The sequence below is a fragment of the Oryzias latipes genome, chromosome 8, assembly GCF_053564925.1.
Source record: "Oryzias latipes strain Hd-rR chromosome 8, Olatipes_Hd-rR_3.1".
Lineage (NCBI taxonomy): Eukaryota > Metazoa > Chordata > Actinopteri > Beloniformes > Adrianichthyidae > Oryzias > Oryzias latipes.
The window spans coordinates 18,019,607-18,258,976 of record NC_136244.1 but is presented as its reverse complement, the minus strand read 5'-3'; the positions used below and the strand labels follow the sequence as shown (position 1 = coordinate 18,258,976).

The following is a 239,370-nucleotide window of genomic DNA, read 5'->3' as shown; positions in this document are numbered from 1 at the left end:
TCAACCAAACATGTCATCTCAATTTGCAAGCATTTTCAGAAACCTGGTACTTTGCATATTGTTCAGCAGTAGTATGAGTTTATAGCTGGTGAAGCGTGTCAGTAAACAAGATCATGTGACCAGAGGAGTGTGTGTGGAGTGTGTCAGTGCTGGGAGGCAGGATCAACGCTAGTGTGAGTCAAAAAGACAAACCGGCCTGACAACTCATGGATACAGCCTTTCTGAAGGCGTGCGTGTGTCTGTTTGCAGATGCTTAGCTTCTTAGCAGGTCTAAACCGAACCAGTCGAGTGGAGCAGAGGGCAAGCGGCGAGAAAAGGACCAATAACACACAGAGTACAACCGCCATGCCCAGTTCCCATGATCCCTCAGCTGATCCCGCTGCTGATCCTGCAGCTGATCTGGCAGCAACGGACTCAGTCAGCACATCATCCACTTTGTTCTTCATCCAGGTTAAGACAGAGATTAATTCTCTCTCTACAAGAAATAGCACCTGCTTAGACTGTACGATATCCCGCCATGCATGTGGTCTCTCAGCACAGACAGACTAATTCCTTTAATAAGGTTTTAATCACACAGTGCTTTTTATGTTGAGCTGTTTTACTGGAAAAACTCTGATTATTAACATTCGTGTGAAATGTAAAGATGTAGAAGCCAGTGGCTTTCTGTTTTCACACCATGAAGGCTAACATGCAAATATGTTGATCCGTGTGTACAGGTCTGATTCCCTTCTTTATCTTTATTAGCATGAGTCCCCATTACTCAGAGGCCACTTGTGACATTTGCTAATTTACCATAATTAGCAAACATCCAAAAAACTAACTATTTAAACTAAACAACTTCCATTTTCCTTTAAAAAGTTCAGTCTTCAATCTGTTTTATTTTTCATTTTTATTTTTACATACTTCTGCAGTGTTTTCCTCTTTCCTATGAAGATTTCTCTTCACGTGTCACTGCATAACTTCCTGGACCTAATTATAAGTCTGTTTTTATTTGGAAAAGCAGCTTATGTCAAAACCCTGACCCATCAATTCGCAGTTTCTCTCATACTTGGAAACCTCACACTCTGAAACAAGAAGTTGGCATTTCTCGCAACCCTGATCCGTCCCACTTTGTACAGAGACAACATCCGACAAGAAAACAAACTTTTCTCATGGTAGAAGGAATTCTGAAAAAAGTCCTTGTGTAATAAAAGCGCCTCACTTGTTCTCCCCATGTTACCTCCTCTTGTTCTCTCTTGCTGTCTAAACAATAATTAAAGCTGAGCAGAGGCAGAGATAAAAGACTTCGGGCTGCACACAAACATTACTCAGGTGGATTGGTTCAGTTTAGTCTGGCTTTTTGTCTTGATTGTGTTGACAAATTCCTTCATTTTGGTTCCTGCTTCTGTTCTTCCTCTGTGTCATAATCACACCTGGCTTCAGTTACTAACCTGTTTTCCATCTCTTAATTACCTCCAGTGTCTTAAACCCATCGTTTCTGTCACTTATTGACATATAGTTTGTATCCTCGTAGCTCCTAATCATGTTTCAGTGTATGTTATAAGATTTTTAGGTCTCTGTCTTCTGCCTTCTGTTTTAACTGCCACAGACCTAATAAATGACAGTATAGAAACACGTCAGTTTGTGTGCTTTTGAACATGTTTGAGTCCAAGCAGAGATTTCCGCCTTTTAATCATGTTTGCTTCTGGTTAAATTATGTCAGAGGGCTGACAGCTTACAACAATCATTGTTAGGTTTTGTGCATCGTGTTTCCATGCAAACTGATGCATCAGTTTCTCATCATGTTTTGGACATTTATTCTAAAATAAATGTGGTTTTGTAGTCCAGTTTGTGACTATCAACAAAGTATGTGTCACACATTCACGAATGCGAGTTATTGAAATTGTGTCCATACTGAACTGTCGCTATACCAATACTAGTGCATGTTGGTTTTGTATGAAGGGCCCAAAAACAGACTTAAAAATGTGTACGTACATTTACATGGACTTTTAATTGTAGTGGTCGCTTGAACGCACATTTCTAAGGGTGGTGTGAACGAACCATTAAAGATACGTCTCAGGAAACCTAAAAAAGACTTGCAAGCCAAACAATTTCTGCTATAATAACTTTAACAGGTTTTATTTTTTTCAATGACGTTTGTGTTTTAAATGTTTGGTCATACCTTAAAGTAAAAAACAAGCATGTAACTTTACAACTTTACAAATATCTCCTTAAATTTACTGCAAATGCCCAAAATAATATATAAGCTAACCAGAATGTTCTGAGGAGTCTGCTGCACTCAGGTCACTGGGACAACTTTCTGGAATGTTGCACATTTGCTCTTCTTTTTTCGTGAGTTTGAAACTTTGTTAACTATCTTGAAATGAAAATGCTAAAATGTTCAAGGGCCTTATATTGTAACCAGTCGATAGGAATGATAAGAATCTGAGGGTGAATTCAAGAGCAGATCCAAACAACTTAGAATTTGACAAAAGAAGGTTGTCTTGCTTCTTCCTTCCATCCCCCACAGTCTTTGAGTCTATCATGGCTGTCACCTAGCATCAGCAAGTGCAAAGACTGAAGCTCCATGTGTATAGCATCCTGGACTGATCCAGACAATCAAAGAATGAGTGTATCCACCGGGTCACAGAGAGTTTTGAAGGAGGAGGTATGTTGGCAGAAGGAAACAAGGCTAAGCAACCGAGCGGAAACAGAGACATTAATGAAGAAAATGTGCTTTGAACTTGCAGAGCTATTTCCTTTTAGGCGGAATTGGTTTTTAAATCAGGTAGTGTGCTGTTGCTTACTCAAAATTGGAATCCTGGAATGATTTGTGACTTAAATTCCTCACAAAAGTTGTGGGTGCTAGAGCTCCTCAAGTTCCTTAAAGGGATACATGGGCTGATAGCACAGTGATAACAGTTTAAGGACACGCAGAGATACTATAGTATACTGCAGTGTTGAGTCTTTGGTAATCAAGTCCACCACCTGCTTCAGATAAAGCATGAGGAACAATGTATGTTTATAATGTGGTCCAACATGTTTTTCTTTAATTACATCTTGAACAAAAGACGAGCTTTGTTTTGTTGGATTGTAAAGACTTGAAGGAATTTTGAGTGAGATGCACCAGTTCCTGCATACTTTGAATTAATTCCATTTGGAACAGTAGCTTTTAAATGTTTACAATCTTGAAACTATAACATTGTTATATTTTCAAATAGGCTTTATAACAAATTTGATTTATTTTAATCTAACAGCAGCACATTCAAGTTCCTTTCAAAATAAAATTCTGTGTCATAAAAGATCCTCCTCAAGCAGTAAATTTACTAACACTTATTATTATGCAATTCTCTCATTTAAGAACTTTGCTTCTGAACAGAAACTATAGGCACTGCTGCTGAAGATAAGAACATGTGCTTTAAACTTAATCTAACAATAAACAGTCCTGACAATAGATCTAATCATCATTTTACTTAGTCATCTGACGTGTGCATTTTTAAGGATTGATAAAATACATTAGACTCCTTAATTTGGTGTCATGTCAAGAGTGGTTAAAAACAGTTTTTTTTTTTTTTTAACTGTTATAAGATCACTTCATTACAAAAAATCTTAAATACAATGGCAAAATGTAACTAACAACACCATTATTTATACAAAACAGCTGAGAAGAAGCTTGTTGTAATGTTAAGCCATATAAAGAAAATTGAATTGAACTGAAATCAGGCTATTTTGAAGATCCATGGAAAAACTTCTGGTGAAATATTTTAATAAAAGAACATTTTTAACAAATAGAACAACTTAAAGTTCTGACTAACTGCAGAATGACGACTGAAAGGCCAACGTTGTGACAATGAGCAGTGAAATATGTGTTTACTTCCGTGACTGTCATGATGTAAATAAAGCATCTCAGCCATATTAAAGCGCTCTCCATGACCCTGCCATGCTGCCTCAAAAAACTTGAATGTTTTTTTTTCAAGAACTGGATAAACTAGATATAACGATGTTAGAAATAAAAACAATTTATTTCCTCAATTATACTTTAAGAACCTTGTTGGCACATTCTTCTTCTTTCTTATACTGAAAAATAATTTTTGTGGAAATCAAACAATGTTGATTGTTCCCTTTAAGAACAAATATTTCTTAATTTACCAAAGGAAAAGTACCATGGATTTCCCTACTTTGAATACGTCACTTTTGTCCTCCGTGTCACATGCCTTCACCTGAGATGGTGCTATATTTGTTCAACATCGTGCTGTATAAGCAATGGAAAAAGACATACAATGACATGTGAGGTGTTTTTGGGGGGGAAAAAAACCTCGTCTCTGTCTTCAGATGCGACAATCACTTCAAAATGGCAATCTTCCTGTTCACTGACAGGAATGTGACAGAGGCTGGACCTCAGATAGACTGCTGACAGTCTGGAAAAGAGCCAGAGAGGGATGATGACAGGCAGACGGCCTCTCAATGGTATCAGCACCTTGCTTTCTGCCTGTGCATACCAAGATATCGGACATGCTTGTGTGACTGCAGTTTACAGTTCAGTATCAGCCTAAGATGGAAAGACAAATGGAACAGGTTGTGGCTAGCTTTGAAGAAAAGAAAACTGGTTTTCTGGTTTCTATTTCAAATGTTGACAAACTATTAAAAATGAACTCCAACCTGAACAGATGAATAAATAATGAATAAACTAATGAATAAAGAATAAAAAGCCCAATAATTTCCATCCAACTCATAAAAAAAAACATTTTCCACTATTCTTCTCTCTGGCTCCAACCACTACATTCAGTCAACAGGACAATATTGGAAAAATAAAGGAATGGTCATCTAGGAGCATAAAACATCTGCAGTTGTGGATACTCTACATATTTTGTTGAAAAAGAAATCCTTTCCTTACTATGAGATCCTCAGCCTAGTGTGCCCTTGATTTGTCCACCCCTGACCCCCTCCACCAATGATGGTAGGTGTGGAGTGCGAGCTGAATATACTTTCCTAAAACTTTGATGCATAAAATAACAAAGGCCTAAGAGCGATCCGACATCTGCAAAAAAACAACAAAACCAGTGTGATGCCTTCCTCTGACTGGAAACAAGACACCTTGGTCATGACAAAGGTGTTGCTCACACTTCACATAATTTCCATGACATTTAAACTTGTTTATTATATTTGTTTAGTCTATTCATTGTGAAAATAACCCAGTAACCCCAAGGTTTAAAGTGGCATTTCTTAAAACAGATTGTTTTGTCTGGATGATATTTGGAAACCCAAATATTCCTTCTAAATGATCTGTTACAGAGAAATCTTCATCTGCAGTCACTCTTTTATAGGTTTAACATTTAGCAAAAATAGAAATAAATGGCAAGTCATTTGGTTTATTATTGTGCATTGTGTATGCTGCAAACTTGGATTTGCATCTGAACATTATATATATAAAAAAAACACAACCTGGCATGCACTCAAAATGCAACTTATCTTCAAGTATTTCATTTGAAGATATGCATCTGTTGTGTAAGTAGCAGCATTGAGCCTTAAACTGGAGTTTTATCTTATCACTAAGACTAGTAAAGGAACAGGAATACGTGCATGTGTAGCTTTTGGTGTATCCTTGCGCATCCTGCCTGGGCACGTCTTGTGGCCTTGTTACCTCATCAGGACATTTTCCCAGACAACATGCAATGCTGCAATGACACACACAGACCAAAGCAAAGAACTCGCCAGTCAAAATGGCTAATCCAGATTCCAAAAAACAATTCCTGCTAAATTGCGTAATCTCTGGAAAATAGCCATGTGATGGCACGTTTTTGTTGCAGAGGTCATTTGTAATTGAGTTGAACACCATTATTTTTTGTACAGTTTTGGTTTATTGAGGCCTTTGGCAGCCTGGGGGTAAAGAACTTGAGAAGTTGGGTCAGTGACATCTACCAGCCTAAATCAATATGGAGTCCAGAGAAACCAGAGAAGAGAAGTAGCAGTTACAAACTGCTCTGGTTTTCCTTGTCAGACAAGTTTCTTTCCCATCCATTTACATACACAACTAGACACACAACTGGCTTTTAAGAAGCATTTTCCAGGGATTCGTAAAATGATTGATGAGTCGTTTGTGTTTACACACGCAGCTTCAGCAGTAACGGACCCTGTTTCTCTGCATGTCCCCACAGCTCTTGTTTTACTGAACCCTTGTGCTATCTTAGGCACTTTAACGTTGGGAGTTGGGTCATCTAGACCAGTGTTTTTCAACCAGTGTGCCGCGGCACACTAGTGTGCCGTGGGAGATGGTCAAGTGTGCCGTGGAAAATTGCCCTCATTAACTGCTCTAAAAACATTTCCCATCTCCAGGATTTCAGCTCTCTGTTCATCCAAACAGGCCCTGATAAAACACTGAGGAGTTAGGAATATAAAAGATGTAAAATACATTTTCTTTGCGTTTATTTTATTTTATTAAAGACATTTTGATAAGAATGACTGTACAGTACCGCGATTCAGCTGCACCTTCGGCTGTATTTTGGAAAAGTCCCGTCCCTTTAACTGTCTCCACCAATCATTCTTGGGGAGCTTAATCACATGTCATCAGTCTGACCAATCAGACGTGGTTAAAGTCTTCACTTCCTTGTCCCGATTTAGCTCGTAAAGTCGCTCAGTTCTAACAAAAATACCAGCTAAAGCTCGTCTTTAGCGGTGTAGCTTTGCACAGAATCCGGTATCAGACCGTGGAACAAGTGAACAAAACACTGAAGCTCCGAAAACCGATCTCCAGCCGTTTTATGCACTACATCTCCCATGATGCATTGGGTCATGAGATTGACAGCGCACAAGGAGATCTGTTGTTAAACGTCTTGAAACAACGAACACACATCAATCTGTTTTTAAATCTTCTAACTTAACTTTTATTGCATTTTTTAGAAAAAAAAACAGGTGCAGTTTCCAGCTTTTTCTGACACAATTATCTCAAAAATGCATGTGAGATTGTGGAGGGGCTGTAGATCAATACAGACTATGAGTTTCTCCTTTTTTTTTTTTTTGGATGCTGGTGTGCCGCGGGATTTTTTTTAAGGTTAAAGTGTGCCGTAGCTCAGAAAAGGTTGAAAAACACTGATCTAGACCAACTAGACAGTGTGCTGAACCTTTTTTCTTCAATGATTTGTGATCTTCACTGGTGTTCATGGATCACATGAAATCTTTCCACCTTTATCCACCTTTGTCATGGTAGGGAAGTAAGGGTGGGGTTATCTAAGATAGCACAAGAGTTACCCCTTACACTTAGAGCCATGTGTAAAGTAACAGGTTCAAGTGAGGATGTTCCACCATTAGTTTAATCTCACAATACTTATAATATTAAATAAGCTGTTAAAACATACTAACAGTGGTTTTACCTGGTTAAATGAATATCATTAGTTATATGATAACCTGGGAGCTTTCCAGAATCTATACTTCATTATAATTTAGCTTCCAGAATTCGATTTGCAAATGCTTATGAATGCAACTTTTTTGCTATAAGGTCTCCGATTTCAAAAATGAATCCATTAATACCAGAGAGGACACCTACATAATACACGTTTTTCGACACATCATAACTCTCCAGCTGTTTACGCGCTCAACGTGAATCAGATGTTTCTGATCCGGAGAAATGCAGCTTTTCATATCAGCTTTGCTTCACTGGCTGTTCAGTGTTGCGTATCAGCGCAAGGCTGCTTTCCTCTGCTTGAGAATCCGCTGGCATTACATAAATTGCGTTAATGGTTGAAGAGTTTTGGTGGTCGAAAAAATGTTAGCAATGGAGTTTAAGCTCTGGTGTTAAAGGGTTAAAGCCAACATTTTTCACTCTATTGGCATTTCTTGACATTGTTATAAAGTTGCTTCTTTTGGAAATTCTTTTTTAGAAAAGGGAACGTGAAGAGCAGCCCCTCCCCATAGACTTCCCACATCTGTAAAAACAGTGACACTTTGCAAAATGTAAAAACACATACACTGCTTACAACTAGACAGGAATATTATGGAAAAACTTTGTGGATGTCATATATGCAGTGTTTATTTCACTTCACGGATTTTCAGGATAGGGAGACATCATTACGGCATCCAAACTTTAAGTATTCTGTTTTTGAAATGTTTCACCACTAACCAAGCAGCTAGATCAGTCTAATGCCTTAGTCACATGCACCCATACGGAGGACATTGAGGACTGCCTCATCCAAGCCGGTGTTTTCTGTTGACTTCCCATTTTCCTCAAACTCGTTAGCTGGCAGATTTTCAGGTCTGACTGGAACATTGGATATGCCATCAACTGTATAATATTAACTTTAAAAAGAAGGCCTCAATTGTATATGCATAGGAGCCTGTTTGGATGCCCCAACTTTGCTTGGGTCAGCATTTGTTGCCACTTTCTGGGAATTCATTAAGTCTGTTTTTTGGAGTTTTATTTGAAATTTCAATAGCAGTGGAATGTGCGTCATTTTTCTGATCTTTTAATTATTATTAGGCTGTTTTTGCCAAAATGGAAAAACCAGTGTCGTTTTCTAAGATATAATTTCTGCACAGCGGCAATAGTTCCATAGAAATTTGCCTCTGAGTTGTGGGCGTGACTGAAGTAAGCCTATCCCCTTCCCATCATCTATGTGTTTATGCGCACTCCCACTAGCCCCTCACAACCTTGGCATAACATTATCGGAGCAATAAACATGGCGAGCAGTATTGGCGCTATCTCACTGTGCAGTTTTGACCGAGATGCCAGCTTGGTCGATGAAAATGAAACGTTCATGGATCTAGTCCTCTACAAATGACTATGTAGTTGTAGAGTTAGATAAGCTAATTCATCTCTAAGATTTTTGGTACATTGCCTGTCTATCCTGGGGAAGATCCTTCCTACATGTGGACACCCCTGAGCTTTCTTCTTTTTTTCCAGGATCCGTTTGTTTTAGGAGTTTTTCATTACAGAGAAGAAGGGTCAAAGGAAGTTATGCCCAGTTTAGCCCAGTCTGTTTAGTTTAGCTTAGCAATCACCTATTGAATTTTATGACTTAATTTTCATTATGATTTAATTTCTATTATTGAATTACTGGTATGAAGGCCCTTTCAGATTACTATTGTTGTAGTATTGGACTATCTAAATAAAATTGAACTAAAATTGAAATTAATGCATCCGAATAGAGTGGAGCAGGGAGCTTCTGCATGGCTTGCCATTGTATTTTCTGATTTTACCAAAATAATGTTTTGTCTGCTCCTGATTGACAATGACTTGAATAAATGAAATGAAATGCAATTTTAAATGTAATTTTTTTAAATATATTCTCCGTCATGAGAAAAATGTCTCAAGAAAATGTTAAAAACACTACAACCACAGGAATCGGGAATTGGCATCTCACTTTAGTTTAGAGCTTTACTCATTAAATACGTTGTGAATAAAAACAATAAGACATTTTACTAACAATATTTAAAAACTACTTATGTGACGCTGACGAGTTTGTAGTGAGGTTAGTTTGTCCGAGCCTGGTCTGGGTGTGTGAAGGCAGCAGACGTCACTCGCTGCTCTGAGTTGGGCGTTACGTGGAGCTCAGTCAGCTCTCCGGGACCGGGAGCGGAGTCGGGCTCAGTCTACACTTCACGGAGGTCAGTGAGCTTCGAGCGCTCCGGCCGGCTGGAAAACAAACAGATTTGTTCGTCTTCTTTTAGAAACAAGAAGAAGGAGAACAAGGAGAGGCTCCGGGACGCGTACGAGCTTGGACCGGGGCACATGGAAGCACTATGTGGACTTCGCCGTAGTTTCACTTGAGAAAAGAGGCGAAATAACGATGTTCACCTCGATGCGGGCTCCATTGCTGCCCCTTTTACTTCTTTTTCGGATTTCTTTTTGCCAGTACTCAAGTGACCAATGCAGCTGGAAGGGCAGGTAAGGTTTGCCGCCTTATTTATTATTAGTATTATTTTTGTTTAAATGGCTGTTAATAAGCTCCTATCGGAACCTGAACTCACCGCTGGTGGATGAGGCTGCACTGTTCAAAGCTAAAACTTTTATTTTGAAAGTTTTTTGGTGATATTTTCTTTATTTATAGCTGATTTTCAATTGTAAACGTGTTTTTCGTTTTTTTTTTAATTATTGTAAAATTGTACTCTTGTTGTTAAAATGCAATACATACGCTATAGCTGTTTTAATAATTCTTGTCTTTCCTTCCTTATTTTTATTATCCTCTTATCATAATAATATATAAAGGCCAGGAGAAAATGCCTAAGATGACTTTTTAATGCTTTGGCATTTCTGCCAGCATTTATCTGAGACGTTTGGACCTCAGACATCTGCAGAAATCTGTTTTGCACTTGAGAGCCGAGCCTCAAACAGAACTTTCTGTCTTTCATCCTCCAACCAGAAGAGTTTGGCGATGCTTTAAACTTTCAACCAATAATCTGTTGTTCATTAGTGAGGCTCTTGACTAATCTTCTTTAATTGCATGCAGAAGTGATGAAGTTAGAGAGAAGTTAATTAAAGGCATGCAGAGGAGGTGCTGGTGGTGGGGCCTGGAGCTGCATATGTTCAGCATGTGCCATGGGTAACTTTAGATCTATGGCAAATTTGAATTTCAGCATCTCATTTTCTGGAAACTGGGCGTTTCTCCTCCGGAGTCCCACCGCACACTTGGCGTACTCATGCAGGATGCTTCCTGCCTCTGGCTTTGCCACAGAATAACTGACACAGTGGAGTTTTCAAACCCCTGACCAGGCATTACTTTCTGGAAGGAGTCATTTGGTCAGACTGGCGCCGGAGTCCGGAGTGCTGCCCGGACAAGTCTCTTCCACTTTCTTTGGTGGCATAAAAGCAAGGGGAGGTTGGGTGCATGACCCGCATTTGCACTTGCATGCAGCAGGCTCGGCTACTGTTGCTGTTGTCTGCCCAGAAAGCCCTGGATCCTTCCATCCATCCATCTCTGCCTCCAAACTCTTCCCAAAGGCACCCCGCCAGTGCTGCGTTTTGCCAAAGCGGCAGCCTGAACAATGTGGTATGGGGAGAGTGTTGGAGCTGAGGTCATTTTGGCGGCTTTGGCTCGTGACTGGTCATGCAGCCAGTCTTGTGCGGAGCCTTAATGCTTTAAGAGGAATGTGGCCTAATGTCCCCACAATTTCCCTGAGACCTTGACCTTGGTCAGCTCACGCTGCCAGTAAATCACCGGAAAATCCGTTTCAGATTGGTGAATGGATCTCTTTATGTTGCAGCCGACAAAAAATGTTCAGCTGGAGGTTCAGAGACGGGCTTGTAAAAGTTTCTTGTGTTTTCTGGCGTTAAGCTCATCTAAATGACCATCTTTCACCCTCTCCATCCTGCAGCGGGCTGACCCACGAAGGCCACACCAGGGATGTGGAGCAGGTGTACTTGCGCTGCTCACAGGGCTCTCTAGAGTGGCTCTATCCAACGGGGGCCATCATCGTCAACCTCCGGCCCAACGTGGTGTCACCTGCCGCCGCCCGCCTCTCCGTCTGCATCAAACCCCTGACGAACTCTAGCGGCACAAACCTCTTCCTGGATCTTAATGGGAAGCTGCGGTTGCTGCTGAGCGAGCAGGGTCAGGCGCAGGGGAAGGTGCACTGCTTTGGCATTCAAGAGGGGGCGCTGTTCATCGAGGCTGTCCCGCGCCTGGACATAAGCCGGCGGATTACTGCGTTCCAGTATGAGCTGGTCAGCGACAGGCTGGGGGACGCACAGAAACCTGGCGGTAAGATGCTTTAAAGCTTTGCAGTAGAAGTTGTACAGTTTCCTGTGTCACATTTATTCAGGGTACGATTTATTTCCAATACAACCAACTAAATGAAGCCATCTACTGGTTGAAAGCTTCATTGGTTGCATCGTTTGTCTGATAACGACAATTTTATCTGATTCCATTAAAGCCAATTCGCTTTCCTTCCATCATTCAGGTACGCTATGGGTTTGAAAAGCCATAAGGTTAAGGTTTTAGTCAAACATTAACAAAAAAGAACTCCTAAAGTCTTTTATTTTGGTAAAGGGATCAGCTCTCGCCTCATTTCCCAACCGTGAAATCTTGATCTGGCAGGAGAACGCCGCAGTAAGCTGCAATTGTTTTTCTTTTTCTTGCCGTTTGTGTGTGGAGAGGCGCGGCAGAAACACAAGGGCCCCCGGTGAAAAACAACGGCCTGTTTTCATGCGGCGTACCTGCCAGACTTGCACCGTTTCAAGCTGAGCATCTGCAGCAGCGGGAAATGTTGATTTTTCCACCTAGAGCACGATATGAGGCATCACAGGCTTTTACTGCTCTCCAGCTTCATATATCTGCTTCCTGCGTCATGATGTGGCCCTGTGGAGGCAGGGAGGGAGGGAGGGAGGTGGAGGTTTAAACCAGAGGGGGGAAAGGAGGGGGATCCAGCTGTTTTGACCACATCAGCAGGTTTGAATTCATCTCTGTAATAAGATGTGGTTGGAGATAACAGGGATGGGTCGCAGAGACTGGGTTTCTTCTGTGGCGGGGAGGATTGATGACTCGGTTGCTTCTTGTGATCATCTTCGCCCTGTTTCCTCCTCCTTTCCTCTTCCTCGTCCTCCTCCTCTCTGACCCACTGTGCTGGGATCAAGTCGCGTGTTGGAATGCGTCTCCAGCCAGATGTTGGGAGGAACCTTTAGAAGCCAAATGCTTGCCCCCCCCCCTTCTTTCTTTTCTTGCTGTCACTCCCTTAAAATCACCCCCCCCCCTCCACACACACACACACACACACACACACACACACGCACACACACACCTCCTCCTCACTATTTCCTATACCTCTTGATTTCATCCATGGCTATTTATCATTTCAGTATTTTCTTTTTCATTCCTCTCCCCTTCATATATCTTCGCTCCCTCCTCTGATTGCTTGAAGTGGGTTTTGTCCATGTAGAGGTATTACTGAGCGCTGCTCCATTTGAACGGAATGCATCTGGGTCCAGATGTTGCTGGACTCTGTAATAGGCCCGCTTTTGCCGGTCCTCCCCTCCTCCCTTTTCCTCTCTGCTCCCTTGAAGTGGTTCTGATTGGAGGGGCTCCGGGTGCACAAAGGCCAGCGAAAGAGATGCTGACTCGACTTTCTGCCCATTCCTGTGGTTCTGTTTCATTTCTGACACGCCGACCCTGGTTGGCTCTGCTCCGGACGGGGAATAATGGCTCCTGGGTTGGAGCGCCTGCAGTGGGCTCCGCCCGATCCAGCGGCGGGCTGACTTCAAAGCGCCTGCTCTCTGAAGGCTCACCGCTGTCCAGCTGCTCTAAAGCCATCCGGGCTTGTGGCCGTTTGACCCCCTGATCTCTGATGGACAGGCACCGTGTGTTGACCTCCATGTTTACGCCTCACCCCTGCACTCTGAACCTCAGGAGAGCCCGCTAAAAATAAACGTAAATCCTTTTAATAAACACGGAGACGGGTTCTTGAACAGAAAACTCCTTCTGGGCTCCAAAAGCTTGGTCTCCTTTAACCTGACAAATCTCCGTGCTCAGGGGTTTGATCCGTCATGGAATGCTGGGTAGTTTTCCAATGTTTGTACAAACCCCTGAACAAACAACCACTCTCACCCCTCTGCTGACTAGATACCCCTCTAGTTTCTCCCCACCTGTTTTCAAGTGCCACCCTCCTCTCTAAGGAAATCCCCTGTGGCTCTCAGACTAATAAAAGTGTTTGAATTCGGCCAGCCGCTGCACCACCTGAGTCAACGAATCATCTCCGCCTTTTACTGTTTCTCCTGCTGGAGGTGACTTGGCTGAGTCGCTGCTCAGCCTGAGGCGGACTTTTGGTTCCTCAGCTGAGGACATTGAAATTCCAGTTTTGCAGCTTTTGGCCTCAAACGTGGAGCCGTGCCGTTTGATCCACGCCAAACTTCAAATCGGTCCTGCGTACGTGCCGCCATTCTGAAGGGATTTCCACGATTAAGGTCATTAGGAACTTGATGTACTGGTTGAGTTTCAGTCCCGGCAGACAGGCAGGCAGGCAGGCAGGCGGAGAGCTCCTCGGCCGCTCCTTGTCTTACATCACCGCTTATCCTCTTCATCTGGTCCGTGTTTGTCACGCGCTGTCAGGGGGTTCCTGTTGTGGTGGGCACGCTGACAAAACAGCCCCCGTGAAAGTGCGCACACACAGACACAGGCATGCACTCAACATTTTTGAGAAGCAATTTTTATTATTAGCAGCGCTCGGCCTCTTTTGGCGGAAAATTCATTGCTCATGACATCTTAATCCTTCTTTGCCGTTTTTAAATAAATAGTCATCTGTTAGGACGGAAAATACCGTCCGCCTGGCCCAGCTACTGATCTGTATTTATGTTGGAGGAAAGCTGTCGAGCTGTCAACAATTTTTTCATCATGTTCCTTGAGTGAAAGTAGCAGGAAGTTCTTGTTTTCTTTTGTTTCTGAGAGCTCTTCCTCAGGTTTAACTTGGTTTTTGTCTTTCTGTAATCCCTGCCAGCACCCTGCCAGCCCTGCAGTGATGACCAGATGCATCTAGCAGTCTGCACCAGCGATTTTGGTGAGTTAAAGCCTAGATTTAAAGAGTTCTTGGCCTCCTGCTGAAGTATTATGGTGAAAAAGTCTTATGAAAACACCATTGTGCGCTGCATGAAATATGGCAGCTAGCACTTTCTAATTCTCTGCGTTTTGGTTTTGTTTCAGTGGCGCGTGGCACTATTAAGAAGGTTAATCAGGAGGAGGAGCATTCTTCCCTCAGCGTGGAGATCAGCCGCCTTTACAGACAGAAAACACAGATCTTTGTATCTGGGGGTGTGAGGGTACGGAACTGGACCGGCCTCATCAAGATGCCCCGCCATTGCGGGGCAAAGGTTGGAGAGGGTGAGTTTCTCTTCATGGGGATGGTGAGGTTTGGAGAAGCCTGGATGAGCTGTGCGCCACGGTACAAAGACTTCATGCGGATGTATCAGGAGGCACAGCAGCTGGGGACTAACCTCTGTCAAGTAGACACCGACTGACTCCTTTCCTCGGTCGCCGTTGGAAATGGAGCCGGCCCCCGTGGGAGGGTTGGGTCAGAGAGGCTGAAAGACTGGCAGAACCTCGCTCCTCTCCTGCCACCCCACGAGTATTTCAGTAACGATGCATGGAGCTCCCGAATGTAATGAAGCAGCTCTATTTTCAGTGCTGAAGCAGGCGCAGCGCGTTCGGACTTTCCTCCTCTGCACGGTGAACCGCAGTTTAAAATGTAGCGAAACTCTGTTTGGTTTTATATGTATAAAATGTGAACAATTGTTGTACATTTTGATGTTTTGTGTGCTTTGTAAAAAGCTTGATGTACAGTTCTGAACATGTTTCTAAAGACAAATGTATATAAAGTGAAAGACTCTTATTTTGTTAAAAAAATATTTTCAATTTATTGCCTGGCTTTTGTTCTCAGGCTGCACAATTGTTAAAAAAAAACAAACCAAAAAAGTGTTCTATCCTGAAAAATAAAAAGTTTTTATTTCTTTGCCTAAAATCTTTTTTCTTACTGGATAAAAAAGTATTTGAACACAACCGTATCTTACAGAGAGATGGAGGGTAGTTTCAGGTCAGGATTCATTTCCTCTGTGCTGAAATAAAAGCACATTTAATGTGCATCAGCCGCCTCACCTCCCCTTGAGCTGAGCCTGTCTGCCAGAGGTACAGAGAGATTGACACCGGAGAGTCCGCGTGGATTCCTCTGCATCGGTTCCTGTGGTGACGCTGTGGCCGTGTGTCAAGGTCAATGTGAAAGGCCTCTTTGTTTCTGCCCAGCGGGCCGGTGTGAGCGAGCGGATTGAAGGCAGACCTGAATGCCGCCCTGTGACCGGCACAAAGCAGCACTCTCCAATCACACGCCTAATTTTGATTGACATGGAAAAAATGCTGCTCAAACTGTCCCAATTGAAGGCCTGTCATTTTCATGAGCCTAAATAAAAAGGAGAGCAATAGAGGCACAAGGTTACAAGAGTTCTTAGTGGTGCTGTTAAGGCTGTTAAGGCCCAGCCGCTGACCGCAGCTCTCTTTTTTTTGTTTTTTCGTCTGCATTTCCACTTAAGCGGAAATTCACCTAGAATGTCTTTGAATAGTCTGCCCCATGCAGACAATTGCTTTTCCAGAAGCAGTTCTGCATTGAATTGACTGTCTGAATTCCAGCTGACAGCCAGACATCCTCACTGGGAAATGCAAACAGAGTTTCCATAGCAACGATGCTGTTGCCGTCCTCTGCCTTGCTTTAAGACCAGGTTTCTCAGAGGTGGGGGAGATGGGCATTTCTTAGGCTGAACCATCCGTACTCCCCTCTTCCTCTGTTTCAGGCCAGTGAACTCTGCCTGCCCCTGTAGTTTCTGGAACCAGAGATGATTTCACAACGCGGACATGATCATTGTCCAAAGTGATGCGTTTTCGGTTTTTTTCCATTGCATTTGCTGTTTCCTAATCGGTTGCACAAGTCTTATTTCAAGGGAGTTATAATCTGACAATTTCTCTGAGAAAAATAGCGTTTCTATTCATTAGATCAAATCCTAAAACAAAAAAGAGGAATATCTGTTATCATCAGAGAGTGCAGTCCTTGAATCTGCTTCACTGCTATCAGGTAAAACGTCATGGATTCAAGCACTTGGAACCTGCTCTGTCTCCAGAGAGGAGCTGCAGGGAGGAGCAGGAGAACCCCAGCAGTGAGGCCTTGCAGCTCCATGCTCTGGTTAATATTTCATGTCTCTTTGGGAAGTGCAGGAATGCTGGGAATGTGTTGACTTCACGCACATGCAAGTGCAGCACCACCCCAAACGCTGCTGCCTTGATTAGTCGGAATCAATAGACCCTCTGTGGAGTTTTTTTCGCGCGTGTGTGTGTGCCACGGTGTGTGTGCCTGCGCTGTGCACGTGGCCCTAACCCCAGCACACATAAACACACTGCCACAGCAACCAGATATCCACCACCCACACTGAGCCACTTCTCCATTTGCAGCTGCACTTCCCATCTGAAACAATGCCACCCTGACATCTCTGTAATGCCAATCCTTCGTGCTTCACAAAAATGTTATGTTTGCTCTTTCTTCTTTTTAGTCGTTATGTTTTTACTACATGATTTCAGTTAGGAATTGCTGTTTTATATTTGGAGAATTCCTTTTTTCCCTTTATGTTGCAATTTGGTTTTTAAAATGTTCATGTGACAATCTTTAGTTCTGACTTTTCTGACTCTTTAAAAACTCCACAGGGATTATTGTTGCGTGGGAATTCTATGGATTTATTGTCAAATTCCTTTGAAGATGTTCCACGGATAATGTGATGGTCCAGTTCAAAGATGCTGGACTTCAGCTGGTCCAAACCATCTTCTTTAGCTGTGATCAAACGTGGAACTGTCCTCTGGCATCTTTGTCTTGCTCAACATACAAAGAAAATTTCATCATTTTAACAAAAACTTTCAGGGAAAGTTCTGAAAAAGAAGGAAGTTTATTCCAGCCTTGAAGGAACAGAAGTTAGAAGAAAAAGGAACAGTGCTGCACTGTGAAAGGAGTCATGCAACAGATTTAGAAGATGTTTAATGTTAAGGAGATACAAACAGAAAATTAAATTACCGGTATTGCTTTAATATTGGATGATAAGCTGGAAAAAGATGAGTAAAAATGTAAAATCAACAGCAGAAATTGGTAAGAGAGATAAATTAATGCTTTTTTATTGAAAACAAGCTGAAATTTTATTTTTTTGCTCTTTTTTAGCATAATAATAGGTATTTTTTGCTAAATTCAGCTTTTTGCCATCTTTTCTTTTAAGTTTTTTAGTGAAATAAAGAATAAATCAAATCAAACACTCACAATGTTAATTGCTTGTTTGGGTGCTTGTGTTTTTCCAACCAACATCCAACACTTTATTCAATTTACTTTCTTTGTATGTTTAGCTAACACTGTTAGAGGGGAAATTTCTGTCCCGAGAAACCAAATTCTATTAAAACCAGATTGGTTTTGCATTTTATAAAGTTCTGCTTTTAACAATAAGCACGTTTTGGTGATGTTTTTATAATTTGCATGGCAGTGTTACACTGTAGAGATATAAAGGTCATCAAACCATCTTCTTGGATCACAGCCGCCTCCTTCAGCCCTCCCCCTTCTCGCCAAAAACGACACGCCGTATTAGGGGTTCGAGTGTTAGGTGTCTCAGTCAGACTGCATTTGAGGGGTCACTTCATGAACCTCCTCGTCTCCGGATCAGGTATCAAAGAGGTCCGGGGAATGGTGTGCTCCAACTGAGCAAATGTGTGGTGTGCATGAAATAAGCCAGACGTGGTGTGTGCACTATATGGTTTGGAGATTATGGTTAGTTGATTTTGGCTGACAGTAGTCTGTCAAAACACCATGTTAAAGTTGGCAGAGGCTCACAGGCACTCATCCAGTCAAAAATATACTGTTGCACTTTGCCGGAGTGAAAATAGAGTTCATGCGTGTGATGGAAATGGCAGCTTTATCATGTAAATTCTTCAGTCTGGTCTGATGTCTGTGTTAAATCTAATTGTTTTGGTTTATGAATGGTCTGAAGTCTGCAGCCTCAAGGACTCCTCGCTCCTTTTGTCCTGTGTCGTCCTCTTCCTCAATGAGGGGCTTCACCGCAGCGCTGGCCGCTCACATGCCACCCAGAGGCAGCGCTCCGGCACCCCTGTTCATTCAGAAAACACCTCCAGAGAAGGGGGACCCTGCTTTTCCAAGAGTCTAGGGGATCCTGTATAATCAGCGGCCCAATAACCAAGCAGGCTTTGGCTCAGAGGACGCCGAGCAAACATGCAGCGAACAGGACTTTTCTTTACAGGCCTCCGCCTCCCCTCCCCTCCCCCAAGCAACCTTCATTTACTGGGATCCACAGTGGCTTTTCCAGCAGCCCCATGGCAACAGCAGGCCTTCCCCTCAAAAGCAGAACTTTCTCATGATGTCACCATAGTATCCACAATGATCCACAATTTATAGAAGTCCAACAAAACTTTATTCATCTTGTTGAGAACAAACTGTGGATTTCAATATGAAACTTTGGGAAAAGTCCAAAATAGATTGTCTCATCATAATCAAATATTTCTAAAACGTGCCCCTGTCTCGACTCAGTCTTGGTGTTGAATGAGAATGCTGTTGTGGGATCTATACAACCTGTCGTTCGTCAACACTTGCTTGTTGTCTGATTGTGACAATGCAATCTGCACAGACCCCATAGCTCTTATGTCTGTCAAACAGCCCCTCAGAGAGGCAGATCTGCTGTTTGCACAGTCCAGTGAGCACCACAGCCTTTGCCTCAGCCCCCGATTCCTCCTTGGCAACTAGGCCAGCCTCCTCTGACCTCTGACCTGAGTCTTGACCTTTGGATGTGGAAAGAAAAAAATAGTTCCTGTCTAAATTCAGCCATTAGGATTTGGAGTAGACAGGGCCGTGCCCTCCAGGCTCCAAAGGAAGTGCACATCTTTGGGCAATGTGAGGTGAGAAAGATTATCAGCCAATGAGAGGACGAGCGTAAGAGCGTGATGAATTGTACAACCGAACAAGAGGCGTTTGATGGATGTCCAAATGAGCGGAATAATGGGTTGAGTGACGGATAGGTAGGAAGCAAACACTTAGGGTTTTTACTCAGAAGCGGATGTGGGTTGTTTGTTTTCAAGACAAAGAATGATGGATAGATTTGTGGATGAGATCGATTTGGCAAAAGACAGACTGAAGGCGTACTTTTTGGTTCATTTTTGCAATTATCGTCTTTAGCGGAAGAAGCTATCAAATATGCAATCTTACCAACCTGACTTGTGAGAACAAAAGCACAAAAGGCAGGTTAACTGTGCTAAAAGAAAGCACATTCGTAAATTAAGAAAGTATTTTGAGAGCTATATTATAAGTATCTTAGCATTATGAAATAGATTTTTACTTTTTTAACGAAGCAACATCAGGTTAATTAAAACAGGTAGAAACTTTTTTGGTTCCTGCTTATTTTGCATTCAGGGACACTTCAAAAGAAAGCTTCTTTTATATTGTTTTAAAGAAATGCGCTCGTTTGCATTCCCTTTAAAAAGCCGGTGGTTACGAGTTTGCTTCTGGAATGGTGTGTAACTGCGGCAGAGGGATTTCATTAAAATCATTACTGTTTGTGAAGCGCTGTGCCCAGTTCTGAGCTATGGCAACACATTTAAGTAGACAAGTGTTGGCAACAGCTGAACGCTCAGCTGGGAAAAGAATGGCTGAGGCAAGGGAAAGTACAACATGAGGGGGTCACACGCTCACATGCACATGCATGCAGCTCTGTCACATACAGCGCAGGCACAGGTGACAGCAAGTGGCTCTTAATCAGAAGTTTAGGAACCTGTTGAGTTGCTTGTGACCTTCTCTTTGCAAAAGGTTAACCTTCAACCTGACTGGCTTATTAAAGCAAGGAGAGCAAAAGCTGAAGTCAGCTCTCCATTTGCATCTTTTTTAAACCAATTTATTTTAATCTCTGTCTAAAATAGTTTTTCTCCTGCTCAGGTTGCAGCGATCCGTGTTTGCCCCGCTGCAGACTGCACAGACATGTGCTCATTGGTGACAAAATGTGTGGATATGGGAGGATTATCACTGCTCTGTTGTGGAATGCATAACAGGTCTAAATGGGGAAAATCAGAGCAAGAGGAGATGAGGAGACAGAGCCCTCAGTTTGCTGTTGCGTGAGAAGTTTTGCTTCACCTTGTGAAAAACGCTGAACCTGCCAGATAAGATTCGATTCTTCCAGCACTTTTGTCATTATTTGTTATTCCAATTTACTTATTACTTGTGCTTTTGTGGAATGACCAATGGCTGTGGCTGGAACCCACCGTGGGTTACCAAACAGTCACAGAGACGCAAAGAAAAACATGTTTCCTATTTTTACTCAGCTCAGTACAGAAGAAACATTTGCATAACAAAGTTTGCCAACACTGTGCTCAAAGTTGCCAGTGTATTTGGATTTACATACTTGCTGATCCACGGAGATAAAAACATGACTGCAAATTGTTCAATTTGATATTGAAACCCACATGATGCATTCACTGGCTTGGTTTTGGTCTAGTCTAAATCCATCAATGATGCATTTCTGAGAGGACACCAATTAATTCTTACACTTGGTGAGAAAATGCTGGAGTTAAACCACAAATCCTGTGTTCCAGTAGGTAAGTTGTTTTTGAACACTTCCTGTAACATCCATATATGCAAGAAGATCAGTAAGACCTGTCTGCATGAGCGTTCCTCCATTTGTTTTTGTCATCAGTCTTTTTTTTTTTAAACAGGAAGAGAAAAACAAAACATAATTTTTAAAACAGTTGATCATAGATTTACCTTAAGCAATCTGTTTACAGAACATGTAAACAAATACATACATAATTCTAAAAACAATAGTTTACAACAAGGAATGAATTGAATGAATCCAGATTTTCCTGCTTTCTACATAGAAAAAAGAAAAAACTTCATGGCTTTATGAACAAAACTCATCTTTGATTATGAAAAAAGGCTTAAAAGCTAATCTTTCTCAAAAATAATCCTGGCCATGAAGGAACATCCGTCTGCCACTGGCAGATCGAATTGTTTTTTTTTTTATCATCATCACATCTTACATTGATTTCTTTACTGGTGTAATAAAAATGCAAATACTCAACAAACACATTTTCTTTGAGCTGAAGACACAGTATTTATTAAGTACTTTTTTTCCAGTTCTGTATCCAAAGTTCTCTTTTGGGCCCTTTAGAATCAGTTGGTCGAAGAAAACCAAGTTCCTTTCCCGTCTGGTTAAAAAAATGAAATATCTTGAAGGAAAAAAAACAACATTAGTTTTATTTTAAATATAGAATGTAGGGAAAAATAATCTGCCACTTGTTGTTTAGTTAGTAAAGTTATGTGCAGATGGTAATAAAAAAAACTATAGTCTTTTTTTTATGTGTTTAGGTCACATTTCTAAAAACGTTCTTATATGAAGGACAGCTGTGCTAAAGTAGGAAAACTTCACTTCAGTGAAACATTAAAACCACAATCTAAACTAGTTTTCTTTACTTATGTAAGAAAAAAAGTTCGTTATTCAATCAAAAAAGAAAAAAAACCTTGTGACACCATTTTATTGAAATCATGGTCATTTTTAAAAAAAAGTGTAATTATAAATATGACCAGTTTATATTTGACAGGCCTTTTAAAACTGCATGTAAACATAGTGTATTCGTTATCTAATGTTAAAAAATGTTAAATAAATTATACTGTTTTTAAAGCTTTAATCATTTTTCCATATTTGATTGTATTTTCTAATTTTAACTATATTTTTAAATAATCCCAATAATAAAAGACGAACACTTTTATTTAAATAAGGTTGAATAAATTAAGCTAACAGTTGCATGCCAAACAATAGTCCCTTTACTGCTGTAGGAAGTAACATTTAGTTTGAGGAAATGTCGCCACCTGCTGGTGCAGTCGTGTTATAATTTAATCCAAATTAAAAAAAAGTATTATATTTGGGTAAAAAAATGTAGTGTTTGAATTTGTAAAACACACACACACACACAAACACACAGTCACACACACACACAAACCCAACTTATTTTGGTTAAGTTTACTATTTTTACCTTGACGACCTGGAAAAAATAGTAATATTTTCTAAAAAGCCCGAAACTGCAGAAAAAAAGTTTTAAAAAAAAAAAAATATATATATTAGAACTCAAAAGATTTTTATTTTTATTATTAAACCATTTGTTAGAACAGTAATGTTTTTTCTGTTCAGAACTAAACACGTGTGAGGCTGAAGAATGAATTGTAATAATACTTTTTTTTTTACATTTCATCTTCAGTGTTTAAAATAAAACACATTTTTTAAATATATGGGTTGTGTCTATTTCTTTTGGGGTTCAAGAAAAGGGACACAGTAAAACACATCTGTAGACTAGTATAAACCAGATTTCCCAGTAGAAGTTTGAACTCATTTTCTGAGCTGAGTCAGAAATGACTGTAACTGTGGACATGTCTGCTTTGTGTCAGACACTGGGATGGACTCACACGCAGTCACTTTGCTGCAGTGCTGTCGCTGATTTGTACTTCTTACCACAATCGTAACATGGAAACTTGAGGATTTGTGCTTTGAAACAAAACAAAAAAGTGACAAATAAATACAAGTAACCCACTTTAATCTGAGTTATTCATGAATTCATGCTTTGAGTTTACACTTGCATTTTTGCCAATTATTCTTATAAGGACTCTAAAATAAATGCTTTAGCTATAATCACCTTATGCTGCTTTTTGTCCCTTTTGTTTAAACTTTCTGCAGGTTGAGATTTTGATTTCTACAGTGCTGTCCTAACTGGCAGCCTGTGTTCTTTCTGCAGGACAGCATCAGTTTCTCAGTTTTTCTAATTTACTCTTTCAGCTTTTGTTTTTCTGCTCTGAAGAGCTTTAATGCACAGTCAGTGCTGCTCAGTGTTCCGTCTTCATGCTTGATGAAGCATCCAGCCCGTTCGTTACCATCGTGCAGGTCAACTCTTCAGCTGATTAGTTGCTTGTTCCGCACTTTCAGTCCTCGTGTTGTTAACACTTTGATATGTACCGTGAATGTTATCTACCGTACTCTGCTGTTTTGTGACTGTTCTGGAAGAACTGTAGACTGTCATTCACTGAAGTGTCCTTGAATCCAGTTTATCAAATGGGAGAAGTGGAGTTTGCCCTGTAGCCCTTGTGCTATCCTAGGCACTTTAACATTGGGAATTGGGTCATCTAGACCCTAGACAGTGCACTGAACCTTTTTTCTTCAATGATTTGTGAACCTCACTGGGGTCCATGTATTTCATGAAATCTTTCCACCTTTATCCACCTTTGTCATGGTAGGGAGAACACGTCAATGTAAGGGTGGGGTCATCTAAGATAGCACAAGGGTTAGAAGGTAGCGATTGTGTTATCACAAGTCATGCAACACATGAAAAAAATCTACCACCTGGAACTGTTTGTGTCCCAGTCAGTTGAACTTTTGTGAGATCATTTGGAAGATCTATTCGAATCAGATCCAGATGATGGGTGCCACACGAACAGAAGAAAGCCTGGGTCGCTCTGTGTGGATGGATCAGGGTCAGCCTCACAAAAGGTTCATGATCAGTGATGAGCCCATCAGCTTCCAGATCGGATCAATGAAATTCCATAAGGAAGCATTTATTCAAACATGAATTCAGCCGGGATTTAATCCTTGTGCTATCCTAGGCACTTTAACATTGAGAGTTGGGTCATCTAGACCCACTAGACAGTCCTCTGAACCTTTTCAATGATTTGTGATCTTCACCATGGATTACATGAAATCTTTCCACCTTTATCCATCTTTGTCATGGTAGGAATAATGCATCATTGTAAGGGTGGGGTCATCTAAGATAGCACAAGGGTTAAACCAGCACACTAGCTATGCAGACCGCACTCAAACTTTGATTTATGACATGATTCCTACCTGATTATAAATCTCTTTTATAGATCAAAAAAGCAAAAATTGGAGGAAATTACCAAGAAATATAAATTTGCCCAATTGAATTTATTTGGTTTTATGTAAAAATTACATTTAAAAACTTTTATTTTTTTTAATTTAAAACAACATTTTAAATGTGCTTACTTTATAGCAAATAAAACAAACCACATCATATAGTAATAATCTGAATCTTTATTTACTTTAACATTTACAACAAACACTATTATACAATGTAACCACTGAATGGTGGTAAAACTTCTCTGAAACATGCCAACAGCATCTGAAATAAATAGGACTAGAATGCCAGACGTCAGCGTGTTCAGAGGAAGGAAACGTACAGACCGACTGGAGCTGTAACAGCTTCTGGAGGCGCCTTGTCAACAAAACACACACAAATAGGAGCTTTGAAAGGATTTTGCAAGCTTTGATAATAAATTAAGGGTTAATGGATGCAAATGCACTTCTTGTGCGTAAAACAGATTCAAAACAAAACAAACAAAAAATAGGAAACCTAAAGGAGGATAATGCTGAATTAATACTGAACACAAACACCCCGTTAGCTGCACTGCACTAAGGCAGCAAAGAATCATAAGTTAGGCTACACCTGGCAAACGTAACACAAACTTTTGTTTATAAGTGAGGAATCACAGTGAGCTGCCAACATTCACACAAACAATAAAACAAAAAGGCATAACTGTTTTCCTAAATATGTCCACAGCATCCTCCACTGCAACTGAAAACCTGTGCAGAGCAGCTTGTTTAAGTGCAGAGGAGACGCACAGCTGGGGACTTTTCAGAACTTCTTCTTCCAGGCAGGAACGGCTGCACCGCGCGGCTTTGAACCGTCAACATTCACGCCGCTCATTCACACTTCAGCAAACACGCTCTACACACACACAAACATGCAAAAAAACTTCAGGTAGAAAAACAGCATTTTAAATCTTACTCTCAGATAAATTAGTTTGGAGGAACATTTCCCTTTGAAATATCATACATTCTTAACAGAAAGAAGTTTAACTGTTTGCTTTAGAAAACAAAAGGACGCTGTGGTCTGTTTAGGACCTTTGTCAGAGACAGTTGAAAGGAAAATCTGTGGATTTTTTTTATGTTAAGCGCATTGCAATGACAGCCACTTGAGCACAGTACAGCTGCAGGCACATGCACATGTGGGGTGAGCACGGGCACTGCTGCACCCAGAGCTGACTTCCAATTTGTGCACACCAAACTCAAACGTGCACGCTCTTAAGCAGGCGAGCGCACCCTTTGCCAGCACTCACGCACGCACGCACGCACACATGTCCAGCTGTTCTCTCTGGCGCCGCGCTGTGGTTGGTGGGCAGGCCTATCAGCGGCGGCTGGCCTCACACACTTAAAGGCAGCATGCCTGGAGGAGACACGGCCCTGGATGGAGCCATGGAGGTCAGAGAGCTGGGGTCCAGTCCATTGACAGTGCTGCAGTTGAGAAACCAAATGTTTATTTTCGTCGCTTTGTTAAGCAGATTCAAAGTAGAAAAAGAGAAGAAGAACCTACGTTTTATCAAAGTAAGTCGTGTGGATGGAGTGCGAGAACTTGGTGGCGTTGCTGTTGATGAGCGTGCCCTTGTCTGTGGAATAGGTTTTCCTCGCTGCCTGATCTTTGGCAAAGTTCCTACAAGCTGCAAGTTTGGACTCCAAAGCCTGGTGACCACAGAGTTTTTGGAGGACAGATTGTTACCCAGAGTTTAAATCCCACTCAATCGTTCCAGTCCAAAGATTTCCACTCACCCCCACTTTTCTCAGAAGGTCTCCAACAATATTAAGTGCTGAGATTCTTGCAGAAGGCGTGAGGGCGGAACCGCCGCTGCCGTTGGTAAGAGCTATTTGGAAAAAGGCAAAAATCAATCAATATGAGACACTTTTTAAAACAACTTTTGCAGAAACACCAGAGATGAATGAACGCAGACCTCTGGGGTTGATGAAGGAATGCTCCACACTTTTCCCTACAGGTGTTGCTGGGAGGGACAGAGAGGCTTGCATTGCAGAATCGGTCTTGTTATGCTCTAAAGTGGGCGAGCTTGGTGCTGACATCCTGTCTGTGGTCCGCTCTCGAACTGCCAGCTCCTGTCTCAGGTCTGCAGGGGAGAGGGGGAGACGCGTCAAACACGCCCTTTCATTCAATGGTGGGCGTGACTGTTTGATGACTCCTTACCTCGCGCCTCATCCTTCAGGCGCTGCACAGACACCAACAGAGACTCCTTCTCGTCCAGCTCGCTTTCCAGGAAGGCATTTCTCTCAATGGCCTGATTTAAACGGGCCTCAAAGTCTTCAAGAGACACTATTGTTGCCCTACAAGAAGAGAAAGAAAATCCCCAAAGAGTTTTAAAACCTGGGGCGATGTCCAAAAGTGGACAGCTTCAAGTGTCATCCTGACCTCTTGGCCCTCTCCAAATCATCGTTGGCCTGTTCAAGCTCTCGGACATATTTGTGAAGCTGCTCCTTGATGCTGCGCGTTTGACTTAAGTCATCCTCCAGCATGGAAACCTGTTTGTAGCTCTGGGCATACTGTTGCTCCAGTTTTTCCTGAGAGAGTGGGACAAAAAAAAGCAACAAGGTTTGAGCAAATCCAGAAAATCTAGAAGGAAAATAGAGCTCAGTCACGAAATAAAATGAAATTACCCGACAGTGAAGCCTTCTTCCACAATATTTACATTTCAAAGAGGCTTTTTGTTCCATGAAGAGGCCAACTGACTTTCTCTCAGATCTCCCTCACAGTGTAATTAGTGGCAGGACTGTGTCTTTCATTTTGTTCATTTAAACACTTCCTCATGACAATGTGTAAAGCAAGCACACTCACATGAGTAAAACACTACATTTTGTTATGTATACACACTTATAACCTAGAACACGGCGTGATTAGAAGCCCAATTTGTCTGTTCTATTTTCTCCTCCTTATCCTGACATCCCATTAAAGAGAGCTGCACTCTTATGTAAGAGCACGCCATATAAAACCTGCCACGGAAAAGAGGCAGCAAACACTGGACCTTGTGTTCAGCCCTGATCAGATAACCCTTTAGGTATGAAGTTACATAAATGACAAGAATATTCAGACAATGTAAAGTCTCAGATGGACTACAACGCTCCGGGTTACCTTGAGGTTTGACATTTCGCTCTTCAGCCTCTCATTTTCCGTCTGTAGATCTCGGAGTCGGTGCTCAGCCTGAGTCAACTGTGCCTCCAACTCGGCTTCTAGTTCCCGACTTCCCTCCTGAAACTCCTGTAGTTCTTCTTGGGCATCTTGGCAGCTGGAGGGTTACAAACACAACAGGGGAACATACGGGACATTGTCAAATATCAGTAAACCCGCGCACAATCCACCATTCAGTTCTGAAGAGCTGACCATGAGCAGACGTTCTGGAAAACTGACAGGCCTTTGTTCTGCGATAGGAGCCAAACACAGGGCTGTTCTGGTAGCTTTTCCCTCCCATAATAGTAGGAAATGACACCATTTAAAGAGCCAGACGTTTAGCGTTCAGTACGGACTGCTCAATGTGAGAGTCCACCTCATATTCAGCTATGAAAGAGCTGAGGTTAGACAGCAACAGGTTCAGAAACAGGCTCAGCAAAACAAACAGGTGGTCACTTGTCTTTGGCTATGGAGGGGGGGCTAAAGGTCCGGACAGAGCGACATCAACTAACTGACATGAAAACACACAAATGCATTGTCCTGAGAAATCTAGAACAATCTGTGTGTTGGAGTACATTTAAATAAGGCAAACAACCTTTGTGCCAGTAAACTCCTACTTCAGTCAACTTTTAATCTTTTGCAAAAGTGTTCGCAGTGGTATTTTAGTTATGATTATGCTGTTTCTAGCCAAAATCGTAATACCTGTATCGTTTTCTAAGACGGTTTCTGCAGAGTGACAGTTCATTAGTAATTGGCATTTATGAGCTGAGCTATCCGTTTACTCACACTTCAGCTAGCTTACAGCCTCTTACAACCCCAAACCAACATGTCTGGTGCCACAAAAATGGCGAGCAATATCGGAGTTATCCAGCCGTACAGTTTGGAGCCAGAAAACAAAGACATATGTGAGTCGCCTACAAGTGGATGCGTCAAAATGGAGCGGCGTAGGAGGCTTGTGGTCTCCCCAACGTATTTTCAAAGTCCCAAATAAGCTTCTTTTCAAATTGCAATTTTTCGCTTCTGATTCTCAACAATTTGAATAAAGAAATATTTAGAAATGGAACTTTAATCTCAATTTTCTTTATATATGTCCTCCATCATTAACAAAGTGCCACAAGAACTTGTTAAAAATACAGTTTTTCTTAAGAAGTCCCCCTGCTCCAAACTGTACAGAGAGCAGCCGAGTTGTGCTGATCGAATGACCTCTGAGTGACCCCACAGGGCTCGGAGTCCAGGCATCAGATGTGTTTGCACGGTCATTCCACACATGCCAGTGTCACTGAGGCCGCCCCATCAGCTAACATTGGCCTGTACCTTACAGCTCAGCTCGCTTTGACCACAGCTTTTAATGGAGAAGCCCACGATTTATTCATAAAAACACAAAACGAATCCAAGAAAGTTAGCTTTGAAACACTGCAGGCTAAAAGCTAAGACGTCTCACGAGAAACAAGTTAGAAAAACGTGTTGCGAGCTATAGTAAACCCATGGAAGCTCTTTTTTCATGAGTTGTTGCTGCACATGACCACAACAGGAATTCCTCTGAAAACCAACTGGACTTTAACCCCTCGTGTGCACGTTCATGCCTCTGAAAGCACAACCATCTCCAGCTTCACAATATTTAAAAAAAAAAAAAAAGATTTTCCAAACAGCGCCGGCCTCAAACATGTGGCTGTGGGGTCCGTCTGAATGCCTGTGGCATCTGCTCCAAAGCTAAACGCTGAGGCGTGTTGCTCATGAGTAAGTCAGCTGGTTTTTGACTGCTCCTTTGTCTGGTTGCTGCCCTTATTTGGACTAAAAGCAGTCATTCTGTGCAGAAACCTTTCCATAAAACAAATCTGTAAGCATTTTTATCCACCTGTCAATACATGGCATTTCTGTGATGTTGCACAATCCAATAAAAAAATAAATAAAAGGAGTCATGGCTAAAAATAAAAGCCTTATTATTGGGAGGTTAAGCAATACATCCAAGCAGACACAAGAAGAAAAAAAAAGCTTACCTTTTCTTATATTTAAGCGCTTGGGACTTCCAGTAATCAACTTCCTCATCCTTTGATGAAAATTTAGGAATCATCTCTGTGTCCATGTCAGGGCAACCTGAGAATGAAAAGATGCTTCATTGGTTTTTGTTTTTCACAAACAAGTGACTTAAGTTTGGCAGGAAAAATCAGATATGATGCACGTGCATCTTCAAATGAATTCTTTTAAGTTTTTCCTTCATATCAAAGCAATCAAAAAGGTCCACCTGGCCGATTAGCTGCAGCTTAGAGGCTTATACACACAAATCTGTGGATTTCAGTGCATATTACAAGTAATCATCCTCTCATTTTTTCTAATCTCTCCTTTATGTTGGTGTAATGCAAAACTATAAAGCAGCTTTTAATAAAAAGTCTGTTCTAAACTCTGCCTTCCTGTAGGATCTGCAAATGCCAACAGGCAGTTTTTGGGAATTCACAGGACACATCTGGAAAGAACAGTTCATGCTGCGAGTGGGCGACCTTTAGTCAGCACTTCCACCGCTGAACCTTCAGGATTATTAACTAAACCCTTTGAGTTAGCAAGTAGCTTTGGTATTCACTGATCTCAACAGAAAGCACTTCTCTCTCCAGGTAGAGAAGGTCCACACTCAGAGCGACAGCGACTTTGTTTTCAGATTCCTCTCTGATGAAGCAACAACAATTCTCAGAATGCATGACCCTCACGTGTTCCTAAGTTCCTTCTAAAACCACAGCGGAGAAAAGAGGGAAACTTTCCCCAGAAAGAAACAGAGAAAGCCTGACGGTCTCATATATGACAGACGGGGGATTTTTACAGGAAGTGCCAAAAACAAGACATAAAAAAGACTGAATACTACTGGAGGGTTTACTTTCAAACAGATCTTATTCTAACTTTAAAATAGGTTAACACCTAAATGAAAATTACACACACACGTTTAGTACACCATCACAAAAGTAACGGGTCAAATATAACACTACTTAAGAGTATAAAGCTTTCCACTTGTATCAAGAGCAGAGATATTCTGTCAGACCGTTATCTTTATTTTAGCATCAAACACTGAAATCTACAGTCTGTCATGTGGATGACTCCATAGGTAATTAGCTGACGTTGAAGTGACTAATGTTTGAGTGGGAAACAGGGAGGGAAAATAGGTTTACAGAAGTTCATGATCTTCAAATACCTAAAATTAGCTAAGTCTTATTTAAATGCTAGGACGAAGCAGTCCTGACAGGAAACACCAAATATGTCAACTACAGCCAAGCAGCGGAACTGTTAAGATGAAAATTTAAAGGAAACGTTAGTATTTGATGCTCTAGTCTAGAGTTTTCGCGGGAGCTGTTTGACGGCAAGCTGTAAGGTGAACACGCCTTTTACAGCAAATAAATAAGTAAATACAAAAAAGGTCGTACGACAGTTTAGATCAGAAACCGGCACTTAGAGATGTTGTTGCCTTCGTAACATTAATACAGCAAATTATCGAACGGCGATATAAAACTGAGGGTTACAGGGGGAAAAAAACCCTTACCTGCTCATATCAATTCGTTAAATCGTCCTCTTTATCCACGAGAAACCGTCCGGTCACTGAAACGTACGACGGAAGAAACCCAGGGGTAGTCGGTCTGTTTAGGAAATTGCCAACGCGTCTCCCGGAACCAACGTAAATCCAGACAGGGAGGAACGTGATGACGCAAATTTGTTACGTAAGACCCAGCCGCACCCTCTTTGTGGAGATTTGTGCGCGTCAGTGTAATTATAGTAAGGACCACTGGAGGACAGACGAGTGTCAAAAAAGTCCAGGGTGGAAAAGAATAGAATAGAATAGAATAGAATAGAATAGAATAGAATAGAATTAATTAATAGAATTAACACTTCGTTTTGTGCAAATAAGAGGATATTAAACTAAAGAAAGTTCTGGACGGTATCCTGTAGTCACCTGTTTTCACAGCTGGCCAGCCCTGTTTGACAAGTCGCATTACTTCATGTCGCCCACACCCATAGCCAATAGCAAAGGCAGCTGATCAGGAAACAGTAGTTTGGAAAGCACACTACTGCTGGGTGGACGGTTTCCCAGTGCTACAGTCTTTAAATGGCCCTTCAGAAGGAGTACAGCCTGGAGGACACGCGAGAATGTCCGGTGTGCTACGACAGTCTCGCGGGCATTGAGAGGACTCTGAGCTGCGGACATGTGTTCTGCCACGACTGCCTGGTCAAGATGCTGGTCAGCATCAAAAGGGAGGGAAACATCCAAGACACCATCGCCTGTCCCATCTGTCGACATCTGACTTTCATCACGAGACAAAGCGAAGCGTTGCAGCCGCTCATAGAGAAAAAGGATCCGGACGAAGGGCAGACCCTGGAGGTGCCTCTGCCCGTGTCACAGGGAGGGCAGCTCCAGAGCGCACAGCGCGTCTCCAGAGACTCCTTACTGAACGAATCCAACAGGAGTTCCCATTTCTTCTGCAGGTGCATCTCTTGGAAACTTCATAGCCAGAGAACAATCAGTTCCAGCCCAAATGCACATCAAGTTTACATCATAAGCACCCAAGGGAGACCTATGACTGAGGAGGACGCGCTCGATGTCTGGACTGTAGTCAATCCTCAAAGCAGGCGAAGACGCACTGGTTGCGTTTGCTCAACGGCGCGATGCCTGGTCTTCTTGCTTTCGGCATTTACTGTTCTGGCACTGGTGACTTTAACTTTACCCTGGATATTACTGTTATAATGTGACAGAATAGTAATCTTTCTGAGCATTGTGCGTTCAAGCCCAATTTAACGCACATAATGTTAAAGGTATTAAGTTGACATTGTTTCCTTTTACTATTATTTTTTAAAGATGTGAATAAGCACTTATTTTGACTGACTCAATAATGGAAAAGTAAACAAAAAAACATTTTGTAATCACAGTCAGATTATGTGCACAGATAATAAACAAGGTTTGTTATAATGTTGGGTCTCTATACTCTATTTGGAGACATTTTTCTCTTTAGTTTGTCAACATTTGTCCAAGCAAAGAATACAGTTTTCATTATATAGAAATCAAATCAGATTTTTGCTTAAAAAGAGTAGATAATTTCAATGTGCATGATGTTAAAAATTGAAATTCACGTTTTGTTTTCGTTAAGTAAAAAATTCTTGGAAATGAATAGTGAAAATGTTCAAAGATGATCTCACTGAGTTGTTTTGTGCTGCTTGATTGGGGAAGTTTAAAATGTATCACCACCATCCTTTCCTGAAGTGTACACTCCCAGTTTCATCCTCAAGTCACCCCTGATCGACCTGTCGTACAGGTTTCACACCTAAAAGATACTTTCCTCTTCAGGTTAACCTAATTTTAGTCGGTTTTCAGAGACTATTTCTATTTCAGATAGGATATAACTCTTAAGCTATTATCCCTTTAATGTGCTTAGATACTGTATGTACAGTCACACCCATACAGTCGATAATGCAAAAAGAAAAAAAAATGTAGATAAGAATTGGTTTGCCTGCCAGCAGCGGGGAAAACATTTAAAGAATGACATATATGAGTTTAAATTTTAACTATTTTGGATAAGAAAATGGTACTCATGCTGGAAATGACTAATAAACACAAAAAATTAACACAACTTAAGTACTTTTATTTCTTAAAGTAAAACCATAAGTTGACCTGTAAAAAGGTGACAAAGTATTTCAAAATTTCAAAGTATTTCTCCGTGAACAAAAACAAAACAGGCATTGCTAACGTTACCTTAAATCTGAAAAAATAGCACAAAAGTTTGTCAACAAAGTAAAATGCACCTAAAATAGAAATAAATCCACATTAGATATGATTATTAAAAATGTAAAGTTTAATATATATATATTTAGTTCTGACATTCTGATAAGGATTGCAGGAAGGCTTCACAGTACACACTGTGTTCAACTCGATATGCTAAGCAGAAAGGGGAGAGGAGGTGGGCTTGATAAGCGGGAGATTTTATTTGTACAATAGTTGTGAAAGCAGAAGGAGGCAGTACATCCATAGGCAACTTCCAGTCCTTCACTGTATTGCTCTGAAACCCCCTGCTAAAGGACCACCCACTGCACCCTCACATTGCCTTAAACCCATCTCTTTGTTTTTTGCTTCTCTTCATTCCCCCTAACAATCCTTCAAGATTGTGATTGACACAAACATGAACTATCAAAAGACTATCTACGAAGTACATGCATGAAACCTTTTATCCTCGGATTTGAACCTTAAATAAAATGGGCTGAAGCAACATTAGTAAGATGATAGATAAAAAAGCCAATAGTTATTAAAAAGATAAAACTATATAACGGTGAACCATTTGGTACAAACAATCACTCCTATGGATATGTTTGACATTTGCTGTCAGGTTATTGTCCTAGCAAAAATGAAATATCATGACTCCCATTTCTTAGAGGAGTTTTTCTTCTAGCAGCATGGTAACCACACTGAATATGAATATGAAAGCATGCCTTTAGTTAGCTGCAAGTTTCAGACATGATGCACGAAAGCACTAAGATTGCCATGATCTGGGAAAAAAACAAACAACAACAAAAGGAAAAACATGCCAACACACCCTTACTGACATCATTCAAATACTATTTCTCATGAGCCGCAATGCTCATTACACAATAAGAAAAATTTGCATTAGTCACATTCAGAGAATCACCTGCCTCCTTGTACACATGTATGAATTCAGCACAGATAGTAGGCCTTTTAGTTCCAAAGTAACAACCAGAGTGAGGGCACTTGCAATTATTGTCATATAATTACCACAACTATTAAGATAATCAACATCACCAAAATCTTTAAAACTAATCCATTGAGAACACACACTGAAGCATACCATAGATCCCTTTAGGAGAGACTGATCGTTTATTTATTGAAACAAAAAACAACTCAAAAGATTGCTTTGCAATGAAATTAATGGCTTCTTTTGTGAATGTTTGGAAAAGGTGACTTTTTTTGGAGTGAGGTGGATCAGTAAACACTGTAATTGCACTTTAACTGACAAAATTACCGCCTTAAGACATTTTGTATCAAACACAAAAGTGACGCTGCTGCACTCTCATTTGTTGTCTTGGAAACAAAGAAATTGTTTTCAATTTTTTTCTCCATTTTGTCCTGTTAGAACATAATTAGTCCAACGGCGAAGGCTGAGACGGATCCATGTAGGAGCTGAGAAATCGGATCATTCAAATAGAATTCTTCAGTTCAGAGATTAATAAAAAAAATGGATAACACAGGGTTTTAATGTGCAAGTCACTCAAACTCCTGTGTGCCTGAACCTCAAAGCTCAGGACACAAAATGAAAAAGGCCTTAGCTGATTTCTAGCAGAAAGAATTTTCTGCTTCTCTGCTGCAGCATTGTAGTAACCTGGTGTTAAAGTAAAAAATTATGAATCTACAGTACATCTGTTCATTGTGTGCAGGGACAAAAATAACATTGATTTCTTTATCATTACATTTTCTACACAATAAATATCAGCACATGTATTATAATTATTATATTCTCAAGATATGCATTTCACATAAACGTTTCCTCTCAACTTTATATACATCAGTAAATGTACAGTTGTATTTACATTTTGGGCTGAATATAACCAAACCTGAAGCACTTAAAATTAAGTTAAGAAAAAAAAATCACATGAACAGAAAGTCAGTGTAGTCATCCATTCATAATCAGAGATAACTGACAAAGAAACAAGCAGGTTGTACGCTTGCTCTCAGGGTGGGGGGAATAAACAACACACAGAAAGTAAAGCACTGCTATTCTGAGGCCTTGAAGCAAAAGCAGGTAGATCTTATTGACTTGTCATGCAAAAAATAAATTAAAAAAATAAGTTTTTTTTTCTCAAACAAAAGAAGGATAGAAGTACAGAAGCACAATCTACATTAACATTCTTATCATCTGTGCAGGTACAGTAACAAGTGAGCAGATCTATACAAAGAGAAATGTCTGACGAAAAAAAAAAAGGATAATAAAACATAGCAGGTTAAGGTTACATCAACAATATTTCTAATTGTGCATGCAAAGCTTGTATTTTCATGTCAAAAGTTTTATTTTTACTGTGCAGAAAGCTTCAATACCCTGTGAGCAATAAAACCAGGCTGCGCCTGAGAATGAGCTTTGTGCTGAACAATGTCAGGTTTTAAACTTTTATGATGTGTTCTAACTTTTGTTCTAATAAGGCAAAAATGATTAAAAAAACAACACAAAACAAAAATGGACAAAGCAGTTAAAAAAAAATCGTATGCAATTTAATACTTATCTGTGTTCCAGTCTTTCTTCTTAAAGGCAACTGTTCCTCCATGGCATTTTTGTGTTTTTGGAGTCACATGAATTTTATAGCGAGCTGTTGTAAAATATGAGCTTCAGCAACAGTTAAGAAGAGCATGTTTAGCCATGAAGGAGGTGTATATGTTTGTGTGTAGAAGCGGGGAGTTGCTGGTAAAGGATGCCTCAGGGTCATAGGTCATAGGATGGTGCTCTGGGGCTCCTCCTCAGCCAGAGCATCCCCTTCTGGAGAGTCTGTCACTGCCAGGGACCTCCTGCAGGGGGCGCCGCTGAACTCATCGATGAGGCTGTCCAGATTGACATTGATGGAGGGGATTTCATAATTGAAGATATCTAATGGTGGGCATGATGGGAAAGGTAAAAGATGATGAGCAGAGTAGTGGAAATGGTGTAAATGAGCAAAAGGAGGAGGAGGGGGGCATATGATTATGATCATGAGGTGTGAAAATAGAAGAGAGCAGAAATAATATTAATTGTTTTGAGTCAGGACTTGTGGTAAGCGGTGTATGATGTCTGGCCTGAATGAAGGAATAAGTAGGTTACATGTACATTCTACACAGGGATGTTTTCAGAGTGTTCTCTCAGTCATACCAGCAAACTCGAATGGCACATCACAACTTTTTGTGTCGTTAGAGACGACGGCAACAAAAATTTAGTCAGATTAAATACAACAAGCTGTCACGAAGACTTTACAATGGCACGTTGCAAGTCTACAACAATGGCCACATAACCCAACACAGAGGCAACAGGATGTACAGTATGTGGAGAAAAATGGCACCGAGATGCCGAGAAACAATGAAAATCTCTGGGGCTGTTTATAGTTTTTGCTAAAAATACAGATTATCTAGGGTTCTGCTCCATTTACTGGAAGCTGAAGGTCCAAATAGATGCTTAACTATTTCTGTGTAGGAATGAGATGGGCGTGGCAGTGTAGTAGGAGAAAGCAGAGGTTATAAAAAGCGATGAACCTGCTGGAGGAAGAGAGCGGGTTATCTATGGACCCCTGATAAAAAGTGGCTGCGGCATTAGAGGGAGGGATGTCTGCGGAACAAAAGGAAGAGGAACCTTTGGAAAGCGATGGCGTCTGTAATGTGACAGCGGCGGGGTACACTCTGGGAAGTCCTTAAGCCGTGCATTATTCGTTAAAGTAAGACGCAATGAGAATGACACACTGCTAAAAGAGGAGCATGTTCTGATTGAGAGCTACACGTGTTTGAGGCAGGCTGCAGGAGACCCCAGAGGCATCCACAGTACGAGGCCAGGCAGTGAGATGGAGAGCATGGGGCGAGGGGGGGCGGTCTGGCTTACCCTAAAAGTCCCCCTCACATTTAGCCCACATTGAATCCCTGGCCTCACACAGCTGTAAAGTACACAATGTTAGCAAAGGGGGGATAAGAAAATGATAAATATAACAAAGTAAGAAAATAAGTGGAATTATTTAGAGAACACCTCATCATCAGAACACCATACTGTATGTATTAGGTGGGGGTTATCAAAATTTGTTTAGGAGACACCTGTCTGGTGTGGACTGTGTACGCCTCTGACCTACCTCTGCCTCGGGGTGAGGGGGGGGTCTCGGTAACACAGATAAACAGAGAGCACAGGATGAATCTAATGGTAACTTCCATACAAGCAGGACAAGCTATGTTTCTCTGATGTTTCCACACCTTATCCAGAAACATCATCACATAACACAAACAATGAATACATAAGTCAGTAAGGCTGCTTACAGAAGCATTTTTCTAATATTCACTTTGCAACCATCTCAGGCATGGGCGTCTAAAAGGCAACTTTTATTCATTTAGAAACTTGGTTGGGAATAGTCAGTTATGGGGGTCTTCTGTCTCTACAGTCCTACAGGGTCCTACACTCGTCCACCATCTAAATTAGACAGAGCCACAGCGAGTCTGAGAGGAGGCCGCTGCAGCCCCACCTGTGGTGGCGAAGGGGGTGTCGTTGCAAAGAGCTGCTGTTTACCTGTAGACATGCTTTCTCCAGGTGAAAGCCCATCCAGAAGGCCCTGCTCCAGAGGCTGAGAAACTGCTGATGTAGCCATGCCAGGCATCCCTGGGGGAACTGTGGGCGGCTGAGGAGGGGGTAAGCTTGGTCTTTGCCTGGGCTTTGGGGCTGGCCGTGACTTGGTGAGCGTTCCAGTTAAAGAGGGTGGGGACGAAAGCGAGTGGAGGGCCCCGAGTGGAGTCTGCCCAGGGGAGGAGGGGGGTACTTGCCCTGGTGGACAGGTGAGTCCATAAGGGGAGGGTGTGCTAGGAGGTGTTGGAGAAAGGCTAACAGGTGATGGCTGACTGGTGGACTGGTCGGACATCCCTCCAGACTGCCCGTATGGGACTTTGGGTGGCGCAGGAGCCAATTTCTTAGAACCTGAGAGACGCAACAAACAGCTTTACAACTCTCTTCCTATAAGATGTAAAAGAAGATAACGTAAAGGCAGAGCAGACCTTTGCGCAGAGTGTGTGGACTGTGCTCTGTAGAGAGGGGGGACTGGCTGCTGCTCTGTGGACTACAGCTGGGAGGGGCTACAGGACCTGGAACCTGAATGGGTTTGTGTCCAATTACAGGGGAAAGTTCCTTACTCTTCAGTGTACTGAAAAAAAGAAACAGACAAATAACAATGACAAACAAACAAACAAAAAAAAACGCACCAGATTACACAAAGTATGTTTTTTTGTTGAGTGTATTTTGTCAAAACTGCAAGTAGTGCTTCAGGGTCACAAGTCAAAGCCACCAGCATCACCATGATGTAACATAATGGGAAGTTATGAACGCACAATAAAAATATTACAAAAGTCAAAGCACACGTATAAAAGACAGGCCAGGAGAATATCCAGGATCAGAGCTGACAAAAAGCTCCTGTCATTCCCCTGAAAATATGCAGCACGTTTTCTACAAATCTTTTCATTCACGGTAAAGTGGAGTGCCTTCTGACATCAGACATTAAATCTGATGATCATCCTAAGGTTTTAAAGAAAGTTCTACCTGGTTGTCCTTCATCTTAATGTGAAGAATGGGAAAAATATTATCCAAGGTATAATGCAGTTGTAATAATCTGTACTGAAAACTAGCTATTTATCAGATGATTTCCATCCATGCATGTTTAGGTTGTTCAGTAGCAACATAGTTATACTAGTCTGGATGTCAAAATAGGCCTTAGTCACATGCAGGTGTACAGGGGTTGACCCATGTGGGGGTTGCAGGCTTTTGCGTTGTCTTGGCCCGTGGAGGATCGCAGAGTGGAGCGGCTGCACCTCAAGGGGAGTGCAGGTGTGTCTTGCAGTTCTCTTAAGGCACCTGCAAGACACCCCTTTTACCATGGAGTGGTCATGGTGAAAAGGTAGAGCGGTTGACCTGTGTGTCAAGATACTGAACCCCACATTGCCACTAGTGGTTTTATGTTTGCGCCAATGTTGGGTAGTGGATTCGCCTTCATGGGTGAATAAGACTGTGACTATAAAGCCCTTTAGGCCTACTAAGAAGGTAGTAAAGGCTTATATGGGCATACACCATTTGTGTGGCCACCTCAACCGGTGTAATTGAAAATGAGAAGTAAAATTGTAATTGTGGTACGTGTACCATGAAGTATTTGTAAGGCTTGTAAGTCGCACGCAGTTATGACATAAGGATGATGCTGTTGAACGGTGCCCTTACGCCACACTCCAGTCATTAGTTTTACTGACCCCTTGCGAATGCCACACTTAGGGGGGATCACGTGATATGTAAGTACCCATAGGAAGCCCACACAAAAAACTACACTCAGATTCTCCAATTTCCAAATTTCTAACAGCCAGGCTGCACGCGAGGAGCACTTATCACATAAACATTACTCACGGGCCCCTTGCGCAGTCCCCAGGATTTTGGAAGAGTCAAAAAAAAAATTGTTTAATGACACGCCTGCGTCTCACCAAGATCACCCTTACCCACCACTGCGTGCTGTATGAGTTTTTACCACGACCTGTCGCCAGCATCATGCCTTCAGGAAAAAAAATGTGCACAAACATTTTCATTTTACAGACTCACTGAGCAGTCTAGGACCTTGTTATTTCGAGCGGGTCACCTGCGTGCTTTGTACAGGTTTGCCCAGACAGCCTGACTCCATCCATAAAGGCAATTGTGACAAAGGTTTAAGGGAAACTGCTGCCAAAGTTTGCAACAATAACAAAATATAAATATCTGACCTAGAAGGCTACAAGAGTCATCATTAAGACTGCAGATTTGATCACATTACATTGGCTGTACGGTTGTAACACCAAAGTCCTATGAGTCAGTGAGGTGTCAGGATCCCTTTGAACAAGAGCAACACTGCTGACCTTGCTGGTGTTTTCTGTACGAGCATGTGGATATTCTGTGCTGTATTTTTTTGACTTTGCACAATACTTGTACAAAACAAACAAACAACAATGAATCCATTGACAACAAAAACCAACATTGGGAGAACATGTTTCATCGCAGCACTGCCATGTCTTTTTTTGGCCTTTTCAATAACAAAGTCAAACCTTGTCAGCCAGTAACATCCTTGGTTGCTAGGTTACCCATATCACTGGACATTGTATCAAAATTTTAGGTTTGCTATTTAAAAAGCGGGGTTTAAAAAAAAGGAAAACGCACATCCTAACCAGCGAGTTAGAAGAAAAAGAGAGGTGCCACTCTGTAAAGAATCCACAGGCGCCGTGGGTGTGTTGTATTTACCTAGTCAGCCTGGGGGGTCCTCTCTCTCGGGCACATGGACAGGCAGCCCATGGTGGGGGCGGGGGCACAGACGAAGGGAGACTAGGTGGATTGCCCAGGGTCTGGTCATGGCGTGTCAGTACCAAGGGGGTTTTGACATAAAGCGGTGAAGCGTTTGTGTCTGGTGGGGGGGCATGTGACACCTCACCAGGTGCGGTGTGCTTTGTAAAGTGCAGACAGCTGGGTTTTGGATTTGAATTGATATCAAGTGATGAGGAGGAGGAAGAGGAGGAGGAAGAAGGAGGTGGGGCAGGGGGCGTAAAGCCAGACCACCGCAGTGGGGGTGGGGGTGAGGCGGGAGGCTGGGACTCAGGGCCTGGGGCCACAGGGCGAGTGCATGGCGGGGGTTTGGGGTAGAAGTGATGGGGGCCTGAGTGGCAAGTGGAGGAAGGGTAAGGTGGGGGTGGGCGGTCTTCCCCACAGGGTGGGTGGGCATGAAAGGTGTCCAACCGATTGGGCGACATGTTGTCTGAGCTGTAGATATTAAGAGAATAGACAGCACAAATAAAACAGCTCTGATGACTAAACAAGGACACGCACTGGAGCTATACAGGGTGTGCTGTTCTGATGTGCTGTCATGTTAGCGAGTTAGTTGGTCCAAAGCAAAAAAAAAAAAGGGTTTAAGCAAAAAAGGTAAAAGGAACGGCATTTTCAGGGAGGTGGTGGGCGCCAAGCTTAGCACAGAGTCAGTTTAGTGAAAAAACATGGACAAACAGAAAAAACCCAGCAAAGAAAATAACATTTATTTGCCAAAAACCAAATAATAAAGTGGGTGCGATCTCCTCTGTGATCGCCTTGTGTCTGTACACTGCATCGAGCTTTGAGGATCTTTTGATAGCTGACATTTTTGACAGGTTGAAGTGGATATGTCCTTCCTGCTGAATGTGGTGAGCATCAGACCTAAACCTACCAGACTTGTTCTTTTTTTTTTTTGCATTCCAGTTCCTGCTATCAGCCCAGGGCAGTGTGAAACAGACACAAAACCCTTTCAGGGGCTGAAAGAGCCAAAGGAAATGAGGGGAAAGCCAGCCAAGGTAGAAACCGAGTTATTCATTGCCCACCGTGTGGGCGGAGCCAGTGACCATGAGGGGATTATTGGTGTGTTTCTATGTGATAAGCATGAAAATGTAAAAATCAAGTTGAGCGTGGAAAATACAGACAAAAATGATTAAAGTAAGTTCAAACTGAAGCTGACACAGCCAAGCTACAACAAAAAGTTAGCGAGTGGACATGCTTACAAGGATTTGCAGATGGAAGCTTGGCAGTTTTTTAAAACACTGTCACATATCTCAGAAACTCGGGACGACTGATGGTGATGACAACGAGAATATCCAGGAGCGGCAGTGTCTAGAAGGAGGAGACAGCATTTCTGGTGACTTACCAGAGCCTTTCTGCAGGTGGAGGTGTGGCAGAGGGAGAAATGGTGAGTTCTCCAGGTTGCTCCGGGATGAGAGTGTCTGCTGGAGAGCCAGGTCCCTGCATGCCTGGAGGGGTGGAGGAAGGCTTGCGTGTCAGCGTGGACGAGCCTTTGCGAGACACCCATGTGGTATCCATAACTCTGACGCCCATACTAGAGAGGAACACATACGCAGAGCTGCATTACATAAGATGATAGTAACATCTTTCTAAAGAAGGGAGAGGAGCAGATGAGGGAGGGAAGTGGGAAAACGAAATGAAACAATACCTTTGAATCTTCCTAATGCTGCGTTAGTAGGGGAAAAGAGAGGCAACAGGGATAAGTGGTCACAAGAAATACATGCATTATTAACAAACACGATGCGCTCAGTCCTGTGTATGATATGGAAATAAAATCAACAGATCAAGGGAGGAGGATGTGGGGTGTTCAAGAGAGGATGGTATAAGATCACCATACCTTTGTTACCTTTGTCTGCAGCTTTGGGTAAGTCCCTAAAAATTGCAACCTTCTCTCTGATCAAAGAGACCAATGCAAGCCTAGCCTTGCTGCTAAAGCATATTTTCAATAAAATTGCTGCCACCCCCCAACACCTTCCCCACCCACCAAAAAAAGACAAAAACACAACAACTAAAAAAAATAAAACATGCATTTATGCATTTAAGCTTAAAGTGTAAACAAGTAACAAGTTGGTAAGCCATTGCTGCTGGAATTTAAACTTCAGGATTTTATTTCTGGTTTACTTCAACCTAGAGTTTGCATACCTTTATTCTGAAATAGATTTTTCTGGGCAAGTGAAAGCTGGCCATTGTGATTCAAAAATGTTTTTAATTTGTGTTGATCTTTGTGATTTCCTTTTTTTCTCTACATGAACAGCTATTAAATGAAAATATTAAGTACTGTATATTTTGATTCACTGCAACTGTTGTTGACAGCAATTTGGCAACTGCTTTCTCTCTGTTTCTCTAGAAATGGGCTCATAATGGGCTCAGACCAACTGTATTCAGTGTCATTTATGTCTTTCAGTCATGAAAATAGATCTCAGAAAGTACACAAAAAACAGTATAAAACAGTTGTTACATGGATCTAGCTTGTTTCTGTAGCTTGGTCCTCCTGCTCATGGCCACTTTAAAAAAAAAAAAGCTGAGGTAATTTAACCACGTCTGGAAAAGCAAATCTGATATCTAAAATAAACTATGCAACAACAAAACATTTTTATAAATTTTTATATAGAATTTAAATTCTCAACTTGTTTAGAAATTCTCTAAGCATCGTAATTAAATCATTTTCTTTCAGCTGTTTTTGTTCAGATTTCTTCAGAAATATTCTGGGTTCAGCAAAACGTTTCGTTTTCTCCTTCTGTTGTTTTCCACAATCTAAATGAATGACTCAGCCAAGGTGACATGCTTGCCAGACTGTGAAAGAGAAGCTGAGTGTGGGAGGATGGTAAGATAGCGGTGGAGAAATATTTTATGAGGAAAAAAAAGAAGTGTAACCATCAGCTCCCCATCAGAGAAATGTTGCCATGGAGACAGTGCCACTCAAGAAATGCAGCCTCTTCTCGGTGCTTTCTGACAACATAAGGGTGCAGTCAGAACAACTGACACCAGGATGCTCCCATCACGGTTGCGCATGAACATTTCTGACACGTTGGGTATTTTACATCACAGGTAAACACTACATCCTCTGTCAGGGGTGGAAAATAAAAGAAGGAAACAAGGTGAGTGGTAAATGAGTACACTGGGCATCATACCCATCTTTCTTGTAAAACTCCAGCATCATGTTGTCAGTAGCGACGCTCAGCGGGCGACGACTCTGATCATGCTGCTGTTTGCGGTCAGACTGTTCCATGTCTGGTGAGGGCATGGAGCTGTAGTTGGAGTTGTGATTGGTGTGAATCGGACTCCCGTAGCTGCCTGTCAAGTTGAATTCAATCTCTATGGAATGAGGAAACATAACTTTGACTTATACACAACAGATTTTCGACCAGACTAAAACATGTAAAAGGTATAATCCAAAAGAGAGAAAAATATGTACAAATTAGGGCAGCAGGATATGATAAAAACTCACGATTTAAATACATCATTTCCATTTCACTGCAACAGTGTAATTTAATTTAAGCTAAAATAACTTAAATTACATTCCAAATGGCCCTCGTCTAGGTGGGAGGTGAGCTTCTATTATAAAAGGGTTCCATCCGATTGGTCAAATGCATAAAGGGTTTTATTTGATTCGTTAAAATGTTCAAGCAGCCATAAGATTGTTTTAGCACATTTAAGGTGACCATTTATTGCAATTTTCGCCGACTTTTGCAATACGCATATTGTACAGCTTGATATCGCGATAACGATAAATTTGCAATTTATTTGACAGGCCTAGCACAAACTTAAAATCCTTACTTCTATATGAATATTTGAACATTCGTTTTGGATTTTTCTATTCCGTTTTATCCCTTTCGGGGTCAAGGGGCTGCCGGGGCCTATCCACTTGCGGGCAAAGGCAGGGGGCACCCTGGACAGGTTGCCAGTCTGTCGCAGGGTCAGTCTAATATTTGAACAAATAATAGATAATTTTGTTCAACATTTTGGGACAAAGGAAGGTATTTGAATAGGATATACGTTTGTTCAGTTTAAGTGCATCCATCCCAATGTCACCTCACCTCCTGGAAAGAACCAGTCAGCGTGCTGAATGATAGGCTCTACAATGCCAACAATCTGCAGAGAGACAGTGGTCATCATCTCTGTCATGTTCCTGAAAACACAAGACATTGGAGCTCCATTGTAATTTTACAGTGCTACCTTTCCAGTCCGACACAAATTAATATAAATAAGGAATTTGCTGTGTTCACGTACGGCTCAGTGTGGGTCCACAACAGGTTAGGTCCAAGGACAATGGCCACGTTCCCAGGAGTCATCTTATTGGAGTCTTGATAATCACTCAGCTTGGCCAGAAATTTGATTAGGTATCTGTAAATCCATGAAAATTCATTTTAAAAGTTTGCATTCTCCGGACATTTAATGCAAATTCAAGAAAGCTTTAATGCACACTATTGAACGTGTGTGTGTGTTTAGTTTCTTCTTTTTTTCCTTTTGCTACTGTTTACTAACACGTCTGCCACCTACAGTTGGAAGAGGCTTGGTGCGAAATGTTGAAGCGGTGCAAACCTTGTGAATCTTACTCCAGGCTTTTTCTTTCACAGTCCTACTCCGATATATAAAAGACTTGGTGCTGTATAATGCGGGCACGAACAATTTGCAATGATTAATTTCTCCTCCATGATCAATTTACAAACAGTTGGCACTTCAATGGAATAAGAATGGACATCATCTACACCACTACCTACTCCTGATTGGTCAAAGCTCAATCTGGTTTAAAAAAAACATCAAAAATGTGCATAGCCACACATGAATGTAAGAGTTTTGAACACAGAGTCCTTGAAGCACATTTATGTATGTTTACATAGACTTTTCATTGAGAGTGGTTGCTTGAACTTGCATTGCCGAGGGTGGTGAGAACATAGCATTGAGAACATTGAGAAAAAGATTAATTGTTTATTGGTGTGGAAAAACACCACCCTCTGCATTGATGCAGTACATTTTCTCAAAATGATGTCCTCCAGAGCCTTTATCTTGAGTCCCAGAAGGTCTTCAACAATCAAGCTAATCTTTTTTATGTCACAGAAGTGGAGTTTATGATCTCCATTGTGGGTGTTATTGTACAGAAGTCTAGCTAAAGAAAGCTAAGTGAACAGTAGTATCTGTACTAAGTCAGATCAACTTCTGGAACCACAGTGGCAGTTTAAGCTACAAGCAAGCCAATTATAAATATGTGCACCATATCACACAAGTGTTAACTTGTTTAATATTCCATCCATCCATCCATCCATCCATCCATCCATCCATCCATCCATCCATCCATCCATAAAGACAGAAAAAGGTTTCTGACCTGAAATTGTTCAGGTTGTCTGTGGGAAGTTTTTCACAAACTCCCATAAGTGCTTGTAGTCTCTTGTCCATATCTTGAATACTAAGCAAAATAAAGAAGAAGAAAAACATTTTCTAGACTTGCGTTCTCTACTGTTCTCTGTATAAAGACTTTGAACTGTTTCAAAATGTCCTTACTTGGAGGCCTGAATCCATTCATCATAAAGTTCAGTGGTCATCAAAGGCTCGGGGAGCTCACGGAGGTATGATTTTAGAGCCCCTGTAAGTGAAGAAAAACAAGGCCAGTTTAGAACAGAAATGATCAGCTTCAGCAGCAGGGACCGGCTTTCTCTCCTCACTGGTGGGGAGATGCCCCATGTCCTCACTCCCCTCTAGCTGGCCCTCACATTTAGTGCAGCTGCCAGACTGGGACTGCTCAACACAGATTCCATACTCATATGTGTAACAGACAGCACTATCTGAGCAGGCAGCCTGGGAAAAGCACAGTGTGGGGTAAAGAGGAGGAAGACTGCCGTAAATCTATTTTGCTATTCTACTTTCCTAAATTTCAAACATTGCCTCAATTGATAGTATAAACTCATCTTAATGGATTATATGTTTTACATTTATTTCATTTTAGATAGATAGATAGATAGATAGATAGATAGATAGATAGATAGATAGATAGATAGATAGATAGATAGATAGATAGATAGATAGATAGATAGATAGATAGATAGATAGATAGATAGATAGATAGATAGATAGATAGATAGATAGATAGATAGATAGATAGATAGATAGATAGATAGATAGATAGATAGATAGATAGATAGATAGATAGATAGATAGATAGATAGATAGATAGATAGATAGATAGATAGATAGATAGATAGATAGATAGATAGATAGATAGATAGATAGATAGATAGATAGATAGATAGATAGATAGATAGATAGATAGATAGATAGATAGATAGATAGATAGATAGATAGATAGATAGATAGATAGATAGATAGATAGATAGATAGATAGATAGATAGATAGATAGATAGATAGATAGATAGATAGATAGATAGATAGATAGATAGATAGATAGATAGATAGATAGATAGATAGATAGATGACTTTATTAATCCCACAATGGGGAAATTTCATTTATCTGTGGCAGCAACACGACATTCAGAAATAATCTATATAATATAACATCAATAAAGGACATCACAAATTACATTTATATTAGATAATTAAAAATATTACTAAAATTATTATGAACAATTATTATCAAAAATGAGATTCTTATTAAATAAAGAAATAAATATTAAATAAATACAGCTGCAAAAGTGTAAAAAACATGCGGTCTGCAAAACATGTAAACTGTAAAAAAACATTACAAATTTTATTTATTTATTTATTTATTTATTTAATTTTTTTTATTTATATTTTATTTTAAAGCTGGTATACTTTGCTGCCGCGTGATTAGCAGCTGATTTGAGTATTGCATAGATTGCATCTATGAACCTTTTCATTAAAATATGAGTGCAATTTTACGGAAAGACAGTTCAATTTAAACACATTTAAACCCAATGTTTGCACAAAGACTGAATTTTGAGGTAAAATTTAAAAAATGCATTGTTTTCTTTTTTAAAGCTGAAAGATTTCCAGCTTTATTACTGAATAACAGAGGCAGAATTGAGAGCCGCAGTGGAAATGGACTTTAAACATGATTTTGTGTGGGTGAAGCTCACCTGCAATGGCATGTGGGTCGGAGGAGTACTCCTGTACATCAATAACTCCACAGTCCAGGGAGGCTTTTAGTTTCTTCAACTTGGAGGCTGACGGGGCCACTCTGAACAGACCCTACATGGAACCACGTCATACATAATTAACCTCACCTGTGCACCCGATATTTACAAGTGAAAAACAACGTAATGGATGGTGGATGTGTTCAGCCCCTATTATAAATATTTTTATTTCTGAATGTGCACACCTAGAGTGCGTAGGTGATGTGTGTGTGCTGTACCTCCTCCTGCATGCCACACTCTAACAACATGGTGACACAAGCTTCTATGGGAAAGGCAATCTCTCTCCCACTAATATTCAGGTGTTCCTCCAAAGACTTGCCAAATGATGGCTTCTCCACCCACGCCTCTGCAAAACAAAAAAGCAGCTAGAATTACATGGTTGGAATAAAAATCCCTCCATCAGAGCTGACATTGCCCAGTAATTATTGCAAAAATGTTTACACCATTTGAAAAATATTTCATAAACTTGATTTGTAGGCGCTAGATTTAATTGGGGGTCTTAGATGTAAATATAAAAAAAACTGCTGAGTGTATTTTGAGAGCTTGTAACATATCTTGTACTTGTCATGATTTCAGTGCCTCAGGTGCAGAGAGAGCAGATCTTTCTTCACACACACACAGAGAATGACTCACCTTGGTGAGCCTTAATCTGTGGCAAGACACCGTGAAGAATTTCTAATGACTTCTTGTGATATTCCACCTGCATTTCTATCAACTGAATGGGGGGAAAAGAGAGCTAGTTAAACAACCGGTATGTAGTGAAAAATAATGCACAAGTGCAAATAATACAGTGCCATCAGCAAGAAAATTAACTTTTTTTGATAACCATTTTTTTTTATTTCTCGTTGACAGTTAAGGAAAAATTAATTACTGCTGTGGAAATATAACCTACAATGGGATGTCCACATATGTGGACGCCAGGTCTGAAGAGGTTAAAGAAATCATAAACAATATAATAATAAATAATTTTGCACTGACTTTAAAGCTTTGACTTTATGATGCACTTACTGTCTGGAAGTAGTTTGCATAGTCTATTTCTTTGGCCACAAAGTTGTACATATCTGCTGACAATTGATCCTGAAAATTAAGGTAGATGGGGAAAAAGCATGTGAGGGCCATAGTATGTATAGAAGATATAATATGATTTAGTCTTGTTAGTGACTGACTCTACAAATCTCCATCCGATTTGCTGCCTCCTCCATTTCTTCTCTCAGCGACTCAGACTTGGCACCAGGCTGTAAGGTGCTTGGGTGACTGGATGACTTTGATGACTGTTGATATCTTTTAGGAAACACAACAACATCAGTATAATTCCTGTTATGTTTTCATGCTTTTGCACAAAATATTCCAATGAATTTCTTTAATAATGTTTCTTCACCTTGTCCGAGCCGAGTCCATGTCTAAAACTAGTTTGGCCAAATGTTTTCTCTGCTTTTGTATATTGGGGATGTCGACCTGTAACACAGTTTTAGCATACTCCAGGGAAAGCTTTCAAAAGAATGAACCAAAACGACACATCGTTGTGTGTCATTTAATGTCTAAAGAATTGTATTTTATACACCAGGAGAGTACGCTCACCTCAGCAAGCACATAGAGAGGCTCCACCACATCTCTTTCTATCTGCACCTCAAACTGAAGGAGCTCCTGAGCCAGCTTCTCTTCTGTCTCCCCACACAGCTTCAGCATCTTTCTATTGTTTTTTTTAGTCAAACATGAATTCAAATAAAGTTAACTGTAATTAGGAACTAAGCAACAATTAAACAATCCTTTGTGCATGTGTACACATGAGTGCACTTGAAAAAAAAAATACCCCAGGAGAGAGTCATCCCCCAACACTGCTGCTCCCTCCTCCATGCACTGTGCCAACATTGTGAGCGGCAGTTTTTTCTAAAAACATAAAAGATAAAACAATGATTAAACCAGAAACAATCACACTTTGCGTCAATTTTCTGTTATTGGTTGATAGATAGACAGGTACTTGCCGAAGGTGACTTGACAGATTTCTTTTCAGTTTCAGTCCCCTGCTGACCCTGCAAGCAGGCGGTGAGCTTCTTGTGGGTGCTGTGAGTCACCTGTTTGACCAGATCCAAACGCTTCTCCACCTGGGAAAGCACACAAATGCACAAAGGACTCTGTGAAAGGCCTCTACACACACTTCCATTTTTTACAGACCCACTGGCTTCCTGTGCTCAAACAAAGGCATCATAACCACATCCATCAAATGCCTTTAAACACCTTACTAATCCCTTCTAATCTTAAGTTTGATGTGTTTATTGCCAGTCAGAGATTTATACTCCTGTACAAACTTGAGAAGGAAACACCCTCCCTCACCTGAAGAAGATCTTCACTCAGCACCTCTGTCTTTTCTGCCCTGTGAAGATACAAACAGAAAACAATTACGGTAAAGTATGTTCACAGCGAGAAAACACATTCAAAAATGGCCTGTTTATGTCATTAGAATCTGATAATTTTACACATTTTAAAAGAGGAATTTTTGCCATGATGCTCATTTGGACAATACCGAGATAATTTGGGCATAGCTTACTTTTTACAGTGACGTTTTTAGTGTTTTTGTTGCTGTTTCTGTGACCCCGGATGCCAACCCTTCATAGGAACAGCATAGCAGAGATACTGAGCTGTTCCCGTGTCCACTAAGAAAACAAACACTGAGCTCAATACTGTAAGGAAGCTGTATTGCCTGTGAGGCAGATAAAACTACTCAGCCATAGAAGTAAATGGGGCTATGACATCAGAAAAGAGCAAACTCCTTAAAAGTCTCAAAAAATCCTTTCCAGCTCTATCAGAGCTCAACATGCCTTCTATAATCCTACAAGACAACAGAGGATGACTGAAATTCCCTGAACATTACCACAAACTTGCATTACAGAATGTGCTCCTAATGATTATTCAGCCGTTAAGAGAGGACTGCATGCCCTTCCTTTTAAGAAGAGCTTTAGAGCCACAAAAGTGAAATTGGACAGACAGTTGACCTCTGAAAGTGAAATAAAAACCACACCCACAGCCCACTAACAAGCAGCCACTCACTTCCACTTCCTGTCTGCACAGTCTGCACAGCCTCTTCCTATAATTGTTCCCCAAACCGTGCCATTCTTGAGGAATATAATGCGTGTAAATTCATCTTTATAAAAAGAGACTTGCTTTGTTCTCTTTTCTTCATGAACCTGACAGAAATAGAGCAGCACTAAATACGTGTTCTTCTCATGTCAGATATAGTCATCAAGTTTTCCCAAAACCCTACATGATGGCTGAAGCAACAGAGATCTGTGCTTTAATGATGTCACTTGTTAACATCTTCGGCCTTGGTGCTAACGTGAACATGGAATCATGGGAACTGGGTCAAACCATGTACCAGTGGATCTAATCACATCCAGCCTCAAGGAAAACCGCTCCGATAACTCAGCAACGAGGGGGATTGGAGCAGAATATGTGTGTGTGTGCTAGGCTATTAGAGGAACAGTGAATGATAGCAAAATCAGACGTTTCTGGCACAGTTGGTAGGGGTGATTGCAAGCTGCCGCTTAAGACACAAAGGATGACAAGAAGAATCAAAGATGTTGGTGGAAGATATTCTCAGGCAAGATATTCCAAGGTGAATGAAGAAGCACTGCAGTCATGAGACAAGAAAAGAACTACACCTATTAAAACGAGAGTAAAAATGAGACTATTATAATTTGGACATCAAACAGAACAGATACTATATTTAGGAAGAGCAGTTTCATTCATTGGGATTGTTTGTTTTTAAACTGTGGTATTTCCTCTTCCCTAACTGGGAATCTGAGCTGACTGGCCCTACAGACCATAATGTGCTGCTAAAGACTGCAGGAGAATGAGTTGAAGAGGGATATTTCTCTCAGCAAATAATGAGCAGATCGAGCCCCTTGAGGAAAATAAACACGTGGGAGAGTTGGCAGCCATGTGGGCAGTGTGCTTTGGATGGAGGGAGAGCATTGCCAGGTTATGCCTACCATCTGCCACAATGCAGGCATTCCTTTACCTAGAGCCGTGGATGACTCAATGCAAGCGGACATCTAGAAGCTTAAAAGATGGATGAACTTAAATTGGGAAGCAGAAATTTGGTGTCAGCTTGCGAAAACCCTATCACCCTTTGTGCTGTTTGTTATTCTTTGCAAATCTGTGCCGAGCAAACATGGTTAAGTGCAGGCACTTAAGGAAGAGGAATCTGATAAAACAATATTTGCACAGGATGACAAACTGCATTACTGAGAATATCTCCACCTCTCATGAAAACAGCAATGGATTTTAGTAAGAAATACCTACATTTTTGGCTTGAGTTTTAACAAAATTTTCAGGAAAAATTAAATACTACCATGCACATCTTTTGGCATTTGGTTAAGATGGGTCCCTAAAAAATAGCAGTCTGTGCATCTCAGCTGTGCATTCCATGTTAAAAAGTCCATATCTTTGAGGCTAAATATTCGTATCTTAAAATTAAAGTCAGACAGCTGCAGCCCCAGCCCTCAAGCGCTGTGCATTGGTTATGAAAGCTTGAATAATCCATGTCAGCGCGGCTGAAATGTGAGCACAATAATGCAATCAACTGTTTGCGATAACATAAAATATGTCTACGATGCTAAAAAAACATGCTCACTTCCAACAAAGAAAGAACTTTGTTCGATGAATGCTCTTGCGCCGCCACGAGAGGGTCGGGGAGCAGATCGTTGGCTCTGGGCCTCAGCAGGATGCCACGGGGCCTCCAGCACTGGCATGAAATACACAGTCAGCCACACTTACACACACTCGAGATGCTCTTATTCTTTTCTCCATTTCATATTCCTTTGTTTTCTTTGTTTTTGTATTTTACATCTAGAAGTTGACTTGGGTTGCTCTTATATGACAAAGTAAGAGGCTAAAAGTATACAAGATTTCTAAAACAGAGGAGTCCACTCGCTGTAGTTGTCCAGCAAACTAGGTCACAGTTCTGTCAAGTGTGCAGGAATAAATGTGAGGGAAGAGAACACATGAGCAGGAGCGTGCACACACACGCACGCACACACACACACAAAGCTCACATATGTCCACAGAGGGAGTTGAACAAGCAAGGGAGCCTGCAGTGCTCTGTAATCTTTCACTGGAAGCACAAGAAATGAGTTACGTCTGATAACTTTTACTCGAACAACCTCTGTGCAATTATTCACACACTGCATACATGTCAATTGTTCACTAGAGGTCATCAAGTGGACAAAATATATTTTAAAAGAAAGCAGAAAATATCAATATGTCTAAACAAAAGCTCCGTTGGTTCTAAAAATGTCTTCACAACTTTAGATATTTACCATTTGAGTGGGCAAACAAATGTGGGAAAACAGCTAATACCAAATGAGCGTATCTAGGCAACTAGAGAAAATGGAATAATTTGCATTATTGCACAGATGAAGGAAATTCATCTTTTCAAAGCAAGAATAAAACCATAAATTAATGCAAATAGCTGAGAAAAAACGGAAACTATATTAGTGTAAGTTCTTCCTGTTTGGAGCACTCTTGAAAGAAAGGAAGTGCACATGTTGACGGGGAGTCACTCGGCTCCTTCAGTTATTTCTAAGAACACTGCCACTTTAGGCTGGCTTATTACTGCAAACAGTGCAGGATTTATGACGTTACACACCCCTTTTCTGTCAATGAGGCGGTGGAGATATCAAATGGAAGCAGGTGGACAGACTATTCTGATTCATTAATAAAAACACAGAAATGGAAAAATACCAAATGACACAGCAGGCAGTAACTCAACCAGAATAGGCAACCAGAAATATCCAAATTGAAGCAGGAGAGAAGGACAGCAGAATTATAAAAATCACAATCACTAATTTGAAGCAAGAAAAAAGCATCAGGAAGATTTAGAAAATGATGACAAAAAGCATAAGGATGTATCTGTTTAAAGACCCACTTCAATCATCTTTCGATCTATTGTAAATGTCAGGGTCGGGTGGTGGACACAAACGCAGGACGCCAGCGGATACGTATAACTCGAATTTAATCGACTATTCTCGTGAGAGTTAAAACAAACGAAACGATCCTGTGACCATGACTGGGTTGACAAAGAATATATACAGTGACTAAAGTGGAAACAGGTGAAAACAATCAATGAGGTAAAGACAACGAGTGTAACTAGTGACCAGAACCGGAAGTGTCAAACTAAAACAGGAAGTGAATCAAAAACAATATCGGCCGCCCTGGCCCCTCCTGGTACCTAACAGTAAAAGCCTTCCCAGTGGTGTTTTATTCATGATTATGCTGTATTTAGCCTAAATAAAAGAAAAATGTGTCATTTTCTAGGACATAGTGTCTGCAGAGCAGCACTAGTTCATTAGAAATTTGCCCTCTTCCCCTCCCTATTGTTGAGAGCTTGGAGCAGGGAGCACGTGGCCTCCCCCGTGGATTTTCTACGTCACAAATAAGCTCTTTTTCTAACGGCATTTATTCTTCTGCTTCTGATTCAAAACAGTTTGAATTAAGAAAAACACAGAAATGCAATTGTAGCTTAATTTGTCCCCATAATCAGAAAACAGCCACAAGAACATCAAAACACATTTTTTTTATAAGAGTGGATCTTGAAAGGATTCTGTTACCAAATAGGAAATAGCTGTAGTGATTGTATATCAAATCCAGGTGCAGAGGAGAGGACACAAAAAACCAAAGTTGTTATGTATTTTCTTGTTTATAATAGGTTTAGTCCATCATAAGTCAACTGTACAAGAAAAAGTGGGACATCAGAGCAGGGGCTCTTTAAGAGGTTGGTCTTCTGAGGGAGGAAAAACAAAGCTGAAAGGGAGAAAAGTGCATCTGTCTGATCTTACATCACATCTTTTGATGACCAAAATGGCTGTTTGACAAAGGCTCTTTATCACCAGGATACCCTGTAGTGACAAGACACTGATGCAAATGTGGAAGGGAAATCAAAATGGACCTAACATTTAAGCTAAATGGTGCAATGCAGAAAAAAAGCTCAGTGCAACAAAACTGCAAACTTCCAATATTTGGAAAATTATATTATAACTTAACTTATATATTAGTATTTTTAGCCATAAAGTAAAATGTGCAGGGAAAACCGGCTCATTTTTTTCTGTGGTGAGTTTGTGTGCTACAAAAGAAATAGGGCAGCAGAGTGAAGATGAAGCTGGAACAAGAAGAAACAGGATTTTTCATTTTAATGCAACAAGTTGACTTTGACACTTGTCAGCCACCATGACCTTTTAGGGTCATGAGAAAATTAAAGCCAAGAGGTACAGCTTCAACACTGCTGAGCTAAGGATTTTTATGTAGGACAATATAGTTTTTACGAATAGGTTTATCCAGGGATGCGACACAGATTGATGTAACACCTTGCATCTGTCCCTTTTTAAATAAGTAATTTGATAAAGGATGGAAAAAGGCATTAATCATAAATCTCCCTCTCATATTGTTTTGTTCAGCTTCCCACTCCTATACATTTTCAACGTGCTTCAGCTCTCTTAGAGGGTGGTCTGAAAACTGATCTGCAGTGTATTTATATGATACATCCGAGACAAAACTAAAATTTAGAGTGAGTGCAGCATTTACGACCCACAAACGGCTGCCATTTTCTGATAAATGGATTGTGGGCTGGTATGTTATAGATTTATAAACATGACGGACCTCGCTCATCTTTTTAAGTGGGACAACATGCAGAATCTGTGATTGCTAAGTATCTCTTTGCTCCACTTTGCTGAACCTGATTTTGTAGTTTTACTAGGCTAATTCAGGGAGTTTGGATTATACATTAAACGTTTGAAATAATTGAACCTGAAGATGGTTGTGATGGAATCCAATTAAGAGCTTTTTTTTTTATGCAATTCTAATCATGATTGAGAATAATGGAATTATACAATTAAGGGCTACTCAGTTATTGTTTTTAAAGGAAAATAAATTTAGGATGAATTAATTCTGATAGTCTACATGATAAATCGGTACTTACATAAGTCCGACACCTGGGCAAAGTGTTACAGAAGCAGCCAAAGCTACTGCATTCCTAGATTTGCTTTTCAGTGGCAGAAGACAGGATTCATGCCTCTTGATCATATCAAGATAATTTTGAGTCTTGAAGTTGAATCATGACTTTTGGATTTAAAATCTTCCTTGTAACGTTTTATCACTCATTCAGGAAACCACTTAGATGCCATTGAAACATGTTAAACGTTTCAAGGAAGAAGATTTTAAATCCAGATGGCCTGGCTGAATTTCAGGACATCAACTGGATATAAGAGAATCTTCACGAACAAGATAATTTTGTGCTCTAATTAATAGACTGACTCTCTCAGGAAGAGTCTGCTCTGCATGTTGTACATAGATCAAAATATTATCTGCATATAATCTAATCTTAAAATAAAAAAATGGGTGTTTGCACAGCTTGGATGTGGAGATTCTGGTTACCTGCTGCAGCTAGTGGTTGAATAAAAAGTAAGAAGAAAAAGTGAAACAGGCTGTGTCTGCAGTTCACTGCTCCCCCAGAAGATGGATCAAATGTGGAGAACAAATTTCACACACCTAGATATGTGACAACTACTGGGACTTTTTAAGTATATGAGCAAGAGCTGAAGCCATGATTTCAACATCTTCTTTTTAGTCTTTCAGCGGCTCTCTTTAGGGGTTGCCAAAGCAAATCATCTGCCTCCACTGAACCCTATCCTTGTTCACACCAACCACACGTATGTTTTCATTCAATACATCCATGAACTTCCTCTTTGGTCTTCCTCTAGGCCTCCCCTGATAGCTCCAACTTAAGCATAATCACTGTCCTTCCTCTCAACGTGTCCAAACCATCTTAATCTGTTTTCCCTCCATTTTTAGTGACTTTTCTGTTAATGACAGCACAAAGAAAGAAGATAAAGAGAGTAAAGAATAAGCATTTGCATTTTGAGGGTCTGGACACTGTGTTTTATGGTGTAATAAATGCTACATTTGCCTTATTTTACTACATTTTATTAGTCATAGCTGTTTGTTTCAAAGTGAATTTCAGTGCAGAAAGTGAGAAAATAAGACAAAAAGAGAAAAAAACATATTCAGACTTTAAAGATTAGAAAATAACTGTGAGGTTGATGTTTGAACTAGAATCAAACTTTTTGCTGACATTTTTTAACTATGTAGAAGTATTGAGGAGTTGGGGGGTGTCAACGTAAAGTCAGGTGTATTCATGTCCGAGAGAGGTTTAATCCTTTACTGATCAAATAGCCCATAATTTAATGGACTGCATTATTGTTAGCACTGTGGAAAGATGGTGGCTGGCAATAGTGCATCTGTCACCCCTTGTAATACATTTTGAGTTGAAACACTGAAAAAGCTTGATCCATTTACGAAGCATATTCCATGCTATGATAAATGCATTGCTTTAGAGTCCCCTCTCCCTTTCAGTGGCATGCAGCAGCAAATGGGCAGCCATTTAAGAAGAAAAAGTGGCCCTGTAAAACTGTGGCAGTAAATACTATGCAGTAGAAAATGTGGGTGGACCTAATTTTCATAGAGATGCACCTAAGGAGAAAAGGTAGGAGTCCTGGTGCAACCAACAAAGTCTGCAGTTAGTCTAAAGCCATCTTTCCACTTTTTGTTATCTTTATAATCTTTCTAACTTCATCCCTACTGATCTTTGCTATTTCCTGCTCCTTAAACAGCCATCTCTTCTACTTTGTGCTCCTAAACATTGTCTTCATTCAACAGCTCTTCATCTTTCCATCTCACCATTTTGTTTCCCGGCTTCATTCTTGTTATTCCATCTCCTCTGTACTGTGTCTCCTGCACAGAAAGTGTGCAGCTTGCCAAATCTACATAAAAATTTACGCAAAGGATTCAATAGAAAGTCTTTATTTAATGCATACCAAACACTCACTGTTTCTTCCTGAACAGATCATGGACTAAATAATACCCAAACAGGATAAGACAGGGGAAAAGACCAGCAATAACCAACCGGAGGAAGACATGGGACATATACCTGGGGATCAGTCAACCAGAAGCAAACGTGTTCTTCAATTTCTGACCCTGGCACTCCTGAGCAGCTCACACATCTCCCTGTATGTCATACTGTGTATTTCCATGTATGTGACAGCAAATATGCTGATTGTGATTATGATCATTACAAATCCAAAACAAGAAAGGGTATTTTGTCTACAATCCAGAGTTCAAACTGAAATATGAGAAGACGGTCAGAATTCTGAATTACCTCTTAAAAATTAATCATATATTACATTTTACATGCTGCTGCTCAAAAAAAATAATGATAATACATTTGACAAAAGGTTAGTGAGTATGCATATAGTGGCAAAAAACGCCGTCACAAGCAAGGAGACAGACAGGCTGCTAAGAATAAAATTATGTTATTTTTTCAAATGTCTTATTCAGCATTTTATGAAGTGCATAATGTTCCACTCAAACCAGCTTTTCCAGGAACACGGAGACAAACTCGGACTATAGTAACCTCTAATGGAAGCCAACAAAATAAATAGAACATATTAGGTAAAAAGTTAGGGAAACAAATGTTGGCACAAGCAAAGCTGTTGCATCCAAACATTCCCTTTGGAATAAAATTTTGGCTTTTTTTCAGAGTCAATATTATACAGTTGATAGCTTATCCAATGTTCCACTCAAACCTGAAAAGCTGCCAGCGAAGGAGTTTGAAGAAAAAGGGAAGTTGAAAACAAAATGGCAACTCAGTTCAAGCAGTCCTCAATGAACCAGCTTTGCAGGTAAATGTAAGAATAAAAAAATGTAAATTAAAATTAAAAAATTTAACTTTGGAGAAAAAAAAATCTTCACTCCAACATGTCTATGAAAGCACAACATCTAAATCTAGAGGAAATACTCTTCCACAACACCCTGTGATTCACCCTGTTATCAGGACAAACTGACATAGATTGACAACATTTTTCTCCAGGTTACTCCGGTTTTCCAATCTTTAACAGTAAAGGTAACCTTTTTTTTTATCCAATGAGTCTTCCAGCGTAAGAATGCTGTGTTGGAAGAAGCCCCAACTTCAGTATCTTGAAAATGGATCACTGATGGAAGGTGCATGCAGATGACAGGGCTAATTGGAGATAGATAATTTGGTTATTTGCTCACCTATAAAGAGATGAACAATCAACAATAAACAATATTTTTAATTCCAGGTGCTCTGGTTTCCAACACTTTTGCCTAATTTCCTCAGAACAATTCAACACTTTTCCTTTTCATATAATTTGAGTTTTTTTATGTGCGTTGTGTCTAAAATCGCATTTCTAGACATAATGCAGTCTATGGTAGTTTAATGTTCCTTAGGTTGGATTTAATCAGAATACACATAACAGAGGTATAAATTTAGAGTCCAAATCATATGCTGAATTACTTCTTTATAGTTTATGAAGACAGAAAGAATTTAAAAGAAAAAAACTGTATTTTGAATAACTCTCTATTAACAATAATTTTTCTTTTTTTCTGACAAAGATTGATGCGTTGATATCTTTTTTTTTTACACAAATAGATTTTTTTCACTGTCAGTTTTCCATTACTGTTGTTATGGACAACAACAGTAAAAAATCACATTATTTTTTAATGTGATTTTTATTTTCATCTTTAGAATAATCTGTACTCAAATTTCATATCCCACAAAGGCCCGTGTCTTCCAGGCTAAATGTAGACATTTCTTATAACCTCAAGGCACCACAAAGGTTTTCCAGAAAAGACTGCTGATCAGTCTGCAAGATTACATGAAAATATTTGAGAAAATAGGACACAAAATTCCTAAAAGATGCAAATTCACAAAGTTGTAAATCTTTACCCTAACAGAAAAAAAAAAAAAAAAGTTTTAGCAATAATACAAAAATGAGATTGCATTGTCAACAATTTAAAATTGCATTTGCCAAATTTGGTTTCTGAAAAAACACATTCTGGACAACTCCTGGATCATCTGAGAATTTTTAAAAATTAGTAAAATAGTGAATTCCATTGTTTTTAATATGGTAAAGATTTAGGTAGATGTATTCAAAGTTACTTTTTGGTGATAATGTATATTCTACAAGTAAAGAAGAAAAATGTCCATTGATTTTTACTTTTTGTATGTATTTCTTTTATATGTTTTACTCATGGTCAATTTTTTTAGACTACTTTTTGTGCTTTTTACCTGTCCATTAAAGTTCCCTTCTTTATGTATTTTATAGCTGTGGTGATGTTCTCTGTCATTATGAATGGGGTGGTTGCTGGTGTGGACAGATCCCCATAACATCTTATTCTCATATCAGCATCAGGCACATTTTTATTCCTATTTTGAGATCTTTTCATACGCTCTTTAATTCATTCTGAAAATCCGCTTATCTCTGCGTCAGAATCAGCTGAAACAGTCAAAGATTTTATCAAAGAGCGTGTGTTATTTAGCTGTCGCCGGCGACTTCTCCTGTATCTGGGTTTTTGAAGAACTGTGGCCTACACATTTCCATCAACCACCCGTGTTGAATCTATGAAGGCTTATAGGCATCAGTGTAGAGGGGGTATTTGGGTGATGGGAGGTCATGCATTTTTTAGCACTTCACTAAATCAGTACATTTTTTACTGTCTATACACTTTTTATGTTCAAGCCATAAATGATTCAATTTCATCCTCCTCCTCTATATATCAGAAGAAACCCCAAAAGACTGTTGCCTGGACAATATTCTTGAAGTCACTACAGTTGATTAAACTCCAAAACAGGACAGGACACACATTCTTAGGTTTTACAAATGTTTGGGTTTGTGAACCCTAAAGGAAAATATTACAATATCGTTCATTTAGAGCTCAATCTCAATAAAAACTGGGTCAACAAGAGCATAACAGCCTCCCTTTGTTTTAGCAAAAATAGGAGTAAAAGAAAGCATCCTCTTTGAAAATTTAAAGGTCACACTCTTGACTGTAAGTTCTCAGTTTGCCAGACTAATCTAAGCAACCACTGCAACATTGCTTCTCATTGCTGTAGATAACTCCAAACCATCAAATACAAAAATATACTAAATATCTGGTAGTGATTCATTGTTTTAAAAATAAAAAGATTAAAAAAATGCTTTCATATGTGGTTTACGTTTTCTTCACCTAAAGAATTTTTACCTTTTGATGGTATTTCGTCAAATTGTTATTAACAAATATATCATCTGAAATGGTCAACAAACATTACTTTTTGTTAAAATGCTGACGCTTTTTTAAAAATTCCTGTTTCCTAATATTTTATAAATTAAATAAAATGTAAGATAAAAACCTTCAAATTGAAATTTTGCTTTTTTTAAAGCAAAAATAAATTCATAATATTCCCGGTGTTTATTATTACATATAATTATATATGAGTGCGTTTTTTGTATTAATAAATACAAATCAAAGACATACAAGCCTTTCATTTAACCCATGACTCTCCGTAATTTATTAAAGCTTTTACTAACCAACCACACTAAAAAAGTTCCTCATCATGACGGTCACATTACACATATTTTACAGTAAGTAACTAAAACTTTTGCTGACACGGCTAAAGCTTCATGCCAACAACTTCCTAATAAAAAGACTCATTTTTACAGAAAAGACACACTCCATACAGAAACACCTTGGATTCCCAAATCACTCAACTCCTAGAAAAGTCTAAATTGGTCTGAAACTTTTTATTTATTTAATATATACATACAAATATTTTAGTGTTTCATAAACTGAGATATTTAATAATAAACCTAAACTATAACAAAAAAAAGAATATATCAGTCAGGTTTACAAAACACAAAATTTCAGACATTAATATTTCCCTCTTGACTAACTGAAACCTAAGTTAAATTTCACTTAAACTTCAGAGAGTCTTAACATTGAAAGAAAAACAAGATGGTTAGTGTACATTTATATGTGTTAATGCCTTCTTTCTTTATTTATTTTTTTTGAAAGGGACATAAAGATTTGCCTTTAAGGATATTCTTTTAAGTAATGGCATCACGTTTTAAAATGCAATAATAGATACATTTTCTAAAGAGGTAATAAAACTATAAAATCATGAATCCAATGAACCTAGAATATCTGATACCAATAAGCATATAAAGTACGTAGAAAGTAACTTTTTTTTACCTATATTTTAGTGTAAATTCATTCTGTATCATCCATTCAAGGCTATAAAGAAGAATCAATGTATTTACTGTCCACATGAACAGAATATACTGCAGTCCTTAAAAAAATCTTGATTACCTTATCCCCCTTATTTTCTATTTTGTAGTCTCTCACAATGTAATGAGCAAACTAAAAGAGAAAAAAAGCCTAAACCAAATCATCCAAAGTTTTATGAGACTTTCCTCTAAGGTGGGAGGTGCTTCACGTCATGAATCAGCAGCATGACTTCTGCATGCAGTAATAATCGCACAGACACACACTAACAACCTGCGACATCTGGGTGCAGAAGCAGATTCCGGTATATCTTTCTTTGTACACAAAACATGATGCATGTTGCCATGTCACACACACTTGCTTCATCCAAAGTATGTGTTTACCCAAAAAGATTAAGAAGGATGCCTTCCCAAAACAGGTATAAAATCTGTGGGATTACAGCAAAAACAACTGAGGAAAATGTGAATTTGTATCTCCATACTATTGTCTCTAAACAGTATGGAACTCAGAGATGTCACTTTGCTCCCAACAGGAAACTGTCTTTAATCCAGAAATGTGCAGCACATAAGGAAATGCTAGTATTACCAAAAACATTGGGCTGGCTTTCATTTTCACCCCATATGAGCTATGACTTACCCGTATAGTGGCTCCTATTGGGACCATGCAAATTCTAAAAGCTTGAATGTGAACCAAAACACGGATGTCTGGTGGCTTGTAGGTGGATATTATGCAAATGAGCAACAGTGTGATGCAGAGAACACATAAACAACGAGACTGGACTGCAGATGATGTGCCTCAGCCACATCAGCAACACAATTACTCTTATTGCAGTGAATGCTGAAAATCAAATGACCAAAAAGCCGATGTCAAAGGATAAACAAATGTTCTGTCTTAGAGACTCACTTTACAACTAAGACAGCTGTGAACTAGATGGGGGGGATCTGGTGGAGGTAAGCTAAGTTTGACGTTTCATGTTAAAAAAAACTTTGCAGCTAATATAAAATGAATCTGTTGGCATCATTTTAACACATCTAGGAATTATCTGCAAACAAACAATCATAAGAATACCAAATTTGACTGCTTTTAGTTGAACTATTTAGCTTGAATTGAATCTAAAACACATGAGTTGAAAAACCTGAAGAAAACGTCTGGTATAAAACAACAAATACAAGATCTAAATGGGTCAGAAAAATAACTTTTATACATCATTGCCTGATTTAAATTAAGCATCAGAACAAATCAGTATCTTTAGAATCCTCAAAAAAGAGCCTTTATTGTCTTTGTTAACCCTTGTGCTATCTTATGACCCCACCCTTGCATTGACGTTTTCTCCCTACCATGACAAAGGTGGATGAAGGTGGAGAGGATTTCATGTAATCCATCGACACTAGTGAAGATGACAAATCATTGAAGAAAAAAGGTTCAGTGCACTGTCTTGTGGGGTCTAGATGACCCAACTCCCAACGATAAAGTGCATTGGAGAGCACAAGAGTTAAAACATAATGACATTTTGCAGGCTTGAGAGGCACATATGAACAACAACTCAAATAAACATAAAAAAATGTCAATAAACCATCTAAAAAATTAGAAGGAAAAAATGCAAATGAAGGGTAGTTTAGTGCAAAAAGTCTGTGTGATCTCCTCACCTCTATGCACTAGTGATGGGGGGAGGGGGGCTATAACCTTCACAGCTCTGGAGAAAAAGCTGTCCCTGGATTTTATCTTATAGCTCAATGTCGACACAGTGAGTGATAGAAGCTGCCAAGGTCATGTGACACCTGTATGAACTCAAATAATCACTCCTCCACCACCCTGCGTATTATTTACTTTAATTTTTTACAGTGTTTTTGAAAGATTTCCTAAAAATGGGCCACTTGCAAAACAGAAACTATATAATTGAGTTTTCATCTGTTCATTGGAAGATTTAAATAGCTGTTGGCTTGGCTCCATGCTCTGTTATTACTTTTTGTGCTTTAGTAATTTGGGATGTTACATTTAATGGCTTGTTTACTTTTTTTATTTTCAAAAATCTCAACTGATACAAAAACTAAAAATTTCCTGTAATAATCCATCTTAGATTGCAAAGAAGCAACAGCTGCTTCCTTCTGTATTGCATTTTTAATTGTCATTTCTAACAGTGGCTATTTTTATAGTAAACTCCAAGATGTGTATTGGAAATTGTGAGAGCCACACTCAGCCATGCAAACGCACACAGTGTCACTTTGGCTTCTCTGACATAAAAATGAATAAATAGTCAATAAAATAAGTCACCGGGATAAAGCAGCATAAATAGGAGCTGCATGGGAATGGTGGAGCCCCTCACATTTTGCAAGGTGTGTCCCTTCTCCCTGAGTACGCCACTCACGCAGTCTTGTAGTGATAATGACCTAGCCTGCTCCTAATCCTCCCAACAGAAAACACCTTATGGCCTGATGCTGCTTGACAAGCTGCTCTCCCTGAACACAGAGGGGGGTGGTCAATAAACCCAATGCACCTGAGAAAAAGGTCACAAATATCCCATTTTGAAAGGGGGAAGAGGGTCTGAAGCGCATACATTCGTGGTGGGTCCCGTTCAGATCCTTTTAGGCTTTTAAAAAGAGGACGAAAATCTTCATCTTTTATTTTAGAGAGGGAAAAATCAACAGCAGATCACGAGTCTTGGCCCTTCCCTCGGAGGTGCGTCCCTCCTCAGTAGAAATTGCAGCGCAATGAAAACATTGACCCCCCCCCCCCCCCCCCCCCCCGCATCGCCGCCCACACCGCATCAGCCTGTATCACTGACAGGTTGGGTGACAGGAGGCGCATTCATCCCCGCAAATGCGTCGTTTACACAAGTTCTGTCGCACCCGCTCATTGCTGCGTGTTAATAGCACTGAGCTCGTGGGTCTTGCCTTTGGTGGATCTTAGTTGGTCGGCTGATAGTGGGGCAATGAATGCGCCTACACGCTGCCTATGCGGTAGCATTATATCCCAACGCACATTACGCATAGGAACATTGGGGGCGTTCCGAACATGGGGTTTTCTTTTGCCCCCCCGTGACTTATCACTCAGCTTGCGTGGGGCACACAAATGATGATTTACCTGTAAAATGTCCAATCGTTAGGAAATTTGGGTTTTCTTTATTTTAATTGGGCCATTTGAATTGGGTTTCATTAGCGCGCTGGACGGCTTCTCTTACCTTCCAACCGTTTGGTTGGCGAGCTGTCGCATCCGGTTGAATTGCTTCTTCATCTTGAAATTCTGCGTTAACACCTTTGTGGGAAAATACTCCGCATTGTTTGTCTTAATGCATCGGTCCGTCCTCCACAGAGCGCAAAATCCAGTCTGCTGTGTTTCCCATGCGTCATTGCCAGCGGCTGCGCGCCGAAAACTTGTCCAGCAACTACATCTTTTCACGTAAAAAAGGCGTGAATTGGTTTTAGATTTTTCTTTGCCCCATAGCCGGCGAGGTGATGCTGGACCAATTCACCACGGACGCGCAGGCGGAGAGCGACAGCGGTGACAAGTAGCGGCTGCGCAGCAATGCAATGTGGGAAATGTAGTAACAATTCACGAAGAGCGATTAACCCAATTTCGCACCAGGCTTTGCCAATGCACCACTTTGATGGGAACTTTCTTTGTTTGTAACGTGTTTGAAAAAAAAAAAAAAATCAACATACATTAGCACCAGCAATACGAAAAACGCATATTGGTGCAAGAACAGCACCTACTGCTGATAAATAATATTTTAATAGCAGAATAGAAAAAAACAAAACAAAATCACAAAATTTAAATTTTAGCGTATACCAAAAAACAGGAGAAAATAAATCATTGTCATGTACTTGTAAATCTCATGCTTAATAATTAATTACTGATGAGCTTGACAGACATTGTCATCTAGTGGCTGATATTTGCAAGTGCAAGGACCAGTTGTGTATTATTAGTTGATTTAAAATCTTGTTTTTTAGGGTTGTACATCATTTAAAAACTACATTAAGTGAAACATAAATTTGTTACTGAAATTTAGCTTTTTATAAAATTATCTTTGGTGCAGTAAAGCACATTATTTTCTACTTGAACTTCTGGAATTTCAACAACTATTATGCTTTGTTGGTCTGCAACGTTTTGAAATCCCACGTTGTATTCATGCTCAATGAAAGGATGACTACAGGGGGTGTCCAGGAGGGAGCAGTCTTGTCTTGTAAACTGCATCATCATCACTAAAATGTCAAAGAACTGTCTGGAAGAGCTTCAGCATTTCTTCAATTTGGGTTTGTTTTACAAACTGCAATTCACATGCAAAAAGAAAAAAAAAACTTCTGTTAAAAATTGTTGATTTTTTGTAATTTAAATGTCACAGACAGCCGCTTTTATATAATTAACAATCATTCATTGAGATTTTATGTTTTGTTATTTCTCTTAATAAAAATTGAAGCAAAATGTAAACTTAAAACTCATGCAAACAGGATTGCTTTACTTTGCATTTTTAATGCATTAGTTCAGTATGAGAAGATGGTCAAACATGTCTACACATGTTCCATGATTTATAAAATATTTTAAAAAAAGGTAAATTTTGCAGCTTTGGAATACAAATGCATTATCTTTTACAACAAATCCAAATGGAATCATTTTAAAGAGAATGCCTTTACTTTACATTATCTTTGCTGAGATGGAACGTTAGCAAATGTAGTGACTCTGACCCAAGCCATGTTTCATTGATGCCTCAGGATCATTTGAGTAGAGATTTTTTAGCTAAATATGCTCTTTGTGCTGCAAATCTGGCAGACAAGTCACAAATTGTCACTGCCCTGTGGCTCCAAGGCCTTAATGGGCAAACAGGTGGGCTGCACGCTGCTGCCATAAGGTTCTGACGCCTCAGGGGGTAAATGATACAGAGAAATGGTTGTTTTCAGCCCTCATTTATCTCTTTAGTTGTAAATGGAGAGGGGCGGGTATAATTCAGCCTTGATCTCAACCTTATGACCTTGTCAGATCATTTGTTTTCATTAGTTCCCACTCAGAATAACTGCCCAGTTCAGACCTTCACCCTGCTCCACAGTGATGATTTCAGCAAACATCTCCAGAGACTCGTTTGTTCTAAATCTGGAAGCTAACTTCCATCTCCTGGGTGTTTATGGAAATTTTAGCATCAGTTTAGAATTTGCCAAAGTTCCTATCTGCATGGTTGTAATGAGGCAAGAAGTTTGAACTTAACATATGCGGATTGTAGGATACATTTGCGCTTTTATTCCAGGTTTTTTCTGTCTGCAAAACTTTTTTTATTACTGCACAAGAGTATAAAAAATACTTGAGTGATTAATTCTGTTCCAACGTGGGAAGTCTAAATGTTCTTCCTCCCTCTCTAATGCTCCTCTGCTGGGCAGCTGGGGAATAATTGGACCCCAGTTCACCTAATGAAGCCTTCTCTCAGGTCATAGCCTCTGCAACGGAGGAGCCATCACTGCCACTGAAATGTGGGCTGCACTTAGTCAGTGGCCTACAAAGAGTTGCTCTCTTTTCCTTTCACCTCAGACAAACTATTACAGCCACTCCAGCATTGCGGCAAGACCTCTGCAAGGTATCAGAGTGAACTAGTTTTACAGGAGACTAGCTAAAGTAGGGTGTTGGGCTGCCAGGTCAACAAAGGGAAGACTGCTACAGATCACAGGCTTGTGTTTTATCTTCCAACACGCAGCATCATATTACCTAGATCAATCAGCCTGCATGAAAGAGGTGGGTTACTACAAGCCTTTGGTCTGTCATTAGACAAAAGTGTGACAAATTAATCAAGCAAGTATGTGTAAGGCAGCAGGAAACACTTCAAGCTCTGCTCAAGTTACTAATGCAACATTTGAAACCAGAGGAATTCAATAGGAATCCTCGATCACAGATATAATGACCTGAATCAAGAAACTTGGAAAAAAGCAGATGGTTTGTGGTGGGGACCGTTTTTGTTTAGTCAAGACTGGGCGTGGGCATTAATGACAGCCTCGTGGGTCAGCTTGAGTACTCCTGGCAGACTTTGTGGTGTGTCTTTCAAGTGTTCTGCGGGACTATTACAAGCCCGGGTATACTCAGGGCCTGGCCCAATGACAACGCTGTGACATCTTAGATCAGGGGCATTACAGGTTCAAACTACAGGGGCTGTTTTAACATGCATCAGATGACACAAAATGATGGTTATCACGGGCACCTTTCAGACATGCAGAATGCACGTCTGCTGGAAAAGAGGCTTCAAATTCAGTCACAAGCCAGGCATTTGAAGCGCAGCAGTGAGTGGACAAAACAAACAAAAAAACACACACTAAAGAAGGAATGAAGGTGGTTTTAACACTCCAACAAAAAACACATTCCATAGACTCCATTTTACGGAATGAGGTGAGGACATAAACTTGACAGAATGGTGCTAATATATCAAGTATTAAGGTGTTATCTTTCACAGATCATCACCCAGATTATTCAGCACATAAACATGCTGTAATAGATAATGACAACGTCTGATGAAGAGAATTCAAACATATTATGGTGGCTTGAAGTGCATCCCTTCTTGATGTTTTGCCAGTAGTTACGCTTCCGTTTGCTTTAGATTTGTAAATATTTCCCCCATTGGAGTCATAGAGTATCCTTGTTTTGATGTGCACTCTGCTTGGAGTACACGAAACAACAGCTTTTAAAGAGACATCGTCTAAAAGGTACAGATGGAGATTTTCTGTGTAACTTTACTGCATCAAAAGGCTTTTGCTAAAGTTTGTTTTTGCAAATTTAAAGCTTTATAGACCACCTCACAGAAAAGCCTGTTGTAAATGTATCTGTGTTTGAAGAGATGCAATTTTCTACATGTCGGCACAAAAAAGAAAACACTGGTTTTGTTTGAGCAAGATACACAAAGAAGTTTCATGTTTTCAGTCAGAAGCATGAACATGAGGAATGCTTCCACACATGATTTCAAACTGAAGTGGGAGCAGGTGATGAAGCGATTGTTTCTGGTCGTTTGTGGCACAGCTTGATGAGGGCTGCCCTAAGTTACACTTTGGAATTTGAAGGCTATTATTCTTAAAGACCCACTCTGATGAAAATTGGTGTTTTTGACATGTTCTTGTGGCAATTCTTCTCGTGATGGAGGACATGAATAAAGAAAATCAAGGTCAAAATTGTATTTCTGAATTTTAATTTATTCAAATTGATGTGGATCAGGAGCAGACATAAAAATTCTGTTGGAGACAGCCTGAAGCTCTGACATAAAAGCTACTGTCGGCAGGCCACAACATCCCTGCTCCGTTCTGATGTAGACACTTGTAGACAAAAAGATCCATGAACATTTTTGTTGCACCGGAAATGTGAGGTTGGGGTTGCGAGGGGCTGTAAGGTAGCGAGGGGATGGTGATGATGGGAAGTAGGGGGCAGGCTTACTCCTTACCAATGCTTTAACCCACAATTCATAAGTAAATTTCAAATGAAATACTGATCCTCTGCAGAAACTATGTCCTAGAAATAATACAGGTTTTTTGATTTCCATAAAAAAGAAACCAGCATTATTACAATTACACTTATCAAAATTATGCTTTTGAAATAGATCAAAAGATGAGTCACTTGCATTTGCCTCTGGTTTCCTTGTAAAAATGCAACACACGCTAATTTTATTTGGTAAGACACATCTTTAGAAACCTTTAGATTCTTTAGACAATGTTTTTTAAATATTTTTGTGCCCTTTTGGAAATCAAGGTATGAACAAGTTTTATTTTGGCTTAATTGTTTTTTTTGCATACTCTCCCCACAGGGAATGTTTAAATTCTGCAAAATGTCCAAAAAATGCAAACAATATCAAAAAGATTAAATACATTCAAAATCAGAAATAAAATAGTTAAATCAAGCTTGTTTAAATCTGAGATTTCTGCAGGTGTATGCACAACAACAATTGTAGAATTGTTTTCTTTTAGATAAATCTCGCACAGAAGCCCACACACTGACATACGTGCACTGACTGGATATCTGATATGAAACCAGCATTTGGAAACTCAGGGCCTTCAGGTAGCCTTGGAATTTTGTGGATCTGGGAGGCAGAATGACCTTTGATGGTTCAGAATTTATGATGCAAGCAGAGCAACCTAGGGGGCCGGCCAACTCTTCCCTGGGCTGGCAGCCACTTTGTGATGAACAGAGCTGGTGCAATACACAAGTCTGGATGATTACTTGAACCTGTGGGAACGAACAAATTGAAGTGAAACATAAAGAGTCTGTGTAGTTGGAGGGCGGGGCTGGAAGCTGAATCGCAGTAAACCGTTGGCTTTGTTGTAGCCCGAAGCTCCAACAGCTTCACAAGGGTTTCTGTCAAAACTAAACACTAACACATCCATAAATCTAAAATCTGACAGGTGTAAATTTAAATTCATAACAAGGTTTGATTACAGTGTTTCCCCACCCCTGGTGCCATAACATATATGTAATAGACTATCATTGTTTTCCCAGTGGTTAACCTGCAGACAGAGTTCATGAGTGTCAACGCGCTGGTTGAACTTGGGTAAAACGGTGTGTTCCTGCTTACTTAAGGTCACCATTGGAATGTAAGTGCACACTGAAGATCCTTCAGTGAACCTAATGTAATAAGCCTCTTTTCCTGTTGACATTGGTGTGCAGGAATCCAGGAGGAGCACCTTCTGCATGAGAGCATGGGTGACGGAATGACCTTATTTTTCCCAACTCTGAGCTGAGCTCCATCAAGGGCTGCAGAGTCTGTAATTTTACAGACAGCTTCTTTTTGTGTTTGTCTTGTTCCCTCCTAGGGGGGTTTGACTTGCCCATAAACCAGCTGTACTGTGTTTCGGCTACACTGGCTCCCTGCAGAGAACACATCAACAGATACAAGAGAAACATGATGAAAAGGCAATGAAGCTGACTGGGACTTTTCAGAAGGCACTTTTTAGATGAAAATTGCAAAAAACTTTTGTTGTTTTTGTAATTTATTGAAACATATCTACTCAATAAATACATGAAAATGCTAGGCTTTGCTGTGGCTGTTTAGTAAACCTCGACAATGTCTAAAATCTTAGATGCAGGATCAAGTTATTCAGGTACCATTGCAGATAGTGTGAACTTCTGTTGCATCTTCCCCGCTGACCTCATTATTTATTACCTTCAGTGACAGAGGAGCCTTAAGGCCCACAGCCTTGCCATCTCAGTCTGTGGTTTGACAGTTACCACTACACTCAGCAGAGCCCATGATGCGCATGCAACTGGGGAGCAAATGTTGCTTGACACCTGGAGATGTTTTGTTACTTTGGGTAGCTGTTTATCTGCTAGAGCTGCTCCACAGATCCAAAAAAGATCTGAGATGGAGAGTGAGATTTGTGCATGCTTTATTCTGGAGAGATGAAGGAGATAAAAGAGGAGTGGTAGATGAAGCATGTCAGGAATGTTCAAAGGCAAGCACAAGGAAAGGAAAAACGCTGGAAATCCGGGGCATAAAGGACCTCCACCCATGGAGACATTTTTTTTTGGCAATGGCTTCTTCTTTTTTGTGATCCCCAAAAAACTGCTGACATGTTAAACTGCAAGTGCAGGTTGAGATTGGAGACTAAATAATGAGCTCAAGAGACTCAAACAAACCACACAAAAGTATGGTCACTTTTCAGAAAAAGCTGATATAAAAAACTAAAATAACTATGGTGTTCTTATTACAAAACCTTTTTAAATCTTTGTATGCGTGAAAAGATGGGATATTTGTTTCCCATTTCTATTCTTCAATATTTGATCCTCAATCCTCCAGCATTTGATCTGGTGCATCAAAAAAGGTGCATTAGAAATTCCACAGCCTTGATCCTTGATATTTTCCCTCAACTTATACAAGACATATTGATGCTGGAGTCTTTGTTGAAAGCACCTGTTCTCAGCTCAAATAATGGACCAAATTTTCATCCAGGAGATACCCCCATTGGGACATCCAACCAGCAGACATGGAACTTGAGAATATCTAGTTGCCATCGCTTCCAATGAATCTTTTAACCGCAATCTTTTGAACAGCGCCAGACAATCGTGCTCTTTGACTCCTGGCTGGGATCTGTTTTTTTTAAATACTCATATGGGAAGGTCATTCTATCTTTGCCTTTGAAGTCTTGATGTTTGTCTGCTATGGCAAACACGGATGATTGGAAAGCCGTGTTGCAATGGATGCACTTGTTCACAATCCCAGGAGTTTCCCAGTAACTAGAAAAAAGACAGTTACACACTTCTACGCTAACTCTTAGAATTATGTCAAATTTCCCAATGCCTCACAAACAATTTGTATATCTTTCATGCAGTGGATACATTTATATTTATATGTAAATCTGAGCTGCAGTTTAGTGTTTCAGGTTATTAAATATATTTAAAAAAAGGTGGTTTTGCAAGAATACTCATTTTTATTGTATTTTTAATCTTCTCAGGTTTTTTTTTCCATAGAAAATATGAAATTGCATTATATTTTATCATGTTCTTTGCTCAGTCATACTGTTATTAATATTATTATTAAAAGAAGACATTAGAAGGCATGTCAGAGTGTAGTATTACTATTTGAAATCTTACGTGGCAGTTTCCTTTATCTGTAAAAGCACAAGGGAATTTTGGCCTGTTTGATAAGCAGAACCAGATCATCTTAGCTGGTTTGAGCTTTCCTGCCTTCCAAAACATTTCTTCTGTGTCCAGAGGAACATCAGAGGGATGAAACTTTTTTCCACAGGATCAAGTCAGGAAATCCGCCAAAGCTACTTCTGTTCTTCAGGAGAACATAAGACAATCTCTAGTAGAGCTCTAGAGAAATTAAGGACATCTTAAAGAGCCTTAGCAAGAGCTGAAGACCTCAAGGAAGGACTAGAGAAGCCAGATCTGTCTTAAGATGAGAGTAAGCTTGTCTAATTACCCTGTCGTTAGACCCCAGGTTTGTGTGAGGCCTAACTGTTGTTTTTGTTTGCTCTCTGCTTTGTAGGACAGATTGTGGATGATGAGCTCATCCGTCATTACACTTTACCCTTTAATTGGCTCAAATCTCCATGTGGAAGTAGTGACCCCAGCACAACTAATGGGTATTTACTTGTATGCTCGACTGCACGCTCTCGTCACCAGCCACGGTGAATTCTGATGCAGACAAAACTTGGACAGTGTGACACACAGGAACACAGATGGCTTCTATTTCCACCTGCTCTGGTCTTTGTTTTTTCATGCAGCTGTAGGAATGCTGAGAAGTGAGTTTTGAAAGAATGCTGAAGGTTATAAGGTGATAAGTAAGAACAAGTTATGAGAAGCACCATCTGCACTCTGTTGGTGTCAGAAAAACAAAGTTCTATGCGGAAAAACTGCCTCCAGAAATCCTTCAGTCCAAGGAATTGCAATTGCATAACTTTAATACTATAGATAGTTAGATCATGTGTTTATTCTCTGTCTACACAGTACAGTAGAAAACACACTGACATTTTTAGTGCCCTGCTGCAGGGCTTTGTTTAACAGTCCAGCTTTTATGTCTGACCAGAGCGCTGTTTATGTAATCTGTTTAGGCTGCAGAACTGCAGTGTGTTAACAGGGCTCAGTTTGTATATTTGCACCACGGATGTGCAGTTGAAGTCTAGCACTTCCTTTTAGCGTGTTCAGTTTAATTTTACCCATATGGGATGACATGGAGGCCACTGTGTGCACATGAGGTTTTAACTATGTGTATCGTGAAATGATACAAGTGGAAGAAGTGAGGGAACTCAGTCTATGAGACTCTGGGAGCAGAAACCTTACAATTCTGCCCTGTGTGAAATGATAATTGTGTATCTTCACTTAGGTGTATTAAATAATAAAAAATAAAATTATAATCAGTCAAAAGTCTAATATAACGGATACTGATGGTAACTTGAATTTCGATGTACAATTGAAAAAGAAAACTAATTCATTCCAGGTAAGCTTTGAAGTTTAAAACTAGAATTAGTGGTCTTTTAATTAAGATCATGCAGTTTTTAGGCTAAAGCAAAAAACCTGTGTCGTTTTCTAAGATATTGTCAGGAGTCTGAGCTCCATCTTCCATTTTCACCTCTGGTCACCGGCGTGAGTCGTCTCCAGAGTTCTAAACGCACTACATCTAGCAGCAATCCCAGACTGCAATTTCTGAGTGCCGCACACATGACTCTCATTCGTCAAAACAATCATCAGTATTCTTAAGCACTGTACTGAGCCTCATTCAGTGTGAAGTATTGTTTGGGTCACTCTGCCTGCATTACAGAGTGTTGTAACCTGACATGATTTCCTGATTTCCTGACCCTGTTTTGTCTCTGACTCTGTTTGCCTTCTGCCTGCCCTGAATCTCGCCTGGATCTTGACTACTCCTGTTTCTTCTCTGATGCTCCCATGCTCGTGATTGACCCCTGCCTGCCTGACCTTGATTTAGCTTTGTGGAATTTTAGCTGTGCATTTGGCTGCAGACTGCTGCATTTGGAACCAGCAGTCTGCTTGTTTTTGTGAAAGAATACTTTGCCAAACAGGGATACAGCAGCAGACGTTCGTAGCCCGGCGAACCGGGCGGGGTTTGCTTCTTTAATGCAGGAGCACCAGCTCCAACGTCTAACCTCTGCGACCGAAGCAAATAGCCAAGTAGAATGCCTGAATCAGGAAAACACACGGCTCCTCCGTACCTACTATAGTCGACAGCAAGAGGACAGGAGTTGATTCCTGGTTTGGGCCGAATATGTTCAGAATTCACTAAAGAAGGCAACCACGGAGCTCTCGCCCTTTCAGTATGTGCTGTGTGTGTGTGTGTGCTCTTTCCCTGGTCAGAAGAGCCCACGGAGTTGCTAGAAGTGGACAAGTGGTTCCGTCGCTGTGAGGAGATATGGGAGGCGGCTCATGTACAGCTCCAACGAGCCGTCCGCTGAATACGAGAGCAGGCCGATCTACACAGACAGGAAAGTGTCTAGACCTTCGGCCATTGCTCCTCTGCAGAAAGGTCAGTCCCAGGTGCATGGGGCCATTCCAGATAATCAAACAGATCACCTCTGTGTCCTACCGCCTTCAATACCTCCTGAATACCGCACCTCGCCCACCTTCCACATCTCACTGCTGAAGCCCACTGGTGGACTCCCGAATGGGGGGTCATGGTCTGAACCCTCTGATGTCAGCCCCCCTAATAAAATTACCACAATCTAGCATACAGCTGTGAACTTAATTTAATTTCCTTCACGGGAGAGTTGTCTCCCTCTCTGGTCACCGGCGGGAGTCGTCTTCAATTGGAACCAGCCTTCTGCCGTTCTTGTGACAGATATACATTAATTTCTGCAGAGCGTCAGTTTCTGCTTTCCAAATAGCTCACAGCCCCTCAAAACCCCAACCTAACATTACCGGTGAAACATAAATGGCGAGCAGTGTTATAGCTATCCAGGTGTCAAATTTTTTTCAAAGTAAACAAAGACATACATGGATCTATTTACATCTACAGGTGGATACATCAAAATGGAGCAGAGCAGGGAGCTGGAGGCTTGCCGTTGTAAATTCTATGTCACACCTACAAGCATTTTCCAGCAGTATTTTTTTCATTTACTCGTGATTTACAACAATTCGAATAAAAAAAAATACCTAGAAATGCCATATTGAACTTCACGTTATTCATATAATTTCTCTAACAATGCCACAAAAACATGTTAAAAACACAATTTGTACATTTGTAGGGTTGTGATCCAACCCTACAAATGTAGGGTTGGATCACAACAATAATCCCAGATGGACATATGTATTTGTGACAAAATTGTCCCAATTATTTTCCATATTTAGCAGTGAAATAAAGAGTGAGAAATCCTAATATGTCCTTTCCTCTTTTAACTAAGAGATCGTCAATGAGATTAAATTGTGTGTTTTCATTAGACAGATGTTTCCTTCTTGATTTACCTCAACTATTTATCTTTGTGTGAATGTTGCTGTGCAGAAACCAACAATGTCTATTTACAAAAGGGAAAGGTCAAACTACAGGTGACTAAACACCTGCACACACACACTCTATCTTTACTGGACTATCTTGAGCTCTTCCACTGTGGAAATGAAACTGTTGGGATTTGACCCCCCCCCCCACACACACACACCCACCCGCACACATGCATGCTGCACACATGCTGCATCATATATTGCAAGGTCTGACAGAAATGAGATAAGGGGCTTGGATGAAGGGGCCAGGGTCATCTGAAACCCTGAGTGACATGGCGGCTTTGGGGTAATCCTGCTAATCCTCTGCTTGCTCAGGGGTGCAGTGGGACTTGGGACCTTTGACCTCACAGCAGGAGGAGGTGTCAGCACAGACACACAGACCAAAACTTTTAGAGGCATTGCAAAATCCCTAATGGTGCATTCTCAGCGTTGCTGAAACGAGCACTTGGCTGCACCACCACAGCCTTCAAGAGTGAATGATTAACTCTTATGGATCTTTAAAACCCACTGATAGCGTTTGTTTAACTGGTTGTTCACCTTCAGGAAAATCACATGGCAGTTAAGGATTATTATGAGGACAATTAACTTCTACCCAGACGTGCAACAAAGCAGATGCCAAGAACTTTGTGTGTTAACAAACAGCTGATGCATGACCTGTATTTTCAGAAGGTTGTTTGCTGATTTCAGGTCATAAAGTTCCTGTAAATCAGATGTTGTGAAACATCTTTTCCAAAAGGCATGTTGTATGGACTAATATTGGCTAACTGTCAGACTGTAATTTCCTTAATGTGTCTTTGAATCGAACAAAATTGAGATAACGACAACCATTTAATGTATAGAAAAAGCAGTTAAAAGCTCCATCTCGGCTTTTAAATAATAAAAAAATCCATCAACTTCTGCAGAATAATTATAAAACTGCACATGTTCATTAAAAATTAGATTTAAAAAAACTAATTTAATTGAAATTTTACCATTTTTTTAAACAATTTTTTACAGTTATTTGTGGTATAGGGAAGATGATTAGCAATTTTCATTATATTTCTAATTTTTTTTTGAAAAGTTGTTGATTTGAGTATTTATGTGAATCAATCGTTGGTTGACAGAAAAGGGCAACGGTATCCTTGCCTCTTTCAAAATAAAAGCATTTCCGTCGGAACAGAGAGCGCCAGACCAGTCACTTTTGTGTTATAATGTCAAGCAAACATTCAAGTTTTATCTGATGTATTTTTAATCATACACGGATTTTTACAAATAACGAAACGTACTAATTTTATAACCTTAAGGAAAATCTCAAGAACAACATAGACTGGGTTAAAATAAAAATATTGTAACCCGAAAAAAAGTGTTGCTCCAACAAGAATAACCAAAGAATTGAGTGTTTTAAGAGTGAAGCATTTTCGCTATTTTTTTCATTAGTCATTTTTACCCCTTGTTTTCTAAAGAAGATCATAATTTTACTGTTTTCAGTACAGCTTTTTAAAACTAAAAAAGGTGTTTGATTTTGCTTATTTATTTGAATCAGTTGCACTATCGTTGGTTTTCTTTGCTCTGCGTGAAAACAGAATCATTTGGACAAAAAAAACGAATGTGTATGTCAGTCGCTTTCAAGATAAAAGCATATCTTCGCATTTGAATCATACACTTTTTATATCTTTATTTTTTATTTTTTGTGTGACCATGATTAACTCCTGTGAAAAACAGTTTTTTTGGATTACATATTTTTTTAATCCAAGTTTTAAACGATTACATTAAAGAGTCTGAAAACTTTACAATGTTGTTTACTGACCTGACAAACACATTCACATCACAAAGATTTCATGGCAGTCAATATATTCTGAAGGGTCAGACAGGAAATGGTTCCAGAACCTTTTCTGACTTGACTCTGCCACCCATGACTTGGACCATCTTCGGATCTGCGCGCTCACACGGTGAGTTTCAGTGATGGGAGACGCGCTCTGTGACCGCTTTAAGACTGTGGCTCAGCTGGTGACATCTCCACCAGCCTTCTCCACTTTTTTACTTTAACAGTCCAACCAAGTCTCTTAAACAGATGAGAAATACATCTAACTTTCCCTTTTGGTTTACGTTTTGGAGGATTGCGCGCCGGTTTTCCTGGATGACAGAGAAGTGAGGCAGCTTAACAAAATGCCTTGTGACTGGAATAAAACTTTTGTACGGAGTTCCTATGGAATATAGTCCGATTTTACACAATCTATATGTTGTGCCATCATCCCACGTAAGGAACAAACTCTTTGTGCTATGCATCATGCTGTCTCTTTGGGTCTATATGATCTATTGCTGCGTTGGCTACTGCTCCACGGTCCCAAACTTGGCGTACGCGAACAGGCGCGAGAGCGACGCAGACGCCGACAACCGAGGCTCCTCTGCGGGAGCGTCCAGGGACTTACTGAACAACCAGAATGACTTGGACAGCAGAGGAGATGAGTGGGAGGACATCAGAGGCGAGACCAAGGCGCTGGATGATAATGCCATGTCAGGTTTCTTTAATGAGACGGAGGGTAAAAAGTTGCCCCAGGCGATCATCATTGGGGTGAAGAAGGGGGGGACCCGCGCGCTGCTGGAGTTCCTGCGGCTGCACCCGGACGTGAGGGCGGTGGGAGCGGAGCCGCACTTCTTCGACCGCAACTACGACAAGGGGCTAGAGTGGTACAGGTACACCAAATTAAGCGCTCCTCAAACCTGCATCTGCAGCAATAGTAGTAGTAGTAGTAGTAGTAGTAGTAGTAGTAGTAGTAGTAGTAGTAGTAGTAGTAGAAGTAGTAGTAGTAGTAATATTATCAATAATAATAATAATAATATGGAAAAAGTCAAATGTTACTAAAAGCTTCAAATTTGTTTGTCTTTGAATAAGAAATTAATGTTTAAATAATCTAAGGTTATTTGCACGTAAAAAATGTAAAAAAATACAATTTAATAACTTAGTCTTATGTGCGCTTATAAGGCAGAAATGTGTCCATTAGCTTACCTCTCTAAAAGAAAAGTTCAAAGACATCAGGACACATCAAATTAAAATAAAATGAAATAAAAAAAAAAAAAAAACAGAAGCAGGATTCATGTTTTACAGCCTCAGTTTGCCTTTTTTCTGCTTGGTCCCTTTTAATATTTACAAAGCGTGGTTGATTTTGTTCTTGTTTAGATGACCTTCTTCTTCGCTTCCTGGAATTTTCCTACCTCTGTCCTTGAATCTGCACTCTCTTTAAACCTTCAGGCCAGAGGAGAAAAAACAACAGAACAAGTGGATGCTTGGAAGTGTCATGTAGGTTTGAATAGCATGTGGTTCAGAGAAAATTGACCCTGGTTTGTCATTTCACATGAAAAAGATTACATAATGCTGGCATCCTTGAGCTGCTTGCTGGGAGGTGCAGGATTTAAGCTGTTGTCAGACACTGAATCAGTTGCAGTAATTAGTTGATTTTCATTCCATATGACCATCGATGTCAAAGACAACTTTGTCGTTTCAGTTCGTCCTTGTGAAGTATGTTGACTCAGCTGCACAATTCCACAACTAAGCAGCCCCAGAGGAAACTACCACAATCTAGCATACAGCTGTGAACTTATTTTAATTTCCTTCACGGGAGAGTTGACTGTGAGATTCATCGACACACTTAGGCGTGCATTTGACTGCGCTCAGGAATTAACAAGGTTGTGTTCAAGCATCTAAACACATTTGAAGGCTGGGAAATAAAGGTTGTTTTTTTTGAATGTCCAGATAGGTTTGGTTTTTTTTTCTTTCCATTGAGCTTTCTAAAAAGAAACTGTTTTCATTAAAGAATTCTGGAAAAACTGCAGTCAACCTGCGTTTGAAGACTTGTAATTTCTTACCCATCATCCAGCAATGATTGTCTGCCCACTAGGGCTACACGATATGAGGAAAAGTTGCGATAACCGATTTTAGGGATCGATATTGAGATAACAATCTGACTTGTATGACACGAACAAATAGCAAAAGAAAAAAACGGCAACAGACCCATCCACAACTCAGAGGCAAATTTTAAATGAACTGAACTACAGAGACTGTTTTTTCAAATTTTTTATTTTGGCTAAAAACGGCTAGATCATAATTAAAAGACCACTGGAAATGCTTTAAAAATATGTCAAAAGATGACTGGAGTGGGACTTAATCGCAGGTTACGCCATCTTTCATTTCTTAAACTGATATTGATGTTTATACAGTTTCGATTTATTGAGCAGGCTTATTACTGACCATGTTTTCTTAGACAGTAAATTTCAACAACTTGATTCGATTTGTCATGGCAAAAACCGACTTTGTGCAGCAGCAAGACATCTGAAGTCACATTAACTTCAAGAGGACATTTGTTTTTCTCAGAAACCCTGTGCTCACTTCAGTACACCTCTAAAACATGACATCTCACCGCCTTATCTCCCCTTTGATCCCCACACCAAGGTGTCCAGTGATTTGTTTGGCCATATGCTTCACCTCACTGCCTTCAGACTAATGATGAGCAGTCAGTGGGGGGGGGGACAGGAGCAGTTCCCTGGGTGGGCTTATCATCTCTCGTGACGGCATTGAGTTGTGTTCAGACGATTGAGCCGCTGCGATTGGTGGATCCTTCCTGCTGGACGTCTGCTGTGTTCATCTTTTATAGAGGAGAGGCCCTCGCACAGCAGGGGTGCCAACCAGCATAGCCTGTTTTCACCCTTTGGAATAAAAGGAGCAGCGGACAGACAATTGTGCACGCTTACCCTTTAAAAAGCACTGAAGGAAACTCCCAAAAGCCGTGGGAACACATTCCTCTTTCATTTCTTCTGCACCCTGTTCTAACTTTCTTCTATGCGTCTTTTTCAGCACTGCTCATCTACTGACTGCAGACTCATGAAGTTTTTTAAGCTCCATGTAGTGGATGGAACGTAAAGCTGCAATCATGTTTTTCCCTGTGAGGCAGTAAAACAATGAAAAACCTTCTTGCTAACTCACAAAGGATGTCAGACAAGACGACCTAATCCAGCTCAGAGCTTTGGGGAGACTCACTGCAGGCCAGTGGAAGATAGAGGGCAGTAAATTTACTGTGGGCCTTTTAGTTGAGCTCAATGAAACGGGGATGCAGGAGAACCCCCTAGGACTGCATTAACCCCGACAATAAAGGAGCAGACAATTAGTGTGAAACATGTTTTCTCTGCCTTCACTTTGTATGCAAATGTGCTCAGAAGGGTGAAAGTGTCCTTTGACGAAGCGCAGCAGGGGGTTCATCAGAAAATGCACACACTGGAGACGCCCCCCCCCCCCCCCCCCCAAAAAGAAGAAACTTTAAGCTTTTGAGTCTCAAAGTTGACTTTTTAAAAGAGAAAGTCTGCACATCCACACTGTTAAAGCCCTGTCAGGCCTTTTTTGCACGCTCAACACCTTCAGCTGGTGAAATGCACCAAAAACTTTGGACCAAACCACTGCCAGGAGCACAAATGGAGAGGGAAAAACGGCAGAAGATGGTTTGAAGAGGAATTTTACAAAAATATGCTCTTTTTGCAAATGTTTCTTTTGATTAAGACAACACAGCAAAGTATTTTTTCAGATTTTATTCTTTAAATAAGTCTTTTAGGTTGTCAATATGCACCTGACCTGATAAGGCACAGCATTATGAACAGCACTTTTAAAAGATTTAGATTTTTTTCTTGAAGCGAGCTTTCAAACAGCAACTTTTAATGATTCATTAAAACCAAGGAAACCAAAGAAGTCCTCAGTTACATTTTAGCTTCATCTCTTTGTTTTGAGTCCTCTGGCAAAATTACTTCTCTCTAGCTTTTGTCTTACTCTTTTTAAGAGACTTCTTCATAGAAAGCCAGAGCTTCTTTGAAAGGAAGCAAATCTGCCAGAGACATCTTTGTTTTGCTTCTTTGATGTCTTGTTTGCAGTCCTCCCAAAGCTGCATGCATCAGTGAGAAACAAACCTGCTTGAGAAAACTGAAATGAACCCTGAAGTGCTGAGTTATTAGACCAAATTTGTGATGTCATGATCAATTTTGATCGAAGTTTGATTTCAAAGAAAAAACGTAAAAAAATAAACTATTCATGACATTAATTGATGGTTATCAGCTTTGTGTTTTGCTCCAAAAAGGGAGGCATCACCGTATATGTGGGTATTTTCACAAAGTAGAATTTCGGCCTTTTTTCAACGACAGTATGAGCTTGTTTTATAGTATGAAGTTAGAGCCATAAGATTTGTTTGGATTTGCCCTTAAAGCCAAAATATGATCTCTAATCTTAAGTTGCCTTAAGATCGTTTTTTTTCTAAAGGCGGAATTTTCTTCTTTTTTTTTTCATCAGCTTGTTTAGAGAATCTTCAGGAAATGATGACATTGCCTTGTCTTCTTGCCCATAATTGTTCCAGTTTGATCTTTCGCAGAGTGTTTTAGGAATAATTTCAACAAACTTTCTTCATAATATCATCTCTTTAACCCTTGTGCTTTCCTATGACCCCATCCTTACATTGATTTGTTCTCCCTACCATGACAAAGGTGGATAAAAGTGAAGAGGATTTCATGGACACCAGTGAAGATCACAAATCATTGAAGAAAAAATGTTCAGTGCAGTGTCTTGTGGGGTCTAGATGACCCAACTCCCAACGTTAAAGTGCCTAGGATAGCACAAGGGTTAAAAAAAGTATCAAGGGTTTATTTTAGGGCAACATCCTGTGAAATACAGTATGTTTGTGTTGAAGTGACTTAGCAACTCCCTGTGTTCATCAAACTCAAGTTACCTCATTCGAACCCAACGAAAGCAATGAAGTACTGCTAACAAGTGGGTTTACAAAATGTAAGAGGCTGAAAGCTTCCCTTTATAAATACAGCATATGCATATCTGTGCTGCTTCAAGCTGCAGTTGTATTTTTAAAATTGAGTGATGATGAAGAAAAGCTTAGCTTCTGTTTCAAAGCATTCATTTCCTCTTTTGTGTTTCCAGCAAATAGAATTAAAGACGTTTCTGAATTTTCATTTATTAATTTCAAGCTGACATTTGTGTGCCAGATTGGTTCATGCATAGTTCATCCTTCCTGCCAGTTTCCACCAGACAGCCAGGTGGTCTTCAATTCTGCATGCTGACAGTAATAATGGAGAATGGAAAAAGGCACTTTCGGGACTGTCATTGCAGTTCCCAAATGCTTTCAGCAAACAGAAAGGCTCTCAGGTTCATGTAAGATGGTCATTTTTGTAATCTGCAATGTTTCACTTCTTGATAAGCTTGGCTGCAAAGAGGAAGGACACCTTCTTTAAAGACGCCTTCTTCTTTGATTCCCGTCTGTAACTTGTCTCACAGTAAGATGCTCCGATTATTCTGAGTGGCTGCATACCACCACCTCTCATGCTGTCCTTGAGAATGAGATGATTCCCACAGTGGCTCAGAGCTGCATGGAAAGATAAGAAGCAGTCATGGCATGAGATACTGCTGAAGCTTTCTCTGGAGTTGACCCCGCCACAGGGTTGAAAAAAAAAATTCTCAGATTATCAGGCTATCGCTGCATTGGGTTTTGGTAAAAGTGTTATCGAAGCATCCTTCAGCAGCTGCTGAGGTAGTGCAGCGTGCTTTGGTGTTGTAAATTCCTACCTTTGAACTTACTTCCTGATAAAAGTGAATGTAAACAAGGCATGAGGTTTCACACTGTCTCTGCAGCAGCCAGTATAATGGACACACCTGAGTTTCTCGGAGACAAAACAAAGGAAAATTACAGAACAATTGGCCTGAGACTGGGTTGTCATGTCTGGAAAATAAAGGCACATCAGCTAACTTAGCAACTTTAGTTGTGCCTCGATAGGGGCTATACTTTGCTGTTTGGGATTGGATTTTGTAAAAGTGAAACTTTGATGCATCTACTTGCAAAAAAAAAAAAAAAGCCCACAGAAACTTATAACGTGAATTTCAACAATCGTGTTGTGGCGTGGGTGATTGATTGATGAAATCTTTTGCTTGCAGGCATCATTGTCTATTGAGCAGAACAAATTGTGAAAGCTTGCTGCATCCACCTGCCTACAGCCACTCTGTCACTCTGCTCAGTCAGAAACGCTCTCTTGCCCTGTCTCTGCTAAGATGAATAATTCATGCTCTTCTCATGTAGATTTTGTCACTAAAGCAGAGACTGATCGGTTGTTAGTTTTTTTTTGTTTCCGTCGAAGCTTAAGGAATCAACAGGATTCAAAAACCTTTTGAAGGGTGGATGCTGACGGTGTGTTTTGTCTACAATCAATTGGTTTGTGGTGGTTGCCAAGGAGCTGTGGTGGACAGGTGCGGAGAAATGTGTAAAACTGTCCTTCACACAAAATAGGCACAAAGAAAAGGTGGCCTTAGACATACATGAAAAGAAAAAAACTGTTAAATGAAAAAGTAAAGGAAGTATATTTTTTCCATGGTCACTTAGCTTTACCATTTAATCTCAGAAATAATAATGATGTGATTTTTTTCATCCAAATGCATTCTTGTGATGGAAAACTCTTATTTTTACAGAAACATTGAAACTCCTGTTGTGCAGCAGATGGATGGAAATGATGATAATCTTGATAATGACATGGGTTTTCTTGATTCCAGGGGTTCAATTTAGATCAACCACTCAAAAACTCAAAACTCCCAACATGTTTCCTGATATTCAGGACATATATTTGATTCCTAGGGTGTGGTGTGTTAAAAGTAGATTATTTTTCTTTTTAACACATTAAAAGAAATTTGCTCTTGGTTTGAGACTTTTCTTAAAATTCTAATCATTTTGGAGTCTTACCATTCCTTCATTTAATTTATAAAATTAAAAAATTTAATGAACAACCAAAAGATTGGTTATAAAATGGAATTTATTTATTAGTTTCTTTAGTGTCTTTTCATTTTTTTCCTCCTGTTCTTGTAAAGTCTCAGAGCTGTAACCATGCATTTCTTCTCCCCATAGAAACACAGCCACCCAGTTAGCTAGTAAGGCCCATAACAGTGTAATGCCGCAGCTTTAATGGCTTAGTTCTAATCCCCTTTTGCTCACTTTAGCCATTACCCAGTGCTGGCTGCAGTTAACAGGCTATATTATGATCGACCAGAGTCACCCAGGGCCAACATTTCCTGTATTCCCTCTGGAGGGATGCAAAGCTTTCCCACATTTTGCACACAAAACCTGAGAAATGTAAAGATAGAGGTGCATGAAGACAAAAGGCCGTTTGTTATTTTCATATTTGGTGCATTCTGTTGAAAGCTTGGCATTTGAAATCGATGATTATGGTAATGAAATGCAACAGTGTTGTGCTTTTTTGCTGGTAGACAGAACATCATTAACTCATCATGGATCAGTCACTCAGGACTGATAGACTGTGTTTGTGAAGCAGTTCTTCTCACTTCTGTGCATGTTCAAGGACTTGTTTAACACAGATTTTGATGCTCACAACTTTGTTCTTGCTCACGAATAACTATCCCATCTGACAGTCACTTCAGATCTGCCATGTGGAGCCAGTGTCAGTGTTAATCTTGTCCTTCCTAATTTGCACTTTTGCAAGGTGTTGGCTCCTGAAAATGGTGGTGCTACAAAGAAGCTCTGAACTAGCAGCTGGGTGGAGTTGGCTATTTTGGGAGCACACTATGTTCTATGCAAATCTAAGTCATGACATATTTGTGCTTCACAGGGACCTGATGCCCAAGTCCTCCGAGGGCCAACTGACCATGGAGAAAACACCAAGCTACTACGTCACGAGGGAGGTGCCCGCTCGGATCTACTGCATGTCCAAAGACACAAAGCTGATTGTAGTCGTCCGGGATCCCGTCACTCGTGCCATCTCCGACTACACTCAAACTCGCTCCAAGAAGCCGGACATCCCATCTTTTGAGAGCCTCACTTTTAAGAACATGTCAGCAGGTCTGATCGACACCACATGGAGCGCAGTTCAAATCGGCATGTATGCCAAGCACCTTGAGCGCTGGCTCCAGTTCTTCCCCATGGAGCAGCTGCTGTTTGTCAGCGGAGAGCGCCTTATTACCGACCCCGCAGGTGAGATGGCTCGCGTCCAGGACTTTCTCGGAATCAGGAGGGTCATCACCGAGAAATATTTCCACTTTAACCCAGCAAAAGGCTTTCCGTGCCTGAAGAGACCTGAGGGTAACAGCAAGCCACACTGTCTGGGTAAAACCAAAGGGAGGACTCATCCTAATATCGACCCAGAGGTGGTGCAGAGGCTAAGGGACTTTTATAAACCATTTAATAGAAAATTTTATAAGATGACTGGTTATGACTTCGGCTGGGACTCTGAGGAATAGAGACTCATTCTGGTTACTCCCGTTTCTCATATTTGTATTATCAGGACATATTGTATATGTATAGTATTTGTTGTAAAAAAAAGAAGAAGCAGAATTCTATTTTATGATAATTTATTGGTATGATATTGAGCCTTTGAAATGTATTATTTGTTTTAGTTTAGATATCACACACTTTTCTAAAAGCACAGTCTGTTTTAAATATATTTTTTGAGCAGAACCAGGATTCTTTTTTTTTTTACATTAGATTTTTTTTTCTTCCTTTTGTTTCACCTTAAGATGATTGGGATCTAGTTTTACAACAAACTGGTAATCTCTCCTTAACATTTGCCTGACCCCCGGAGGACTGGACACCCACTTAGGCAGGTCGATGCAGACCTCAACTGAAGCTGTGTGACTTGCCAGGTGAATCAATACAGTAATAGGTCCTCATCATGTCAATTAAGACTGAGCAATGGTTTCTCCTTAATCTCTCAGGCTTCTCAATAAAACTTAATCTGTGACATTAAGTTCACGGGTGACCCTTTAGTCCAATTCATGATTAGTCAAGAATAGAGCTGTTTTTTGCTACACTTTTTGTACTCTGGATTAAAGAGGGAGTTTGATTCCAATGCTGTTTGGGATACTTTTAATAAAATTCCTCAAAGCCGATTCTTAGGCTTCACATAGCCCAACTGCAGAACATGTTTGTGTGAAGGAAAAAAAATGGTCCTTCCTCCAAATATTTGTATCATTCTATGACTGAGTTTCAGAGAGCAACATGCATTTATTGATATTTAGGGATCAAACAAAAAAAAAAATGTGTCATGCAGATTAAATTTTGCACAAATGGGGAATAAAAAAAAGATTTTTTCAAAATGCATATCTGTGGATGCTAAGTAAAATGACTTAATATAGTACCTGTGGTTGTGATACTTCTGTGGTGCCCATCTTCAAATCCCTCCAGAAAACAGCAGATTTCACATTAATCATCTTGCACATTGTGCACCTAATTAGCACAACACAATTAGCTACTTTTAGCAACCTCAGCCTCCCAGTAAAATGGTTTTCTTACCATGAAGCCCCAAAACACATTAAAGACTCAGGTTTCTCATTTAGAGGGAATGGGGGGGGGGGAACTGCCCTGTCGTTGATGTGCCAGGGTAAGAGTGTGCCAGCCTAAAGCCCTGATAGTCCTGTGTGAACCTGACATGGATTCAGTATCTTCCACACTTTTTTGTCTCTCTTTCACAAGCATTAAACACCTTCTTCTAATATGATCTGTCACACTTTAAAGGGAGTTGTTTCTGCAAACTGGCCTCCGGCCCCCAACATTCAACTCAGTGAGGGGGCACAGCAAAGGTAAAGCTTGATGAAGATATGACTCACCTTACTCTGTTAACAAACAACCTTTATTTATCTCCCATCCAAACACCTTCATTTACCTGAGGCTGCCAGAGGAGATGAAGCTAGTCTCCCTGGTGTCAGGCAGGCTGTCTGATCACCCAGGAAGCAGCTCCCTTTGCAATTACAGGGATAGAGGGGGTGGAGTGCTGTAATTGCTAGGCTCCCAGCTGGGGAATTGCTGTTAGCATACATCCCTCCAGGCTTTCATAAGGACGACTGCTGTTGTTTGAAGGTTGGGAAGACAGGGGAAATTGATACCTGGCAGCCGGAGAGCTGAGTGACTTCAAACATAGACTTGACAGTTGCCGCAGAGAAATAATGTCAGATACAAAATAAAGTCAAAAGAAAATGTCTTTGAATTGGAGGATAGTTGTGATGAAAGTTGTAGTTTGGGCGGAGGCAATTGGATGCCGTCTCATTAAGATCTTTTATGTGGGTAAAATGTGAGACCATTCAGGAATAAATCAACCATATTGCCCGTAGAAATAAGGTGAATTGCAGTTTTAATCGTTAATTTGATGGAAATCTGTCTGCACACTAAAAAAAAAAAATCAAATTTACATCATTAAAGAATTGGACAAAGACACGCGGGCATATGAGGCACACGTGGTGTTTACACAAGCCAGAAGGGGCTTCTTCTTTTTCCTTTTTCCACTGTTTACCTGCGCTTGTCCGCCACCTACAGCCGGAAGAGGCTTGGTGTGAAATCTTGCTCCAGGCTTTTTCTTACACAGCTCCAGGCGGTATTTGAAAGACTTTGTCTAATATTATTCGAATATATTCATTTTTCCTTCATGAACAATTTTCAAAGAGTTGGCATTTTTGTGAATTAAAAAAGGAAGAGCCATCCATGGCTCGCAACCAAATCCGTGTCCCTGATTAGTCAAAGTTTAACTTTGTTTAACTTGCAAAGTGTGTTCAATGGCCATGATTTTTTATTCATAGAACCTGAAAATAGTTGTAGAAACTTGCATAGCTATGTGTGAACATGCACGTTTACGCACCTTTCATTGGAAGTGGACGCTTGTACATGTGTGCCTGATAGTGGTGTGAATGTAGCTTCACAGTAAAAATATGAACATTTTTTTTTTGGCCACAAGAAGGTTAAAGTAGAAAATACTTTTTCTTAACAGTTTTTATGGCTTTTTCGTGCTTAATTTTGGGATTCATCTGGATGCCCCTTAAATGCTTTAAAAAAATCTGTGTTGGAGCTAAAACTATGACCAAAAGAACGTTTTTAAAATATGAATTAAAAAAAAACAATATTTGAAGGCGGTTCTCATGAAGAAGCATCGAAAAATGAATACAAATGAGGTTATAACTGAAATAAACTTAATTCTACTGAATTATTGATACAAACTTTGAATTATGCACGTCCCGGAACTCACAACCATAAAAAGACCATAAAAAAGAACATTAAAGGCACAAAAAAGTTAGCGCAAGATGAGTATTCTTGTTTATACTTTTTTAGATCCTGAAGAGATGTTTGCCTTTCTTTTTGACCCTTTTTCTTTTATTCTCCTAAAGACTTAATCCTAATCCAAGAGGAAGGACAAGCATTAATCTGAGACAGCATAGACTTGGAGTTGACATGTACGTGCTGACATAGCTAATCCAAATCTAATCCCTCTTCCAAAAGAGCCTGTGGATTTTCTGTAGGTCCAGCTTGATTCATGTAACTTCACACACAACAGGAGAACAAATTCTTGGAGTCAAGACACACACACTTAGACTCACACATTCAATTCAATTCAATTCAATTTTATTTGTATAGCCCAAAATCACAACAACAGTCGTCTCGATGGGCTTCGAAGTAAAATATGAACTCAAAAGGATCATAAATACAAAGAGTTCAATAGGAAAATACTAAAATGAACTAACAAACTGACTAAGCTATACTGGCATCCCTGCCCTTAGACCCCCCTTCATGCACACACATGCACACATACACACCTAGTTTGTCAAGTCAAATCAAATTACTGCATTAACTGCTGTCAGATTCTGATACTGGACCTCAGACTCCATCTGCAGGATCTTAACTCATAAATGTTTTGCTTCCTCCGAATCTCGTTAGTCAAAGCATTCGTGAGTCAAGATCTTGTAGATGGAGTCTCTAAAAATCTCTAAACACATTGGCTCAAATAAATAAATCTTAGCTTCGCATGAAATCTGTAAAAGTGTCACAGAAGACAACGGCTTCACGTCAATTCAAAGTAAAATAAATAAATGAAACTTTATAGATTTTATTTTGATAGAATAGCAAATGTTAAAGCTCACAATACTTTTAAGTGTATCCAGATTTTCCCTTTTGTTTGTTTTAAACTTAGAAAGATAAGAATAGTTAAATAGACTTCACTTATTATCACATTTTCATTTATTCACATTTTTATTTACTTTAAATCAATCCCTCAAATGCAGACATGGCTATCATTGTTCCCAAAAGTAGGTTTAACATCATTTTACAAATATTTGTGGGCTTTCTTTAAATTAAAAACATAATTTAACATCAGTAAAAACACAAAAGTTGGTGCATTATCCACAAAAAAATAGACACTTATCATCAATTCTTTACATTAGAAGGTTTATGATCAGCAATGCAAAATGATACTATAATCATGATAAGTGAAATGGGAAAAAATTTGTAAAAATTGCTCAAATTAAAATAAAATAAGAACAATGACTTGGGACATTGTTCACAGATGAAAGTTTGTTCATCTCATTGTAGATTTAAATGTACAATGTTAACTGTTGGCATTGAGACTTTTTAAAATGATTTCAAAGTTTGTGTGTTCTGATGATCTTGCCAATTTAGTCTAAAGGCAGAGCTTTCAGACTGCAGGGAGATTACGGAAATCCACATATGGCACTTTACTTAAGTAGAGCTTGCTTAGATTTTGAAACTGTGGTTTGTTCTTTGAAAAAAGATTCTGCTAGTTGAGACAACAAACAGACAAGATGATGTTGTGAAGACTGGAAGTTGCATCACAAGCAGTCAGATCCGTTTGTTGTAACCAGAGAGTCCCAAGAGGACAAGTATGAGGGGAGAAGTGCCCTCTAACCAATACAGGCAGCCCCTGTCGTTAATGCATTCATTCATTCTTGTCTCCCAGTACTATTTATTGCAGTCGCCCGCCTGCCTGGTACCACTTTTGACTCTCCATTAGGCCAGACCTCTCCAAATCCCAGTGGTATGCAATTGTAATGAATTTATCACTGTACTAGAGCACAGACACTTAATTAAGCTCCTGATCTCTAGACCATTTTTTAAATTCTGATACACTGTTTATTAACAAATTGTATAAAAAATGGCATCAATTCTTTACGTGGCAACATTTGAGATCATTTGAAGCATTTCAAGTGTGCAGTAATTCCTTTTGAACTTCTAAACAATGCTGTTTGCAGCCTGTCCTCGTTTATTTTTATATATTTGTGATGCACTGATATCATCCTAATGAATCCAGACTAAGAATTGACCAAGATGAATGACTCTCAGTGGAATTACAAGCTCTCCGCTGCTTGGTCTCCCATCTAGAACCACCAGGAAGATTATTTACCTGTACATGATAATCTGAAGTCAAAATGTTGTTCCTCAAACAATGACCTGCTTTAATTATTGAAGAAGAATGTTAGAATGACGGCATACATTAAGATCTATGGTGATCAGTGGGAGGTTATGACTCAAACATTCTTGCTTCCAACTGCTTCTCACAGTATGAGAAACAATGTCACACAGATATACTTTCATGGCTTTAAGGGATTTAATCTGATTGTGCAATTAATTAGTCCGTTAAGCGACTTCTCTTGGGAATAAACAGAAGTTCACGAAACACCAGAATGGGACAGAAAACGTATCACTTTATCTGCCCTCCACACGAACACAGTCAATGGAGGAGTAGTAGAATGCAGGAAAAATTATTTTACTTTTCTGGTCCATATTTAGGATCAGACCTTTTTACATTTAAGAAAATCACAAGTAAGACAGAGTACTAAAAAAGAGCTTTTGTGCTATTCAAGGACAGTCTGTAGAATTGAGCTTTCATATCAGAGCAGAAATATAATGTGTCATAAAACTGGAGGATGTGTTAAGGCATATTTTTGTTGCCCATCGCTGAGTTTTGAGCTTTGATATCAAAGCTTCAGTTAAAAGAAAAAACAAGTTTCTTGATATTTATGAGCTCTATTTAAATTTTACAAAGACTGTTAAAGTTGTACACTGGATTCCTTGATAGTCCACCTTTTTGGGTTCTTAGCACGAGCTTAGCAACGGACCATTTGTGATTTGAATATTTTCAAATCCCAGGATGTATTTAAAGACCTACTTCCAACATTTTTTTTTTTCTATTTTCCTTGTGGTTTTTTATTATGATTATGATTTTTAGCCACACATAAAAAAAAAAACTGCACCATTTTGTAGGTTCTGCAGAGTAGCAGAAGTTCTTTAGAAAATCTGCCCTGAATTGAGGGAAAGACCTATGGCCTGGAGCAACTATGCCCCCCCTCCTGTCACTCATAACTGAGAGTATTTACATGCTATCCCGCTAGCTTACAGCTCCTCAGACCCCAAACCTATTACTGGTGCAAAAACAATGGCAAGCAATATTGGACCTATTCATTATGGTAGCTTGGACAAGGAAAACTAAGATATACATGGATCTAGTAAATGCATCAGAATGGAGGGAAGCAGAGACCTTGTGGCCGCTCATCGGATTTTCTGTCACATTACAATCTTTTCCCAATTATATTTTTTCGTGAGCTCCTGATTCACAACAGTTTAAATAAAGAGATACTCATAAATACAATTTTGAGCTTAATTGCCTTTGTACATGGCTTTTATTTATGGAAAGATTCCCCCAAAAACATGTCAAAGACAAAAAACACAATTTCCGTCAGAGTGGCTCTTTAACTGACTTCTTATGACAGTGCTTTGGGTTAAGCCTTGTGCAATCTTGAAGTCTTAAACAGACAGGCCAGCTATGAGTTCTTTGTGGGACTGGGATGTTTTTCCCCCAACTATGCAGATGGCTGAGAATTTAATGTGTCTAGCAAAGCCAGACTATAAAACTTTTTAACAACTTTCTTTGGTTATTAATTTTGTACATGATGTATTTTAAGTATTATGAATTTTAAACAAAATTCAACTAATCTGTAATATTTAACCACTCAAGATGTTGTAACATAAATGGATTATTTCAGCATGTAATGATTATTTTTTTCAGTCTTTAAATTGATTCCCAGTAAAGGAAAATGTCCTCCTGGTTAAGATTTCTTCTACAGTACAAGCTCGCAAAGTGTTGCCGTCTGAGTGAGCTTTGTCGTCGATCTCCCTCCCCCTGCCGCCCTTGGTTGGAAAGTTGTGAACATCAAGGTCCTGATTCGTCATGGGCTCTATTGAGCAAAATTCCACTAGTTTCCATGGTATCAGGGGAGCTCTGTCACATATTGTTACCAAATTGTCAACATCTATTTTCTTTCTTAAGACAAGTTGTCGTTTCGCCTTGAAACTGTCTAAAAGTGTTGGAAAATTCAGATGTTACTTGAGATTTTTTGCAAAAATCTACCTTAATTCGCTTTGTAATTTAGCTAAAAACAGAGCTGAAATGGAGTGGTTTTCAATTGTTACACACTAGATATATAAGGATTCATCAAACTACCAGCACCTCCTATTCTCCCACTCTTCTTCATGTTTCCCTCCAAATCCAAGCTGGTGCTGCCCCACGCCACAACTGAAAGCCTCGGCAATAATCCTGCAATTCATGCAAAACCGAACTCTCCACTGGCTTTTCCTTTGATGAACTTCATTAAGCCACAATGTGAGACACACAGGCTGCACCCCAAAGCCTGAGTTTTCCGCTCTGTGGGTGTGTACCAGCTGGGTAAAGTTATAACAGAAGATCTTCGGATCCTTTCATTTTTCCTGCTTTGCAGCACCCGACGTTGCTCTGTTAGAAATTTAAAGCTGCTGACGCATATAGACTTTAAATAATCTTAAAATGTTAGGCACTGCTACAAACAGCTGCTCCTAGTTTCATAAATGTGCACACTTTGAAGATGCTTCTGTTGTTTCAGTTTTGTGTTGACGTATAAAACAAAAAGCGCATCCGTTTCAGATTTTACCATCCATCCTTCCTGCTGCCTTTGGTATCCTGGTTTTGGGTGAGACTTCAGACCAATCATGGTTCCTTTGAGTCAAAAACCTCCACTAAAGGGAGACTGGTGATGTATACAGCCTCTGGCGTCTTCTCTCACCTGACAAAGTCAATGAAAACTGTTCAAAATCCAACATTCATGAGGATGTTCTTACTTTTGGTTGAATTTGGATGGACCCTTAAACTGGATGAAATGTGAACACTTGCATTATGTAAAGTTTTTCATATTTATAAATGGTGTAAAAGAGCAGCAGAGGATGCCTAAAAAAGCTACAATGTGTGGTCTTTTTCCCCCTTGTGTTGTCCACGCCCTTCACTGCGCACAGTGAGGACTCAAAAGAAGAAATGTCCGTGTTGGTGGCTGAGCAGTCCAGGTCAAAAACCATAGTCCACATTGCCTAAACACACACATCCTCCAGTTGATGTCATCCTAAATTTACACATCAGCCTTATTACATTCAGTTATGAATTTACATTCCTCTATATCCAAGCGCTTCCACCAGCCAGTGACCCATAGCTCAGAGGACTGGGTTGCGCTCTTTATTAGGAGAGACAAGGCCGACTAATTCAATTATCTTAGATGTGATGCAAGTATTATCATTGCAGTCGTCAGGAAATTTCTCTGAACATGCATTAGGCTTTCAAGAGCCCTAGATTACAAGAATTACTGCTTGTTCTGATTTTAAAGTGGTGCTGACTTTTGCAGTTCTTTTTTGGGCTTGAAGGAAAGAGTTTGATGTTTGTGTGTCGTCTCTGTCACTGTGAGGATGGCCACCTCGACAGTGATGAAGAAGCAGTGCTGCATCATTGAAAAAGGCAAAGAGAGGGATCCAAGCGGCAAAAGGTTTTAGGATTGACTATCTGCATGATACAGAAATCTGCTCCTTTCTCCACTTAAAGATCCACTGACATGAAAATGATGTTTTAGGTGTTTTCAACATGTTCTTGTAGCATTTTCTGATGATGGACATAAATGAAGAAAAAAAAACGTATAGCTACATTTCTGAGTATTTATTCAACTCGTGAATCAGGCAGACAAAAAAAAAATGCCATTTGAAAAAGAGGGGATTTGTGATGTACAAAACTCGCACAAGCTCCCTGCTACAATCTCTCAGCAATGGAAGGGGGCAAGGGGGTGGGGTGGGGTTGCTCTGCTTCGATGGTCCCACCCACAACTCAGAGGTAACATTATTTAGCCTTAATCATAATTTAAATACCACTACACTTTAAAAATGAATAAAAAGATGATAGGGGTGGTTCTGTAAGTCATGCAAGAACTTCCTTTCATAATAGAGATAAAGTTATTAAGGATGTTTAGTATCTGCATTTCTGTTGTAATGACCACCCTGCTTCAGACAAAAAGCAGAGAGGATGAACAGAGCAGCAGCGGCCACTGAAAATATTAAAAACTTTATTTTGACGTGCTTCTTTTTCTTTCCACTGTTATGGAGAACAGCCGGGATGACAGTAAACCATGTTCTTGCAATAACTTCACAAAAGTGTTGACATTTGACCCTGTAACTCTTACATTTTGAATAAATGCAAATAAGTGGGAGTTAGTGCTCTATCTCCTTACCTTCAAAAATCCATTATTTATTATATCCTGACCTGAAATGGATGTTTTGCTTTAAATTCTCTGTGAAACTTTCCAGTAGTAGGTCAGACTCAAATCTGTTGTTTAGCACATTCTTTCCATATGATTTTTATTCTGTTAAATTTGTCTTTAGGGTGACATTTTTCTCTCCTCGTCATCCAAGCAAATTGAAGAAAAACAAGCCAGGTTCCCTGTAGCGAAGGAAAGCAGCTTTTTGGGAAGTTCATGTGCGTCTTTCTTCTTTGGCCTGTCAGCGCAGTGTAACTGCATTGAGGAAGAAATGGGGTTGAGGATGAATATCCACATGAACGAAGGAACAATTTCCACATTAATCACAGACCAATCATAGCAAACCACTGGATTAAAGAGCTGTCAGCTTTAAATACGGTTCTGTGGCCCGCAAACTTTGAAAGAAGGTTTTGCTCGGTAAAAGTTGAGCTCCCACCCAGGGAGAGGATGACTTTGGTTTAGAAGATTGTTCCTTCAAGGAGCTTTCTCTTGTTCAGCTATATTTGCTTGTGCCGTCTAGGGAGATGGGGGATTACTTTGGAGGGGTTCACCATCACAGTGCAAAAGTGTCAAACATGAATGCAGTTGATGTTCAAAAAATAAGACGAAACTGTCACTTTTTTCCTTTAAAATTAGTCTATTTGCCTGGAAGAATTACACAATTCGTAGAGCTGCTCCTTTGGGAGCACCTGTTCCCAGATTAGGCCAACTTTTCTAATTTTGCTGCATTTTTGTGACCTTAAAATCAGAATTTATTGCAAACAAATGTGTCATTTGTAAGTAGCATGTTGATTTCAATGTTGAATATAAAAGCATAAACAAAAATGTAAAATGTAGAATTTAAATATAAATGTGAACTTTTAATTTAAAATTTAAATCTAAGCCCTGCAATGGACCCACCTTTCCCCAGAGTTGCTGGGATTAGCTCCAGCAACCCAATGACCCAGAGGGATCAAGGGAATTTAAAAGATGGATAAGTCTCAAATCCAAATGTCTATTCTTGAGGTTAAACATATTTTTAAAAATGTTTTTCTATTGAAATGCTAATGTTAAACCTGAATCCCAGGGTTAAAACTAAACATTGAATCACAAAAAATGATTGTATAAAATGTTGTAAAATATATTAGGACCTAAAGCGCAAACCACAAGGCACAATCCTTCTGATGGTCATTTTCATCTGATCATTGTGGAATGACTCACATACATCCATAAAGTTTCTGTCTTCTGATTGGCTGATGGGCTTTTTGCATTTACCATGTGGACATAAGCTAAGAAACAAACTATTTTAGTCCACTTGAATGGGTTATATTTTATAAAAACTTTGTCAGTAAAATGTTCTCGTCTTTTGTTCTTCATGCATGTTTTTAACCGTGTCGTTGTTCTGAGAGATGCTTCAGTTTGTTCCTAAAGGATTACTCTCCTGCTGTGAACATTTTTTTTTGTGAAACTCTTTTTTAAATGTTCCCGTTCTCTGAAGAATTTTTTTGTTCTTTTTTTTGTAGTTGCGGCTTGAAGTTGAACTAAATAAATCAAGTTCTGTTTGAATTAAACAGTGCCTTAAAACCACAACAACAAGCGACTGCAATCATCAAAAGACAGATGGATTCCCAACACAGACAGCGAGAAGTCTTTAGATCTACACCTTAACAGGTGCAGCCAGTTAAGCCCATGAAGGTTACTCATCACCCAAACGCTCTCTAACTGCAGAGAGACAGAATACATCGGGTAAATTTATGTGATGCGGCGTCCTGCACAGATGCACAGATATGACAATGCTGCATGTTGAGCTGCAGCTGTTGGGATTAGTCGGCTCCAGTCTGCCCTCATGTTTGCCATGGCTTTAACTGGACCTCTCTCCCGTTAATCTGTGACTTAGCTGTCAGACCAAGTTGGAGATAAAGAAATGTCTATTATTATCAAGTAGAAATTAGATGAATGAGCATTTCTGTTAATTTTGCAGCATTGTAAAAAAAAACGTTTGAGATTAAACTATACTATTTTAGAAAAAATAGCTTAATCTATAGATTAATTTATAACAGACGCCATCCATACATCACTACCAATCCCATGTCCCTGATTGGTCGAAGTTTAACTGATTTGACTTTCAATGCGTCAATGGATATGCATTTTATACGTGCAGCACAAGAACAGGAGAGTTTTTCAACCCAGAAGCTTGAAACGTGAAAAGTGCTCAGTGTCTTGCCCAAGATCACTTTGTGTATCCAGGAATCAAACTACCAACTCTTAGGGTGGAATACAACTGTCCTACCTCAAATCCCCAGCTGTCATAGTGTTTAGATATGCTTGTTTTAAACCATACTGTATGATTTATTTAATAACGGTGCTAAAATCATAGTCAATAGAAAGTCATCAATTCCAGTTCCTGATTTGTTACAAAAGCTTCATTTTTAAATGACAGACAGGTGTAGGAAATTAGTGTTTTGTGATACATTGTGATTTTATGTCCACTTTACAATTACTGGTACGAAGCCCATTGAGATAATATAACTGCTATTCAGTATTGATACGTCCAGGTCATACCACTTTCCGAGTCATTCTATTTTTTGAGGAATACTTTTGATTAGACAGCCTAAATTTGGCCAAATCTATTTACATGGTTCACATCCTGTGAAACATCACAATAATGCCCGGCTTGAATTCATGTCAAGTCTGAGCTCCGCCCCCAGCTTCACGGCAAACAAATCTCAGTCATACTTCAGGCAGAGTCAGAACATAATGAATCATGCTTTTTATGACCATGGCGTTTAGCTGCTCACATATTTGTTGATAGCATGGAGAAGCGTCTAGACATCTCGTAAGACACTGATTTATAAAAGAAAAGAATTTTCATGTAAACTTGATGTTAATTGTTATAACCATAAAGATGTTATTTTGGTAAGCGCTTATAAATGTTTTGCTTCCTCTTTACTTTAATGATGTTAAAAAATGTTTAAAACATGTGTGTTGAGTGTAAAAACTACAGGTCAATTGAATGTACTAACGCAATGCACTGAGTCACGTCATCTGCACTGCACTAAGAGTTCCTAATGACAGGCTTGAAGCATTGCTTTTGAACAAATCAGGACACAGACGATGCATACCATGTTTTGTACAAATGTTAAAAAAAGGGTCAAGGCTCTGACCAATTTATTACAGCTTTAAATCAAAGAAAAAAAAGGGGAAGAAAATTAGCATGGTAATTTGGAGAAAACTGAAGTTTTTTTTTTTAAATTACCTGCAATTTGCAGAATCGGAAGGTTGATTGGAAGTATGTGATTTTTAGAGATTTGGCAACTATAAAATATAGCATTTGCATGTGAACTTCTGGCAACAAGTCAAACTTAAACTGTCATTTTTTGTAATCAAGTCTTTTATGCACCCAGATTAAAAGTGAACAGGCAAACAAAGATAAGATTTAACTGCTTGTGACACTTAAGTGTTGGTAAATAGTCTAAAAATGTGAATGTCTTGTTTGTTTCAAATCTTTCAGAAAATTTATTTTTTAATGTGTTTCTTTTTCAAAATGTCCCTTTCCTTTAAAAATAATTACAAATGTTGAGAAGTAATCTTAATGTCAACCAATTTATTGGGCAGCTTTAAAGTAAATGCCAGCTGCATAAGAGGGTTTGTCTGTTTTATACTTTGTGAGAGGTCTCTTTAAACGTTTTTGGCCTTTACCGCAATTCACTCATCAGCTCAGATTTTCCAAAACACATTTAAAGGGTGCACAGCCTTGTGTTGGCTTGTGGCTTTTATGTGTGCTACAACAACATCAATGACAAAAGGCATTTGGGACAGGGGATGTCGGAAATTACTCGGCATTACTCAGAAAATGTGCGCTTTCAGTAAAAATTGGAACCGCAGAAGCATCTTTCTTTTTTATGAGAGCTGCATTTTTTCTTCAAATAGTAATTAAAGAGTTTGATGGTAAACCAATCTCAGCTTTTGCTTGATTGAGTGATAATTTCGTATTCCCAACAGTACTCCCCGTCAGACTAGATCCATAATTTTATGCTGCCATATTCCAACCCCACCGTCTGGATTTTGCAACACAAATGGAAACTCACCAGACCAGACATCTTTCACATCTTCTACGGAAACCTGTTAAAACCATAGCCTCAGCTTTGGGTTCTGAAACCACTAGAGGCACCATATGGAGATCCGCCACATTCCACCATCCATCCATTTTCAGAACCTGCCTAATCCCTTTCGAGGTCAAAGGGCTGCTGGAGCCAACCCGGCTACTAGGGTGAAAGCGTGGTTCACCCTGAACAGGTTACCATTCTGTTGTAGTGCTACAAACTCACATACCTAGGAACATTTTAAGGGCACCAATTCACCAATGAAGCATGTTTATAGAAATACAAATTCCACACAGAAAGGACCCTACCTGGGGTCAAATCAGGGCCTTCTTGCTGTAAGACGAGAGTGCTAACCGCTACACCACCTTGCAGCCAACTCATTACACCGGTACTCATATTACTTTTTTATGCAGTAAAATGGGAAGTCCCTGTCTGATCTTGATTCTGAGAAGATCACAATGCATTAAAACGTCTTTATACTCTTGTAGGATTGTAAGGTGCCTGAAAAACCTAATTTGTGCTGACATGTGTAATATGGTAGTGAATTATTTGGTTGTTGTTAATTTTTGTATAATTTTTAATCATTATTTTCAGTGATAAATGTACAAAACAAAAGTGAGGGTGGAATGCTTGCATTCATACAACAGTTAGAGTCTTGGTGCAAGAACTTTACCTCTTTGAGTTTTCTAGCAACATTAGAGGGTTATTAGGCAAGAGGATGGAGTAACTGTCAATATTTGCACTATTCAGACATGTAAGAGAACCTATTAACCCCACCTCACCAGGGGTCTCCAAGCTGCAAGGTGATTTCTCTCTGTTGGAGCTCTCTCTCTGTCTTTTTGTTTAAGTGTTCGAACTTTTTTGTTAACAGGGTTCACTACAGGACAACAATATTTAGATAAGTTTCTTGTGAGCAGAGTTTTTCAGTGTTTATGGACTAGTGCCAATGGCTTAAAAGGGCTCTTTGGCCTTCGCGTTGCGTATACAGTCTGGTCTATGTCACATCAACACTCTTTTTCCTCTCTGCATGTTTCTTACTGATGCACTTTCAGATCTGAGGACAGCAGACTGTAAATCTTAATAAAAAGAGGCTGTTGTTGGTCATCGTCAACAAGGAGTAATGTCACACAGCTGCTGAACCCGACAGTGAACAATAGGAAATCCCTGACATATATGTGGAAGCAAATGAACAGCAATGGATATTAACAGCTGAGTCGAAAAAGTGTGTCATAGAACATCAGCGAGACTAAGAATGGTCTCCAGGAGGCATAACTGTCACTGTCCCTCTGCACATCAACCACACCCATGTGTCCCACAGGCACGTTTCTGGGGAACCACACCTACAAGGACCTTTAATGGACATCTAACCCAACGTGGCAGTTCAGATGGCCCAGCAGCAACTTGACTTCCTGAAAGTCTTTAGAAGGAACAAACTGGAGAACAATGAAATGGTCTCTTCCAACCATGTATGGTTTCTTGGATGCAGATCAGATGATAAAGAGAGAGGGAAGAGGAGTGACCACCCTCAACTCCATCGCCAACTCACAGTGCCTCAACAGAGTCTAACAAAACCCAACCGACCACCACCACCCAGGTCACCACATATTTCCCCCTGCCTACTGACTGCAAAACAGTTCTTCTCATGAGCCATCAAGACAATAACCACAAATCTAGAACACAACTAACCTTTCTCTCCACCCCCCCCCCCTTTCAAACTGCAATTCTAAACAGGGACTTTAAATTTACATTCAATCCTTTCATAATTATTGCAGATTTGACGGTTCAATGTACATCACTATATCATATGCAATAACGTTTTCTGCTGCCTCATTTCCCTTTACTGTTATTGACCATCCTGTGTGTTTCTATATGACGTAAATTGAGTCTTTGAGAGGAAGGGGCTCATGACCAATTGTTGACTCTGTCCAAATTTCCTCATTACTCCCTGAAAAAGATATCGTGCAGGACTATCCATCTATCTCTGGATTTTAAAAGCAATTTATAAAACGTGCTCACTTTTTTTTAACGTCAAATATGACGTCACCGATTTCCCAAGTAAAAACCTAACACTGTAAGTATGAACATTTAAGAAAGACTATATATGAATAAACAGAGTTCTGATGATGACAACTTGAATGTTGGATAAAAATACATTTAAATACATACACATGAAAAATTGTTCAATCACAATGCATTTTGGTCTATATTTGCCAATCTAGCCAGCATTGATGCACACTATTTTCTAGTTTCTAATTACTAGGGCACTGGATTTTGGAATTGTAGATTCAGACAGCTCTACACAATGCCGAATGCCCTGCATGGTGCACTAAGTAGTGAGTAATGAAAGAATTCAAACACACTGACTTATTTAATCATGGATCACTTTTGGAAGTGGATGTTTCTAACTTACATTTGTGTTGGAGTCTCTTCTGCTTGAGCCTTTCCACCCTTTTAGTGAACTTTGGGCTGTGGAGTGTTTGCCAATGAAGAAATTCCAGCTTTCCTAACTCCATACTTCAGCTGCCACCTGGACTCTGACAATCAGTCACCATTAAGTCTGGGGTTCGGTCATGGAAGACAAACAAAGACATCCACTCCAAACACCTTTAGCCTGGCTGCTCTCAACTCCCCATCCGTTCAGAAATCTACTGGGGAGACTAGAGGCCACTGGGCAGGGTCACTGAGGTTGAAATAACACAGCTACTTCAGTTTGACCCACCCGATTAGGCCATGACCACCATCCCTCATTTGATCTGCCAGCAGATATCACGTCCGAGGGCTTAGTTTGTCTATTGACTGATGAGAGTCTGCAACTGGATATTTTGCATCTATTTACTATCTCTTAGTCTTTCTATGGGTTCAAAAAGAGCCCAAGATCCTGCAAAAGAAAGAACATCAGACGCAAAATAATGCTGGATTTCCTGACTTTGATATATTGAGTCTGCAAGTGGATAAAAGCCTGACAAGATCAAAATCTTTTGCTTTGAAAGAGAAAAACAAATTTAAATCTCTTTGTTGTCAAAGTGGTTCCAAATACCTTTTATGCCACTTTGAGTTTAGTTACTCTTCCATGTGAGGACTCTCACAAACTCCCAAATGATCGACACACAGAAGTCGGAGGCGCATGAATAGATCGGCAGCCGTGCAAGCATCTCTCCATGCATCCCTGCACTGATGCATCCCTGCACTGTCACACTGCTCTCTAATTTAGAGGAACTCTGCATGAGCTTGAGAGTAACAAGGATGTCACTGACTCGGTGTTGTATAATTAAATGGGAACTGTTTGCCTCAGTGGTCTTGTCACACTGATACAGAGACCAGAGTCGCCACCAGTTCAAATAACAACCCACTAAGCTGAATTATCCTGTTTTTGGTGTGTTTAACATGTTCTTGTTGAATCTTTCTGATGATGAAGAACATCTACTAAACTTAAAATAGCAGTTCTGAGTATTTCTTTATTCAAATTGTTGTGAATCAGGAGCTCAAAAAATGATTTTATTTCCCCCTGGTTGCAAATTATTTTGAAAATCTATCATCCATTATAAGTTAAGTTTTTTTTTTCATGAATAACAGCAGGACAAACCTGTTGAATCACTAGATTCTATTTACAGTTTTCGAAATTGTTTATGTTCAGTACATGAAGTGTTAACTCCATAAAGCGGATGTATGAGACTGTCACATGAACCAGGCTTGAATGATGTTTGATTTAGACTAAAATCATCTATGTTAGCTTGAGCGTGTTTTTACAATCCTCATGTTACAACAGTTTTTGTCTGAGTGAGAAAACTTTTCCATGCAAGGATGTAAAACCAGCATAACAGCCATTTTTTTAGATATAAGTTAGTGTCTGGGAGAGTTTTGGGCAGGAAATGGATCCAGGAGGGAGATTCTTCCCGCTTGGTGGCAGGATGTAACTGTGGGGTTCACGGGTCAAAGGTGCCTCCAGGTTCCGCATCTGCTACTTTGCCAAGACTGCAGCCATCAAAGTGGGCAGCCAGCCGCAATCTAATGCGTATTAGCAAGACAAAAAGCTAGAAAAGGGAAGGCTATGACGTTTTACTTGAAAATTTATGGCTGTCATAAAATCAGCTTTGAAAAAACTTCAGAAACATCTTTTATATTAAAAACCAACAGTCTAAATGATGTTTTTCAAAAGCAGCAGGTTTTGTCTCATGACAATTTTTATCCCTTTGGAAAAAAAACAAAACAGGTAATGGAAATAATTATGGTGTGTTCAGGGAAACCGAGAAAACACTCAGCAGTTGACACATTAATGTCCGCAGCTGCTGTTTTGAACTCGTAATGATGGTCAGGCATGCGGGTGAAAAATGTCGGCTTTTATCAAGCAGCAAAACATTGTTGATGTATGTCTGAGCCGCGGCGGCACGCAGTGGATGTGATAAGGGTGGCTTCCTTCCAATCCCCACTCCTCCATCCTGCGTGTCCTGCAGTAAATACTAAGTGCACCTCTGTGACCCTCACAGTGATAAATAACCCTTAAGGTTAACTACATTTCAAATGGAGCAGCCAGGCCATTATGGGCCTCCAGAGTTTTCCTGACATCCTCAATAAGTTATCTGTATGCCCAGGGACTTTTACCAGTTTGGAATTAACTGTCTGTTGTGTCAGAGTAGAAATTGTTAAAGAGGAGATTTTTCTTTTACCACCAAACTTTAAAAGGATAATAATTCTCTGTCTATTCAAATAGCATTAGTGGTAAAAAGTGCACACATGTTGTCTCAGACATGTTTGAATTACACTTGGTACACTGTGAGTTTGATATTTCCACTATCAGCATAAAAGTGACGCATTTAACAGTGAAATGTTTGTTTAGAAGTAAAGAGCTATGTAACTGTATTTAGATTATGTCTTTTTTAAAGGAAGCAGCTTATTGCATCCTACTTTTTTCTAATTTCATGTTTTTAAATTTGTTTTTTTGTCAAAACATCAAGAATTCTATTTCAAAATAATCTGAAAATGTAAATCCACAATACAACGCAAATGCAATGCGCTTTTCTGGACTGAGAGGTCTGAGGTCTTTCCAGGGATGTGCTGTAGCCACTTCTCCAGTTTGGGGGTTACTGCCCCATTTTTTTTAAAGAATTTCTTTTCTAAATTATAGAGGAAAATAAGTATTTGGTCAATAACAAAAATTCAATTCAATACTTTTTTGTTTACCCTTTGTTGGCAATGACAGCAGTCAAATGTTTTCTGAACGTCTTCACAATGTTTTCACAAACTGTTGCTGGTATTTTGGCCCATTCCTCCATGCAGATCTCCTCTACAGCAGTGATGTTTTGGGCCTTCGCTGGATAACACAGACTTTCAACTTCCTCCGGAGATTTCTATGGAGTTGAGATCTGGAGACTGGCTAGGCCACTCCAGGACTTTGAAATCCACTCCTTTGTGACCCAGGCAGTATGTTTGGATCGTTGTCGTTTTGAAATATCCAGTTACGTTTTATCTTCAATGCCCTTGTTGATGGAAGGTTTTCACTCCAGATCTGATGATACAATTCATCCATTTATTCTTTCCTTTACATGGATCAGTCGTACTGGTCCCTTTACTGAAAAACAGACCGAAGGCATGATGTTTCCACCCCCGTGCTTTACAGTATAGGTAAGGTGATATTTGGATGCAACTTAGCATTCTTTTCCCTCCAAGCACTACAAGCAGAGTTCTTACAAAAAAGTTCTATTTTGGCTTCATCTGACCATAGGAAATTCTCCCAATCCTTTTCTGGATCATCCAAATGCTCTCTAGCAAAATTTAGACGGGCCTGCACATGTACTGGCTTTAGCAAGGGGGACACATCTGGCACTGCAGGATTTGAGTCCCTCCCTGGCAGTGTAGTGCCTGTGTTACTTTGGTCCCGGCTCTTGTGATCATTTTGACCCCATGGGGTGAGATCTTGCGGGAAGCCCCAGATGGAGGGAGACCATCAGTGGTCTTGTATGTCTTCCGTTTCCTAATAATTGCTCCCACAGTTGATTTCTTCACACCAAGCTGCTTACCTGTTGCAGACTCTGCAGTCTTCTTAGCCTGGTGCAGGTCAGCAATTTGGGTTCTGGTGTCCTTAGACAGCTCTTTGGTCTTGGCCATGGTGGAGTTTGGAGTGTGATGACTGTTAGAGGTTGTGGACAGGTGTCTTTATTATAGATAACGAGTTCAAACAGGTGCCATTAATACAGATAACGAATGGATGACAGAGTATCTTCTTACAGAAGAACTTACAGGTCTGTGAAAGCCAGAAATCTTGCTTGTTTATAGGTGACCATCAGACAGTGTGATATTCTGGATTTTTTTCCCCTCATTTTGATTCATCTCTCATAGTCTCTCATATACTGTACTTATGATAAAAATTACAGACCTCCCCTATAATTTTAAGTGAGAGAACTTTTGACTGACTAATTACTTTTTTGCCTCACTGTGTGTGTAAATATATATACATATGGATACTACTTAAAATTTTACGTAAAATAAAAAAACATTGTAATTCGTAGTAATTTGGTTCTGTTTTTTGAAACATTTTAATTTTGATATGAAATGTTAGTTTAAAATGATAAACTTTTAGTCTAGTGTCAGTTTTTATATATGCAAAAAATGATATTGCTGTGAATCTATTTTTCAAACACAAAGTTAAATTTGTGTTGTTAGTTTAATCAAATTAAATATCACCAACCCTCTTTATTGTTTTATTTTTGTTTGACGTTTGGAAATGTAAGCACAGCTATTGTTGTAGAAATGGGTTGTCGCCATCTAGTGGATAATTAGAGGAATGCTTCAAACTGTTTTTTCTCTCAACAACCCTTAACTTTTAAAAGCTAAAATAAAAGCCTCATGTTTAACTGAAAATTTTACTCTGGAATAATGCAGAAATTGCTTATATTCTATCCATTAACCACATAAATGAATAAGTATTTAATTTAAATCATATTTATAGTTATTTGATGGAACAAGTTGAGTAAAAATTGGTTTTGTGGAAAAAAAAATAATTTACAACATTCAGCCAGATGTTTCAAAGACATTAACTTACTACTTTTGCCTTTCCTTACAGACATTCTAATTACCTAACCCACAAATGTACCGCTATTCCATTTGCTGGTTAACAATATACAAGAGATTTGTGGTTTCCAGTGATGACCGAGTCATTAAAGTTCATTTAAAGAGTCCAAAAAAACAAAACAAAAAAACATATAGGGTCACAGCCCATCCCCTGCACGTTTACAAACAATACATAAACAAGGCCCCATGGCAAACAGCAGCTCCAAATCAGAAGTCAAATTTTCTGTAACTGGGGCAAATTTCTGTGGTCTGCTAACATGACAGTTAAAGGTCTGGCTGTGTTCTGTGCATTGCAGCGCCCCCCCGTGAAAAAATAGCAATACTGCAAGAAAGTCTCCATCCAGCACATCATGTTGTTCACTCAAAAAGATCACGTGACTCAAAATAATTGCCATACTCAGCAGATTGCAGACGATTTGACCTTTATTCAACCGATGCTTTTTTTTAAAAGAATTTTAATTGTAATAATGACCAAAAAAGCAAAGTTTAAAAATGTTTTTGTACAAAGCAAATTAATTACAGAACAAAACACATTTAGTAACACAAGTTAGGATACAAATTTCAAGGATAGCAGGGTCTTTTTTTTGTTGGTATTTTTTGTCTTTTTTGAAAAAAAAAAGCACCATTTTCAATACAAAATGCAAATCAGTTTGCTGAGTTATCAAAGTTAAACTTCATATAGGAATCGCCACTTTCTGAGATTGATCTCATTTCCTTCAATATAAGCAAACATTCTGATTAAGGCACATTGATTTAACACAGAAAAAGAGGAGAGAAAAAAGCTTGACACACTGGAAGTTAAAGCGACACTTCTTTGGCACAGCTGCATGATTTGTGAGACACACTCTTAAAACATAAACGAGCGTGACAATGTTAACTCGACAACTCTATGTACACAATGTATGTATAAAATGTTATAAATATGTCCAAAACCCACACAGACACTATGTACACCTTTGTAGGGATGTGAGGAGGTGACTCTGGTTGGATTTGTGGGAAAGGCTGCTGAGAATGACCCCACAGGACACTACTGTAGTGACAAACAGCTTTAGTTTGGATTCACAAGACAAATGGTTTTAGCTTGTGATGGGAAAACGATGAATACTGGAGGATTGTGATGAAGTCATTCTGTGGTCTGTGGGCAGGAAGCACAGTGCGATGTTGTTCTAAAGGGGGGTCCTGTAACATTCCCCCAATTTTTCCCCCTCCTCTTCTCCTACTCTCATTCCGTCTTCCTCAGGACGATATAAATGAGGCCGCTGATGAGGCACAGAGGGAAGGCCACCCAGGCCAGGACATAGGCGTAGCCAAAATGTGTTATGGTTTCCTCGTCGGGGCGCATCACGGTGTATATGATCGCTCCACACATCACAAACACACCTAGAAAAAAAAGCACGGATGGAATGACAAGATGACCTCACAGCTCACTTTCTATTAGGGTGTGGCACTTCAGTGATCAAGTTGTACTCACTCGCCAAGATCTGGAAAATGGCGGTGAAGAAGAACTGGCCGCCTTTCACCATTCTGAACAGCTGGTACAGGAAGGCAATGAGCGCACAGAAGCAGAAAATGCAGGAGAGGATCATGAGGGCCTGCACAGCCTGGATCCACTCTGAGAATTATTGAAAACAAATTCAAATCCTCCTCAACTTTATACCACAAAATACCAAAAATGTCATATAAGTGGACAAACCTTCATTGCTGGCGTGCTTGCATTGGTAGCTCCCAGAGGTTGTCTGGCAATGGTACCAGAGATCTGTGCTCTTATCCACACCTGCAGACCAGGCCTGGTGAGGAAGACATTTTTTTTAAATTAATTATCCGTTGCTTGCATGTGATAACCCGCACCTAAAAGTTATTCAATTCTGAATTTTCCCATTAGAAGAAATAATAATAAAAAGACGTACACTTGCTGCTGTAGATACAATTAAAAGTATCAGGATAACTAGGTGCAAAAGAAGCACTCCAAGCAGGATGAACAGCATTTTTCAAGTAGATCTGCAGACACAATAAAAGAAACTGTTAAAAAGCAAACAAAAAAACAAACAAAACAAGAAAAACGTATCATCGAAAACAAACTGGAGGTGTCATGACCGATCACAACAGCAGAGGGCGCTGTTTCTCCACTTTCCTCCTGGTGGGTGTGAAAGTGTCCGCTTACGCTCATAAGAAAAAAAAGCAAAAAAAAAACAGAAGGGGGGGGGAGTCCTCCTTAAAGCGTGAGCAACCGTCTGCGCCTTTAAAGCAAAAACACAACTGATTCATACATAAAAAATATGAAAAACAAAGGAAAACGCGAACTTATTTTCGAGTTATAATGTAGTTTGGAACAAAAGTGACTCCATCAGCGCGGAAAACTCCCCCAATCCCAGCAGCTGCCATCATGCCTCAGCCCCCACTGTTGCCTAAACACTTTCGAGCAAAACACGGGACAGAAACGCACTTTTTTCTTTAAAATACATCCAAAATCGCTTTTACTCCCGAATAAGGTCCAACACTTTTACAAAACGGTAGGGAAAAAAATCAGAAAGTAAATACAAACGTGAAATCTTAAGCTTGAAATAATATATAAAAACAAATCCTGGATAAATCCAACTTACAAAAAGGCAAAGTTTCAAATGTAATTAAAAGAAAAACTCCACAGATGTGCAGAAGAGTTGGAGAAAGTATCTCTAAGCTTGTGCTTCTCTCGACTCCTATTCCAGATGTGGCTCAGACTCACACACCCCAGTCAGGCAGTTTCCCCGCCTGAAAACACCGCCCTGCGCGGCCCGCGGGCCCCGCACGTCACCAGAGCGAGGCTCCCGGCGCGCACGCCACCCCCTTTCTTCCCGCTGCAGCATGTGTTAGTGATGCACCCCACAGGCTGCATGCAAAGCTGGAGGAAGACACCATAACACCTGTCAAACAGCCAGAAATGCATTTGTGCACAGATTTTACTGCACCCATAAAAGGTCACCTAAAAAGCCACTGACTTATTGCATTGCACATATTTTTTTATGGGACACCTGCAAATGTGAAAAAATAAAAAAATAACTGCAAAGAACATTTTGGTTGACCTATTAAAAGTGGCAAACTAACCCCAATTTAGTGTGCACTAAAAGCCACATGTCCAGCAGGGATCAGTCAGTGTGTGTTGGCCTGTGAGAGTCCAACCCCCCCAGAGGTTTGTGGTATGCCAGAATGTGTCAGGCAGACCCCCTCCTTGTTTACTCCTGTCTGCCGAAAGACGGGAGAGCCTGTCCAGCCCCACAGGGGAGTTAACACTGTGTTTTGGTCATGCTAAATCGACGGAACACCTTGCCTCTCCACCCAAACACCATCTCCGGATGAGGCACAAAGATGCAGTCGGTCTCAGCTCTTTAACCTTCATTATGATGTGGTCTCAGGCCATTTCCTCACAAATAACAAGGGAAAATAGAAGCGACAACACTAAGAAAAAAAGGCAGCAATCTGTTGCTTCTTTAGCCCAGACTGCAGGTTTTCTGGCTCATCATCAGGTGGATTCCTGTGGCCAGCGTTTGCCAGTGAACTGCAGAGCTGCTGTCATCAACCGCCAGGAGAAAGATGCTCAGCTTTGACCAGCAGCCGACCACTCAGCTGCTGTTTATGAAGATGTAATTGGTACCATAGATGGATGAGGAAGTGCCAGCTGCAAGGTGAAGGGAAAAAAAGAGCTCAGTTGTGCAGCTGGAGCAGGTTTTTGGATGCAATAAAAATAAAATAACATTTGAAACGTTTTGCATCCTTCCATTTATCTTCCTAAGGCTTCAGTGACAGATTCTTTCCTTGAAAAACGTGTTTGTACAATTCCAATGGAGACATATTATTTTACAGAAACATTTGGCTTCTAACTCTCCAACACTGCATCTGGAGTATCATCTGCCAGGAGAACACATTTAGCTTCTTCACTCTGGCATCCAATAAAATTCACTGTCAAAGAACAGACTTGCTTTTTTCTTTAAATCAGAGTTTCTCAGCCCAAAAAAGGCTAAAAGCTTTATAGTTTCAGGTTTTCAAAGCACCTAATTCTGATAAAATTTTAATACGTTCTTTTCAATTGATGAATATTTAAGAAACATATTCTTCAACAACAAAAATATTCTGAAGAAATAAGTATCCAGTGATCTGGTTTTAACCTTTTTTTTAAGCTTAATGGACACCATGCAGAACTGCTCACACCCCCTCTACTTTAATAAAATCCAGATATTTTCAAAATAAAGCTAAAACTTTTGTTCGAGTTCGTGTGAATGTAAATGTAAACTGTTTTAGTTTTATCATTACCCTGCAAGTTTTGGGGGGAAAAAATCTTACATTTGATAATGTTATGGTGTGATTTAAGCACTGCCTGGAGGGAAACACATTATTCTATGTATGAATGTCTGGAAAATTAACAATTTTGGAAAGATTTGGAGTTGTTTACAGCAGGAATGTACCAGTAAAACGGCAGAGTTTTGCCATATATTGAAATGTGTTAGTTTGACTATTTAGACGTTTGCCTTTTTTGCACTGATCATCTGCATCGAACATCGGTGGGCTTCAGTTTTCTTTTCAAAATGAAGGGTTTTAAAGTAAAGGTCCAGAGTTTTCAGAACTGGGCTCCAGCAGCAGGCGTGGCCAGAATGACTCAATCTCTGACAGCAAACATGAGGGTGACAGAAGAGGGAAAAAATTAGGGATTAGACTTTGGATTTGATCCCAGATTCTTTGCTGCTTATGTGCTGTTAAAGCAGGGAAGCTTAAAAAACGTTCCCACTCATGGGAATATAAAGTCATCAAGCCATACCTGTCAATTTTTAGGTTTATCCCAACATAAGAAGATAAGACATAAGCAGAAGACATAAGAAGAAGAAGGTTATTTTATTCCAACTTTTTTCCTCTTTTGCTCTTTACTCTAGATAGTGGCCTCAATCTTTAGGATTTGGCTTAGTAGACACGATTCAGACTTTAGACGACATTTTTCTTATAGTTGCTTTCTCTTGATTTCAAAACAGTGCGTGTGACGCATCCTTTGTGTTTCCAATCCTCTGCCCCGAGCTGCTGAGCTGGTGTTTGTGTTTGGCCCCTTAGTGACTATCAGATAACACAGAAGAGACCATGCAGGAGGAGTTTGGGAGGAGCCCCTTACACAGAGTTATGCTGAAGGATTGCAAACATTGCAGGACACAGTTGAACAGTAGTTAGCATGCAGAGACTGATTGTAAATACTTTTCATTGACTGGATTTGAATGTTTTCACTGAAAATGCATTAAACTGAGTCTGTTTGTAAGTGCAAAAGCCCCTGAAGAGCTTTCGGTATCCTTTCATTTTAAAGACAGAAACTCCAGAATGAGCCATGACCGAGGTGAAGCGCTCCCTTGGCTCAGAGCTAATCAGATAAAGCAGGCCAAAAAGCAAGAGAGAGGTAAAGACTTTTTTTTTATCTTGGAAGTGAGTCTGTCCTTCGCTGAGAAGAAATAACAAGCAAATAAATCAGAGACGTACAGCGTGACAGCGTCCAAATGGTGGCACCCCAGTGATCCTGAACATGTGCTAATCATTAGTCTCTCGCTTCCTGTTGGAGTTGATGTCATCAGCACACACATCCTCGTGGTCCGCCTCTGGTTTCTTCACACTCTTTCCTATCTTCTGCTGAATGTCTACTCCTCTCCTGACACATTCCATTTCAGCTTTTAATTGCAGTCAAATACATCTGACTCAGATGCACTCAGAAGATTGTGTTGTTTCTGCAGCAAAAATATAAACTCCCAGAGACAACTGGCTCTTATCTGTTAGTTATCTTTGGTTTTCTCATTGGTGCTGCTGGGGTGTCTTCAGCCAAGAACTGTCTGTATGCTCTACTTGACAGCTTCAGTCAGATAAAAAAAAGGGTGTGCCAGGACATACTTTCCCTTTTCTTTTTGTAAGAAGGTGTCTGTTTATTAAGAGATTACCGGTATTTAAGGTATGCATGAGTTATAGAAGAAGTTGCTTCTATGGTCATTTTAGAGCTTCTTCAGCTCTGCTTTAAGATATTTCATGGTTAGTTATTCAGAAAAAAAATGTCTTTTTGAGTTTATTACTCTTACACAACTACAGAGCTTTTGTAAGCTGAAAGAGTTGGCCAAAGCAAGAAGAAAATGAAAATAACCCAAAAACTTAATCTTCCCCTTTGGTTCACTAAACAAGCTTGTGTTTCATCTCTGCCTGGATCAGAAGTCACGAGGGGTATTGATACACAAAACTGGGCTTGATAAAATCATCTGCACTCCTTCTGGTGCTCTTATTCTATCACACGTTTCCAGAAGAACCTGTCTGAGCACGTGCTGGGAAATGCAGTGAGGCACAATGGAGGTCACACCAAACAGAGCGACTGCACGTTGACCCAAAAACCACCACCTTGCAGTGCAACTGGCTTGTGGAGTCAACATGTGTGTCTCCGTCTGCCGGCACCAGTTTGGACTGCAGCCCATAGTGAACGCAAAATCTCAGCGACAGCTCCGCTCGGCGCTGGAGTAAAAGAGGATGAGCCGGTCCACAGCAATGTTCCAGCGGCTTTACAGATTCACCTGAAAGCACCCTCTGACTCACAGCCAAAGCCTTTCTACGAGTTTGACATCACTGTCCTCATTACAAGACTGTCTCGCTTTAAACATATGAAATAATATACCCGGTACATGAAATTCATTATGTTTTATAAGCCATGATGGCTCCAGGCACAGAGAGTCACTTTGTTCCCTCCATACTCAATTTCAACAAACATTCATGGATCATCAGGAATGTGTTGTAGATTAAGAATTTTAACCATAAAACCAATAGTCAACATTTTTCCAAAACACGCATGCTCTTATGCTCTTTTAATTACTTATACTGTCAGGCCTTAGTGTGTCAGCCTGTTAGATAAAACTTAGGACATCATTTACATCGTCTCAACTTTCATCTTAAGGAAGCCTTTGGTCTAACTACTACAGGATGCATGAATGTAGATTTGTCCTTCTCTGCTGTGACGGATCCCTTAAGATCAGGGGTGCTGTCAGAGCCTCCAGAGTCCATAAGAAGGAAAAAAAAGACATATATAATGGGGCCCTTTAATCAGCTGTCATCATTTTTATACAACAAACCACCCAACAGGTATTAATAAATGTCAAACTTATGTGAAATGATATTTTTCTCTATGTTTTAGAAGTGTTCCCCGTGGTCTTATATTTATGTATGTACAATTATGTTGTTTATAGCCAATTAAAAAAATAAAATAAAACTACTACAGATGCAACAAAAAGATGCCAGCTTGGACAAGGAAACCGATTGTGTAAACGGATCTAGTCATCTAGTGGATTCATCAGAATGGAGTGGAGCAGGGAGCTTGTGGTCCCCTCATTGTATTTTCTTTGTGACATATATGATCTTTTTCAAACTGTGTTTTTTGGCTACCCTTTTTTAAAAAAAAAACAATTTTAATAAAGAAATACTCAGAAATGCTATTTTAAGCTTCATATGCTCAAAACACCAAAACATTTAAAGTTATTTTATGGGGAAAAAACAGCTGAACTTTAAAGATAACCTGAAAATTGTTTTAGCAAACACTAAAAAAACCTTAATAAAGTATTCTAATCTGAACTGATTACAATATTTGAGGCTAAAAAAATACAGTATGATTTTTAAAAAATCCTTACATGTCCACATTTCAAACAGTTTTACAACAAAAACATACATTCAAAAGAATTTTGACCCATGAAAATATCTGATGTACAAATTAAAAGGAGGCTTTAATGTGCAAATTCATATCCATGTCTTCAATGAACGTAACCCAGAAAAAAATCAAAAGAAATTATGAATATTATAAATAAACACTGCAGAGTTTATAAAAAAAAAAGTTGCAGACAGGTAAAGGTTTGAAAGCCAAACTGGATTTGATGATGAGTTTTTAAAGAAGTAACAGAACAAATCCCAAATAGAAATAATTAAATGTGTATCTTTTTCAGAAGAAAATCGACATAATCAATCACAGCCCTATTTGTGTTTTTTATTGTGGGATATCTGCACAATATGGATCCTAAACAAACAAAAAGTCTAGTTCTTATCATGAAAAATGTGTCCATCGTCATTGTTAAAGGCAAATCTCACATTATAGCACCATATCCAGGCCATAAGATTAAAATGTCTTCCTTATAGCTGCTTATTTTTCACATTTATTAAGGCAGGCACAGAAAGAACATCTCATTCTTTATCGCCCTGAGCTTTTCTCCTATACAATTCCGGCAGGATCACACCCACTCCCATCCCAGCTGAACACCCAGAGCCATGAGAGACATTGAAATATGTTGTTATGCTTTACGCATTCCAGATGAGGTTTTATCCTGGTCTCCCCACCCACACCAGAGTTTTAAAACATGTCTTTTGCTATATAGCTTCATGTAATGGATTTCACCCTTTCGTGATTAGAAGGTGGAGGGTGGGGGGTGAGCAGGGTGTGGTCAATAGCAAATCTGAAAATGAATTTACTTCAGCTGAAACAATGAAATTATGAAACAGTGGAACTTTTACTGTTAGATAAAGTTTTACGCTTGGCCATATGGCGCCACAAATGTTCTGAACTCAGAGAAATAATGTGGTATGGCAGCTTGAAGTGCGCTCCCACTGTTTCAAACTTCTGGGGGATGGGACACTAATTGAAAACAGGGGCTGTTTTTATATATATTTCCTTCATAAAGTTACCCTTGTATAACAAAGCATTGCACCAAACCTTTAAGATCAGCTTCACTCAAGTTGTAAAAAGGCAAACAGCTTCAAGGAATACCGTCAGTCTGCTTTGATGATGAACCAATGTGCCATTTAAACACCACAACTAAAAGAAAAACACTGCAGACAGCATCAGACAGATTTGAGTAAAACAAAACCAAGTCTCTCCTTTCCTCGCCGATGGTATTCCTGACAGAAAAGAAACTAAACATGCAGTCACAATGCAGCTGACAAGTTTAAACACCACTTTGGGGATGTGGGGGTTTTCCCAAAGAGGATATTTCATTCCCTCAGGTCATGCTTGTGTTTGTGGATCTCCAGTTTGTAAAAACTACACACATTAGTGTGGGAGGAGGGAGCAGACCGTACCGTCCATTCCTTATGATTCCTCTGAATCTCCAAGACTCAAGACCACGACGGATAACTGGAAACTTCACAGAAAGCTGCTATCAGTAAATCCGTCTCCCGATGGTGTCGAAATGTTGTTGTGAATAGGAATGCCTTTGATTTTCATGACTAACCTAATGGCTTGTTTTTCCGCTGGTGTGTTAAATAATGAGCACAAATCTAATTCTAGCTTATTTTTGTCAAATCCAAGACAAGAGTTTTTATTTCTCACAAATACAGCTTACAGAAATGATGGAGTTGTAGATAAAACCTCATACATTCTGTCTTTCCAGGGTGCAACTCAGACTTCATGCTTGTTTGTGGTTATTAGAGTTTCCAGCAAAGTTTCAGGAGGCAGATACTCCCTATTAGCTCTTAAATCTAACTGTTTTTTTTAATGGCAACTATTTTTCTGCAGACAAATAACAGAGAGATTTTTGCATGCATGCCAAGGTTTTCCCAATAACATTTTTGCATGCAGCAGATATCCATAACCTTTATCTTGTTGGTAATTTGTTCTTTCTGTTTGATTTTCTATCACCAAATCACCTTATTGGAGTTCTAACAATGTCTTCTATACTAAACTGGATTGCCTTGAGTAAAAGTGGATGGAGTCTCTTTTTTTATTTGCATCCATGACAAAGCCAGAACACCATGTGCTATCTGCACTTCTTTCCATTACATCCTCTCAGTGCATGTGTTGTGTATTTTCCTGCGAATTTGGGGTCTGCTTGACTCAGAGTTTGGCTGGCTCTTCTCCTTTGGCGAGAATTGATGCGGCAAGCAGCTGGAGCAGCCCAAAACACACACACACACACATCGGAGGCCACCCTGGTCACACCCAAGGCATCCCAAGCATGCAGGGCCAGGCATTCACAGATCTCCAAAATATGACTGCAGCTCTGTTGGTGACTCACTTTCACTATGTCTGTGTGTGAAGGGGCGCAGATGTGAAACTGGGGGTCACTGTGTAGTCATTCTCGAAATGGCAATCCTGTCTGGTGCACTTAAACTCAGATGAAGACCTCCTTTAAGTGTCGGAGTAAGAATGAATAGATAGGGCTGGAACAGTGAGCCATGTGTCTCCTCCTAACTATCCTCCCATCCCAAGGGCAAAAAGCTCCGTGACCTCACCCAGCCTCCATCCCATAAAGTCCTCCTGCAACACTTCCTGATCTAAAAGCTGCAGCACAGCTGGAGCATGGAACAAAAAAGGGGAGAAGAAAAAAACAGACACGCCAATGATTACTTTGCCATTCATTCACATTTTCCTCCTCTCTTAGTTAGAGGCCAGCTTTCATTTTTGCTCATTGGCTCAATGCAAACACTCGTGCATTTCTCATTTTGCACACCAGCCATGAAGTTTGAGGGTTTTTTTTGTTTGTTTTTTACTGCCGACGTGACTTTTTCCTTTTTCACAAAAGACTGTAACTTGAATGAGCCAATGCTCGAGATGAATCTGAAGCAGCTCTTTGATCAGTGCTGCGAGCTGTCAATGGAAAACAGCTGCAGATGCTGAGGGTGGTGGGGGCTTCAACCCTTTACAGACAGAATTCATCAGCAGCTGCATCTTGGGGGTTGAGGATCCAGATTCACTTCCATTGCTGGTATAAAAAACAAATTTTAAGATTAAAGGCCTACTCCAACCGTCTTTTGATCGTTTCTAAAAGCGTTCCCAGGGGTCTTTTAATTAAGATTATGCCGTTTTTTGGCCAAAATAAAATAAAACCTGTGTTGAACATAGTTTCTGCAGGGCAGCAGTAGTTCATCTAAAATGAGTTGTGGACTGAACTATTGGTGCAGAGTAAGCTCATCCCCCATCATCCATCTGTTACACGCTTTACGGCTAGCTTACAGTACCTCACAATCCCAACATTACCTGTTCAACAAAAATGGTGAGCAATATTGGAGCTACTGTATTTCAGCCATATAGTTTTGAGCCAGACGCTCAAAACTATATAGACTTTTATGAACATTCACTTTTACAACTTGCATGCCTGCAGCCATGGCAGCATGTAGTCTTGCTGTATTTACAACGAAGTAGAAAGTTACATCGAAACTTTTATGTATGCAAGATGTAGAGTCACATTCAGTCAAAAGTTTTCTTTGTTTCAGAAAAAAATGAATCCTGCCTGAAAGGGATTAAATAAGCTTAACAAAAGTACACAACAGAGAACACACAACTGCATCTGCCCATGTTCTGTCAGCTGTGATTGGCTGAGTGAACATGGAGGAGGAGAGTCTGGCCAGTGTATGGCGAGGAAGGCCAGCATCAGCCGGACTTTTCCCCGTCTCTTCTCCAGCTCAGCCCAGAGGGACTCACGGCCAAAGGGAGTCGAGAACAAACTGGATGACGAAGTTATTTAATAGGTGACCAACACCCTTCGCTGTGCGTCTTAAAGCCGTCTCACCAAATGAATCTTGGGGATTCTTCACTCTCATGTTGTTTTCTCTCTCTAAACACGCCCTGATTTATGATGCCATTGAGATTTAAAGGAAGTTAAGGAGCCTTGAAGCGGTTTCAGTGTTCCCACTGCAGAAAGAAAGCTTGTGAAAAATTTGTGAGGAAAAGCAGGAAGGCTAGACTGTTATGGAGAGTGGATCTCACCGGCTGTGCTGACATTTGCACTGTGATATTTGAATGAGGTTCAGCCGCGCAAACAGTCAACACCGAGTTTTATAAATACATAGACTCATCTCATATGTGCAAGCAATGTTAAATAACCTGATATCTTAGATTAAATATGTAGAATTACGAGCAATACCCCAGTTAATGAGCTGCATATGTCTGCACTCAATTTGACAACTTGCAAAAAGTATCTACTTAGCTAACATCCAGAAAGTAGTCGTGCATACTTTCATTTCTCAGTGCAATAGAGGGTGTAAAGAGCTGAAATTACTTCCTGCAAATAGATATTGGAAAAGTCCTTTTTGAGCATGCAAGCCTATTAAAATAATATTAGGGTGCAGAGGAGGTGTTGAATCATCCAAAAGCAATGTGCAAGAAGAAGGAACAGTTTTTGCAGGCCTCTGCTTTTGTGTTGAATGAATGGCATTTCTGCTGCTCATTGTGTCCGATAGTGAGAATAAATTGGACAGAAGTCCGGGAGGTCAGAGTTTAAAAGCTGCTGATGGGAAGCGACCCTTTGTGATCTCCCAGTTTGGGAGTATTTTTCGCAGGCAGTGTCCACCAACACAAGAGGTGCATTGTGTGGACATAAGGCCTCTGCAAAGACGGCGCCAAGTCTATGCTGACAAGGATGTGGCCTGGCTGTGTGACCAAGATCCGAATCCTATTTCATCTATCATGGGTTCATTGATAAATGTTTTCCACCAATCAGCCACAATCCCAGATGAATGAAAACTTGGGATTTGTCAGACCTCGATGTTTGGAAATGTGCAGACGTTTACATTTGGAGGTTTTGCTTTTGCAAGCGTGGGTGCTCTGTTTCAGCAGAGCTCGAGAAAAGAAGCAGCATCTGGCAGAGATGAGGGGGCAGAGTGCAGCAGAGCTCCCAGCCCCACTGACAGCAGTCATGGCTGAGTGCAGGCCGCGCTGGACCTCCTGGGGATCCGTGTGGCTGGAGGACCTTCACAGGAATGAGACAGGGTAAGCAGAGCAGCACCGAAGATGAGGGATAGAATGGAAAATAAAGGAATGAATCACCGTGTCAATGCTTTTGGTAAAAAGCTTTTCTGAAATGTCACGATTGAGGGCCGAATGCTGGTACCATTACATAAAAAAAGACAAAACACAAAAACTGGATGGAGATTATTTTTATTGAGACTAAAGATCAAGGTAACTTTAAGCTTCAATTAGCTTAAAGCAGTTCTAGCAGTTGTACTGTCACAGCTGATTAAGGATCCTGTTGTATATCTCAGAAAGAATAATGCTACGTTCAGACCGGGGCATGTGGAGCACATTCAAGAACCCTGATTGGTCAAAGTTTACCTCGTTTAACTATCAACGCACATTTAATGATGTGAACACAGCCAAATGGAGGCCAGAGAGGTTTCTTTCTGAACAACTCCTCCATATGTGAAAAACCATCCTTTCTCTTTGACGCACCTTCAAAAGAACTGGAATGTTATACTTGTGTTTGCTTCAACTCTCTCCAGCTTTTTAGAGCAAAGACATGGGAGAGGGTTTATGTCCTCCCTGTTCCTCCCCCCCCAGCATGTGTGTATTTGTGTGGTCTCCCACTGCCAGCCCTGCCCAGGCAACTTTCAGGGGTCAGGAGGTCAAATGTGGGTGCTGGAATGTTTATGTTCACTACTCCTGCTAACACCAGTATCAGTAGTACCGTGGTGTGTCTCTGTTTTAAAGGAGTACTGAGTTATATCTTTGGCCAAAAAAAAGGGAAAAAAAGAGGTTTAGAATGATAACATTTGTTAGTTTCAAAGTCCTGCTCCCTTTTTGGAGACGTGGAACTTGGCACACTGACCTACAGGCAGATGGGAGGTATCTGAAATAGTAAAGATGAAGCCCTTCTCTTCTGTTTCTTATCCTGGTACAGTTAAAACTAAAGTGCATTACTGTTTACCTAACGTGCTTTGAGCTCATATGGACATAGTATGTGCAGTTGATTGCAACATGCTTGGAGCATTTGCAAGTCAAAGTATGGGAAAGGGGGTCTGGATGACATCCAGTTTTATAATTCCTGCTGCCCACAAGAAAAATACACACGCAAACACACACATAGTTGGGGATTTTTGACAGCACTGGCCTTCTTGTTGTTCGCTACTCCAAATGCACACAGCCCAGCCTCACGCACCCCAGCCTCTTCCCTCAGTACAGCTACATGAGAGAAACGGCTGTTTGTTTATGACCCTTTAAAAAGGGGGGGATGTGAAATGCTGCTGTAAAAATAAAACAGTGTAGTTGCTTTGGGAGTGGTTTCTGGGTTCTTCCTTTTTTAACTTAAAAAAAAATAGAAGTACTTTTATTTATTTTAGGGACAAGCTTAGCTGCATGGGGGGAGGTTGGAGGTAGCAAACTAAAGGGCGCCATATGAACTGCTTCCTCCCCCTCTGTTCCCCAATTTTTCTAACCCCCCTAACCCCAGTTGTTGATTTTTTTTTTTTTTTTTAAACTTTATCCCCCCACCTTCTCTTCCTCAGCCCCTGCCCTCCTCCACCAGCAGGTTGTTTAATACTTTCCAGATTTCGGCATGCCTGCAGCCTCTTGGAAGAGCGGCAAGGCTGCAGAAGGAATTTTGGCGCAAAAAGTCCTGGGTCCAGACTCCTGACTCTGCAAACCTGCGGACGGACGGTGAGCGCCTCCCGTTGGAGACTTGTGAGACGACACGGGACCTTCAAAAAAAACTGGAAACTCAACAGGAAATGTAGTTTGACAGCCTGAGATGAAAAACTACATGCAGCTCCAAGAGATGGATCAAATGATGGACATTGAGTTGGGGGTGGGAAAAACTGAGCACCATGAACAATTTTTACAATTCATTGTAAAAAGAAAAAAAAAAGAAAAATATATATTCAAATATTCTTTTAGGCAATCATGAATGACAATTTAGACTTGTGGAAAAAATATTGTATAAAACATTGAAGTCGTTTACAGTTATTAAAAAGACACATTTTAAACTCTCTAAGTTAGTCAATCTTCTGCTTCAAGGTGATAAAAATAAATCCTTTGCTTTTTTTTATTACTCTGACAGACCCACCCGAGGACATGCGCTCCAGACAACCACTAGATGGCAGTAAATGCTAAGCTTCACACCCCAATTGGCTCCTGGGAGCAGCTCATCAGAATGATGTATAATTCAATTACAAGCTGTGATGGAAAACAAGATTTTCAGGATCAAAAGCAAACTCTGTGTCAAGAGAAGATTTAGTCTTTCCCTCTCAAAGAAATTGTCAAAAAAACGATTAAAATAAAAATAACGTAATCCAGGCAGAGGAAAAAAGAAGGATCAATACCACCACTGGTTTGTATTGATCACAGCGATCAATACAAATGGCCTGCTTTTACCACAAGTGTAAGAATAATGACTTTTCAAGCCTCATGGCAGACTGGACACTGAAATAATGTGGCCATGAAGAATAGAAAGTGGAAAGAGATTAAAGATCCCCTAAAGTGAGGATGAAAGTCCGAATCGATAAAGAGGAATGAAGCAGTGTTTTCAGTGTGCAGCTTTAATTTGGAGGGATGCGGGTGACACCGTGAGCTGTCTAGAGTGTTAACAAAGCACACAAGTTCAGCCAGGGTGTGAGGGTGGGGGGGCTCAGCTTAAAAAGTCCAAAAGGATGGCACAGAAGAGAATGTAAACTGACAGTTCTGAGTGCATGATGATGACTGGGATCACGGTCTCATCCATCATCCAGCAAACGGGCTGAGAAAAATTACCTGTCAGCCATGTTTGTCAACTTAAACCTCAGATGCATCTAGACAGGGCTTTTATTTACTTTTTACTTTTAAACTTATGGGTCATCGGATCATTTTCGGCTTCTGCACTTCAGAGACGTGGTGTGCTCCGGCCTCTATTACTTCCTTCCTTCCTCTTCAGGGAGACCCAAAGAATAGTGACAGGAAACGGAGGCGGTACTCAAGGACTCACTTGTTAAAGCTGCTGACTGTGAATCACCTTATACACAGCATCATCAGCTGATGTTCACCCCCTAAATAAAAAAAAAAAATAAATGACAGGAGAAAGACACAACAGGTAATCGTGGTTCTCTTTTATTGAAAAATATAGGTTATCTCGAGTACAGAAAGAAATAAAGCATATCACAAAAAACTCATTCACACAAAACAAACCTCTGAAATGTCTTCACTGAAATGTGTAGTGTGTAAGTGATGCACATCCAGCTTTGCAGACTCATTTTCTCCTCTTCCAACGGGATTTTTCACTTCAGAACATTTATTTTGATGACTTTAACCCGCGACTCTGAATCTAAAACTATGTTCAAACCCATTACCTGCACAAACGAAATAACATCTCCGTCAGGCTCCCTCTCCCAAGCGAGTCGCAGCGCTGAAATTATTTTTGGCTCAAAAATGATAATTTGGCACATCTGTCAGTTTCAGTTAAGGCAGTGAAATCAATCAGCACAAGTAAGCCTCAGCCTCATGGCTTTAATGACGCAAGAGGCAGAGCTGGGCTGCAATGACTGTGCAACTAGCAAAGAAAAAATAAGAAAAAAAAAGTCAAGATTTTCCTAACGCCTTTTGCACCTGCTACTGCCTATGTCCTGTTTTCTTGGTCAGTCTTTAAGCAGAAATTAGGCAAATCTTTTTTTCTGACAATAAAAACAAAGCACACCCATTCCAGACACACATAAACCGTCAACAAAAAGAAATACTAGTAGTGTTTGGTTTACTTGCGAGTGCTGAAACACTCGCCGGTCAACCTTGAAACCCTACTTGCATGTAGTGGTGGAACCGATGCATAAATAACAGTTCAGTTTAGAGATGAAAATCAAGTTTGGTTGCACCTCTGCAGTTGCTCGGATGTATCAGAACAAGGAAGGATGTGGTTGCCATACTCATCTGAAGTTTCAGTTATACTACGGATGAGAAGAAGGAACAAGTCTGTTCATGCCAATAGCTTCAGAAAGAAACATGTTAAAACAAGGATGCAGGAAAGAAAAGCTTGCTGGACAGTCATAATACTGTTTTTGATTAATTTTTTGAATCAAAACTCAACTTTTATATGAGTAACAGGAGAGTTTCAGGCTTTGTGGTCTAGGCATAGAGTGGGAGAAGGCTGCCTTTGAGCGGCATCACAGAGACCCTGAGTTACAGACGCGACAATAAAGGAACAAAGTCTCACAGATCTGCAGCTCTGCTATAATATTTGCTGATGAAAGAGGCCTGATGCCCGCTCTCACTCTGCAGCCACAAACACAGCTCGCTTTATTGTGACAGGACACCCACCACTGATCCTGTTGTGACAGAAGCCTTCTGTTCGGCTCAGGCCGCATGATGTCCCCTCGCTGCTCTTTCTCTCAGCACGTCCAACCAAAGGAGAAACCCACAAGCGTCAAATCAGAGAGCTGGGTTTCAGATGAGAAAAGTGGTCTTCCTAGCAAAGATCCTCTATAATCCCAACTCCCTTTGCCCATCTGCTAGCATTCTGTTCAGTCACCTTAGTGTTCAAAAGGAGAGACGGGTTGACAGGCAAACACGGCTGAGGGGTAAGGCCAAGGGAGAAGCTCGATTTGCCTGAAGGAGAGTCATGCTTGCTTTGTCCTGTGCAAACACCTTTTTATTTCCACAGTATTGGTGTTAGTTTGCCATTAAGATAAAAAAAAAAATCTACAACTTTAGTTCTGTGTTTGTGGCTCAGGACTCTCATACACGGATTTCATCCTCTTCATCTTCCAAGAAAGAGGAGAAATTGCTTTCCTCTTCGGGCGGAGCACTGAAAGTGGCGCTATCTGTATCTCCTGTATAATTGTGGCTGTTGGGTTTGTCATCCATTGCGGCAGAACCAGAACTTGACATGGAGCAGCTGTCTAGGTGCTGCAAGTGTTTGGGACGTATCTCAGGGGTGTACGGCCCCTCGTCCTCTGGCCTAAAATCAAGAGAGACGGCTGAGAGGAGAGAGGCTTCATGCCGCACCTCACCATCCTCCTCCTCCATCTCTTCCTCCCCGTCTACATGTTCCCTTTCCTTTAAAACGTCCTCTTTGTCCCCGTTGGCACTGACGGGTGGTGAAGCCCGGCCCTCGCTGCTCTTTCCCTCCTCATAGCCAAGATCATCATCTTCTTTCTCCATCACACCCAGGATATCATTCAGCATTGAGGGGCCCAGGTCAACATGGAAGGACATCACTGACTCTGCGTGCTTCATTCCACCTCCGTACGGTATGGGATATTCTGGTAGCTCAGTCAGTTCCCCGAAGCTTTTTTCCTGCAGCTCGAGGAAATGTGCTGCAGCAGCGGCCCCACTTTCTCCTTGCAGTTCATGCTGCTTAAATGGACTTGAAGACAAACTCTTAGCCCCCATGCTGTCGCTTCTATCCTCATTGTTGAGGAAAGGCAGAGACATGGCGTTTTTAACAAACGTGGGCGAGCCTCCGGGGACCATCAGGCTGCCATCCCCATGTTGGTCCACTCTGTTGACTGACTGGGAACGCTTGCTGCTTCTGAAGGTGCGCGACAGAAGTCCAGGCCGAGGTGACCGAGGGAAGGATGAGGTCTCAGGGGAGGGTTCTCCAGAGCGGCTGCTGAGAAAAGAAGTGTCCCCGAAGGCATCACCACTGCGGCCGACGTGCATGGTGTGGCGAAAATCGCCTAGAGGGGCGCTGATCATCTCTCGTGTCAGATCCATGCGTGAGCGGCGCTTCGTCTGGGAGGAAGATGCTACTAGCTGCTTAAGGATCGGCATGATGGCAGACCAAGTGTTTGGGTTTTGCTCAATGACACTTTAAGGCACCAGAATGTCAGACAGGATAGCAGAATCCTCAACTCCACTCAGACCCAGAACCTGGAAAAAGAAAGCATAAATGAATCAAACCAAATCAACAAGGACAAGAAAAAAGAAGTAACTTCGAAATCCATCCATAACCTTTAATCTATTTTGTCATTTAAGTGCTAAAACACATTTTCCAAGAATTTAAAATGTTCCACTAATTTCTGTAGCTACCAATTAAAAAGCTTTAAATTGATAAGCAGTGGGTTTCAGCGTATTTGAAGCGACTTCTAAATGTACTCAAAAGATGGGAGAAAACCACAGGAGTGGAATTGAAGCAGCAAAAGGCAGAGCAGAAAACAAACCACAGACCAACGTGAACTTGAGACGACTGAATGGACCTTTTTGGGTGACTTTGAATGCACATCAGATCAACAGGCCAAAACCTCTTCATCTAATGATGAAAAGTTAGACAGATGCCCACAAACACTCATGGTCGTGAGTATTGGTTCAACTTTGGGCTTTCAAAAATGTCCCCAATATTTTCCCAAATGTATTGACATAGTTGTTTTTAACCCCTAAAATTATTGTGTAGGATTTTCTCGATTTTGAATTTGCAGGACTTCCTCTTATCAAAATTATACAGCAGACTGCTTCAAAAGGTTCTACTTCTCACAGTTTTGAGTGGCAGCTTGGAGCAAACAAAAACAAAAAAAAGGTGCAACTACATTATTAAAAACCCCCAACAGAGAAAAACTCCCCACAGGCCGTCAGCCAGACACCCCTGCTTCCTCCTCTTCAGGTGGTGCTGAAGGACAAGGAGCGGGGCGTCTCATTAGCTCTCCATCCCGACATAAAACACACATGAAAAGAAGCGCTGTCACGGTGGTCTGAAAGATGAAATGCAGTTTCTACAGACTCATCAAAAACACATGCAGCTCTCACTCCAGGGTGGAAACTCTTTACGGCGCACAGGCCACAGGAAATGCTTACCTTGCCGTCTTAACGGAGCCCTTCTCCGTCTTGCGCATTCCCTCCGCCTATGTTTACTCACTCTGACAGAGGAAGAGGCTAAAAACAGTCAGCAGCTTTGCACCGAGTTTCTCGCAGGCGAGCTTTTAGAAGATATTCAAGTCAGAAGTTGTTTTTGGCAAAGCTGTCGCTGGGAGATTTCAGCCGTTTATTGTGGCAGGCTTTGTAGAGCTCTGACCTTGTTCTTTTCTCTGCCAGATCAACCTCTACTCCTCTTCCGGTTAATAAGCACACCTGCTTCAGTTACTATAGTAACGGCCTCTTGCAAGCGAACAACATCATTTCCTGTCAGTGGCTGCACAATGCGTCAGGACTCATTACGATCTTTCATTCATTCAATTTTGGACGTCTAATTTCTTTTTCTCTGCCAGAAATTGTTCATTATACCTCTGAGGTTGCAAAAAAGATGCACATAAAAGAAGCCTGTGAAAGGTTTTTAACTGAGATCTCGCTGGATATTAAAGTTTTTTCCATGAACTCCCAAAGGCCCCATGAAAGCAAACAAACATGGTCTATTTTTTTTTCCTTTTTGCCCAAAACGTTTATTATTGAAGCAGCCTTCTCTGAAGCGGTATATGGAAATATTGGTGGGAAAATATTCACACCCAGGAAGGGAAAAAGAAAACAAATTTTGGATTAGTTTCTCTTGGGTGGCAGAAGCAGTGAAAACAGTAACAGATCAAAAAGAGTGAGGACGCTGAAAGCTTGCATTTATTTTGCCCTCAGACCGGGATCAAGCTAAAAAAAAAAAAAAAAAGGCATCTAATGAAGCTTTTCAGTTCACTTATTAAGACAGAACAACGGGGGTGGCCATCTTTAAAGCAAGCATGGTTGTAGAAAACAAAAATACAAGAGGACAGTAGTGAGCGTGGGAACCATTAAGTCCCATCACTAAAGGAAGGGTGGGGGGGCTTTCTAAACACACGCATGCTCAGACCTTCGCTTGGTCAGAGCGAGGGGCAGAGAGGGGAGGAGTGAGGCCACATCTGCAACCCTTCAGTTTTGGCAGCGGTGTCGGTCAGAGGCAAACGCAGGGCTTGAGCTCTCTGAAAGATAAGCGCAGATTACAAGGTTGACTGACCTGGCTTTGATCGGCGTGCGTCTCCACCGTGGAGGAAAGGCACCAGTGGCAGACGTGCACGCTCGTGCCGAGTTGTAAACAACAGAAAACTATGAAGGATTTCCAACTGCTGCAAGCGCTCTCTACCTCCTGAAATTGCATTTCATTCAATTTCCCAAGAAATGTAATATTTGCTCTGTTTGTGCTTCACATATTAAATATATTTGCTTCTTCAACCTTCTTTTGAAGACTACGTCTTGCCTTTAGTGCCTATACGACACTTAAGAGGAAAACAATTGCACATCCTCGGAAAAGAGCAGAGAAAAACTGTTTCCAAGCTAATTTAAATGGATTGATTCTTCCTGACTGCAGAAGTAAAAGTAGATCAAAAGCAAACAAAGTGATGCTGCAGTGATTTGTTAACATCACAGGCAGAACAAACAGTGGGCGCAGGCTTAAGTCTTAAATGCTCCTGTAGTTAACATGAATCCACTAAGTTTTATAGCTCATCTAATACTTCATCACAAGACTAAGATTTTTATGCATGACCACAACTCCAGATCAGAGAGACACTGTCTGCCTGGAAAACCTCTCATCTTTGCACTCCTCGTCAATACTCTCTAAGCAGGCCACTCAATACAATTCCTCGAGGGATCCCTCATCCCTAAGACAGGAATTATGTCTCATCTTCTTTGAGTTTAATTCATCTCATTTGAAGTCTACGGTCTGGAAGCCGTTTCTACAGAGGAGGCTCCGGATCTTTACGCATCATTCGAAGCCACTGACCTGGATGGAGACACCACATGACCCATCCAGAACTGGGAGGTTACACTTGAATGTATCGGGAAGAACTGGAAGGAAAAACTTCCCACCTCTTTTTTGAATTTGACCGATAATCAAGCTGTTTGCAAACATCCCGTTTCTGAGTCAAAGCTCATTTACTTACTTTTTTTCCATTGGGGAGAATTATACTGTGTCTCTGCAATAGGTTTGCACACATATTTTGTACACATGCTCCAGTAATTAAGAAGACAAATGGTTTCTGGTTGATGGTATCTAACGCGCAACTGCATTGGCGAGCCCAAATGTCTCATTTAGGAAGGAGCAGCCACGGGAAAAACAACGGAAATGACATTATCTCTCAATCACACAAAAAGGGAGCAACAGACATCAAGCAGATGACATCCTCTGGAGAGAAATACAGCATGCCACTCTAATGAGAACTCTGAAAGAAAGTCCTCTTGCTTACAAGAAAAAGGAGCTTAGTTGATGTTTAAATTGTCCTTTTGGGGATGTTAGAGAAGAATTAAAGTCTAGCTGATCTATATTTACATGTTCCACTCATAATGATCCACAATATATAACTGAAAACCTTTCAAAATATCCTAAGAAGAGATGGGATGTTAGATCAAATCAGGTAGGCTGGACTTGTATGTAATTTCATCCAAACTTTCCACTTTATATTGTGCTCTTCTTGATGCGTTTGTGCAGAAAACGTAAGCATGAAAAAAGCCCCTTGTTCTTCTTGTGTATTAAAAAGAGAAATTATTGTTATTCTGAACCGATTCCAGCTTGTTCTGGAAGGAGATCTGCATCTGCCCCCTAACAGGAAAGGTGGTCGTGAAAATAAAAAGCAGCAGTTTTTAACTAAACTGCCAGAATATCCTGTTCATTTTCCCCAATAGTTGGAGGAATGTCCCTTTACTGATTTTGCTTTGTGTTTTTGGGTGTAGAGCCCAGACATGGTGCTGTTCATCACTGAACTGAAGTGCAGAGACTGTCCTGAAGGTCTCTGGACTCTGTCAGCAAATTAGACCTCTTGAGAAAAACTATGCAGGCACAGAAACAAGATTCCATAGAAAACATTAGAACTCAGCAAGTCAAATGTACCAAAAAACAAACAAAATACTTTTATAGGACACTTTAATATAAAAAAGAATGAGCAGAAAAAACACTCATAAAAAATAAAAATTAAGTTTAAACGCCTATAAAATTTATCAATGATATTATTAAACTACTAGGAAATAATTACAAACTTTAGAGCGAAGGAATTGAATTTAGGATAGTCTTTTTTTGTACTGTTTTGGAGAAAAAGTTGTAGGAAGATAACAATAATGCAATTTTTAAAGTAGAAGGGAATAACAGCAAAAATCACTTCTAAATTTTATATTTTTCAACATTTGCAATATTCTGGAGTTCAGAGTTGTGAATTTTTCTAAGTTAGAAGAAGATTCCAGAGCATTAGCCAAATAAAAGAAAAAGTATATACAGCACTTTAGCTGCAAAAACTTTCAGGATCATTGTGACTCTCTGAAAAAAGGTTTTGAAAGTTTCTTTTTAATCCCAGAAAGAGAACAGACAGATGGGCTGCAGGAAGAAAATGGCAGACGGTTGTAAGCTTTCAGGAGAGTCTACATAAAAAGGATCCATGGAAGAAAACAGACACTGTCCTGCTGACCTCCAACACCTGAGAGGAATGACACGTCCAGATGTCTGCGTCTCTGTCTGTCAGCCGGCAGCTTTCACTGCAGACACAAACGGGGTACGACAGTTCTGAATTCCCATTCATCACGTCCAAGAATGCGACACATTCTCCACGTTCAATCAGACAGATAAACATCACTTTTATGGCTCTGCTATGCTTTTGTGCTCTCGACGATAAATTGCATTCCGACATTATTGCCGACTCTAATAACTACAAAACATTCTGCCTCCATGGTTCAACCAACATTAACTGGGAAATGAGCAAGCCATTAAAAACCAATGGGTTTAAGATTAGTAGAATTTATCAGATTCAGCAAAAAAATAAACCCTGGAAGTACCACCTAACTCTTCCAGTCTTGCAACTTCAGCCTCCACCAGGGGTCAAATAACCACTGTCTGTTCTGAGGTGTTAGAAACAGCGTGCAGTAGATGTACACTGCAAGGATATGACTAAAATGAACAGGATTAACACTAATGCTTATGGCTGACGGCACATAATCCCAGACACACCAGTTTTAGCTGAGAAACATTTTGGCAAGTACACAGGACGGGCAGAGGTGGAAAAATATGATGCTACAAACCCTCTCCATCTCTCCGGAAATCTTCTCAGCCTGCCCTTCCTGACCGTTTCCAATGTAAACAAGGGCCCACTCCACCAAACTGTAATACAGAAGGCCTGTCCAAACAAACACTGGCCCTGTCTCCATCAACACACAATTTTAATAATGTAGAAGGATGGGAGCCAGTGCTGACACTGTGCTTAACAGCCACTCTTCATGTAGCATCAGCACATGGAGGGCCTCACCTTCAGGTAATTGTTAGAGGAGATGAACACATCCGGATCTTCTCTACAGGAGGGCAGCTGACTCACAGCAGATGATGACAGCTCTGAGCTCAGACCCAGGTGTCTGCAGCGCCTCCAAAGCACCGCCGATGAGAAGCAACGGCTCATTTTGAAAGACTCTAGAGGAAAAACCCCATGCTCCTCAATGGGAGGAATGTAGGGCAATTATGGGACTCTGGACTCTCAAGATTTCAGAGTGTCATAATTACAAGGCAAGAAAGTGTAAAGCAAAATAGGCAGCTCCAGATAACATAACTTTTTTTTAATGAATACAAACATATGAAAAGTAGATAAGAGAAAGGGTATATAAAGCCTCTAGCCTGAAAGAGGAGAATGTAATTTTATTTGGTTAAGCAGCTGGATTCCTGAAAAGATAATTATCAGGGAGGTCATCTAATCAGACTCACAGCTGAGCCTCTGATGCCAGAGAAGCTTCTTTAGCGGCAAAAAATCCCAGGACAAACAACTGAAGGTTATATGACACATGTCATGCAATTACCAGCTGGAAGGTTTAGACTTTTCTAGCATCTTCAGAGGAAAATGTCTAATTATCCTAAGGTTGATAAGTCTCTGTACGAATGTATAACTGCTGATTGTATTGTGCATTATTCTTGCTTTGATTCCTTGAAAAAAAAAAAAAGAAAAGCTCAACAGTTAGCATCCGAAAGGAGCTATCCAGGGTAGCAAACTCCAGTCTAGACTGGAAAGTCCTGATGTAGAAATGATTTCCAACTCCTTGAGGCTGGTTTGAAACAAAGTACCTGGAGCCAATGCAGTTCCCCATGTGACTGCAAGGTGGCGCGATACAAAGTTAAGCCTGCGCTAGTCCTCTTGTTGTTCATCTTTCGGCGCATCACTTCAGGGTGTCACCACAGTGAATCAGCTTTCACTGATCTGCACATTTGGCTTGGAAGAGATTTTTACATTAGATGCCTTCATGACACAACCCAGTATTTTACCTGGGCTTGGGACCAGCACAGGGAGAACCAGACCCAGGTCCCCTTGTGGCTAGTTAGGCAACTGTGTAAAGGGTCTTGACAAAGGATGAAGTTGATTACCGCCGCTGCACCCAGCCAACTGAGCCATCGACTCGCTATGTGCTCGTCATTTTCTTAACAGAAATAAACATCTATACTTTGGCTAAAATCCATTTTCTCCCCCACATTTGTTGGTAGATTAAAATCTAAGATAATTATGATGCTTGAATTTTTTTAACTTTATAATTTTACCAAAATTTTAGATCAAAACTGTGCTAAAACTGGGAAGTGACCCATTTTCTAACAGGTCACTAAGCTCTAAAAACTGTCGGTCACTTCTACCAAATAATATAAATAAAAAATAGAAGCACACATCTTGAAATGTTGACGTCTCTGGAAAAAAAAAAGAGGTTTGATGATGTGCTTGGTCAAAAATGATGACCACAAAGATTAAAGACCACCTTTAAATGGGCCAAATACTAACTAGTGGGTCACATGACCATCTTTTATCCATCTATAGTATAAACCAATTAAAATGCAAGAAATACATATAACAGAAAAACAGAACAGCAGGAGATAATAGGCATCTGGTCTGCTTTATAAACACTCAAAGGTCACAAAGCACCAAAACTAATGAGACCAAAGAAAGGAAGCCAAAGGTCACAATAGACCACAAAAGCATAAAAATCCTAAAATGCACCAAGAAAGATTTTTTTAAAGAAGGGCTTCGACAAAAAGATCTGTTGATTTTAGTCATACAAAAGTAAAATACCCAAAATGTGACTTAAAGTTTTATATTTTATCTTTATGTAATAATTCCAGAGTTAAACTATACGAACGCATTAAAGACTGACGTGGAACCAAAATTCTACATTACATTCTGAAGGGGGGAAAAAAAGTTTATATTGGCATTTCCTGGAATGTGAAGGGGCTGGGCAGGACACACAGATTGCCTCAAATGAGCACAAACTCTGGACAATAGTTCAACAATGTTGCACGACCACACACTCTGTGACCACAACGTTTTACTCCACCGCTGTCTCCAAACGATAGCGGAAATGCATTCACATTTTCCATTTTTTTTAAATAGATGAGTTGATTCATCAGCTACTATTTGCATGTGACCAAAAAAGTTAAGAGACAGGCGCAAAGTCCAGCACCACAAAGAGGAAAGGAAACTTGCAGATTTGCATACCATGTGTGCAAATATAAAACCACAGAGCTGAACCAGAGAGGGGCTGGTTAATATTTTGTCACCTCTTTTCATCTAAAAGGAATTTCAGGGGTACTTATGTGGGAAAGAGTAAACATGTTAAGCCAAGGACACATTCATCTGAGAGATGACGTTTGCTTGTTTGCTGTGTCATCAACCTAATTCCCCCCAATCTAACCAGGCACCATAGTCTGTTAGCTCACAAAACTAAGGTTAAGGTGGGTCACATGTCACATTAACATCTAAATATGACTCAAATATAAAGATCAAGGAGTCCTAAATCTTTTTTTTTATAAAGAGTTATCAATAAAAACCATGGAAACTAAGCTTTAGGGCTTGAAGCTCAAACTCAAAGTCCACTGTCTCTGGGATAAAAGGGGTGATGAACTGGACAAACAGCACATGCAGATAAATGGTTTCCTATTTTTCTACCAACTCTAGCTTCTTTTTTTTTTTTTGAAGTTTTAAAAGTCTTTTTGTTGAACACGCAGATAAGCAAGTGACCCTACAGGGATGTTAGGCCTCATTCTTATCAGTTACAGCTCAGAAATCCCCCCACTTAACCTACAAATGTGTTCATTTATTCAAAATAAACCAAAATATATTAGGAACAAAACGCCTTTTTTAAACAGAGAGGTTGTTGATAAACAACATTAGCTGAAGCTAAATGGAAGTTGAACCAAACCAACAGTCTGGGTGGGTCAGTGGCAGGAGAACAATACCAGCTGACCAGCAGCGGCCGCGCGCACGGAACTGAAGCGCCGCGCGTAGCTGGATGAGGCCAGAATACGTGCAGGAACAAAAGCAACCGTGTTCATCATGGAGCTGAATTAAAAGAACGAACATTAAAACACGCATACTCACCGAGCATCCCATCCATAAAGGGCTGCACCCACTTGCAGGCCCCCAGCAGGTCTGTGGCGGGGTGCGTTCATGGAACCAAGGACGGCGTGATGCGCGCGGGTTTGCGCTTTAGGAGCGATGTCAGATCAGGATTTCTGTAGTTTATTCTGTTTGAAGAAATACTGCAAAGGATGTCAGGGCATCCTCACACGCGGAGCGTCTGCTGCAAGGCGACAGAACCCACTACAATGATTCCTGCCGTAGAGACGCTGGACACGCCCTCTTTGCGTGGCTCCTTAAAGACGCAGGCTGCCAGCGTGGGGCCGCTCTCAGCAGCGAGAGAGGGGCGGAAACCCACGTTTCTCCAGCGAACAGCCGGCCTCATTTACTTTAATTCACAAAAGCAAGAAGAAAAATTAATGATAAGAGTTCTACTTTTTCCATCCTTTTAAACCGAGTGAAGGATATTAAAGGAGATGATTTCAAATCTCAGAGTATTCTGCTCTAAATTTGGGAGAGTCTTGGGAAATCTCAAAAACAAAAAAACCCTCATAAATGTCTAAACTGAATTACCATATATTCACAAAACTGAAGCAAATCACACTGTGGATTACAGTAAAATGCATCATATATTTGTTCAGGTAAATGTTCTCCCACCATTTCTGCTTGTCTGCATTTAACTGTTCCCAGAAGAAAACTAAACAAATGATTCATTTCAGACTTGAAAAAATTAAATTTGAATGACTGGGAGGCTAAAAACAACACGAATATGGCATTGACTGTATGCCTATATAAAATGCATATCACAATAACTATAATTTTATTTAGGTTTTCACATTTTGTCGACTTCAACCAATAATTTGATGCTGCTGCAGAGACAGACTTCAAAATAGATTTTTGATATAACAAAGTCCTCCTCTATTTATTAAAATAAAAAAAAAACATATAGCTTTTTCTTAATTGGTTAATTTTACTGTTAGGGAGCTGTCCTCACATTCCTCACTGTCTGACAACCATGAATAGCTTTCCTGACGCCTGCATTTGTTTGATCTTGTGTATTTCAGGTTGAACATTTCCATAAAGACAGCTCATTTTAACCCCTCTGAGATGGAAATGAACAGGAAGCAGCTGAGACCCCCTCTACTTCTCACCCTAACTTCAGGAAGAAGAAAGTTTTACAGGGAAAATCATCATTCTTTCGTTTGTCACAGACAAGCTTTTTTTTTTTTTTGTCATGCAACTCCTTTCAATCCACATGGTTCCTCAACCCCTCTGCTTTTCCATGAACTGCTTGACAAGGAACTCACAAGTCATTTCCTCCCTCTGGCGTTGTTCCCGGATTCTCCGTTCCACCAGCTGATGGGAGAATATTTCTCTTCATGATGAGAATTTGACTGCAGTGGCCTTTTGTTCAGGCTCTAGATACTTTCAAAATCTTCTTTTTGACATTCCCGTACCCTAAATGCACAACCCTTTTCTCAAGGAGCTGACATACAGTCCAAAGTAATATTGAATGTTCTTGGAGGATCATGATCTGTCTTCCCATACAATTGTTATTAAAATTGTAAGAAGCAGGAAATTGCAGATCCTGGCCCCACTCTGTTATGCAATCTGAACATATGAACTTTATGGTAAAAATAACAATATTAGACAACATTGTTTGTGGGAATGTAAAGTACAAAAAATACTGAAGGAACAACTTTTTCTGGTAATATAAAAATCACACAGATTCCAAACTTGAAACCTCTTCGATAAGCTTGTTTTTTAAAGTAATTTAATTTGCTTTATAGTTGCCTAACTTTTCTGAAACTTCACAAATGTTTTAATTAGCTGCCAATTATTTCACATACTTGTTAGTTTTTCTGTTTGATGTTCTCAAAGCTTTCTTTTTACAGAAAATCATGTTTTTCCCTCTTCATTACTGGGCAGCATTGGACAAAAGAGCACATTTGTTTATCTTCTCTGTCTTCACTATGCTTCTGCGGTTAGATAATTTATCAGCATAATACCATGAAGTTATATATTCAGGCAAACATATTTCTGCAATAAAATGTTTTAAAAGTGCCATTTTTAGATTTCTGTATGTCTCATGCATCACTGTTGTGCCCTAATTTTAGAGTCACCAGTCAAGACGAGTTAGCTGCACTGCAAATGTTCTCTGATGTGTTCTAAAGAAAAAAAAGAAGAGGAAAAAAACAGACAGTCAGAATGAGGACATGTTAAATCAATCCCATGAGAAGAAGATGCTGAACTGAGATGTAAAAGTGTTACAGATTTGTTGATGTGAAGCTGCCTCTATTTCTCTGTGTTTGCATGTGAATTAGCTGAAGATCTTCATGTTTCCCAAAAACTGCAACAAAAAACTGAGGCTTACAGAGAAAACAAACTGTAACTGACAGTGAAAAAATATCATACAATTATTACAATTCCCATAAAGCAAATGTTATACTTAGTTGTAAAAATTCAGCTTGTAGAGTTTGTGGGTTGTAGCAATGTAGCACAGATACTTTACAAAAAGAAGAGAACCTTTAAATCACTGAAATAAATCTTGTTAGTGAGAAGTCCCAGTGTTTGCTTCAATCTAAACATCATGATCATTTTGGGAATTCACCAACTTCTTCATTCATTCTTCGTCTTTCAACATTCATTAGTGCCTAAATAAAGACATTCCATTTGCAGGATTGCACCCTTTTTCCTTGAGCCGTCTGCCTTCATCTTAACACAATCAGCATGGTTCCTCTTTGCTTTGACTAAAATCAATGTTTTCTGGCCTGAGATAAGGAGATTATCTCTGCACCTGCCCAACACTCAACTGATTTTCAGCATGCATGCGTCAGATCAGGCTTTTTTTAAATTCCAAAAGCTAGGAAAACCAGGTCATCCCTGCAGTCTGGGATCAAGTGTCAGAAATGCATATTGCTCGACCAAGCAAAAAAGGTCTACGGAGGATTGTTCTGTCAAACCATAGCCTGCCTGATATGGGTTTTATTTTTTATAAGACCTTTGTTCATTCAAATTTTGCGATGCTCTTATAATTCTTTCAGACTTCAGATTATGGATTTTCTAAAAATTTTTACCACTAATTCCCTCAAATATTTTTCTGAAATGTTCTAATGAGAAACAAAGACTTATTGGAAATTAATAATATATTTTTGGGGAGCTGCTGTGAAAAGGTCCAAACTGTTTCCTTTATTGTAAAGTGTATACATGTTTACATTTATTATATACTTTGACGTTTTTTTGTCTATTATCTTGTAGGTCCTCTCCAGCATTGGTCTCATTCAGCTTCTGTAAATAAACATGATGCTCACTCTTGTTGTAAAAACATGAAATACTGCATGATTGATTTTCCCTTCAAGCACAAACAACACTTTCAAAATGAAATAAATAATTGTTGCAAATCAACACGCCGAACACAGACACATATGACAATCCTTGGTGATGAGTTAACACAGAGAACTTATTCCACTGTTTGTTAAAAGTAGATAAACTTAGACATAGAAAAAAAAAAACTAAAAATAGTACAGCTTTTCTTTTGGTTTTTGTTGCTAAAATCATCTTTTAAAAGTTCACAAGTCCTGTGCAATGACCTAACAAAGCTTTCTTTGTATGCCTTGAACATCAATTCCCAACATTTTTGTGGTTTTAAGGTGAGCACACAGCATTTCATCAAAGAAAAATTGTGCATTTGGTCCATCATTTGAATGAAATTAAAGCAAAGACATGCTGCTAATGAAATTTGCATATTTACTGACATGAGCACAAGCACAAAAATCAACATTCTCAGAATACTATAAAGGTGGTTTAATGTGATTCATAACATCTTCACTAGTGATCTCTGGAAAATGTTGAGCTTGAAGCTGACTGATATAAATATCTGGTAAACAATATGAGACAGGTACATATAGTAAACACATACTGCAGCTCCAACAATGAGTAGGCAGAGTGGGAAAGTTGAAAGCAGCCCAGAACGCTGGCGCCTCTTTAAATCAGAGTCCGTTCCTGACTTTCAGTTCGTCGTTTGATCTAAAGTGTTTTTTTTTCTTTTTTCATAAAGCTCTTATGATGAACAAAAGAGTTTTCTTTTTTTTTAAACTTTTCGTTCGTCCTTGTTTACATGGTTGATCCTTCCAAAAATTGTTCGCAGCATCACCACAAGAAACTTTTTTTTTCCAAATGATTGTCTTTCCATAAAATAGTACATAGATTGATCAACCATATGCGCTAAACACAGTCATACATGTACACTCTTCACAGAGGAGAAAGCGCTATTTATGATGCCAGCAAATGCTAAATATTCAGCCATAACTCTGTCGGTAAGACAGAAACAAAAAATAATAATTTATAAAAAAAAAAAAGAAGAGCAAATACAAATCATCCAACAACAGAACTAAAGACTTGCTCTCACGGTCCAGCTGTTATTGGAAAGAGAGATGTGTGTCAAACAAAGGAGGAGAAGCCCGCGGTAGGTGCCTGAGCGGCACAGCCCAGGCTGCTGGGGGGCCGATAGAGGCTGCTGTGCTGGCTGGGGGGGTCAGAGGACAGCAGGGAGGGGGTAGGAGTCCGGCTTCCTTTAGGCCTGAACAGAGTGCCCTGGCCTTGGCCTTGGGGCTGTGGAGATGGGGCGCTCTGTGGGAGGAGAGGGGGCAGAGGGGGTACGGGTGGTGGGTGCTGTCTGGACTCCTGCTCCACCAGGGGCTCGGGCTGGGAGTAGCCATATGCAGGCGGTCGAGAGACGCCCTTCTGCTGCCTCCGCCAGGAGTTGTAATAGGTGGGGTCACTGATGTAGTGGTTGACAAAGGAGTGGGTCTTCTGCCGACTTTGATCCATCTCATATTCGCTGTCGCTGCCCTGTGAGCCAGAAAACATTCTTAAATCTCTTAGGTTATGACAACAGCAACCTTTTTTTTTCTAAATGACACTTAAAGTTTAAGAAAAACGACACGTTGATGGTACTCAATCAAGGCTAGATCTACTACAATAGCACAGCTTGAAATCACAACTATAAATCTATCAAAAAAACCAACAAAATATTCACATTTATTCAAAATCTGTCATAGGCTATCAGAGCTCACCCATAGCTACGTGGAGCACAGACAGAAGTGTACACAAGAGTGTCCTAGAATTGGACAGAAACCACATTAACATATGTAGCTGATTTTCTGTGTTATTTTATATTATGCTTCTTTCTAATACATTTTTGAAAAAAAACAACCATTAAAAAAAAACAGCAATTCTTAAGAAAAGATAAATTATACAGCTGGCACAATTGCATGCCTGACAGCCGATCAGTCATCTGCTGCTGCATTGACACCCAACCACTCAGCAGATGCTAAGGCCCCATTTGTCTGGCCAAGCGGTAGGTAAACAGTGGTAGGCCAGGCAGAAGAAAAGAACAGCAGCAGGTTTTTGTCTCTAGGGACAGTTCTGTGAGTTCAAACAGCTGTGAATGATCCTTTGACTGTGCACGTACATTGTTCAGGTAGATGCTCTACAAATGCGAAAAGACAGATGTGTAGCATCTGCAACAATTGACTGTGCTGCCTTTTCCAACTACCTGTTTCCACTATCACTATGAAACCTCCTCCATCTTAATGTTCCACTTTTTGGAATCTGTGACAAATCATTTACTATCGGAGTAAAACTTTATTAGTTTGGAGAATAATTAAGCACAGTGTCGCGTGGATAGAGGCCTTGATAGAAAAAGATCCAACACATCAGCTGTGGTCTTTACTACATTCAATTTTGAGATGATCCACCTGAGGTAGATAGTCGGCTAAAGCATCACTAATTAATTACTAAGGAGTTTGCCTCATAATTATGCAGCTATTTAATTTTTACTTTATTTAAAACAGTGGTGATGACAAAAACAGGAAGCTACACAAAGGTCGTGTAGTGTTAGTGACACCAGAAAGAAAAAAAGCCAGGAAACTTTTCTCTTCCTCAGAAAAAGCCCAGACTTTGCCCTGGAGGACTATCTCTTTAGTTCAGTTCAATGGCTGAACTTTACTTTTTTAATAAAGGTTCATTTCTTATTCCAGACAGGGGATTGGGGAAAGACTGCGAGCGAGAATCTCTGCTTACCTGAGAGTCAGATATCTCTGAGGGTTTTTCAGTCAGACTGCTGCTTTCTGCAGGGATCAGGTCGTTATACTTGGTGCTGACATCTTCATCTGAGTAATGCAAACTTCCGGGGCTGGGTCTCGGAGGAGACCTGAACAACAGAGACAGGAAGAGCCAAAGGGAGTTTGAAAAGTGGAGTTAAAGTCTGAGACAACTGACAGCGGAGGGGTATTGCATTTCTAAAAAGATCTTATGAATTCTGGGTTTGTGAAAGACCTTTGTTGGGTAGAATAATTGAAAAAACAACATTAGGTGGAAAGTAAATGTAACAGATTTTATGTAAGTAAACAATGTGGTCTGTGATAATTCAAAAAAGGATTGTCCTTCTAGCTATCAACATACAGTATATCAGAGACATTACAATAAATATTTAGTCATACTACCATAATACTATACTTATTTCTTTTAAAAGATCAAAGTACACACAAACAGTATACACGGAGTGTAAAATAAAGCCATCATTTATGAAATAATGTTGCAGAACAAATCAGTTGCAGATACAAATTCTTGCAGAAAAGGCAAGTTATTAAGCTCCTTGAGCAGTTTTATGAGCAAGAAGACCTTTAAATTCTTCTGACAGGAGTCATTAAATACACGAAGTGAACCAGAGAGAAACATCTGTGCATGCAATTATTTTATCTTCTTCTGAGATAATGGCTACTGCTATAAAAGCTCATCGGAGGGCTTACTCGCTGCACACCAATTGGGCCATGCTAGAGTCCAACTTGCCCTGAAAGATGTCTCCTTTGGTAACTAGCTCTGGTGCTGTTCCTTGGGCACTGGTTCCTAGCCCACCCTGCATAGGCATGCCATTGCACCGGCGTCCATAACTCGAGAAAAGGGTTAACAGAGAACTGTGAAAGATCTTGTAGCTGGTAAAATGAGTAAACACTGAACTATGAGATTACAGTATTGGCGTAGGTATTATTTGTGCCTAGGCACTTATGGTAAAAATAGTTTTTGAGTGGAGCCTGGGCCAGCACGCAATCAATCCCCTGTGGTGCTGTCGGCACGCCCAAGTGGTGTGCTGTGAAATGTGTTTGATGGTCAGGTTGCCAAACCAGCACCTCTACCTTAAGACCACAAAATAACATCAATGGGCCGAGTCTAAGACTGGGTTAATAAAGCGTTAAGAGGTAAATTTTGCCCTTTAGCTTTAAAAAAAAAATAAAAAAAGGAATTCATGGCCTGAAAATAAATGTTTAAAAGATGTGAAGTGGAAAGGAATGTGCACAGGTAGAGAAACATAAAATCCTGGGATGTCAAGTGTAATATTATTGAGACATAAAGCAGACAATCTTGTCAATTTCTGGAAAAAAAAAAGAAACGTGCATGTACCATAAACTACATGGAGGTGCTAAACCACTGGGAAAGCCAAGAATTAACTCAGAAGACACAACATGACAACGGCCATGAAAGAGCTGGCACAACAAGCACACATCTCCTTTAGGTTGCAGAGGATGAAAAAAAACAATACATTTAAACAAGGATGAGTCAAAAGGGATGCCATGTGAGTGTCTGGGATGAAGGATGATGCTTCTCGAGCTTTGAATTTTTTAAGAGCAGTTTATTTTCCCCATTGCCTTATCAGTCTAATTGATCCGTCATTCCTTCATCCTTTCAAACATCCCAGAGAGAGCCTTCCCACTCATCCTACTTCATTAGCAAATGTTGTGGAACAAGACCTGACTTCTTCAAAGAAAGGGACCTACTTACAGCCCTTTGATACCCATCTTGGCCTTCTTGGTTAATGAGGATAACAGCTCAACTGGCCCTTTAATGGACCTCCAAGCTTATGTTGCTTTGTGCATGTTTTTTAACAAAATAAATCAAAAGCTATTTTTTTGTTTTGTGAGAAAGCAACACGACCATCTTACCTAAGATTTATTATGTTTCTCAAGCTGGAATCCTTGGTATCTCGTGTTTATCTAAAAAGCCAGAGTGACAGCACTCTGTTGTGGTAGCTCTCACAGCTTTGCAATCGAGGCTGAAGGCATGAGAGAAAAATAGCCTGCTTTGGCCTATAAGCACTCTTTGTCTAAAGCAGAGATGGACGGACAAAGAGCAAAAGCAGACACACTTGAATGTTAATCAGCTGGTATTGTGTTGTTCCCCAACACTGAATATAAATGAGATGAGAGGCTCAAATCAGCAGCCGGAATCCTCAAGCCTCAATTTGCCCTCTCCAGACTGACAAACCACAATACAACATCATCAATTCTTGTCAGTATCACAAATAAAATGCTTTATGCAAAGAGGAAGCAAACAAATGAAATTCATAGTGTGTTTGAGGGACAGATGGGAGGAAATGAATACAAAGCAGCAGGTATTGCAGTGAAGGGAACTCACCGTGTATAGATGCCGTTTTTACGGCAGAAGGAGTTTTTAACAGAAAGCCGTCTGTTGTTGAGCTCCAAGGCTGGGAAGCGACCTTCATCCAGACGCACCATCTCCCCATGGGTCAAAGGCAGTGCCGTGCAGTTGGAGCTGTTACCTGACCACGGGTATGAGGATGACACTGTTTGAGTTATGAGAATTAATGATTGACTTGGAATCAAAAAAGTCTGAAACAACAAACTTTTTTTTTTTGGGGGGGGGGGGGGGGGGGGGGGGGCAAAAGGAGGGAGAGGATTGTCATAGAAACATTCAAAGTTGGTTACATTGGCGAAGCCAATCATAATGTTTCTTTTTTGACCCCACCACTGTAATACAACAGATCAGAGATGGTTTTAAACAGTCATATTTCTGTAACAAAGTCCTTTTTACAATGACTAGACATTAGCTAAAGTTAAGCAATGCAAGTGTGTGTTTGACACCAGGCTAAAGCTAAGCTGAGCAAATGTATATGTGAAGTCAAGCTGAAGTTAAATCCCACTGATGTGTTTGCTCACTTTAAGGTTCTGGATGATTTAAAAAGATGATTTTAAGGTTCTCTTTTGTTGTTGACCATGGGCAATTAACAACAACCCTAACAAGCTGCCTTCTGTAAGAGGATGTAGGAAAGGGGTGTTGTGGTGTCAGACTGTAAATTGGTCCTTTGACACCATGTTACTGGAGCCCTGTGCTGTAGTTATATAATTACAGAGTCTAAGTAATGACCCTGGTTAAACTGCTGCCAAGCAATTTACTCTGCCATCGATTCTTTCTGCAGTTCAACAATATTATTTGTTTGACTTACCCAAACCTTTCTTTTCATTTTTTAGTAGTTCAGCCTGACAGAGAGGGGAAGTCTTTGCCATCCCATTAAATTTAACAGACTTCACATGCAAGATCATTAAATTTCCATTGTCTGCACACTTGTACAAATGGAAGATGTGTACTCAACAGCCTGAGCTTTCCAAACAGACACGGATAATACCTGGTTTTGGCAGTATTTCCTTCAATTGCATTGGAAAACATCCCATAATTCCCATAAGGGATATTAAAGTGCAATAACATGTCTAGTCATTGTGAAAAGGTCTCATTAATTCCAATATACGCATTTAAAATGAAGGTCTAAAAGAGGAAACACTTAAGAGGAGAAGTATCAAAAAGAATCAATACAAAAGCAGTAAAATTGTTGCAGAAAGTCACTGTAGGGAGGTTGTTTATTGTTAATATAGTGGGCAAAAATGTGCTAATGCATCCCTGTGTGTTGTAGCAGACCTGAAGAAGACTTTGTAACTTTTGCACATTTATTTTCCTACCTGCGTCTGTTTTCTTGGTGTACTTTTTACTCTGGCCTCGGATGATGAGAATGAAAACCAGAAGAAGGATGAAGATGAGGCCAACCAGGGCAATAACAACCAAGAACCACCACTCCTCATAGAATGGGGACACCTTTTGAGCTGAAAAGACAGCAACTAAAGAATATTATTGCCCACTTTTTATCTTTATACAAAAATGATTCATTATTTTAATTTCATTCTAACCTGATATAGAGGGAGAGGGGGCGCTTGGAGAACCGTATCCATAATCGTTGACAGCAATTACTCTGAAGTCATAGGTGACTCCTTCACGTAGCATATCCAGATTAAGTGTGTAGGATGTCACCTCTTTGGGAATGTCTTTGATGAGAATATCCCATAATCCTTCATCTGAGATTAAAGTTGGAAAGACTTGCTTCAAAAGTGTGTGTGTTTATCTTATTGGTATAGAGAAGTTCAAGGACACATGTCTCACCAGAAGGTCTTGCCTCTATGACGTATCGTGTGATGGGTGCCCGGCCTTGATCACCACTTGTCCAATGAAGCGTAAGGGCAGCACCATATCGAGAAATAAAGGGCTCTCCTGGTGGGCCTGGGGCTCCTTACAATGCCCCAAATTGTGGATTTTGGTCATTAGTCATAGAAGCAGAGAATTATTTGGTTTAGATTGAACATCTGTGAGGTATTTCTAATGATCCTACCTTCTCCAGGCCCGGTGGTGATGTTGGCCTCCACCTCAGGTCCGTAAGTGAGCGTTTTAGCTCTAATGCGAAAGTTGTAGGTGACACCATCCGCCAGGTCTTTGATCTTCATCCACAGAGGAGAGCTGCCCTTCACATCTACAGTCACTATCTTACTGACACCTGGAGTGCGAGGAGAGGATTCTGTGCAGGAAACACTAAGACTCTAGATACTGCTTTGTACAAGCAACAAACAGCCAAACTTTTTGCACAACAGCAGACAATGTTACACACAAAAAGCATAAAAGTACACAAAAAGCTTTCAAGAAAGGCATCCAGAGCAAAGAGGATGTGCAGGTTTGTTCTGTTAGTGGATGAAGTTAAGACACAGCAGCAGTTCAGAATTTTGACTCTGTTCCCAATTACTTCAAATCTGGTCAGAGACCAACACTAAGCCTGCTATTAACTGGGTTTCTCCCAGTGAATATTGAGGCAGTGTTAAACCTCACAAGAGCATTGCAGCTCAGTTTATCAGCTTCCCCATATATGTTTCTGCAGGGGCTCTACCCATCTGCAACAGATTAGAGCGGGAACTTAAGCAGCATGAATTAAAAAGAATAGTCAAGAGGTTGTAAATCAGTGTCTGAGAAAGGCAGCCGGGGAATGTCAACAAACGGAAGAGTTGTTACGCTTCAAGCAGGGTTTCTCACCATCTACTGGAGTGCAGGGCTCGTAAACCAGCCGGTAGCCTTCGATGATGCCATTGGCCTGTTTGGGCTCTCCCCAGGACACATTGACCGACGTGGTGGTGAGCTCACTGAAGTGGATGTAGCTCGGAGCACTTGGCGCTTGGGTCAAGACAGGAAGAAAAGAAATGATGACAGATGGACTCCTTCTCAGAATAGAGCCATTAGCTGTAGTAATACAATACACATTACATCCCTCCATGAAAGAAAGTCAAAACCTCAAAAATGTGTTTGCACTTATTCTATCATTTAAAAAAATTTCCCCCTTCAACATAAAATTTTCAGAAATTGAGCTGGTACTTTGGATTGTAATGGTTTCTATATGAATATGAAAACAACTGTTCAATACATTAATACAATTAAAGAAATTGTCCAAATAGCAAAGCACAACAACTGATTTGTTTCAAGCATTTTAAAAAGTGTTTTGTTGGTGTGAAACAGTTAAAAAGCTCTATTTCGATAAAACAAAGAGAAAGGGAAAGCATTGTACGACACTTTAGATAAATGGCTCTGTAACTAGTAAAACTCCACACAAAAGTTTCTAAAAATCACTTTGTGACCTTGAAGTAGAGCTGTGAGAATTCTGTTGACCCAAACCAGACCCAGATAAGTGTCAGGATTTAGTCACAATTCTGTACAAAAATATCACAAATGATTGTGTTGGCTCAATTCCCAGTACCATGTGGTGGAGGGAGCCAAAATTCCTCCCTGTGTTTTTTGAGTTCTCAGCACTTTGCAACTCTTGCCAATGTCACTGCCTTCAAGGGGGCTAAAAAGACTACTGACATTTATACTGTAAACTAGTTTTTTTGTGCTGAAAACGAGGAGGAGGGATTCTCGCTAGCTTATAAACACAGAAGCCTTTGTGCGGTCACAGCCAAAAAAGCAAATCTGTGCCTCTTGCAATGCTTGTTATTTGCATTGCCACTGTCACAAGGGTTCCCCCAAATGGGGTGCCAAAGTGGCCAAATTGGATTCCTATCTTTCATGCTATATATCTTAAGCAAAGAAGCCAAAAACACATCTTCAATTTCTTGCTGAAAACAATAAGTAGTTCTGCATTTATGAGAGTTTCAGTTCAGTTTTGCAATTAATTAGAGTTTTAAGATAAAATGCATCTGTCAAAAACTTCCCATACATCTCAAAAGGATAAAGAAACACGAGGCTGTGAGCTGCTATGGTGTTGGCAGAAAATTCATCTGATTTGCCACCAGCATTTGAGAGGATTTCCTCCACATCTGGATTTTGCACCTGCTTGCTGAGTGCGCCCTCTGGTGGGCAGGGAACGGGGCCCATCCCCTGCAGCATTGAAAGCTGCCACACTGATCATGTAGGTGGTGTAGCCAGTCAGGTTTTTAAGCTTCACCCCGAGCTCTGGCAAGAAGAGAGTACGCAGGCGCTCCGTCTCATTCTGGAGCTGAAATTCCCAGAAATAGATCTGCACACATCATAAAAGAGACCAGGCATCAGAGAAACGTACTTGTAGTATTTATTTTCAAGTACAAAAAGAGAACTTTTTTTGATACCTTATAACCCTGTATGTCTCCATTCTGAGCATCTAGAGGAGGTGGGTCCCATGTGACATCCAGCTGAGTGGCTGTTGAAGACTGCACCACCACATTTTGAGGAGGAGCTGTTGGGACTGAAATGAGGTAGAGATTGAAAAATAAATAGCTTTGTAAAACACAAATAAAATGAAGATTTTGCAGATTAACACAAGCTACTCCCTTTGACAAGAATACATACCAGCCTCCCCAACAAACACCTCCTGTGGTGCACTGCTAGGGCCCTCCCCCACAGCGTTGTACACACTTAGGCGGATCTCGTATCGCTTGTGTTTACTCAAATCTACAAGGAGATCACATAGCGGCATTGTAATAGGAAAAAAAAAAAGTTAAGATGAAAGAGAAAAAAAAGAGTTACTCCATTGAGACATGGAGTCATGGTGATGCCTGTGGCAAGACAACATCACAAACAGAACAAAAAAGCACGAAGGCGTAGAATTATTATGCAAAGTGATGGAAAGAGGAGCTGGTCGAGGGGACACATGGGAAGATTCGAGAGTGATTAAACGATTAAAAAGGAGCAAAAACAAAGGGATGATCATATAAACACATTAAGTATATTTGTGGTTCCTCGGCTACAAATACTCTCTAACTGCGAGTTATTATACCTCACGTTTTTTATCTGTAAATATACGTGTACATATTTGTAGGAATAAAATGGTAACATAACACGATTTCTCCTTTGTGTTGAGTTACTGAGAAAAAAGGCTGGGTTTTATTAAAGTTTACTTTTTTCCACCCACTTTCCTTCTACTTCATGATTCAATATTTAATTAATATTCATTTTGAGTGTTTTTGTTTTAATATGCAAAATTCTCCCTTTTGCTATGCCTCATCTTTTTCTGTCTTTTTTTCAAAATAAAGAGGATATTTATTCATTTAACTGCTACAGAAATAAACATTTTGGATGAAAGACTAAACGTGTTGTAAAGGGACTACAGATGGAATTTAGCTATGAAGATACCATCTGGTGCAAGCATCTTAATCTAATCTATTTTAATTTATAAATCCCGATAAATTAATAAGCACATTTATTGTTGAAGTCCAGGGTGGACCCTGCCTTATCTCAACGGTAGCCAAGACAGGGTCAGGGCAACCCTGTGACCCCGAAAGGGATCTAGTAGGTTCTGAAAATGGATGGATGGATGGAGTCACTGAAGTCAACTTACTGTCTAATTCGTACTGAGTCAGGGTGGATTCACTCAAGTTTCGGATGCTGTAAGGAGCTGGAGTGAAAAAAGAAATAGTTAAAAAAGCAGGGCAAAAGTTGATGACAATGAAGGCAATTTGTGAAAATCCTAAAATGAATTACAGCAACAAAAGTAGATGTTGAAAGGGTTCAGTCACCTGAAAGATCGGCCCAGTTTGCAGCCGGACTGTTGACTGTGCGCACGCTGAAACTGCGCAGCCTGTCATAGTGTAACTCCCGGTATCTGACTCTGAATCCCAACAAGACTCCATTAATGTGCTCCTCAGAGGGAAGCTAAAAGTAGACAAGGTCTGGTTAGTGTACCCTCAACAAACAGACATCAAACAAGCAAAGCCTTTCAGCAAAGTACCTGCCAACGCATCAGCACAGACGTGGTGGTGTGAGGAGTGACAGACAGTACTGTTGGCGCTTTGTCTGGAGCTACAGAAGATAAAAGGGTAATGCATCAGATATGCACTGATCATTGGATTCAAAAAAGAACATTTGCAAGCAAAAATCAGTTAAAAAATCTAAGGGTTGCTGCTCTCAGCAGCAGGGAGACCCCCTTACCATCCTGCAGTGTAGTGATGGCCTCACTTTCCTCACTATATTCGCTGTCTCCAATATCATTAGTTGCTTTAACTCTGAACTGATAAGAAGTAAAGGGCTTCAACCTTTAAAGAGAAGCATAATGGTCAAATATATGTTGATATCTAATGTATACATATATTAGGATGGAGACACAAGTTCACCTGTCCACCATGTAGGAGTGTGACTCGTGGCTGACGGATGCAGAGTGGACCGTCCAATTGCCGTCTGGCAGCTCTTTATACTGAACTGTGTAGTATCGAATGGGGGACAGGCCGTCGCTGCCTGGTTCCCATGACAACAACACCTGACGAGCCTGCACTTCCTCTTGAGGTACAGTCGGGCGGCTTGAGGGTTGGGGCCGAGCTGAGGGGCACAAAAACACACAAGGCCCCAGTCAAACTCCATATGTGCTGTTGGGTAATTGAAAGATTAAAACAGGTTGTAACATTTTATGCTCACCTCTCTTCTCAGTTGTGACCACTAAAGCCTCAGCAGCCTCCCCCCAGCCTTTCCGGGTCTGAGCCGTCAAACGGAACACATAAACCATTTCTGGTTTCAGTCCGGTAGCAGTGTACTGCCGCGTGCTGGGGCTCAACACGTCCACAGTAGCTGCGTTGCTGTTTGAGGAGTTTCTCCGGAAGATGATCTGATATGCTGAGAAAACGAAATCACATAAATGTAAATAAAAAATGCTTAACAAAAACCCAACATGTTTATAATTAAGCTTCATCTTAAAGAAATAACAAGGATTTAGTTGAAATAAAGCAGAAGACATCTAAAGAACGTCTAATTTCTTGTTCGTGAAAGGTGACATGTTGATAAACTGCCATAATTCGGGCCCTTTTGCCATCTCACCCAGTATAATCCCATTGGGCTGAGCAGGAGGTTGCCAGATCAACCTCACTGAGTTGGTTCTGACTTCTGGGAACAAGATGCCGACAGGAGGCCCTGGCACTGTCAGATTCAAAAATCAGTTAGAATGTTTTTTTAAAAATGGTATCAAAGATAAAATGAGAAGTTGCTATGACAAAAAAAATAATAATCAAAGAGAAATCTGCACAGGATGTTCTTGGATAAAATAAGAAATAAGACTAAACATTTCAAGTATTTTTGTGCTAGAGTAACACTTAGCAGAGAGTCCTTGATACAAAATAAAAGCAGATTAATTCATTTCAAACAATAAACTTGTATTTGCGAAAAAATGACTTTAGTCTGAAAAGCAACTATATGAATAATATTGTATTCAAGAGATGTTTACCATCATCCAGGGTCCTTTCTAGAATTGGCGGCAAGCTGGTCTTTCCGTCTCCTATACGAGTAAAAGCGAGAACCTGGATCTCGTAGAGGATGTACTTCCCCAGACTGGTCAGCTGGACGCTGTGGCTGGTATTACCCTCTACTGCCCAGAAGCTGGGAGCACTGTCTGAGTCCTTCTCCTTATACACAACCTGGATTTAAAAAAACGACTTGAGAGGAAATCCTCATTTCCACCACAAAACGTTTACATAACGAATCTGAAATCTGGATTATTGTAGAGCTGTGACCTTATAGCCCAGAATAAGTCCATTACGATCAGCCGCTGGGACCTCCCCCCAGCGCACCAGAATGCTGCTGGAGGTGGTGGCAAATGCTGACACATTTGTGGGACCACTGGATGGCACTGCACCAAGACATTGAAAGATGTTTTTAGATCACTCTAACGCTGGCTCGATTTTTGGCACTTATTGCATGTGTTTCTGGCCTCACCAGACTCCCTGGTCCTGCCATGGACTGCCTGGCTCCAGGGTCCAGAGCCAATTCCATTGACGGCCTGGACACGGACCTCATACTCTGTCCACTCTTCCAAGTCCTCTATGGTGAACTCCCTCTCCAGCCGGTCCATGATTACATGGAAGAGAACTCCTCCTTTAGATCCCGCTTTGCAGTACTGGATGCGGTAGCCAACGTGATCTGGGTTGCCATTGTACTCCCACTCTGGAAGTGGCTGAGGGGAAGTTTTACACCAAAATCAATAACAATATTATTATAATTGGTAAAAGATTGTGTGAGTATATGCTTAAGTAAGAATCATCACATATGTGTATGGGTTAAGCACCACACCCTTCCTCTGCAGGGCTGAAAATGAAAGCACTCTCATCTAATTTGTTGAATACTCAAATTGTTATTAAATATTTGTTTTTCATCAGGCATAATCAGGCAGACTTCCTAAAAAAAACAATTATACACATGATTGCTTGACAAGGCATAATTAAATAATTTTCAGTCATTTTCCAAGCATCAACACTGTTGACAATCACTTTAGAACTCACTGAACCACCATAGTTCCAAGTAATTATCTATGCTGTATATTCAATGATGCTCCCGACATATAATTAGCCATAATATTATTTTTTATCTATATTTAAAGGAGGCTTATCTTATTTTCTTGTTTTTTTTAATCTATTTTTGGGGATTTTGATTCACTCTATGAGCTCAAGTGCAACAGCCGTGAAGAAGGACACAAAATTTGATGGCAGCTTAACATCCTGCTTTTAAGGCAGCCACAATCTTTGAGCCATGCCATCAATTTTTAGTGCAATATCTGCTGCTGACACTCCTCTGTTTTCAAATCCAGGTATATCCTCTCTTTTTTAATCTTGCGGGGCTGCAGGCGTATCACAAGCTTCTTTAGACTCTGCGCACAGGCGCTGTGGCAGTGTTGGTAATAGACTGATGTGGAAAAAATGCACGGGCCAAATGCTGATGCAGAGCGCAGCAATAACCAAGGACGCGATATGTCCGGCTTCTCTCAAACTCCATCAAAGTCGTTGCACATATTCATTCATCATACAAAAGCCCCGAGCATACAAGAACAATTATACTAAGAAAAGAAAAGACAATGTGAAGCTTGGGAGTTCATTCGAAAGTAGCTGTCCTCCAGCAAGTCATTTAATGCTGAACATTTTCCTAACTTAAGGGGATTTCGTTTTTCCATTCTTATACCATTAACTTGATGTATCTAAACAAAAATACATAGAAGTAGCTCATCTCCAAGCAAAGATAAAAAAGTTTTCATCTCATAAAAATTCACATTTCTAATGTAGCAAACGTTATGCTGTCTATCAAGACACATTCTTTCGTTTGACATACGAGGATGTCTTACCACCCAGCGGAGCCACAAGCTGGTCTCACTGGCAGTGCGCAGAGTGACATTTGCAGGGGAAATGTCTGGGGGGGCCTGCAGGGTCTGGATCTTCCTGGAGGGCTGGCTGGGCAGACTGGAGCCTACAATATTCACCTGCCGCATTCTGAACCTAAGATAAGAAAAATCTGTATATCAGAGATAAAATGCACAAAGCTGGGTTTTTAATCACAATAGTTTTGTGATATGAGAAAGGATTACTTTGCTGCAGATTAGATAAGATGAAGCCCTAATAATGCCCAAAAGGAATGAAAGGGATTTTAGATGCAGAAAATGGAGTTTAAAAGAAAAAGAAAAAAAAAAGAAAATTGTGATAATAACAGGCTGTCTGAGACATATGTGGGTGTATTCACCTGTAGAAAGTGTAAGGGTTTAAATCCAGGACCTCCAGTGACCGTGCATCAGGTTCATTAACCAGCTGGTGAACCACCAACCACTCTTCATTCTCTCCAATTATGCCAATCTGAAAAGCACAGGAGAGCAGGGTGACATTAAAGGCTATAAAGAAAAAATACGATTTAAAAAATGTGCGCTCTTATAAGAATGTTTTTACGTCAGAATCACAAAGGGAAGAGTCTTACTTGAGCTTCAACCAGCCAGCGAGAAATGGAGGTTTTGCCATCATAGCCAGGTTTGAACTGCAGGGTGATGGAGCGGGGGCCGATGTTAGAAATACCTAAGTTGGTGGGAGGACCAGGCAGCTCTGTATAGGAGTGTTAAAAAAGACATGTAAAGAAAAACTTTGAGAAAATGCTTAAGTCTAATGTTTGTGCGTTTCCTCAAACACTGACCTGGTGGAACACCTGAGGATATGGTGGAAGCAGATAGCTGACCCTGTCCTTTGGAGGTCATGGCTGCAACCTGAATAGTGTAGGTAGTAAGCGCAGTGAGCCCTGTCACCTTGTACTCCTGTGTCACGTTGGGCAAATAATGGGTCACCCTGGTATTGGTCCTGTTAAACTCCTCCCAGGAGATGCGGAAACCTGAAAAAAGTAATGAACTGCAGTCAGAGCTATGTCACATCCTTTCCCAGTACACCAGTGATGTAAAAAACGCAGCAAAGCTTTTGGCTTGTCTTTACGGTCACCTGTGAGAATGCCATTTTTCTCCTGGGGCTCCTTCCAGCTGACTTTCAGTGACGTGTCCAGAATGTCTGTGAAGCTGAGGTGACCCACGGCACCAGGGGCTTAAAAAAACAAACATACAAACAAACAAACACAAAAGAAAAACAAAAAACGATGATTTCAATAAGAAGGATGCACAAAATAAAAAAAAAACTTAGTGTGGCTTGTGTAGCAAAACATACTATCTTCATGGGTGCGTAAGCGCTGAGGTGGACTGCGGGGCCCATCTCCAGGCGTTGTGAAGCATAATACAGACGTGAAGTACTCTGTGTACTTCTTTAGTCCAGAGATGTGACCAACATGAACACTGTCCTGGAAGTTGGGCCGCACCGTGACAACCGTGACCTCATTCGAGCGGCCAGGTTCCCACGCCAAAAGCTGGAGATTTGATGATAAAAAAACACCACTTTATACATGATTTGACAGATTTAAATAAAGATAAGAAGACAAAAAACAATACAAATATGTCAAGTTTAATCTAAAGCTTTGGAAAAAAGCTTTGTTAAGCTGAGAATACATTGCCCTTCTGTCCCCAACCACTAGAGCGCACCAGTTGACAGAGAGGCTTTGTTTACCTTGTATCCCTGGTTGATTCCATTGATAAACTGGGGGCTTGGGGCACTCCAGGTAAAACGCACTGTGGTGGAGTTGACAGCTTCAGCTTTTACATTTCCTGGTGGCACAGTGGGCACTGTTCCAGAGGAAGCGTAAAATAAAAAAAAACAGAGAATCCAGAGGGGGGATGAGGGATGACAGAAGAATGTGGGAGGGGGTTAGGCAGAAGAGCAAAGGAAGAAAAAGAAAGGGAGTTAGATAAGTAAAAGAAGACTTGAAATCTACAAAAGGTGCTTTCAAACTAGCTTCTTTTAGAGCGTGAGAATCCGACTGAAGGAACTTGTATTTTGGTTATATGGGCCGGCAGGAGTACGCCAATCAAACAGGGTGTGAGAGCACTTGCCTCAGGCGGCTTCCAAGTAAACCCTGGAGCAGTTTGTTTGAAGTGAGCATGCCATCCTGATGTAACACCGGAAAACAGTTAGGGAGCTGCACATTAATGAGTGTGATGGACACATACACATTGGTCGTCTCGTCCCATGTGGCCTTAGATTTCTTTTGAAAGTATTTAAATGTACACGACAATCCGCATCTGAGTGTTCAGTGAAATGAATATGGTGGAAAAATTCAATTATTGAAAGACGAGCTAAACAACACAAACACCTTACTGACATTTTTCACTTGCAAGTGACTTGGATGATGAAATAGTTATTTATAGTTTGCAGTGTATTTAAATTGAAAATGAAACTGTCATTTTTTGCCATACCTCCAAAGCCTTATAGTTGTGCTAATTGCAGAAATATTTCTTTTTTTGTGGAACATTTGTTTTAGAGGAAACTGAGTGTGACTGAGATTAACAAATGACTACTTCATCAGGCACCACATGAGTGTGCAGAAGTTTTAATTACCTGTTCCAAACAGAATTTATAACATGAGAGTGACAAATTATGCTCCATTATTCCTCAAAAGAAGACGTGTAACAATCTCAAAAGAATGTATTAGCGTTAGGAAAGCAGTGAAAATTATGTGGATAAGCCTAAAAAAGTTACCTGTCAGCCTCTGACTTTACAAAACTGTGACAACTGCTGAAGCAATTTGTAACTTTACCAAAACTCAACTGTCTCTTTAAGTTTCACTGCATGAAACTAGAAGTCTGGTTTAGGTAAATTAAAGAAAACTTGAATCCCATCTGAATTACGTGACACCTAATGGGAATAAACTGTTTCATCAAATATTTACCATAAAACTGTATGAAAGATTAACAGCACTAACATTTATGAAGCAAAATGAATAAATAACATAAAAAACAGATCTTCCTGTCAGGAAACTGAACAGGAAGTAGACTCAACGAGGAAATTCTGAATGACCTGGTTTATTTATTTATTCTTTTTATTTTTTTTTTATTAACTTACTTTGCCTCAAAGAGCTGCTATTGAGAACATAAGATGAGTCTGGAGTAGGAATTTTTCCTGGTGGACTGGATTCACCAAGACAGTTTTTTAGAGCTCTACAACCACAGTTTCAGTTTCTCTAAGGACTTGTTATTGGCCTCTGAAAAGGGACTATACTCTATTCAGGTCCTGTAAGACCTCAGAGTAGCCTTTGACACTATCAACCATACTCCAAAGATTAGAGCATGACATAGGGATCAGAGGCTCTAGCCTCCAGTGGTTTGAATCCTGTTTATCTGATAGGTACCAGTTTGTTAATGTAAATGGACCTCTCATTGCAGTGGAGTTAGACACGGAGTCCAACAGGGATCAGTTCTAGGACCCATTCTGTTTATACTCTACATGCTGACCTTAGGAAACGTAATCAGGAAACACAGCATTAATTTTCACTGTTATGCGGATGTTACTCAGTTGTATTTATCCATTAAACCTGACCAGAATGACCTTTTAGAGACTCTTAATGCCTGCATCAGACATCAAAACTTGGATGACAATTAATTACCTCTTCCTAAACCCAGAGAAAGCTCAGGTCATTATACTAGGTCCAAAATACCTGAGAGATGGTCAATCTGATCAGACATCCCTGAGGTTTCTTCTTTTAACCCTGGAATCTGCTTTTTTAAGGAGATTCCAGAGAAGGAGAGTCTAAGGGCAGTGATGCCCAGTTTAGTTTAGTCTGTTTAGTTTAGCAATCAACTCTTGTATTTTATAACTGATTTTATGTTTTGTACTATTACTGAAGCCCATTGGGACAACTGTGTTGTAATATTGGGCTATACAAATAAAACTGAATGGAATTCAATTGAATTAAAACAGGAGGCACAATTTTCTGCAAATTGCTATTACAGGAAGTCAAGCTATCGTTATCCAATACTCTTAATCACCCAAAAAAACTGTCAGAGTATTTAGGGAATTGACACTGACCCCCTTGGAGAGTCCACTCTGTGACCTTGTGGCTGTAGGTGCCTCTGCCGGCTCCATTGTAGGCTCCCACCTCAATCTCATAGTTGGTCCAGATGATGAGGTCCTCCAGAAGCAGGTTGGTCTGGTCAGGGTTGGTGATGTTTTTGATCTGACAGTCGACTGGAAGCCCTGACAGACAGTACCTGACAGCAGTTGATGGACAGAAAGACGAGGGACACAGAAAGCCAGAGATGGGAAAATCAGACAATATTAAGACAGCCTTTTTCTGAAATAGAAAAAAGGAGACAGGGGGACAGTTGAAAAAGGAGAAATATCTTTGCCGAATTGTTCTGAAACGAGTACAGAAACAGACGTGACAACAGATAAATGGAGGAAGAAGCCATTTAATTGGCATGAATTCCGCATGAATTATTATTCCGTAGCAGGAAGAATGAATAAAAAAGAGAAGCTGACATGACAGTTATTAACACAACTGAATAGCACTGATCCAGAAAGACACACATTCAAAAAAATGGACGGGTTGTCATGGACTTCTTACCTGATGATGTAGCCCTGGAGAGGGCCGTTCTGGTGGCTCTCTGGAGGTGGCTGCCATTGGATCATGATGGACTGATTGGTGCGGCCACTCGCGATGACTGTCTGGGGGGGTGCACTGGGGGGCTCCTCAGGGAGAGTTAGTCTGAAGCAAAACAACAGGAGAAAGGAGATGTGCAGATTAAAAAAAGAAAGAGAGACAAAAAGGAAGCCATGCATAAATTATGGATTTCTCCATATTTCTGTCCCATTTCATCATAGGCATCAAATCACGATAAAGCCTTTGCTTTTAATGCACCATAAAGGAAAGAAAAGTTGGAGCTAGCATCGCTGCATCTTTGCCCAAACATATTCTCTATACTACTGTCCGTAGAGAGACAGCTTGCTGTGGCAGAGACAAGATCAAAGGGGGCCTTGGTGAAAATGGAGCTGCACAATGGAGACAGTGCAAGTGAGAGAATGATAAAAAAGAACAAGAAAGGGAGATCTAGGAAGACTTCTCAGTTTAGTCAATTTAAGATGACATCTTGATTTCTTCCCAAAGTACCAGAGTGCAGCTCTGAAAGAGATAAAGCAGAGTTTTTAGGATCAAAGAGGTATGTTGGAGAGATGCCTTAGAAAAGTCTTGCTCTCGCTAAGGCACCGTCACCCTCCTATGGTGCACTTCTGTCTGGGCAGTAAATGAGTGTGTGGTGGGAAAAAAAGCCCAAAATTGCTTTATAGGACTTGGTTATCTGCTTTGAAGATGTTTTTTTTTTGCGGCAGGTGTGAAAGAAGCTGCCAAAAATGGTTTCAGAAAGTGATATATAGATGTGAATCTCTGCAAAAATAACAAAAATAATTGATGCTTTGTATCTGCTATTGCACCCATGAAAGCCTTCAAAAAGTCTAATTTCAGCTCATTGGGTTTTCTCTTGAAAAGGCCCATTCTGAATCGGTCTCATCTCAGATTCATCAGCACCAAAGCGAAGACCAAAAATGAGATTTTCTATTTGAAATGCCTTAATGAGATGCGAAGAACAAGTTGTTTTAAAATCACGTCTTGCAAATCATTCCTTACAAGCACATTAGGTTACACCAGATTACAGGGAACACTGCAAGATGCACAGCAGATGTATGCAGCACTCACCGATCAGTCTCTTTGCTGAACTGGCCTCTGCCTACATCATTGACGGCACACAGGCGAAACTGGTATGAACGAGCTGGGATGAGACCGCTGACTGTGACCCCGGTCGATTCAGGCTCAATGTTGGCTAGAAGGACTGTCCAAGGAGCATCTGAGATGGAGAATATATTAAAAAGCTATAAAAAATAGCTTCTGAATATTAATGATCTTGCAAAGACAAATAGATTCTTCAGAAAAGTCTTTCTGGCACTAACATCCTCACATTTAAATTCAGTTATTTCTGCATATTTTTGCACAGGCATTGTTTCATTTTCAGTAATAACACTGCAGCTACTGATAGAAATAAGTCATTTAGTTTGCATGCACTCCCCCAAGATATCAGATTGCAATTCAATTATCCAAACCCAGATCCCATCTGATTCCTCAGATTCATTTTCCTTTTAATAAGTTGTCATTTTCTGTGTTACCCTGAGTTTAAATGAGAAATGGCCCAACAATTTATTCTCTATTGGCCAAAACATCCTACTTGTTTGATGCTGTCTTGTAAAAAAAAATAAAAAAATAAAAGCAACATAGGAGCGTTGGACATCAACACAATTTGCCTCTTTCATAATTTGAAAGGAGGAACACATCTATACTGATAGAAGAAAAAATGTATGAAAAGATGAAATTGAATAGAGAATACAGATGTAATAAAATAGGAAAGGGCACCAAATCAGTAGATCATAAAGGTACGAAGCAGCAAATTGCTTTCAATAAAATGCAAAGTTTTCTATCTTAATGGTGGAAACTTACTGTTTTCTGAAACCTCCAGGATGTAGTGGATCAAGGGACTGTTGCCATCAAATGCTTGAGCCCATGTGAGGTTGATGGCTCTCTTCTCTATGGTGCTTAGAACTGCTATGGGGTTCTCTGGAGCATGGGGCAGCTGTCTGCAAGTGCACAAGCATGTGAGGGGAATACAAAGAGAGATAAAAAAGGAGCAAAATCAGACAAAGGATGGTGCAATATAACAGTTAAATAGCCAAACGGACATTGTCAACGTTTATAAATTGCAAAAGAAAAACAGTAATAAACAATAGAGAAAACATCCATCTATCATACCAAAAGAGGAAATAAAAGTGTAAGCGGCAAGATAAGATGGGAGGCAAATGTTCCGACCTGACTCGGAGGTGAGCACTGCGGGAATCATTGCCGCCCACCGATGTCACCCTGCAGGTATATGTTCCAATGTCGCCCGACCACGTCTGGGAGATGTGTAGGGTCCCGTCGGGATCCAGCCGCAGACGAGGCGATGTGTTCACGTCAATCACTGAGCCACTCTTCTCCCACACATGCCTGCAGGTCGGTGCATGACTATGTAAGTGCACTCCACATGCAGAAAGCTCACATCTCACTACTTCCTTTGGAGCTTTATGAGGGTCTTTGGCATGTGCTCAAACTACAGAAGGTTGGCTGAAAAGCCTTGTGGTGCAGTAAACAAAAAGATTTGTACGTGAAAATATTTTTAAATAACCCCCCCACACAGATGATCAGTCATAAACATGTAAATGCTGGCTGATCTTGTGATTAATTGCACCTATTTGGGCACACAGGTTAATCTCCACTGTGTTGGATTTAATTGATAGCACCGTCTGAGGTTATAACGGTGTTTACATATTCATATGTTTACCCCGCAATCTGATCAATGTCGCAGTCCCACAGGTGACAGCCACTCTAATCACTGGACTCTGAAGACATTTCACACCCTCAGATACATGAACATGCTCCTTCTCATGCTCAAGATGGCCTGGAGAGCAAAGGGAGGCATCCAACTAATTCCTCAATCTGATTCTAAGAGTTTCTGAATCCCCTCTTAGGAGGCGTTCCATGAGTGGATAAACACTACAAGATCTCATGCAGATTTCCTAAAACCAATTAAGTTTAATGTTGATGCCAAAGCTTGTTTACCAATCTGCAACCGTTGGTGCATTCACTCCTAACCATATGTGCATGAAGGGACATAATTCTGACAGATTACCTCACTGTGACACTGGGATCATGGGTCACCCCACAGGTCATGACAGCTTTAGTCCCCTTGATGACGCTCTGGTCTTGTGGCGGCTTAGTGATGCGTGTGCGAGCTGGAAGAAACATTCAGGGCCTTTTACTCAGAGAATCGGATTGAAACTTGTGGTCTTTTTTATTGAAACTTGCACTTTGCAAACTATCAAGGCTGACTAATTACAAATACCTCACTATGTATAAATGGTTTAAAGCGACTAAAGGAAGGATATAAGGGCAAAGACCTTAAGGAACTTGTAAGAGTGCGCTCTACCCTTTCGAATTGACAAGTTATGGACTTCCAAGCTTTTTTCTTATACATTTTTCAAATGGTAAAAAATGTAGTCTGGTTTTCACAGAGACGACACTTCTGTCAAACTTACCCCACACGACCAGATCGGCTGAAGCCTCATCAATGCCCCTGGAGTTACTGGCCATGCAGGTGTATGTGCCAGCATCAGACAGGTGGGAGGGGCTTATGAGCAAGCTACCAGACTCCAACAAGGTGAATCTGGGCTGCTGGACTGAACCGCTTGCCAAGACTCGTTCACCTGCAGGAAAGAGCAGTTATGATTGATGGTCAGTGAGCAGGAACAGGGGAGCAAGGCCAGTAGGTGGTGGAAAAGGAAACCAAAAAGAGCGATTAGTGTATTGGTGAGATGTCACAGAAAACAAAGTAAGTAAAAGTAAAGCAGAACATTTAAATTGAGATCCCCCCCCCACACCCCTCCATGGCTCTAAATTTAGGCAAGTCAAAACCGGGGAATAATAAGCACCCCTTGAGAACTTCATGCTGCTCAAACCCACGCACCTTTCTGCCAGGTGATGGCTGGCCGCGGGGCTCCTGCAGTCTCACAATGCAGAATGACTGACATACCGTCAATCACAGCGCTGTCAGAGGGGCCGGCCGTGATGTTAGGAGCAATACCTGCGTGGGGTCATCCACACACACGGAAACAAGCATTCATTCAGACAAAATCAGCTGAGACAGAGGTGATAATGACACACATAAACAGTTTTCCCTCTAATAAAGCATGTGGCAGCTGAGAGCTTAATAGACTTGACAAAGGGGGCAGCTGTCAGGTCTGATTCTATGTGACAGCTCTGACGAGGCGTCTTCATCTCTCTGCTTCTCCTGCTCAGTCTGTGCTTCAAAAATAAGCAATAATTGCCCTAGCATCCAAGGTTACAGATCTGTTAGTGCAGAGAGATATAAAGGATAGATGGGTTTAAAGCAGAAGACAGAGAGAGGGACAAAAGGATTTGAGATGGGGGGCTAGTGGAAAGGATTTAGGGATGACTTAAAAGGGGGAACAGAAAAGACAAGCGGAATTAGGGATTCAGATGTCTCTGAATTTGAACTTTTAAAAGGGACATACTTGTAACAGCTAGGTAGGTATTTGTCTGGATCTCTCCAGCAAGATTGCGGGCAAAGCACTGAAACATCCCCGTGTCATCTGGCAAGAGGCCGTTGATCTGCAGGCTGCCTCCCACCAGCACCCTGTACCGGGGAATCTTTACCGGGCTGATGGGCACTGCGTCTTTATACCACACTATTTCTGGCTGTGGCGTTCCTGTGGAAGGAGATGAGGATGTACACCTATATTGTAACCTTTTCTTTCTTCCATTCATTCACTCCAGGTTTTTATTTTCATGTACAAAATCATAACAAACCTCGTGCCTGACAAGGGATATCCACCACCTTCTCCATTTCTGCCGTGATGTGACTTGGTGGCTCTTTTATGAAGAGAGGATATTCTGTTTTGGGGAAAAAAAATAATTAAACTCCCTCAACATAGACATGCGGAGGCGCTGCCTGTCTGCTCTGTGGAAGGCATTCATTAATTACCAAGAACATGAAGATAGGCCCCCGCAGTGACTGAGGGGACGCTACTGCTGCGCAGAGATGCCTCACACTCATAGTAGCCACTGTCCCTGACTGCAGGCAGACTGATGACCAGCCTGCGGCCAAAATCTCGAATACCTGTGCTGACCGCAACTCCGTCTTTCCTCCAAGTTATACTCATTTTGACAAGAGGTCTAGGGAAAAAAATGAGAAAAGGGGTAACGCGAGAAGCAAATGTGAGTTTAATAGAGAAGAATATTCTGTTTCAAGGTTAAAGAGCATCGAGGGTGTCGGGGCAGGCTTCTATCACTCTGATTGACTCTATGAATTGGAGATAATAGTCAGATTTCAGTGTCTGGATTTCACGTGACAAGGAAAACAGAGTGAAGCCTTGAATCAATGAATGGAAATAGATGAAAGGTACAAAATGCACAGTGTGGAATCAAACAAAAGGTTTCAAGACTCATTTAGATCAGAAAATATCATCTGTGGAGAGGAGAATGGAGGGTGTTTTGTTGGATACCTTGCGTTGGCAACACACTCCATGATGGCTTCGTTTCTCCCCACTGTTACACTAGTGTTCTTCGGGGGGATGATAATGGAGGGGGCGATCGGGTCTGCAGGCCCTCCCACGTCTGTCACACGGCAGAAACCCACAACAAACCTTGAGTTAAAACCATTTGTGCAGCTGATGATGATTGAGTAAAACGTTATTTTTCTATAGTCAACTATTAACACCTCTTTCTTCACTCAAGACCCCTTTTTCTGCTCCATACCACATTTTTCCGTGTGAGGTGTTCATCCAGACATTAGAAGCTATTATGTAACATAATTGAGAGAAACACAAAAGGCGATTAAATGCAACACCTTCACTCACTGGTTTCATGGAGCCTCCAGCCATCCATCGATTCACTGCCCTCAATCAGTGATCTCTCTCTGAATCTGATCTCATTTTCCCTCCACCTCCCCGCAGAACCCGTATGAGCCTGTGAACGCGTATGTGTTTGGGTGATTGAGTGTTTACGGTGTGTTGCATGCGTATTGTGCAGTAGTGTATGGAGTGTTTTTTCAGGGTGCTCAATTTTCAAGGCTAGCTGCGGTTAATAAGGTTCCTAATCAAGTTTTTATTATTATTATTATACCACCTCATTGTAAATCTGGGCCTTTCATGGCTCATTTTTTGAATTTTAATTTTACGCCAATGCTTCCTGTTGCAAATGGCAAATGTTGGAGCAGAGCCTATGCGGCTCATTACTAATGTTGGGTTGATTTTGTAATGGGGGTCCCTGCCTATTATTTCAAAACACAAGTTTAAATCAAACGTCTTTGCATAAAATGTCATGCATGCAAAACTGGGTGTAATTGTTTGACAGTGGGCAACAAATACAAGAAAATTAAATGTTGACTAACAACTAGTATCTGACTCATTTTGTGATCTGGATTCATTTTTGGAGCAAGATTTAAAAGTTAAAAAAGGCTTGAGACTTTCCACTTCACTATTTTTCTCAATTATGCAACAAGCATGATACGTAGAACATTAGCAGGCATTATCAGTCATAGGATGGAAGTCCTATAAATCCATGAGGAAACACTGTCTGTCCAAAGATATTAAGTTGATTTGAAAAGGGAGAAATAAAAGACAAAATCCAGAGATTAGCCATGGTGGAGAGGATTTATGAATCCAAATGAACCAGGTCAGATGTTATTGGCTTAAAAAGTAAGATTTTGAAAATGGCTGTAATTTTTGTGACTAGTCATTGACTAGCATGTAATTGGCTCAGATTTTAGAGAAAAATACTTTGAAAAAGCTTAAAACTTTGCTGTATGGGGTTTCTGGTTTGTGTGACAGAGCCAAGTTCGAGTTTATAAATCTGTATTTTTTGAAACATTTTATGATTTCTGATTTGCAAATGAGCAAATTAGCAAATTAGTGCAAAACTTTAGAAGATGGAAATGTGATTCCACATAGTTCAATTATTGGATCAGAAGTATTTAAATCTAAGGTGGAGGTGCTGTGCACCATAGTACCCGTGACCCTCCACCCTAGTTACTCTAATAAATCTGTTCAATAGCCACAGATGGATCGGCAATTCTTTAAATATCCACCCTGTTTTTCTCATGATGAAGGAAAAATATAAAAAAAATTAAGATCAAAATTGCATCGCTGAGTATTTCTTTATTCTATATTAAATAGTTGTGAATCAGGACTAGACCAAAACAATCCCAATTGAAAGAGAGCTTTTTGTGATGTAAAAACTAAGCTGGGCGGGCCACAAGTTCCCTGCTCCGCTCCGTTCAGATGCCTCCACTTGTAGACAAATAGATCTATGTGTGTGTGTTTGTTTTCCTATTCTGGCCGTGCAGCTCAAATATTGCTCGCCATTCTTGTAATGTTGGTTTGAGGGTATGAGGGGCTGTCAGCTAGCGGGAGAGCTCTCATCAACAGTAAAGGGAAGGGAGGGGGGCGGGTTTGCTCTGTGCCAACGGTCCTTCAAACAACTCAGAGGAGAGTTTCTATTCCACTACTGCCGCTTTGCAGAAGTCCTAGAAAATGACAGTTTTTTTTAAAGTTTTGACTAAAACGGCATAATGATAATTAAAAGACCACTGGGAACACTTTTACAATAGCTCAAAAGATGATGGGTGTGGGCCTTTAAAAAATCTTAGCTCCTAATCAAAGCCAAAATAAAATAAACACAAAAAAAAATTAAAATTCAATTCTTTCAATGTAGTTGTATTAGGCCACTGAAATATTACCTTGAAACAGTTTGAACATTCGTTTTAAATGAGTGTAGTAGACTCTGATGATGTCTAAGCAGCATAGCAGCATCAAAACCCGTTTCAAAAATTGAAATATCTTAATGCAACTTCAACCAGGAAAAAACTAATCACTCTGAAATGTCACCATTGATTTTCTAAAACTCTGTGATAGAACTCTAAATCATTTGAGCTTCTGGTTGCATGAATCAACAAAAATTCCCATGGAAATAAAAATATGGGAAATAAAAAACATCATTATTATTACATGAGGTTTAACCACCTTCAAAAATGAAGATGCACACTTAGGTAAGTACAGTAACATTTGCACGCAAGACATCCCATCTATTAAAAAGAGAAAAGCATAATACTGAATAATTAATTCATGAGATAGAATCGTGAAGTCATGCCAATCCAGCTAAAAATGTTATAATGGCTTCTGTGGAGAAGTTTTCTTAGCTGATCAATGCATTTTGACTCTTTGAACTTCTCCAATTCTCACACATATTTACATGCAAGAATTGATCAGGATTATTAAATAAAACTGAATGAGACGTGATTTTTGACAACAAAGAAAAATCTTGTTAAGTCTTTTTTTTGTTCCAAAAGATTTGGTTGGTTTCTTCCAGAAACTAATTAATGTACTGCAGTTTATAAACACCCAGTGTTGAGAATACCTCAAGTGTGTAATCATCTAATTAGATGCATAAAGAAAACAACACAGTGACCTGAATAATAAATTCTTGCTACAAATGTCAAAGGATTGTTTACATCTGTTCCTGTCCAGAAAGAAAGGGAAATGTAAGTCATCTCTGGTGTATTTCACAATGTAAGAAAAAAAGAAAACACCACACACAGTGTCTTACCACTTAGTCAAGTCAGTTTGCTTTTCCCTTTTAAACCCAGCTCTGCCTCATTTGTATTCTTTCTCAAGAACAAGACACTCCCTGTTCTCCTTTTCATGTCTTTCCTCCATAGAATTGTTCAAATGAACAAATGCTGCTCCGAAAACCTCACATATTTTCTGATGCAAAGCAAAAATTCTGTGAACAGCAAGGCTGGATATGGTGAAATTCAGTGATATCTGGTCCCAGCAGGTAGCTGTGTCACCAAGTGCTGAATAAAAAGCACGTAATTCATGACCTGAGTGGCAGATGTGGGCAGGTGTTTTAAAAAATGTGCAGTTGGATCAAGCAGCTCCAGGTATGTATGTATGTATGTATGTATGTATGTATGTATGTATGAGATTTTATTATAACTGCATTAAAAAACCTCTTCTATCATAAACCACCACTGGAATGAATAGAAAAATAAAACAGAACAAGGCAGAGATCACAGAAGTTGACTTTGCCCAACAGAAATTATTAAAATATAAGACCTTAAACTGAGGTTTCCGCTGAATTTCTTTTAAAATAAACTCAAGGACTCCAGCTACAGAATCTAATTAATTGCTTGCTATTGAGCACAGCTCCACTTGTAAATACCATATTTTACATGATCATAAAAAAACTATTCACTTAAGCTAAAGTTGCACCTTTTTGACCTTCTTTTCTAACCACAAACTTGACATGTGGACTTTGTGAAATTATTGTAGAGTGCTTTGCTAAGGATCACATTTTAGACGAGTAGCTAAAATTTTTGCTTTTATTTTAACATAATAACATCTTTGGAAGTGACTGGATCCAATTTTTCATAGAAAAGCACTAAAATTTTACACTCACTTTTTCAAAAGCATGAATTTGGAATCTTTTCTTTTTAACATTTTTTTTATTTCATCGCTCCTGTTATCAAAGAGGACATATGTTGATCTTTCCAAAATGGGAGATTTCTGAAATGTTTTAATTAATCAACCGAGGACTAAACAGAAAAGGATTACAATAATGATTCCCTGCAACTAATCAGGAAACCTGTTTTTTTCTTATTTGCTTTAATCTCTTATTAATAAATGGCAGAATAATTTTATACATGGGGATCGGACAAGGTTTTGAGCAACATTAAACTCTTGCAAGAATTTTAACGAATCAAATTAGAAACTATAGGAGACCTAATAGGCTCTATACTTCCCAGAGGAGCATTTCACTCTCAGACATTAACGGAAGATTCCAAAATTAGAGTGAGAGTTGGAGCTGTCACCTCGCTGTAAAAGCTGCTGCAGAGCAGGAGGTGGACACTTCTCACAAGATCTGATTTGAACATTTCCTTTCTGAAAGATAGCCCTTCTACCCATCTCTCCTCAATTCTAAAATAAGCAGAATTGTTTTTAACAAGTTGATTTTCCTATTTATATTTTAATGAGCTGTGTGTTCCCAGTCAAATATTTCAGTCAAAGCTTAACAACACTGTCGCAATATTTCTTTTTCTTTTTCATTACTGCAGTTTAAAACGTTTTATTTACTTGTTAAGGCACAAGTGTTTTTATTGATGTCAACTTCCATTCCCTTCCTTTTTTTAATGTAATTTCTTTCCTATAATGAACAAATAGCCTTCACCTTCAACCTAGACAACTGTAATACATATTTAGTGAGTGTTTTAATGGTCAAAATGAGTAAAGGCTTACTGATATTCTTTGATGGAAGTGAAGAGAAAAAAACAAGTGTGTTTAGCTAAAATGCGTTTCAGTTTGATCATCACCTGAACTAGCAGCAGTGAATGTTATTTGAAATAGTTATCCTGCTTGTTTTTAGCAGTGAGAGCATTTTAGTCAGATGTGTTTGTTTGTGTGGGTGTGCATTTGTTTAATCATGGCCAGCCTGCACGCTCCCATTTCCATAAATCTGCTTTTTGTGAGGTGCAGTTAAAGTGAAGGTCCACTTTACGGGCCTGTACATCCAGCCACTCGGACAGACGCTGCTGGGTTTGCACCCAACACACAACCCGCCAGTATAATTCATTGTTAAAGCTGGAGGTTAGAGCATGTCAGAAGACTAGAAGGGAACTTATGTGCTGCAGATTTTACTGGAGAAAGTCAGCTGGACAGGAAGAAGTAACCCACCAGTAGAGGGCACTATTTCTGTTCCTATTATCTGCAGCAAAGCCACCTGTCATAGCAGGGCTGAGTTTTATAAAAACACCTTTGACTTGCACTTACTCTCCACGGTGAGAGTGATGGGCTGACTGGTTTTATTCTCTCCATTCTTGTCGTTCACTGCCTGGGCGTAGTAGCGTCCTGCATCTGGGGCCACGGTGGACAGAATGACCAGCGTGTTGTCCAGAGTGATGGCACTGAGGCACAGAATCAAATGATTTCAAAACATCCCTGCAATGTTACCTTTTTTTTTTTTTTTTTTTTTACTAAGACAAAAAGAAAATGTCAAAATAAAAACGAATCAGCTAAGCTTCAAGCTAAACAAACATCATTATTTAGCTGTTTTCTATGAAAAGTTGAGTCCAAACACATCAATTTAAGCACGCTTGCTATCATAAACCCACACAGAGACCCACTCAGATCATTAAACCACAGAAAAGCTATTTCTTACAGTCAATAAATCCTGAAGGGAAACTGACACACTAACAGGAACATAAATTACATCTTAAAAGAAGCACATATAAATGTGTTTTTGCTAGCACTTCCATTTGCAATGTAACACAATGTCCTCGAAGAATGGCTCAGAAATGTGTTTGTACTTGTGCACAGCTTTGCTGTGTTTTTATGTTAAAGTAAGGTTAGACAAGAAGGACTTTTTTTATCTTTGTTTCGGGGATCATAAAAATGAAATTCAGGTGCTTTAATCTGGAGCATATTTGTGAAATGTGAGTCAACAAATGTCTATTGAAAAATACATAAAAAGGTAGTAAAGTAAAGCGTGGAAATGTGTCATACAATCCCTTTAACAATTTCACGCTCTCTATATTGTATAGGGATCATCGTATATTTGTCTTTTGCAATTACAAAAGTGACACCGATGGTGCTTAAACGCCAAAACTACAAGAAACTAGAGTGCACCCCTTAATGCACTGAAATCGTGCCACAAAAATTTAAAGCCGTCTTTTACAATCTCATGTGTGATTGCTTTGGCACAGCATTTCCTGCACTAACTGAAAGCCATTTAAGCCGATAGTCCAAGACGTTTGTGAAGAGACTATTAAATGAAAGTTGACGCTAAGCATGCGGCCCGATTAGGCTCTTCTTATATCTGCCACCATCTGCTTGATTGGTGGAGGATAAACACTCCTGGACAATTAGGAGCTCTCACCACGTCAACAGACTCCTACATAAACAGACAAACACCGATATGCATGCACACCTGTGAATATCAATGTGGCTTGACACAAACGCAAGCCAGCAAGCAGGAAATATAGTGTCCTGTCAGCCCCTCTTATCGTCATGGAGAGAAGTTTCATGGCTTACTGCCGATAAGAGTCAGCCGCGCGGTTTCCAGCTCAGGAATCAGTGGAAAATTCATGGATGGTGCTGTAATAATGTTTACTTATTTATTTGCCTGTCACCATTTCTCTCAGTGCTTGGACTGTTGTTGTTTTGTGTGTTTTTTTTAAAGTCTGGAGGCAGGAATCTGTACCTTCAGCCAAGAGCATGAAGCTCCGGCTGAAATTCTTCACAGCAGCTACGACATACTACAGCTGGCTGCTGAATAATAAATAAGGAGGTGGTTTCTAGGGCGTTTTGTGGACTGCCTACCTCTATTTGTCTGGATGGCAAAATTAATCTTGGGAGATTACTTTTGTATTCTCGCCTCAGGAAAATTACATATCGGAGCAGACGTTGATCCGACAAACGAGCAAACAGCTTCTGCACCCCGACTCACTGACTGCACGCCTTTGCAGCCGTGCAGTCGTCAACTGATCCCCAACGCATATGTTTATTCTTTAAACTGATTGTTACCACATATGCACACTCCCACACTTGCACACTCACATATGCAGCCAAGGGTGAGGGCTGTCAGTCAATCATCTCATCAATTGAGGCCTTTTGTCCAATTTTGTCTAATTGGTTCCCCTGTTGCCTGCTCCATCTCTACCCTTCAATCATTTTGCCTGCAAAGTCAATAGGGAGAGATATAATAACCCGGTTTATCACTGTGAGGTGATTCAGAGATGAACACACGGCCTTTGCCAACATTCCCTCATCAACTATTCTGTTAACTTCACTCATGGCATGAGGGGGGAATAGGAGAAAATCTGTGAGCAGTATTGAACTTCTTAGAGTTCTGTGAAGTGAGAGAAATTGTGCTTCTGCAGCTCAGCGTTGTCCAATAACTCATATATAAACTCTCATGATCTGACAAGAATAGACACCCGCACATCAACCCTGCGCTTCCAAACCAAGGGTGGACTTACATGCGACTGCTCGAGGGAATCTTGCGTCCATCTCTGAACCAGGTGATCTGGGGCTTGGGGAAGCTGTGTATGCGTGGCGTGTGGATGAGAGCGCCTTCGCCTTGGGACACTGTTTGAGACCTCTCCCCCTCCACAAAACCATTCATATCTAGCAGACATAAAAAATTTAATGAAAGAGAGGGAGAGAGCAAAAATAAATACCACAGAAAAAACTCAGGGAAATGCACACTGAATTGCTGCTGCTGCTGTTGAGGTCCTCGTTTAATTAAAATCATTGACATGCTGGACTTTTGCGAAAACAGCGTCCTCCCTCTGATCCAGCAGATGAGTGGAAGGAAAGCAGTACTCACAGGCAACCTGCACTTCTGTGCTGCACTGCATTATAGCACCAACTCGGTTCCTCACAATGCAGCGGTAGTGGCCGGCATGCAATTTGTCCAACGAGGGGATCAGGTACCTAATGGGTACATAAAACAGCAGCACGATTAGTCATCATCGGCTTGACAGACGACACCTGTCATCTTTGCTTTTTATCACCCACACTCAGAGTACCTGATTAATTGAGAAGCAAACCTGAAACAAAGCTATAAAAAGCATGCCACTTGAGGTGTAAATGTTATAAAGCACAACAAAGTGCTGCTCAAGCTCAACGCGATGACATAGACTACAGAGAGGAGGTCTTTGATGCAGACAGCAACTTGTCAGCTCGCAAAACCCCATTGTTATCCCGCATCTTCAGCCCTTCAGTCAAATCATACAAGCTGTCACACGTTTCAAACAGCCTCAGCTCCATCCCTCCGACAGGCATTTATGTTAAACGGGTGTGAGAAGATAGCACAGATAACCCCAAGGCTTCTTCAACAGGTTTGCTACGGCCACTTAAAAGTGTTCCACAGTTGTGTTTCTTTCTGCACTGCAGTTTCCGTGTATGTGTGTGTGTGTGTGGGGGGGTGTTCTGATTAAATGGATTTCAGTTCCCTTTGATCAGGGATGGCGAAGAATAATAAGCAGAGGCTTGGCCTGCAAGGAAAGACCTAGAGACTAAGCCAAGCTGAGAAGAGCCAAATGCTGAGAAAAGACAAGAGGAGAAGGAATAAATGTGAAAAGAACAGAGATTCTATGCTTATATTTGGTCAGAATTAGACTAAAATCTTGTAAACAAAGGTGTTTGTCACAATGGCTTGCAGGGACGCACAAATTGATCATCAATATACCATTTCCAATACGGAAACAAAATTCTTAAAGACTCACTCCACTGAAAAGTATTTCTTTATTCACATCGTTCACAATCGGTCACAAGCCCCCTTCTCTGCTCTATTCCGATTCATCCACTTGTAGACTATTAGATCCATGCATGTCTTTGTTTTCTCTCGTTTGAGCTGGCATCAGACTCTAAACTGTACGGTTGGCACGAGAGCACAAGACACCGAGGCCAAATTCCTTGTACGGTACATGCACTGTACTTGGCCAATAAAGCTGATTCTGATTCTGGATAGCTCTGATATAGCTCGCCCTATTTTGTTGCATCAGTTATGTTAGGTTTGTGTTGTAAGGGGCTGTAAGCTATAGGGAGAGTGGAGAGAACAGGTAGATGATGGGAAACAGGGCTGTCTTACTCCATCCCAAAAGTCCTGCACACAACTCAGAGGTGAACTTCTGATGAACTTGTGCTGCTCTGCAGAAACTATGATCCAGAAAATGACAGATTGTTTATTTTATTATTTTGGCTAAAAAATGGCGTAATCATAATAAAAAGACCACAGGGAGTGCTTTTATAATAGATCAAAAGATGATCGTAATGGGACTTTAGACACAGTAAAAGGTAGTAAAATACCCTCTGTGTAATTCTTTAATAACGTTAAAACAAAACTGGAAAGAAAAAACCTGTGACATGCTCACACCATCCCTGAATTGTGAGATACAAGTCAGCTTCGGTTTAAAACTCCCTTAACTCTCCGTGTTAGCTTTCAGGGGAGAAATGCAGCCAAATCAGAGCTGAATAAATCCATGAAAATGAGCCCCACGTATGAATAAAAATGAGCAATTGTACTATTATTTGCAATTAAATGCTGTTAAAACGTCTGCCTGTTGTGAGATAATTACAGCTGATGAATAAAAGAGATGACAATACAATCAGCTCCCTCCCGCAACGTCACATTCTTCACCTGTATTCCAATGAGAAACGTGTCAGCTCGGTGCCGTTGTAGATCCATTTGAATTCCAGGGGCCAGCTGCCTTCAGCCATGCAGGTGAGGACCAGGCGGTTTCCCTCCAGATGGACCTGCGTCTGGGGGGGCTCCATCTTAAAATAAGGGGGGACGTCATCTACAAGGGAAAGAAGAAAAAATCAGTCATGTAAACGATCATGAGTTAAAAGAGGGGGAAAAACAAATCGGTTTAAGGGAAATGTCTCATTTTTGTGACTCATGAGAGAATCTTACAGCAAAATTTCACCTGTTTGCAGAAAACAACAGCTCCAGACATTTTCTGTTTAGGGACTTGAAAACAAAAAAGAAAAAAGTGCTTGAAGGACAAAGAAAAAATAACTCTTATTTCAAGCTTTCAAAGAGGTAAAAAGAGCAATTTAAGCTAAAAAGGTTTAAATGAGCACATCTATAGCACCGAAGTGCAAAAAAATGATTTTTTTCAAAGAAAACTAAGATTGAGAGGGGGTAAAGCAAGAAGAGATGAAGCAAATTGAGAAAAATAAAGCAATAAAAATATATATATATATATATATATATATATATATATATATATATATATATATATATATATATATATATATATATATATATATATATATATAGAATGCAAGCATTTAGATAAAAACCTCTGAAGCCTTGGGAGGTAGTGGAGGTGAGGTTGGTTTAGAAAATGCAAACTTTCCCCATCTTTAACCCCTTTCTCTGACAGCATGAGTTATGCTCTTTGCCTCCCTTCATTTATCTTTATAGTTCTCTAATGCATCCAGATTATAAAGGTCCCATCTGCAAAGCTGCACACAGCCAGTGCAGCACAGAGAGCCTTTAAGGTGATGCGCAGAGTCCAGGGCTGAGTTCCGAGACAAAGTGCTTTCATTTGAGCTGATGAAAAAGGCATGATCGGATCTATTGATCTGTCTGCATCACCAGCCGTAGGCGACACTGAGCCAATTTTGCCAGTGTTTGTGTAGGGCTAATTAAAGTCTGTATTAATAGTTGCGGTAAGTCGCAGCACCCCGGTTCCAAGTCTGCCACACCGGTTGACTCACCTTCACGACTGTTCAGCGGTGCCTCCCCTGTTCCCCACACCCATATAAAAGTTCATACTCGAGATTTATGAGAGCAGATGCAGAGGATGGTGTGGTGGAATTGGGTGAATGTAAGGGCAGCCTCACCGAGCAGGCAAGGGGACACAGAAAATTGAACCTGATTGAAACTGTAAATAAAAGAATGACTGTGGACCCCTGTATTTCCCAAAGGCGGTCATGCGAGCAAAGTAAAAACATATTTAACAGAACTCGCATTCCTGTCATTTCTTAGACTGCCTATCTGAAGCCTATTCCCTTTTCAATCACATGAATCATAAAGGGCAAAAACAGCCATCAATTTCTGTCTCCAACCTGCTCCTTATCTTTTTTTTTTTGTTTTGTTTGTCTAACGACAACACTTAAATTTCTGCCCTTGCATCCTTATTTACCCCAGCCATGACCCTCCCCTTGAGGTGCTTTTATTGTAACACATGCAATTGTACACACAGACTCAGACATTGCACGTTCACATGCGTGATTCTAAAGCAATAACATATCCCACCACTTCCAGCTGAATCAAGGGTTCAGTGGCGCACTTAGCAGTGCCGCTCCATCAACTAGCTAACATTACAGACCTGCCCATGCAAAACTTTACCTCCCACATTGATCGTCTGAAGCAAGAAAAACACATAAGCCAAACTTACTGATGTGATATTGTGGAGCAGCGAATTGAATTCCCTGTAATCACCACTGCGGTTATCTGCTGTGGTTCTGCTCATGTGATCAAATTCCTTTCTGCCTCAAATGACCCATTCAAATGAAACTTGATGATAAATGTCTGGAATCTTATCTTTAACGCAAGAGACTATTTTCCTTTTTAGAGCTAAGTGTATGTGCAGGAAGAATACCAGGCAAAAAAAAAAAAGGAAAGTGAATGTTTTTACCTGAAAAAGACAGATTATAAACAAAAGTCGGTTATATGAAGCTGGAAAAACTAATTGGTATCAATGATTATTGAAGAGATGCTGTTATTGAGGGTCTTAGAAACTAAAGCTCTTATTACTTCAAATATTATTATTGCCTGTTTTGGCTCAACCCAAGATGGGACATGAGGTACACCAGAGTTTGAGAAAGAGATTTATTGTATAAAAAAAAATAGAGAGAGAAATAGATTATTACGAAAGCCCAAAACAGACAAACCAAGAATGGGATGGAAACCTTGGTCAAACATGACATAAGACAGGGAAACAGTCATGCTGACCGTGGGAGTGGATGACTCCCTGCTACAGGCTGTCTATCAAATCCAAACTAATAAAAAAATAAAAATAAAAAATAAAAAAAGCCAGCAAAACCAATTTCAAACAAAACCCAGCAAAGTGTGATTGCTTAGGACAAAGTAAAATGAGAAAACAACTAGCACAGAACCAATGACAGATAGGGGAAAGGTAGGAGCGCAGTGGCTGTATAGGAGAACTGGACTGAGTGACCCCTCCCCTCCTTGCGTACCAAACAGAAAGCACCCGCTAGCTTCCAGATGCTAAAATCCCATAGACTTCTATTGAGATTTAAACGGCTATGACTCCGTCGTTACCTGTGTTGTTTTTTTTACATGTTCTTGCTAATCCAAATACTTTTCACGAGTTTTTCTGTAGTGCAAGTTATTCAAGTTATAAACAGAACAATGAAATGTCTAAATAAAAGGATGTAGTCTCATGTTTCAAGTGTTTGCTTGACTGAGCCTGGTTTCAAATGATAGGGGTGTGGCCTTCTATTTCGCTCACTCCTGATTGGCGAGAGTGGTTGCCATGGAAAGATTGACTCAGACCAACTTGGACCAATCATTGCTTACTAACAATTTCTTGTTCCAACATGGCAACAGTCATGGAACTAAAAGTAAGTCATTGTCTATGGGTGACATCACTCTCGCTCAGTCCAGTTCTTTAACGCACTCAATGGCGCAGTCACACTTCGTAGCAACCTATTGCTAAAACAAAACGAGAGCAAACATAGAAATTCTATGTTTTTATTTGTAGCTGTGAGTTTGTACATGACGAAGCTTTGTACAGCTGTACAAAGTTCAGCTGCTACACTGACCTGTAACTGCCAAATAGGTCAGCTATGTCTGCTTGTACATGAATTCAGGCCTTTGTGTCCCAGTGATAGAAAAGAACATGCATCCTCACTACAGAACACTTGTTTCTGACATTACAGCAGTATGGTTGCACTGGATCAAAGGAACATTATTCTAGAACAGACAGCAAAAGGGAGGAAGAAAAGCAGAGAAGAGTGGTTGGGGAGAGAAGCTGTGTTCTTCATTTCAATGAAGAATAAGGAGGCAGTTAAAGGTCTGACAGCTGCATGGAAGCTTTTGCATCCAGGTGGAAAGCTGTAATTCTGGACAAGAAGCTCCTGCAGCACTATGACCAGAGATAAAGGGAGGCTGCAGATCCGTGGAAGACCTAAACTGGCACACGAGGACTGGGAGGGCTGTTAATGCGGCTGCTGTGCTAAGCATCTGCCCCCAACAGCCAATCTCCAGCACCACATCCCATTCACCACAGATATAAAAACACCTTATTCTAACCTGACAGCTGAGGTTGAATGGTGGCACAACTCCAGTCGGGTCCCCTGCTGCATGCGCAGAATTTTAATGGCTGTGAGACAAAGACTACAGGCACCGGGGCAGCTTTATATACCAAAGCCCATTGTGCTCCCTGTTGCACCATGCTGGCAAGCAATCACACAGACGGTGTTCACATTCAGCTTTTGTCTGGTATTTTTTGCATCTGCTTATTTTGTGGCTCACCTCCTAACCTCAGCTTCCTTCCAGCAGCAGGGAGATCTTCCTGCTCTCTGTTTAATCCTTAAACAACTGCATGCAAGCCTTTGGGTGTCTCCCGTTAGCCAGCCTCGTCCATCTTCACAGCGAACCATTTTTCTGCACCTCTTTCTCTACAGACATAAGTTCCCCTCCCAATCGATCAGATGCACCCCACAACCCATCACGTCACCCAGGGAAATTTAGAGCTGTCATTTAGCTCCTCTAGTTGGTCTTTACCATGTCAGACGGGTCACGGTTGTTCTTTCTGATGGGGGTTATGCAACTGTCATGGGAGTGACCTTGCCCTAATAATGGACTTGTGAAAGTGTGAGATTGAAAGGATGTAGGAGGAACGCAAAAGACATCTTGGAAGTAAACGAAACTCTTCCCTTAGTAGGAATACACTCGACCACGCTTGCTGAATAGTTTGTCCTCGTTTGTTATTTTGCATTTTCTTGCAGGAAAAGTTGAAAGGCAAATGTTGGGGAAAAGCATTAAGCCTCTTGAGGAGGTCAAATTAAGACAAAAACTAAAACAAATATATGGAATATATACCTGTGAAAACAGTCATTTCTGAAGGTCAGGGTGATCAGAAGCTGCTGTGACAGCAGGTAACAATTTACACTCCATCTCTTAGGTGAGTAAGAAAGCAAGCCGACATTAAAGGAGGGATTAGAAAAGGGAGCCAACAGCAGAAGACAGAGAAGAGGAAAAGAGAGTGACAGTGAAACAGATGGTAGCAGAAAAGCAAGGTTTAATGGTTAAAAAGAAGGAGAGATTGAGAAATGATGGAGAGGCAGGGTGATATGAGGGACTGAGGTGCCAGGAAAAAAGAAAAGAGAGACGGGGTGTCCTCCAGATTCAGCCGGCAAGGTGAAGTAACACATTAGAGAAGAAGCCAAACAAGCAGGCCTGGCTGAAAGACAGGGAAGGGAGATGGAGAACCTCTGCGCAGCCCTACATTCAGTTATAGAAATGGCCCATGGATCAGCATCTGTGCGCTGTTTGTGAGTGCCCATCCATCCCAGTTTGATGCATCCCAGCAGTACTCCTGCTGTATTTATAGCTTCTATGCAAATCATAATTCTACACCACTTAGGATTGGCAGCAAGAGATCTTTTGTGTCTGCTGTGGCAAAGTAGACATCACATGCTCTGAGCTGAGAGTAATAAATGAAGAAAGACTTTGGAATTTTATGTGAAGTTGTAAAGATGTTTTTCTTTTGATGCAGCTTTGATGTTGCAGAATAAGTCCTTGGGTCAAAGGCAATCCTGCCTGCATCTCGTCTGTGTTTAGTGGGCTGCGACAGGTTAATTGATGTGTAATTGATGAGATTAATTGAGGTGTAATGTACCGTGGTGCCATGTCAGGGATCCCACTTGCTGCAGGGCTTGTGAGCCGGCACGTTGAAGGTGCGCCTGCGTGTCTATGTGAGGCTGCAACAGCACAATTAGAACCACTACTGTAGAATCCAGCCAACAAATGTAGATTTAATTAGGACTAAAGACAGAGCTGGAGGCAACTCAATGGGCAGCAGATTGAATTATCTGGACACACAGTCCAGCAGGCGGCCTAGACAAATTCACAGTCACACACATATCCAAATTATCTTTCTGTTTGGAATTCTTCCCTTTTTGCCCACTGCCTGGTGTTTTCCTTAACCTCTGCTTTGCAACTGCAAACCCTCTTCCTTCTTTTTCCATATTGGGCTTCTTCTCTTTTCCTTTAGCACTTTCTCCTACTTTGCAGCCATGGTCTCTCCCAGCAAAGTAGTTTTCACATACTCACTCCAAACCCTCTCTCATCAGCTGTCATCTCATTTTGAACACTTTTACTCTCTGTCACTTCCCTCTGAGCCCTCTCTTTGTGCCACGCTTTAGCACGTATCCTCTATCTTGTAGTCCTACTCTCTCATTCTTCGCAGCAGCAGCAGCAGTAGCAGTATATTGTATGCCGCACCAAGGGACGTGTCTGTGATATCCAGGAGCCTAATTAGCGAGTCCAGCTACTGGCAGAGAGCGCAGCACGCTGTGGAGCACAGGCACAAGGCCCGGCCTCAATTAATGAGACCTCGCACACCCACAGCAACCATTACACGCCCTCTGCAGCATCCAGTCTCCAGTCAGCTAAGCCTTGTACGATGAGCGGCAACAAAACCACAGCTGAGCAACTGTGACTAAATGTGAGAAAGTTGCATCTGGAGTGGTCAAAGACTAGCTTTGTGCAGGATAAAGCAGGGATTTTTGTCAGACTTTGTCACATGAGTAAGATTTATGTCTGGGAGCAGCACAGAGCTGTGAACGTTTCATCACCATCAACAGATCAGGCGTTTTTCTTACTTTCTGGGAACAGAATATACATGAAAAATGATCTGTGCTATAAGGTCGCAGCTTGGAGAGGTCCTATAAGTAAAACATTATAGGGAATGAACTTGATGCTGTTCTGGACGTCACAGTGTTTCTTCAATACTCTGTGACAGGCAGTTTACTCAGTGTAGGGAAAGATGTGAAAGTTGGATGCCAGATCTTGTCTTTTCCTTCTTGTCTTTTTCAGTAAAGAGGTGCCAAGTAAGGGAGGAAGGGAGGAGGGAATAAATCCACCTTCACATATAAATGACAGCAGGTTAAAGAAATACAGTAGCGAATGAAATATAGGAGGAGGAGTGCCAAGTGGCTTTTTCTCCAGGCACGAGAGGATTGAAAATAGGCCCAAGTGGATTTGGAAAGTAGGGCAAAGACAAATGGAATAAATAAATAAAATAAACAAACACATTTAAATGTGAATTCCACAAGGCCCTGGGTCATTAGAGTTAATACTGTGCGTAATGCCATCTGCAGTGATTGTTTACACTAGCCTGGATAATTAGATCCTAATTAGTGAATGGTATGGTGAGGAAAACAATATTTCACACACGTTGAGATGGAAATAATCAGATGCACCTGCAAAGCTGTTCTGCCAGCCCATCTTGGGAGCTGTGGATCGCTCTGTGAAGATGTAGCTATTAGTCAGCTCAAGATGTATCTACTTGATACGCATAAAACAATCTTTTTTTTCTCTCTCCAATCATTAACATAAAAGACGTGAAAACAAATGTGTTTGTCTACAGTTTCAGTTTTGGGATATAATGAAAAATGATTTGTTTTTATCAGCTCTGAAATTTTGATTTATTGCAGGCCTCCATGAACGATAAAAGATGAGTTATTTGTCATCACATTGACTGTTCATCTTGACTTTCTGTCATTTGCTTAGTTAAGTTTCCTATTCAATACAGGACACTTAGATTCAACAATAACAGCAACACAAACTTTGTTTAACATCTGCCAAGCACAGGGGTGGAAGGATTATAATTTGGGCTAGTTTTGCTGTTATACCTTGCAACACGATCGTGCGCATAAGTAATCAGGTTACATTTGGTTTTCTTACAATCATGTTGTCTACCACCAGCACAGACGATGAAGGAAACCTGTTTTTCTGTGGAAGATTTTTTTTTAAAAACTGGTGGCATAGGACCCAAAATGCAGAAGACCAGGCTTGGTGGCAGAAGCTAAACATTCAATAAATAAACTAGAACATGACGAAAACCAAACAAAAGCACTCAAACCTCACAGTACCCATCCCCCAAAGGGCAGATTGCCCTAACACTTGGGGAGAGGGGACCCAGAGAAGCAATAGAGTTAAAAACAACACTAAACAAAAGTTCAGGTTCCTGCGGCAGTGAAAAATTACAGGGAGAACCCCTCCTCAAGAGCAGGCGCAAAGCGTAACAATCCCGATAACTCTCCCCAGGGACAGGAAACATGAAGGGAAGCAGTTCCAGTGACCATCCTCTGGGACAGAAAAAATGGCCAAGGGGTATGAACAGCGACCATCCTCAGGGACAGGGAATACAAAGGGGGGACATTGCGAACCTTCTCAGGAACACAAATGTGAAGAGCGTCCCCCGGCAACCCTAATCAGGCACAGCAGACTTGAAGTATGGGACGGCAATCACTCTCAGGGACGGATGGCTGGATCTGGCATGGCATGAACATGGCTTGAAAGAACCTTGATGTAGCATGCTATATACCACAGTGGTGACAGGGCCACTGCTGCTGTCACCACTTTGGACCCAGTTCCTGCTGGGTCCAAAGTGGTCAGGTCATACTGTTCAAGCTGGTGACGTAGAACCCAAAATGCAGAAGACCAAAACCATGACCAAAAACCAAATTAAAGCACTCAATCCTTACAATTTCAGCCAATGAAATCAGCTTCAGAAGTACAAAGGCACAGAACTTCACCTTTAAAGGGGGAAGCAACTAAATGAAATGTTATGTATGAATGTAAGTCCCAGTAAGGTAGTGGAGGTTCTTTAAAAATATATAACATTTTGATAAAATATGAAACCATCTTTAAAACAAACAACCCTTGACTGTGCTTCATAGCTCCCCACTGCGGTACTAAAATACAAGAATAAAGAAGTTGAACATTTCTATTTAATTTTCTCACAATAAGTCTGCCTTTAGGCTCAGATTTACTTCAGCAAATTATAAAATAGAGGTATTAAGCATTGTAGTTCATCTGAGGCTTTATTTGACTAACTTAATCCTCATTTTACACATGGTTGGACAGATAAAATTGTTTTTATTTAGAACCATCTTTACCCATTTCAGCGTTGAGACCCTGAAATATCATCAGGCTAAGTATTCCACATTATCATGTCACATCCATGTGTTTCTCCTCATCTCATCCCTTTGGGCTACTGAATACATATAAAAGACATGCAAAGAGCAAATAAATAGTGCTTTGCAAAGTGCGATGTGTCACAGTGCCTGCCACTGTAATATATACTTGTGAAATAGTTGGCTATTGTGATTTCTAGCTGTGTGGCAAAGTGCATGGGTGTCAAATGAGGGTAGGAGGCTGGCAGTAAATGCAAATGGTATGGAGCAAGTGACAGAAAAATGAATGACTACCTCCTCTTATTGCGTCCATGGGAACTGTCAGTCCCGACTGTTCATTCTGCTTGGCCAAAGCATGAACTACAATCAGGTTTGCAATGTCTTATTTACCTTTTTTCTTAAAGGAGACAAGGAACTTCATTTCCCAGAGTGAAAGCATGTCAGAGGTTTCTCAGACAGATTACAAAGATTCAATTATCTATGAGAAATAAGAAAAGAAAAAAAACTTTGGCAGAGTTAAAGGTGATCCAGGACAGGGAGACAAAAATGCATGAAGGAAGAAACAACTTTTTCGCTGCTTTCTGTGTTTGGCTGAGGTCTGGAGAGAAGCAGCAACAACACCTTTGTGAACAAGGCTGCCTGTGAGAGCAGAGAGTTCCTGCTCCTAATAGAGACCTCAGTAGAGTGAGGGCTGACACAATAGAGCTAGTCATATTGCTGACCCTCTCCGTCACATTAAAGGAAAGGCTCAAGACCGCTATTTTCCTCCATCATCCCCGCAAATGCACTGAGTTGGGCTTTGTGGAGATGTGACAGCTTCACCACAACTTTCTTCAGAAGGAACCTCAAAGCTGCCACTATCCTTCCAGGCCACACGCCTAACCTGTTAGACACCCACACAGTCTTGCTTGCCGCCTTAATGCCTCTGAAGTGCACACGCACTTCGTGCACAAGGCAGGGTGAAAGAGAGGAGAAAGCTCCGTAGCACTGTGTGAAGATAGTCCGCCACCAGGCAGACAAAGATCTGAGCACCCTGACATTATGCTAATGGTAGCGTTTGGCTGGTTCTTACATGATTTCACACCACATTGCAGACTCAATTATCAGATAGAGTAACGGCGGCTGAGTGAGAAGCATGCAACTTGAACAAAGCTGGAGAAATTCTAATCCACAAAAGCTAATTGTTTTTCTCTCTTCACATGATTCTTTAAAATGGTTTTGGTGCGAGAAACACCAATTGTTCAAACCGGGTGGGTATGATAGTGTCCTATGTGAATACTACAAAATTATGCATGCTTGAGAGGGAAAATACTGAATAAAAATGAGATGCTAATTCTGACTTGCCACACTAGATAAAATATGTGTATTTCTCTTCTCTCTGCTCTGATTGAGTAAGTGTTCAACTTAGGATAACAAAGTGGAATATTTCTCCATAAATGTTATTATATATTTGTCACACACACAATATCGAGTCTTTGAATGCCTAATTACTCCTCTTATTTCCAAATGCTGTCATCTGTTCACCTTATGATTAATGGAACAAGCTTTTCCACTTGAAAAGATTGGAGCATTTTGATCTACAAATTTGATCCACAAATTGTACTCTGCCTTATGAAAACCTTAATAAATAGTCATTGTAACACTTGCAACACAACTAAAGCTTGGAGAGTGTTGCCAACAAAGCTATCTAATAGATGGTGCTGATGATGCTTTTCTAATTAATCGAATTCAAAGTTGTTCGTCCTGTGTTGCTGCAATAACTTGTTTTCTATTCTTACAGTTTGGACAATTACAAAGACCAAAAATTCATCGTTTTTCTCTCCAACTGAAAGTCTGCATTGGAAAAATAAAAGTAAGAACGGTGTTGAGAACTTTTTTCAAGTAAATTTCAAAAGGCTCGCTCGGATTTTGATCATACTATCCATTTGCAGGAGCTGTTTTATCCCAAAAAGAAGTTTCAACCACAGTAATTTCAGTCTTCACATGGTGCTATGTTGAGCTTATCCTGGAGGTTATTGTCAGAAATTACACAAAATAAAATTGGAACACCATGCTCGATCAGGTAAATGTATTCAGGAAGCTTTTCTCTCCCTTCTCTGTGTTTTTGAAATACAGACTAAAAACTTTGTGTTGGTGACTCTCTTAACTTACCCTCCTCTAAGGATACACGAAGTGCGGGGATTGACTGTTTGCTTGCTGCAAATTCACACCTAAATGTGCATGGTTGATCAAGCAGATGTGGCATAATGCTACAGGCGGTCAAGCAAATGCATGATGGATTTGATGGCTTAATGCGGCCCTTCACACCACACTGAATTATAGCTTGTGATTTACATCATAAACGTCTGTTGAATTTCCACTTTTCTAAATGAATATCACTAAATGAAAACCTGACAGAGAGCCAAACGGGGGAGGTAAAAGTGAGTTGTACTTTTTTTTTTTCTCTCCATATTTTCCACCCATGATGACAACTAAATCCATATTACTACATCTATAAGCCATGCATAAATACACATCAAAAAGCCCTTTTTTCCAGACCTCATAATCCCTGGATAATCTTTATCTACACCATGAGCAGAACTAAATTGGAGGGAAGATTCGCAAATGAACATATTTACATCAGTTCCATTAGTGAGACACGGAGGAGATACGGCTCAGAGATCGGCTGCCGTTTTTGAAATGCCTGTAGGCACTTAAGGATTTTATTCGAAGCACTTTAACTTACCGTGCCATGGCAAGTAATGTGCTTTCATACACATAATGCTGTGTATTTAAACTCTGGATATTAATAAATCATCAGTTTTATTTATTACTTCTCCTTTAGTATAACAAGTAAATCACATGGTTAATCTCTGACACGGATTCAAGGGCTTTTTGTGTTTCACTGCGTGTCAGCGTCACTGAAAGTATTCGGAGGCTGTTATGAACAGTCAATGATTCTGACAGCACAGAAGGTGTTCAGATCTGAATATGATTACCTCTTTATGGATCAAACTGGAAATGCCTGTAAAGATCTATCCATGTATATTTGAATTCTTCTTCAGATTAAAGAAACCTGTGTATACTCCGCAGCCTGCTAATGACTCCGAGATCAAAGCCCAACTTGTTCCTGGTTGAGTTGATGGGGGATCATTACCAAATGGTCAACAGGTCATCATTAGCAAGCATGCAACCTTTGTAGCATGCTTACTCAGCTCATTACGAGCCCGCACATCCCTGCGCGCATGAGATCTCCACTGTGTGTAGGAGGCACGGAGGTCCGTCCCGCGTCCCGTTTCCTCACAAATAAATGCTACTCCAGCCTCATCTATTGTACCTCCTGCCTCCATCAGCTCACTCTCCATCTATTACGATCCAACAGGATGATCTCCATGGCTGAAGCTCATTGTAAAGCCCTAGCCTTGCTGATTCAATAGGCTCTGGAGAGTTTTGACAATGACCAATTCACTCATGACTATTATTCATCACAAAACCTTTCCAGCGCTCCAATAAAACCCACCGCCCACCTTTCCCACTCTGTTTGGTATGCTGTAACAATCCATCACTTCCAAATGTTGTGTTGCCCCTACCAAACGAAGCGTGCACACACAGGCGCATGCTTTCTCTCTCCCTCGCACACACACTTTTCTCCTACAACTCCACTGAACAAACTCTTTCTCACCTGAGAAATTGCCATTTCGGTGCAGGGCTATTCCTTCTTTATGAGGTTTCGCATTAATTCTTTTTCCCTTTGCAAACATTCACTCATAGCCCCCACTGCCGTCTTCCATCTCAGCTGCTCTATTCTGCTGCCAATTCTGTTTTTTGCCCTCCCTTCTTCACTGTCAGATGCCACCCTTCGCCCACCCCACGCCTGACTGCTTTGACAGGGCCCTAGATTCAGGCAGGGAGGTATTTGATCCCCCCATGGAGTGCAGCATTGGCAGCGGGGTCGTCTCTCCAACCACCGGACGTAGAGCCCTGAGCCACCAATTAAAAAGTCATGAAGGCTTTTAAGGGCATGCAGGACTGCAGTTTCCCTTGCTCCCGTGGATTGGCTGCCTGAAAATAGTCTTTGTGTTCTTGAGACAACAGTAGAGAACGGAGAGGGGTTGGGGGGTTGAGGAGATGCGGGTTAACAGAGCAGCAGTGCGTGGGCCACTTCCCTCTCCCCTGTGTTCTTAAACAGCACTCTCTCGGCCCCTCACGTCCTTAAATCAGATGAAACAACCGCTATCTATATGCATGCCTCATCTCACGGCTGGACCATGAGCGTGCTTTGTTAGAAAGCTTTTAATCATGTGAGGCTACGGCTAAAACAGGTACCTCCCTGCTTCCTTTTTAATCAAGAAAAGAAGAATTCCATAAAGAAGGATCGCATTCAGCGTATTTCTATGTATACCTGCCTACACATTACTGCTTTTTACACCGGAACATTAAACCTTAAATGTAGTAGAGCTGTTTTCTCTCAGGATGTGTTAATGGAAAAACTAAGAATGTAAGCTATCTTGCTTTCAGGAAAACAAAATTCAAGTATGTGACCATTTGGCTATGAACAGATTTTATTTTAAAGATATAGTTTCTGAAGCTTTAACAATCTTTAGGAAAAATATGTCATAGCCAGAATCCCAGAGGTCGGCTGGATGATGGTGTTTAATCCTCCACACACTTTGTAAGCAGCCCAAATTCGCTCAAATAGCTGCTTGGCTACACAAAAGACACAAATGATTTGACCTAAAGTCTTAATTAGTTTCTGGCTTAAGGAAACAAAGACAAATTCCCCTTAAAAACTGGATTTTTAACCACATCACAGTCATTAAAGTAATTCTTTTTATAACTAAAGCAATAGTCTTTCACTTTCATTCACTGAGTCTTAAAATGTTTGAACCGCTCATGGAGAGATAAAATAATAATAAGAAAGGGTGGGCTCCCAGCTTTAGGTCAGTTGTACTGACAGCAAGGATCTATACTTTTGTGACAAATAGTAGCCAGTCACTAATGGAATCAATAAGGCCTTGCAAATATTTACAGGACAAGAAAGCCTTAAGGCAATCAATTCCAATCTATAGGACGATGGAGAGCTTTAGTGCGGCTGTGTTTCAGGTTAGGAAAATCAATAGTCAGCTTTGGAAAAAAGAGGGGGGTAGAGAAACAACTTTGCAGTGGCACCCCTCAATCTTTCACTCAAATGCTCTCCTTCCTTCCATCATCCTGACCTTTGTGTTGATTCCTCTTTTTCCAAAGTCCAAGTTTGACATCACTGCATGTGCCTCGCAGCAGGAGTGGGGAACCACAGAGAGAGCATACAGCACGGTGGTGTGGAGCCGCCTTTGAAGGAGGAGGCAGCCAGTGGATGTGACAGCTTCTCAAAAGCCTGGAAGATAACAGCATTTGCCTGTGGAAGTCTTAACAGGTAGAAAGGTAAAGTAACGGGGGTAAATGGAGGACTGAGAAGGATCTGCACATTCTCTGGGTGATTGGACTTTACAAAAGAAAAAAAAGTGTCACTCAGTTTCTGCTTGGTAATGGAAAAAGCGGTTGATTGACAGAAAAAAAAAGAAAGAAAAGCAATACAGGGAATAAAAATCGGAGTATAATAACTGATTGCTTCCATTTCTCATTGAAGGCAGATTATTTTTTCAGCACAGGGTTTTAATCTTGATGTTCTGAAGTAACCAGCTCAATATTATGCATTAATTTGGCAGAAAATACGGGATTAAATGGGTATATTGGAGAAGAAGACAACAAGATTACTCATTTTTGATGCCCTTATGAGTTCTGATAAATAAGAAATAACGTCAGATTTGCTTTTCTCATGCACCAAGCTCCTACAGAGGCCAATCAGACATCTTCAGCCTTCCCCCCCCTCCCTTTGTGCTAACATACATAAGGGAAAACTGCGCACAAGTTAAATAGCCACACCAAACCCTCTGGTGGGCAACATTAGCATAAATGGATCATTCTGAAGGCTGCTGGGAGGCAAGACAGCTGCTTCATAAGGCCATGCAAACAAAGTGAAGCCACATGTCGTTGTTCCATCACACTGCCGCTGCCCCTAAGCTTCAACACCTAAGTACCTGGTCGACTGCTTCATCACCCAAAGTGCCGAACTGCCTCTGTGTGTTTTACATTATTGACAAATCAGGCACATCCATGCATTAATCAGCTGTTATCTACAGTTTCATTTTGCAATGTAGGCATCATGCAGATGCTGCATGGTCCATGCTTTGAAAAATGACTGTATCCTCGTGTGATAGATACTTCACAGCACGGCTCAATTAACTGAATTTTTCAACTGAGCCGCACAAGAAATCCATAAAGCAGATCAAACCCAAAATGTGCACAAGCGCGCGTGTTTGTGAGCTCGCCAAAGCAAGCAAACAGGCGAGACACACAGAGAAAGAGACCGACCGCACAAACTGGAGAGTCCACTTAGCATATGTGGTTCTAACTGCCAACTTACAAAAAATGTCAATTACTCTCTGTGCATTTGAAACTTTTATGAATGCATCAAGGCTGTATCAAAGCCTTCCACCTCCCGGTTCCCATGAAAATGTTTTCTCTCTCAAAAAAAAAAAGAAAATCCGCTTTAATTATTAAAACTCGGACTTCAACTTTATTAGTGTTTTTCAGAACTTCCTTCAAATTGTTGTTGGACTCGCTGCCAAGCATACCAAAATGAATGTATTGATTCCTACCAGCTTTTTTTTTTTAATCAAAACACACACGCAAACTGTCAAAATTTCAAACCTAATGGATTTAGAGAAAAATTTGTCACGCATTTCGAAAGAAAAGTTGAATTCAGAAAAGACAGAATGGATAATTTTAGGTGTGGATAAGAAAATGACAAAAAAAAAGTGATTTCTGAGCAGACATATTAGAAATGCCACTCACAAACTAAACTAAACCAGTTCGTCTGACTCCATAGCTGAAAGCTACATGTATAGCTCCCGCTAATACTTCAGAAAGACAGTGAGACAGACATCTCTGATCTTTACTTCCAAAAGCAAGACTGTTTTAATCCTTTACTGATCAAAGGCAGCAGCAAACTTTGCTTCATTTTCATTAGGAGAGGATAGAAGACTAGAGGGAACCCCTTCCCGCCTCCTCAGCTCTGAATAGTTTGATCAATCAATAGCAGACCTCAAGCTCAGGCCAGTTGTGCTTCTCTTCCTGTCACTCCGAGATAAATGCAGCGATGGAGCAGTGGCACCAAAATAGTTGTTTCATTAAAGCAGAGTTTGCTCTGAAAGTGAACCAAATTATCCTATTTTGTTATGCTCTGCTCCAGCAGGATGTCTGCTGCCCGACACAAGCTCCAGAATTTAGGTTTATTGATGAAAAAAAAAAAAACAAAGCTTGAATCCTGGTGAAAGGACAAGGGTGAGCTGCTAGTCAAGCACAACTTGGCTACTGTCTGCCTGAGACCCTGCTTGGTAATCTTCCTAATCACAATCTAAACCTGCAGAACAATTGACCTATTTTCATGAGCTTTCTTATCTCTGAATGCATGCCCATATCTCATTTAAAAGTGTTAGAAATCCCTTTTGAATCTAGGTGATCTGTTCCCACCAACCTGTCTCCACATTCCTCTAATCCACTCTGATCTCATCCATTGCATATCAGCCAGACAATGTCATGTTTATAAATTACCCAGCAGCCTCTGCTGGAATATTTCAACATATTGGCACAAAATATCAGACCATCTTTTCTTTTTATGAATAGTTGGGTTACAAAAAGAATGTAATTTCCATGAGCAAGTACATATTTTTATTAAATATACTTTTTTTTAACATTTACTTTTTATGTAAACACATGATTTCTTATAACAATCACAAGAAAATACAAAATGTTTTTTTTTATTCTCAAAACTTTGTTTTAACATTCACTTTTCCTACGTGCAAGTGCTGCTGTGAGATCTTTTCAGTATCTGATAATCTCCAAGTGGTCCTCACAGAGTTAGAAACCAAATAAATAAAATTAAGAAGATAGATACTACTTGGAAAATTGCAACCCTATACAGCTGACCTTCGAGAAGTTTGCAAAGAAGTCAGAATGAAATGTTTTGCTATGCAGCAGCACCTGCACGAATGTGACCTTCTGTGGGAGTCACTAACAGAAAAAAAATATTCTTCCCACTGCAAAATTAAGCATCAGATGGCTGCAGATGAATATTCAAATGCTCAGGATCTACTACCTTGGCAGCGAGTCTTATTGCCCCATAAAAAAGCAGCAGGTTATTTGCCACTAACCAAAGATTTTTCAAAATAGGGAAGAAAAGACATAAAGCTTTGGACTTGTGTGTAGCCAAGGGCACAGAGAAGAAGAAAAAAAATCAGAAACAACTGAAGGAAGAAGGGAAAGCTGTTTATTCTGGAAGTAGTCAATACACCATTTCATAAAAAAAAATTGGGGCTAAAAAGGAAACTCAATAATTGTTCAAAAAGCACAAGCAAAAGGTTTTGACACAGCCCTCACTGTCCCCCTGCCAATCTAAGGTATCGTAGAGAACCCGAATACACAAACAGATGAGTTTAAATGATCCTTTACTACGGCAAAACAAGGTGAAATTGCTGCTGTGACAGATAACCTAAAAACAAAAGAAGTGTATGACAAAGCAGGTCAAGCAATTGCACAACAAAGAGGTGAAATGTGGATTTGTCTGCAAGTAGAGGAAGAGAAGACTATGTATGGCACAACAAGACAATTGCCCAGATGAAAATCAGCAAAAGAGACACAATGAGAGTAAAGAATAAAAAAAATAAAAAATAAAAAATTGAAACATAAAAGGATAGGATAAAACATAACAGGAAATGCAAGATGACAAGGACCATTCACTTTATGGCTTTTGGAAAGACGGTCTTTCTGTATATACTGTATATGCAAGTATATATGTTTTTATTTTTTTTATTTTTTTGGAGAGCTGTGACTTGCATCATTATGTGGTTTTGTCTGCGAGAGTTTTTAATAATTATATTTTAATTGGGGGGAAAAAAAATGTCGATAAAGAAGCCAAAAATTGACTTAAGCTGTTTAAGTTATAATCACTTTCAGAATTTTTTTTTTTTTTTTTTAAATTCAACATGGTGCAGCTTGAAAAACCTAAAGACCAAAGCTTGGACTTAAAATGTAAAGTGTTTATCCACAAAAATATTGTTTTTATAATACAACTTAAAAGACAGTTACCCGTCGCTGGCAAGTCCACTCCTCTGCCAGAAAAATCAATGCCCACGCTGCACCACTAAAAAAAGCCAATAAATGACTTTTTTTTTTCTTGAAAATGGCCTCACCCCAAATGCTTAAGACCTTCAGAACCACACATCCTCTGAGGATTTGGGATTTTAGTTCTTTGGACCCAGTTTAATTTTTGTGTTATGTTAAGTACTGAATGCTCCTGTTTTTATCTGTGTCTTCCTGCTCTGCCATTTAGCTTCTTCACACCTGGGTTTAATTTGCAATCTCCATGGCGGTTTGTTCATTAACCCTCAGTCAGTATATATAAGTCCATGGACGACTCTCATCGATTTACATGGCATCAATTTGCCTCTGATCGCCGGTATTGCGGGGCTTTCAGAAACATGACAGCTTCTGCTCTGACTTTCATTTAATGTTCAACAGACAATCCTGCAGGAAATTAGATGCAATGTCAATAGCAGGTTGTCTACAGGATTAATAAGCACTGCACTTCCAAAATTCCTTAAAAGCAGCTACAAAGAGCGACAAATCTGGTGATACCAGCTCATTTGTCCAGATAAATGATGATAAAATCTATTGCCGAAAGTGAAACAGTAATTTTAATGACAAAACGTCAATCTTAAAAAAATTGGATATCCTAGAGGCCAATCATTAATATGTGTGTGTGTCTTTACCAGACTGACAGCCTACCTATATTGCTGAAGGGTGTTCCTGAAGGATTACTATCACTGTGGCAGTCTGACTGGAGATTAACAAAATAATTTTTTCCATGGCTGGATTCAGTCTGACTCCTTTTTGTTTTCCTCCTTCTCAATGAAACGAGAGGGGATGGGCTCTCCACAGTATTAGCAACTGTAGCATATTAGTCAGCATGAGCCGCCGTCTTTTGTAATGAGTCAGTCTGCCCCCCTCGTGTCTTGCTGTCACCAGGCCAGGCAGATCAGACGTAAAAACTTTGGTGAATTTGTTGTGGAGGAAATAAAAGATGGCGTCCAACCGGTTTGACAACCTTATCCTCGATTCTGTCAACTCTGCCAGCAGGGATGAGGAATAAAATGTAAAGGATATGCATACATTACAAGCACAACAAAAACTGCCCTTCTGCTAATCTACTATAGAATTTATTCTGACATGGGCAGTTGAGCACTCTGGAGTCCATAAAACAACTTCAGCTAAACAGGAAACTGAAGTCAGCAAAAGCAAGCAGCTATGTTTTCTCATATTTACACTTTTTTATTTCTCTGCAAGAAAATGATACGTGTCTAGCAATCATCTGAGGAGGAAGCACAATGCAAAAAGCTGCTCTTTCTATATCAGCTTGGAAGAAAGACACCGTCTGAGGCACATAGAAAGCCAACAACTAAAAACAGGCATAATTTATTTATTTAACTTCGTCCCTGGGTGTGTGAGCCCAGCTCAGGGAGTGCGTGAGGTGTAGACAGAAGCGACGCCACCAGCTGCTGACCTTTACTAGCATCGCATAGCAGCAGGGAGCGCCTCAGTTTACCTGACTCACATTTTGAAAACAGCTAATCAAAAGGTCCCCATGGGTTACTGCCTATAAGGAGGCTGAGTGAGCATGTGTTGACGTATGTGCCTGCATGCATAATTTTGCCCATATAGCACTTTGATTATATCATGACAACTCGACGAGGAGAAGAAAATTACCTCTTTCATTCGCTACAGAGTGTATGTGGGCTGCAGTAACCCTCAAAGTGGGTGTGAGTCTGTGGGATTTAATAAATCAAATCTGAATTTTGGCTTATCCTTTAATTTGTAGCAACCACAGTGATGCTCTGATAACTACTGCATTTCAACGCCAAAACCACACCTTAAAAAGATGTTCAAAGGTTAAACGAGTCTGCACTCTGTCCGCAAACGGCTGAATTTAAATTAAAACTGCATCTGCACACAGGCTTTCATCTCTGAGAGCCGGCTTAATTTTACTGACATTGTCCATGAAAGACCTGACAGTGAAATGCTGCAATGATTTAACTTTGTTGTTTGAAAAATCCAAGCACTGATCCAAATGGACTCAAAGTAACTGTTTCTGCAACTTCTGCTACAAACAGAACTTCAGGAGAAATCTGTTTTTTATTTCACTATATACTAAAGACTAAAGTTCTGCTCAAGAAAAAAAGACAATTACACCAAGAAAATCCACTTTCCCACAACCTACCCCACTTCTGGGAATCCTTTTGCCCTTTCCCATAAAAAGGAATCCATCCAACCTTGTGACTCTTGTTAAATCTCAAAATCCCTAATAGCCAGACGTATTCCTTGACAGAGCTATTAAAGAATTTCCTAATAAGGGTTTATTTCCCCCGTTTTATACAAAATTAAGTATGTAGGTTTTGCAAATTCAACGATATTTAGATATGCCCTATGCTTCTACTTAAACAAAAGTTGCATCCAATTATTTGCAACCCAGTTTTCTAATCGCTACCACAAATGTATATTTTGTGTAAAAATTGCGTAGAAAAGAATGAGTTCGCCACTGTCAACAGAACCAGAGAAACTCTTCTGATTCCCTTTCAAGACATAAGGTAGATGTTTGAGCAGAAGTTCTCATCCAATGATGTAACGCTGCCAAATCACAGCAGCAGAAGGAGACCTTTCTTTGTTCTGTGCAAGATTAATTTGTTCCTGGGGCTGAGAAAGAGAGGTAAAAGGAAAGCTGATGATTCGAACACTACAGGATAAGATCTCACTTGTGTCAAGCCCGAGAACGAGAAAGCGTTGGATGGGAGAAGCAAAAGGCAGAGTATGGAAGCGTGGTAAGGTGGGTAAGGGTGGTGGTGGGAGGGAGTGGCTAGGCTCCTATAGCCTCCAGAAAGTAGGAACTCAATCAGCGGCCAGACGTGGGGCCCTTTGTGCTACAGTGTAATGGGAATTGTGAGATTTTATTAAGAGAGAGCAATTGCATGTGCTCCTCATCAGGGTTTTCATTGTGAAACTGGTCGTCACAATGGCGTTCGGAAAGACATACACAAGGTATTTACTGTCTCACACTCGGAAGAATAGACAGCTCCCAGAAATAGGGTTTCACTCTGAAGCTAGGAGCTCTGTTGCCTATAATTGTCACAGCATCCTCTTGTTCGATCTGTTTCCATCTCCGTCGCTTTCACTCTACTTTTCTACGGCCTTTTTCCTCCCCCTGCTACCCTCTATCCAACTACTTCATTTCTTTGCTCTTTCATTTATCTCTTTCCGTCGGTTTGTCAGTGTGGTGGGGTTTTGTCTTACGATGGTTACATATATTGCAACAGACCAAGAGAAAGGCAAAGGTCTGAGACGACATCACATCACAAAACTCTGTCAACCTAAGTAGTAATGGACCTGTCCTTGTTGGTTTGGTGCCGTCACAGCCAGAATTTCTGAAATACAGGTGTTAAAGTACAAAAGGGAACTGTTAAAGTCTTCCTTTAGGCAGCATACAAATGTAAAGGAAAACAATGCTGTTCTGACCTGGTAAGTGACAAAAACCTAGCTTTGTTGATTTAATTATTAGTTGGATAAAATCATACCGCTTTTACTTTAGAAGAGGAAAGCTTACCTCAAATAAAACTACCCATATTTCTCTGCAGGACCAATCAGAGCCCCACATAGAGGCACGGAAACCCAGGCTTCCATTAAGTACAAAAAAGGGATGGACCGTATTTTTGGCAACCAAATATATTTAGCCGAATACTGCAACGAAAGCAACAAGCCTTCGGTGGGAGTGACTTATAAAGTAAGGCCGAATAGTGGCGTGTGATGCAACGAAGCAATCTTACATTAATGATCTTAGACCTTCTTTAAAATGTCAGCAGTGTGGACGTATTTTAAAGTAATTCAGAGCAACAAAAGAAGTGCAGTTTGCAGTGAATGAGCAGCGAAAACATGTCTAAAGTTTATTCTAGGCTATTTATGCAATATTTGAAAAAAGAAGAAAGACTCAACTTCCACATTTGATGTTCAGTACCTACTCAGTATTTAGACAAGTGTTTTAATTTTTATTCGACTTCGGCCACACATTTTCATTTTGGTGTGTCCCTAGTACAAAGTACTGTACATGCATTGCCACAATTAGAGGGGCAGAAAATAGATTTCTGATTTTATCCAATCACATAAACACTCCCTCTCCCGATTGAGCAAATAGTAGATTTGTGATTACAAGTTAAGATGTTTTTGGTAGGAAAGTCATCTGACTTGACTGTGAGGTGATTTTCTATTGAACAACTATCATCCCTCTCTGTCTTGATCTGGCTTTGTCTAAACGAATCCAAACTTCTAGAGCCACGAAGTCACAGGCCTCTCCATCACAGCCAATCTGATAAAAGGATGAGAGAGGATATCATGTGCTCCTCACACAAATCCTGCCTGTAATCTGTACATTGCTGTTGTTCTACTTTTCTCCTTGTAATCTCTTGCAATGCCCAGCATTCTGTTCAATCCTGTCAGTCCGTAAAATACAGCACGTCAAATATCCTGGTCAGCCACAGTTGGGAGAAAGATAAAGAAAGCGGAAGGAGACTTTTGTTTAAAGAGAAAAGTATTACTCGGGAATAAATGTACTGTGAAAAATGGGGGGCTGATAGTGTTGGTATGTGGCATAACACAGCTACGCAGTCTGACCATCTGATAATGAGGCAAGACAGAAGGAGGCTGGGATTACATTCTCCAGCAGAGATAGGGACCAGCTCAGGCCATATGTGGTCCGGTCCCTGAAAATCCCATTTGACCACAAATCATCTAAATAAGAAAACATCTAAAGCGCAGATTTGGAAAGAAAAGAAGTGTTTGATATAAACGGATGACATGGAGTTACACGCAAATGTTACTTCAATCAGTAGATTATTTCTCCACCTTAAGTCCATCAACACAGTGGCTAACCCCTAGCAAAGCTCTGCCAAATGTTGTTTTCTCCAGGACTTTTGCCCCTTGCCCCCGAGGTAGCTTGATTTTACCAACGCTACATTCTGTGTTTTTATTTAACTGTATTCCTCAGTTCATCTGTTAAGGTCTGTAGATGTAAAGCGATGGCAGTTCTATGTAATTTCTCTGATGTGAGTGGATTTCTGTCATAGGCTTGCGCCTAGAATGAGCCACCTGAAGCGTACGTAAAGTTGCATTCAGCAGAAAACACACTTGTAAAAACTTGCCCCATCTCCAGCCCTCCTTCATTTTGTCCACATGCTGACAGTTCCTATCTCGTATTTTCTCTGTGCCTGTTTGTGTTAATAAGCTTTAACAAAGAGGGGCAAACACCTACAAATGGATGCAGACTTGGTGCGAAGCACAGTGAATCAGGAAGACCTGAAAAGAAAAAGTGCACTGGAGCACAGCTGACAAAGACAATAAAGCTGTAGACATGAGGCAAAAAAACATTGTTTCTGATGTATGAAATGTGTATGAGAAACGGTTTTGTTTGATATGAAATGCAGTGACTGCCCACACATTTTTGTCTCGTTTGGATCCCTGCCCATAACTAACAAGAGAGAAGCCAGGTGTTGTTGAGCCTCAGGGTCAGCTCGGGGCTCTGCAGGCTGGGTGATTGTGGCAAAGCTCCAATGAAAACTGTAAACTTGACTCTATGCCACAGGATTCAATTTACAAGCTGCTGGTTTAAGCTGGCACACGGAACAAGCCTGTTGTTTGCACCAGGATGCGCTGTCTGTTTTGGAGGCTTTTTGTCCTGCAGTTAACGAGCACTCTAGTGGGAGAGAAACTGTAATGGTCGATTACGGCTGTGATAATGGCAAACTCTTTTGTGTGCTCTGAATGGTGAAAACCCATTTCCTTACCTAGAGCGAAATAAACAACCAGGGAAAAAAAGAAAGTCTTAGTTCATCTTCCTGAAAAGCCAGGTGCTTTGAAACAATGCGTCGATGGAGGACTCAGAGCAGTCTGAATGTGGATCTGGATATTTGTCAAGAGGATCAAGCATGCCCAAAAACAATCGCCCAACATCCATCTTCTTTACTATTCCTTATGCCTCCACATTTGCCACTGATTTATTCACTTACAAAGGCGCTCTTAGAGATACCCCAGAACACTACTCTGTATTCCTGCTGTATCCCAAGATTTTAGGTAATTTAAATTCATAAACAATGCTGCAGGCAACTCTTTGCATATGAGAAAAAGCTGGCTGCATAAATTAAATGAGAACTGAAACTTGATAAGAAACTTCAGCATATGGTGGTGTTAGAAGGCATATTTGGTGACAGACCAATTCAGGTTAAGTTTCAAGAGACTTTTGTAAAATCCATGTAGAGTTTTGTAGTTATTTTTTATTTTTATTTAAGGGACTACAATGCAGTTAAAGGGCTACAGAATGTACACCTGCCTACATATTTTTATCACCCATAGAAAGCACTAAAAACACATGATTCAGCTTTCAAAACAGTACGACCCATAGACCTAGAAATCGATTGAGTGTCAATCACAGTGCTGACAAAAAATTATTCTAGGACATACAGTAAGATTAATTGAGAAATTTCCTTTGTCACATCAGATCCACAGGTGCCTGAAGTGGAAAAGACGGCTTTTGTCGGCACAGCGATGTCAGTTAGTGTATAAGACTTGCAGTTCAACACAATTAATCCTTGACCGGGGGACATGCAGTCACAGCTTCAGTGTCAGTCTGGTGATGAGGTCGTGGTGAGTGACCAGACTCTGTCTTGTGCTGATTAGTCAAGAGAGTTTACAAAGCCACCAAAACTGTGGGCGGCCATTTGTCTGGCACCCTGTAATTAATCCATTTCCATGGGAGCCTGTTGGGAGTCTGTGGGAATTGCTAAAGAGGCTCTTGAAAGGCAATTACCAGACACACAAATTCCACACAGAGGAACACACAAGACAAAAGAGTGTTTGGGTGACACTGTGGGATCCAATGAGTTACCAATACTTCCCTGCTCCGTGAGATAGCTGATTAGAGAAGTGTCATGGAGCAGAACCTAAAGCAGCTTAAAAAAACAACAGGGGTGGAAAGGAATTTACAACACAAAAGTCGGAGAAGTAAAAGGCTTGCTGTAAAGTGGGTTCATTTATCTGTGCACGTTAAGGTCAGTGCTGAGGTTTTTTTTCCCCATCGCAGGCCATAAATGGTTGACATTTCCAGCTAGATGTCTTGAAGATGCTTTGCACAGCACTGCAGTGATGTGGAAAGGTAATTCATGTACACCACTGTATCTAGAAGCAGAAAAAAAAGCCCTCTGACCAAGGCCACAGCTGAGCGCTTTTGCTATTTGACCCTAAAAATGAGGTGAAGTCATGCTACGCTAATAGATATATTCCCCACTGATATAATTTCGCAAGTCACAAGACACGATTTATGCTCAATAATGGAGAAATTGTTACTCCTTCATTCGTAGTGGGGTCTGACACCAAGCATGAACACACAATTTTATCACCAGCTCGTCTAGAGAAAACAGATGTCCAGTCTTTCCATATAGTGCAATAATAACACACTCCCACCAAGCACACACAAAGTCACCCAGTCACCCGCGCATTAAAGAGAGGCAGCTGCCAGAGCATTAGTGTCCAAAACCTCAGTAGAAAGGCAGACATAAACAAGCATGACAGTTGGTTTTGGGGATGCGAGGCACACTGATTGACAGTGCTCTGTCGGACGGATTAGAGACGTTCATTTCGTCCTGAACTCAATTATATTTTACAAAGGCTGACATCCCCAGTTAATTGCAGCCTTTCCACATGAGGGAATTATTTGCACTTCTCAATTCCCTGACCATGTGTACTCTGTTCCACATGTATAGGCTTCATCTAATATGTGGAAATATTGCAAATTAGATCAGTGAAAAAAATAAATAAATGTGGAAAAACCAAAGAAAAAAGAAAAAAAAAAGTTCTAGAAGTGTGTAGAACTTCTGGCATGAATCAACACAGTTCGTAATTGCCTATATATTTTTTTTTAAGTGGGTTTGAATTTTACCTTAAAGACAGCTTAGGTTAGAAACAGATCCAGAGTGACAACATTGTGATGATTGACATGCTGATGAAGAGAAGAAGAGGAGATCAAGAGAGGAGAAAAAGGTTATGCAGTGCCACTGGCTGAACCAAAATGAAAATGTGAGTCTTGCCCATGGAAGGATATGACAGAAATCCCAGGCTGGGTTTGTGCTGGGGAGGGAATGTCTGGGCGGTAATGTCAAGGAAGCCCATGAGCCCAGCACAGATATCTATGGAATATTAACCTCCATATTCATGCAAATGTCTCTTTGTGACCAGGTGGTTGACAATGAAACAAACAGAAAAAGCTGTTAGACTCAACATCCCAGATTATCCAGCCATTTGTAACTATTACCCGCCACTCTTCTCAGCAGACATTCAATAGTTGACATGTGTCAGCCTACAAAAGTCAGATTACCGTGCCTCTAATCCACCTCTGAGGCTAACTGGGTGGGTGAGAGGGTTTGGGATGATCTGCAACACCACAAATAATCCAGTACCTTGCATATCAGTGCGCCGAGGGAAGGGGGGATGTTGTTGCTCTCATATTTATCAGTGTTGGTGTACGTTTGAGGTGCCATGAAGCCTTGGATTAGATTAGTTGCTGTTGCTGACATGTGGAGAGACAGCTGTCGCCAAGACATGAGAAACCAAAGGGTTTGTATCTCCCCGCTACCCTTGGGCTGTCCCTCGTTGTCGGAAAGCTAATCCCGTATCATTGTTTTGCAGTTTTGTTTGTTATAATGGGTATCAGTGACATCACAGACGTTGACACTGGCTCAACAGCAAACAACATCTCTGTTTATCTTAGTCGGTGAGATACAGAGTGAAAAACACTCCCAGATGGAAGCAATGCACTGACGCAGATGTACCAGAGTAAATAGGTAGAGAGGAATTATTTTGTTGATAATAATCCCATCAAACAGCTGAATGAAGTTTCTGGTTCATCGCCAGAAACAATCCTTTTGTTAGATTGGATAGATGCACATTAACTTTAGAGACGTTCAGCATCTACAGAAGGGAGACAACCACACCTAAAAAACATAGCTTCCCAAGAGAGAAGGTCCATCGTGAGAAATATAGAAAAAATAAAGTATTTTATAATTTGATGGTGGGGCGAATGACTCATTTAGTTGAGTGCCTAGATCATGCAGTACCTCTCAGCAACAATGATCTCTGACTTGGTCACAGTGACCCGGCTAAGAAAGACTCTTGAGTGCCGCTTAGATCAGACTTTTTGAGGGGAGTAAAAATTCATACTCACTCAACTTCTCTTGAAATAATATATTTTTAATTTAGTGAAAAATGGTGGGTTTAAACAATTTCAGCGGTTCACATTAACTGGGAGTCCTCCAGATCACTAGTTAGTTTAAAGTGAAACCAAGCTGGGAGCAGTGCTGCATCAAGCAGAGACTTCTTTCTGCGGGGAGACACAGCGCTCATTAAGGTCAATCACACTCATGACCCTTTTTGAGGCTTTCCAGCACCTGATTGAGAGGGGCTGACAGAAGAGGTAGGCTAATTTGAGTGTGACCAATATGTTTCCTAAGGTCTGTTCTTGACACTTCAGTAAAGCTCGGAACTGTTTTTGCCAAGAGATGCAGCTACTTAATAGTATTATGATTTCAACTGTTGTGCTTTCAGTTGGAACTGGGCTGGTTTGTTGATCTTTTTATCCCCTCCTGGTCCTCAGCAGTCTTATACTGTTGGGTTTTGTTATTTATTTTAGTTTGGAGTTGGACCTTGGTAGTCTTCATTTGCAGGCTTTGTTTATTCCTTTTGATTAGTTAGATTTTCTCAGGCAGCCCTAGCACGGAGCTTCTGACTCCGATGGTCAATGTTTGGCCAAGGCTCCAATCCCTCTGTTGTCTTTTGTTGGGACCAGCACAGTAATTTTTTGTTTTACAGGACACAGGTTCTTTCTTCCACTTAATAAACTGTGTTCCTTAACTTATTGGTGTCCATTTTTTCATATATTATGGCCCCTTTGTAATTTCCCTTAGACTGTGACAGGTTTGCCTGTCAGGGCCGTAATGAACAAATTGAGGCTTATTTACTTTTACGAAAGATGGTTTTAGTGTACCATATTAACAGATGATCAGACAACTAACTACAGCACATGTAACTCTGAAAGGTAAGCTTACTGTTGAATGAACAGATTAAAAAGGAAGTTGGAATCATAGAAGAGTTTGCAGTCGCTGTAGAACAATGAGCAAGATTATCTGATTTGTAGCTCCTGAGGGGGTTTTAGGAGAAATCTGCTCAAAGAAAATCCAGAAAAAATAATCCAAAAGTTGTTTAGAGAGAAATTTGGACTTTAATGTAATCATGGACTCGCATGACCAGCATCCATTCACAAGGACTACAGTAGACTTAACCTTAATTTGTATACAGGTTAACCATGTAACACTAGAGCTTTACATTATTTAGACTAGCGTAACTCTTAAACCGATTCTGCCATCAATTTAAAACGGCTAATTCTGTCGCAGAGAAAAGCGTTTTTTTTTCTCAGCGACAGAATCAGAGGATTCACGTTGATCGCATAAAGGGTCGAAGAGTTACAGTATGTCAAAAAGGGTGTTATTTAGCATCTCTAGAGCTAAAGGTTTAAAACTAAGCAAAACTACTACAAACTAGTGCTGAACTGAATGGACCAAGGGCATTATTCACAAGGGAAATAAGGTGTGTTGCATGAACTTGATTGTGTTAGAGTAGACGGAGAAACAAGAGGGACAAAAAGGTTAAGTGAGAACTTTAGAGCAGCATGACAACTGTTAACAATTTATACTGGTATAACTCTGCAAGAACAGATAAAAACGAGTTGATATCCTATCACTGAGAGAGCGTCCCTCTATTTTGGAGATAGGGAAGTCGATAATGGAGTGTGTTTTTGTTTTGTTTTTCATTACAGAAAATGGCAATCAACTATTCCAAAGGCTTGTTATGAAGAAGCACTTCTAAACTCTGCTGATGCTCCTCTAAGTCAGACTGACATAAAAAAGTGAATAACTCAGCCCCAACACACACACTTTTCCCCTCTCCCTCCCCACACACACTAAAGGTCACAAATAAATAAAAAATAATAAAAGAACAAAAAGGGGTTTATACAAATTTACACTCTGGTTTTCTGAATATATATGACATCTTTTTGTAATAGTAAAACCTGTCCAACACAAAAGGCCTTCAGCCCACATCTGTTTTCTCAGTTGTTGGACAGAACAAGTTAAAAAAATAAATAAATTAAAGTGAATTACTGCAACATGAAAGATAAAGACGTGTTGATGTTTTTTAAGATGCATTTGTTATTTTACAAAAGCGCCGAAATCTTTCACCATGTGAAAGAACGGTGTTTCTCAATTGGTTTATTCTGTGGCTCTAAAACAGAATTCCCTCTTTTTTTTCAAGGTTTAGGGTTTATTATCAGAACAGATAAACACCAACAGGTTAGTATTAGAATATATTCTGATTGGTTTTATAGCAGCTGAAGCAAAAATATTTGAATTGCTAAATCTTAGGACACACTTTCCAAGAGCTCCATTAAAGCACAAGTTTTAAACTTTGCTGCTCCAGAGAAACCAGACACACAAAGTAACAAAGAAAAGGAGATCAGGAGTGATCCTGCATTAACAAATGATTAAACCAAAGAAGAGCTAAAAGGCAATTTCCCAAGATTCTGTCTCCATTATTATTCCATGAGCAGAAGTTGAAGAGAAATTCTGCCTTTTTTAAGGAGAGAATTTTCTAACAGATTAAAAGTTTAGTTTTAAGGAATGGATGCTACCCTTATTGTCATTGGGTTCAATTACAAGACTTTGTCGACCAAATGCATGACCAAAACAACATAAGTCTCAACAAGAATCACATAGACAAGATGAAAGGTAGATGTTTCTCCAGGATGCATGGCACAATTTTTGAAGCAAAAAGATACATTCAGCCTACATTCACTTTATTCTGTGGGTGAAGGCAAAATAATTATTTGGCTTTTTGTGAAGCCCGAGGACGTAAACACTTAGCAGTCCAGAAATCAACAACAGATTGCTCCTGATACCCTAAAAAAAATTCTCAAGTGAAATGTAAAGCCATCTGTGTGAATGCAGACGCTTGGCAAAAATTGGGTCCTGCAACAGAACAATCATCCTAAACACATGAGCAAATCTACAACAGAATGGCCGCAGGAGAAAAGAATCAAGGTGTTGCAGTGGCCCATTCAAAGTCCAGAGCTCAACCTGATTGAAATGCAGTGGCTGGATGGTAAAAGAGCCCTCTGCATACCCTGGCTGCATAACTTAGCAAAATGTAAAGAAGCGAAGGAATAAAACTCTTCCATAATGATGCAAAAGGCTAAAAAGTTCATGCAGAAAAATTCCTCGTAGCTGTGCATTCTAAAGTCACTAATAATGCTGCTGAGTTATGCTGTTCTTTTAGTTATAAATAGCATCAGTGCATGACATAATACTTTTTGTTGTGAATTCACCAGGTTTTATTAATTTTACAACCTTTTGATTCATAAAAAAAGAGTGTTTTCTGCTCACATATGTATGTGTATTAGAGACTGTACTTGTGCCAAACACCATATATTCATGGTAAAATGAGTTTCTGGGGAGAGCAATGCAGCGGTTAGACAGACTCACTGCTGAATGTCCTTTACAGTGCCTGACAATCAAGCTTACAGATTTTTCTTTAATAGCATACTGAAATGCTGCGTAAAGCCTAAATTGTAGCACTCAATGGGCAACAGATGATGGAATTAAAGAGATTTAGGGCTTTGGGGGAAAACAGACTGGATATATTTGATGTGGGACTAGGAATGATGGAAGAGAGAGAAGAGGGCAGAGGAGCAAGGCAGCATCTGGCCCTTGTAAGGACACAGCTATCTGGGAAGTCTCTACAGAATGAGAAGGGAGCTGACTGATAGCTCTTTCTAACAGCCTCTACGTGCACAGACTGGCACTCACCTACTAGTAACACCTGCTGCATCCATATGGTGCTACAATATTGTGCATCCCCTAAACAAAACTAGGACACGGGAGCCTAAAAAAAGTTCTAACTGTGAAATTACAAGGCTGTCACAGAAAAACACTCATTCCAACCCAACCCCTGCTTGAGGTAACCATAGAAACTCCTCACCTGTCGTCTCATCGACAACAATAGGCAGGCAGCCAGGTCAGAGTGACACATTTTCTCTGCCTCGCAAACACACTGGATGATTTTTCATGTGCAGTGCGGTTTCCCATTTTCGCTCTTGTTCCTACTAGAGCGCACACTGAAACACACAGCTTACTCCATACACACCAGATTTATCATCTGGCTTTTTCTCCACCCTCCCACTGTTCCTTGTTACATTCTGTCCCTTTTTTCCTGTTTGTCTTTCATTAATAGCACTTGTACTGTCATAGATACATGAACAGACACGCGAGCACAGTGACACATTATAATTTCAACGTTTTTGCCAGAGAAAGCTGGCAAAATGGCAGGATTTCTCCTGACCTGGCATATTCTAATCGCGAGTGAAAATGTGGCCAAGTATAAAGGACCAGTAGGCTTCAGCAGCCTCTATTCATTGGAGACAAAACCTGGATCTGCGGCATGATCTGGCTGGTCGAACTTGTGAATAGAGCCAGCAATCCAGCGATGCCAGACCTTGTTAACCTCTATACTGCAAGGCACTGCTTGGATGAGTACCACGAAACATTAAAAAGAAAAAGAAAAGAAAAAGTTCAACTGGTGAGGACGTTGCCATCCTGTTAATGGGATTTCATGTTCTGTACTGCATTTGGAGACTAAAGATCATTGACTCACAGCAGCAATGCTCAAGGACACATCATAGTCCATGGGCAATCCAGCTCCACTGGAATTCTAAACACAAACTCTGACTTTTGCCAAAAGTGCAAAGAAGTTGAAATATTTCAAAGAAGACAGGGAGACTGACACTCTTAAACAAGCCCTGGTTCAAGGGATAAAACTAAAGCACAGGAGTTCTTCAAATGTTCGGACGGGAAGGCCTTTGTCCTCGGAGATAGGAGTAGGATGGGCTTTCCCACCTCTCATTTTCCTGCCGCTTTTATCTTGCTGCACACTGCAGACTCAGTGACTCACTGAGCAAGAAAAACATGGCCAAAACCAATAACCAGCAGATAGCATCTCTTACACTAACAAGCTTTTCACTTGGGGATACCATCAGCTCCCTGGTTTTCTCATACAGCTAATTAGGGATGGACTGAGAAGCGGACCCGCAGCTATCTATTCGCCTTGTTTTTATCCTCTCAGTGGTTTCCAAATCTTCTTCTTGCCTCTGTCACTTTGTCCATCTGCCCCCTCTTATGCACACTTCTCCCTCCTAATTCAAAGCTCAATTCATTCACTTTTTATGCATCTATCTACCATCTTCAGTCATCACCACCGTTACTGCCATTGTGTCCAGCCCAAGGCCACAACTGCCTCCTAATCCCATTAGACCAAACACAATCAATTATCCAGCCAGCCACGAGGATCTGAGAGCATTAAAAGGTTAGCTCGGGAGATTTAAAGCCATTGATGTCGATGACAAGAATGCACCCCACAACCCTCGGCCTGAAGCACTCAGCTTACCAGTGTGTCAGTGTCTGTGTACGTGTGTCAGCGCGTGTTCATCAACATGACAACCTGGCACCAACTAGAGCCACCATGCATCGCTAGCAGACCTTTAATCATGTCGCTGCAAGTCCCGGCAAATTACTACCTTGTGATGGTAATCGATAAAGCGATAAACAGAGCCCAGCACTGCAGCGCCTGCTGTGGAGAAATACCACTGCAGACACTGGTTGCTCAACGTTTTCTCCTCTCATAATCCAACCGTCTATTGGCAAAAGAGGAAAAAAAAAAGAAGCAGAATGAAGGGCCCTCTTGTTCCGAGCTGGAAAGGCACATTGTGGAGGAGAGAGCGGCGCACGCTCGTGCACTTGCATTGAGGGATGAAGGAGTTCAGGAGCCACAGGTGCGGTCCAATCAATACTATCTGACAGATAGACTGATATAATCTTATAGTAATCTGTAGACTCATTTCATCTCCTCCTCCTATCTGCCCCACCACAGACTGTCCATAAACTCTTTGCCCCAGTGCTGCTTCATTCACAGCTTGATGCAATTTTCCCCCTCCCGCCCTTTTATCTTTCCCATATTCTCCTCTTCGTTCCCCCACTCTCCTCTCACTGACTCGATTCCTTCTCATGCAGGAAAATTAAATATGATCATTCCTCTTCAAAGGCGCCACCATTAGGCGCATAATGAATATTCAGTTAATGTGGCACAGATAGAAGAATGTGTCAGAGAAGTGACAGCACAAAGCGCAAGGTGAAAGTCACACTACTTGACAGTCTTACAGCAAATCAGCCGTAAGCAAACAAATATCCACTGTAACATCATTTTCCATGGAGTTTTTGTAGCCAAACACAAAGCATCAATTATTACAAATGTCTTATTACAGTGTATTAACACTCCACTGACATTAAACAATGTCACTGTGGATCTTCTTTGTCAGAGTCCAATACATCTTTTATGGCTCATTAATATTTTTGATGATGAATCATTGATCGTCTGGGTTATTATGAAATACTTCCTCAATTCCCGTGTCCCTGACATGACCTGCACAGGAAAATGATTTGGCCGAGGAATGAAAGGCGCGGAAGCACTTGTGGCCCTAACTTAAACTCCAAAGAGCTTGTCACATTGCCGCCCAGATGCAGCTGCCAAGCGTTCTCCCCACCGGGATTCAAATGTGTTTTTTCATGCAGGCACGATAGCCACTTTCCAATTTCAACTTAATCTTAAACTACCAATTTCTACTGCCGTGCCAGTGATTGAAATATGAAGCCCTGCATATATACAGGCCATTACAGAGAATACAAGGTTCCAGCTGCTGTCTGTCTGCTCTGGGAAGTGAGAGGAAAAGAAACAACAGGGATCACCTATGGGCCAGAACACATTTCTATTTATTTATTATTCAATAATGCTGAATTGGCCCCTGACCCCCATGAGCAGCTCACACCTTCAGAAGATAATGGCAGCCTTGGTGAATGGGGAGGAAATCAAACCGAATTCCCAGGGCTCGGAGGTAAAAAGGTTTAACTCTGACAAAATCAGATGAATTTCTCCCTTTTTTTTCAATGTTTGCTTTTTGATTTATGAACACATGACAAATTCAATATTCCCTTTTCGGTTTAATAAGATCAACATGATGGGTTGCTATTTCTAAGCCAGAAACTTGGAAAAAAGGATAAACTTCGGTTCAAAAGAAAAAAATAGATAACTAAAAACAAAAATATAGAACTGAAGGAATTCCTTTTTATTTCATTTACAGTATTTGTCCAGAACTTTATAGTGTTGGTTAAAATTTTATCAGCACTGTTTAACAAAAGAAAAATCCTCTGTTTGGCTCTATTGAGTCTGATTCCACACAGCTTTTATTTGGCCTTATACAATGAGAGTCTGCTCTGCAGGAGCCTGGCTCAAGGTTAGAACCAAGGTTCACTCATGCTCAGTGTCCAGCGCTCGAAGCCTGCCATGCTCCTCAAGTGGCGGCAAAAGAACACTCACCAAGGTTACGCCTGTCAGATGCAATGAAAATCCCACTTATCTCAATCAAAGTCCTTCACAGAATATAGAGGGAGTGGCTCTGCTCATACTTCACTTTTGACAAAAATAAGGACATCAACTCTTCTGGAAATTTAGCAGAGTTCCTCTTTGCTGCACCTAAACCGAGCAACGTGACACATGCCGACTTAAATCACTCATCTGCAGCCAATCAGATCTTCAATTGATCAATTAAAGTCGTCACCTACTGAAGGGGAACAGATGAACACATTAGCATATTCTCATTGCCACCTGAAAGCACACCAAGTGATAAAAAAATGCCTTACAGCTGTAGAAAAAGGAATACAGGCCAGTCCATTTGATGGTAATAAAATAAAAAATGATCTACATTGGCTGTGTGAGGCGGAAAATGGGAGGATGGAGAAATTGGAAATGGAAAAGAGAAATTTCTTTGACATTTGCATATTTCTTCAAATGTTTTCATAGATGAAAAAGAAAATAATCGGAACTTTATGTATTCTAGCTGTACACAAAATGGACAATTGCCACTCAGGCAACACTGGTTCATTATTGATAGCCATGTAAGATAATGACTTTGCTTAAATACCAAACCACAATCTGGAAAGATAAATTAATGCATCTTCATGTCCCCAAAGTCAGTCTCATTGTAATGAATTGTGCATTAATGATAATAAATTACTGCACTTTCCTTCCTCAGGAAACAATCTATAAGTTGGCTGACAGGCGATGTAAATGCGCTGCTCCGGCTGCATAAATCACAAGCCAACAATGAAACACCTGTGGATTTTCAAAATTAAAATCAATCCTCCGCGAAGGCTTTCATTTGCTTAATCGCTCACAGTTCATATTAAATGATCTTCCGACTTTGACATCTCACACAGGTGAAGGAATTAGCTCAATGACAGATCGGGCAGGTATTTTTTGATATCAGGTTATTTGCAGCCAAACTCGTGAGTTATTTTGCTTTAAAAAGCCAGAGCACCTTTTGAATATGATCGAGTCGGGGCATTGGCTTATGTGGGTGGCGTGTTTGCGCGTGTGCGGGTTGTTTGTCTGATCCCTGGAACATCCTCCATCTCCAGGGGCAGCGGCTCCCTCTCTCATCAACCGTGCCCATCCAATGTGACTGTCACTCCCAATCGGTGCTGAGAGGGGGAGCCTGCGCCTATTTTTATAAATGTATTCATATTCATTAGTCCTGAGTGTCATTCATAGCAGCGCTTCTTTAATGCGGCGCGTAACCATCAGAGGCTGGAGAAGCCTGCTTGCTCTCATCTCCCAAATTAATAACACAGGCAATCACTGCAAAGGTGCTTTCTGTCAAACAACAATGGCTCCTGATTTCCATCAACTGTGCGCACTTCCTCATTTCCACATGACATACAATAAAAAAAGAAAAACACTCAGTGGTCTCCCCTCAGGGATTTATAACTAAAATGCCATTGTACTCGCATTCATTTCAATAATTATTAATTACAAGTTCTTCTACAATTTTATTTAGCTTTTTTTTTAACCTTGACCCATGTAATGCTGTGGCTCATAACATCTTAGAGGCAGCTGGTTAATTGTGCAGAATAACTGCTGCTAATGAGAGCAATTAGGCATCAAACACATTTAGCTCCAGCAAACTTGCTGAAAATACTTGGTTTGCCTTTTTTGTGTCACATCAAGCACATGGCCGACTAAAACCCAGAAGTCACTGCTGAAGTCTCTCACTGAGATGTCATGACCGTACACGTAAAATATAGCTGTATCATTAGGATGAATATAAAATGAATCTTCTCGTTCTTTTTTTTTCATGCACCATTTTAAGGCCAGTGCCTTCAAAAGTAATGGAAGTTACTCACTGAGCTTTTTTCATGTTTTTTTCATGCCCATTGTTTCTGCTCCACCCCACTTTAAATCAAGAACACAAAAGAAACCCGGCTTCTCCGCCATACTTCACTCTGGACAACATTAATAAAACAAGCTTTCAATGATGCAAAGCCGAGCAGCACATTTGGGTTGCGGAGCGTTGGTGTGATTAAAGCTTTTAAACACAGCCAGCATTTGAGCTTGCATATGTCAGCTCTTGGAAGGCAAACGTGCTCCTTTTTTGTTGCTCCTCGTGTCTAAAGTTCACATTAAGGAACTCCATAGAGCTTAGTCTGCTCTAATAACATCCAAACCTAACTTATTGCAGGCTTATTGTTTCCTTGCCTCAAATTGGAGTGGCACCTTCTACTGTTTTTATGGATGTTAAATATTCATTATAAGCGTTAGGGGGACTCTAATGGATCGATAAAAGCGAGCACTCAAAGAGCACATTTTTGACTGGTCATTTCTTTTCACAATTTTCTACTCCGTAATCTAATGATGACAACCCTTTAAACGATTACATAGGCAGAAATAAAGCTTTTTAATTGAATTTCATGAAATTAAACACTGGCCTGAGCCACTTCATTAAACTGATATGACTCTCCCAATTTCTGCAGTCCCCACGGGCGCAGAACATATCTACTAGTGTTACAATAGATATGTGCTGGAACATTATCTTCCACAGAACTAGGAAATTACTCTCTGAATTACTCTTTGAAACACAATCCTACCTCCCTTCCTCATGCAAATTAAAAAAGCTTCACAAGCACTTTGTGAAATATTTGAGGAAAATGACATGCAGCAGAAGGCTTTAAGTCTGCGTCCATTTGCACAAAGAACAACAACATGAGCCAGCTTGGCCTTTCTGCTTTCCTGGTAATGCTCGTGCTTAATTCATCCATCACAAATCAGTTTTGAACTATCATACCCGCTGTATGTCACATGTGATGCACATCCAATTTGGTTTTGCTCTCTGGAGTAAAGCTCTTTGTCAGCCCAGAGTGATTTCATGTGTCCACTGCCTCTCCTGTCAGGAGTCTGGGGACCGGCATTGCCAGAAGCCCTCCTGGAGTGGTACAGTATTTGCCCCCCGAACAGCGGACACTCAGGCTCGTTTGTTTGGTTACTTCACTATGGCTCTGTGACAGGAGGAGACGATGACCGAGGCGTTCAGGACATGGGAGCCCCCTGCAGAATTAAACAAGCTGTGCCTCGAGCCCCAGTGACAGGAAATCTCACTCAGATCACCAGCGGTGGAGCTGATTGCACATGACAGGTGCATCCTTATCCTTCAGATAAAATGTCTTTGTTTTGTCTAGTTCACTTGTGTCAAGGCATTGGTATTTTTGGGGAGAAAAAAAAGCAGCAATGTCCTTCTCTATTTATTATAATTCAAAACTGAATCTGTGACCTTTTAATAGATTTTTTTTTCTTTTATTCTAAAAGGAAACTCTCAGAGGGATTGGTTCTGTTCAGCAGGCCAAGCGAAGCACTGAACTAAATGGGTAAACGAATAAAAAGGGCTGGCAGTGAAGAATGTGGAAGGGTTACTGTTTTGGGCTCAAACTGGGCACACTAATCCCTTTGATCCCCCCCATTTTACTGTCAGCTGTTTCCTAGCTACCAATGGCTTTGTACAGAATTTAGGATTTGTGCTACTGTACACCACAGCAATCTCTGCCCCACTGGTGCAGCGCTCGCCTTTCTGTTCTCCATCAATACACCAGCACAGCATCGACATCTGTGGCAATATTTGTTTCTCCTTCTGTTTTTCCTCTACCTCACTGCTGTTGGCAGCAATGACAGAGGAGGCAGGTGAAACTGGGAACTATTTTGCAAAAGAGGCCATCAGAACATGACAATTTAGACTCCAAAAGCTGGTTCTGATTTTGTCTATCCACAGGAGACACTGTAGCTGTGCCCCACTTTTAATAGTTGCACCAAAGCTTTTAATCAAATGCTGGTTTGGTCTTGTGACAATGGTCACCTTAGTGATAGTGATATCATTCACATACTTTCTTAAGTTTGCTGTGTGCATCGTTGTGTATCTGCAGCCAGAAATTGCTGCAATAAAACACGTGTATGAGTTCTCTTTAGAACTGCCTTTGAAATTTGATTAAGTAGTAAAACATATGATAATCAGCATTGTTCTCATCCCTGTCAGTATTGTTGTTTCCAGAGGTGCAACACAGACTTGCCACTTAACCTCAAAGAAGCTCCTCCAAACTGATCTTAAATCATTTCAGGCAGAAACACATGGCAGGCGGACTTAATTTGCGTATTGGGAGGTTCATACTTCATCGTCAAACACTGGTTCCCCAGGGCCTAACATCTATTAATCCTGTAAACGTATACAAGGAGAATAATAAAAACACATGTTTCTCAATTTGCTGATTTCAATAGAAGCTGCAAGGCGGTATTGATTTTTGTTTGCACTGTATACTTACATCATTTGTATCATTCAAGTAAAATTTCAAAACCGGCCTTTTCACCTTGGGGCCTCTGATCACAATGATTATTCCAATTACACCTTTTTTTTATTCTTTTTCTTTGAAATAAATGGAAATGTGGTCATCTGGAACATAGTGAAATTAGTCGTCTTTGTCTTTTGCAGAATCACAGCATATGCTTTTAACTCTTAACCTGAAGGCCATCTGTGGCTTGCTCTGAGGAACCAAAGAAAAGGAATCCAGATGTGGCAGAAGCCGTGGAGGAGACGCTCGCAGTGGAACTGTCAGCTCCCATCATCGTCACCGTTCCTTACTGACACTCTGCTGATGTTACAGGCAAGGACAGTGATCAAAGATACGAGTACATTAAAGAGCTGCCGAGCTTCAGTGACAACCCGCTCCACTCTGCCATGTACACCAGTCTTATCAGTCAATAATAAAGACCTTCCTGGATGCCATTGTTGGGATGATTTTTCCTTCAGATTTATCTTAACTGAAGCCTTTGCATGTTCCTCACTCCCAGACTGATGCACGCTTGAGGAAAAATTGTAACAAACTTAAACAGGTGGGGGAGGGGAGGCCAGGGGGTGCTGCTCCAAAAATATATTGAATTGGAAGAAAATGGCAGGTGCTTCAAAACAAAATCAAACATAATATCAGATCCCATGTGTCCAAGAGCAGGACAATGGGGAAGAGAGTTAACTCAAGTTGTGATCAATAGCGGGCAAAATGCATTGAGATGCAGCAAGCGGCATTTAGCCAACCCCCACTGCCACCCCCCCAAGCGGGTCTGATGGGCCCGCTGCCAAGCGCAGCCTGAGCAAAGCTGTGAACTCAGCCTCGCAGATTTCCATTTAAAACATTGCCTGTAGACAGAGAGAATGCCATGGACTGCACTCATCTAGCCCTTCAAAAACTCCTGATCTCTGACATCCCCCCCACTAAACTTTTATGAGGGTTTATTCATGTTTATTCCTGTTTATTCCAAACATCAAAGAAAATCTCCCCAAATATGATACACCTGGACCAAAAAAAAAAAATGTAGGGTGGTTTATTTATTTTTTTAAAGTCTCACTCCAAGGAAAATTGCGTTGTTGGTGATTTTAACATGTTCTTCTAATGATTGTAGCTGTTGCTTAAAATCCACAATCAGCAGGCCACAAGCTCCCAGCTCTGCTCCATTCTGATGCATCCACTTGCAGACAAATAGATCCATGTACAACTTTGTTTTCCTCGTCTGAGTTGGCTTCTGGCTCAAAACTGTACAGTTGGTTAGCTCCAAAAGTGCTCGCTTTTTTTTGTGAATCGCTAATTTCATGTTTGGGTTGTGTGGGGCTGTAAGCTAACAGAAGAGACTGTAAACAAAAGGATGATGAGAAATGAAGGCAGGCTCACCCTGCGGCAACAGCAACTTGGAGGCGAATTTCTGATGAACTACTGCTGCTCTGCAGAAACTATGTCCTACAAAACAACACAGAGAGATTTTGGCTAAAAATGCCATAGTGATAGTTAGAAGACCACTGAAAATGCTCTAAAAATAGATAAAAAGATGATTGGAATAGGGCTTTAATAGATTTTCTGGTTGTCTATGTGTCTGGACGAAGTTTATCAGGTAACTGGAGTGATCTATCACGCGCTGCAGTGTTGTGAATCCCCCGGCTTGAGGTCAGGACAAGAGCGAAGTAGGATTTTAAGATGTGGATTCATTCATGTGAGTGGGCAAAGACAAATGTACCACCCGTTGTTTTTACCAGGACAGGAAGGAACAAAAATTGTGTCCCACTACCCCCCACCTCCACCCGCCTACACCTCCACAGTTGTTCCCACAATTCTCTGCTTCTTTGTCTCTTCGCCATTTTATTCACAACACAAGAATACACTCAGCAGTCCCCAGGAGGGGCGAGCTGGATGTGAGCAGAGATTCGGTGAGCACATTATGCTGTAAAAAGCATTATTTCTCACCACTGTGTTCCTGGAGTTGCCTTTGTGTTGTTTAAATGTTTACATGGAACAGCTTGGGGGCCTGAAGACATATGTATGGCCCAAGAATGCCGCACAAGTGCAGTCCTTCTTTTCCCTGGATAAATGCAGTGGCATCATTTCTAAAAGGCTTTTCATAACTTTTATTGCACCCTCACTTTGTCGGAGAAAAGATCTCCAGCATCTTTGCTCCTTTAAAAAAAAAATCATCAAATTAATGCTGTCAATTCATATTCCCCTTTATGCGACAATCAAGGTCATTTCAACCTCTATCTTCGGTCCCAGCTCAAGGCTTCCTCTGAGACTTTTTGTTTGTTCTTGATAGTTAATGTGCCTCCACATCCTGTGTCAGATTGATTAGACATTTAGTCAAGAGAATTAATACGTGAAGATTTCTCTGCTCCCCCCTGCAGTGCCTCTCCCCCTTCAGTCTCCAAAGTAAACAAGAAGATATGGGAACAGAACCGCTCTCAGCTTTCTGATTAAAATCATCCCCAACAGAACTTGCCTCCAAATAAATGTTGCTATTACAGAAAAATCTAATTCCAGCTAAACTTAGTCAAATAGTATTCTGCGCTACAAGAAGACAAAGAGGAGCTGTCTGTGGGTAATGAATCCACGCAAATACCAGGATTTTGAGGAGTGACAGTTTTGCCTAACCCACAGGTTGTTCTATTTCTCGCCCCTTTTGAGCAATGTGCCGACTTCAGCAAATGCAAATTCTCAACAAGAACTCAACATAAGTGCTCTACACCAACATGGCAAAAAAAGCTTAAGTTCTCCAGTGTATGAAACGATTTTAGCCAGCTTCCCTAATAAGCACACATCGGCATGCCACAAGCAGAGCGGGAGTTAGGACTCTGCTTCATGCAAATAGCCATTTACCAGAGCCCTTTGGGTGAATGGCAATTACTGGGCAAAGGAAGAATGCCAAAATCCTGTGGTATGAGTTAACTTGATTACATTTCCATTATGAACTATAAACACAGTTTTCTGCTTGACTGAGCCAATTAAAGGCTTCCAAAAAAAACACATCAAAAAAGCTGTTTCATTCTTTAACAAGGTTGATTTAAATAATTTGTCAGTCTTTAACACTTTAAATCCTTACATTTATAATAAATTGTTCACTTTGAATTACAACAATTGAAGAAAAATCATTTTTCTTTTTGTTTTGCAATTGCATTTCCTGTTGCCAGTGAGCAGATTTTTTTTTTTACACTTCACTGTGATATGTTCCATCTGGGTGGATAAAGCATCCTGTGGTAGCATGAATAAACATGTGTAGACAGCATTTGGCAGCAAAAAGAAGGAAAAAAACACACGCACACACACTGGAGGAAGCCTGGAAGACACACAAGGAGTTTTGATAAGGAAGTCAGACTGCCACCATTTCACCTGAGGCTGTTCAAGCCAGTTGCTGGTCTTCCCTGGCACGAGTCGTGTAGAAAATAAGCATTTAGTCCAAATTTCAGCAGCTGTTAGCTCTCTGGGGCAGCAAACATGTTTAATTAAGTGAATTTCATCCTTTAGGGAAACACGTGTCATAAATATGCTGTGTGTAGTTGCTGTGCAGCAGTGGAGATGTTACAACGCTTGTGACATGTATCGCGGTGTTTCAAATTGAAGTGACTGCAAAGATTTCATCTGTTTGTGTCATCGAGCATCATACGAGGTCAGTGTGGCAATAATGCAAGTGTACAAGCTCAGTGTGCAGAGCCGCATCCATCATATGATGAGTTCTTTCTTCCTTTTGATGGAAAGATGGCTGTGAATGAACAGGCGCTGTCATCAGTCTCTGCAGCAACAAAGCCACCTTTTATGTTTATGGACTCTTTAATCTTGCAAATGTCGATGTTTGTGAGTTTTTTTCTTTATAAGCATGCATTTTTGTGTACAGTGGACAGATTATGATGCGGCTTTTGCATCGGAGTGGGGAGTTTTAATCACACAAGGATTCCGAGTGTTTAAAACAAATATATTTTTATGTGAGCATGGTGGATTATCACAAGATTTAAAGATTTGGACATGGCAGACAGCTGTCAAGCTGAATAATAACGTACGTCCAGAAAATTATAGCAGCTGTCGGTTTGGCAGAATGTCAATGCCGCAATCCAGATTAAAGCTCAATAGACATAGAACATCAGCACAAGCATGTGTGTGTACTCGATCACTTTTCCAAATAAACAGAACAAGAAGCAAGTATGATCACACAGGAAACCCAGAAGCTTTGAGGATCTAAGGCAGAGCATGGAGATACAAAACAGCAAAAATGGGAAGAGAAGTGGAAGCTTAGAGTTTTTTTGGGGGTTGATTAGGGGTTCTACACGAGTGTTGAAATGTCTCGCTGAGTGTAACCGTGGTGGAAAAGATCGGCTTTGTATCCTCTTGCTTATATGAGGGCATCCTGCAGTATTAAACACAGCAGGAGCCTCAAGAGGAACCACTGAAAAACAAGCAACTACATGCCACATCTGCTTCCCCCATGGGGGGGCATGTGTGTCACTTAATTTATGACATCTCTGAGGTCCTCCTCTCCCAGGAAATGCCATCTCTGCCTTAATGCAGAGGCACTGTTGCATTGCTGACTATTTGCAAACAAGGATCCCCCTTGAGGTGGAGAGCTGCCTCCCGTTTCAGAAGAACAAGACCCCTCCAGGTGCTGAGAAGACCCCCTACAAAGAGTACAACTGTTTCTTCACCGAAGAACTAAGGCTGCCGTTCTGAACCATTGAGGACGCTCCTGTCAGATAACAGAACAAGCAAACAAAATAGTGCATTTTTGTCCCAGTATCGACTCACAACCAGAAACATGAAAGAGTCCGAAACCCGAAAGGATGATGAAGGGGTCTGTTTGGGAGGAAAGGTAAAGCCCTGTAAAGAAACCCGGAGGCTCTGAACAGACCCACACACACTCCAGGCGTGTTAGTCTGAGAAAAGGATGCTAATAACAGCCGGGGGAACTGTGCCTTGCATAATAAGAGACTCTTTTCAGATAAGGTTGGGAGCACTTTAGAGCAATGCCACTTGTTCAAAGACAAGCACAGGGATTATGCTGCTTTTAGCACTCTGGTGCACCGAGCACTGTGCTTGTGAGATGGGGTGTGCACAGAGAAGACAGCACTAATTTGAATCAATCTCAGAAACCCTACTTTTTTTCCCCCACCTAAGGGACCTGCAGAGATAAATGCCTCCAGGAGTTGAGTGTCAAATGTGTGTCTCACTTTTTTCAGCTCCATGTGCCCTTTTACAACAAAAGCCCACAATCCTGAGGTTGAATACTCAAGCACAAGCTCATGCCATTCAATGTGAATACACTGACACTATAAGCCCACACGAACCGCTTCTTTTCTCATCAACTTACCTATTTCAGCATCCAGCAGTTGTGTGTGTGTTTTTTTCCTCCTGTGGTGAATCATGGAGGCAGGACACTCTCCATGCTTTTCTGTCATTGTTTAGCACATGTCATTATCCTCTTGCTGGCCAAGAGGTCAAGCGCTGACGGGTGACAACTGAAGAGTCATTCTAGTTTCACAGTAGCAGCATGATGAGTGTAGATCATGTTTACGCCTGTCTGTCTCAGACTTGAATGAGAGTAGCATTGAGTGATTTATGCATTCTGTAACATTACTTTCCCACCAGCCTCGGAGCCAGAATCCTGAAGTGGACGAAAGCAACTCAGCCTTGAAAACGCTCTGCTTCAGTGTCTCACACTCATCTCCCCACAACTTAATGACCATCTCTGCAGGAGGTAGAGGTGACAGCTCACTCTGAACTGGTTCAAATGAATTCCCATATTTGCACACATCCACATAGCCAAATAATTTCGGATCAACCTTGTCTTGAAATGATCAAATGCTGCAGCTCTGGCAGGAGCTGTTATAGAAACTGAGATATTAGGTCTGACACATTTTTCAGAGTGGCAGCAAACACTTTTCTCCAGCATTCCTCAACATTTACAACATAAAGGTGACTATTTTATTCTTAAATGGGGTTTGTCATTAATTAATAAATTAATTTTCTCTAAATTGGCGCGAATTTATATTTAGACACGTTTCCCCATCTTTACCTTCATAACACAGAGCTACATCATGCAAACTGAGTTTTTTGTACATTTTTTTAAAACTTACCTTGAGTCTGAGTGCTGGGCATACAAGTCGACAAGAGCAGAATCCAACAGGACACCCGCACCTGTCCGACCAGCCCGGCTCCGCGCATGGTCCACCGTGGTTCCGTGGAGCCCCAGGTGCGGATTCCCCGTCTCCACGCAGGGGACATGTTGCTCGCTGCTGGCCAAACACTGCCGGGAAGAGTCCTGGCTGCCGCTGCTGCCGCTGGTCCTGTGCGTCAGACCTCCTCTCACTGATGATGGGGGTGAGTGACCGGAGGGAGAGACTCCGCTAGAGCGCACCGGCCATGCAGACGGGCGCGCTGCGGTATGAGGAACCTTTGGACAGGTCCCGTGCGCGCGAGGCGGAGTCAGTCCAATTGAATTTGCTCGGCTGTCAAGCGCAGGAGATGGAGAGTTGACATCATCCTCTCTTCTCTGCTTTAAATAAGTGTGAAGCTGTCACAGAAAGGTGATGGAGCAATATTTATGATCAAGCACAGGCTGAGGTGATGTCAAGATGATTGTTTTCTCCCAACTTTGAGTGAAACAAGGAGACAATTCTCAGCATCCCCAACGGGACTCTCCTCGAACAACATGAACTCCCACATGATCCAGGCTTAAAGAAAACTCTGATTCCCTCAGGTGTTTCCTCCACCAGGTGCTGGAAGAAGAAAAACTGCAGATTTTTGGTAAAACAAAATCTCTAATTTGACATCCAGATAGTTATTCCTCTTTTCTTTTCTCCATCTCTAATTTTGTGAATCACAGACATCAGTGAGGCAGCGCGCTCATCTCAAGACAAGGAATGTCCATGTGCTTTGTGCGCTACTGCCCCCATGCGGTAGAAAGCGGCGGGGGATATTCATTTAGACAGCTTTGATTGATCGTTGACACATCAAAACCAAAAGGCCCGGATTAAGAAAAGGAAAACATGGTGACAACTAAATCTCTCCAAACAGCCGATTTTGGATGTTATTTGCTGTCAAGGATGAAGCCTGAACTGGGTCAAAGTCTTAAAAGAAGTGCTATTTATTTGCTTTTATGCAAATGAGTTTGTTTTCTGCATTCATCCAAGTTAAAGAATTTGGTCTAAAGTGTTGTTTCTCTGCCTCTAAGCAGAAATATATATTTTTTGCTATTCAAGAATGAATGAGTGCTTGCTGCTCTTTGGGAGGGCACCTTCCCCCAGATAAAGCATTAAAGGTAGGTTTGAGAGCACACACAATCCTAGGCACTCCTTAAAAGAGATAAGTGTACATATGAGCTAAAAAAAATCAGCATTGTTGTCCTTGCTCCCTTTGAACTTCCTGAAAAATGCATGCAGGCGAGGTAAGCTTCAAAGAGCTGTCACAATCCATCTGTATCCCTATCCCTGCCATTAGAATCTGTAAGCAGACCAGCAATACCACAGCCTAACAGGGAGCATCCATGCTGGCAGAAGCTAAATAGAGTCTGCTGCCACTTCCTGAAAAACTAAGATGATATTTTTCTTCCCCTTCTGGAGTCTTGCTGCAGATTATTTACATGTCCTTTTTGATAGTGCATTCTCTCAGCTCCCCAATGTTTTCTAACTTCCTGATGTCAACAGGGGCTCATTTGATGTCATCCATCGCTCTTCCTTTATCGCTTCACCCTGCTTCCATCCTGTGTAACAGCCCCCTACTGATAATGATGTGCTGATTATAAGGCTCTTAGGCCAGCAGATTGCTCTCCAGTCTCATTCGCATGCAGTGGAAAATTGCTGCTGTCTTGGAGCCCCCACCCTACCGAGCCTATCAGGCAGGTTGACATTAGCAAGCTGCTGGGAGCAGCGCTCAGGCACGAGGGCAGGTGCTCCGTCTCTGTCTCTGTCTCTGTAACTGCTCTGCAGCAAAGGAAACACAAGCAGCCTAATGCTACAAGCCATGCTGGGGGGACACCACAGGCGAATGTCAAACAATGCATTATTGTCTGGATGACATTTATCTATGCACATGGTCCTTTTATTTTCCAATATTCCAATTTAATTGATCTGTGTATCATATCTGGGCAAACTCATTTCAGATATTCCACGCATTTAAGCCTGAAACCAGTTTCCTATGATCAGCAGTGTTTTATCTTCAACTTTAAATGAACATCAGAGCAAATTTTCTCTTTTTCCAGGAAAGCCAAGTGCGTACTCTCTCAGTTGTTTTTTTGTTTCATGTTTCTGAGTGCTTCAGAGCCTCAGAGATAAAGGGTTTTGGTAAAAATTGATCACGCTGTCAAGCTTTCAAGAAAACACTCAACAATGATAGGATGCTTTTCCGCTGACTAACGTTGATTGCGTATTAAACCCAGACACTTCACTGAAAAACTTGCTAAGGGAAAAGATATAAAGGGTTGAAACTGAGAAATTTCCCTCATTGATTCATTCTCTAAATTGGGATATGATGGATTTGGAAGACATGTAGAGTGACTTGCCCTTTCTTTTTTAAGATTTGGGAAGCCCTTTTAGAGATCAGAAAAATAAACTGCAGTTATTTTCCAAAAAATAGGATATGTCCTGTTTTTCTGTCAAGACTGGATTAAAGATGCTCAACAGCTCTGTCAGTGGAGGAAAGTCACTTTTTCCTGATTCTTTTGTCCCAGTTCATCAGCTTTAAAGTTCTACTCTAATCATCTTTTGATCTATCATGGTCTTTTAATTACGATTGTGCCATTTTTAGGCTAAATCAGAGCAGCAATAGTTCCTTGGAAAATACCCTCTGAGTTATGGATGGGACCGTTGACATGGAGAAAGCCTGTCCTAACCTCCCATCATCCCTTTGTGTACACACTCTTCCACTAGCTTACAGCCCCCTCTAACCCCCGACCTAACATTACCGGTTTCCAACAAAAATGGCGAGCAATTTTGGAGCTATCCAGCCGTACAGTTTTTGTCCAGATGCCAGGTCAGGCGAAGAAAACAAAGACGTACTTTGGGGGGCTTGTAGCCTACCAATTGTAGAATTTAGGTAACAGCAAAAAGCTTTTTCGAACTGCACTTTTTCATCTGCTCCTGATTCACAACAATTTGAATAATGAAATACTCAAGTATAGCTTTAATCTTAATTCTCTTTATATATGTCCATCATAATGGGACCAATGCTACAGGAACATGCTAAAAACACCCCTAAATGTGATTTTTATTGGACAGGGTCTTTAACAGAAACTTATTTTAATGATAAAATGCAGATCCCCTTTTTTCAAAGAAAAACAATTGGTGACATAGATTGTATTCCTGTTACATCTCACTATCATAGAAAGAAGCTTGGAAATATAAAATTCACTGTTTTATCTTTCATTTTTAATAACTGAAAACATACAAAGCAGTTAGGATTGTTGCCCAAAATGCAAAAGTCTTGATGCTGAATTTATATATAATTGCACTTTTCACTTTTTTGTCCATTCATGCAAATGTCAAACATTTTGCAGTTTGTCAAAAGAACTGTGGCGCCTCACCTTCTAATGCAGCACCCAAACTAAATAACTGCCCATTTTGGTGGAATGGTGAATGCTGCAAGGATTTTTGAAAGCTGCTCTCTTTCCATCAGCTTGTGTGATTTAAATTGGTTTGACTGAAATGAGCACCGTGCGAGAGTGGCCGTGTGCCGCCTCACTTATGCATGCAGGGATGGCTGTGTGGGGAAAGATCACTCTAAAACCGTCTCCTTTTAAAAACAGACCAGTGTTTTTCCTCCATTTCCTCCTTCATTCTCTGTCTCCTTCTGCAGATGCTGCCATCATTTGGACACATGTGCTGTTGCTTTGCGATGGAAATTTGTTTTTGTGATAATAATAAAAAAATTTAAAAAATGGTGCTTTCCAAAGTGCCAGCAAATTGCACATACACTGTGCGGTACTGCGGCATCAATCACAACACCTCATCTTCAGCACCTCGCCGATAAAATGTGATTTATGCCCAGTAACATATCACCTCTGAGATCTTTCTTTAAGACAGGAGTGCAGCTGCAAATTGAAATATGAAAAACACAACAAAACTCCTGCTGTAAGACAAATAACTGCATGTGGACTTGAAACATTAGACTGAAACATTACATCCTTTGTCACGCTTTTAAATCTATTTTCTTTCCACAAGAAAACCCCAATTTATTCTTCCTCACTTATCTTCTCAACTTTGAATTTTCAGTTTCTGTAAGAGCTTTACCAAGAATCAGTGTTTTTAAAATACATCCTTTTAATTACATAGGATTTATGCCGGGTTTGGTGAGTTTATGTGTTGTTAAAAACAGTGCTGGGTTGATGTCACAATATTAATCATATCAAAATATTATACCACCATTGCCCGGGGTGTAAATCGCATATGAGTTTTGCTGTGAATCACCAGCATAATTGGTTTCCTCCAGTCTCACTTTGATGTAAATAACATTAGCAATTTCGCAGTCATTTTGCATTGATCCTCTTCTGTGGAATTGTGCCCCAAGAAGCAGCTGGAAATTGAATGTCTTAAAGTGAAGTTGTGAAGCGCACATTTCATTCGAGTTGTCAGAGAAGCTGAACAACCTGAAAGACGCAAGGTTGTTGGGATTGATTCCGTGCTTTGCCAGAAGCGGTCTCTGTTTATGCGTTGACAGAAATGAGAGCACCAAAATGTACAAGCATACACATCACATGTGACACAATGAAGAGATATTATTAGTTTGCCATCAACACCCCAATTGGCAAATCAATAGTTTCAAGGATTTGTGTGAAGTGAAGTCAAAAGAAATATTTATTTGCTGTAAGGTTTAGTAATTGACTTTTCAGAACTTCACCAATCGAAATAATCAATGTTTCCTGTACTGTGCTTCAGTGTTGTGAATTTTCTGTTTTAATAGTTAGAGCCAACAAATCAAATAATAAGCCAATTTCCTTCTTTTTGCATAAAACAGATGGTTCATAAATTTCAAACAGGTGGTTTCATCAGTTAAGATCCATACATGATTCACTTCTGTCTTTCACATTCCGTTTTTCTGAAGGTAATTAATGCCGCTTTATAAAAACATAGCAAAATAATCTATCACTCCCACTGCTTCTTGACTCTGCCTTTTGGCTGATCGCATCGCACTGCTAAATCCTCCATCCTCTAAACGTTGTCATGGTATATCACAGCATTATAAAATACCCTGGGCATTCCAAAGATTAGGTGGGATGAATAGAAATAAAGATGCCAGAGGTCTCTTTCGTTGAAACATCAGTTTTAACATGCAAAATTCAGCCCCGTGGCTTTGGTTCGAGAGTTTGACACTGCAAAATACCTGCATAAAAAAAAAACAAGTGTTTCTAAGAACAAAAAATACATCTTGACACCAAAATATATCCTAAAACAAAAATAATAGCAAGCGTGGGGAGAATTGTAAAAGTATTCGAGGCAACTTTGCAAGACTGTGTGATTAAACTATTGTCTACTGAGTCTGAATCCATTAGCTGAATGTTCAGTATAGCAGATTATGGGGCAGAATGCTTGTTATCAGATCAGTGGGTTTGAATTAATTCTCTGTGCAGATGCCATTATACAATATTAGCTGGCCAAACTTTGGCAAACGGAATTGCCCAAGTAGCTTGGCTGTGACAAAGTGATTTATGTAGTTTTCAGGAGGCTGCTGTTGTGTAATGTAAATGAATGCTGCAGATTTAGAGCGCTCCCATTTGGGCCAGCTGTTGTTTTTGTCTTGAAAGCACAAGATTACAAGAAAGCAAAACTTAGGATTCAGCCAATGCTTTGCCCTTTACTTCCTTTTGTCAACACAATCTGCGCGTGGAGATGGCTTTAAACCGGCTCGTCTTTCTTGGAACAATTCAGCACGTCAGAGATGCTTAAACTCAAAGTAACAAGTTAGACATTAGTTCGACTGCATAATGACGGATATAATTTTCACAGATGTCGCAGAAGAGCGTTTACCAACTGTTGTGAAGGGATCGTTCCCATTACAGATGAGGGAAAAACATCACCAGCACAATCATTATCTGGGAGAGACAATTGAAAAACTGCCATTTACTTAAAAAGGAGGGATAGGAAATTGGCCCCAGAGGAGATGATGACCCTTTGACAATTTTTAAAGCATCTGTTGGATTCTCCATAAACTGACATATTGATTTTCATCGATATCACCTGCTTGCAGTTAGAAAAGCGTTAAAGCTGATGAGGTTTAATGGAGCAGTTCATCTTTGTGGTTTATTATCCTTCGCATTTGTTATTTTTAGTATGCAGACAACGTCCTCCAGTGTTTCACACCTGAGTGTTGAAGCTGCGCTCAGTTAACAAAGAAAGTCATCATTTTCATTAGAGGAGCCACTTGAGCTAATCATAGAGAGCCCTTGTGAAGTGATTATTTCAGAAACATGAGGTGTCCTTGTGACGTAAAAGCTTTGTGTTTTGGAGAGTCGACTCTGGGAGATGCACGTTTTCCCTAAAGAGGTCGTTCTTGTCATTAGGAAGACGAAGCCAAACATTTTTATGATCCCACCAAATATGGCTTCTCTGTAAAATTGAATCAGAGCCAACGGGAAATCATGTCCTTTAAGTCCATTAAACATTAACCGCCGAGCAGACCTGTGCTTGTCTTTATGACGACAGTCTTAGATTGAAGAGATAGCACACATTCCAGACTCACATATATTTCTACCCGTAGGCAATAAGACAGGGGAGTGAGATATTATATCCTGATGATGCCTCCAACGGTCTGTACAGCCGCCCACCCCCCACCTCACCCTCCTCCTGAAGAATGCCTGTGGCTTGGAGCAGCCTCAATAGTGTGCGGCTGAGCCTTATCTATATTCCTCAAGGCAACGTTTTTGTGTTTCAGCTTGGGATTTACAGCTGTCAAGAGATCACAGTGAAACACACCAGAAGCAGCCTTATCTGGAGTATTTCTGATGTTTGAATGTTCTCTGCAAAACACACTTGGTGTATATCAATCCGCTGCAGATAATTGGAAAATATATTCAGGATGCTTTGCCTTTTTCCAAAGTAATTATAAGAAGATCAATCAAAGGCATATTAACAGAAGGAGGTGGTGCATATTTTGAAATAAGATTACTTTCCAGAGATTTTGTCAAAGAGCATCGAAAGTGGAAGAGAAAACATCAGAACAGATGCTCTAAAATGTGTTTTTATGCACAAATTTTTGCAGTTAAGAAAAGCAACCTGTGACCTAAACTCAGTTAAGACCACCGCACAGAACGCTAACAGGACTAGGCAGAGGCGTGATTAAGGTAATAGACAAAATGCATGTCACCAGATGACTAACACAAGCTGAGGCTTGAAGTTGTGAGTCAGATTTCCGTTCACTTTGAATGTCGCACTTTGAGGCCAAGTGACCCGAGCCCTCTAAGGTTTTCTGTGCCAGTTCATAAGAATTCAACTTAAGTAGATGTGACTGCATATACACCAGAGAAAAAAAAACCTCTGTGCACTTTTCATCACCTCCGCATCCTTTGTCAACTAGACCATTGCGGCTTTTCAGGTGAGAGGACCAGCTTCCAACAACGTAACAGCCAAATCGGAGTTTTTTAATGTTCTGTTTGCTTCTCTCTGACTCCAAAGAGCAGAATTCTTTCAAACTCCTAAGAAAAAAGTACATTTAGAGTAGACTTTTTTCCAGCACAAACGTGCATGAAATGATTTATAAAACCATTGCACTTTTGATTTTTATGAATATTAACAATCCCATCAGGGCAGGATTTATTTATTTTTTTGCTTGTCCTTGAATTTCAGAACTTAGAACTTATGACTGCTCTATTTCAGCAGAGTTTCTCTATATCTCCTGTTTATTCCGGATTAAATATCATTGTGTTGCAGTTTTTGTTTCTCATAATTGCCCAAGGTCCTGCAAGGCAAAGAAATGACAGTTGATGTGGTTAAGTCCATTAAACCTCTTTGAGTAAAATAATGATCAAAAAATTCCAGATTTGTAGTTATTTTGTTCTAAATGATAGGAAATGTCAAAAATGCTTCTAAAAATCTTCTTTGTTGTGCTTTTTGTGCTCAAAGGTTATTCACAAGCAAGGTAAATAAATGTAAATAGTTTTGTCACCTGAGACTTACTGATGTGAAACCAGTTTCCCATCACATATATATTTTTTTATATATATATATTTTTTAGTAGAACAAATTTTTTGTTGGGCTAGCTCGTGCATCATTTATTCTTCAGTCCTGCTCCTTCTCTGTGTTGTTCCAATTTCCTGCTTCCTCATCTCCAATTTTTGTTCACATTTACTGTTTAAATGTCAAGTAGCAGCTGCCAGTGCCTTGCCATTGCAGTCTCCGCTCATAAATCTGTGCTAATTCTCCACCTCTCGTCTATAGTGAATAAATCTTCTCTCTCAGAAGAGCAGTGGTCTTTTTTGATGAATGGGCAATAGAAAGCTGTGGTGCCAAGCGAACTCCAGCATGGTGTTGAGTCCACCCAAACACAGAAAAACTCCAGCAGGATTTAGTGCTTTTGCTCAGATTTCATGAGATGAAAAAGTTACTTTGTCTTTTTTTTTTTTTGGCTCTCTTTCTCAAGATTCTGGCTCCAATTTGTCTCAGTTTAATGGTAGTTCTACTTTCAAATTATACAAATGTTTTTAGGGTCAGGGATATTGATCCCCTTAAAAGCGAAAAGTAAGATGTAAAACATCAAAGAAATTAGCATAATTTGTTTTTTTGAAGAAAGAATATTGTTAAGTCAAGATTATTTTTTTTTATCAAAAGAAAAAGTAGCATGCATTCATGAACAAATAACAGCTGCTTTGGTTTATCTGCCTCAGCAAGTCAATCATGCAGTTTTGATGCTGCAGTTTTGAGGGTCCTGTTTAAAACCAATTGTTCTGTTTCCTCCCTAACGTCAAGAGAAAAAGTCTCCTCCAGCTTGTAAAGTCTCAAGCTTTCCACCAAACATGCAGCATAATTTGGACATCCATTCATCAAATACAAAATACTTTTTGAAAGTACAACAAAAGACACAAGTTATTAAAAAACCCATCACAGCGCCTCTGCTGCAGCTCGGAAAATCAGCCCTGCGTGATATCGCCAGGTGAAGATGCAAATGCGAGTCAGTCTCCAGCTGCCAGATCTTGCGAGCGGGGTTTTGTTTAGCTTCAGATCAAGAATCAGGATTCTGCAGGTTAGAGGAAACCTCAGTTTAAAGCATTTGAAGTGAATACATTCTTGTCAATTTTTACCTTCACAGTCAGTTAATTAGCATATTAGAAGCTGCAAGCTGAGTTTGGAAGATGATCAAATGCTTTAATGCTGCACGTCAGCTTAAACATCAGGAAGTGTTTCCCACAGTGCTACGTCTTTGAAAAAAGTTGGTCACATATACAATATAGTATTTTGTTATTGTACCAAAAAACAGCATTAGCATTCAGGTTATTTAAAAACATTACCCAAGTGGATTCAGAGTAAAGGTTGTAGCAAGGAAATTCAAGCTCCCGGGATGGAATAATTTGATGACCTCTGCACACTCTATGGTCCCACCGAGCCAGTCTAAATCTGGAAAGCCAAACAAAACAATGTTGTTTATTTATTTATTTGCATATTTTCTGTACGTACCAGTGCTGCTACATTAACCACGAGGGTCTCCCAATCCAGATGGCCAGAATGTCCTTGAGTGATTGAAGAAGAAAAATTAAGAAAAGCTGTTTGTTCAGAGGTGGTGGTTTGACCTAAATGGTAACTTTGACTATCTCACTCCAATTGCTGCTTGAAATTTATGGAATTTCCTGCAATGATTAGAATATAAAACTGGACATGTCTTGGACCTTTTCGATTTAATCTTATCTGTCAGTCATTGTTGGTCATGGTAAGCTATAAAAATGCATGTTTGGACCAAAATAATAACAAGAAATACATATTTATTGATTTTTGGAGTCTTTTGTATTCTTGTCCCTTAGCCCCCTTATCCTGTATTTTTACTTGTTTACCCCTAGCTTCACTATCATTAGCATGCAAAAACCTCCCAATTATTATTAAAAAAAAATCTGACGAATAAGTATCACTGGATATAACAATTATCTGATTATGAAACAAAACATTAATACAGACTGAAATTAGAAAAGAATGACAGCAACAGCCATATAGTACAAATGGCTGAAAACATAATGAAGCTTAAGCAATAATGCCTTTCAGAAGTCATAAGCTTCAACAAGAGACAGGAGCCATGATGGGAAACATCCCATTACTTTAATGAGGCAGGTGCTGCTGTGTTTTCCCAAAATGAATTATAAATTCATATTTTAGCCCAAACCACATTCATTTTCAAATGGAAACTGGGTCATGAATCACCCCCACCAAAAAAGAAAAAAAAATACAAATATCACCTAAGTTATTCATATGTCATGTAAAAATAATAATAATAAATAACCTAGAACGTGTAAGCCTAGCAAAAAAAAAAAAAAGAAAACGATAAAAATACATAGCCAAAATATAAGTATACTTATGACATTATCCACACCCTCCAAGATATGTTCCCACTCATATCTTTTCTCCCTTTCTGCCCTTTTTTTCTGCTGATATCAGTAATTGGGCCATGTTCCCTGCCAAATAGGTCTTTCTTCACACCCAGCGGATAGAAATGATATAGAGATGTGGGACGGTGGAGCAGGAACCACAGGACGTGGAGGGTGGCAGGGGTAAAATACGTTTGGTTTTTCCAATCCTGTTGACAGACTGGAGATCCCTGCATCGCTACCCCTTCTCTTCTTCCACTGTAATACATGCAGTCCAGCTGGATCCTAGCTACAGCTTCGGTCAATCCCTCACAGATTTAACTGTTTTTACTCATTGTTCTACTCATACAGTAAGCCCATGCATTGTGCTCAATGTGCGGGGGGGGGGGGGGGTACTTTGACAAAATATTAGCAGTTTTGGCATACATGCCTGGGTGTTGTGTAAAAGTTAGAGTCTGCCAGTGAGGACGGTATCAGCAGCAGTAATCTAATTATCCTGACACTAAGTGAAGAGAGCGTGGGGATTAGGAGGGTTAAGTACTGCATTCCATTAGTGGTCTGACACTTATCACCTCAATTCATTATCAACAATTATCCCAATATTAGCTAAAAAGGCCAACATGTTCTTGGCTTTAGAAAAATACAAATGTCTTTTTTTTTTCTTTTCTTTTTTCTCTTTTTTTTTGGGGGGGGGGGCTCTTCGATACTTAATGACCCCATTTTCAGACCACAATTCACCAATAGGCTAAAGCCTCTGATCATCTTTTGATCTATTGTGAAAGCGTTCCCAGTGGTCTTTTAATTATGACTACGACGTTTGTAGCCAAAATTTAAAAATAAAATAAAATAAAAAGTCGTTTTCTAGGACATGGCTTCTGTAGAGTGATAGTAGTTCAGTAGAAACTGTTCACCTCTGATTTCTGGGCATAACTATTGCTGTGGAGTAAGCCTGTACCCATTTCCCATAATCCATCTGTTTACAGTCTTAGCTTACAGCCCGTCACAACCCCAATTTAACATTACTAGAGCAACACAAATGGTGATCAATATTGCAGCTTCAGATGCCGGCTCAGACGAGAAAAACTGGGACGTACGTGGATCTATTGTCTACAAGTCAATGCATCAGAATGGAGCGGAGCAGGGAGTTTATGGCCCGCGATTGTGGCGTCTACATCACTGCTACAAGCTTTTTCTAACAGGATTTTTTCATCTGCTCCTAATTTACATTAACTTGAATAGAGAAATACTCAGAAATGCAATTTTCAGATTAAATTTCTTTATACTGTATATGTCCTCCAAGAGAAAAATGCCACAAGAACATCAATTTGTCAAAATATTTAATTGGAGTAGGTCTTTAAGAAGTTGTAGCCCAAACTGAAAGTGTTTATGGATTTCTGTCAAAAAAGTTCAGAAGCCCTGCAAACAAAAGAGCAGAAGTCCACTTTGTGCATCGATTCTCTAGTAAGCACTTGTCGTGGAACAGTGAGTTACTTGGAGTTTTGACGCACTGCTTGTATGTACATTCAGTGTCTGAATGCATCTGCAAGTGCTGCATCAACGTGAGTGTGTGAGTGTGAGAGTGTGCAAGCCTTTGCTGGCTGAGCTTGACGCAGGTGAGGGCCACGCGTGGGTTGCTGTCACCTCGCCTCCATCATTCCTCCTCCCGTGCGTGTCCCCGAATCTCACGGCTGTTTTATTTCATTCATTAATGGATGCCCCTGGGCCAACAATAGCTCACTACAGCCTTATATTGCTGTCACTTTGCTCTCACAGCCGTCAAGGTCAAATCTACTTCACTGTCGTTCACCTGTCACATTCAGCCCGCTGACATTTGTGTTATGGGGAATCTGCGTGTTTGTGTGTGTGTCTGTCTAAGAAGAGGAAGAGAGTGAAACAGAGAAAAAGACAGAATGACTGAGGAGACGGTGAGGAAGGAGAATAATAAAATGTCAGGAGTGCCGCAATGTGAACAGATTTAGTCTGTTCTCTGTTCTTGATTAACCAAGATGAGTGTTGCCCCTGTGAGGATACAATATGTAAGTAGAAAAGGGACAATCTGTTTCCTCATGAGCAGTTTTAATCACATGACAATGCTCCTTTTCTTTGAGAGAAGCAATTCTTTTTTCAAAGATGGTTTAGAGCTTAATAAGATAAGGGGAAAACTAGAGTAATTAAAAATTTGATCAGAATTCTTTAATGACTATATCACAACTGCTCCTCATGTGAAAACTCCTAGGTTTTTTGATGGTTTCACTTTTTTTGGATCCACTCAAACAGGTCTAAACCACAGCTGTGGACAGGAAGCAGCCCATCATCCTCAAGATTATGGGACACATTAAATTTAAAAGTTTTCTTCCAACCCCCAGTTTGCAAAGACTGATGCTTGCTAACCAAGAGGCAAGAGGCAAACTTATTTTTGTCTCGTTTATTTTTAAACGGGACAATTTCTCAGCTAGCATTGTCTTTAACAGAGCAACTGAGCTGATTTTATGTAAATAACTTTTTAACAATACTAGTAATCCAAACACAGACTTTACCATGACATACATCCTATTTTTAGTGAAGTAATAACAACATTATTAAAAAGTATTTATTCTGTTAGAATTTTTGAGGTGCACAATAATCTTGGCACAACTAACTATAGGTCCCTATTTTTTGCTCCTAAATTTGATGCAAACCTGAAAGTAAGAAATGTTGCAGTTCCTCCAAAGACCCCTGGAGATGAAAAAAAAACAGTCCTCTATAGACTTCTTTTTTTTTAAGTGTTTGTTAACTTCTTTTATGCATCTTTTGGATATACATTTCTGTATTTTATATTGATGACAAATTACAACTTAGATTTAATTGACTTCTCAACTTGCACATATTTGGGGGCATTGTTTTGATTGACAGGTGAGTAGAGGTGGACCCAGCAGAGCTTCAAAACTTGGGTGGATCAAACTCTGGTCATTATGTTGGTTTCATTTAATTTTTCAGTGCAAAATCCATTGACTGTACAGTAGATTAGACCTGGACTGAGTAACTCTTCCCCCTATTGTACCAGACAGGAAGTATCCGCTGGCTCCAAAAAGCTTAAAACCTATGGAGTTTCCCATAGACTTCCACTGAGAAATTAACAACTATTTTTATGTCATCATATTTGTCAGAATACCCATTCTTGCTCTGATAACAGTTTTTAACATGTTTTGCGAATCCAATTTTTTCCATCCTATGAATATAAATGTGATATATTACGATATATGTGTATATATATATATATATAAATATATATATATATAATCAGACAACCCATGGGGCACATCAAACTTGTAGTGGTCCGTTTCCAAATTTTATGGAAAGATGTGTTTCACATATATATATATATATATATAAAAGCACGTGGTGCGCGCTGGCCCCCAAATTGCGTGTTTCATTTAATTTTTCAGTGCAAAATCCATTGACTGTACAGTAGATTAGACCTGGACTGAGTAACTCTTTCCCCTTTTGTACCAGACAAGAAGTATCCGCTGGCTCCAAGAAGCTAAAAACCTATGGACTTCCCATAGACTTCCACTGAGAAATTAACAACTATTATTATGTCATTATATTTGTCAGAATACCCATTCTTGCTCTGATAACAGTTTTTAACATGTTTTGCGAATCCAATTTTTTCCATCATATGAATATAAATGTGATATATTGTGATATATGTGTATATATATATATATATATATATATATATATATATATAAAAGCACGTGGTGCGCGCTGGCCCCCAAATTGTTTGAGAGACTGATTCTCACAAGCCCGCCTTGAAGTTAAAGGGGTGTGGACTTCCAGCATGCTTATTCCTAATTGAAAAGAGTGGTTTCCATAGAAACGCTAACTCAGACCAATCGCGTTTCACTGATGTCATCTAATTTCAACATGGCGGTGTCCATTTCATGAATAAATTACGATTTAATTGATTTCACTTCATTGGAGCTGGAAGGAAACCTTTTTCTAGCTTAAAAGACAACAGAAACACATGAGCACCCTTAATAAACTCCTGTATGTCAAGAATGTGAAAGTGTTTCTTTGAGACTAATGACACATTTGCTGTTGGCATTGTTTGTCAAACGGAAGTTATAGGTTTGCGTGATGTGGTAAATTATTTATTTTAAGAATAAAATTCATGACTTCAAAAAAAAAAAAAAGGAAAACAAAGGTTCAAATAGAATATTTGATCACTGGCCAATAAGTGTTGAAAAACCCTTATATGTTTGATATAAAAATATTCAAATATTATGAAAGCTTTACTTATGCCAGAGTGTATAAAATGAGATGCTTCTTTTTATGTAGGTTGTTTGAGTCTTATTTTAGTATTAGGCATTATTAATAATTAATAATTATTAATAATTTGGAAAAATATTTTTATTACTACTTAAGACCTTTATTTTAAAGAAATACTTTTTAAAGTGGCCTGTCTGCTTTGTGTTTAAATTCCTTTATCCGGATTAACAGACTTTGAGGATCAGTGCCCTGCTGGTTTTTCAGACATTCCTGCTCCAATTGTTAATCAATAACAATCAGATCATTGCTAAATTCCTGTCAAAATAATAGGAATGTGTCTAAGCAGATACACATTTCCCCTTTTGTTTTCAGATTTTATCATTCCTTTTTTCCTAAAACATTATGTGGTACCTACAAAGAAGCAGTTATGCTTTTGTATCTTAGACACAAGCAAGGATTCTAATTCCTTTATTTTTACATCGCAGAGATTTAATCTTTTGCTAATCTTTGACATTTTGAGGTGGCACTCTGAATTTGAAATGATTTGTTTCCCATCAGCATCTGTGGAAGACAAGTTAAACAACAGGGAAAGAGTGCTGCGGCTGGAGAAGGATTTTCCCAAACCACCTAATTCAGAATCAGGTCTCTCTGATCCTAAAACAACGTTGTTCTCCAGGAAAGAGAGCTCCGGCGACTCCTTTTCTTGTTTGACAGGTAGTAGTCAGGAGGATGCATTGTACAGGGAAGGAGGTTTTTATTCATTTGTGGCAAACTAGACACAAGGTTAGCATGTCTCAGCACCCTGGGGGTATTCTGTGAAAGCTGAACATACCAGAGCTTGTTATTTTGTTACCATAAATTGGAAAAGCAAAAAACCAAACTCCCTTTTTTTTTCCTCATAAAGCCACTTTCTCATTCCAACTCTGTAATATTTAGCCCTTCTTTGGTAATCACCTCTGGTCACTTAAATGTAATGAAGACTATTTTCTTCTCGTGGCAGCTCCCTGTCATTTACTCTTTTTTACCAATAGGGTAAACTGTTCTTGGCGCTCCAGTTATTCCCCCCTGGCACATGCTGCTCATGTATTTCTAATTGTTATTTCTAATGGCATCTGTGTAAGTGTGCTGGGCCGTGCACATCACATGACTAAACAAATTGACTGACATCGCTGTGACGAACAACTGGGATGCTTATCAGGTAGCGCAGGTGTTACACTTTGTGTGCTCTGGAGACTCCACTTGTCAATGATCTTGTAGAGGAGGTGCTCTCCTGTGTTTACTCTTGTCATTCTAGGGCTCAAATTCTGTTGATTTGACGAGGAAAGGAGCTGCATTTCAGTCTTGGAAAGTTGGAAAAGGTTTCTGAGGCCTTACCTGGACCTATGCAATACACTTCAATCAAATTGTGATTAAACTGCCACAAACTTCGCCAATGTGTAGATCTGTTTACAGTTTTGTTACTGAAAATATGAGGATTGGTGCCTTTTTCTTTAGGTTAGGTCATTCTGCCCCTCCCATTGTGCCAAACCAGGTTATCCACACTGTCATTACTGTTATTTATCACAATTTAATTCAAGTTTTGCTATCAGTTTGGTTTCAAATTTATTTTAGATGATTTAGTTTCTTCCTCCTGCCGTTGTTTCCTCTTTCAATCACCATTTCTGACACTTAAAAAATCTTTTTTTTAGAGTGAATAATTTTGAGTCGCCTGACGTAAATGCAGCATGATGTGAAATCAGACAACCCACGGGGCACACCAAACTTGTAACGGTCCGTTTCCAAATTTTATGGAAAGATGTGTTTCATGATTTTGCATTTTTACAATTGATCATCAACACTTCAAATCCTTTTTAAGGAGAACAGAGATGAAAATGTGTAAGTATATTTAGTCTTCTATCACACTTTCTTTTATTTATTTTTTAAATTTTGTTGTCATATGCACGGCCCCTTATCTGGACATTCCAAACTCCCTCCTCTTCCAGGCCTCATGACAAGCAGGTCTGAGAGGGAGCCTCTATGTGTAATTTCACCCTGATTACAAAGAGTCTTCTCGGTAAAAATAAAAGTTAAGAAGCTCCGAGAACAAAGAACAACTTTGTTTCCACTGACATTTGCAGTTGTCATGCTTGGTTTTGGAAAGTGGGTCCCTGCCCTGTTCAGACTGATTCTGCCCTTGTTTGATGAAGGTCAGTACAACCCTCTTGTCACAAGGTCACGGACAGCAAGTCTATAAAATTGTTAGTCAAACTGTTCAAACAGAACATCAGTCATCTGCACAACAAACAAATCTGGATATTTGCACAAGATATTACTCATTTTTCTGGACAGGCTGACAGTTCATTAGCAGCATTGTTTTCTTTGCAGAATTCCTTCTTTACAATTCCAGACTTGAAAACAGAATTTTTTTTGTGGAGGCGATTTCTTCCAATTTCTCACCTGCTGGCGTTTGTATGTATTTTTGACAGTCAAGTAGACTCCTCCCATGGGGTTACAGTCTTGCAAGCCCTGCTCCTCTTGCCTACAAAGTAAGGCGGAATGCAAACTGGCTTGTGGCTGCTCTGGTGTGTCTGAGGAATGGAGATATTGCTCTGACCGCTGCTGTGACATCTGCTGCCAGATGTGTGTGGACGTGTGTTTTGGCTGGTGTTCAGGAGACTGCAGCTACACCTTCTGCACACTCTGCTTCAGCCTGGCACAGAGCTGCATCCTTCTCTTTACCACTCAAGAAAGTGAAACATCAGAGGCACAGTGTGAGTCTAAATGTGGCTGTCCAGCTGTTGAACAAATTACCTCTCATCTGCCTGAGTGTAACCTAAATTATCTGTTCCAGAAACTTCTGTGGGCTCACAACAGCTTGCCTATCGCAACTGAACATCTGAAAGGAAGCATAAGAACAGAAGATGCTTGAAAACAATCCACCTCTACATCAGGTAAACTAAATTTAGCATCCGCACATTTGTTTTGCTTGCTTAAAAGCCTTGGCATATGTTCTGGGACTTAAATGCAGCGAGCTTCTTTGTCTCAAGATGGAATAGATTAATTGTAGTTTTATCTGCACTCAAACCAGACAAGATTTTGTGTGTTTATCTGTGTGTGTGTTTTTTTTCTTTTTTTTTTTTTTTTGGTTGAAGGATTTAATTTTGTTTCACTATAAAAATCTAAAACAACGATAATTTTTTCTCCAATAAAGGTGGCTCAGATTCCTTTACAATGGATATGGCCCCTCCTCTAATTCATAAAGGTCATAACACACCAAAGATGATGTCCATGTCTGCTGATATGTCTTGACCTTTCTGAGGTAGCTCAGCAGAGAAATACCTGTGAATCACCAAAAGATAATCTGTAAAATATATCAAAGTCTATGCAGTATACAATTACTCCTTTCAGTTAATTGGGCTAAGAACCAAACCTAGTGAGATGTTTTCTAAATCCGCGCTACACAACAGTCTCGTTTTGCTTGGCTAAAACCAGATGCACTTCATGTTCTGCCTTTAAGCAACAAATGTGGAATCCGGCCACATATTACCAGGCAGCTAATGCAGCATAGAAATTAAAGTCTTTCCAGGAAAAGAAATCAGCACGAAAGGCCAATCCTTGACCTAAAAACAACAGATGAGCTTTATTTTTTCTTCTTTTGAAGCTCATCATCAAGATAAACTATAACTAAGATTCTGTTTGTGTTCTCCAAAGAGACTAAATGGCTGCATGAATGACCTTTAGCCTGTAAAATACTAGGTTTGTGAGTCTGCTTGGGTTAGGCTTATAACATGTTATTGTCTTGGTTTCAAGTGAAAGTTCTACTAAGCAAAAGTACACAATGTTTTATTAAATAAAAAGTATTTTCCTGGTCACTGTCATACTCCTATACATACAAATAGCATTAGAACAGCCTGGGGCTGTTTAAGATGCTAAAAAACAACACATTTCTTTAAAAGAAGAAATGAAGCTCTTAAAAAGCTAATTTTAAAAGAGTCAGATGAAGTATATTCTTTAAGGATCACATTAGTAAGTTAACCTTAAGAGCATTTTTTTTTAAATGTACGTTTCTTTGAAACCCAAAGCATTTTTTTGAAAAAAACATTCTATTTGAATAATAAATTGGGAAATGTTGTACATTTATAAATTGCAACAGTAAAGTAAAAGCAGTAAAGTCCCCACACATACAATGCTTTGAGATAATGCATATTTTACTCAGGCACCATAAGATTCGATTGCAGCTTTTTACTAATATCATAGGATCAGGTAATAAAAATAAAAATTCAAAATAACTTGTAGCACAACTTTACTATAAAAAAACTACTCTAAAGTTTCTCTAAGTTATTTTGTACAAAATGAGGACAATAACTTAGATGTACCAACTTTCTCAAAAGGACGGAAGTTGTTGAACATTCCGAAAATATAATTATGATAAATTGTTTGTAGTGATACTTTGATCACATACAAACAAGCTAGATTCAAAAGCAGCATTGACTCAAAGTCATCAGGTCCATCTGATGCAAGATGGGTGTCAGTGTAGGTTTGCTGCTGTGGTGCATGTAATTGCCTTGCTTCATGTCCCACTTTCATTCATGCACCTGACAGACAGATGACCTCAAATTTCTCCTCACTGTCAAACAAGGAGTCCAGGTCCAGTGTTATTTTAAAAGCCCAAATCATTATCCCACTATCTCCGTGTTTGACAACTGACAGCAGTTGTTTTGTTCAGATGCAGGTTTGCAAGCTTTATACACAGATGACACTTTTTCGAGTAAAGTGTAATTTTCTTAGCAATGTTTCGAACAAGACAGACTTGTGCAGTCTTTCTTTGATTGTACAGTCATTAACTCAGAAAAACCTGATTCCAGGAGAGTCAATACAAAATGTTTTTTTTCCTTTAAAATTTCCGAGCTTTTGAAGTTCTGACCTTGTCCTGTGAAAATTGGCAATTGTCGTGAATGTTTTCCACTTAAACATAATCTCTTCCCCCTGCGAAAAGATGGGCTTTAAATTGTTTGGGACAAGTCTTGTGGCCCTCTTTCAGATTGATGTACAACAGTCTGTTCTTAAGATGATTATGTTTTCCTCCTTAACACACACTTAGGTGGTAAACGTCAGCACACAATCCCAGTCTGTGCTTTTTACGGGGGTGGTTCCACTTGCTGATGAGAATTTTATCAAGCGCATTTGATCAGCAGCACCTAGCTGTTACAGACCCTGAGAACTGCTTTAATAACAGCAGGGGGCTACTTTAAATTTTTTTCTCTTTTTTTTTTTAATCTGAGCTTTAATTCAACCAAGACTTTGAAAAAAATCAAAGTACTTCCTTTAACCTTTGAAATAATGCTTTTCCACTGGCCAGATACCAAATACTCAAAAATGAAATAAAGCTGTTTGTTTTGATTTAACAAGTTACGTTTTGTCATCACAAGAAGTCTAAGTCTACAAATCATTTCTGTTCACCCTGGTTCAAAACCCAGCTGTACCTTCTTTTTCCATGTTTTCTCCAAGCACTCTTTATGTGGGTGTGAGTGGTTGTCTGTCTCTTTGTGGTCCTGTAAAGGACAGGCAAACTGTCCAGGGTTTACCCCACCTTTGCCCAGCGGCTGCTGGGATAGGCTCCAGCAACCCACTAACCCCAAAAGGAAAGAAGCAGGTTTAGAAAACAGATGGATGCTTTCTTAGTAATTTTGCTTAACCGTTAAGAACATAGTTGAGGGAATGTGGTACATTTTGCGTGATACATTTGAATAGTTTTTTATGAAAAAGCATGGATTTCCTCAGAGATGAAGAAGTTTTGCTTAATGCTTAAAAGTTGAACACAGCTATTTTGGAGTTTCTTCCAAAGTTTGAAGTTTAAATATCAGAACAAATTAACAAAAATTCTGCATACTTTCCCAAGTATTTTATGGACAAAACCTCTTTATTGTAAATCAAATACTTTGTTGGATAAATAATACATGACTGATTGTATTTGCTCTGGTTAACCGAATCCTTATACCTAATTTGTCGTGTTTTTTTGTAAACCAGCACAATTGGACCTATGCTCTCTAAAACATAGAGGTTCAATAACACACCAACTTTGTCTTTATAAAAATAAGATGAGAAATCATTTACACAAATAAGGATTGTATTAATATTTTTCTTTCCCTGACTGCATCACACTGTGCAGATACTCACATAGTGGTTCCTGACTCTGCTGCCACGTGTTTTGAAAAGTCAGTTAAAGTGATTTAATAATAGATGTTGCCAGGCTGCCTTCTGAGTCATACAGAGTGATAACTGCTCAATATTTTTACTTTCAGTCCAGGTTTTGAGGATGGTGAGTTGAACTTGCAAGCAGCAGCAAACAAACGGTGCTAAGTCTCAGTTTGCATTGCCCATACATACCTTACTTTAAGACAAAATGGTGGGTTGAATGTTTTTATTTAACCTTTGTGCTATCCTAGGGACTTTAACGTTGGGAGTCGGGTCATCTAGACCCACTAGACAGGGCTCTGAACCTTTTTTCTTCAATGATTTGTGATCTTCACTGGTGTCCATGGATTACATGAAATCCTCTCCACCTTTATCCACCTTTGTCATGGTAGGGAGAACACGTCAATGTAAGGGTGGTGTCATATAAGATAGCACAAGGGTTACACTGTCTGCGAAGTTGACTGACATGAATGTGTTGAACCGAGTCGGACTGTTTCCTACCACAGTGACTGTAAAGCCCAATGAAGGTGATGGAGGTGAGGAGACAAGGCGGATAAAAATTGGCGGGGCAGTTTTTTTGGCAAATATTTGGATTTGTCTGTTCTTAATTTACATCCATGACAGAAGCACTGATTATCTTGGCTTAATAATAACAAAAATAGAATGGTTAAATAAAACGAATTGGTGAGTAAGATTTTAAAGATAAAAAAAAAGAAAAGAATAAGGATTAACTTTTGTGTTTTTCATTTTCAGACCAAACGTCTTTACCAGGAGCTCAGGATTATCAGCATCCCCAAAGGCGGAGCAAAAGCCCAATGAACAGCAGTGATATTCTGCTATCTGATGAAGGTGGTATTTTGTTCAGAGAGCGTCCCAGGATCGTACATGTGTGACGGCAGATACCACGCAGAGGACTTTTATCATCTTGTCTCCAGTTTAATAACCGCCGCTCATTTTATGAAGATGGATTTGTGTCTTCTGTGTCCAGGTGTTTGGATTGCAAATGACTTTTGAAGTTTGAGAATGAACTGTATTGAGCTGCACTTCATTTAAAACTTTTAAAATGGTAGATTCACTGTTCGAAAGAAACAGAAAAAAGGCAAGGGCTTGAGTTTGTTGTTTATCATCCTTTTATAAAGCCTGTCTTTCTGAACTATAAAATGCAACTTTAGTCCTCTCAATGATAGCAAATATTTTGTTTTTTCACATTGATATCATCCTCCTTTTTAACATTACGTACCATAGAAATGATAAACTATTTGGATATTTACTGATTTTAATGTTTTACACACTTTTTCAAAGCAGAACAAGAAACATAAACAGTTAGTCTTCGTATTATTTTTTTAAAAGTAAAATAATCTTAATATAGTAAATAAAAAAGTAAAAGTGGGCTAATTCCAACTAACACCTCATGTCCACTGGATCTGTTTTTTTTTATTTTGTTAACATCTCACTCAATATTTTTCCTGCAGTGTGGACATCTACAGATGAATAAAACATGTATTGATTCACACATAGCTGAATGGAGGCTCACAGCATGGTAACAGTAGAAAAAAAACCTTCGGTTCGACCCCAAATGACAGAGGATCTACCTGAAAAACGAGTAGACGGAAGAAAATTTAAGATTTAGAGGGGATTTTTTTTTTCCTGACTTTCAGTTGCCTTTCATCTCCTTTTTTTTCCCCTTATCTCTTTGTGTTGGAGCAGATTTCTCTCACCTCTCTACCTGCGTATGTTCCCCTCTCATGAATTGCATTGCCTTCACTGAATGTCTGGTTAGGAGTGGAGGTACACATTGTGCACTGCTGTCAGTCAAGTAGATTACAGCTCTGGAGGATCCTGATTGTTCCCCCACCAGAAATGAGGAGATGGCTCCTAACTTTGTAAGCCAGGTACATCCAAAGATGTCTGTTTTTTCTACATCTCTGGGGGTTTGTGATACCAAAAAAAAAGGTAAAAAAAAAATTCAACACAAGAGACAGAGTCAAAAGCTTTATATCTGGTTTTGACTCAGCAAAGCTGCTATCACTTATTCCACTCACATCACAGGAAGGGAAATATCTTCTGATCTAATGAGCAGAAGAAAAATAAAACAGACAAATGCTGTTCAACCCCCAAACCCTTTCATTCGTTTGGCCTTTGAGACTTGGTTTTCTCCTCACATGTCAACACTTCCTCTAGACTGTAATCTTACAAAGATGGTTCCTTTTGATAGCTGCATTGGTTTTGCCAAAGTGAAACAGAAAGAGCTCACCCATGCTGGAAAGCTTTTACTCCATCATTTACACTATAGGCAGCCGAGCTTTACTGAATGGAAGAAGACTTATTGAAATGTGTTTCTGCAAATCAAGCTGTCTCCCCAAATTAAACACAATTAATTTGAAAAATGCGTTTTTTATTCAAAAATGTTTTCTATTTAAGTTTTTATGTTTGCTTTGAGATATTTATAAAACACCTTTCTAAACCACCTGTGAATTATTAAAGCTAAAAAGCTGAGTTAGTCATGCATGAGCCTATAGTTGCATCAGCTTCACTATTTGCCATCCTGCTGTTTGTATGTCTTTTTTTTTATTTATTTTTTTAAATGTTGGCTATGTACAAGTGAGACTTTCCAAACGTGGTGAGGAATGGATGAATTTTATTTTTTGACCACTCTGAGACCTTCATCTTATCCCACAACCCAGTCCCCTCACTCAATTTCCATTTTACCGTGTGAAAATTATAGCGATATGAAGATGTGAGGCACTGATGGAGAAGGATGTCTGAGATGAAAAAAGGGGGCAAGGGAATGGGAAAAGATTCAGACTGTGAGATATATTAAGGAGAGTTTGAGACGGGGAGCAGAAATGGTGGAAGCATTTCCGTGGCAAGAGGTGTCTTGACCAGATCCATTCATGATAGCTCCTCAGACAGACAAGCTTTGCAGCCATCAAATTTAGAACATATTTTTAAGGTTTTATTGTTTTCCCGTTTAAGGCTCTATAGTTTTTTTTATTCTGTTAGAAAGACCAGAATGAATAATCATAAATTCGATTTATCTGAGCTTTTCCAGACGCTCAAAGCGCTTACAATGTGTCCATTATTCATTCACTCCTCATTCATACTTGGTGATGACAGAGGTGTGGCTGCCAATCT

General features: G+C 40.3%; 7 protein-coding genes and 1 long non-coding RNA gene across 27 annotated transcripts; 3 read left to right on the top strand and 5 right to left on the bottom strand.

Annotated features, from left to right (window-relative positions):
* Positions 1 to 9,487: 9,487 nt before the first annotated feature.
* metrnla (meteorin like, glial cell differentiation regulator a) lies at positions 9,488 to 15,411 on the top strand. Its single transcript, XM_004071394.5, has 4 exons — positions 9,488 to 9,856; positions 11,284 to 11,669; positions 14,395 to 14,454; positions 14,598 to 15,411. Exons 1-4 carry the CDS (start codon positions 9,759 to 9,761, stop codon positions 14,909 to 14,911), a joined length of 858 nt encoding a protein of 285 aa, XP_004071442.1. The 5' UTR covers positions 9,488 to 9,758; the 3' UTR covers positions 14,912 to 15,411.
* Positions 15,412 to 24,527: 9,116 nt separating this feature from the next.
* ndel1b (nudE neurodevelopment protein 1-like 1b) lies at positions 24,528 to 31,565 on the bottom strand. The gene is made up of 10 exons (XM_004071395.5): positions 31,447 to 31,565; positions 31,039 to 31,278; positions 29,516 to 29,612; positions 27,483 to 27,636; positions 26,766 to 26,914; positions 26,544 to 26,680; positions 26,299 to 26,466; positions 26,120 to 26,211; positions 25,887 to 26,032; positions 24,528 to 25,807 (listed from the first exon to the last, which is right to left on the bottom strand). The coding sequence occupies exons 3-10, from the start codon at positions 29,599 to 29,601 to the stop codon at positions 25,717 to 25,719; spliced, it is 1,023 nt and encodes a 340-aa protein (XP_004071443.1). The 5' UTR covers positions 29,602 to 29,612; positions 31,039 to 31,278; positions 31,447 to 31,565; the 3' UTR covers positions 24,528 to 25,716.
* Positions 31,566 to 33,314: 1,749 nt separating this feature from the next.
* Positions 33,315 to 65,277, bottom strand: arhgap44a (Rho GTPase activating protein 44a). 7 transcript variants are annotated; one of them, XM_023957516.2, is made up of 23 exons: positions 64,965 to 65,277; positions 50,009 to 50,048; positions 49,660 to 49,779; positions 49,488 to 49,564; positions 49,256 to 49,367; positions 49,056 to 49,132; positions 48,844 to 48,958; positions 48,686 to 48,754; positions 48,311 to 48,392; positions 47,896 to 48,023; positions 47,621 to 47,732; positions 46,070 to 46,151; positions 45,894 to 45,974; positions 44,801 to 44,914; positions 44,608 to 44,699; positions 43,702 to 43,885; positions 42,219 to 42,236; positions 41,916 to 42,104; positions 40,496 to 41,008; positions 38,251 to 38,396; positions 37,772 to 38,173; positions 37,103 to 37,154; positions 34,353 to 36,127 (listed from the first exon to the last, which is right to left on the bottom strand). In XM_023957516.2, exons 1-22 carry the CDS (start codon positions 65,015 to 65,017, stop codon positions 37,147 to 37,149), a joined length of 2,814 nt encoding a protein of 937 aa, XP_023813284.1. In that variant the 5' UTR covers positions 65,018 to 65,277; the 3' UTR covers positions 34,353 to 36,127; positions 37,103 to 37,146. The 7 variants fall into 7 exon arrangements, with proteins under 7 accessions (XP_023813281.1, XP_023813285.1, XP_023813282.1 ...); XM_023957513.2 differs by lacking the exon at positions 37,103 to 37,154 and having other exon boundaries at positions 33,315 to 36,127; XM_078950945.1 differs by lacking the exon at positions 42,219 to 42,236.
* Positions 65,278 to 77,601: 12,324 nt separating this feature from the next.
* On the top strand, positions 77,602 to 86,786 carry hs3st3b1a (heparan sulfate (glucosamine) 3-O-sulfotransferase 3B1a). Of its 2 annotated transcripts, none has more exons than XM_078950944.1 (2): positions 77,602 to 78,349; positions 85,304 to 86,786. In XM_078950944.1, exons 1-2 carry the CDS (start codon positions 77,868 to 77,870, stop codon positions 85,929 to 85,931), a joined length of 1,110 nt encoding a protein of 369 aa, XP_078807070.1. In that variant the 5' UTR covers positions 77,602 to 77,867; the 3' UTR covers positions 85,932 to 86,786. The 2 variants fall into 2 exon arrangements, with proteins under 2 accessions (XP_078807070.1, XP_004071444.1); XM_004071396.5 differs by having other exon boundaries at positions 77,602 to 78,355.
* Positions 86,787 to 106,615: 19,829 nt separating this feature from the next.
* pmp22a (peripheral myelin protein 22a) lies at positions 106,616 to 109,139 on the bottom strand. 2 transcript variants are annotated; one of them, XM_004071397.3, is made up of 5 exons: positions 108,811 to 109,139; positions 108,118 to 108,208; positions 107,904 to 107,997; positions 107,682 to 107,822; positions 106,616 to 107,590 (listed from the first exon to the last, which is right to left on the bottom strand). In XM_004071397.3, exons 2-5 carry the CDS (start codon positions 108,193 to 108,195, stop codon positions 107,433 to 107,435), a joined length of 471 nt encoding a protein of 156 aa, XP_004071445.1. In that variant the 5' UTR covers positions 108,196 to 108,208; positions 108,811 to 109,139; the 3' UTR covers positions 106,616 to 107,432. The 2 variants fall into 2 exon arrangements, with proteins under 2 accessions (XP_004071445.1, XP_078807068.1); XM_078950942.1 differs by having other exon boundaries at positions 108,305 to 108,919.
* Positions 109,140 to 121,993: 12,854 nt separating this feature from the next.
* Positions 121,994 to 133,504, bottom strand: cdc42ep4a (CDC42 effector protein (Rho GTPase binding) 4a). 2 transcript variants are annotated; one of them, XM_004071398.5, is made up of 2 exons: positions 133,160 to 133,504; positions 121,994 to 124,760 (listed from the first exon to the last, which is right to left on the bottom strand). In XM_004071398.5, exon 2 carries the CDS (start codon positions 124,659 to 124,661, stop codon positions 123,624 to 123,626), a length of 1,038 nt encoding a protein of 345 aa, XP_004071446.1. In that variant the 5' UTR covers positions 124,662 to 124,760; positions 133,160 to 133,504; the 3' UTR covers positions 121,994 to 123,623. The 2 variants fall into 2 exon arrangements, with proteins under 2 accessions (XP_004071446.1, XP_011476427.1); XM_011478125.4 differs by lacking the exon at positions 133,160 to 133,504 and adding an exon at positions 125,679 to 125,871.
* Positions 133,505 to 136,304: 2,800 nt separating this feature from the next.
* Positions 136,305 to 216,139, bottom strand: sdk2a (sidekick cell adhesion molecule 2a). 11 transcript variants are annotated; one of them, XM_011478127.4, is made up of 45 exons: positions 215,393 to 216,139; positions 170,720 to 170,879; positions 168,905 to 169,011; positions 168,555 to 168,702; positions 166,348 to 166,481; positions 161,026 to 161,137; positions 160,506 to 160,696; positions 160,331 to 160,414; positions 160,036 to 160,230; positions 159,468 to 159,584; positions 159,040 to 159,207; positions 158,634 to 158,736; positions 157,775 to 157,951; positions 157,409 to 157,545; positions 156,617 to 156,764; positions 155,492 to 155,632; positions 154,954 to 155,135; positions 152,599 to 152,714; positions 152,206 to 152,401; positions 151,987 to 152,085; positions 151,691 to 151,882; positions 151,481 to 151,602; positions 151,253 to 151,362; positions 150,861 to 151,011; positions 149,465 to 149,702; positions 149,263 to 149,378; positions 148,977 to 149,166; positions 148,574 to 148,672; positions 148,178 to 148,372; positions 147,880 to 148,081; positions 147,698 to 147,801; positions 147,498 to 147,568; positions 147,286 to 147,421; positions 147,108 to 147,164; positions 146,120 to 146,221; positions 145,900 to 146,015; positions 145,625 to 145,811; positions 144,338 to 144,475; positions 143,649 to 143,831; positions 143,423 to 143,548; positions 143,173 to 143,337; positions 142,948 to 143,103; positions 141,611 to 141,779; positions 139,223 to 139,352; positions 136,305 to 137,989 (listed from the first exon to the last, which is right to left on the bottom strand). In XM_011478127.4, the coding sequence occupies exons 1-45, from the start codon at positions 215,538 to 215,540 to the stop codon at positions 137,579 to 137,581; spliced, it is 6,729 nt and encodes a 2,242-aa protein (XP_011476429.1). In that variant the 5' UTR covers positions 215,541 to 216,139; the 3' UTR covers positions 136,305 to 137,578. The 11 variants fall into 11 exon arrangements, with proteins under 11 accessions (XP_011476429.1, XP_011476434.1, XP_078807059.1 ...); XM_011478132.4 differs by having other exon boundaries at positions 141,611 to 141,755; positions 142,948 to 143,088; positions 143,649 to 143,810; XM_078950933.1 differs by lacking the exon at positions 215,393 to 216,139 and adding an exon at positions 184,461 to 184,734.
* Positions 216,140 to 232,315: 16,176 nt separating this feature from the next.
* LOC105358406 (uncharacterized) lies at positions 232,316 to 238,622 on the top strand. The gene is made up of 3 exons (XR_912048.4): positions 232,316 to 232,811; positions 232,892 to 232,991; positions 236,989 to 238,622. It is a non-coding gene; the product is annotated as an uncharacterized LOC105358406 (long non-coding RNA).
* Positions 238,623 to 239,370: the final 748 nt, after the last annotated feature.

Excerpts from the sequence above, each read along its gene's own strand:
- arhgap44a (XM_023957513.2), bottom strand. The coding sequence starts at position 65,017 with ATGAAGAAGCAATTCAACCGGATGCGACAGCTCGCCAACCAAACGGTT. Across the intron at positions 49,565-49,659 it reads AATCTGTCAAGTCACCTTCG|AAAAAACTGCCGCTCACAAT; the intron begins GCAAGTACCTGT and ends TTATGTTTTTAG. Across the intron at positions 44,700-44,800 it reads TTGTGGACCCACACTGAGCC|GAACATGACAGAGATGATGA; the intron begins GTACGTGAACAC and ends TTGTGTTTTCAG.
- ndel1b (XM_004071395.5), bottom strand. The coding sequence starts at position 29,601 with ATGGACACAGAGATGATTCCTAAATTTTCATCAAAGGATGAGGAAGTT. Across the intron at positions 27,637-29,515 it reads GCGCTTAAATATAAGAAAAG|CTGCCAAGATGCCCAAGAAG; the intron begins GTAAGCTTTTTT and ends GTAACCCTCCAG. Across the intron at positions 26,681-26,765 it reads GATTTGGAGAGGGCCAAGAG|GGCAACAATAGTGTCTCTTG; the intron begins GTCAGGATGACA and ends CTCTTCTTGTAG.
- hs3st3b1a (XM_004071396.5), top strand. The coding sequence starts at position 77,868 with ATGGAATATAGTCCGATTTTACACAATCTATATGTTGTGCCATCATCC. Across the intron at positions 78,356-85,303 it reads AAGGGGCTAGAGTGGTACAG|GGACCTGATGCCCAAGTCCT; the intron begins GTACACCAAATT and ends TGTGCTTCACAG.
- cdc42ep4a (XM_004071398.5), bottom strand. The coding sequence starts at position 124,661 with ATGCCGATCCTTAAGCAGCTAGTAGCATCTTCCTCCCAGACGAAGCGC.
- metrnla (XM_004071394.5), top strand. The coding sequence starts at position 9,759 with ATGTTCACCTCGATGCGGGCTCCATTGCTGCCCCTTTTACTTCTTTTT. Across the intron at positions 9,857-11,283 it reads CAATGCAGCTGGAAGGGCAG|CGGGCTGACCCACGAAGGCC; the intron begins GTAAGGTTTGCC and ends TCCATCCTGCAG. Across the intron at positions 11,670-14,394 it reads GGACGCACAGAAACCTGGCG|CACCCTGCCAGCCCTGCAGT; the intron begins GTAAGATGCTTT and ends AATCCCTGCCAG.
- pmp22a (XM_004071397.3), bottom strand. The coding sequence starts at position 108,195 with ATGCTGTTCATCCTGCTTGGAGTGCTTCTTTTGCACCTAGTTATCCTG. Across the intron at positions 107,998-108,117 it reads TTGTATCTACAGCAGCAAGT|GCCTGGTCTGCAGGTGTGGA; the intron begins GTACGTCTTTTT and ends CTTCCTCACCAG. Across the intron at positions 107,591-107,681 it reads CATTTTCCAGATCTTGGCGA|GTGTGTTTGTGATGTGTGGA; the intron begins GTGAGTACAACT and ends TTTTTTTTCTAG.
- sdk2a (XM_078950933.1), bottom strand. The coding sequence starts at position 184,635 with ATGCTGTTATCTTCCAGGCTTTTGAGAAGCTGTCACATCCACTGGCTG. Across the intron at positions 155,633-156,616 it reads TTCAGCAAAGAGACTGATCG|ACTAACTCTCCCTGAGGAGC; the intron begins GTGAGTGCTGCA and ends GTTTTGCTTCAG. Across the intron at positions 152,715-154,953 it reads AGAGTGGACTCTCCAAGGGG|TGCCCACTGTGCCACCAGGA; the intron begins GTCAGTGTCAAT and ends CCTCTGGAACAG.